Source organism: Lepidochelys olivacea, assembly GCF_965140295.1.
Source record: "Lepidochelys olivacea isolate rLepOli2 genome assembly, chromosome: 2".
NCBI classification, from domain to species: domain Eukaryota; kingdom Metazoa; phylum Chordata; order Testudines; family Cheloniidae; genus Lepidochelys; species Lepidochelys olivacea.
Window position 1 is genome coordinate 225,297,158 of NC_140412.1, and position 263,817 is coordinate 225,560,974.

Genomic DNA, 263,817 nt, shown 5'->3' on the forward strand with positions numbered 1-263,817 from the left:
AACGATTTTCCAACCAGTTATGCACCCACTTTATAGTAGCTCCGTCTAGGTTGTATTTCCCTAGTTTGTTTATGAGAAGGTCATGCAAGACAGTATCAAAAGCCTTACTAAAATCAAGATATACTGCATCTACCACTTCCTCCCTATCGACAAGGCTCGTTACCCTGTCAAAGAAAGCTATCCGGTCAGTTTGACATGATTTGTTCTTGACAAATCCATGCTGACGGTTACTTATCACCTCATTATCTTCTAGGTGTTTGCAAACTGATTTCTTAATTATTTGCTTCATTGTCTTTCTGGATACAGAAGTTAAGCTGACTGGTCTGTAATTCCCTGTCCTTATTTCCCTTTTTATAGATGGGCACTATATTTGCTCTTTTCCAGTCTTCTGGAATGTCTCCCATCTTCCATGACTTTTCAAAGATAATTGCTAATGGCTCAGGTATCTCCTCAGTCAGCTCCTTGAGTATTCTAGGATGCATTTCATCAAGCCCTGGTGATTTGAAGACATCTAATTTGTCTAAGTAATTTTTGCCTTGTTCTTTCTCTATTTTAGACTCTGATCCTATCTCATTTTCACTGACATTCACTATGTTAGATGTCCAATCGCCACCAACCTTCTTGGTGAAAACCAAAACAAAGAAGTCATTAAGCACCTCCGTCATGTTTACTTCTGCCATGTTTACGAGTGTAGGGATTTTCATTAAATGACTCCAATGACTTTAGTTCCTGATAGTTCATGCTTAGGTGACTTCCAATCAGTTCAATATTTGGCGTATTATTATGTTACCAATTCCATAATTACCAGACAATATTTACAAGGGTCATTCTTCCTTTGTTCCATTCAAATATAATATCTGTGGCCAAAGGGAATTGCAGCCAATATTTTTGTTTTTGAGGATGTCCTGCTTTGTACTGGCTTCTGAGCCATTTTTTATGACTTCTTTTTGCTCTTCTGTTTCGCACCAGTTGTCTAAGAAACTCTGCATTTTAAATTACAGTTTTTCTCCTCCCCTTCCTGTTTTAAAACCTTTCCTTTTCCTTTTTTGTTCCTTTAAACTTTGTCCGGAACCCTTTGTTTCTTTTCTTTCCCTTCTTCTTTAAGTCTTCCCTATATAGCTGTATGTATTTTTTAATTATTTCAGTATCTTGTGTATCAGAGTTATCATAAGGCGACCGCTATTTCTTTACTCCACCACCTGCCCTGCTTTTCTCTAACTTCCTTTCCCAATTGTTACTCTTACAGTTCTGCTACCTATAGCTTCTGTGCATCATGTTGCCATAGTGTCCCTTGTCAGAATAGAAACAAGGGCGGAAAAGGGTGACCACTTCCATCCCAGACTGGGAACTAATATATTTTGTTAATGCATGGAAGAACGTTGCGGGGTCAGCAGGGCTCGGGCTAGTCCCCGGGGGGGCAGGGAGGGAGCACCACCCAGCCCCTCTCTGCCCCCAGCTCTGCTACGGTCCTGCCTGGCCCCATCCCCAGTCTCGGTGCGGCTCTGCTCCTGCCCTCAGCTGCTGGCAGTGGCTCCATTTCTGGCCTGGAGGTGGGGTCGGGGTCAGGAATGGAGCCACACCTGGCCGGAGGTCTGGCTACCAGCCCCTACTGCAGCCGGGCTGCTGCTCCACTCCCAGCCTCAGTCCCTGACCATGGCTCCAGGCCTGGCCCTGTTCCCGGCCCCAGACCCACCCCCAGCTGCATCCCCAGTCTTGGCTCCCTTACTCCTATCCACATCCCTCTCCCCCGCCAAGCCGTGGCCACGCTCCCGGGCCCAGCTCTGGGAGGGCGTATGTGTGTTGGGGCAACCCTCAAAAGTTTGGGGACTACTGGTCTACAGAGACACTGCGTTGCCCAGACTACTCTGACATAAGCCCTACACCTCTTGTGGTGGTGAAGTAATTATGTCGAAGTAGTAGGGCACTTACATTGGCAGGAGCAAGGCTGTAGTGTGTAAACTGACATAATAGGTTGACGTAAGCTGCCTTACATTGACCTATCTGTGCAGTGTAGACCGAGCCTGAGTCACCTAACGCCAGGATAGGGGTTCCTAGTTGTGGAGTGAAAGCTGAGAAAAGTGCCTAACTCCTTTAGAGGGGAGCAGCTTCAGACACACCCCTCTTTTTAGCATCTTCCATGGGCTAGCTTAGGCAGCTCCCCATAGAGCATGCTGGCCCATCTCTCCCCATTCATTGTATGTGGGTTTTGTGGACCCTGTTCTTGCTCCAGTGATTTTCTAGGTACCTAAAAGTTTGCTGTTGCCAAGCCCTAAGTCCCTTTGTGGTTCTGGGCCTGCCCCTAATGTTTTGCTGATTTCCTGATATCCCTGTATGGTAGAGCCAGATCTAGCTCTGGGGCTGCAGTGAGTGCTATCAGCTGCTGGGCTGTGGTGCAGCATACCTGTGCCGCAGCTGGAGTTGGGAAGGAAGACTGGTAGCTCCCCATGAAAGTAGAGGCTCTTTTTGAAGAGCTATTCATTGGATGCTACTTCTTTCTTGTTTAATCCAGAGGTTTGACATTGTATGCTTATCCTCGAGCCAAACCCACAACCCAATTTATTTGCATACACTTGTCTTTCAGCAAGGTTATGTCTTGCAAAGGCTCAGCTGCCCCACTGGAAAATCCCTTTTACACCTGTTTCACATTTGTGCCCCAAGTAAGCATATGGGGGTATGTGCTTGCACAAACTTTTGAAAATTTGGCTCTGAATCTGTCAGCTGCTTTCTGACACTTGAGTACTATGTTATAAGACCCAGCCCTGCCCATTTGTGACTAATTAAAGGAAACTGCAGCTGCATCAAATATCAAACAGCAGTTAGTGAGACAGTCTGAGGGCTTGGCTACACTTGCAAGTTAGAGCACGTTAAAGCAGCCCCAGGCACCCTAACTCATGACCTGTCCACACTGGCAAGGCATTTAGAGCGCCTGGACTCTGCAGCTAGAGCACTCCTGGTAATCCACCTCCACGAGAAGCATAACACTTGCTGCGCCTCGGCTGAAATGCCCCAGCGCCAGTGTGAATGAGGTGTTGCATTACTATACTGCGATCGGCCTCTGGAAATGTCAAGTGACCACTTTTGTCATTGTTTTGAACTCGGCTGCAGGAATGCAGATATGCCCTTTCAATGATCCATTTCTGACAGCCGGCTGCTTATCTGCCCCAGGACAAAGCAACCACTAGTGTGGAATGTTGTTGCTGTGAGTGTGTGAGAGAAAGGCAGGTGGGGAGGGGGGTCTGCTGCTGTCTGAACTTACAAAACAGCATGCTGACATGCTCTCAGCCCCCCAAAACCCAACTCTCTCTCCCCCCACATTCACACAACACACTCCCTGTCACACTCCACCCCCCCATTGGAAAAGCACATTGCAGCCACTTGCATGCTGGGATAGCTACCACAATGCACTGCTCTTTGTGGCATTGCAAGAGCTGCTAATGTGGCCACGGCAGTGCGCTTGAATCTGACAGTGTGGACGCACCGCAGCGCTTTCCCTGCTGCGCTCTCTGAGGGCTGGTTTAACTCCCAGTGCTCTACATCTGCAAGTGTAGCCATGCCCTATGTTTGATGTATAAAAGCCTTGCAGTAGACGCTAGTTATTGTTCAGTTTAATAAGAAGTTACAGGAAGAGTGGAGGTTTGGGTCCAATAGTTATTTCAGGAGGTAGGGAGCTAGAGTTCAGCTGTGCTCTGAAGGTTGTGCTCATTTTGTTGGTTAATTTTTTATTTTGTGTATTTTTCAGTGTTCTGGTTCTTTATTTTTGTAAATATAGTCCAGTTATTCTTTGGGTGATGATACTGTTATTGAAACTAACAAATTTAACCTAGTCTGTACCATTGAGATTATATTTATATTTAATCCTTCCACCAGCATGGATAAGCAACTAACTCTTCACTTATTTTGTGTTAACAATATTTTGTGTCAATTTCCAGTGTTGAAGGGGATGTCTAAATCAACTCCCTTCACAGCTTTGAGCTGGCATTAAAACAAACAGCCCCACATGAAAACAGTTCAACATATCAGGTTCTGTTCAAAACCTTGCCATAGAACACCTACAACCATCTAACAACTTTTTTTATTTTCAAATCTGCAAATCTCTGCTAAAAGTCCCCCACCCCACAAAATGTAATATTTATGACAAAACAAGTTTCAGTTTTTTTAATACCCTTGAGTGCTGCCCCATAATAGCATTACACTCCTGTGTTTTTGTATTTGCCATCATCTCTAGCTCTAATAAAAATAAAAGTTAAATGTTCTAAAACTTCCTGCATATCATATAGTCACCCTGTGCCTTTCACTGCCACCAACGGCTCCCAGCCAAATGCTCTGGAATGCTCTTTAAAAGAGGTTGGAGGCTCTATGATTAACAAAACAATCTTAGCTATGCTGTTAAAATAATAAAGGTATTCACATACCATATTTCAGGACAGATAGTCTATTGCTGGCACTATTCTAAAAACAAAGTCAAGGACTTGATAACAAAGATTAGAAAGGGCTGCTGCCCTACCCTTCCAGTCTTGTACAGCTGCTAACAGATACACCCATGCTGCATCACTTCCTTTGAAGCATTAAGTTTTGGCCACTGCTGGAAGCAGGATACCAGAATACATTATTCAACAGTCTGATTTGGTATAGTGGCTCTTAAGTTGCTTTAATTCCCATAAGTGACATGATATAATGCAGTTTTTACTAGGAGGGTAAAGTAGTACAGTTTTCCTGAAGAGGACTATGTCCTGTTCTCTCCCCTGCACCATTAAATCATGAGGGCAAAATCCTGGTCCCTTTGAAATGTATGTGAAAGCTCCTATTGACTTCAAGGTGACTAGAAAGCCCTGCATGGTTAATTATTAAATTATGTCCTGCAGTTCTCTGATTTGCAGTGGTGTGGATGGTGGTGAGAGTTTTTTTGTTTTGGGTTTTTTTGGTGGTGGTACTAAGAGACCCCAGTCTCATTGTGCATGGAACAAAGAATCTGATCATGGGGTCTTCAGGATAGGGACAAAATCTGCCACCTGTTGTCTATATCATAGAACTGGAAGGGAGCGAGAGGTTTCTTGAAAGTGGAGATTAAAAAAAAAAGTCATCAGGCCTTAAATAAGGCTGTGTCTACACTACGGACCTTACAATAGCACAGCTGCAGCACTGTAAGGTAGCCGCTCTATGTGTAGCTGCTCTATGCCAGTGGGAGAGAGCTCTCCCACTGGCATAACTAAACCAGCCGCAACGAACAGTGGTAGAGCTATGTTGGCGGGAGAGCATCTCCCGCCAACATAGCGCTGTTCACACCATCGCTTCTCCTGGACGCTTTCCCGTTGACCTAGCTTCTGCCTCTCGGGGAGGTTGAGTACAGATGTCGATGGGAGATGGCCTTTCCCATCGATTTAGCATGTCTTCACCAGACCCTCTAAATCGAGTTGGTAGCGTAGACATGGCCCAAGTCTTTTTTTTCTTAGCACCACTTAATGTGTGTGGGTGGCTGCCAGCAAGTATCTTTAATCTAAGGGCAATCCCAGACATGGTTAAATCTGATGGCCACCTTCATTCAGGCCAAACAGAAGAAGTAATTAAGCTCCTTTGTGGAACAATAGAAGCTGTCATAAATATAAAGGGAAGGGTAACCACCTTTCTGTATACAGTGCTATAAAATCCCTCCTGGCCAGAGGCAAAACCCTTTCACTTGTAAAGGGTTAAGAAGCTAAGGTAACCCCGCTGGCACCTGACCCAGAATGACCAATGAGGAGACAAGATACTTTCAAATCTGGGGAGGGGGTGGGGGGAACAAAGGGTTCTGTCTGTCTGTGTGATACTTTTGCCGGGAACAGATCAGGAATGCAAGCCTTACAACTCTTGTAAAGTCAGGTTTCAGAGTAGCAGCCGTGTTAGTCTGTATCCACAAAAAGAAAAGGAGGACTTGTGGCACCTTAGAGACTAATAAATTTATTTGAGCATAAGTCAGTAAGTAATCTAGCTAGAAAATGCATTAGATTTTCTTTTGTTTAATGGCTTGTAAAATAAGCTGTGCTGGAGGGAATGTATGTACCTGCTTTTGTGTCTTTTTGTAACTTAAGGTTTTGCCTAGAGGGATTCTCTATGTTTTGAATCTGATTACCCTGTAAAATATTTACCATCCTGATTTTACAGAAGTGATTCTTTTACCTTGTCTTTAATTAAAATTCTTCTTTTAAGAACCTGATTGATTTTTCATTGTTCTTAAGATCCAAGGGTTTGGGTCTGTGTTCACCTGTACCAAATGGTGAGGATTATTATCAAGCCTTCTCCAGGAAAGGGGGTATGTAGGGCTTGGGGGGGATATTTTGGGGGAAGATGTCTCCAAATGGTCTCTTTCCCTGTTCTTTGTTTAAAACGCTTGGTGGTGGCAGCATACTGTTCAAGGACAAGGCAAAGCTTGTACCTTAGGGAAGTTTTTAACCTAAGCTGGTAAGAATAAGTTTAGGGGGGTGTCATAAATATAAAGGGAAGGGTAAACCCCTTTGAAATCCCTCCTGGCCAGGGGAAAGCTCCTCTCACCTGTAAAGGGTTAAGAAGCTAAAGGTAACCTCGCTGGCACCTGACCAAAATGACCAATGAGGAGACAAGATACTTTCAAAAGCTGGGAGGAGGGAGAGAAACAAAGGGTCTGTGTCTGTCTATATGCTGGTCTTTACCGGGGATAGACCAGGAATGGAGTCTTAGAACTTTTAGTAAGTAATCTAGCTAGGTATGTGTTAGATTATGATTTCTTTAAATGGCTGAGAAAAGAATTGTGCTGAATAGAATAACTATTTCTGTCTGTGTATCTTTTTTTGTAACTTAAGGTTTTGCCTAGAGGGGTTCTCTATGTTTTTGAATCTAATTACCCTGTAAGATATCTACCATCCTGATTTTACAGGGGGGATTTCTTTATTTCTATTTACTTCTATTTTTTATTAAAAGTCTTCTTGTAAAAAACTGAATGCTTTTTCATTGTTCTCAGATCCAAGGGTTTGGGTCTGTGGTCACCTATGCAAATTGGTGAGGCTTTTTATCCAACATTTCCCAGGAAAGGGGGGGTGCAAGTGTTGGGAGGATTGTTCATTGTTCTTAAGATCCAAGGGTCTGGGTCTGTAGTCACCTAGGCAAATTGGTGAGGCTTTTTACCAAACCTTGTCCAGGAAGTGGGGTGCAAGGTTTTGGGAAGTATTTTGGGGGGAAGGACGCGTCCAAACAGCTCTTCCCCAGTAACCAGTATTAGTTTGGTGGTGGTAGCGGCCAGTCCAAGGACAACGGGTGGAATATTTTGTACCTTGGGGAAGTTTTGACCTAAGCTGGTAAAGATAAGCTTAGGAGGTTTTTCATGCAGGTCCCCACATCTGTACCCTAGAGTTCAGAGTGGGGGAGGAACCTTGACAGGGGGTCTTTCATGCGGGTCCCCACATCTGTACCCTAGAGTTCAGAGTGGGGAAAGAACCTTGACATGGTGGCAGAGCGGTGGGATCATTTTGAAGCAGAAGCACAGTAGGATTTTAAAAGGACAATTTTTTTCTGCTTTGGCTGCTTGGAAGCAGGTTTTAAGCTGAAAGCAGTTAGAGTTTTTTCTGTCTCTGCCTGGGGACAGAGCAGCTCCATAACAAAGGACTTTTCTGTAAGCTGAGAACAGCTAACAGAGACAAAAGGTATCAGGTTACAGCACAGCAAAATTTTACAAATCAGGTTTGTTTGTTTTTTTCTAACTCTCAGGAATAGCTAGGTTAAAAACAGAGGGGCTAGGATGACAGAAAGCAAGACCAAACAGAGGCTGGAGTTAGCCAGACTGGAAGCCAAAGAAAAAGAAATGGAGGCAGCAAAACAGGCAGAAAAAGCCCAGAAGGCTGCCCACCAGAGAGCTATGGAGGCAGAGAAAGCCCAGGAGGCTGCCCACCAGAGAGCTATGGAGACAGAGAAAACCCAGGAGGCTGCCCACAGGAGAGCTATGGAGGCAAAGGAAAAAGAAATGGAGGAGAGGGGAAAAGAGAGGAAGCATGCACGGGAGATAGAGAAGACAAAGGCTCAGCAGAATATACTGGATAACCCTAACAATCCTTCCCCAACAATCCACAAATGGGAGTGACTATGTCCACAGTATGATGAAACCAGTGATATTGCTGAATATTTTCTCACCTTTGAGAGACTGTGCACACTGCATAAAATTCCTGAAGCTCACAAGATGACCACATTGGTCACAAAATGGACTGGAAGAGCTCTGGACATATTCAATAAGATGCCTATTGATGAGGTTTCTGACTATAATAAATTCAAGGATTTGGTTTTAAAGCAATTTCAAGTTACACCTGAAACTTACAGAGTAAAATTTTGTACCCTTAAGAGAGGGCCTGGACTAAGTAATGTGGCTTATGTAAACCAGATGACAGATCTGTTTGATAAATGGCTCAACGGATGGGCTGTAATGAACTTTGGAGGAATGCGGGATTTGATGATACTGGAAAAATTCCTGAAGATGTCCAAGGATGATATAAAACAGTGTTTATGGGATAAGAAAATGGACTCAGCAGGAAGTCTGGCATCTTATGCTGATCAATACAAGCAGTCTAAGACTGCCGGAGAGGCGGGGCAAACCAGAACAAAACGGGTGGAGGGAGGAGAGAGGAACAACCCTGGTCACAGTTGGAGTGGATACCAGAAGGGACAACCTCAGACCACACCCTACTACTGGGGGCAGCCCAAGACCCCAACTTCACCCCAAGGAACACTCCAGACACCTTATCGTCCCACCACACTGTTCTCCAGCAATCCACCTCACCCCAGTGACCAGTCGGGGCATATAAAGGCCAACTGCCCCAAGAATCCCAACAGATTACAGTTCATTGCACCGGAATCACACCAGAGGGCCTCAGGCCCAGATGCCTCCCAGATACCCTCAGCCCAGAAGGAAACTGTGAGTGTGGGCGGGAAGAAGGTCACAGCATGGAGGGACACCGGAGCACAAGTGTCGGCTATCCATGCTTCCTTAGTGGACCCCAATTTAATCGACCCAGAGGTCCAAGTGACGATTCAACCCTTCAAATCAAACTTTTTTGACTTGCCTACAGCCAAGTTGCTGGTCCAGTACAAGGGCTGGTCAGGAACGTGGACTTTTGCAGTCAATGATGATTATCCCATCCCCATGCTGTTGGGGGGAGACTTGGCCAATCATGTGAAGCTAGCCAAGAGGGTGGGAATGGTCACCCGCAGCCAGGATAAGCAAGCTGTCACACCTAGCTCTGTTCCGGAAACTTCTACCAGGACCCGGTCAGAAGTGATGGAACCGGACCCCATGCCAACATCTGCAACGGCAGTAGTGGATCCAGTCCCAGAGACCCAGACAGAGCCAGTCCCAGAACCGGAACCAGTGGAACAACCTGCACCAGAACCATTGCCAGCACTGAATCCAGTACTTGCAACCCCAACACCAGCGGGCCCCACCGAACCTGCACTGGCAGCAGCAGATAATCCTACACAAGAGGCTCCGCTGGAGCCTGAATCCCAACATAGTGCACCAGCGGAGAGCGGTTCACAGTCAACGGAAACAGCCAGATCACCTGCATCGCTTCCAGAGGGACCAAGCCCAGATCCACAATCCAATGAGGAACTGATGTCTCCAGAATCAAGGGAACAGTTCCAGACTGAAAAGAAAGCAGATGGAAGCCTCCAGAGAGCTTGGACGGTGGCACAGAGCAACCCACCACCTCTCAGCTCTTCTAATCGATCCAGGTTTGTTGTAGAAAGAGGAATTTTGTCCAAGGAAACTCTTTCTGGTGGACACCAGGAAGACTGGCATCCTCAGAGACAGTTGGTAGTTCCAACTAAATACCGGGCCAAGCTCTTGAGCTTAGCCCATGATCACCCTAGTGGCCATGCTGGGGTGAACAGGACCAAAGACCGTTTGGGGGGGTCATTCCACTGGGAGGGAATGGGCAAGGATGTTTCTACCTATGTCTGGTCTTGTGAGGTGTGCCAAAGAGTGGGAAAACCCCAAGACCAGGCCAAAGCCCCTCTCCAGCCACTCCCCATCACTGAGGTTCCATTTCAGCGAGTAGCTGTGGATATTCTGGGTCCTTTTCTGAAAAAGACACCCAGAGGAAAGCAGTACATACTTCATGGATTTTGCCACCCGATGGCCGGAAGCAGTAGCTCTAAGCAACACCAGGGCTAAAAGTTTGAGCCAGGCACTAACAGACATTTTTTGCCAGGGTAGCTTGGCCCTCTGACATCCTTACAGATGCAGGAACTAATTTCCTGGCAGGAACTATGGAAAGCCTTTGGGAAGCTCATGGAGTAAATCACTTGGTTGCCACCCCTTACCACCATCAAACAAATGGTCTGGTGGAGAAGTTTAATGGAACTTTGGGGGCCATGATAAGTAAATTCGTAAATGAGCACTCCAATGATTGGGACCTAGTGTTGCAGCAGTTGCTCTTTGCCTACAGAGTTGTACCACATCCCAGTTTAGGGTTTTCCCCATTTGAACTTGTATATGGCTGCGAGGTTAAGGGGCCATTACAGTTGGTGAAGCAGCAATGGGAGGGGTTTACACCTTCTCCAGGAACTAACATTCTGAACTTTGTAACCAACCTACAAAACACCCTCCGAACCTCTTTAGCCCTTGCTAAGGAAAACCTAAAAGATGCTCAAAGAGAACAAAAAGCCTGGTATGATAAACATGCCAGAGAGCATTCCTTCAAAGTAGGGGACCAGGTCATGGTCTTAAAGGCGCTCCAGGCCCATAAAATGGAAGCGTCATGAGAAGGGCCATTCACGGTCCAGGAGCACCTGGGAGCTGTTAATTATCTCATAGCATTCCCCACCTCCAACCGAAAGCCTAAGGTGTATCATATTAATTCTCTAAAGCCCTTTTATTCCAGAGAATTACAGGTTTGTCAGTTTACAGCCCAGGGAGAAGATGATGCTGAGTGTCCTGAAGGTGTCTACTCAGAAGGGAAAAGTAATGGTGGCATGGAAGAGGTGAACCTCTCCATGACCCTTGGGCATATGCAGCGACAGCAGATCAAGAAGCTGTGCACTAGCTATGTGCCGACATTCTCAGCCACCCCAGGACTGACTGAACAGGCATACCACTCCATTGACACAGGTAATGCTCACCCAATTAGAGCCCAACCTTACTCGGTGTCTCCTCAAGCCAAAACTGCTATAGAACGGGAGATCCAGGATATGCTATGGATGGGGGTAATTCGCCCCTCTGGCAGTGCATGGGCACCTCCAGTGGTTCTAATTCCCATACCAGATGGGGAGATACGTTTTTGCGTGGACTACTGTAAGCTCAGTGCTGTAACTCGACCAGACAACTATCCAATGCCACGCACAGATGAACTATTAGAGAAACTGGTACAGGCCTAGTTCATCTCTACCTTGGATTTCCAATGGGAAGCTGCGGGGGCGGTGCCTGGAGACAGCAGCGTGAGGAGACTCCCCGGCCTGCCCCGCCTAGGAGTCGCTGCGGGAGGGGGTGCCCCAGGTGAGCATCGAACCCCCCCATCCACTTCCAGAGCCTGCACCCCTCACCCCCTCCTGCACCTACTTTTGTCCCCAAACTCCCTCCCTGCACCGCTGCCCAGAGCCTGCACCCAGCACCCAAACTTGTTCCCAGAGCCTGCACTCCAGACCCCCTCCCCCACCCAAACTCCCTCCCAGAGCCCGACCTCTCACTCCTGCACCCAAATTCCCTTCCAGAGCCTGCACTCTGCACCCCGCCTGCACCCCAATGCCCTGCCCCAGCCCAGAGCCTGCACCCCAGACCCGTCCCCCCACCAAACTCCCTCCCAGAGCCTGACCCCTCACACCCCCTGCACCCAAACTCTCACCCCTTCTGCACCCAAACTCCCTCCCAGAGCCTGCATCCCCACTCCCTCAGGCACCCCAATCGCCTGAACCCCAGACCCCACCCCCCCACCAAAACTCCCTCCCAGAGCCTTAGGCAGGTGTGTGTGGGGAGTTTGGGGGGGGGTGGTTTCTGGGTGTTCTGGGCACCACCAAAATTTCTACAAACCTGCCCGCCCTGGGCATCCCTAAGGATATAAAAGCCACGGAACTGTTTTGATTACTGCAGACACTTCACTTCACACTTGTCCATGATGCCCCTGATTTTATCCATAAGGCACTGCTCCTCCATAATCCACTTTCACTGTAATGCCTACCAGAAACTAAACTGCTAGTAAGAGCACAGGAGGAGGACTGCTGGGGTCAGAATAACCTTAAAGTGTGATTGATTCTTTCCCATGCTACTCACATGTTTAAGTGCTTTGGGGCAGAAGCTGTGTCTTCATATGTTTAGCAAGCACCTAGCAGAGGTGTTTGGTTTTGCGGCAAACACCTGGCATGCTGGAAGCCAGTTTTATTGGAATTGAGCAACATACGGTGTTTAATCTCACTCTGATAACGTCTTACATTTGTATGACTTTGTGCCCCTTTTATACCACTAGTACTGTTCTCCTCACTATGGCAACAGCCTAGCTCACAATGCTGTACATAATGGAGAAAAATTGAGCAGTCTTGTTTTCACAGCTTCAAATAAACCTACAGTAACCAATTATTTTTCTCACATTTACTTTTAAACTGTCATGGCCCACAAAAAGGAGCAAAGATCTTTATCTAGCTCTGTGTAAACGCTCCCTACCAAGTAAATAATTTCTTAATTGAGCTAAAGAAATCAGATGTGATGAAAATTGATCAGTAGTTTCGTATAAGGTGGTTCCTTATTCCTGTTAGTGACTCAGTCTTTTTTGTTCTCTAATACAAAGAAAGTCTGATCTTTAGCAGGGAAAAATAAAAGCAAGTTAATAATAGGTCTTAATTTGACAGTGTTAATAGTTGTGTTTAGTGATCAGGTCTTCACTATGGTAAACATGAATTATTTATCTGTAACAGTATTTTCCTGTCATGTAGAAGCATTGTGCAGCTTTTCCATTAAGTGTATGTACAAATGGTCTTGGTAATACAAAGTTAAAGGCTGGTGTATCCCCCCCCCCCGACTCACTGATTCAGGTGTTTAAAATATTCTGCTCATGAATATAATGCCACTAACAGCTTTTGTTTCAATTATCATGAAGGAGCAGAAAGGATTTTAATGTCTGAAGAGGGAGAGAAATGAATCAGCAAGTTATCCTGGAGATGGAAGACAGACACCATACAGCAAGAGCAAACCTCAGAGCAGGGAGGCCAATGCTGGAGCAAGCGTTATCCAGCAGGTTCTTCGCCTTATGTTCTGATTTGCCTCCCCCAGTCTACCAGCAGCAGCCAGGTGAAGAAGGAATTTCAAGTGCTTATATTGCCACCAAATACCTATCTGGAAGGACAATCTCTTAGAATACCAGAGTGCTGTGGAACTGCCCATCCAATTCTTGGAAAAGACTATCTGCAGAGGTAGGAGGGTGAATATCCAACCTGGACTTTGTGCTGTGGGTAGCCGATCTCTCTCTTGTAAGGGAGAGCAGGGAAGGAACTGATCAGGAATGGCAGAAGGTCCCTAAAAGGGTGTGTGGGGCACTGGCGCTTGAACTGTGGGCCTATCCCTGTGCCGCCCCTGCCCCCACACCAACCCTTCCCCCTGAGGCCCCAGCCCCTGCTCGCTCCTCTCTGCCTGTAAAAAGTGGGAGGACCATGGCCCCTTGACCCCCATCCTGTTCTGGCTTCCTTGGAACTGATCCAAAGGACACTTAGCTTGTAAACTTTTTTTCTTTTTTTAAATGGAGACCTCCCTCTTGGGGAAACCAGTGATGTGTCTCCTACACAGCAACCCTGTATTGGAATCTCACAAGTATCCAATAAACAGTGTGTGGTGCAGCGTATTTACGTGTGCATAATAACTTAAAGATATTCATGGGAGTTCCCCTGTCTTTCTACATACAAATGGCTATACTGGGTCACACCAATGGTTATTTAGTCCAGTATCCTGTCTTCTGATAGTGGCCTGTCATAAATATAAAGGGAAGGGTAAACCCCTTTGAAATCCCTCCTGGCCAGGGGAAAGCTCCTCTCACCTGTAAAGGGTTAAGAAGCTAAAGGTAACCTCGCTGGCACCTGACCAAAATGACCAATGAGGAGACAAGATACTTTCAAAAGCTGGGAGGAGGGAGAGAAACAAAGGGTCTGTGTCTGTCTGTAGTCGTCTTTGGCCGGGGACAGAACAGGAATGGAGTCTTAGAACTTTTAGTAAGTAATCTAGCTAGGTATGTGTTAGATTATGATTTCTTTAAATGGCTGAGAAAAGAATTGTGCTGAATAGAATAACTATTTCTGTCTGTGTATCTTTTTTGTAACTTAAGGTTTTGCCTAGAGGGGTTCTCTGTTTTTGAATCTAATTACCCTGTAAGATATCTACCATCCTGATTTTACAGGGGGGATTCCTTTATTTCTATTTACTTCTATTTTTTATTAAAAGTCTTCTTGTAAAACACTGAATGCTTTTTCATTGTTCTCAGATCCAAGGGTTTGAGTCTGTGGTCACCTATGCAAATTGGTGAGGCTTTTTATCCAACATTTCCCAGGAAAGGGGGGGTGCAAGTGTTGGGAGGATTGTTCATTGTTCTTAAGATCCAAGGGTCTGGATCTGTAGTCACCTAAGCAAATTGGTGAGGCTTTTTACCAAACCTTGTCCAGGAAGTGGGGTGCAAGGTTTTGGGAAGTATTTTGGGGGGAAGGACGCGTCCAAACAGCTCTTCCCCAGTAACCACTATTAGTTTGGTGGTGGTAGCGGCCAGTCCAAGGACAACGGGTGGAATATTTTGTACCTTGGGGAAGTTTTGACCTAAGCTGGTAAAGATAAGCTTAGGAGGTTTTTCATGCAGGTCCCCACATCTGTACCCTAGAGTTCAGAGTGGGGGAGGAACCGTGACATGGTGGCACAGTGGTGGGATTAACCTGAAATCATTTTGAGATCCAGTTGAGATTTTTTGAACTAGAAGTACAGATTTTAAAAAGGAATTTTTAAGAAGACCAGAAAGCAGCTTTGAAACTGAAAGCAGCTTGGTTTCTCTCTGCTTTGTGGCCAAGCAGAGACAAAAGGGGATTATCTTGTGAATTGCAGGTTTTCTTTGCCTGGAGGCAGGGTACTTAACTCCTGCAGGGAAATTCACAGTCTTCCAACCCAGAGGTTTTTATTTCTTTTCTTCCTAAAAGTAAATAGGGGGTGTGTGCTCTACCCATTTGCCTGGAGACAAAAGTGGCAGGGTTTTTTTTAGGATTTTGATTTTTTTTTTGTTTACAAGGAGCACAGGTTTGAAAAGAAATTTTTTTTTTCTTTGGGCTGGGTAAGCAGGTTTCCAAGTAGTTGGAGGTTTTTTGCTTTAAATTGGGCCCAGAGCAGAGACAAGGGAATTGTCTTTTTCTGTAGGCTGACAATCACTATCAGAGAATAGGCATTCTATTCCAGCACAGCAAAATTTTACAGCCAAGTTTGTTTGTTTATTTCTAAACCTCGGGTGTAAAGTTAGTTAAAAACAGAGAGGTTAGAATGGCCAAATCCTCGGCTCGACTACAGCTGGAATTAGCCAAATTTCAGGCTGAGGAAAAACAAAGGGAACATGAAAGACAGATAGAACTCATGCGGCTGGAGAAGGAGGTACAGGAGGCTGCCCACAAGAGGGAAATGGAGGCAAGGAAGCATGTGGAGGAGATGGAGAGGATAAAGGCCCAGCAGAATATACCAACAAACCCTAGCAATCCTTCTCCAGGTACCACTTCCCATCCCAGAAAGTTCCCCACCTACAAGGCAGGTGATGATACTGAGGCCTTCTTAGAAAACTTCGAAAGGGCCTGCCTTGGGTACAACATCTCTACTGACCAATACATGGTAGAGCTGAGGCCGCAGCTCAGTGGACCCTTAGCTGAGGTGGCAGCTGAAATGCCTAAAGAACATATGAACAAGTATGAACTGTTTAAATCCAAGGCGAGAGTCAGAATGGGGATAACACCCGAGCAGTCTCGTCGGAGGTTCCGAGCCCTAAGGTGGAAACCAGACATGTCATTTACCCGACATGCCTACCACATTGTGAAACATTGGGATGCCTGGATATCAGGAGCAAGTGTTGAATCTCCAGTAAATTTGCCCTTCCTAATGCAAATGGAACAATTCTTAGAGGGTGTTCCTGAGGAAATAGAAAGATACATCCTAGATGGGAAACCCAAAACTGTAATCGAGGCAGGAGAGATTGGAGCCAGATGGGTGGAGGTGGCAGAGAAGAAGAAAACTGGTCGCAGTTGGAGCGGAGACCAGAAGGGACCAACCCAGACCACACCCTATTACCGGGGGCCGCCCAAAGCCCCACCTACCTCCCAAAGAACCCTCCAGACCCCTTATCGTCCCACCACCCCGTTCTCCAGCAACCCACCTCGCCCCGGTGACCCGTCAGCTGGACGATGTTTTAAATGTAACGAGCTGGGGCATGTAAAGGCCAACTGCCCCAAGAACCCCAACAGATTACAGTTCATTGCACCGGAATCACACCAGAGGTCCACAGGCCCAGATACCTCCCAGATACCCTTGGAGCGGAGGGAAACTGTGAGTGTGGGCGGGAAGAAGGTCACCGCGTGGAGGGACACCGGAGCACAAGTGTCAGCTATCCATGCTTCCTTAGTGGACCCCAATTTAATCAACCCAGAGATCCAAGTGACGATTCAACCCTTCAAGTCCAACTCTTTCAATTTGCCTACAGCCAAGTTGCCTGTCCAGTACAAGGGCTGGTCAGGAATGTGGACTTTTGCAGTCTATGATGATTATCCCATCCCCATGCTGTTGGGGGAAGACTTGGCCAATCATGTGAAGCAGGCCAAGAGGGTGGGAATGGTCACCCGCAGCCAGGCTAAACAAGCCGTGAGGCCTAGCGCTGTTCCGGAAACTTCTATCAGGACCCAGTCAGAGGTGATGGACCCGGACCCCAGGCCAATGTCTGCAACAGCAGTAGTGGATCCAGTCCCAGAGACCAGACGGAACCAGTCCCAGAACCGGAACCAGCCAACCAACCAACACCAGACCCCGTGCCAGCACTGAATCCAGTACTTGCAACCTCAACACCAGAGGGCCCCACCGAACCTGAACTGGCAGCAGCCGATAACCCTACACAAGAGGCTCAGCTGGAGCCTGAATCCCAACATAGTGCACCAGCGGAGAGCGGTTCACAGTCAACAGAAACAGCTCCATCCCCTATATCGCTTCCAGAGGGACCAAGCCTATGTCCCCAATCCAATGAGGAACTGATGTCTCCAGCATCAAGGGAACAGTTCCAGACCGAACAGAAAGCAGATGAAAGCCTCCAGAGAGCGTGGACGGCGGCACGGAGCAAACCACCGCCTCTCAGCTCTTCTAATCGATCCAGGTTTGTGGTAGAAAGAGGACTTTTATACAAGGAAACTCTTTCTGGGGGACACCAGGAAGACTGGCATCCTCAGAGACAGTTGGTAGTTCCAACTAAATACCGGGCCAAGCTCTTGAGCTTAGCCCATGATCACCCTAGTGGCCATGCTGGGGTGAACAGGACCAAAGACCGTTTGGGGGGGTCATTCCACTGGGCGGGAATGGGCAAGGATGTTTCTACCTATGTCCAGTCTTGTGAGGTGTGCCAAAGAGTGGGAAAACCCCAAGACCAGGTCAAAGCTCCTCTCCAGCCACTCCCCATCATTGAAGTTCCATTTCAGCGAGTAGCTGTGGATATTCTGGGTCCTTTTCCGAAAAAGACACCCAGAGGAAAGCAGTACATACTGACTTTCATGGATTTTGCCACCCGATGGCCGGAAGCAGTAGCTCTAAGCAACACCAGGGCTAAAAGTGTGTGCCAGGCACTAGCAGACATTTTTGCCAGGGTAGGTTGGCCCTCCGACATCCTTACAGATGCAGGGACTAATTTCCTGGCAGGAACTATGAAAAACCTTTGGGAAGCTCATGGGGTAAATCACTTGGTTGCCACTCCTTACCATCATCAAACAAATGGCATGGTGGAGAAGTTTAATGGAACTTTGGGGGCCATGATACGTAAATTCGTAAATGAGCACTCCAATGATTGGGACCTAGTATTGCAGCAGTTGCTCTTTGCCTACAGAGCTGTACCACATCCCAGTTTAGGGTTTTCCCCATTTGAACTTGTATATGGCCGTGAGGTTAAGGGGCCATTGCAGTTGGTGAAGCAGCAATGGGAGGGATTTACACCTTCTCCAGGAACTAACATTCTGGACTTTGTAACCAACCTACAAAACACCCTCCGAACCTCTTTAGCCCTTGCTAGAGAAAACTTACAGGATGCTCAAAAAGAGCAAAAAGCCTGGTATGATAAACATGCCAGAGAGCGTTCCTTCAAAGTAGGAGACCAGGTCATGGTCTTAAGGGCGCTCCAGGCCCATAAAATGGAAGCATCGTGGGAAGGGCCATTCATGGTCCAGGAGCGCCTGGGAGCTGTTAATTATCTCATAGCATTCCCCACCTCCAACCGAAAGCCTAAGGTGTACCATATTAATTCTCTAAAGCCCTTTTATTCCAGAGAATTAAAGGTTTGTCAGTTTACAGCCCAGGGAGGAGACGACGCTGAGTGGCCTGAAGATGTTTACTACGAAGGGAAATGTGCTGGTGGTGTGGAAGAGGTGAACCTCTCCATGACCCTTGGGCGTATGCAGCGACAGCAGATCCAGGAGCTGTGCACTAGCTACGCGCCAACGTTCTCAGCCACCCCAGGACTGACTGAACGGGCATACCACTCCATTGACACAGGTAATGCTCACCCAATTAGGGTTCAACCTTACCGGGTGTCTCCTCAAGCTAAAACTGCTATAGAACGGGAGATTCAGGATATGTTACAGATGGGTGTAATCCGCCCCTCTGAAAGTGCATGGGCATCTCCAGTGGTTCTAGTTCCCAAACCAGATGGGGAAATACGTTTTTGCGTGGACTACCGTAAGCTAAATGCTGTAACTTGCCCAGACAACTATCCAATGCCACGCACAGATGAACTATTAGAGAAACTGGGACGGGCCCAGTTCATCTCTACCTTGGACTTAACCAAGGGGTACTGGCAGGTACCGCTAGATGAATCTGCCAAGGAAAGGTCAGCCTTTATCACACATCTCGGGCTGTATGAATTTAATGTACTCCCTTTCGGGCTGCGAAATGCACCCGCCACTTTCCAAAGACTTGTAGATGGTCTCCTAGCAGGATTAGGAGAATATGCAGTCGCCTACCTTGACGATGTGGCCATATTTTCGGATTCCTGGGCAGACCACCTGGAACATCTACAAAAAGTCCTTGAGCGCATAAGGGAGGCAGGACTAACTGTTAAGGCTAAGAAGTGTCAAATAGGCCTAAACAGAGTGACTTACCTTGGACACCAGGTGGGTCAAGGAACTATCAGCCCCCTACAGGCCAAAGTGGATGCTATCCAAAAGTGGCCTGTCCCAAAGTCAAAGAAACAGGTTCAATCCTTCTTAGGCTTGGCCGGTTATTACAGACGATTTGTACCGCACTCCAGCCAAATCGCTGCCCCACTGACAGACCTAACCAAAAAGAAACAGCCAAATGCTGTTCAGTGGACCGGAAAGTGTCAGAAGGCCTTTAACAAGCTTAAAGCGACACTCATGTCTGACCCTGTACTAAGGGCCCCAGACTTTGACAAACCGTTCCTAGTAACCACAGATGCATCCGAGCGTGGTGTGGGAGCAGTTTTAATGCAGAAAGGACCTGATCAAGAATTCCAGCCTGTAGTGTTTCTCAGCAAAAAACTGTCTGAGAGGGAAAGCAACTGGTCAGTCACTGAAAAAGAATGTTATGCCATTGTCTACGCTCTGGAAAAGCTACGCCCATATGTTTGGGGACGGCGTTTCCACCTGCAAACCGACCATGCTGCACTAAAGTGGCTTCACACCGTCAAAGAAACTAACAAAAACCTTCTTCGGTGGAGTTTAGCTCTCCAAGATTTTGATTTCGACATCCAACACATCTCAGGAGCTTCTAACAAAGTGGCTGATGCACTCTCCCGTGAAAGTTTCCCAGAATCAACTGGTTAAAATCGTCCTTGAGATGTGGAAAATATTGTTAGTCTTTATGTACTTGGTAGTATATTTAGAGATGCATGTGTCTTATTAACTCTGTTTTCCTAGAGCTCCAGGAAGAAATCCCAGCCAGTGTTTCACCCTAGCTGAGATTTGGGGGGCGTGTCATAAATATAAAGGGAAGGGTAAACCCCTTTGAAATCCCTCCTGGCCAGGGGAAAGCTCCTCTCACCTGTAAAGGGTTAAGAAGCTAAAGGTAACCTCGCTGGCACCTGACCAAAATGACCAATGAGGAGACAAGATACTTTCAAAAGCTGGGAGGAGGGAGAGAAACAAAGGGTCTGTGTCTGTCTATATGCTGGTCTTTACCGGGGACAGAACAGGAATGGAGTCTTAGAACTTTTAGTAAGTAATCTAGCTAGGTATGTGTTAGATTATGATTTCTTTAAATGGCTGAGAAAAGAATTGTGCTGAATAGAATAACTATTTCTGTCTGTGTATCTTTTTTGTAACTTAAGGTTTTGCCTAGAGGGGTTCTCTATGTTTTTGAATCTAATTACCCTGTAAGATATCTACCATCCTGATTTTACAGGGGGGATTCCTTTATTTCTATTTACTTCTATTTTTTATTAAAAGTCTTCTTGTAAAACACTGAATGCTTTTTCATTGTTCTCAGATCCAAGGGTTTGAGTCTGTGGTCACCTATGCAAATTGGTGAGGCTTTTTATCCAACATTTCCCAGGAAAGGGGGGGTGCAAGTGTTGGGAGGATTGTTCATTGTTCTTAAGATCCAAGGGTCTGGATCTGTAGTCACCTAAGCAAATTGGTGAGGCTTTTTACCAAACCTTGTCCAGGAAGTGGGGTGCAAGGTTTTGGGAAGTATTTTGGGGGGAAGGACGCGTCCAAACAGCTCTTCCCCAGTAACCAGTATTAGTTTGGTGGTGGTAGCGGCCAGTCCAAGGTGTAATATTTTGTACCTTGGGGAAGTTTTGACCTAAGCTGGTAAAGATAAGCTTAGGAGGTTTTTCATGCAGGTCCCCACATCTGTACCCTAGAGTTCAGAGTGGGGGAGGAACCGTGACATGGCCAATGCCAGGTGATTCAGAGGAAATGAACAGAACAGGTAATCATCTAGTTATCCATCCCTTGTTGCCCATTCCCAGCTTCTGGCAAAGAGGCTAGGAACACTTCAGAGCATGGTTTTGCATCCTTGCCCATCCTGGCTAATAGCCATTGATGGACCTATTCTCCATGAACTTACCTAGTTCATTTTTGAACCATGTTAGTTTCTTGGCCTTCACAACATCCTCTGGCAAAGAGTTCACCAGGTTGACTGTGTGTTGTGTGAAGAAATACTTTCTTTTGTTTGTTTTAAACCTGCTGCTTATTAATTTAATTTGGTATCCCCTAGTTCTTGTGTTATGAGAATAAAAAACCACTTCCTTATTTACTTCACACCACTCATGATTTTATAGACCTGTATCATATCCCTCCTTAGTTGTTTCTTTTCCAGGCTGAAAATTCCCAGTCTTATTAATCTCTTCTTATATGGGAGCTGTTCATTTTTGTTGCCCTTTTCTGTACCTTTTCCAATTCCAGTATATCTTTTTTGAGATGGGGCAACCAGATCTGCACCCAATATTCAAGATATGGGTATTCCATGGATTTATAGAGGCAATATGATATTTTCTTTGTTATTCTCTCTTTCCTAATGATTCCCAACATTGTTAGCTTTTTGCTGCGGCACATTGAGTGGATGTTTTTCAGAGACTTATCCATGATGACTTCAACATCTTTCTTGAGTGGTAACGCTAATTTAATCCCCACCATACATATAGAATGATGGGGTCTGTGTTTTCCAGTGTGCATTACTTTGTATTTATCAACATTGGGCAACAAAATGGCAGATGAAATTTAGTCACCCAGTGTCATAAATATAAAGGGAAGGGTAAACCCCTTTAAAATCCCTCCTGGCCAGAGGAAAAATCCTCTCACCTGAAAAGGGTTAAGAAGCTAAAGGTAACCTCGCTGGCACCTGACCAAAATGACCGATGAGGAGACAAGATACTTTCAAAAGCTGGGAGGAGGGAGAGAAACAAAGAGTCTGGGGTTGTCTGTATGCTGCTTTTACCAGGGATAGACCAGAAATGGAGTCTTAGAACTTTAGTAAGTAATCTAGCTAGGTATGTGTTAGATTATGATTTCTTTAAATGGCTGAGAAAAGAACTGTGCTGAATAGAATGACTATTCCTGTCTGTGTGTCTTTTTTGTAACTTAAGGTTTTGCCTAGTGGGATTCTCTATGTTTTGAATCTAATTACCCTGTAAGATATCTACCATCCTGATTTTACAGAGGGGATTTCTTTACTTCTATTAAAAAAGTCTTCTTGTAAGAAAACTGAATGCTTTTTCATTGTTCTCAGATCCAAGGGTTTGGGTCTGTGGTCACCTATGCAAATTGGTGAGGATTTTTACCAAACCTTTCCCAGGAAGTGGGGTGCAAGGGTTGGGAGGATTTTGGGGGGAAAGACGTGTCCAAACTACGTTTCCCAGTAAACCCAGTTAGAGTTTGGTGGTGGCAGTGGAGATCCAGGGACAAGGGATAAAATTAATTTGTACCTTGGGGAAGTTTTAACCTAAGCTGGTGAAGGTAAGCTTAGGAGGTTTTCATGCAGGTCCCCACATCTATACCCTAGAGTTCAGAGTGGGGGAGGAACCTTGACACCCAGTTTGGTGAGATCCCTTCACAGTCTTTGTAACTCTTGGCTTTGGACTTAACTATCGTGAGTGGTTTTGTATCATTGGCAAATTTTGCCACTTCACTGTTTACCCCTTTCTCCAGATCATTTGAGATGACTAAAGCCTTATTTTTCAGAGTACTTGGCTAACTTTAAGATAAATTCTCTTTGTCTTATTTAAAACCATGGGCAGTCACCCCTTTTGTTCAGAGGCCCTCTTTGTTTTTGTGTGTTTGTTTTTCTTAAAAAAACCCCAAAACACTTTCCTTTATTTTTTGAACCAGACAGCCTCCATACTTCATTTCTTCTGGTCTTATCACTCATTTTCAAGGCCTTCCTTCTGCTTGCTAGTCAGGGCCTTTCTTTACAACACATATATTTCCTTAACCAAACTTAAGGTAACATTCTTTAATTTATATTTATTTTACATAAGACTATAGGTCATTGTTTATGTGGACCAGCACTAGAGGGGAATGAAACACATTCTGTCAGTGGGTTTCACAGATATTTGCTGACAGCGGAAGAGTGAGTCAGAAATCTTCAGTTCTGTCCCAGGCTCTAGTGGTCTTTAGTGGGCACCGACATTTGTGCCCTTTTCCTCCAGCCTGTCCCAGTCCTGTCTCTTCCCCATACCTGGCTCTTTGTCCCAATACAATTTTCCTTGCCTATCTCCCCCCCTCCCCATCTTGATTCCGCAGGCTGCTTCTCCCATTTCTTGTTCTTCCCCACCCAGCTCCTCATCTGCTTTGGCTCTTCTCTTCCCAACCCCCCCAGGCTCCTCATCCCAGTGTCTTTGCCCCAAAAGTCTGTACCTCCAAGACTGCAGCTCCTTGTCAGATGTCTCTCCTCCCTCTCCACTCCACCCCACTGATTCCTAGTTCAAATCTCCTTCCCCAGTATGGGTGTTTCTCTTTTTCCCCCTCCACCTCATCCAGTCCCAGTCTCACCAGAGTACTTATCTCTACTCCTTTCTCTGTCCTCCACTTCCCAGGTCAGGCTTTTATCCTCTCTGCATTCTAATCAGATGGATTCCTCCCCTATGCTGCCAGGGTGCCAGCAGGGAGGTCAGTGAGAGCACAGGCGAGACAGACTCCCTGGTCCCAGCTCAGAACTGCAGTGTTACAGAAAGGTCTGGCTTAGCCCTGGACTGGAGGACCCACCTCGGGTCATGGCCCAGCCACTCTTTGGCTCAGTCAAACCTGAGTAATGCTGCAACCCTCCATGCCAAGTTGCAACGCCACTCACTCAGATATGGAGGGGGTGCATATAGGGGCTAATGGGCCAGTTGGGGTCAGGCTGGTGGGGGGTGGTGCCTGAAAGGGAGGAGGATCAGGTGGGATTGGGGGGCAAATCTCTAACCCTTTGCCTGTGGGGCTGGCGCGTATGCTGTCTGGTCAGCACTAGGAGTTGAAAGGCTGGAGCAAGGTCAGAGAGGACAGAATCTGTTAAATTTGTGCAAGTCTCTGTTGAGCACATACAACTTGAAATTTTTCAAAGGCTTATAACTTGGCTAAGCTTGAGTAGATTTTCACAGGTACAGCAAAAGCACAATCCTGGGCCCAGGAGCTTGTCACATTTCAAGTCCCAGGGGTATATAACTTCTCAAAGAAAAGGTGACCAGAACTTAACAGGGGCAAAATGTATTTTCCCCGATCTTGTTCTTGGAAACAGCTGAACTGTTTTGGCTGAAATTAAAACAAACTATCACAATGAGGCTGAGGTAGAGAACTGGCCATGGAATATTTCTGTCAAAATTGTTAAAAATTTTACTTAAGTTATAAATCACCAAAACCAGGGTCTTATGAGACGTGTTGGGCAACCTTAATAATAAGCAGAGCTAGCAGCTTTATTGTTAGACCATTCTTGAAGGGTTCATGCTTGGAGAAAGTATTAGTCATTGACCAGACTTTCAATTGATTGTACCAGCTTAACTGCATTTCACTGAGATTCTGCTGTGCGCTTGAGTTTCAACCTCTGGTGCTGACGCAGTGATATGGTCTGTAGGTGCAACTCCATTCGTGGCTTCAGGACAATTCATGTTTTGCTTTTCAGACAAAAGTATCCAACCACTAATGAGCTATGACTCAAATGCTAAATTACATTTTTGATGTGCGACTTTATTTTAAAATATATTCTCACAGCTACAGTAGAAGCAGCTGCAGTAACTACAAGCAAATGCTGACTCCCAGCAGCAACCAGCATGGACTGTAATTGACAGGTAGTAAAACATTTGTAAGGGAACTCTTCCAAGCTGCAAACTGCGAGATTAAAGTGCCAGAGCAATTTAGTAATTTACCGTCACTGCTGTAATACCATTATGCTTCAAACTAACTATACTTCAAATGCGGCAATACTAGTCCCTTCAATCCATTGTAGTGCCCTTTTGGGATACTTCCACCTCTGAATGAAGACAGGATTCTTGGTGAGTTTCAACTCATGGAATTTCCTATGAGTTCTTCCCTTGGGATATGGGTTCTCCCATATGTAAATAGTAGGGGCATACCTCCTCAGATCTTTTGGGAACATTGCAGGCACAGGACCTTTTCAGCTACTCCATACTTCTGCCCTGTCTCCTCATGATAGTACTACCAGGGGCTGCTTTTCCACAGGTTGAACTTGGAATCTTCCTCAAGCACTTTCAGATGTGGAGGGAAGCAAATACTACATTAATGAGATTGTTTCAGCATTACATTTAGGTAGGGAATTCCTGTCTTAGAGTTGCTATTCCTAGTTTTGCCCCTCTTCTGCTCTGTACTCCTGGCAAGACTTGTGAAGGAGGTGGCACTTATCTGTGTCCTAAAGGCTAACTCTGACTTCTTGTTCCCTTTATCCTACATGGGGGCAGCAGGTGAGTGGGTGCTGATTTGATGTGGTAGTTAAGAAAATTGAGTTTGTCACATTTTTATCATTAGTGGGACTTTACCATGGCACCTGGAATCCTCATGATTATGCTCCTGATGCTGTTGGCCTTCAGGATTCTTTGTGCCATCATATGATCATTTGTGAGTATGCTTCACTTGTTACTTCTCATGAAAGCTTACAGCATCTTGAATGTCTCTTGGCTTCCACATTCAATTAAAAATTATCCACGATCTTATTCTAGTTTACCTCAGAAAAGCTCATTACTGCTACCTTCTATCTGCCTCCAACAATCTTGCTGCTGGCTGGTGGGAGAATTTTCTCTGCAGTTCCTGCCCTCTGGAAAAAAAGACTTTGTGTGTCTTTATTCCTTTATCTCTCTTTTCAGACTTCATCTCTAAACTCCTCCCTCCTCCCCTGCCCTCTCATTGACATTACAACACAATGTAGGGCTAAACTCATCCTGGAGAAAATCATTGACTTCACTGGAGTTCCACCAAGGATGAAACTGGACCACTATGTTTGTACAAGGAAACTTAAATGTATCTTTTTATAAAGTCTGCAATAGAATGGTCAATTAGGGGACAGCTTTTCTGTATCTGACCAATTACCATTGGGTTTCCCTTACTTGATTTTGGCATTGGCACTGACTTAATCTCACCCAGTTATGGTAAACATTTGCTATCATTTCTTTCCAATGGAACACTGATCTTTGGTGCAGAAAATTGTTGTTTTTTAATGGTTTCTTAATCTACAGAAACTCTGCCCCTCGGTTGTCTTGCACACTGACTCCTAGAATACAATCCCCAAAGGCTTTAGGGATGATCAACAGCACGCTGGATCTTTGTTCTTATGCCATCTGCATTGTCACAAGGAACAGGAATGTATACCATGCAAGGATCCATGCTCCTGAACTGTCTCCTCTTTGCTTCTCCCTCCCTCAGCACAACAAAATTGTGCTGACATTCTGCAGCACAAGGCCTAAGGTAATGGAGAATGGGACTGAACTTGCTCTTGTCCTGAGTGTATCCTCCAGAGCAGGAGGGTTAGTCCTGCTGCCCCAGCCTAATTTCAGCATGGCTTCTGCCTGGCTACAGTTACCTGAGCAGCTGTGAGCTACATAATGTAGACAGAAATTGAGTTAGAATTAGAAGTTCTTGCTGGTGCTCAATTTATCATGTCAGTTGCATACCTTTTGACACACAGCATAACAAGAGACACCTCCTGTAACGCGTACTGTTTTAACATAAGACTTCAAAAAAGTTGCATTATTTAAAGAGTTTTCCTCTGGCCATGTCCATCTACCTATATGTCACTATATGTGAAAGAAAGCATAGAATCAAATGAAGTAAAAATCTTAAATGAACCAAACTGTACCATAGAATCCCTATGGATAGTAATTCCATGCTTGAATAATAAGACACAGATAAGTTTATGAAGGATAGGTCCATCAATGGCTATTAGCCAGGATGGGCAGGGATGGTGGCCCTAGCCTCTGTTTGACAGAAGCTGGGAATGGGCAACAGGGGATGGATCACTTGATGACGACCTGTTCTGTTTATTCCTTCTGGGGCACCTGACATTGGCCACTGTCAGAAGACAGGATACTGGGCTAGATGGACCTTTTGGTCTGACCCATTATGGCCATTCTTATGTAAGACTATAGCAATATGGATATATTACCAACCACCTGATTAGGATGGTGATAGTGACTGTGCACTGCTCAGGGAGATTAGAGGCTATAAAATCAACTCAATAAGGGGGGATTTCAGCTATCCCCCAACTGACTGGATACATGTCACCTCAGGAGGAGAGGCAGAGACAAAGTTTCTTGACACCTTAAATGACTCCTTGGAGCAGCTAGGGGAGAGGCAATTCTTGATTTAGTCCTAAGGATCTGGTCCAAGAGGTGAATACAGTTGAACCACTTGATAATAGTGACCATAACTTAATAAAACAACAGCAACCCACCACAGTAGCATTTAATTTCAGAAAAGGAAACTACACAAAAATGATAAAGTTAATGAAACAGAAATTAGAAGATACAGTGCCAAAAGTAAAATCCGTGCAAGCTGCATGGAAACTTTTTAAAGACACCATAATAGAGGCTCAACTTAAATGTACACTCCAAATTAAAAAACACAATAAGAGGACCATGTCACCAAGGCTAAACAACAAATTAAAAGAAGCAGTGAGCAGCAAAAATGCATCCTTGAAAAAGTGGAAGTTAAACCTATTGAGGAAAATAGAAAGGAGCATAAACTCTGGCAAATGAAGTGTAAACATGTAATTAGGAAGGAAAAAACCCCTTGAAGAACAGCTAGTCAAAAAGTAATAGCAAAATCTTTTTTGAGAACACCACAAGCAGGAAGCCTGCTAAACAACCTGTAGGGCCACTTGATGATCAAGATGCTAAAAGAGCATTCAAGGGAGATAAGGCCATTACGGAGAAACTAAATGAAGTCTTTGCAGTGGTCTTCATGGCTGAGGACATGGGAGATTTCCCAACCTGAGCCATTCTTTTTAGGTGACAAATCTGAGGAACTGTCCTAGATTGAGGTGTCGTCATTAGAGGAGGTGTTGGAACAGATTACACAAACAGTTAATAAGTCACCAGGACCAGATGGTATTCACCCAAGAGTTCTGAAGGAAATCAAATGTGAAATTGCAGAACTACTAACTATGTTTTGTTACCTATTATTTAAATCGGCTTCTGTACCAGAGGACCGGAGGATAGCTAATGAGAGACAAATTTTTAAAAAAGGCTCGGGAGGCAATCCCAGCACTTACAGTCCTAACTTTAGTACTGGGAAAAATTGGTTGAAACTATAGTAAAGAACAGAATCATCAGGTGCATAGATGAACATAATTTGTTGGGGAAGAGTCAACAGGGGTTTTTATAAAGGGAAATCATGCCTCACCAATCTACTAGAATTCTTTGAGGGGGTCACAAGCATGTGGACAAGGAGGATCCAGTGGATATAGTGTACTTAAGATTTTGAGAGAGCTTTTGACAAGGTCCTTCTCCAAAGGTTCTTAAGCAAAGTAAGTTGTCATGGGATAAGAGGGAAGGTCCTCTCGGGAATCAAAAACTGGTTACAAGATACGAAACAAAGAGTAGGAATAAATGGTCAGTTTTCAGAATGGAGAGAGGTAAATAGTGGTGTCTCCCAGATGTCTGTACTGGGACCAGTGCTATTCAACATATTCCTAAATGATCTGGGAAAAGGGGTAAACAGTGAGGTGGCCAAATTTGTAGATGATACAAAACTACTCAATATAGTTAAGTCTAAAGCAGACTGTGAAGAGTTACAAAGGGATCTCACAAAACCGGGTAACAAAATGGCAGATGAAATTCAATGTTGATAAATGCAAAGTAATGCACATTGGAAAACGTAATCCCAACGATACATATAAAATGTGGGGGTCTAAAATAGCTGCTGCTACTCAAGAAAGAGATCTTGGAGTCATTTGTGTACAGTTCTCTGAAAACATTCACGCAATGTGCAGCTACAGTCAAAAAAGCTAACAATGTTGGGAATCATTAGGAAAGAGAGAGAATAAGACAGAAAATATATTGCCTCTATAAATCCATGGTACACCCACATCTTGAATAGTGCATGCAGATCTGGTCACCCCATATCAAAAAGATATATTGGAATTGGAAAAGGTACAGAGAAAGGCAACAAAAATTATTAGGGGTATGGAACAGCTTCCATATCAGGAGAGATGTACATGACTGCCTGGGGCACGTCTCTTTATATAAATATCTACACCTATTAAGAGGCTTTTGGTGTTGGCCAAGTAGAATTAGTTTAAAAAGCTCCACGTGGGGAGTAGAAACAGCCAGCCAAAGTAAACACAAATTGCAGACTAATCAGCAACAGAAATTTGTAAAAACTGGTCTTTTCAAACTGTTTGTTTTTATTGATCAGACAATTCACACTTATGGGCTAGAGCCACAAAAAAGTGTTCCATGAGTCGCTTGATCAGCTCTGTGGAAAAGTACCTGGGTCCATAAACTCAAATCTTGCAAATCACTACTTAGTTTCTGGGTCAGGTGAATTATTCTTATGCTTTTTTTAACATTACACATGTAAAACTGAAATCTGTTATCTTGCAGTATCTTGTGACAGATTCACAACTCATGCTGGGAGGAAAGCACCATTACTGTCTGAATCCTGAAGAATATTTTCTTATCTACTCCAGTTCATTGGGCTTTCATATGCAAAATCCTTTTCAGCATGAAATGAGAAAAGGAACAGTGTGAGGCAAAATATTAGAATAAGGCTAAGGAAAATCACTTACAAAAATTCAAGCTGTGGTGTAATATAAAAAACTCAGTAGAAGTGCAGTAAAAAAAAAAAAGGTAAATCTTAACTTTTACAGCTGGAACTAAATGCATTTACAATGACAATCCTACCAACAATTAGCTTTAACATGAATATAAAGGGTGAGATGTAGCCTCAATTCTATATGAAGAATCTAAGAAAGGAGGTTTGCAGCTGTTTAAAAAAGAGAGAGGCAGGACAACTTCCTCCTTTAATACATGTACAGTATTTGTGAACAAATTTTAACACTACCTGTAAAACAATTTCAAAATATTATCTGAAACAAACTTCTTACATTGTCTTGTTATATAGACATACATTGCTACTTTCATAGACAATTGTTTAATAGAATACATAGGTACAGCATTTGAAGTAGCTTAAATTTGAGCTGAAGTATACCATATCTTATCCACTTTTATGCCTTAAAGCATTTCCTCTGTCATCACAGTCTGCTAGAAATATGGCATGTGCAGCAAGTAAAGCAGATCCTGCCCCCTTCTTTCAATATAACCCGTCCACTATTCTGAAGCTGAAGGTGTCAGGGGCAGTGAAATGTCTCTCAGGGATGCATCTCCACTAGTCTCTTAGGCCCAGATCCTTCATGACTGGAATGGGAATTAGGCACCTAACTACCTTTGAAGATCTGGGCCCTTATCCTGAAAGTTTTCCACCACGGCCTGAGTGCAGTGGTGGAATCCTAGTCTAGACAGGTTAATAGCTGGTGTTTTTACTACTGTTTAGCCCTGATAAGAGCTCTAGACAACATGGTAAAAAACACTGGCTACCTGCATCATGTGTACCCTAAGTCTTCCACCCTTACCACCACCTGAGGTCACAAGAGTAGGAAACCTAGAGTGGAGGAAGAGGCCATCATGAGAAGACTTAATTAAGCAGAACATTGAGCCTGGACCATAATGGGTTGCCAACTCTGCATGCTTGTTATTTAAAAAGACCCTCAAGAAATATTTTTTCTTAATTTTAACAGCTATTATCAGTTTGTGATGCTAGGGAAGCTCAGATCTGTCTTCTCCAACTGGCCAAGGCCCAGTATTTTAAGAGCAAATTCTAGTATCCAGTTTAAGACTTCAAGTATGTTTATTATAGTACATTCAAAATAAAAGCTGATACTGCATACCAGTTGGAGGAAGATACTTGGTAATAACCGAATACGTATACTCCTATTTAACCTCTCACACAAAGGGTTTGGCTAGAAGTTTAATCTTTTGGAACCCTATTAGGGGTTGGAGGTGTTCCTTAGGTCGTGGAATTTGGGAGCTCAGATACAAAAAAAGCAGGGTCACTGCGGATGCAGCTTTTCTCTTATAGAGAGAGTACAATATCTACGCTTTATACATCAGGACCTTAGAGTTACAAATTGACCAATCAACCATGCACCGCATTTGGAACTGGAAGTGCACAATCAGGCAGCAACAGAGACAAAAAAGCAAATACAGTACAGCATTGTGTTCAATGTAAACTATTAAAAAAGGAAAGCAGCATTTTTCTTCTGCATAGTAAAGTTGTATTAAGTCAATGTTCAGTTGTACACTTTTGAAACAACCACCATAATGTTTTGTTCAGAGTTACAAACATTTTACAGTTACGAACAACCTCCGTTCCAGAGGTGTTTGTAACTCTGAGGTTCTGCCTTCATATGCCCCTATGTTCAGAGTTGTTCCCAGATTGTGATATCTTTACTCCATAAGTAGTTCCATGGACTTCAGTAGCACAAGTTGTGGTTTGCAACACTACTCAGTGTGATGAGTAAAGATCTTGAGTAATCTGACCCCTAGTGACTAAACAAAAAATTAAGTACATTTTGGATGGTTTTTCCCTCTTAAATTTAACTTCTAATAAAATATGGTCACCTCAGTTAAATACATTATACTAAGAAAAGGAGTACTTGTGGCACCTTAGAGACAAACAAATTTATCTGAGCATAAGCTTTCGTGAGCTACAGCTCACTTCATCGGATGCGAAAGCTTATGCTCAAATAAATTGTTAGTCTCTAAGGTGCCACAAGTCCTCCTTTTCTTTTTGCAAATACAGATTAACACGGCTGCTACTCTGAAACCATACATTATACTGTCATCCTTTTTTTTTTTTTTAAAGCATCAAGAAATGCCTGATTGTATATGGTCTGCAACGCCCATTCACAGTGTAGGATGAAATATTCATAGTCTAAGAACCAAATTAATCAAATCTATCTTCGGAATTTGCTAAAATAAAGTCCAAGATGTAATGAGACAGAAGGGAAATAGTTTAAGTAATAAATGTTTAATCAAAGAATTTTACATATTAACAGCATTCTTTTGGCCAAACATCTACATCGTTGTAGTATCCTACTGTATATAAAGTGGGAATGTATCAAGTATAGACTATGAAAGTGCAAACAACAATTCAAGGTTAGAGTAATTTTTTTACATTATAAAATTAATAGGTTTACAAAATAGGCTTGCCAAACTTTATTTCTGAACTGTAAAGTGAATGACTGTGGTGATTTTTAAAATAAAGTACTAAGAAAATACAAATTTAATATGCTTATTTTCATGCTCGAAATAGAGTATCACAGAAACAGTGGATATACTGCACAACCTAAACAAAGTACAGAAAAACCAGAACCCACAAACTTCACTATCTTCACAGAGCACTCTTACATATCTTACGGTAGCTTTGCAAGACACATCTCAATGTAATACACAATCTTTGTGAGAATCTTTGTATTCAAAAATTACAACTCAAGGACGCTATGCGAGTCAAACATTTTTAAGTTTTGGATCAATTCATGATGACAGTCTTTAAAGAACTATTTTAGATTATAGTAGTTTATAGCATAGAACATTTTAAAATAGGTATTTTCCAAAGATGACAAAGGGTTCAACATCAATGTTTTTGAGAATGGGGCCCCTAGAGGTAAAGTTAGAAAATGTAATGGAATTAGAGAGCATAACAACAGCCTCAAATCATTCTCTTTAAAGACATTGCTAAAGAGAAAAAGATTTTTGTGTGGCACCTGGAGATAAAATATTCATATATAACTCCTTACTAATATGAACCTTCTGACTACAAGGTTCCAGAAGTAGGATTTGAATGAAAAAGTTACCAAAACACTCACAGTAATCTCTCTATCTATCTATCTTTGTTTGCCATCATACTTGCCTATACACGCTTGGCAGTGAAAAACTTTTATATCAACAAATCTCCTAACAGTCAAGCAAAACTTACAATGGAGTGTTGTGTATTGATTTTCCTTATATTATGACAGGTTTTGACTATATGCAAGTAAAACAGCACTTTCAACAATTTACTCTAGTTGTAATTACATACTGTACCACTGTATCTCACTTACCACTAACTGTAATTTTGATGCTTTTAAGCATATCTAAAACCAATATTTTCTTCACAGTACAACAACCAGAAAGGATCTTTTTTGTTTAGTTTTTCTACTAAACAGTAATCACACAGCAAGTGAATATTGTGCAATTGAACAAATATCTAGCAGTGTTTGTTACTTATGCAAAAACACTGACTGAACGTTTAGTCATTGTTTACTGTAAAGGCAAGGCCATGGGTGGTTTTATGGAGGTCTTTTCAATTAATAGCATAGTTACTCCAGAACAGACACTGAATCTGAATTACTTATTTAACTGTGGCAACTATCCATTTGGGTTACGGCAAAGGCACGGTAACATGTTGCACAGAATGCATTATTGAACTTTAATAATTGTGGGACAAGCAATAATATGAAAATTTCATATTTCTATATTTTATAAAATGTTACCATTAAAATTAATTGCACCATTAGTGCATAAAATGCATTGTAAAATTATGAAAAAGAACTATGATTGCACTTCCATTAAAGTGTCTCAAATACAGCATAGCTGTTGCTAATAAACTGTATTTTAATATTTAAAACAACTGTTTAACAGCAGCATGAGGTTTAATTAACTTAAGGTACAGGCTACATTTAATTAAATGCAGTCACCATGGCAATAAATGCCATTTAATTTAGAGAAGAAATGCTACCCGGTGGTTCACTGCTAAGAATCATGGGATTACTTTGATACAGGCACACTGTATACCTGTTGTATTGGGTGAAAGTTAGCTATTCACAGTTTGGCACATTTGGACTGTAAATAGACATGAAAAAAAACTTTAATTTTAATATTAAAAGAATATCCATTTTCTTGTTCCTGGAGCAGCACTAAAGAGAAGCATAAAATACCTCAATTCACTCTGCTAGTAAAAAAATGAAAGATAAATAAGGAAAAAGTTATGGAAAAGCAAAAACAAAATGTAAATGAACTGCTCAATGTTATTATTTTGCTGAAAAATTGAGTTCTAAAAATGGAAAAAACTATTTGAGGCTAAATAACAAAAATAATCAGTGTAAGCCTTTAATCCATACTTTCAAATTAAGGATTACCAACGTAAGGCTAAACAGATGGTGCAATGTATTAGGAATGTGGAGTACAACTTACTTATTCCTCTTCCTTCAGAGCAAAAAAGGCAAACACTACCTAATTAAATGCAAAGGATATTCCTTGAAAGGTTCATATTATTAGTCTAAAGAACTTCAATTCAAGGGAACGCCTATGTATTCCATCATTATGTCAGTGGTTTACAACTGAGCTGTACGTATGTGGATCAAAGTCCCCATAATGCTTACTCCACATACTGTACCATCTGTAACAGCCATCCATTTAAGATCAAAAACTAGTTTGTGTTCATACCAAATGTACATGCTCAATCCATTCATTTGAGGTCGGAGGAGTTTGACTTGAAACATCTTCTGAAGTATCCACACTGCTAATAGCTTCCCCAGTACAGTCACCACTTTGTGGCACTCTTTCCCCTGGAATGATGTTTTCTTCAGAAATACTCACTTCTGTTTGGGTTCCTCTGCCTTCATTTCTGAGGGCATCCTCAAAAAGTGCATGCTCTTCCTGAGGCTCCAGTCCTACCTCTAAAAGATTTGGTTGTCCTCCTGACCCATCATCGATACTATGTTGCTGTGAATCCTCATCAGTTTCTGTACTTGCTGAAGGAATTAGTGCGATACTTTGAGGGTTCATGTCATGGAACCAGGCCATGATATTTCCAAGCAGATTTTCATTAATATTGGGGTCCTGGCTACTTGAATCAGCATCACTAGATGCTGAGTATAATCCACTTCTTGTATCACTGAAAGGGTGTGAACTAAGGCGATCAGCTGAAAATGGATCATTGCCTGCCCCTAGTCTCATCAAACTATCACCAAGTTCTAACAACTCAGAGCTGCTCAAAGCTGCCCTAGGGTTATCTATATTTACAGGAACTGAGTCCAACCTTGTAGGCAAAGATGTACCTATTGCTCCTAATGATGCCTCATTATTAAGGAAGTCTCTAGTTTCTTCATCAATAGCCAGGCCAGATTCTTGCAATGATAACTGAATAGCAAGCAGGATGTTTGGGTCATCTTCATCCAAAGAACTAAGAGCCTATGGAGATATACAAGATCAGTTTCAAAATTAAATAATTTTTACTTTTATCAAGTTTTGGATTCAAAATTAATGTATATTGTTGCATTTTGTTTAAAATGTCTGAAAAATGTATTCCAGTAAAGTTTTTAAATCAATTCTAAAAGTTGATTTATCCTTGATGATGATGATACATTTACGGTAGCTTAACAATACTTTGTAAATTCATATTTTCTTATGCTAGATTCCACACCTCTCACCACCATAAATAGTCATGTAACAAATGTAGGATGCAGGAAAATATGATAAAGAAAAATATAGGAAGGAAAGCAAAGCAAATGGACAGGAGACTAGGGAAGATACCTGAAGAGAATCCTGGTTTTCAGAGCGACTGACAGGGGTATAGTCATGAAGTGAAGAGCTGTGCAGAATACTCATAGAAGCTGAACTCACCATGGAGGTACCGTGTCTTCTACTGCTACCACCCTCCTGAGTATCTGTTAAAATAATTTAAACAAAAACATTTAAGTATGAACACGAAACCTCTCTCCATTTTTAATCCCCATTTTTATTGGCAGAACCTCCTGCTTCTTATTAATTTGGCTTCAAGTGTATGATCTTGCTCTCTTCCTCATTTTGGCCCAAATCCTGTAATACAGAGCACAGCCCCAACAACTGGCTGTTCGCTAGAGGAAAGGACTGCTTCCCCATCCCCTCCTTAGGATGCTTGCACAGCTGCTCCCATGGCACCAACAAATCCCTGCTGGATTTGGAAGGGGGGGGGTGGAGGAGACAAGAGGAGCCTTGTTACAAATGGTTCTTCTGGCCTTGCTCCGTGCACAGCACACATTAACCTCCCCCCCCATCCAGTCCCAACTCATGTACAGTGGAACAGTACCAGTTACATTGCTTTGGGAGTCTCCATGGCTGCACAGGATGGGATTGATTTACCCCTTTGTGCGTGTCTGCTCCCTTAATTGCATTCTTCCTCTCTTTACGGGAATGGGACTCATGGTCAATAATACAAGTCAATGGATAAGGTGGCAGAAGGGCTTCTAAAACCCACTCGTGCATTATGGAACACTTTGGTAAAAAAACAAATCTTTCTTCCCCTCCTCACATTTGCTTGAAAACGAGATTTTCCTTCTAAATATGGGACCAGACTCTCCATCATGATTTGGCCTCTTTACGCTTTCCCTTGTGGAAAGTGCCTCTGGGAAATACCCTTGGCATAACAGAGTTCCCTGGATGCTGTAGATTTGCCAGAATGCTCTTAGTCACTCCCTCTCAGCCCCGAATGCAGGGACCTGGATTTGGCCCTTTGTGCTTGTCTGCCTCCTTCCTATTTGCCAAAATCCATGTTAGCAGTTCTCTTCCTCTAGTCTTAGCTGCAGAGTGGCCCCTACCACATTGTGGCAATTGAGTGTAATTTAGAGCAGCCATGAAGCTGTTCTAATTTAAGACAGGGGCCAAAATATGCAGGTCACAGATATACATGTGCACATGGAGCTCAGCTGCAAACTGAGAATTTTGCTCACATTTCTTTTTACTGTGATGTGTCAGCATTTCTAAGAGTAATGTTGCTATTGCTTCCCCTGTGAATCCAAGTGACATTCCTGTTCTTAAAAAAAAATTCTAAAAATGAAATAAGTGTTGTCAGAAAAAACTCATTCCACAGTAGAGGGAAATATCAATCTTTTGAATTATGGTAATAGGATTTACCATTTTAACTTGAAAATTAAGAATGAAATAAAAGTGAGATCCCAACAGGTTGTCCCTTAATCACAACTAACTTGATGGCATTAAGTTTGGCAAAAACAAATTACCTTGTAAAAAGCCAAAATGGGTGGCAATTTTGCATCAGTTATTTTAAACTGCAGTCTTGGAATTATTTTAATCCACACTTTGATTTTGTCCCTCCATGCTTCTCCTGCATATCTCACTGGACAAAAACCAGTGAATTTATATTATGTTCTATTAGGTGGATACAGGGGTTTTAGAACCCTTCTGTGTCACTCTGGCCCTTTTATCAGGCATAAAGGAGCTTGGTATGGGGATGAGAATCTTACGTGATGTATTTACTGCTGAAAATGTCTTCAGAGACAGAAAAATAAGTTTGCTCTAAGTAAGGGTGGATGGTCTAAGGCCAGGGTCCTGCAAAGATTCATGGGTATGTTCAACTGTACAGGAATAGAGTAGCAGCCGTGTTAGTCTGTATCTGCAAAAAGAAAAGGAGGACTTTGTGGCACCTTAGAGACTAACAAATTTGTTAGTCTCTAAGGTGCCACAAGTCCTCTTTTTCTTTTTGTACAGGAGTAGTCACACTGAAGTAAAATTAAGCAAGTGCAGCACTGAGACCATAATCTTTTTTTAATCTATCTATAAACTAAGGATCATAGTGGATTCTACTAACAATTTGAGATACATTTATTTTTTCTTTTTTACGCCAAACAAAAAACATACCTAATGTGCTCTCACTAGGGTCTTCGGGGTCTGGAGTATTACTGAGCAGACTGTGTATGTCTCCACGTCGACGCTGTCTATGCCTCCTCCGATACTGAAATTCAGCATATTCCTGCATAAATCAAAGGTTACAAAATACAGGGGAACATGCAATATTTTTTCTCCCATAACCAACAGTACATTTTCTATTAAGAAAAATGTGTGATTTTATACATTTATTATAAAATCACCTGTTCCTAGAAAATAAATCGCAGATTGTCATGCAAGAAATTAAAAAAAAGAAAAAGAAAAAAAAAAAAGACAGCAGGTAATCCTAAATGAACAAAATTCTTAACGAGCAAAGCCTGCTAGTTGCAGATATCTGAATACTTGCAATCTCCATTTTTTTTAATAATTCCAAGTTCTGTTAATTTTGTTCACAAGTTTTAATACCAAATTTTAATTATTTTTAGACATACAACTGATTAAATATGAGCCTTCTCTCTTTTTTGTTTAACATTAGACATTAAGGAGCTACCTTCTAAGGCCCCATACCCAGCAAAACACTTAAATTTGTGCCTGTTTTCAAGGAATGGTAAAGTTATGCACGTGCTTAAAGTGCTTTACTGACTTGCGGCCTACATTTGCAGGGCTAACACAAATCTGTGGTACAAAGTGGCTGGTCTGTGTCCCTAGCCTCTGTTTGCCAGAAGCTGGGAATGAGCGACAGGGAATGGATCACTCGATGACTACCTGTTCTGTTCATCCCCTCTGGGGCACCTGGTATTGGGCACTGTCGGAAGACAGGATACTGGGTTAGATGGACCTTTGGTCTGACCCAGTATGGCCGTTCTTATGTTTTAACTGGGGTTAGATTTCATCCACTGCATAGTGATAAAAAGAGGCATGCCATCGTACCTACTTATTTAACACTTTTGACAAGTCAGGGGGGGTGTGGGCATCAGAGTAGGGACTGCAAATGTTTCTTAGTGTGATTTGTTTATTTACAAAATGTACACAAATCTTGTTTTACTTGAACAGAGGTGGCAAAAAACTGCACTTAGGTGTTAATTCCCTTTATCAGAAACTGCAGGTAAGGCACCATAGTCTGCCCCAAGAAGCAGCTGTCTCCAACTTCTGTATCTCTCTAGGATTCACACCAATTTCAAACAAATCTAACTAGTTAAACACATACTAAACTTAGTTTCTCCGTCAGCCCCTGCACTTTACACCTGGGAAACTCCTACTCCAAAGCTTCTCTTGTACTGTGTGGCCTGGAAAAGGTAGCCTAACCATTAAGCCTCCTTTTGTACAGCTGCTCTGCAACATAAAAGAAACTTAGAAAGGACCAACAGTCCAGACAGTTACTTCATGGCCTCTTCAGTTCTTTCTATGGAGAGTTTCATCCCAGGTGCTTACACATTAACAACAAATACAAGCTGTAAGCACTTTCACCACAATAGGATCAATGCTAGCAGACTCTTGCTCCTGTGTGAAGTTCCACTGATTCAAGTGCAGCATCAGGACCTTAATTTCCAGATCTTGATGCCTAACAATTGACTTAGTATTCTTTACACCATATACACCTATTCCTTAAGTAAAGAGATCCATATTAATTTATAAATATACACACCCCCACCATGGGGATTGAGAATGATCAGAAATGAGTCCATAAAGTATTAAGATTTGAAAGTCATTGCAGATATTACATAAAATATAATTTTCTCTATGTTTGCAATAAGGTCACAGATTTCACTTATGGCCTTTTTAATAATTGTTGTTTCTTTAATATATTTGTGCTTCAGACAGATATCTCCACTCATAGAGATATAATTTTGTTTCTGATTACTTAGAAAGATGTTATATATTTTAGCAATATAGATTTTAATTTTATTGCACTGAAAAGTAGAATTTTCATATACTGGCCTAAATATAGTGTTTTTTACTGAAAACATTCAAATTTTCTCTATTCTGGGTAGAATTTTGTGGTAACAAGATCTGGTATACGCAAATATTTTACTTTGGTATCAGTCAAAATACATAATTGTGCTAAAAAGTTTGTCTAGTGAATTTAATGGAAAATACAAAAAGGACAATTATTTTAGCTACAGAATTCCTTTAGCTCAGGTGGTTGCAAGTATCTTTGGCAGCTGAGGTACAAAGGATCCAATTTAAATCAGATGGTGTCATATTTGGGCAAATTATAACGGCTAATCAACTGTCATCTAAACGTGACTGCCATGTTACTTATTGTTTAACAGAAGCTTTCCCCTTTTCTAGTCTGCCTTTTCTCCTACCCTGTTCCTCCTGGGCTGTTGTAACATCACAGATATAGTTCAGTCTCACAAAACACTGAATTATTTAGGAACAAAGGAAGAACTGAAGCAATTGGACAGGAGAAACAAGCTGATTACACTATAAGAAGCAAGCTGTTTTTTTCTGACAGCATATTGCTAACCAGCAACAATAGGAAAGGAAATATATAGAAAATGGAGTTTTATAAGACCTGGTATTTTTCCAGTGTGTCTGAAAGTGACTGGCTCATAAGAAAAATGAAGAAGTGAGATTTCTCCTTTAACCTCACGGTTTGATTTAAACCCCCTGAAATATTTAATTCAAGTTAGGGAGAGAAAGGAAAACTTGAAAGGAAAATGCAAATATTATATGCAGTGCAGTCTGACAATCACATAAATGTTCTTCCACCATGTATAAATGATAAAATATTGTTTTAAAAAATTGTATTTTGCTTTTTCTAATCCTGTCAGCAGTAGTCCATCCTGCAGAAAAAGTTATCTTATTTGTGACACGACTAACATAATATTGTATCTAGGGCTGTCAATTAATTGTCGTTAACCCATGCAATTAACTCAAAAATATTAATCGCGATTAAAAAAATTAATCACTATTAATTGCACTTTTAATCACACTGTTAAACAATAGAATACCAATTGAAATTCATTAAATATTTTTGGATGCTTTTCTACATTTTCAAATATATTGATTTCAATTACAACACAGAATACAAAGTGTGCAGTGCTCACTTTATATTTATTATTTTTTATTACAAATATTTGCACTATAAAAATGATAAACAAATAGCGTTTTTCAATTCACCTCATACAAGTACCATAATGCAATATCTTTACAATGAAAGTGCAACTTACAAATGTAGATTTTTTTTGGTTACATAACTGCACTGAAAAAACCAAAACAATGTAAAACTTTAGAGCCTACAAGTCCACTCAGTCCTACTTCTTGTTCAGCCAATCGCTAAGACAAACAAGTTTGTTTACATTTACAGGAGATACTGCTGCCTGCTTCTTATTTACAATGTCACCTGAAAGTGAGAACAGGCATTTAAATGGCACTTTTGTAGCTGGCATTGCAAGGAATTTACGTGCCAGATAAGCTAAACATTTGTATGCCCCTTCATGCTTCGGCCACCATTCCATAGGACATGTTTCTATGCTGACGACGCTCCTTTAAAAAAAATGTGTTAATTAAATTTGTGACTGCACTCCTTGGGGGTCAACTGTATGTCTCCTGCTCTGTTTTACCCGCATTCTGCCATATATTTCATGTTCTAGCAGTCTCAGATGATGACCCAACAGATGTTGTTCATTTTAAGAACATGTTCACTTCAGATTTGACAAAACGCAAAGAAGGTACCAATGTGAGATTTCTAAAGATAGCTACAGCACTTGACCAAAGATTTAAGAATCTGAAGTGCTTTCCAAAATTTGAGAGGGATGAAGCGTGGAGCATGCTTTCAGAAGTCCTAAAAGAGCAACATTCCTATGCGGAAACTACAGAACCTGAACCACCAAAAAAGAAAATCAACCTTCTGCTGGTGGCATCTGACTCAGATGATGAAAATGAATATGCATCTTTCCACACTACTTTGGATTGTTATTGAGCAGAACCTGTCATCGGCATGGACGTGTGTCCTCTGGAAGGGTGGTTGAAGCATGAAGGGACATATGAATCTTTAGAGCATCTGGCACGTAAATATATCTTGCGATGACGGCTACCACTGTGCCATGCAAAAATCTGTTGTCACTTTCAGGTTAAACTGTAAACAAGAAGCAGGCAGCATTATCTCCTGCAAATGTAAACAAACTTGTTTGTCTGACAGGTTTCAGAGTAACAGCCGTGTTAGTCTGTATTCGCAAAAAGAAAAGGAGTACTGAGCTGTAGCTCACGAAAGCTCATGCTCAAATAAATTGGTTAGTCTCTAAGGTGCCACAAGTACTCCTTTTCTTTTTGTTTGTCTGAGCGATTGGCTGAACAAGAAGTAGGATGGAGTGGACATGCAGGCTCTAAAATTTTACATTGTTTTATTTTTGAGTGCAGTTATTTTTTTGTACATAATTCTACATTTGTAAGTTCAACTTTCATGATAAAGAGATTGCACTACATTATTTGTATTACGTGAACTGAAAAAAACTATTTATTTTGTTTTTTACTGTGCAAATATTTGTCATAAAAAATAATAATATAAAGTGAGCACTGTACACTTTGTATTCTGTGGTAATTGAAATCAATATGTTTGAAAATGTAGAAAACATCCAAAAATATTTAAATAAATGGTATTCTATCATTCTTTAGCAGTGCGATTAATCGCACAATTAATTGCAATAAATTTTTTTAATTGCTTGACAGCCCTAATTATATCAGAAATTATCTAGTTTCCTTCCTCTTTAATACTACTTTTACATTCAGAATAATATTTGTTTAAAATTTAAACAGAACATTTAATTTTAAATCTTTAATTTTTTGTTGAATTGTTAAATCAGTAAAGAATGGAAGATAGTGTGCCACTTCATTTAGGTTCTCTGTCAAATTCTGTTGGACTGGTATTGCATTCAAAAGTATATTTTTAATTATACAGATTTTTGAATATTTACTATAAAAATCTTGCCCCAAATGCAGGCATGTTTTGTTCGTAGATTATTGCCTTGCTCTGAGATTGGAAAAAATACAATGCAAAAGAGTTGGTCTGATGCCATCCTTAAGAGCTGTCTTTTCATAAGACTCATTGTTTAGGTACTGCCCAATTACCCATGCATATATTTCCTTCTATTGTGAAGCAAAGAAAATGGAAAGCTTAAACCCAACCTTGCAAACCTCAGTACAATATGAAACAAAATCTGGAATCTCTCCATGCAAAACAGAATTACACCCTGGTTCCTATAATATGCAGAGTGACATTAAAAATGTAAAAAAGAAATAGTTTACCTCAGGGGATGCAAATCCTAAATATTCCCAATCCCATGTTCCACCAGCAAAGCTATAAATTAAATTAGATACATCATGTAATTTATTAGCAGAATAAAGTATGAACAATGGCTCCCCCAGTCTACAACTGTAAACCACCTTGAGGTGAACTCCTCATCTGGTTAACACATACATTTATAAAAATGTTTCAGAAGATTGGATAAGTAAATTATTTAAAATTCTAGATTTTGAAAATTATTCTCAGCAGTTATTTAAATAGTGTTTGGTGAGTGCCAAGTATTTAAGTGGCTATTTTGAAGTACAGGATGTGAAATGAGGCCACAAGCACTCAGCTAGCTATTAAGAGATCAAAAAACTGGGTGTGAATTATACTATAAAAATTCATATCTAGTACACTGACTAAACTGGGAAAGAATCATTACACCCAAATTATGCTTCACTGTCACAATGGCTTGGAGGGTAGAACAATTGAGTGGGTGCATATATGTTATAATTATACTTATTATTAACTATTCTTGTAATTCACAACTTGGCATATCTTAATGTAATTTTAAAAAAAAAACAGAAAAAACTAAAAGAGAATGATTTTTAGGTCTACATCCTTTCACTAGAAGAAAAGGAAGAGAAATGTGGGGATAAAATAGTATACACACACCAAACCTACGAGTAACTTCAAACAATTAAAATGTAATCTAAACAGAACACCGAGTAGCAAAAATATTGCTTCTCTGAATCAGTTCCATCAATCACATTACTCTATTAAGATCTTTATTCTATTAACAAGCTGTCTTCAGTTTAACACCTTTCACTTGTCAGATGACCAGACTGCAATGGAAGTGTATACAGCAATTTGAGTTGGCATCCACAAGGTGCCATAAGAGTGAAATGAAAATGCCAATCTAATCAAAAATATAGGAACTGTGAATGAGATTATTTGGCTTTCTAGCTAGAGGAGGAAATCAATGACTTCCCCACACAGTTCTAGTCAGCCTCTGCAACTTCATAAACTCCAGGGGTGGATTTCTACCAAAGCATGGGCTCTATCTCCCATGCTAATATTGCAACTGCACCTGTGTGGAAAGAGTTGGCAAACCACCCCCGCCCCCCGGCCCAAAAAAAAACAAAAAAAAAAACACCACACTGGTGAAAATCCTGCCTGGTTTTGGATTTCATTACAAATTTAAAAGTCAGCCAAGATTCCTCATTTTCAGTTCCAAAATGAAAGTGAGAGACACTTGGCAGTTTAACGGAGTTTCACATGCTGAAGTTTAAAGTGAAAGGGTGTAATTTCACACAAATCAAATGAAGGAAGTGTTTGTTGAGCCAGTGACCTACAACTACAAAATTCTGTCAGCTCTATTTTGCCTTGAGGTGTATGTCAAAGCAAGAACTAGTTTGAGGGGTGGGTTTACAGAGCTTGGTAGCTGTAACCTGAACTTTTTTGGTTTGCACACGCTTTTTATGCCTAAATTACCTGCGCCTTGGAGCTTCTGGTGAATCTGCAGGGGCAACTCCCCGGGCCACAGAGGCCAGAAACTCTTGCCTCTTCTGCTGCACAAGACATGCTGCACGGATTATTTTATGACGAGGCGTACGAAGATAAGGCCTGTTTACTTTCTGAGCAAGGTCTTCAGTGACCATTTCTAAGTCTGTCTGCAACAGAAAATAAACACAGTATACCACGTAATGTTACAACAAAATAAAACAGTTAAATGAAAAACTGGCATAACTGCACTGTAAACATGCTATACAGTAACTCCTTGCTTAACACTGTAGTTACGTTCCCAAAAATGCTACTTTAAGCAAAACCATGTTAAGCGAATCTGGGATGGAGTGGGGTGGGGTTAGATTCCAGGAAAAAAAATTTCGCCAGACAAAAGACAATTAAAAAAAAAAAAAATATATATATATATATATATATATACACACACACACACAATATAAGTTTTAAACAATTTAATACTGTACACAGCAATGATGATTGTGAAGCTTGGTTGAGGTGGTGAAGTCAGAGGGTGGAAGAGGGTGGGATATTTCCCAGGGAATGCTTTACTGCTAAATGATGAACTAACACTCGGCTGAGCCCTCAAGCATTAACCCATTGTTGTTAATGTAGCCTCATACTCTACAAGGCAGCACGAATGGAGGGAGGGGAGATACACACACTGTGTGTGTGTGTGTGTTGCACATTGCCCCTTTAAGTTCGCTGACCCCACTCTAAGTACACTGCCTTTTTAAGTAGATCAGCAAGTTGAGACAGCAGCTGCTGCCAGCAAGCTCCCTCTGTCCTGAGCCCTGTCATGTGTCTCCCTCTGCTCAGTGAAGATGGGGTAAAGGAAGGGGGGGCAGGGAAACACCCTGACATTAGCACCCCTCTGCACAGCAAGCAAGAGGCTCCCGGGAGCAGCTCCAAGGCAGAGGGCAGGAGCAGCACACGGCAGTGGGGGGAGGGACAGCTGAACTGCCTGGCAATTGATAGCCTGCTGGGTGGCTGCCGCACAGGGAACTTAGGGGAGCGGGGAGCTGATGGTCCACCCTAGTTCCAAGCCCCCACCAGCTAGCTCCAATGGGCTGCTTTTTCTGCAAGCAGTGGACAAAGCAGGCGGCTGCCAAACAACGTTATATGGGAGCATTGCACAACTTTAAACAAGCATGTTCTCTAATTGATCAGCAATGAAACAACGTTAGCCGGGACAACATTAAGTGAGGGGTTACTATACTGAATAATTCAATTTTTCTAAAGACACCATCCTGACAGGATTCTCACTCCTGGGTGTTAGCTCCTTAACAAGAAACTGATGGAACTCCCTCAGCCCTCAAAGAATTTTTACCACTGAGGGCAGAGGTGTGCTAAGACCATGCTGATTATGCTGACCAATACTGTCTCGTTGTTTCCTTGTACTCCTCATTTGTCTTTATCCATCCCGTCTTGTTCTTAAATTGTAAGTTCTTTGGGGCAGGTTCTGTCTTGTGGTTCTGTGTTTGTACAGTGTCTAGCATAATAGGTCCTGGTCCTTAACTAGGGCTCTTAGGTACTATGGAAATACATATAAATAAATAAAGTTGTGAGGTATAGTGAGCCAAGCCCTCTAGTGGCCATTGCATGCCATCCCCCGCTGGGTGTAATAAATACTGCCCTCTAATTCCAGAAAGTTCCTTCTTGATTAGCCATCAAGAAAGGGGCTGTCTGTTGAAAAAAAGCATCATTCTGACATAACTTTCATTCACCACATAATTCCCAAACTCTATGGGGAGGTATCTTCTTTAATGTTTATGTGTTGATTCTATTTTGGGGGGGGGGGGGGAGAGGGTGGCATATTTTTGGTTATGGTTAATCATTTCGTATTGGTTTATCATCCTAGGGAGCTTCACTTCCTGTGCAAATGAAGGGACTGAGTAGATCATTTAGAGGACATTATTTACACCCAGCAGAGAAAGGAGATTTGATAGTCAATGCAGGGCTTGGCTTGCACTATACCCAAAGCCAGTGCCCTCTGGAATCAAAATTATTTTAGAATTGAGGGAGATCTGCTGGTCTCAACCGAATCCAGGAATGAGAATCCTGTTCATATATCTTCAGAAAAGCTGAATTACAAGTGTATATTTTTTCATTAAGAATCTGTCTTTAAAGCTGCAATAAAATATTTGTAATAAAATAATTTTATTATAGACTAAACAATCCTGCCAAAACTATTCTTCACTCCCTTCCCCCTAATTTGGTTGTAGCCTTAAAACCTCTAAAGACAGAATTCAAAGTCATATTGACCCAACAATGAGTTTAATGTTACAGCAAAATAAATAGTTCATTATACACATTTTTTCCCACATCTTTGTCATTTTGAACTAAGTTTAAGAATTTTATGTAGTCAGAAAACATGCCAGATGGATAACTAGTATTACAAGAAAAATTAGTTGGGTCATAAAAAGCAAAACATACTTATTTTACCTGCATAAGTTCAAATATTTCTTTCTTTGTGCTTTTAGGTTCCAAAAAGAATCCATATGGATAAGAACACTTGAGAATGCGGCGAGTTTTTAGGAGCTCTTGTACTGCATCTTCAATGAAAGTGGTATCAGGACAGCCTCCTTCAGCTGTACAGTAACACAAGCATTGTAAAAACATTTTTCTGCTGACCTCAGTAGTTTTATTATGAGAGTTTCCCCCAAAAGAAGTACAAGTTATGCAAGATCGGAAATATTTTCCAAATCAAAGCCAGTCCATACTGTACATGAGTAAGTGTGGTTATGGTAAAAAAACTAACTATGTACCATTAGCTTCTCTCTAACTCAAGTGGTCTATTCCTTGGGTGTATTTAGCCTCTCACATGCTTATTCTACTTCCTAATAGAAGCTTTTACCACATTTTATTTACACTAACATTTCAGAATGAGAAATTACACTGTGTAATAGGCTCTAATGAGCCCTATCAATAAAAGGCTTATCCAGAAGGACAGATAAGATTGCTCACTTGGGCCAGCTGGGTAAAACTGCCAGCAGTGACGACCTGACCAGGTCTGAATTTCCACTCTTGCAGGTGGTGACATAGCAGGTTGTCTTCATACAGTTTCAATACAGACTTATGCCCATGATCCTGCAAAGAGCTCCTCGTGGGCAACCCCTACGTACACGCAGAGCTCACTGGAGGATCAAGACTATTTCTTTATTATGGGTACACTTCTCTACAAAGAAAGAAAATAAACTGATGCAGAACAGATTCACATATAACAAGTTGTGCACTGTGCTGTGCACTGGTTGAATCAAATCACCTTTCCTCACCCTAAAGGTGACTGCATTTCAGAAGCAAGTGATTCTTTCTATATAGAATACATGCTGTAGTTCCTAAAGCACCTTGGGATCCTTCAGAGTGCAAGTCACTACATAAATGTAAGATACCATTAAAAGTCTGAAATTCATACTTCACTGTTTCCTCAAGCAATTTCAACATTGTTTTGTCCCTTCTCCCACATATTTTAAATAAATACATGGAATAAGATGTGTGGTGCTGTTGCACATAAACACTGAAAGAGAATTGTTATCTCCTTAACAATAAAGGACTCAAACTCAAGTTATCAAGATGAACTGAGGACTGACAAAGGCTGAAAGTTCAAAGCCTTAAATGTACAGAAGTAGCGGTCTGAAATATATCGTTTCTTGTAGGCATCAATATAAGTAAAGAAAAATCTGAAGAACAAAATTTTTTCTTTTAGTGTAAAGAGATATTTGACTTCAAACCACCATTATAAATCAGTAAATACTAACAAACTACTTACTTCCACTGAGAGCTCTACTCAACTGCTCCATCTTTTCTTTGGCAGTTTTTAGAAGGCGCTGTTCTAACTAAAAAAAGGGACAAAAATAAAAGTTCAACAAATTCATCTAATTTCTGGACTAATAAAGTGGGGGAAAATTTACTAGAAACTGTTTGGACCATACCTGATAGCTGAGCTCATGGTTCTTAAACCTCGTGTAATAGTGCATAAACCTATCAAGCTCTTGAAATCGTCTGTGTTTCTTTTCAGCCTAGAAAATAAGAACTCAAACATGAATCATTCATTTAGAGTCTATTAGACTTATATTATTTTCACAATCATCAGCAAATACAAAACTATAGTCAGCTGTTTCAGCTGGGAACATTAGACATTTATACACAAATACCATGGTAATGGGTACTGTTTAAGACATACTCCTTGAGGAATTATACAAAATTTTAAAATTCTGCCAATTTTATTTGTCAAAATAACACTATATAATCATGCCAGTTTCAATTATTTTGGTAATTTATTTCAAAATACCTTTCAGCAAGTTTGTCTGTAGCAATACAGACATACACACAAAAAATTCTTCCAAGAGTAGAGAGTTAAAGAAACCCCTATGACAACACAGTTCCTGTTTCACCTCCTCCTCTCCTCCCCCCCCTCCCCGGCAAACCCAGCTGCGGGGCCAGACCCCAGCTAATACACCTGAAGCCCCTCCCTCCCTAGCCCAGCTGCAGGGGCCCCCAGCTCAGACACCTGTCCCCCTCCCCCAAGAGCCCAGCTGCAGGGGCCCCCTCTCCCAGACACCCACACTCCCTTCCGCCCCAGAGCTCATCTGCAGGGGCCCCCTAGCCTAGACACCCGCCCTCAGGGATCTAGAGGGAAAAACAGCCTGATGCTCGATCCCAGGTTTGTGTAGAGTTTCCTGCAGGTCGCGTCCTTCTCTCAGAGCGTTCAGGGAAGTGTAGCTGCCGGGAATGCTCCAGCTCCCTCCCTTTCCCCCTCCCCACAGCAGTGTCTTCTATATGCAAGCTGGGCTCTGCAGAGTCCAGTGGCCCCTAGTGGTGGCCAGCAGCACTTGTAGCCCATTTCTGTGCGGGAAAGGAAATTCTGTGTGCACATTAATTTTTGCAAAATTCTGCACTGCACAGTGGCGCAGAATTCCCCCAGGAATAGTCTAAATCAGACAGAAAGGTAATGTTTTGAAATCAGAAGTCTGACAGATACAGCCATCAGAACTGAGGAATTGAGATTTTGTGTCTATAGAGCAGGGGTCGGCAATCTATGGCAAGCATGCCAAAGACGGCATGCCAGCCAATTTTTAATGGCACACTGCTGCCTTCTGGGTCCCAGCCGCTGGCCCCGCTCAGCCTGCTGCTGAACCCAGGCTGGGACCCCGACAAGCAGCAGAGTGCCATTAAAAATCCTGCCTGCCCCGGCCTGCTCTTCTCCGGCCCCCCCGCGGGGGCAGGGTGAAGAAGCTTGGTCCTGCTGGCTGCTGCTGCAGGGCAAGCAAGCTCCCCCTCCCTGGCCTCTTCCCCCAGGTGCTGTGTTCCTGGCCCTCCTCCTCTCCCTGCCGCCGATCAGCTGATAGCCCTTGCGGGGGAGAGGGAGAAGCGGAGCTGCAGCGTGCTCGCTGCTCTGGAGAGGAGGCGGAGAAGAGGTGGGGATGGGGCCGTGGGGTGGAATCAAGGCATATCCCCTCCAGCCCCCTGCCGTGAGCCGCTCTAGGCGGGGGGCTGGGAGGACCCCCACAACCCCAGCCCACACCCCCAGCCCCCTGCCCTGACCCCTGCACCCCCTCACAAACACCCAGCCCTCTGCCCTGACCCCTGCACCCCCCCACAACCCCAGCCCTATCTCCAGTACCCCACACACATACCCAGCCCCCCACACCCCACGCCCTGACTCCTGCACCCCCTTCACATCTCCCAGCCCCCTGCCCTGACTCCTGCACCCCCCACACCTCATGTCCTGACTCTTGCACCCCCCACATTCCCACCCCCACCTCTCACACCAAATGGGAGCTGCCCAGGTAAGCACTCCACACCCAAACCCCAACCCTGAGCCCCCTCCCTCATTCTAGCTCCTGGCCAGACCCTACAACCCAACCCCCAGCCTGCTCCTTCACCCCTAGCCCTGTGCTCAGTGCACTCCCACCCTCATTTCAGTGCAGAGAGAGAGGAAGAAAATGGGCCAGAACCAGGGAGAAGGTAGGTACCCACTCTATGTGGGCAGGGCCAGGACCCCAGACCGGCAGCGGGCTGAGTGGGGCTGGCAGCCGGGACCCTGGCTGACAGGAACCGGCGAATGGAACCCCAGACCGACAGCGGGCTGAGCCGCTCAGCCCACTGCCAGTCTGGGGTCCTGGCCGCCAGCCCTGCTCAGCCCGCTGCCAATCTGGGGTTCTGGCTGCCGGTCCCTTGCCAGCCGGGGTCCCGGCCGCAGGCCCTGCTTAGCCTGCTGCCGGCCTAGGTGAACGGAACCCCAGGCTGGCAGCGGGCTGAGCGGGCTGGCAGCGTAAGATCAGCATTTTAATTTAAATTTTAAATGAAGCTTCTTAAACATTTTGAAAACCTTGTCTACTTTACATACAACAATAGTTTAGTTAGATAATATATAGACTTATAGAGAGAGACCTTCTAAAAAAATGTTAAAATGTATTACTGGCACGCAAAACCTTAAATTACAGTGAATAAATGAAGACTCGGCACACCACTTCTGAAAGTTTGCTGACCCCTGCTATAGAGCAATCTTTAAGCAGTGGTCCTCAAAGTACATTGCAAACATCGATTAAGCCAAACAACAGTCCTCTGAAGCACAGCGGGTAATTACAGTACTACTACACTCATTGCACAGAATGGTAACCACGGTAGAGAGAGATGAAGTGACTTTCCCAACATCACACAGTTTGTTAGTACCAGAATCGAGAACCCAGTTGTCTTTGTTCCCAGTATAACAAAAGCCAGACAGTATTTTCCTCCTATTATCTCAATATGATATTTAGAGTTATAATTCACTTTTTTCCCATTGTGGACCTAGGAGTGGGAAAATTAAAGTCTAACAAATTCTTCTCAGGAACACCAATTCAGAATCTTAGGCAAGACAGAAAATTACAGCCTAAGTATTTTATTGTAGCCAATACAGTTTAATCTCCTACCTCCACTGTCATTTCCTTGGACTGTTCCTCTACATGCTGAATGATTTCATAGCGAGTGCACCTGTAATAGCCTCCAGTAGAAGAGCTGTGCTTCTTCCATTCTTCTAGGCAAATCCAGCAAAAGTCATATTTGCACTTCAAAAGAAGAAGAAAACAAAACTAATACCTGCATCCAATCATGTTACAGATTTCCAGTACCGCATCATTATTCCACCACAACCAACTGAAGGGACAGAATTCACAGGAATAGTACATTCCCCTGTATGTTTATATGTCAAAAGAAAATGGCCAAGGACCCTCCGAGCAGATGTATTCTAAGCTGCTATATACATTTTAATAGGTCTATGGTGCCATATAAAAAGTATTGGTTGATTCTCAGACATAGGGCAGGAGTGCTTTGCATTCTATAAATTAAGTCTGGGGTGGATGCACAGAACGAGATGTTGAGTAGAGCTGGATGGGAATATATCAACATGATGTTTCTGTTGAAAAATATCAGTTTGTCACTGTTTGAAACTGTTTGTGAGGCTGAGTCAGTTTCTATGATTTTTTTTTTTTTAACTCAAAGGTTTTGGAAAAAGTTTTGAAATTGTCAGAGATAATAAGCTAATCATAGAAAAGGCTGCAGAATGGAGGGAGTTTTGGCTAAAGGCTCTCCTTGCTCTGCATCCCTATCAGGAGCTCCCTGCTGCCACAGCAACCTCGTGGGAGAGGTTGGGCAGCTATTCCATGGTCAACACTCAGGGCTGTGAGCAGAGGCTCCAGCAGCTGGAGGAGGGGAGCTTCCTTGGCCCTTTGATATTCTACTTTAACCTATATTCCTGCCAGATGCGGGTGTGTGGAAGAAGGAGCCATCATTCTTGGGGCTGCTACCTGTCCCAAGGGTGATTTTGCAGCTGAAGGGCTGCTGCTGCTTCTTGGAAGCTCTCCTGCTTGAGGGGGGAGGCCATAGAAAACTGTATCCTAGCCTTAGCACTTGAGAGGTGCCTGAGTCTCTGCAGAGAAGGCACAAATCTCTATCCAGGGGAGATACAGGAGACACAGCATCTGGCCTTCTTAGCTTTCTCCACTAGGTTGAACTCCACATGGGTGAGCCAGGGCATGAAGAATCCCAGTGACTCTGAAGAGAAAGGGAATCCCCCTGTGCTGATAAAAGCAGACCAAGACAGCCTAGTGACTTTAAGCCTGTTTTTCCTCCTCTTCTTCAAATTTGCTCTTCAGCAGGGAGGAGATGGTCTGCCTGCCTGAAGCTGAAGAGACAGATGAAAAACTGGTGGTTCCTCAGAGGTGGAGCCACACATCCCATGTCTCTAATTGACAGGTCTGGTCTGTCTCCAGGGCTGCATAGAGACTCAATGTCATTGATCTGTGAATTTTATTATGAATAAGAAAGATGAGTGATCTTAACTAAGGCCCAGATGCTCAGAAGTATTTAGGTGCTTAACTCCAATTGAAATCATGGAAGTCAGTTTAAGTCCTATGAAACTAAAGAAGGTATTTAAGTTGGTTACTTAAAAGAAGGGTTTCAGAGTAACAGCTGTGTTAGTCTGTATTCGCAAAAAGAAAAGGAGTACTTGTGGCACCTTAGAGACTAAGGTATGCATCCGATGAAGTGAGCTGTAGCTCACAAAAGCTTATGCTCAAATCAATTGGTTAGTCTCTAAGGTGCCACAAGTACTCCTTTCCTTTTTACTTAAGAGAAGCCATTCAAGCAGTGGTCAAGACATGCAAATTGATATTAATGATCTTAAACTCAAATTAAATCCCACAACTTCTCTCTGTTTATCAATATTTGCTTATGTCTCTTTTCCAGGAATATAGTTTAAACAATCTGGGGTTTAACACTAAAAGCTGTTAACCACTGAAATTATAATAGAATTTCAATATTGCGTTAAAATTAGTCCAAGAACAAATTAAATCTAATCCCTTGGCAGTGCTTTGGCAAACTCCATCTCACCAGTGATGCTGAATTCTCGATGTTGTGATGACATTGCAGAAGCAGTGGTGGGTTGGAAGGTTGCTTCCTCTTGATACTGTGCTGTTGTTTTATTGTTCTTAGCTGTCTTGTTGTTTTTTGTTTGCTTGTAAAGATTAAATGAACAGTCTAAACTAAGATGAGCGCTGAGAGCTAGAGTGTAAGTGAGCACGTGTGTGTAACAGTACATAAGGGTAAGGGTATAAGCATAAGAGAGTGTGTTTCAGTTCAGAGAAATTTATATATATTTCTTTTTCCATGGCCTCGCTGAAGATGGAAGACAGACCTCTTTCAGGGGTATAGCTGGATTTAAATATCAGCTGCTGTCATCTTCCATTGGCTCAACGTCTTTATTGGACTGTGCTGGTACCATCTTCAGCTCGTGAATATTAAAGCTGCTATTGCATATGTAGCAGAGTTGTTATTCTTCTTCAGTTTTATGGGTATATTGATTTTTGATATTTAAAGTTTTAACTCTCTCTTTTAAATCAATTCATTTTCTGAGCTATCCCTTTAGATCCGTCAGTGTTTAATAGGAGCAGAAATTACGTTTCAAATGAGTCAAAATACTCCTATTTCCTATATAAAAGCTCTTGAAATAGTCAGCTCTTAAAATAGTCTTCAGGTCTTTCAGGTCTTAAAACAGCCTTTTTAAATATAAAAGATTCTTAAAGAGAGTATTTAAATGTAAATGGTCAAAGAAAGTATTGTCTTTTCTTTGTACCATCCTTGGAAAGTTTCTTCTGGTTTTTAAGAGCTTGATAAGGAGCTGCTTACGCATTGCCAGGTAACTAACTAATTTCCCAATTAATGTAAATAATTTCTATACTCAAATGGCTTCTTACATTAGTAACCAGTTATAGCATCAAATGGCTTAGCTATATTTGTACGTAAAATATCTTACTTTTCATATAATGCAAAAAGAAAAGGGAGTACTTGTGGCACCTTAGAGACTAACCAATTTATTTGAGCATAAGCTTTCATGAGCTACAGCTCACTTCATCGGATGCATACTGTTGAATGTATAGAAGATCTTTTTATACACACAAAGCATGAAAAAATGGGTGTTTACCACTACAAAAGGTTTTCTCTCCCTCCACCCCACTCTCCTGCTGGTAATAGCTTATCTAAAGCGATCACTCTCCTTACAATGTGTATGATAATCAAGGTGGGCCATTTCCATCACAAATCCAGGGTTTAACAAGAACATCTGGGGTGGGAGGGGTAGGAAAAAACAAGGGGAAATAGGTTACTGACTTAGCCACTCCCAGTCTCTATTCAAGCCTAAGTTAATTGTATCCAATTTGCAAATGAATTCTAATTCAACAGTCTCTCGCTGGAGTCTGGTTTTGAAGTTTTTTTGTTGTAATATCGCAACTTTCATGTCTGTAATCGTGTGACCAGAGAGATTGAAGTGTTCTCCGACTGGTTTATGAATGTTATAATTCTTGACATCTGATTTGTGTCCATTTATTCTTTTACGTAGAGACTGTCCAATTTGACCAATGTATATGGCAGAGGGGCATTGCTGGCACATGATGGCATATATCACATTGGTGGATGTGCAGGTGAACGAGCCTCTGATATGCCTCTGGAAATGGCCCACCTTGATTATCATACACATTGTAAGGAGAGTGATCACTTTAGATAAACTATTACCAGCAGGAGAGTGGGTTGGGGGGGGTGGGGGAAGAAAACCTGGATTTGTGCTGGAAATGGCCCACCTTGATTATCATACACATTGTAAGGAGAGTGATCACTTTAGATAAGCTACTACCAGCAGGAGAGGGGGTGGGGAGAGAGAAAACCTTTTGTAGTGGTAAACACCCATTTTTTCATGCTTTGTGTGTATACAAAGATCTTCTTACTTTCCACAGTATGCATCTGATGAAGTGAGCTGTAGCTCACGAAAGCTTATGCTCAAATAAATTGATTAGTCTCTAAGGTGCCACAAGTGCTCCTTTTCTTTTTGTGAATACAGACTAACACGGCTGTTACTCTGAAACTTTTCATATAATGATATCACGCAGTGATTATATGAAGGCCCACATTTACATATACAATATTTGCAAATATACATGTCAAAATAAGCTTCTAGCATATGTGACAAAAGTTCCTCCTCTACCTTGGTGGGTCTTGCGCTTATTGGCGGATTTGCTCGCCTTGGGGCTTCACAGCAGCCCTCAGTTTGGCCATTTTATGAACCCACAGTCCAGGTCAACTCCTCCAGTGTCTGACCAGGAGTTTGACCAGGTTTGGGGGGAACCCGGGCCCGCCCTCTACTCCAGGTTCCAGCCCAGGGCCCTGTGGAATGCAGCTGTTTAGAGTGCCTACTGGAACAGCTGTGCAACAGCTACAACTCCCTGGGCTACTTCCCCATTGCCTCCTCCCAACACCTTCTTTATCCTCACTATCGGAACTTCCTCCTGGTGTCTGATAATTCTTGTACTCCTCAGTCCTCCAACAGTATGCATTCTCACGCTCAGCTCCTAGCGCCTCTTGCTCCCAGCTCCTTACCCGCGCACCACAAACTGAAGTGAGCTCCTTTTTAAACCCAGGTGCCCTGATTAGCCTGCCTTAATTGATTCTAGCAGCTTCTTGATTGGCTGCAGGTGTTCTAATCAGCCTGTCTGTCTTAATTGTCTCCAGAAGGTTCCTGATTGTTCTGGACCCTTCCCTGTTAAGGAGCCGGAATCGTTCTTCACTCGCTCCTGAGCTATTTGCTTTCCCTTCTCTCCTAAAGCCCCCCGGCCCGGATTTTTCACACTTTTCCTTTTGCTTAGTTTCCCCCCCCGCGTTTGGGCCGGACGCTTTGTTTTTTTGGTTTCGTTTTTTTTCGTTCTTTTGAGCTGCGTCAGTGTGCTGGCCGGTCGCCAGCACACCCCCCCCCCCGATGCCTGCTTTTGGACTTTGCTCCTTGCTTACTTGAAACCCCCGGAGGAGGGGGGGAGGACTGCCAACCTGCTGTCCGGAGAGGGGAGTGGACCCCCCCAGACCCAGCTGTTTTGCTTTTTGCCTGGACTTTTTCCGAGAGCCTTGGGACAGAGCCAACAGCTGTAGCAGACGCCAGAGGCCGGAGAACTCCCGGGCAGCTATGAATCATCGTGGAGAGAGGCCGTAAGACTGAGGGATTTCTTTTGAATTTCTACCCTCGGGGGGGGGAGTTGACTGCATTTCAGCTGCGCCTGCGGCGGCACAGGGGTGTAGCAGGGAGCTACCCCCAGATCCATCGGTGCCCCCAACCCCCCCCACCACTATTACAACTATCACGGCCCCCGCTGCTTCGTCCCTGCTGGCAATCTGCCATCTGCCTTCGGATCCAGCTGTTTGCTTTGGACTTTGCCTTTTGGACCAGGCATAACACCCAACCAAGCGAGACTCTTTGGACACTTGTGGTGGGTTGTCCTCCCCCCACCCCCCCCCCCGGGTTGTTTACCCCATAGCCTACCCCTACTACCGGACCCCGATTTTTGCCCCCCCCCCCTCCCAGTGTTTCCCTGTCTCTCCCTGCTTACAATGGCAGAGAAGGAGGGACGCAAGGCCCCTCCACCGAAATTGGTTGCCCCTTCCCCATCTACCCTCCTGCCCACCCCTCAAGATTTCCCCACCGCCTCCATTGTTAGAACCCCTGCCACCGCCCCCGCTGGGGCATCGGCAGTGGGAGGCACCGGGGCGATTACTACTGCTGCTCTGGTTCCTGCCCCACTAGATTTTAGGAACCCCCCCCCAGTTAGACGGAAAAATCGAAGCGGGCCAAAAGGGAAGGGCCCCGCTAATGCCGCTGGACCCTCCGTGGCAGAGGCCGCCCCCACCACAGTGGCCTCGTCATCGATCGCGGCACCCCTCCCAGCTGTTCCCTCCACCAGCTCTGCGACCATCCCTCCCCCGGCCCCCAGGACGTATGCCCGGGTGGCGACAGGCCCCCCCTCACCTGCCGCCTCCTCATCTCGCCCTTCCACTGCCTCCGCTGCCATTACTAGTAGTCGGGGCCCTCTTCCCGCCCTGACCAGGAAGCACGGTGTTCGTTGCCTCCTAGTACCCGCCTCGCCCCACGTGGAGGCATACGTGCAGGCGTTGGCGAAAGTGGTAGGACCCATGGCCATTGTGGCGGCCTCCAAGATGTATGGGAAGGTCGTTCTCTTTCTGGCCTCGGAGACTGCCGCCCAGGAGGCGGTGGAGAAGGGCCTAGTGGTGGGGGGGGTGTTTCTCCCCCTGGAACCGCTAGAAGATCTGGGCGTTCGCTTCGTCCTCACCTCCGTTCCTCCCTTTTTACCTAATGTTGCCCTGTTACCTGCTCTTTCTGCCCTGGGGAAGCTTGTTTCTGTTATTAGCCCACTCCCGTTAGGCTGCAAGGACCCCGCCCTCCGTCACGTCCTATCGTTCCGCCGGCAAGTGCAGATTTTACTGCCGGCGGGGGTGCGTGACGGAGAGGCGCTCGAGGGGTCCTTTCTAGTTCCCTACCAGGGAGCCCGCTATAGGGTCTTTTATTCCACCGGAGAGGCCCGGTGCTACCTCTGCCGCTCGGCAGGGCATGTCCGCAGGGACTGCCCTTTGGCCCGGGGGAGAGGGGCACCTGAGACCCCCGAGACCCGGCGGGATATCGGCCCTGTTGTTGCCGACACCCCTGGCCACCCGGCACCCGACACCACCCCCCCTCCCACCCGATCCACCGCTGCCCCCGTCCGGGCCCAAGAGGCACCCCTCCAACAACGCCCGGGCGACCACAGGAGTCCCACTCTTGCCGTAACCACCTCGGCAGAGCCTATGGAGGGGGGTGTGGCAGAGCTTTTACCGGGTGCAGGAGAGGGCTCGCCCCAAGGAGAACCCCCCGCCCCTAATGCTGCCTTACCGCTACCCCCCCAAACCCCTGAACCTCTGCCTCCGCGCCCCGCTCCGTCCCCTGCTACTCCACCCCCGGACGACGCCATGGAGGGCTGGACTGTAGTCCAGGGGAAGCGAGGCAAGCGGAGGGCTCGAGCTCCGCTGCATTCATCTGACGCGGAAGCCCCCCGGAAGACCAGGAAGGGAGGTACCGACCCTGAGCCTCCCGCCTCGGCCACGAGTGAGATCCATTCGCTGGTGTCGGGAGGTGAAGATAGACCAGCATTGGAGGGTGGAATCCCCCCTCCGCGGGGGACCCTCCCCTCCGAAGCCCCGGGGGAAGCCCCTTCTAACCAGATACCACCTGAACTCCCAACGAACCCCGACGTGACCGCCGAGGCGGGCCCTAGCGGAGAGGCCCCTGGGGTGGTGGGAGTCGGCCTCTCCTCTGTGTACGCAGAGATTGAAGCCCTGGATTTGACCCCGGTCACCCAGGGAGGGGATGATTTACTGCCGGCCGGCCTCGATTTGGGCAATTTCACCCCAGACCCCCTCTCCCCATGCCCTTTCCCCCTGACTGCCTTTCCGGGTGAGCACCCCACGGAAAGTGGCTTACCGCCTGGGGCCATGGCTGCCACGACCACCCCGGAGCCAGTACCTAGCATTCCTCGGAGCCCCCTCCCTTGCCCCTTCACCCCCGACCCTGCTCGGGAGGCGCCTTCTTTTCGCTGTGCGCCTCCTGAAGCCCAGGGCCTTACCTCTGCCCCTGCCCCCACCCCTATTCCGGTTCAGTCTCCCTCCTCCTGCAAGGCTACCGCCGCCCCTGGGGTTATTTCTTTTCCGCCTTTTGCAGATTCCCCCCAGGGAGCAGTCTTTATGTTTTCTAGTTGCGACTCCCCAGGAGTTGCACCTTTCCCCCTGCCATCCCCGTCCGCCCCAAGGCACGAGATGGAGTTAGTAACCCCAGCCTGTCAGACACCCCGTCGGCGGTCCGCACCCTGCCTACCCGCCTTAGCGGACCACGAAGCTGCATCAAAAGCCCCACCAGGGACTGCTCTGGGAGTTGTAACCCTACCCCCCCATGAGCTGCAGCATGCATTACGGGAGTTCTTGAAACGATGCCGTGGTGCCCGCGATAGGGCACAGCTGGCTCTCCAGCAATGGGGGGACTTTGATCGACTCCTTCGGGCCGCGAGAGCCCTTATGAGGGAGGGTAGAGGGCAAGGGAAGGGCGGTGCCGCGGCCTACGAGCGGGCCCGCAGCTTCCGGAAAGAGTTACTTACTCACGGGATGGGACACGGGTTGCTACGCGACCCGCCGGGGGCCATGAGTACCCCCACCCCTGAGAACTCCCCACCCCCCCAGCCCTCCGCATGACACCTCTCATCATTGTAACCCTGAACACCAGGGGCTGTAGGATGGCTCTCCGCAGGTCCCAGGTGCTCTCCTACCTTCGGGAGGGGAGGTACTCTGTGGTTTTCCTGCAGGAGACCCACACGGACCCAACCGCCGAGGATAGGTGGCGGCTGGAATGGGGGGACGGGGTATACTTTAGCCACTGCACGGCTTGGCAAGCTGGAGTGGCGACCCTGTTCTCCCCCACCCTGCGGCCCGAGGTGCTCGGAGTCACTGAGGCCGTGCCGGGCCACTTGTTGCACCTCCGAGTTCGTTTGGAGGGGCTTGTGGTCAATTTTGTTAATATCTATGCCCCGCAAGTGAGCTCACAGCGGCCGCAATTTTACCAGCAGGTGTCCGAATTTCTCGACACCCTGGATTCACACGAGTGCCTGATCCTGGGAGGGGACTTTAACACCACCCTCGAGGAACGGGACCGCTCGGGGGCCGAGCCGAGCCCGGCCGCCGCGACCATTCTTCGAGACATAGTCGACTATCACTCCCTAGTGGACGTCTGGCGTGACCATCACCCAGATGATACTTCCACGTTTACCTTCGTTCGGGTGGAGGCCCGTCGGTCGCACCGCTCTCGGTTAGACCGTATTTATCTATCCCGTCTCCATCTTTCACAGGCCCACTCCTCCACCATTCGGCCGGCCCCTTTTTCCGACCATCATTTGGTTGCCGTCACGGTCTCCCTCCGTGCAGAGGGACCGGGGCCGGCCTACTGGCATTTTAACAACAGCCTGTTGGAGGACGAGAGCTTTGTGATGTCCTTCCGGGAGTTTTGGCTGGCCTGGCGGGAGCAGTGGCGTGCCTTTCCCTCGGTGCGGCGCTGGTGGGATTTAGGGAAGGTGCGCGCCAAGCTCTTCTGCCGCAACTACACTCGGGGCACCAGCCGACGGAGAAATGCGGCGATAGAGCAGTTGGAACGGGAGGTCTTAGAGCTAGAGAGGCGCCTGGCCGCCAGCCCCGGGGACCCGTCCCTCTGCGGAGCGTGCCGGGAGAAGCGGGAGGAACTTCGAGCCCTCGAGGACCACCGGGCCCGAGGTGCCTTTGTCCGGTCCCGCATCCGCCTCCTTCAGGAGATGGATCGCGGCTCCCGCTTCTTCTACGCCCTGGAGAAAACGAGGGGGGCCAAAAAACACGTCACCTGCCTTCTAGCGGAAGACAGCACCCCCCTCACGGATCCGGAGGAGATGTGTGGGAGGGCCCGTGACTTCTACGCAAATCTTTTCTCCCCGGATCCGACCGATCCTGGCGCTTGCGGGGTGCTCTGGGAGGAACTCCCCACGGTCAGCGTGGGCGACCGAGACCGGCTAGAGCTGCCTCTCACCCTGGCCGAGTTCTCGGACGCCCTCCGTCGCATGCCCACCAATAAATCTCCGGGCATGGACGGGCTGACCGTGGAGTTTTACCGCGCGTTCTGGGACATCCTTGGCCCAGACCTAGTCACTGTCTGGGCTGAGTCCTTGCAGAGCGGGGCCCTCCCTCTCTCGTGCAGACGAGCGGTGCTCGCCTTGCTGCCGAAGAAGGGGGACCTCCGCGATTTACGAAACTGGCGTCCCCTCTCACTCCTTAGCACGGATTACAAAATCGTAGCGAAAGCAATCTCGCTGCGGCTAGGGTCCGTGATGGCGGACGTGATTCACCCAGACCAGACCTATACTGTCCCGGGTCGCAGCATTTTTGACAACCTCTTTTTAGTCCGAGACCTTTTGGAACTCGGGCGGAGAGACGGTCTGTCGTTCGCCCTCCTGTCTCTCGATCAAGAGAAGGCGTTCGATAGGGTGGATCATGGGTACCTCCTGAGCACCCTGCGAGCGTTTGGATTCGGACCTCAGTTTGTGAGTTTTCTCCGGGTGCTGTACGCCTCCGCGGAGTGTCTGGTTAGGCTCAACTCGACCCTGACCGAACCGGTCAGCTTCGGGCGAGGGGTGCGGCAGGGGTGTCCCCTCTCAGGCCAGCTGTACGCTCTGGCGATCGAGCCTTTCCTCTGTCTCCTCCGCAGGAGGTTGACGGGGTTGGTGCTGCGGGAGCCGGAGCTGCGACTGGTCCTGTCGGCGTACGCCGATGACGTCCTCCTCGTGGTCCAGGACCCGGGCGACTTGGCGCGAGTGGAGGCATGCCAAGCCATCTTTTCGGCAGCCTCCTCCGCCCGAGTCAACTGGGTCAAGAGCTCTGGCTTGGCGGTGGGGGGCTGGCGGCAGGTAAGCCCCCTCCCACCCGCGCTTCAGACCATCCGGTGGAGTGCCGGCCCTCTGCTCTATCTCGGCGTTTACCTTTCTGCCACGCACCCTTCTCCGCCGGAGAACTGGCAAAATTTGGAAGGCGGTGTGATTGAGCGGATCAGGAAATGGACGAGGCTACTCCGATGTCTCTCCCTTCGGGGGAGAGCACTGGTGCTTAACCAACTAGTCCTGTCCACGCTCTGGTACCGGCTCAACACCCTAGCCCCGGCCCCGGGTTTCCTGTCCCACCTCCGGAGATTGATTCTGGAGTTCTTTTGGTCAGGATTGCACTGGGCCCCTGTTGGAGTTCTCCACTTGCCCCTGAAGGAAGGAGGGCAGGGCCTGAAGTGTCTGTACACTCAGGTCCGCGTTTTCCGCCTCCAGGCCCTGCAGAGGCTCCTTTATAGTGCAGGTAGTTCGACGTGGAGCATATTGGCGCATGCCTTTTTACGCCGCTTCCATGGGCTCCGATATGACCGACAGCTCTTTTATCTTTGTCCGAGAGGTTTTCCGCGAGACCTCTCTGGGCTACCGGATTTCTACCAGGACCTCCTCCGGGCCTGGAAACTGTTCTCAACGACCAGGTCCGTGGCGGCCATCGTGGGGGCAGATCTCCTCACGGAGCCCCTGCTACACAACCCCCAACTTTGTGTGCAGGCGGCGGAGTCCCGCACGGTGCGCCAGAGGTTGGTCCTGGCGGGAGTTACGAGGGTCGGGGACCTCCTGGACTACGACCGGGGGGACTGGCTGGATCCCCTGACGCTCGCTCGACGCATGGGGCTCTCCAGCCTTCGCACCCCCCGGCGCGTGCTTCAGGAGGTGGGGGCCGCTTTGACCCCCGCCGCTCGGGCTTATGTTAGCCGAGCCTTGTGCGAGGGCGCGCCCCGCCCATCCCTTACCCCAGGCCCGCCGGACCTTTCCATCGGGCCCCTACCCTGCCGATCCCAACACACCCCTCATCCTTTCACTGCGAGCCGGCTGCATGAACTGCAACCGGTCGGTTTTCAAGTTGCATCACGGAAATATTTATATACACTCACGCTCCATACCCTTCATGCCCGCACCCTGGTGTCCCGCCCCGATACAAAGTGGCGAGATCTCTTACCACCTTTGGAGGGTGAGCAACCTCGGTGGGCCAGCCTGTACTCCACCTTGGTCCCGAGGCCCGTCGGGGACATCAGTTGGCGGCTCCTTCACGGGACTGTGAGCACGGGCGTGTTTTTGACACGTTTTACCTCCCTTCCGGAGACTTGCCCTTTTTGCAACGTGAGGGAAACCCTGGCGCACGTCTATTTAGAGTGTGCCAGATTGCAGCCTCTTTTTCGGCTCCTCACAAATATTCTTTTGCGCTTTTGGCTTCATTTTTCTCCCCACCTCTTTATCTATACACTCCCCATCCGTGGCCCCACCAAGTCGCGGGATCTCCTGGTTAGCCTCCTCCTAGCCTTGGCTAAAACAGCCATTTATAAGACCAGAGAGCGGAGGTTGGCTCATGAGGCGTCCTGCGATTGTGAGGCCGTTTTCCGACTCTCAGTACATTCACGTATCCGGGCGGAGTTCCTCTGGGCAGCGTCCACCGACTCCCTTGACACCTTCGAGGAGCGGTGGGCGCTGTCCGGGGTTCTCTGCTCGGTGACCCCGTCCGGTTCCCTCCGTCTGACCCTCTGATTGAGGGAAAGAGCGAGAGCCGCCAGTCACAGCCGTTAGTTGCTGTGAATACCATCATTACTGTCTTCTAGGAGGGGTCCTATAATACATGGGTGTACCCCCCTCCCTCCCAACCACCCACCCCGCAGCCGTGCCCATCTTGTCGGGCACTCTCAGGAGAGGGAGGGTCGGTGACCCTGGGCGCGGCACTAGGTAACTCGAGAGGGTGGAAGACCACGAGTGTCGAGGAAGCCCCCCCGCTCTAGGCCACCAGGTAACTCAGGAGGGTGGAAGACCACGAGTGTCGAGGAAGCCCCCCCGCTCTGGGCCTGGGCTAACCTGAACACCTCTCCCTCCTGAAAGCTGTTGTGTTATACCTTTTGATTGCGTTGTTTTGTTGCTAAGTTTTTTTTTATCCTTTTGTATTCTTTGTAACTGTTACAAATAAATTTCCTTTCTGTTTCAAAAAAAAAAAAAAAAAAAAAAAAACCTTCCCTGTTACCTTACCCAGGGAAAAGGGACCTACTTAACCTGGGGCTAATATATCTGCCTTCTATTACTCTCCTGTAGCCATCCGGCCCAACCCTGTCACACATATTAAGCATTTGAAGGACAACAAAGGTTTTCACCTTTGAGTAGAAACATGAGTTAGAAGTAACCAATATCTTCCATAAAACATTTATCAACCATAAATGAGTCTTCTTGGTTGCTTGCCTTTTGAGCAAATGGTTCCTAGATTTACAACCTAGTATTTGTTGTACATTCACAATTTGCAATTAAAGACACTTATCAAATACTCTATACAAGGTCAAAATCCCAATTACTAACATTTATATACATCTTCCAAAGGATAAACGTAAAAAGAAAATAGTACAGAATGGTAAAACAAAACAGAAGCTATAAAGCTGCATACAAGAGTCTGTGAACACACACGAAGGTAATAAATATAGTTTTACAGGCAAGGTGGTGTCATCCTCTTTGACACTTTGTTCTCACTGATGACAGAATGCAGACATTTCCTAGGAATTTCCTTAATTAGCTTGAACATTTCATTATTTTATAATGAACCCAGATTAACCAAAAAACATAAGCATGTGAGCTATCGTATTCCCCAAGCATCTTGCGTATGAAAATAACAGTGGCCTAAAATTCAGTAACAGTGAAGCCAATTACATAATAACCTAAAATTATAATACATTATAACTGTTTTATTAATAAACTTTTTTTGCATCAATACTGAGGTCTCTCCCCTATTATGTCCTTTACAAATCTTATGCTTCCCCATCTATTTGATATTAAGAAGAATGCTAGAAGACCTGGAAGGATACAGAAAGAACAATCCTGAACTGATTTAGCGTATATAAGGAATAAATGACAGCCAATAAAGAGAGAGTCTGGTGAAAAACCAATGACTTCTCAAAATCATGGTCCTAAACATTTAGGACCCAATTCTGCACTTTGGGTTGTGTGGACATATAAAACGGAGTGTGGCAGCTGCAGGGAGCCAGTTTTGATTTTCTAATACTCAATCACTAGGATCTGGCAGAAATTAGAGCAGCAGGGAGACTACTCTAACTGCCGCCAAAGGCCTAAAGTCTGTAACAGAACTTACGCAAGTGGATGAACAAGTATATAAGGGAGCTCCACTCCGCCATGGGGCCCAGCCCTGAAATACAGCTCACATAACCCTTCCCCCTCCTCTTATATAAGGAAGAGGGGAGGCTGGTACAGGAAGTAGCAGAATTGCCTCTATCAGCTTTCTGATGATGGTGAGTTCCCCTACAGAAGGGGAATTCAATACCAGTTATCTCTAGCCATTTTAAAGCCACTTTGTGCTGCTTACAAGGTGCAAAGCGCTCTTAGCAGACTGGAGAATCTGCTCCCTAGTTAGTACCTCAGATGCTGGTAGAACTGAAGTAGTGACGCTAACTTATGTTTAATGGTGAAAGCCAATCAAGCCTATAGTATGCAACACTTGAAATCTTGTTGAGTTGATCTTATTGGCACGAGTTGAGCTCATTTGAAGAAAGAAAAAGATAAATGGTAAACCTAGAATGAACCAGTGAGGGCAAGGCAGGATCTGTTTCTGCTGGTAGCATAAACAACAAAATCCCTAAATATAGTAGAGGAAAAGTGAGGAGGAATGGGATGGGCGCAGAAAGAAAAAGCCATTTGCTTGGTATGGAGAGACAGACTCCTAGAAAAAAGAGAGAAAGAACTGTTTTCTAACCCAAGGTATATTTTGATAGAAGCCAACCAACCTACACAAATAAGTGTTTGAAACCTGAGTCGTGACAGATACCCCTTTCTTAATCTGAAAACCTGACATTATTAAATGGACATATAAGCTGTTTTTGCTACTTTCACATAACCTATTGTAACAAGGTCAGGCCAGATAGCTACAGGAAAGTAGTAGAAGGTAGCTACATTAGCCCCAGATTAAGCAGGTCCCTTTTCTCTGGGTAAGATAACAGGGACTATTCCAGAACAATCAGGAACCTGCTAGAACCTATTAAGGCAAGCAGGCTAATTAGGACACCTGCAACCAATTAGGAAGCTACGAGAACCAATTAAGGCAGGTAGGCTAATCAGGGCACATGGTTAAAAAAAGAAAGACATCCCTTCAGTTAGGGAGAGGCATGTAAGTAGCTGGGAGTGAGAGGATGTGCTGCTGGAGGACTGAGGAATAAAAATGTTACCAGGCATCAGGAAGAAGGTCCTGCAGTGAAGACAAAGAAGGTGCTGCAGGGAGGTCATGGGGAAAGTGGCCCAGAGAGTTGTAGCTGTCACACAGATGTTACAGGAGACATTGTAGACAGCTGCGATCCACAGGGCCGTGGGGTGAAACCAATAGTAGAGGGTGGGCCCAGGTTCCCCCCATTCCCTCAACTCCCTAGTTGACACAAGAGAAGCTGACCTGGACTGAGAGTCTGGACCTGGACTGAGAGGGGAAGCTCTCAGAGGACTGAGAGGGGAAGCTGACCTGGACTGAGAGGGGAAGGTCTCTAGCCTGTCCCTGACCCACTAGGTGGGACAACAGAGACTGCGGGGGATTGTTCTCTTCCCTGTGTCCCATGCTGGCTAGTCATGAGGTTAGCTGAGTGAACAGCAGGTTTGAGCCAGTGGCAAAAGTGGCCAAACTGAGGGCTGCCGTGAACCTCTGAGGCAAGCAAATCCGCCGGAAAGCGCAGGACCCACCAAGGCAGAGGAGAAACTTTGTCACACTATCCATTGACTAAAAAGCAAGTACTTTAAGTTTCTGCTTTTAGTTCATTTGAAAAAAGAGTTGTCTGAGATGTAATTATAATGTTAGATAAAGAGGTTTTGACATAGAAAATATTGCTATGCAAAACCTATTTATTTTTGTGAAGTATTGAAAACTTGCATCTAATTTCTGTCTACTATTACCCTTAAAGTCTTTCTTGGAACTACTGCTCTCCTGGTATCTCACTCCCTTTGAAAATCTATGTTTACATTTTTCCAAGCTGACCTTCTTTTGATATTTTCAGCTCACCTTATTTCCCTTTGTATTATTTCTCTATCTTCATTAGTGTTCACAATGCCTCAAAATTTAGTATCTTCTGTGAATTAAATATGCTATTCACTTTCTCTTTTAGGTCATTAAAGAAGAGTGGCAATGCAAAGATCTGTATAGTTTTCCTCTAAGTCTTTCCTCCTATTTTATTCTTTGTTTACTGCTCGTCATTTCTCTTTGTTTATTGTCCTTCAACCCATGTAATGAGTGTTCACTGCCAAGCCAAAATGTATCTTGTAAGAAAGACTTAATGAAATTGCATATCAAATACTCTGCTTTTATCTTAATACATTAGAGCTTCTTTCTATCTGCCAATGTTGCAATTTGGTTTAGAAGTTCCACTAGATCCCATGCCTGTGATTTCAGAGGCTTTGTATGTTTGCATTTACAAAATAGACATGTATATACAACTTGAGTTACGCTTTCCACCATAAACAATATAAACTTCTTTATACCTTTGCACACTGCATGTGGTTGCAGCCCTCATTCTTCTGAATTGGAGATTTGCAGTTGGCGCACGGTTTGGAGTTAGTTAGTAACCATAGGCAGTTGGCAGCATCTTCATAAGCCTCACTAACTCCCACAACTTTGGGAGAAAAAAGTGGAAAAAAAATAGAAAAGTTAAGATTATCTGCATATCAACTTTTGTAAAAAGTAGGTTAAGAAGTCTGCGTGTTTCCCTAATTCTTGACAGTGCACATTAATTTCCTCATAAACCTACAGCATGCGTTACAAAAGTAATGTAAGGCAAAAATTAAGATGCTTTAACAAATACGACAAAAGTCAAAGGTCACATTCCACACCTCAATCAGCTTGGGAATGCATCTGTATATTTTATTATGCTTTACATTATAATTTATTAAATATACTATAAGATGTTAACACAGTCCAAGACCCATGCTAGGAATTTAAAAAAATCATTGTTGATACTTAAGTTTTATACTTGTTTCTACGGATCACTCCAAATAAGTGTGTGTCCTATGTTATTCTACATTAATTAATAAATAATGGTAATATTATTTGTATCACCTACAAGCCCTGGTCACGGATCAGGACCCCACTGTACTAGGCATTGTACAAACAGAACAAAAGACAGTCCCTACCCCAAAAGTTTACACTCTAAATAGACTTATTCACCCTTCCCCCATTTTTTTTATACTTAAGTATCAGCTGCTTCTATTTCTCTAAGATTTATGGAAATGACTTCTGGACATAGCATTAAGAGCCAAACCATGTACAATAGGTAATACTTTAGAAAATAAATACTCAGCCCTTTGGGACTCTTTTGGGGATTACAAGATTTCCTACCAAGCTCTAGAACACAATCTGGGAGGTGGGCGGAGGAAGTTTTTAATATGTTTTGGCCTCATCCACACTGCCTGACGAAACTGTGTGAAAGCAGTTTTAGCCTACAGCAGTTTTAAAGCATACTTAAAACAATTACAGAAAGAAAATACAAATGTAAATTGGGCTAATGGGAGATGATATTTATTAAATTGGACTTTCCATTGTAAAGTAAAAAATCAGGAAATATCTCAAAATAGCATGAAGAGGGAATCTGAAATTTTCAAAGATATCAAGCAAACTTCTATTTTAAAATGCTTAGTTAATTTAACAATGGTTTTATAATCATAATTAACATTTACATACCACATTATATGTTCTAAATGCTGTAGACACACAAAGGGCCTAATTCTGATCTCATTTAACATTGGTGTAAAATAGGAGCGGCAACAGAGTTACAGCAATAAGCCGGCATGAAATCAGAATAAAATTGTAAGCAATCAATCTAATTACACTGATAAAATAACCAATATTTTTAACATTATAAAGATAAAGATTACTGACCTGTATCCAGAGTTCTTCAAGTGGCCTCTGCACATTTGCATTCTTAGAATGTACTCATGGCGTAGCCAGAAATGGAACCTTCTAGCAGCACTGCACATTGGAATGATTCTTCTTTGGAGTTCTAATTCCAACTCAGCATTGGAGGAGGTGGCTGATGCACAACCCATTTCTAGCTTCGCTCTCCAAATGTACAGAGCCACAAGGGGAAGAGAAAGGAGAAGAAGGTGCAAGAGCGCTCCAACAGGCACTGCTACTAGAAGCTTCCTCTGGTCCTGATGGTACCATGGGCACATGCCAGAGTAGGAATGTGCAGAAGGCCACTTGAAGAGCTTACCGTTACAACAATTATGAAAGTCTTGGATTTCCAATTCATTCCAGTTGTAAGATGCATTTCCCATATCCAAACCGAAAGAATCAAAACTGTGAAGGGGGAAGCTGTGTGTGTGTGTGTGCACGTGCGCCTATATTTTATATATATATATTTTTTAAATCACAAGATTTTAAAAAAATCTTGTGATTTAAAAGAAAAACAAAAACAGCTCTGCCATTGAAACTACTCAGAATATTTGGTATAGAAATAGACTTAACTGAGAAGAAGTGATTTTGAATCTTCTGGCTAAAATAGATCTGTCAAGGTTCCCTCCCCATTCTGAACTCTAGGGTACAAATGTGGGGACTCACATGAAAGACCCCCCTAAGCTTATTTCTACCAGCTTGGGGTAAAACTTCCCCAAGGCACAAACTTTTTGCCCTTGGGGGGGTATGCTGTCACCACCAAGTGATTTAACAAAGAATCAGGGAAAGGACCATTTGGAGTTCCTATTCCCGCAAAATATTCCCCCAAGCCTTACACCCCCTTTCCTGGGCAGGCTTGAAAATAATATCCTAACCAATTGGTTACAAAGCGATCACAGACCCAAACCCCTGGGTCTTAGGATCATAGAGAAATCAGTGAGGCTCTTAAAAGAAACAGAACTTTATTAGAAAGAAAAAAGGTAAAAGAAGCACCTCTGTGAAATTAGAATGGAACATAATCTCATAGGCAGTCAGATTCAAAACACAGAGAATCCCTCTAGGCAAAACCTTAAGTTACAAAAGGACACAAAAACAGGAATACACATTCCCTCCAGCACAGCAAATTTCACAAGTCAAAAACAAAAGCAAAATCTAATGCATTTTCTAGCTAGATTACTTACTAACTCTATAGGAGTTGAATTGCTTGCTTTCTTGATCTGTCTCCGGGCAGAGGCATCAGACAGACAGACAAAACCTTTTCCCCCCACCCAGATTTGAAAGTATCTTGTCTCCTTATTGGTCATTTTGGTCAGATGCCAGACAGGTTAGCTGAGCTTCTTAACCCTTTACAGGTAAGAGGATTTTATAGTACTGTATCAGAGCTTTTTAACCCCTTCCCTTTAAATTCTGACAAGATCTATCAATCTATCTAGAAATAGATATATGAAAGTCTGTTTTTTCCTACTGTGCTTTTACTCAAAATTGGCTGAAACTCCAATTTACCAAAATAATTCACTTTCTGCCACAGATTAACTAAGGAAGACGCGCTAGCAAGGAAGCCACTGGATCAGGGGAGAGGTCACTGCATTTATGCTGAACTGTTTTTTAAGTGGGAGGTGCTCAAGACGTTCAGTGCAAACAATAAATAGTTCCCAGAAGAAAAGGCCTGAAGAGACTCTGGGCGTGGCATTTAATCCTTCCTGGCCTGGGGAAACAGGTTAGTTATTTACATGGACACTGCTGCTCCTCTTGTAAAACCAGTTTCTGACTTTATGGTAAATGTATTGTATTAGGATTTTTTAAAAACATATATGTTTTAGGTAACTTTTCCCCCTATAATGTTACCCAAAACAAACCTCTAATCTGTAGGGTTTGATTTAAGACATGAGCAAGGAAATTCAGAGTTAAAGAAACGGGAAAATAAAGAATTATACAGTTTTCAGCACCATTTTTTCAATTAGATGATTTCTACAGGACAAATGATCAAACCTGTTCCTCCCCCCTCTTTCACATCATTTCTTAACTACCATACAGTTCTTATTTAATGCTGTTAAAAATCCCACAAAAACCACTCTTACGTTCTTCTGGTTTCATTTCTGATATCTTCTGCAGCCAGTTCTTCCATGTTTGGCAGTCACAAGGTTCATGTGCTTCACCAAGACATTCCCTGAAAAATTAAGTCATAAATACAGTAGATAATTGTTTAGATTGGTTCAAATTGAAAAATAATGAAGGCACATTAAAACTCTAAGACAGGAAGATAAAGAAACCTACTCAATTACTCTCACTTTAAAACATTATTACATTTGCTCACAACCCAAGGTAGAGCTTCATGAAAATTAATGAGAGAATTAAGTGAGGCAGGAAAGAAAAATGCTTTTTAATTATGATGGAGAATATCTCAAAAGCAGCTGGTATGCACTATGTTTTATGGGCTGACCAGTAATTAATCTAGGCCCATGTAAAATGGTCATGTAGCTTTTGTACAAGGGGTGAAGTTGACCTCAGTGCAGATGGACTATGAAAGGCCTTTATTATTCATATTAAAGTAATATTCCAAAGGCCCCAATCACGATTGAAGCCTCACTGTGTTAGATACTGTACAAACATATAGTGAGACAAAGTCCCTGCTCCAAAAACCTTTCTGGCTAAGTATAAACTCCTAGTTTAAGTGGAGTTTATGTGGTGCATAGGGCCTTGAGTAGGCCCTCTACAGTTGGGATGAATGTCATCCAGAATTATTTGTCCGTGTCCACTGGTGATCATTAATCCTTAATAACAAGGTCAGTGCTTAAGTAAATCCCCATTGCTTTCACACTCTTCTAATACTGAGTGAATTTGGATTTCTACCCTTCCCAGAGTCCCTAAATGGAAAGGAGATGATATTGGTTGAAATCATATGGACACATAAGGAGTTAACAGTGGATCCCTCAAGTTTTTCCAGATTTACTACTGCTAGTTTTCAGGATGGCAGTCAGTATACAGCATCAGATACATGGCTTCCAGATGGTGCTTGGGTGTAGATGTGTCAACATGGATTCCAGAATTGTCACGACTTGCTCTTTTACTGGAAATACAGCAAAACAGCTTGAGACATCTGCCACATGAAATACACAAATAGTTTACAAATGGGGTATATTTCCACATGGACACCTGCTGTATCATAGAAAATGCAAATTGTTTTTGAGGATCAAATGGTAAACTACTTTCTACAATGCAATGTCATAAGCTGAATGAATACTCATTATCTCCTTTGTCCTCATCACAACAGGGAACATGTGAGCAAAAAAAGCTTAAAGAAAACTACAGAAAAGAAAAGAAAAAAGAAAAGAGAACCTTCTGAGCCACCCTCTTCTACCTGTACAATTGAAATAAGGTGAGGGTCAATCTGAGCCATAGGATTGACTTCACTGGGGCTAGACTTCACCCACAATAACTGTTCTTGGATAATTTTAATTGTATACAGAGAAAACAAAATTAGCAGAAAGGGAACTAACAAGAGAATGGCCCCCTTACCTAAAGGCTGATTAATTCACCCTACACAACAAACAAAATAACAAAGACATGCGCATTGGCTTCTCTGTGGATTGTGAACTTTTGAACAGACTCACTTCAAATCCTAAATTTTGGAATACCCGCAGAGACCTTGAACAACTCTAAAAAGAGAATGAACCAGGAATTACAGAAATACAGATAAGATTGTCAACACTGCTTGAATCTTGGTGTACATTTTGAAACGCAAACAGCCTAAAAAGGAAGAAAAGGGAAAACCCAAATTATTACAGCTGCATTTCCTTGAGAGACAATGTTAGGTACTCTTCTAGAGACTGGATTCAGGGTGTAAACATAGAAATCCTGAACCTTCTTTGTTGCAAGGAATGCCTTTGCTGACCACCCATAAACCTGTTCAAGTTAAGAGACTGAAAACAGAGTTATATATTCTAAAAATGGATAACTACTTGAGGTGCAGTATTGGTCAGCTTTGTCCCAATTTCGATGACACTACTAAGTAGATTAGGGTATAAGCTGTATTACTTATATCCATTCCATTCTAGGTGTGCACGCGTCCATGTGCGTGGTCATTGGAGATTTTTGCCTCAGCAGTATTCGTAGTGTCAGCAGTGGTGCCCCCTTGAGAGCTGCGCTCATGTGCCGGTTTATCAGGCACTGCCAACCCTACGCTATCTCAGTTCTTTCTTGCCAGCAACTCCAACAGAGGGGGCAGGAGGGTGGGTAATGGAATGGACATGAGCAACACAATCTCTGACAACAACAATTACAAAAGATAAGTAACTTTTTTCTTCTTTGCGTGCTTGCTCATGTCAATTCCATTCTAGGTGACTCACAAGCAGTGCAAATGGAGGTGGGCTCAGAGTTTGCGGTCTTGCAGCACTGCCCTGCTGAAGCTAGCATTGTTCCGGGCCTGCTGGGTCAGTGCATAATGGGCCATAAATGTTTGGGCAGATGACCAGGTAGCAGCTCTACAAATCTCTTGGATCAGCACCTGAGCCAAGAAGGCCGCTGACGACGCTTGCACTCTAGTTGAGTGCACTTTGGCTATGGCAGGTGGAGGCACATTTGCCAGCTTGTAGCAGTATCGAACGCAGACTGCGATCCAGAATGAAATTCTCTGAGCAGACACTGGGCAACCTTTTCATCCTGTCTGCCACTGCAACGAACAGTTGCGTTTACTTACGGAAAGGCCGTGTCCCTTTGATATAGAAGGCCAGCGCCCTCTGGACCTTCAGGGTGCGTAACCTGTGCTCCTCTTTGGAATTGTGGGGCTTTGGAAAGAAGACCGTTAAGAAAATGTCCTGGCCAGTATGAAACTGGGAGACTACATTGAGCAGGAACGCCAGGTACGGCCGCAACTGGACCTTATCCTTGTAGAATACTGTATAGGGTGCTTCTGACGTAAGTGCCCTGATCTCATACACACTGCTGGCAGACGCATCCGCCACCAGGAATGCCACCTTCCAGGAGAGAATGAGAAGAGAGCAGGAATCCAGAGATTCAAAGGGAGGCCCCATGAGCCTCAACAGCATGAGATTCAAATCTTCAGATCTTTCAGGAACCAGGCTGTCATGTTGTAAGCGAAGAATGACCTGCCTTGGAAGGGAGGGTGGAAAGCCGAAATAGGAGCCAGGTGGACACTAACTGATGACAGCAACAAGCCCTGGAGCTTAAGGTGCAGGAGATAGTCCAGAATCAGCTCCAGGGAGGCCTACTCAGCCCAGAAGCGCCAATCCGAGGCCCAGCATGTGAATCTTTTTGACGTTTCCCCATAGGTTGCTCTGGTGGAGGACTTTCTCCTACCCATTTCCCGCTTGTCTATATTAAGCCATGCTGTCAAGTGCAGCACCTCCAGGTTCAGGTGCAGGAGACTGCCATGGTTCTGGGCCAGCAGGTCTGGCCAGAGAGGGAGCCTCAGCGGCTTAGCTCGCAAGTGGCCTCGCTAGCACTGATTCGGCATGTTGCTGGTCGGTAGCCATAAGGATGACTCTCACCCTGTCCCGTTTGATCTTCACAAGGACTCTGTGGATCAACGGCACTGGTGGGAAGGCGTACATCAGGGCTCCTGACCAAGGAAGCAGGAAGGCATCCAACAGGGAACCCCGGTCTATCCCCTGGAGCGAACAGAACACGTAGCATTTCCTTTAGGGAGGCAACCAAGTCCACCTGGGGAGTCCCCTACTTCTGGAAGATTATACTGGCTGCTTCCGGATGGAGCAACCACTTGTGGCGAGATGAGAAGGTCCTGCTGAGGGGACCCGCTAGTACATTCTTGGTGCCGGGCAGGTCTGTGGCTACCAGATGAATGGCGTGCTGCACACAGAAGTGCCAAAGGTTCAGAGCTTCTTAGCAGAGGGCTGACGACATCACTCTACCTTGTCTGTTGATGTAATACATTGCAGCGGTATTGTCCGTAAGGACCTGCACCACCTTGCCCTTCAGGTGGGGCAAGAAGGCCTGGCAGGCCAGACAAGCCGCTCAGAGCTCCCTGACATTGATGTGGAGGGCCAGATCGCCCTGCAACTAGAGGCCTGGGTGCTCAGCTTGACCAGGTGGGCTCCCAAGCCCAGGTCCGAAGCATCGGAAACTAGGGTTAGTGATGTGGACGGGGTTGCGAAGGGGACTCCCTGAAACACTGACCTGGCATCCAACCACCAATACAGGGATGACAGGATGTGATCCAACACTCTAATCATCCTAATCACCCAGTCTAGCTCTTGTCTTTTGCGGGAGTAAACCGACGCCAGCCACGCTTGCAGAGACCGGAGGTGGAGCCGTGCATGACTGACCACACATGTACAGGTGGCCACGTGCCACAGCAACTGCAGGGAGGTGAGAGCCATGGTGAGTGGGCAGTTCCTCACATGGGAGATCAAGTCCTACATGGCCTGAAAATGCACCTCCCGGAGGAAGGTACTGGCTCATATGGAGTCGAGAACCGCCCCTATGAACTCTATGTATTGGACTGGCCTTAAAGTGGATTTTTTCTCTTTTATCAACAGGCTTAGGTCGTGGCAGGTGGTATGCATGAGATCGAGGCTTCTCTGTACTTGGTTCCGAGACCTGCCCTTAATGAGCCAGACATCGAAATATGGGAAAATCTGGACCCCTTGACCTCTGAGGTAAGTGGCCACTGGAACCTTGGAGCCGAAGAGAGGCCAAAGAGGGGTGCCATAAATTGGAAATGGTGTTTGCCTACTATAAAACAGAGGAAATGTCTGTGACTTTAGAATATGGAGATGTAAAACTAGGCATCTTTCAAGTTGAGAGTGGCGTACCAGTCTCCCGGATCCAGGGAGGGGATGATGGAGGCCAGGGAGATCATGCAAAACTTCAACTTTTTGAGAGACCTGTTGAGGTGTCGCAGGTCCAAAATGGGTCTCAGGCCCGCTTTTGCTTTCGGGATTAGGAAGTAATGGAAATAGAACCCCTTTCCCCTGGAGGAATGTCCCATGTTCCAAGGAACCTCTTCCACTGCCCCCAGGTGCAGGAGGTTCTCAAACTTCTGAATGAGGAGGTGCTAGTGAGAAGGGTTCCTGGAGAGGGACAGGAGTGAGAGGCAGCCGAAAACTGCAGGGTGTAACCATGAGACACTATGTCCCGCACACAACGGTTTGAGGTGACTTGGGACCAGGCCAAACGGAAGAGACGAAGACAGTTGAGGAAAGAGTGGGGTGGATCTTGGCAGGTGGCTGGGGCGTTACTCTCGACCACACCCTCAAAACAAGTACTTCTGGACCCCGGGGTGTTTTGCCAGACTGGGCAACGCAGGACAGCGGGAGGAAGAAGGGTGATGACGGCTGAAACTAGCGTCTCTGCCCCTTTTTCTTGCAGGTCCCTGGCGAGACTGCCAAGGCCTAGGCAGCGGCCGGAATTACTTCCTTGCAGGCTGCAGAATATGCATTCCCAGCAAGCGAAGGGTAACCCTGGTGTCCTTCAGCCCATGTAACCTCACATCTGTTTGGTCTCAAGAGAGACCATTCACATCAAAGGGGAGGTCCTGGATGGAAGTCTGCATTTCCTGGGAGAGACCTGCAGTCTGAAGCCAGGAGCTGCGCCTCATCACCACTGGCTGACGAGTCCTCCCTGTCCCATGCCATCTGGAGGGAGCACCTAGCAGCCACAGTGCCCTCTTCCACCAGCGTGCTAAATTCCTGGGCAAAACCCTGTGGAAGGGATTCCTTGAACTGATGGAGGGAGTCCCATAAGTTAAACTTGTAACGGCCCAAAAGAGCCTGATGGTTCACCACCTGGAACTGAAAAACTGGCCAGTGAATAAATCTTTCTACCAAACAGAGTCAACGGTTTGGCCTCTTTATTCTTGGGGGTGAAATTGGTATGCCCTTTTGTCTCTTTCATTGGCCACAGAGACCACCAGTAAGCTCGGGGGAGGATATAGAGGTACTCAAACCCCCTTGGCGGGACAACATACTTCTTTTCGGCCCTCTTTGAGGTTGGAGGAATGGAGGAAGGAGTTTGCCAGAGACCCTTGGCAATCTTAAAGACACCTTCATGCACTGGCAGTGTGACACAGGTTGGGGTGGAGGCTGACAAAAGGTTAAACAAGGTGTGCATCTGCTCAGCCATTTCCTCCAGCTCCAGGCCCAAGTTCCGCCGGGGGAGGTTCTGGGGCATCTTCTCCCACACGGGAGGGAGGCTTAGGGGTGGGCACCATTCCCTATGCTTCAACCGCCAGGCATCTCTCGTGCACTGATCCCAGTGCTGCCAGCTGCTATTCTGAGCTGGCGGCCGATCTGTGGTGAGAAGGGGTCATCACCACAACTGGCATTCCTTATGTGCCGCAAAAAGGCCACTGCACTGGCCGTGCTGCAAAGTCTGTGCTGTCGCCGTGGCCTCGGGTTCCCATTCGCGCCAGTGCAGACTAGGCAAGAGGCTGAACTGGTCTTCCATGTCAGAGGAATCCCCTTCTGGTGACCACAGTGGGGCTGTCGATGCCTGGGTCTGCTTGCTGACCATTGCCGTCAGGGACCGGTGCCCAGAATGAGGTGATTGGTGCTGGTACCGAGGGGACCGGTGCCACGGGGACTGGAGACATGACGGGGAGCACTCCCACGATGCACACGACTGGGACCTGCACCTAGAGGATGATCTGCAGGAGGGCGAGCAGCATCAATAATATGGAAACTGGCGTCTTGCTCTAGGTGATCTGCATCGAGACGTTAGCTACTGCGAACGCAGCGCTGGTAACTGAGGGCGAGCCCCAGAGCTTCTGGGCTGCAACTCTGGCGACCTGCGGCGCAGAGGTGGAGAGCACTGCTTCATCTTGGGGGATCAGCGGCGTTCCATTGCCCTCCGAGGGGTCTTAGCGGCTGGCTTTTCCTTGTGGGGAGCCTTTGTTGGTCCTGGGACGCATGCTACATCGGTGGCGTGGGTGGAGGCCTGTGTTCTCTCAGGGCTGGGGGAGCCTATAAAGGCGTCGGTGCCATCAGGGCTTTTGATCCCATGCTGCTCCCGGGAGTCGGTACCGGGTGGACCTTTCACAGGGCTATGGGCCCCGTCCGGGGAGGTGCAAGCATGCAGCTCTGGAGTGGCCGGGCAGCACTAAGTGGGTCCTTTGCCCTTTTTGCTTGGTGCTGGGGTTTTAGTCTTCTTTTTGGGCACTGGTGCCGGGGAACAATGATGGGGAGAGCCTGGCGCCAGGGGGCACTGCACACCAAGGCCAACGTATTCGGCGAGTCCTGGTGGGGCTGCACGGGGGCCGGACGCAGGGTGGACTCCATGAGGAGAGCCTGTAGCTGAATATCCCACTTCTTCTGTGTGCGGGGCTGGAAATTCTTACAAATTCGGTGCTGGTCTCTAAAGTGAGACTCCCCTAAGCACTTGAGGCAGCTGCTATGGGGGGTCACTTACAGGCATAGGCCTGTTGCAGTCCGCGCAGGGCTTAAACCCAGGAGACCCAAAGTCCCTGCTGGAACCCTAACTGCTAATTATTAACTATACTTAACAACTACTTAACACTAACTACTATGAGCAGAACTATTTACAAGGCCCTAAGGCTCAAAGACAGTAGACAAAAACCACTAGCCATTGCAACGCAAGTGAAGGTGCTCAGACTAACCACCATGGGCGGTAAGAAGGAACAGAGAGGGCGTAAGGTCAGCAGTGCCTTATATACCGGCACAGGAGCACGGCACCACTGTTGACCCTATGGATACTGCTAAGGCAAAAATCTTCTAAGGGGCGCAGGCACACCTAGAATGGCATCCCTATGAGCAAGCACTTGAAGAAGAACTAAGTATTAATGTAACAACAATTTTTTAAAAAGGCTCCACTGGCGATCCTGGCAACTACAGTGCCTAACATCAGTACCAGGCAAATTGGTTGAAACTATACTACAGTAAAGAACAGAATTATCGGACACATAGACGAACACAATTTGTTGAGGAAGCGTCAACATGGCTTTTGTAAATGAAACTCATGCCTCACCAATCTCCTAGAATTCTTTGAGGGGGTCAATAAGCATGTGGACAAGGGTGATCCAGTGGATACAGTGTACTTAGACTTTCAGAAAGCTTTTGGCATCGTGTTTCACCAAAGGCTCTTAAGTAAACTAAACAGTGATGGGATAAGAGGAAAGGTCCTCTCATGGATCAGCAACTGGTTAAAAGACAGGAAACAAAGGGTAGGAATAAATGGTCAGTTCTCACAGTGGAGAGATGTAAATAGTGGGGTCCCCCAGGGATCTGTACTAGGACCATTGCTGTTCAACATATTCATAAATGCTCTGGAAAAAGGGGTAAACAGCGAGGTGGTAAAGTTTGCACAATAAAAAATTACTCAAAATCGTTAAATCCAGAGCAGACTGAAGAGTTACAAAGGGATCTCACAAAACTGGGTGACTGGGCAACAAAATGACAGATGAAAGTCATTGTTAATAAGTGCAAAGTAATGTACATTAGAAAATATAATCCCAACTATAGATATAAAATGATGGAATCCAAATTAGCTGTTACCACTCAAGGAAGAGATATTGGAGTCTGTAGAGGGGTGGTCACCCAGCTTCAGTCAGAAAGGGGTTAAAACCAGCTCTGGGAAAGGGCTGCCCTGAGGAGCCAATCAGGGGAGGGCACGTAGCAGCTAGTCCGGGCCCACAATGTCTGGTATAAAAAGGGCTGCGAGCTAGGAGGCAGGTAGTCTCACTCCAGCCTTGGGGTGGGAACGACTGGGCTGTCTGGGAGCACAGGGTACCTTCAACAGAGCAGTGCTGGGGAAGGGGCAGGCTGAGCTGGAGACCTCAGGCCTGGTACCTCCCAGGCTGAGGCCTGACAGGAAGGCCTAAGGAGGTACTGGGGCTGCAGGGAAAGGCAGCAGGTCCAACCCCCTAGCCAATGATGAGTGGCCATTGCAGACTGCGGTTTGCCCCTGAGTAAAGGGGCTAGATGAGGACTGGCAGTGGGTCACTGAGGCGAGGTGGGATCAGGGGAGTGGGGTTCCCTTGGTGAGGGGCAGCACCCCAAGGTAAGGGGCACTGTGGTCTGGGAGGGATGTGGGGCCTACACATGGTGGAGATAAAGGGACTGAAGAGGGGCAGGTAACAGAGGGTGAGACACCGGCCTACAGAGAGCACTTCAGGGCCGAGAGAGCTAATTTCCCAGGACGGCCGGCAGGAGGCGCAGCGGTTGTGAGTCAGCATTCTGTTACGAGTCATTGTGGACGAGTCATGAAAACATCAACTCAATGTGCAGAGGCAGTCAAAAAAGCTAACAATGTTCGGAACCATTCGAAAAGGGATAGATAATAAGATAGTAAATATCTTAATGCCACTACATAAAGTCTTGATATGCCTACACTTTGAATATGGCATGCAGTTCTGGTCACCCCATCTCAAAGATATATTAGAATTAGAAAAGGTAAAGAGAAGGGCAACAAAAACAATTAGGAGTATGGAACAGCTTCCATATGAGGAGATATTAATAAGAATGGGATTGTTCAGCATGGAAAAGAGACGACTAAGGGGGAATATGGTAGAGGTCTATGAAATCATGAATGGTGTGGAGAAAGTGAGTAAGGAAGTGTTATTTACCCCTTCACATAACACAAGAACTAGGGGCCACCTACTGAAATTAATAGGCAGCAGTTTAAAACAAATGTAAGGAGTACTTCTTTACACAATGCAGTCAACCTAATGAACTTGTTGCCAGAGGATGTTGTGAAGGCCAAAAGTATAACTGGGTTAAAAAAAATAAATTGATAAGTTCATGGAGGATAGGTCCACCAATGGCTATTAGCCAAGATGGTCAAGGATGCAATCCCATGACCCCAGGATTCTAAAAAAGCATGAGCTAATGGTTTTCTGGAATATAATTGTGAACATGCCAACATCTATTCCGATTATACTGCAAACCTCTAAAAGAGGCACAAAAGTTTCTCTACCATGAAAATAGAACTGAAAAGCCTAGAGCTCCATGCAGCTGTTTTGTGTCCAGCACAGCTATTAATATATTGAAGTAGACAATGTTATACCCTTTGCTGCCCTAAAGGATATACACACATTAGTGTAGACCAGGGAGATGGAGGGAGAATTGTTTTTATACTTGCAGTTAGTTTAAGATTTGGCATATGTTTTGCTATGACTTGTGAGTAATTAAGGTTCAGGGAGGAGGAATTTTTGAGTTCCAAAGTTCAAAAAAAGGTTTTGGTAAGTGGAATCCTTCTTATTTTTGGTGTCCTGCCTAGTGCAGAAAAGCAGGAATGGATAATTTTGCCCACACTCTACACGCATTAATATTCAGCCTATGTATGTATGAAAATATATTCATGTCAAACTATACATCAATAATTTGCTGTATCAACACCTACAGAGTTTCCAGTAGACTTCTGCAGCATGGCAGCCGGCTGGAGAAGTCTCTTGACCTTTAGATTGGCAGCAGCTATGATAGTTTTACATAGTTATATACAAATTTCTAATACAAACCAGCAGAAGAGATGCCCTTTTCCACAATCCACAGCAGGGGCTCTTAGCAATGGGAAGTTAAGTGTGTCTGAACCTGTTGTATTTGACCCTTGTCTTGTTAGCCTGACTGCTCTTTCACAGGCTCGTATAGGACACCATTTAATAGCAGGATTATTTTCAACAAAGGCCTGAAAAGAAGAAAAAAGGAGAAGAAAATTACTTAACATTTGGAAATAGATCCTCATCACTGATATGAACTGTAACCTTTGATCACAATCTGCCTCTGAAGGAGCAAAGCCAAAGAGCATAAGATAGTCTCGTAATTAAACCGGTATGGTATTTTAAAAATAGTTATAAAAAGAGAATTATTTAATCACTAGCTCAAAAATTGTATTTCTTCCCTATAGCAACACTTAAGATTCACACTAAGACCTGAACATCTACACCTCATGCAAAATGCTTAATGTGTACAAGTCTCTTCTTTTGTGAAAAGATTTGGGTTTGGCTACACATGCAAGTTAACTCAGAAAAAGACAGCATGTAAATTTAAAATGGATTACCTGTTCCTGATTATCTCAACATATGGACACACTTATTCTGGAATAAGAGTACCTTATTCCAAATTTAAGAGCGTTCACCCATCGAGTTAATCAGGAATTGCTATTCTGGAATAATTTGCCATGTAGACAAGTCTTACTGCAAATAATCCATTATTATTACAAATGTATTTAATACATAAACTTTAAAATTTTACAGTGCATAACTGTACTGCAGATTAAGAAATAAAACCTATGCTCTCTATCACCAATCTCAATATAATTAACTGCAATAAACTTTTAAGAACCAAAATAAAGTAACTCAGAAATTTGCCTCAATTTTTTCCTGTCAGTGTAGAATGTTTTCCCTTTTATTAATTATCTAAAATAAATTATGTGGAAGAAAAGGAACCTCTGGCTGCTCCCCTTCAAAATTTTGCTGACTTGCATGTCACTCTGAAGGTGAGGCAATGGAGGACACTGGATCAAATCTGGGTATCAGATCCCCACTTTGATGTATAAAATTTTATGACCTCATGCCGAAGTGACTTGTAACATATCTAAGTCAGTCCTTGTACTAAACATGTCTCTCCCCTCTCCACCCAGTGAATAATTTAACAAGTTATTTCAAGGATCTACACTACAGGCCAATAACCTGCAAAGTTAATTAAAAGGTTATTTCTTAAAGATGCATTCTGCAGCAATGGAGAAAATAAAATTAAGCATGAACCAAATCAAGATTTTCCAACTTCTTTTCCTATCTGGGTTATATAGGAATCTTCTGAAAGTATGGGCTCGAGCAAAACTCTAGTGATGTGAATAGCAGGTACTGTACTCAGATACAGTAAAAATTTCCCAGAAACTGTGAATGGAAAGAGTACCGTAACTCATTTATCAAAATATTCTTACAGAAACTCATTTTAAAATATTTTTTTATGATGTGCCAACAAAATATTCTTGGCAGTTTAAAATCTATGTGTTGCCTTTTCTGGACATTAATTTCATCAACCAATTTTACAAGTACTGAGAAAGATTATTAAATTGCCCAGCATGGAAGTGTAGTTTCTGTGCTTGAGGAAAAATATAATTATTCCTTTTTAAAATGTCCTCAACAGCATGCCAACTCCTTCATTACCATATGTAAATTATATACAGTTCAGATCTACAGTATTAATATATTAAACTCTACTTAGAAAAGGTGCAGTCATATTTCACACAGAAGTTGCATTGTAATTGGAATAAGAAAGTCAGACACACACTAGTCCAGGAGTGGCCAACCTGAGCCTTAGAAGGAGCCAGAATTTACCCATGTACATTGCTGAAGAGCCACAGTAATACGTCAGCAGCCCCCCAGCAGCTTCCCTCACCCACTCCCAGAGTCTCCCACCCACCAGCAGCCCTGCCAGTCAGCGCCTTCCACTCCCTCCTGATCAGCTGTTTCCTGGCATGCAGGAGGCTCTGGGGAGGAGGGAGGGAGGAGTGAGGGCACAGGCAGGCTCAGGGGAGGGGGTGGGAAGGAGTGGAGGGGGGGAAGGGCCTGTGGCAGAGCCAGGGGTTGAGCAGTGAGCACCCCCTGGCACATTGGAAAGCTGGCACCTGTAGCTCCAGCCCTGGAGTCGGTGCCTGTACAAGGAGCCGCATATTAACTTCTGAAGAGCCGCATGTGGCTCTGGAGCCACAGGTTGGCCACCCCTGCTCTAGTCACACAGGAACAGCTTGACAGTTTACCTTAATGTCAAACAGTAGGTATCTTTTGTCCATCTCCCTGGAAACCACGCTTTCTATGATCTCTACAGGAACAAGCTGGAAGCAATCATATGCTGGGCAAAAAATGTTGTGAGCCTCACCCTCCTGAATTTTCAGATTCAAAAACCTGCCAGAATTGTGTCAGTCAGAATTTGATAATAAAAAAATAAATAAGTCAAGAAACTGATGAAAATTAATTGTCTTTATACTAACTTAATAAAATATACACTTTCATTTACATCTCTTTTTAAAACAAGAAATATGAATCATCCCTTGGTTTTTACACTCAACAAGTACCTCAGATTTGAGGAGGCATTTGGTGAAAAAAAAATGAAGAGTCCACAAGTGAGCAACTGAAGAAAGTACTTGAATGTATGTATGTGTGGTTTATACCTGTCTCCCATTGGCAAGAGCCCACTGTACAATATTTAATAAAAGTGAGAAAAAATTCTTCATTAAGTCCCCAAAAGTTGTATATACCAGTACTTAATGTATGCACTAATTAGTCTGACAAGTAATTAGTTTTTACAATAAATAGTAATCCTTGTTCTTGTCAAAATACGGTTTGAAACACGTAAGTGCTTGATTTAAACAAATTAATAGTTAGCTAGACTAAATCAAGTTTGGAATGGCTACCTGTTCCCATCAGCTATTAATTAGTACTTGAAAGAAGACTCTTCTTGTGAGATCATAAAAAGATAGTCAAACTTAAAGATTATTTAAGCCTATTGTAACTTAGGCTATGTTTATACTACAGATCCTCTGACAGCATAAATATGCCAGCAGAGCCTCCTAGTGTAGATGCAACATATGCCAGCAGAACAATGTTCGTTACGTCAACAGAAGCACTCTTCTTATGGCATTTCTGCATCTATGCTGGAGGTTTTGTTGGCACAGCTATGTAGGCTAGGTGTGTTTTTTTCACACCAACTAACATAGCTATACCTGTATCTGTTTTAAGTGTAGACCAGGCCTCACAAAACATATCAAGAGTATCTTTTTTCTACTATTATGTTTTCCTTTTTTTAAAGCTTTCTTCCTATTTTTTTCATGCACCATAACAATACTGTTCTGAAAAACACCAAAATTCATTGGCAAAAAACATCATTAACAGCATTAAGGTTGCCTAGCACTTCCTTGTACTCTTCCACAACATGGAGGGTAGCTGAACGTAAACCTTTGAAAACCAAGGAATGGTGTGTTCTGGTAATGCGTTCTGCAGCACAGCCCCCCCACAGTTCTAACAAACCAAACAAGACGTATCTCTAACAAAATCTGTCATTTTCTGAGTTATGATGATATGGAATTGTGCTGGACATGCTTTTTTGTGTATGTGCACTGACCACTGTGTTAGATGTAACTGTTTTAATCCGAGGTTAGATTCACCAACTTCCAAATCTCCTTAGATGACAGTGCAATGTCTGGCACCTGCAGCTAAAGGGATCCAGGATTCCGTTATGCAGGAGTTCTGACAATAGCCCCTTTTGGCTCTAAAACCTAAGAATGCATGAAGTTCAGGGCTGTTAGACTGCCACTGTCACCTCCCAGAAGCTAACATGCCAATGGTTACGTCAAGGAGATAGGGAACTATTTCCACTGAATGCATCCGATGAAGTGAGCTGTAGCTCACGAAAGCTTATGCTCAAATAAATTTGTTAGTCTCTAAGGTGCCACAAGTCCTCCTTTTCTTTTTGGAACTATAAGTGTAATTCATTCCATTCACAGATTGACAGAGCCAGAAGAGTACCCAGAAATTACCTACTACAGGACAGGCCCAACAAAAAAAAAAACAAAAACAGAACACCACTAGCCATCACCTTCAGCCCCCAACTAAAACCTCTCCAGCGCATCATCAAGGATCTACAACCTATCCTGAAGGACAACCCATCACTCTCACAGATCTTGGGAGACAGGGAAGTCCTTGCTTACAGACAGCCCCACAACCTGAAGCAAATACTCACCAGCAACCACACACCAGGCAACAGAAGCACTAATCCAGGAACCTATCCTTGCAACAAAGCCCGTTGCCAACTGTGCCCACATATCTATTCAGGAGACACCCATCATAGGGCCTAATCACATCAGCCATACTATCAGAGGCTCGTTCACCTGCACATCTACCAATGTGATATATGCCACCATGTGCCAGCAATGCCCCTCTGCCACGTACATTGGCCAAACTGGACAGTCTTTACGTAAAAGAATAAATGGACACAAATCAGACATCAAGAATTATAACATTCAAAAACCAGTCAGAGAACACTTCAATCTCTTTGGTCACTCGATTACAGACCTAAAAGTGGCAATTCTTCAACAAAAAAACTTCAAAAACAAACTCCAATGAGAGACTGCTGAATTGGAATTAATTTGCAAACTGGATACAATTAATTTAGGCTTGAATAAAGACTGGGAGTGGATGGGTCATTACACAGAGTAAAACTATTTCCTCATGTTTATTCTCTCCCCACCGTTCCGCAGACGTTCTTGTCAACTGCTGGAAATGGCCCACCTTGATTATCGCTACAAAACCCACCCCCCTCACTCTCCTGCTGGTAATAGCTCACCTTACCTGAAAACTCTTGTTATAGTGTGTATGGTAACACCCATTGTTTCATGTTCTCTATGTATATAAATCTCCCCACTCTATTTTCCACTGAATGCATCCGATGAAGTGAGCTGTAGCTCACAAAAGCTTATGCTCAAATACATTTGTTAGTCTCTAAGGTGCTACAAGTCCTCCTTTTCTTTTCACTCCATTCTAACACTCTCTTGCATATTACTCCTGGGGGAATTCTGCTCCAAGAAAAATAAAAATTCTGCAAAATTCTGCATATTTTGTCAAAATAATACTATATAATCACACCAGTTTCAATTACTTCGGTAATTTCCAAATACTGCTTAGCAACTATGTCTGTAACAATACATACACACACAAAAAATTTCCCCTGGAGTAGAGAGTTAAAGAAACCCCTATGACAACCCAGTTCCTGTTTCTCTGCCTCCCCAGAGCCCAGCTAAGGGGCCAGACACCCACAAGCCCTCTCCCCAGAGCCCAGCCCCGGGGTGCCCCCTGCCCAGACACCCTCACCTCCTCCTCCCCCAGAGCCCAGATGCAGGCCCCCCCAGCAGAGACACTCACTCCCCCTACTCTCCAGAGCCCAGGGATCCAGAGGGAGAAACTGGGTCCTGGACTTGTGTGGCGTTCCCTGCATGCTGCCTCCTTCCTTCAGTAATGCCAGGAACTGCAGCAGCTGGGAATCCTCCAACTAATTCGCCCTCCCCTTCCCTGTGGCAGTGTTTTTTATTTTTGAGTTGGGATGCTGGGGTTTGCTGGGTCCAGCAGCCCATAGTGGTGGCCTGCAGCTCTGCAGCCCATTTCTGCAAGAAAAAAGCAAATTCTGCATTGCGCAGTGGTGCAGAATCCCCCCAGGAGTAGCATATTCTCAGTGCCCATCAAAACTCTACACCGGCACTGGGATTTGCAAACCGCCATGAAGCTTTTATGCAGCTTGTTAACACACATCACAGTGCACCACAAGGCTCAGTCAGTGGCAACCAAAAGGTGATATCCCAGACGGGATCCTTTGGACAAAGATAAATGGGTGCCACAGAAAGGGCAGCTTGACCCTGTGTCCTTCCCGATGAGATCGCTGTTGAAATGGGTGAGATGCATATTTTAGGAAAAACAGGAAGCTTGTCTATATGTGCCCTCAGGGATGTGTCTGTCAGGGCCTAAAGGCATGCAAATTCTGAAAAAAACACATCTGGCTAATTGATGATCAGAAGGAAACCTCTTGCTTAATCTTTGAAATTGCTTGGTCAACAAGTTTTCTTTGAGTGACGTGTTATTGTAATACTAATGAATAAATAAGGGAAGAAATTTTGGGGTAGTTGGACTCTTCAGGAACTCTCCCTCTCAACACATCTTGTGGTCTCCCCCGACAGACGAAAGATTGGCCATCGGAAGACTGACGTTGTGCCACTTGAGAGCCACACACTACTTCGGTAATTATTGAGAGTTGGGGGTGTTTTACTAACCTGTTGCAGGTGTGTGCAAGAGCTTGAGATTAAGTAAAGGTTAGCTTTAAATGAGAGCACTCTTGTGTTGTCCTGTTTGTGCCAGCCATCTATCAGTTGAACAGCGTGCCTCCCTTGATTTATTTCCTGATACCACCTTCCACAGAGTAAAGATACCAAGAACTTTGGGTTGAAAGAACCCCAGGTAACACCAGTAGGGCTGGAGGGGCCACGGAAGGAGGCAAAGTGCTGGTGAAAGGGCTGCAAGGAACACTTCTTCCAGCTGGGAGCAGCAACAGGGAGAGGAGGAGAGTCCCAAAATCCCTAGCATAGTGGAAAGGAGCTCTGCACACCTGTCTGCAGCACTGGAGGCTCACAGAAGTGTGAAGTGGCCCATTCATCTTAAAAGGATGTCTAAAATGAATGAGGAGACCTCCTGGAGATGAACAGAGCTTTCAACAGTAGGTCTGAGATGTGTGAACTTCCTCATTCAACTTTTTGGGAGTTCTTTCCTGTCAATCTCAGCTATATGTGCCTCGGGCATGCACAGAACATGCCTGTTCCCAGCTCCCAGTATAGATCTTGTCTGCCATGCCTAGGAGTACTTTAAAGCAGCTCAATGAGCCCCTCCCAGCTCAAAACTGATCCATCCTGGCTGAGACTCTTGTGTCAACCTCTCCGATACCATTTTCCATGTGACATCTAGTCTCTACCATCAATTGACCTAACATCATGCTGGGCTTCATATCCCGGACACAGTTTTGCCTGCCTAACTGTCCTAGAGTGGGATTTGGGTACATGGCATTGAGGGAGACCTGTGGTGTGCTGACTGTCTTCAGAATTGCACATACCACTCACACTTCCAAAAGGAGCCCCGCTGAGCCCTGAACACCAATCAAATGGCAAATTGGTTACATTAAGTGTGCACAGCACACAAAAGTCTCCCTAGGAGAGCAAACAAACTGATGGTCCATGGTCAAGGTGCAGTGCTTGTTTCCTCAAGAAACCATGTAACGATCATTGCTCAGTGATTGTTCCTCACAAAGGAGTTCCTGAGGAAGCTTGAACAGATGCAAACTCTCTATAACCAGAACACACACTGGTTTTGTATAGAACTTTTGGATGGGCTGTATATGATGAAACCCCTTGCCCAAATGAAACCAGACTTGCACCACTAACACTATCCTGGCCTTGATGAGGTACAGAATTTTTCAAAACAGTCAAAATATGCATGCAATTTTGAAGCAATTTAAATTATCAGCTCTTAAACAGAAAGCTCTGCCCTTAGGGCCAAACTTCCATAAGGACCCCCTCTGCAGCTCCTAACCACAAACAGAACGCAGGCAGAGATTAATCTCAGAAGTCTGCTAAGGGTAGGACTTGAACTCAGTACTTGAACTCTCAGGCGTTGTTTGGGTTCAACAGCTACAGCATGTTGTGTGAGCTACCCAGTGACCTGATGTCAGCTGTGCCTCACCACAGAGCATATGACCTGCATACATGCGGCAAATTACTGTCTGTGCCATATCACCCAAGTCAAAAGCAGTTTGTAGAACTAATGATAACCCTTACTATCTTTAAATATATTGCTTCCCCAAAGTGATAGTGGATGCCTGACGTTAGCTGAGCTGTAACTGATCAGTGATATTAGTTTGGGGTCAATAAACAACATATTTTAGCCATGTGTATGCAAAGAAGAGAAAAAGAAGTAAGAACTCAACAATTTTACTGACAGGGTCTTTGGGGGTGCGGGGTAGATGACACTGTATCCCAAAAACCCCTTGATCAAATAACTCCAGATTTGCAGCACTAGCCCTAACCAGATCTTTATACAGCACACCAATTTACAATACAATAGGAACATGAATGATTTTTTCTACATGCTCTAAAATCCACGTTTTAAATAGTAACTCACATTTAAGGTTGTAACGAGCTTAATGCTCTTACAAAATACCACAATAATGGATGCACTGGAATTAGGCTTTATCTATACTAGACAAGTTGCATTACTTTAAATTTAACAGTATAATTAAAGCAGTACAACCCTCCCTACTGTGGATGCAGTGATAGTGGTATAAGGTCATCTTTATACCACTATCGCTGCATCCACACTTGGGCTTTTACTAGTCTATTTCAGTAAAAGTCATACTCCTAACCAAAATAGTTATACTGGTAAAACTTTTAAGTGTACACCAGTTCTCAGACAATTAGGCCCCAACTCAGCAAAGCACTAAACAACATGCTTAAATCCATCCCTATTTGGCAATGCACTTAAGCTTGTACCAGGGCCAAAGCCATCGCTATGTACCCATAAGCCAGTTAATGGCCATTAAGAACAATACATATGAAAGTATTCCATATGGTTCAGGACAGCTACATCTCAACATTTGACAATGGCTATGCATTGGTTGTGATTTCCCCCCTCTTTAAAATTGAAAGTCTAATCATTTTCAAAAAAATGCTAAATGCATATACTCACGCCTCCCAGCATGATCTGCAAAACTCATGTCCACAAGGCATATCCACTGGGTCTTCAAATACAGAAATATTACACATACAAATGTCACACTGTAGATAAAGAAAAAAATACAGATGAAGGAAAGAAAAACACACTCCTGTGTGCCATGTGCAGAACTCAGGAGAATTACATAATAAAAATATAAAACCAAACTACTGTAAGAAAACAGGCCATGTACAAAGTAGGGAAAAATCTTTTATGAATGTATCAAGGAGAAAATGTTGCTTTATGTTCAAAAAAATTGAAAATGGAAAGGTGTATGTCTTCATCTCCACACACCTCTCCACAAACATTTAGTAAATATTTTAGGAACCTGTGCAACAAATTTTTGTATTGCCTTCTGGGATCTCCGCCACCTCCAGCCTTTAAGATGTTGAGCACTCTTAGCTCCCAATAAAGACGACAGTAGCCATATCCTGCACCAGTAAAGTCAATGAGAGTTTTGCCACTGACTTCAACAGCAGGAGCAGGACTTGGTAGACAAAGTCAGTCGTATGTCATAGGAGGTATGCTGCCCCGCAAAGAATCAGGCCCAAGGCAGGGTGGAGCAATTTAAACAACTGAATTAAAGTTATGATTTTAATCACTTGATTGAAAAAAAAAATCAGGTTGAGGTTTGTAAAGCTGATTTGAAAATTTGTACTTTACATCTTTAGTTCAAAACGTATAATGAGCTAAATTATAAAGGCTCCTTCCTTCCATGTTGTTAGTGGTAGGATATCTTATTTGAATTTTATAAAAACTGCTATCAGAAAAAAACCAGAATATTGAAAGTTAAGACCCTGATCCTGCAAACACATAAGGAGATATGCATGTGACTGAATGCACCCTGTCGGGGTGTGGCGCTCCCTCGCTGTCAATCTCAGAGGGAATCCAGGTCTCTTTGCTGTCAGGCCCCTGTAAGGACAGTCTAAGAGAATGGGGAAGTAGCAGTCTGAGTGTTCAATCCCTCCAGCAGGGTAGAGCAATGAGTGGTTCAGGGGCCCAAGCCCTCAGGCAGGGCGGGGCACCGAACAGTCTAAAGCCCAACCATCAGACGGGGTATAGTCAGGTATAGTCTCGGTACCCTGGCCTTCAGATGGGGCAGGGTACCAAACACAGTCTTGGGTTCCAGCCCTCAGGCAGGGGTAAGCACCCAGCAAACAGCTAGGGGGCTCCGACCAGGGGTTAGCGTCGAGCAAACAGTCTACGGGGCTCTGGCCAGGGTAGGGTTGCCAACTTTCTAATTGAATACAACCAAACACCCATGCCCTGCGCCCTGCCCCTACCTCTTCCCTGAGTCCCCATCTCCTCACTCCAGCCCCCCTCTATCCATCGCTTGCTCTCCCCCACCCTCACTCACTTTCACTGGGTTGGGAAAGGGGGGTAGGATGAGTGAGGAGGTGCTGGCTCTGGGCTGGGGTGCAGGAGAGGGTTCAGGGTGTGGGCTCTGGGAGGGAGTTTGGGTGTGGCAGGGGGCTCAGGGCTGGGGCAGGGGTGCGGGTGCAGGGTCTGGGAGAAAGTTATGGTACTGGAGGGGGTTCTGACTGGGGCAGGCGGTTCGGTGTGCAGGCTCTGGCCGGGCGGTGCTTACCTCAGGCGACTGCCGGTTGGCAGGGCAGCAGGGCTAAGGCAGGCTCTGTGCCTGCCCTGGCTCCGCACTGCTCTTGGAAGCAGCCGCTGTGTCCGGCCCTAGGATTATCAATTTTTGTGTTTGTCTCACATAAGGATGTTAATGAGGCCCAGGATTTGTCTTTTTGTGTATAGATGACCATTTTAAGTGAGAAACATCTTAATAGAAAAAATCTCTATGTAAAATCTGAAATTCTAACAACAATCGTACTTGTTTCTTTAGTTTCCTAAAAGATCCACTTTAACAACTGAAGACTGTAAAACAGGCAGTAAACTACCTATATATAATCTAAATGTGTGTGTATATATACACACACACACACGCGCACACACACAATTTAAATCCAGATCCTGCATTCCCATCATAAGCCCCAATACTAAGAAAAGGAAATATACAATACAACATACATTTGTCACTTCATTTCATATGCAGTTAGTACTTTTCAGGAAAAGTATTACAGCAGATATAACAAAGGATAAACTCTAATGCCATATACCTTTTTTGTAGTATTTTAAAATTAAAGAAGTAAGGGTTGTCTGTATACTGAATGCAAAGTTTTACTTTGATATGTTGTCCAGGGATAACCCAGTTACAAAACTATGCATCTCCTAGAAAAATAGGTCACTGAGCACAAATTTTATAAAGTTACAGCTGTGGATTACTAAAAAGAGTTCTGTCTTCCAAAAGAACATTACTGATTTTAATGAAAGATGCTTTCATATTTTAAATTTGTGATAGCCTTGTAAACTGCTTAAAGCAGCCTGCACACAGCAAAATTATTTATAATCTTACAGTACAGTCATAGGCTGACATTTAAAATACAAACAAAGAAAACTGTTTCCTAACAAAAAATATAAAAAGGGAAGATTAAAAGCATTTAAGTATGTTCAAGGAAATGGATACCATGGAATTGAACATCTAGATAAAAAGTCTCCAAAGAAATGCTGAGCTACACACACTTGGTATGATCCTATCTCGTTAAATCAGAATATAATGCAGTCAAGCTGAAAACTTGTTCCAGCCACATGCTCAATGTGTGTCATTATAAAGCCAATTGTTAAAATGAATCAGCACAAGGGGCTGGACCAGGCAACCTCTTGTACTCTCTTTCAACTCTACATTTCTATGATTCTACACACACTTCAGTGTTTGCTTACATTTAAGAAAGAAAGAAAAAAAACTCTCATGTCCTTTCCAAGGTTATTTTGCAAAGATAAATGACAAAATAGTTCTCTTGCACTAAGTTGGGGGGGGGGAGGAAAGAGGGGGGGAGAGAAACAGGAGGGGGAAGTCAGTTCAATTTCCCAATTAATTTCAGTCCTATTTGTAAGGCACTAAAACATACTTTAAAAACCAACTGCACAATGATTATGGAAGACTTTCTCACAAGTTGCAAAGCATTATATACCAGAACAACTTTTTAATAATATTTAATATATTACTTTGTGCCTCTAACTATTCACAAAGTAATAGGCAGTTAATCTTTCTTAAGAATAAATCATACCAGAATTGTCTCAATGTCTCCCGGTGACAGACTGATTTCATCAGGGGAGGTCACAGAAGAGCGAGTGGTGCGGGGAGTTCGTGGAGAAGGGAGTGTGTCCCAGGCATTATACCCACTTGGAGGTGGAGTTGGCATTTGAACACCTGAACGTTGGCAGCAGTTCTCTGGATTAGACATCCATGCTTCAAGTAATTTCTCCCTGTCCCAGTCTTCAATAAATATATAAATAAAATTATTTAACTATTATAGGATATGGATTTGTTTACATTTTATGATTGCATCATTAAAAAGATCTATATTTTACTAATAAAATTAGAGGTGAACATAACTTTTGAAATACTGGAGACTGCAGCCCTCAATGGACATTAATTTTACAGTATATATTTTGGGATAACATACAATATACATTATTTACAGCTAACACCACTGCTAGTATCTCCCTTCTATTAATGTCAACCATAAACTAAATGGAAAACTTATTCTCACTTTCATATGATAAAAGTTGACCATTCAGTTTAGATCAATTCTATTTTTTCTTTTTAAGAACCACATTTTTATTGATTCAAGTGAAGAGTTAAAAGCAAAGGAAGAAGAAAACTTGCAAAACAAATGTTCACAACAGGTATCATGAAAATATATGAAACAAGTAATTATTACAAGTAATAATTTCTTCATGTTATATCTGATTCTGCATTTGTTGCACACCCAAAACTCTCACTGAATTCACCAAGAATTTTTTGGGCATAAACAATGCAGAACAGCCATTAAGACCCTGTTCCTGCAAGCTCTCATGCACAGTAGTCCCATCATCTTCGGTGAGACTACTCATGGGATCAGAGTTACTGATATGGAGAAGTATAAGAAGTTACTTATGGACACTTACAAAGTAAGTCATTACAGCTATCAAATGTTAGCATCTTGGGGTAGACTGACACACTGGGAGAAATTCTGGCCCTGTTGAAGTCAGTGGGAAAACTCTTGTTGACTTCAGGGTATGTCTACACTGGAATAAAAGACCCATGGCATGGCTGTGGCTGGCGTGGGTCAGCTGGCTCGGGCTGCGGGGCTAAAAATTGCTGTGTAACGTTTGGGCTTGGGCTGGAGCCTGGGCTCTAGTATCCTGCCCTCTCATAGGGTCCCAGAGGTTGGGTTCCAGCAAGAGCCTGAACCGTTATACAGAAATTTTACAATCCCACAAGTCAACTGACCCAGGCTAGCTTTGGGAGTTTAACTGCAGTGTAAATGTACCCAATGGGACCAGGATTTCATCCATTGCTACTAATTTTCTGTAAGAAGCTGTAGGTAGATGCAATGCCTCAACAGCAATTCAGGAAGGAATTGCGAGTTAGTGTGCCAATTCCCCATCTACTTCTCTCCTTGCTCTAGGCAGGAAATAATCTGCTACTGGCCCATAACTGTATCAGATTACTATTTTCCCACTCTGTGCTGGCTCAGCTCTGCTTGCCAGTACATTTGTGTGTGGGGAGAGAGAGAAATGTGGAGCCTGCTTTTGTCTCCTATGCACAGACTGTCAAGACAGGCCAGCCCACACAGGAAAGAAGCATGGAGATGCCTTATACGCTCTTCCTGCCCTGCACTGTGGCAGAGGACAAGTGACAATCTTGCTTTTATAATCATAATTCCCCTAACCCTAACCTCTTCTAAAAAGGGGCAGAATATCAGCATATGAAAGTTTCTACCATCCACAAAACTGGAAGTTCTGTGTGCAGCAGTTGTCACCATTTTCACTAACTTCTGATTGTATAAAACTGCATTTTCTAATGCTATGAATTGGGGGAATTGTCCCCCAGCAGTCTGAGTTTCCTATGTTATAGCTGTAAAAAGTTTGACATATTGATATCTCTTTTGAGATTGTTAAAATTATTTGGTTTTAAGGACTTACAATATGAAGGCTTTTGTCTAAGTATTACATTGAAACAATTTTACTTCCACATATGAAAGTTATTCAGTTTGACCTGAAATAGCTGAAGCTTTTGCCATCTATACAACAGTCAGTTTGAATATGTGATATTTCTTAAATACAAAATTTAAAATTATTTGAATTGAAAAAGAATTAATTTATCCTTGCTAGGATTTTTTGTAATTCTACAAATATTATTGTGACCCTTCCATGTTTTCATGTGTACAAATATTAAATTCACAGTTAAAGTTTTCTATGGTACGAATGAACTACAGTAAAACAAATGTATACAGAGAGATAAGGTAGGTGAAGTAATATCTTTTATTGGACCAATTTCAGTTGCTGAGGCCACGTCTACACGACCCATCGGATAGTGATCGATTGGGGATCGATTTATCGCGTCTAGTGTAGACACGATAAATCAATCCCCGATCGCTCTGCTGTCGACTCCGGAACTCCACCAGGGCGAGAGGTGGAAGTGGAGTAGACGGGGGAGCGGCAGCCGTTGATCCCGCGCCACAAGGACGTGAAGTAAGTGATTCTACGTTGATCTCAGCTACGCTATTCTCGTAGCTGAAGTTGCGTATCTTAGATCGATCCCCTACCCTTGTGTAGACCAAACCTGAGAGAGACAAGTTTTTTCAGATCTGCCCTAAGGAAGAGCTCTGTGTAACATCAAAAGCTGGTCTCTCTCACCAACAGAAGTTGGTCCAATAAAAATATTACCTCACCTACCTTGTCTTTCTAATATCCTGGAAGTAACACAGCTGCTGCAACAACATTGTATGCATAAATGAATATATCAGCAGTTATTAAGATTACAAACAAAGATGGTGATTTTTTTAAAAAAGTTTAAAACTACTTTATTTCAAATCTAAAAACAAACAAAACATTCAACAATGTTAGTTTGTCAAATTTCTGTGCCAAATTTCTGTGCCTATTTTTAGATTATTTTGAATCTAAAAATACCAATAGTGTAAAGAGCATCCACTTACATGGACAGATTCAGACTGAAAGACAAATTTGAACTGATATACTTTACCATATCGCTGCGATTTTAAGTCTCAAAAAAACAAAATTTTCAAACATTGTCAATTACACAAAAGTTCATTTTATTTGTTAACCATAAGTATCTGATGTTTATAAAAACCCTAAATTTTCAATTTTTCCTAAGCAAATGTTTCATAAATAAAACTCCCTAAGTTATTGTAAATAAAAATTGCATGTGTACTATAAGTAAAGAAGAAAATATAAGTAGCCCTATTCAATAGTGATATTATCAAAGTATTCATTTTGCATATCAGTAGGTCAATCACACTGAAATTTGCTTATTGATTTTTCATATAAATGAAAATGTTATGGAGACATGTTTGCATAATTTGTCCAAACTGTACAACATTTTAAAGATTTCATTGATTCCATTTCATCTGCTTAAGGTTATGATACTTGTGTAAAATTACTAGATTGCAATAACAAAAAATTGCTACTTTTATTACCAGCATAACATATTATGCCATTTTACACATTATCTTGTCTTTATAATCTTTTAAACAGGAACTTATTGAACTTGAGATATTGCTAAGAGCTATAAGAAGTCCTCAATACTGATATATGTAGTGCCTTTTTAAATTAGTAGTCGGAGCAAAGATGTCCTGCTTGCTGGATTCCACTGTTCTTTTTAGTAAATCATGAGCTGCAGCGTAGGTTATTAGCTGAACTGTACTTCTTTTACCCTGAAATCAATTATTTTAGTATGAGCTGAATTTGAAATTGGAGTGCTCTACCTTTCATCCTACAAGAATGAAGTTTAAAAAGAGATAATAATATAAAGGTTGGTGTTATGGGATTCCCTGTGGTGCAGCCTGGGACTGAGAGACCGCTGTGCTCCCTGAACTCTCTGCAGCCTGGGCTGTCTCTCACAATGCCTTGCTAGTGACCAGCAATGCCTCCAGGTGCTATTATCACTCAGCACAACCACATGTGAAGACCCCACACCCAGCTAGATTGCATGAATGCTCCCCGAGCCACTCATGAATCACACAGGGAAAGGCACCTGAGTCAAATCCCCCCCAGCTCCCAGCACTGTACCCCAGGAATATACAGTCTTGCACTGCTCAAGATGGGCAGTGCAGACTTATTAATTGGTTCACCACTTTTATCAATGAAAGTGGACATACACCAGTCTTTGCAAAACCTGAGCAGTTTTACCACACACTTCAGGCAAATTCACAGGTAAAGATAAACAGTAAAACATATCAAAAGATAGATTTTAAGTGATATTAAGTGATAGGTAAAAAGTCAGAGTTAGTTACCAAAAGAAATAAAATATAAGCATGCAGTCTAAACTCTCAACCCTATTATACTGGACAACAACTAGACTAAGCAGTTTTTCTCACCCCACTGCATATTGCAGTTTATAGTACACAGATTTCACCCCTGAAATCTGGGCCAGTCCCCTCAGTTGGAGTCTTCAGAGTGTCCTTGCAGCGTACGTGGGTGAAGACGACCGACCCAGCATGTAGCCACTGTGTCTGTTTTATATCCTCAGTCCATGTGCTCGGAAAACACAAGTCCAGGCATGCCTGGGTGCACAGCTGAGTCTCCAGACAAGGTGAGTCATTGAATTGTAGCTCCCTTGCTAGACAATGGTTGTTGATGGGTTGATTAACACCCCGCCTGTGTGTTGGTTTATTTTCTTTGCTCTTGCCTCTGGGGAGCTAATATCTGGCTGATTTCCCAATTTACAGCATGTTTTAGTGACAATCATACAACACAATTCTCATAACTTCATATGCATTAATGATGTACATATATGGAGAGAGAAATGACTTTCAGCAGATCATAACCATTCCCCTGATACCTTCCAAGGCATGCTTTATATTTAAGATCATGATTATATGAAAATGTGGGGCTTACAGTATGCTCCCCCAAGGTATAAAATGTCACAGTTCTAGGGCCAAAAAAACCCAAAACCCCTACTAATTTTTTCTTCTCTAGTTGCTTTTCATGTAATAATTTGTTTTCCATCCCTCTCCCATAAATCTTCTGTGCTCTATTAGTGGGGGAAAAAACAAAATCCCAATCCCAGCTCTCACAAACAAGCTGTACTAACAAATCCATACTTTTGTGTGACAGACAAAATCAAAGTTTGTCAAGTAAATAGATTTCAACATCAAGTTTCTAAAAAGGTGAGTAAAATGCATCATTTTTAAATATAAGAAAAATACCTTAGCTTATGTTCTTTGAATTAAGAAAGTTAAAATTAAGACAGACAGTCTTATTATTATTTTGTCTCTTTTAAAAAAATTAATGGGAAAATATTTAGAGTCTGGCAATGCTAATTTATGCAGAGTGGCTTCTGGTTTATATCTTAATTTTTGTAATAAAATTTAAAGCTGAACATATTCATCAGTTATTCAGTTATGTTACATAATCACACCAATTGTATGTCCTTATTTTTATGCCAAACACATTATTAAGTTTTAATTATGCTTGGCTGAATAATTTCTAATTTATAATGAATAAGCTAACGGCAAAAGAGCCTGCTTTCTCATGACTTGCAAATTATGTCTGTACTTCTCTTTAGGTAATGTTCAACTGCATTAAGTTACAGCTACACCATGAAGGCAACAACAAGAGAATGACCTTGCAACTCAGACTGATTCCTTCTCAAATCTCAATTACTGCTCTCTAGATGGCGGCAGACATGTCTGCACAGTTTACATCAACTTCATTGCTTTGACACTCAGACTTCCGGCATGGTGTGTAATACATAGTACTGCCAACATTTTGTTCTACAGAATGTTTGTATAGGTTACAAGTATCAGGGGGTAGCCGTGTTAGTCTGTATCCACAAAAACAACAAGGAGTCCGGTGGCACCTTAAAGACTAACAGATATATTTGAGCATAAGCTTGCGTGGGTGAAAATCTCACTTCTTCAGATGCATGGAGTGAAAGTTACTGATGCAGATATAAATATACTGACACATGAAGAAAAGGGAGTTACCTCACAAGTGGAGAGCCAGTGTTGACAGGGCCAATTCGATCAGGGTGGATGTAATCCACTCCCAACAATAGATGAGGAGGTGTCAATTCCAGGAGAGGCAAAGCTGCTTCTGTAATGAGCCAGCCACTCCCAGTCCCTATTCAAGCCCAAAATTAATGGTGTTAAATTTGCAAATGAATTTTAGTTCTGTTTCTCTTTGAAGACAGTTTTTACCCATGAAAGCTTATGCTCAAATAAATCTGTTAGTCTTGAAGGTGCTACCGGACTCCTTGTTGTTTGAATAGGTTACAGAATTTGCCAGCTGTGAATCTTCAGTCTTAACTGAGTACTCTTAAAATTCAAAATATTGTTCCACTTATATATTAATATCATATAAGAAACAAAGCAAATTAGCTAAATTTAAAAAAATATTATGCAATATCAGTGACCCGTATGTGATTAGGTTATCATTTAAACACAATGATAAAAGTTAGTGTACCTTTAATAGAAAATTATACCAGAGACTATCAACTTGAAATCTAGTCAAAACTAAAAATAACAAAAAAAAGTTTCAGGTACCACACACCCACTTGTCAGACATTCTGCCAATTTCTGTTGTTTTAAAATCACACTTCCCTATTTTAAATTTTTCAGTTGCTATGCAAGAAACTCACAAAAAAATAACTAAAGACAATTCTAGCAAGGGGATTAACATGCATTACTTTATATTCATTGGTACTACTCGTGCTTAAAGGGACTACTCACATCCATACAGTGAGCACATACTTATGTGCTTTACTGGGTCAGTAAAGTACTTTAAAGAACTACTATTTATTTCCAGCAACAAAAGGGTTCTACTCCCATTACTTTCTGATCCCAAAAGAGAATGGAGGTCTCAGACTAATTTTAGATTTCAGAACTCTAAGTAGATACATCAGAAAGTTTCAGTTCAGAATACTATCCTCTGGCTTTGATCATTCCCTCGTCTACTCTGGATTGGTTTGGTGCTCTCAGTCTCACTGGGTCACATCCATGTTAAACTTATTATAATGAACACAACAGAAAGAAGCGGATCTGTTTTTACACATTCACTACACACACACACAACATATTTAGCAGCAAACCACTATGGTTTGACTAAATAAATATAGGAATGGACTTTTATGAAGGTCAGAACTTCAATATGGGATCAACTGTCTAAGTCAGGGGTCGGCAACCTTTTAGAAGTGGTGTGCCGAGTCTTCATTTATTCACTTTAATTTAAGGTTTCGCATGCCAATAATACATTTTAACATTTTTTAGAAGGTCTCTCGCTATAAGTCTATATATTATATAACTAAACTATTGTCATATGTAAACAAGGTTTTCAAAATGTTTAAGAAGCTTCATTTAAAATTAAATTAAAATGCTGATCTTATGCCGCCAGCCCGCTCAGCCCATTGCCAGCCTGGGGTTCTGTTCACCTAGGCCGGCAGTGGGCTGAGCGGGGCCTGCGACTGGGACCCCGGCTGGCAAGGGGCAGGCAGCCAGAGCCCCAGACTGGCAGTGGGCTGAGCGGGGCCGGCGGCTGGGACCCCAGACTGGCAGTGGGCTGAGCAGCTCAGCGTACCGCCGCTCAGCCTGCTGTCGGTCTGGGGTTCCATCCACCGGCTCCTGTCAGCCAGGGTCCCAGCTGCTGGCCACGCTCAGCCTGCTGCTGGTCTGCAGTCCCGGCCCTATCAACATAGAGTAGGTGCCTACCTTCTACCTGGTTCTAGCCATTCTCTTCCTCTCTCTCTGCACTGAGATGAGGGTGGGAGTGTGCTGAAAATAGGGCTGGGGGTGAAGGAGCAGGCTGGGGGTTGGGGTGCAGGATCTGGCCAGGAGCTAGAATGAGGGAGAGGGCTCAGGGTTGGGGTAGGAGGTTTGGGTGTGGAGCGCTTACCTGGGCAGCTTCCATTTGGTGTGAGGGGTGCAGGAGCTCCTGTTTGGTGCTCAGGGTGGGACTGGGGGATGCAAGAGTCGGGGGGGGCTGGGTATGTGTGGGGGGGTGCAGGAGTCAGGGCAGGGGTCAGGGCACGAGGCTGGGTGTGTGTAAGGAGGGTTCAGGTGTCAGGGCAGAGGGCTGGGGGTGTGTGAGCGGGTGCAGAGGTCAGGGCAGAGGGCTGGGGGTGTGGGCTGGGGTTGTGGGGGTGCTCCCAGCCCCCTGCCCTGAACGGCTCATGGCAGGGGGCTGGAGGGGATATGCCCTGATTCCACCCCCTTCCCCAACGTCCCTGAAGCAGAGAGAGGTGCTGCGGCTCCGCTTTCACCTCTTCCCCGCTTTTATCGTAGCAAGGGCCGTCAGCTGATTGGCTGCAGGGAGGGAGAGAAGGAGGAGCAGGAACCCCACACGCTGAGGGAAGAGGCGGGGGGGAGGGGAAGCTTGCCTGCCCTGCAAGGAGAGAGCTGTGGGTGGGGGGTGGAAAAGGGCGGGTTGGGCCGAGCAGGCTTTTTAGTGTCACACTGCTGTCTGCCCGGGTCCGGCAGACAGCAGCATGCCATTAAAAATTGGCTCGCGTGCCGTGTTTGGCACGTGTGCCATAGGTTGCCGACCCCTGGTCTAAGTAGTTCCACTTTTAGGCCTCAATTTTGAAACAATAAAACCTTGTTTCTCCAAACAGCTTTAACTCAAAACTTTTAGATTATGATCCCCAGTTTCAATCACTTTCCTTTTAATTCCCCTGATTGTCTGAACGTTTTTGATATATTGCAGACAGTCTGAATAAACGGGGATATAAAACAATCTTTATGAATGCAGTTAAAATGGAAATGCTACTTCAAAAAGAAGCTGGTTTTATTTTCTACCACAATGTTCAGCGCTAATCTACATTTTGGACAAAAATTTCAATTGCTAAATAGGTTAGCTGAGTGGTAGAGTTATGTCACAACAAAATACTGTAATAAAATTTTCTTCTTCTAAGTGTCCTCTGCATATTCCCACTCTTGGGATGTGCAGAGGAGGAGCAGCCAGGACAATGGAAATTCTGGTAGCAGTGTGTGTTAAGGTGCTCACACAACTCCCTCCCTGCCCCCAGCATATGAACGTGTTCTGAGGACATAGCTTTGAAGAAGTGGTATGGCACCCTTTCTTTGGCACAGGCTATACTTTTTTGAAGACCACCAGGAGGAATGTCCACAGGAAGATTTCCAATATGTCATGGAACTGGAAAGTGGCTCATCGCGAGAGGACAACGTGGGAGTAGTTACAGCATCGTCTTCTTTGGCAAAGGCAATCTAATTTCATGAACTAGTTGAAAGGATAGTATAAACTTTAAAATTAACATCAGTAGCTTTCAACGAAGCTATGCATCCAGTCCGACATTTTGGGGTCTACTGCAAAAAGCAGGGGTTTTGTTGCCTATGTTAGAAGGGATTTGGCAACCAGAAAAATTCCTGTGGTCCAATCCATCATTGTGCCAACCAATTTCAAAAAAGGTTGACAAGGTATACCAGATCCCTTTTGAAAGATTCTCTTGTTTTCATGTAAGCCCTCAGCCAAACTCTGATTATAGCAGAACAAGGTGAAGTCTTCAACCTTCTACCCCTTATGCTATAGAAGGGAAAAAATTGGGACTCTGGGTAGAAAAATGTTTTCTTCAGCTTCTTTAAAACACAGATGTGGCAAATTATCAAGAGGTGATGGCCAGGTATTAGTTTCAACTGTGAGATAAGAGTGAGTCTTTACTAAAAATCTCCCAGAGGATTACAGGAAGTTGACATCAGCTCTCAACAAACAGGGACAAAACCGGGCTAAGCATGCCCTCAGGGCATCGATTGACATCCCTGATACCATCTCAAAATCTGTTGCATCTGCAATAGCTCTATGTAGGCATGCATGGCTACAATCATTTCTTTCTGTGGAAAGAACATCTAAAATAGATCTATCCTTTAAAGGGGATGGACTATTTAATGCAAAAACTGATGAGGTACTGGAAAAGATGAAGGAGAGGTGTTTCACAGCAACCATCTCCCTATCCACAGAGAACACCTATGCCTATGTTCAGGCATCACAGGCAATATCACACACCATTTTCTTATTTGTCTTACTATAGGAAGAGCTCTATGAAAGCTCAAAAACGTGTCTCTCTCACAAATAAAAATTGGTCCAATAAAAGATATTACCTCACCCACCTTGTCTCTCTGTAATGAGAAGAGGCAATCAGACTATCAACAGCAACACCAACAGCAAGCATTCTCTCATACACAAGAGACAAAGGAAAGCAGAGGATGAGGTCAAAGAATTTCTCAGACAAATCCTCCTTGCCTAATGTCAGACTTCACATTTGACAGGTTTATCAAAAGCTCTCAACCAATTTCAGAAAATCCTATCCTGTCTGTCCCAGTTTTACAAAACATAAAATATTGCCTCACACACTTTGCCCCTCTAGTATGCTGGGACCAACATGGCTACAACAACACTGCATACAATCACCACCTCAGACAGATGTGTTTTACACACAATAAAGGAAGATTATACTTTCCAACTCAAATCCTTTCCTTTCATGTAACCCCCCGTCCCTGTCGTTTCAGGGACACTTCCCATGGCAGATTAATGGAAGTACAAGCTCTACTGCATGCAGGGGCTATTAAAGAAGTACTATTTATTTTCAACAACAAAGGGTTCTACTCCCATTACTTTCTGATCCCAAAAAAGAATGGAGGTCTCAGACTAATTTTAGATCTCAGAACTCTAAACAGATACATCAGAAAGTTTCAGTTCAGAACACTATCCTCTGGCTTTGACCATTCCCTCTGTCTACTTTGGATTGGTTTGGTGCTTTCAGTCTCACAGATGTTTACATATCCACATAAAACCATCTCACTGCAATAGCTATGTTTTGTCTTTGATTCAGACAAATTTCCAGGACAGAGTTTTAGCCTTTGGCCTCTTCACTGCACCCAGAGTTTTTACCAAATGCCTGGCTTCAGTAGCAGCACATGAGAAGGCAGAGAGTTTTCGTCTTCCCTTACTTAGATAATCGGATGCTGAAGGCTCCATCCAAAAAAGAATTACAGAGAGCCAATCAGATGACCTGTTCTTTATTTTGAGCATTAGGATTTTTCATAAACAAAGAGAAGTCCCTTCTGATTCCATCACACAGGATTCCCTTCATTGGAGTGATCTATGACTCCTTAGAAAAAAGAGCTTTTGGAGGAGGTTTTTGAAAATCACCACCACTATATAAATACAGTTTCTGCAGCCCTCTCAAAGGGTAATGTATTTTCTGGCATTATTAGGCCTCATGGAATCCACAGCATATGTGACTCCATATGCCAAGTTAAGAAGAGGCCACTTCAACACCGGCTGTTACAGAACTTAATGCCGTTTAGGGACTGTATATGGAAAAATACCAGTGCGAGAAAAATTCATCTCTCTCTAATACGGTGGTTGAACGCAGAGAATATCCTCAAAGGAGTATTGTTCAACCCACCTACTCCTATGTCAACAGTAACCACAGATGTGTCCAAGATGGTCACAGTGGGGTGCTCCCCAACCTTTTTCAAACAAGGTCTTTGGAATGACACAAAATCCGTATTAAACAAACTTGCTAAAACTGAGGGCAATCCATCAGGCTCTCAACGCATTTCTTCTACAGATACAGGATGCACTAATCCAGGTGGTCACAGACATGTCTGCAGTATATGATTTGAACAAACAAGACAGAACTCGATTTTCTCAGCTATGCCACGAGGTGATAAAGCTTTGGGACTGGTGTATACAATATTTAATCAATTGCCTTTCATGACATGGGAGAAACAACAAGGATACAGATCATCTGAGTAGAGATTCCTCACAGATGCACAAGTGGTTTCTAAAGGACTCATGATTCAGAACATTTTCTGTCTTTTGAGGTTTCTGCACATAGATCTGTTCACCACTAGATTCAATATGAAATGTCCCCATTTTTATCAAGAGCACGCTCAGATAATCTATCAGTGACAGATGCATTCATCCTAGATTGAGGAATGGGTCTGATGTATGCATTTATCCCATTCCCTCTAATTCTCAAAGTTCTGAAGAAAATAAAACAAGATTCAACCAGCGTGATTTTAGTTGTTCCAGCATGGCCAAGGAAACAATGGTACACCGAGTTGCTCCATCTATCCAACGTCAAATACAAGACACTCCTGTTTTCCACAGACTTACTTTCCCAACAGGAGGGAAGGGTATTCCATCCAGATCTTCAGTTTTTACAGCTATTGGCTTGGACAACAGGACTTTGACAGATTTAGAAAGACCTTGCTCCTCAAAGGAGCAGATGATTTCTGAGCATTAATAAGAACTATCTACCAGAAAAAGTTACAATTTTAAATGGAAAAAGATTTGTTATCTGGCCAATCTGGTAGAAACGTTGACCAGTTACTGTTTCTATACAACTCATTTTAGAATATATGTTGCACTTATAACCAATGGGGTGGTCTCTCTCCTCCATTAAAGTCCATTTAGCAGCAATAGCACCATTGCATACTGACAATACTGGAAAAATCTATTTTCTTGCACAAGCTGGTGAAAAACCTTTTTAAAAGGTTTACTGAATTTCTCTCTCAGTACAGGACCTGCTCCCTCCATAGAATTTGAATTTCGTTCTATTACGTCTTAGGTCTTCCCCTTTTGAAACCGTAGCAAGTTGCTCCTTCATTTATCTCTGAAAACAGGCTTTATAATAGCAATCACTTCTGCTTGACGAGTTAGTGAGTAACATGCATTGACAGAGGAACCTCCCCCACACCACTTTTTATAAAGATAACGTGGTTCTTAGACCGTACCCAAAATTCCTTCCTACAATGATTTCATAGTTTCATGTAAATCAGAGTATTAATTTACCTGTATTTTCCTCAACTTCCACACAAGTAAAGGGGAAAAGACAGTTACCTTTTCCGTAACTGGTGTTCTTCGAGATGTGTTGCTCATGTCCATTCCACAATAGGTGTGCGTGTTCTCCACGTGCACCGGAAGTTTTTCCCTTAGCAGTACCCGTAGGGGAGCACCCCAGCAACCCCTGGAGCGGCGCTGCTATGGCATGGTATAAGGGGTGCTGTGTGCTCCCCCCAGCCTCAGTTCCTTCTTGCCAGACAACTCCGACAGTGGGGAAGGAGAGCAGGATGTGGAAAGGACATGAGCAACATATCTCGAAGAACACCAGTTATGGAAAAGGTACCTGTCTTTTCTTCAAGTGATTGTCTATGTGCATTCCACAACAGGTGATTCCAAGCTATATCTGTTGAAGGTGGGTAGGAGTTCACAGAAACTCGGGACGGAGCACTGCCCTGCCGAACCCGATGTCCTTACTAGTCTGGGAGATCACATAGTGTGAGATGAACGTGTGGCCCGAAGACCACGTGGCAGCTCTACAAACGTCCTGAATAGGGTCGTGAGCCAGAAAGGCGGCCGACGAGGCTTGCACCCTTGTTGAGTGCACTCTCACAATTGGTGGTGGGGGAACTCCCGCCATGTCATAACAAGTATGGATACAGGAAGTGATCCAGTTGGAGAGCTGCTGAGTGGAGATCGGCCTTTCATGCGTTCGGCTGTGGCAATGAACAGCTGCAAAGACTTCCTGAATGGTTTTGTCCATTCCAGGTAAAATGCCAGGGCCCATCTCACATCTAGCATGGGGAGGCGGCGCTCCTCATTAGACCTGTGGGGCTTGGGACAGAGCACTGGCAGGAAAATGTCCTGGCCCCTATGACAGGTGGAGACCACCTTAGGGAGGAAACGAAGGTGTGGGTGGAGCTGGACCGTATCCTTATGAAATACCATATACGGGGGTTCAACGGTCAGGGCCAGGAGCTCCAAGACCCTCCTAACAGACGTGATCACTACAAGAAAGGCTACTTTCCATGAGAGGTGGGACCAGAAGCATGTAGCAAGCGGCTCAAATGGAGGTCCTGTTAGCCTGGCCAGAACCAAGTTCAGGTCCCACTGCGGGACCGGGGGTCTAACATAATGAAAGAGGCGATCCAAGCTCTTAAGGAACCTACTGGTCATGTCATGAGAAAATACTGTGTGGCCTTGTACTGGCGGGTGGAAGGCCGATATGGCTGCCAGATGCACTTTAACGGACGAGGGGCTAGGCCTTGGGCTCTGAGACGAAGGAGGCAATCCAGTATAAACTGGTTCAGGGCAGCCCCTGGCGAGACACCCCGATCAGCGGCCCACTGGGAGAACCGAGACCATTTTGCCAGGTAGGCCTGATGCGTGGAGGGACTCCTGCTCTCCAGGAGGACATGCTGGATGCCCTCCGAGCAGGTCCTTTCCTCCTGGCCTAACCATTAAGCAATCACGCTGTGAGGTGGAGGGCTGCTAGGTTGTGGTGGAGGAGGCAACGCTGGTACTGAGAGAGAAGGTCCGGGTGGGTTGGCAGCGGCCACGGGGGCGCAACTGACAGGCTCGTGAGAGTCCCATACCAGTGCTGCCTGGGCCACGCCGGGGCGATCAGAAGGACGCGAGCCCTGTCTGTCTTGATCTTTTCCAGGTCTTTGCCGATCAGCATATAAAAGAAAAGGCATATAAAAGCTGACCCGATCAGGACAGAAGAAAGGAGTCGGAAATCGCACCCTTGCCCCAGGCATCCCCTGGAGCAAAACTGAGGGCACTGACGGTTCTGTCTGATTGTGACAGAACGACAGAACGAGTGCCCCACGTTCAGAAAAGCCTGTGTGCCACCTCCAGGCGCAGCGACCATTTGTGTTGGGAGGAGAAATCCCGGCTCAGCCGATCTGCCCGAGAGTTCCGGAAGCCTGGTAAGTGGTGGGCTTCCAAGTTGATATAGTGGGCTATACAGAAGTCCCACAGCCTGAGGGCTTCCTGGCAGAGAAGCGGGCCCCACCTTGCCTGTTGATGTAGAACATCGAGGCCGTGTTGTCCGTGAGAACCCCGACTACCCTGCCTGCAAGGCATGAGTGAAAGGCCACGCAGGCCAGACAGACCGCCCTTAGCTCTTTGATGTTTATGTGCAGGGCTAGTTCCTGCACGGACCACAGACCTTGGGTCTGGAGGTCTCCCACATGGGCTCCCCACCCCAAGTCCGACACATCAGACACCAACTCTACAGTTGGGGGTGGCTCCTGAACGTGACTCCTCGGAGCATGTTCCCCAGGGTGGACCACCAACTGAGGGAGGCTAGCACAGTTTTGGGCACAGTGAGGACTTTGTCCAGCCTGTCTCTGGACTGGGAGAATGTCGAGGCCAACCAGAGCTGAAGGGGCCGCATCCTGAGTCTGGTGTGACGAACCATGTACGTGCACCCTGACATATGACCCAGTAGTTGGAGGCATCACCTGGCGGTTGTCACAGGAAACCTCGTGATCACCTCTAGAAGGTCCCTCAAGGTGTCAAACCTATCCAGCGGGAGGGAGGCTCTGGCCGACGTCGCATCTGGAACCATGCCAATGAACTCTATTTGTTGCATCGGTACCAACGTGGATTTGGTGCTGTTTACCAGCAGTCCCAGTGTGGTGCATGTGTTATGTGGTCCTGTACCTGTGATCTGGAGCTGCCTTTGACCTGCCAGTCATCGAGGTAGGTAAAGATCTGGACCCCACTGACGCCTGAGGTAGGCCACTACCACAGACATACACTTTGTGAAGACTCTGCGTGCCGTTGAGAGGCCAAACGGGAAGACGGTAAACTGGTAGTGTTCCTGTCCTACTGTGAAGTGGAGGAAAAGCCTGTGGCCCTTGAATATGTGAATGTGGAGTATGCGTCCCGGAGACTGAGGGCTGCATACCAGTCTCAGGGATTCAGGAAGGGGATGATGGAGGCCGGAGAGACCATGCAGAACTTGAGTTTTACCATGTACTGATTCAGGCCTCGCAGGTCCAAGATGGGCCTGAGTCCCCCTCTTGCCTTCAGGATAAGGAAATAATGGGAGTAATACTCCTTGTATCTAAACTTTGCAGGCACCAACTCCATCGCTCCTAAGTGAAGGAGCTGCCTCACCTCTTCCTTGAGTAAGTTCTCGTGAAAGGGGTCCCTGAAGAGGGACGGGGAGGGAGGGTGGGTGGATGGGGTAGAGAGAAACTGGAGGGTATAGCCCCAGGAGATGGTGCTGAGGACCCATTGGTCTGAAGTCAGTAGTGTACCGCTACTGGTACTATGTAGACGGTTGGAGAAGGGTAGGTCAGGTGGATCTCTGGTACAGACTGGTAAGTCGTCCCCAGGCATCCCAACAAAACTGGCACTTACCCGCCTGCTTGCCCTTGGAGGGGCCAGGCTGGGGGCGCAAGCCGAGACTGCTACTGTGAGCGTTTCTTATAGTCCCTTGATTTTTTATAAGGGGGCTTGCATCTGGAGTGGGTGGCCTGGCTGCGGGTCCGCTGCAGTTCGAACTTGGTCTTGGCCGGGACCAGGACATAGAGACCAAGGGTCTTTAATGTCATGCGTGAGTCCTTGAGACCGTGTAACTTCATGTCTGTTTGTTCCGCAAACAGGGGCTTGCCATCGAAGGGGAGGTCCTGCAAAGAGCTCTGTGCCTCGCTGGAGAACCCGGACAGCAGGAGCCACTAGGCCCTTCTCATGGACACCGTAGAGGCCATAGTTCTTGCAGCCATGTCCGCAGGGTCCGAGGCTGCCTGAAGGGCTCTGGCAGTAGTGTGCCTTTCTCTACCAGGGCCTTATACTCCTTCCTATCATGCTCCTGGAGGGAGTCCACAAACTTTGGCATTGAGCCCCACAGGTTAAAGTCATATCTGCCCAGCAGGACTTGGTGGTTCTGGTGGTTTGCCACCCTCAGTTGGGAGCTCGAGGAAGAATAAAGCTTTCTACCAAACAAGTCTAGCCTCCTCGAGTCCTTATTCTTAGGGGTAGGAACGGGTTGGCCCTGACGCTCCTTATGGTTGACCGCCTCAACCACTAGGGAGTTGGGGTGGGGTGGGTATATACATATTCATGCCCCTTGGCAGGCACGAAATACTTTCGTTCTGCCCTCTTGGGAGATGGGGGGCAAGGAAGCTGGGGTCTGCCACAGGACATTTGAGATCTTTGCCACCCTTTCGTGGAGAGGGAGAGCCACCCTGTCTGGCACTGTAGCTGAGAGGACATTGAAGAGGGAGTCCGAAGGCTCCTCCACCTCCTCAGCCTGTAGATTGAGGCTTGAAGCCACCCTTTTCAACAGCTCTTGGTGGGCTTGTGTGTCCTCCTGGGGATTGCCTCACCGTGATTGCTTCATCAGGGGAGGATGAGGATGTGGGCATGGTACTCTGCGTCCCCACCGTGCCACAGATCCCAAAGCTTGGTTCTCTTCTGAGCGCAGGGCTGGGGAAGAGTGCTCTGCTGACCCCTTCCTGGGGGCTAAGAGAGGGAGGCTGATGGCTTTTCTGAGGCTCTGGCCACCAAGCAAGCCACCACCGGGGGCTGCGTCAGGACCCCTGGGGCCCATTGGTACCAGGACGCTGGCCAGGGAGGCCGGTGCCACTGCACCTGCTGTGGCACCATCGGAGCAGGCTGCCCCACCGGACTCACCTGTTCACTGACTGTCGACTCCGAAGGAGGCCGGGATGACATACGATCGACCGCTATCCTGGGATGGGGACGAATAAAGGCGCTGCGAGCAGTGCGGGACTTGAGACCGTGATTCTGGTGTGGAGGAGCAGGAGTATGGTCTGTAACAGCTGCTCCGTGAATGGCTCCGTCGGGCAGTTCCGTGACTGCCAGTTGCCGGTGATCTACGCCTGTGGCTGTGGGAGCAGTGCCGTGTCAGGGACCTCGACTGGGACGAAGAGCGTGAGCAGCTTCTACGTTGGTACCGCAAGGGGCTATGATGGCTTCTCAGAGTAGGTGACCTCCGGTGCCGTCTCTCTCAGTCCCGGCAGAGCCAGCTCTGACTGCTAGGACTGCGTTCCCTCGAAGTGGAGCAGTACCTGGATCCCCTGCTGCTTGGCACCCAGCCAGACAACCTGGTGGAGGTCGATGGGGACCGGTGCAGGCTGCCAGCGGGACAGTCACTGAGTGGAGAACTATGTCGGAAACCTTCCCTTGACCGTGAACTGAACTGTCCAGGCGGCGACTGTGGCAATCCGAGCACTGGCTTGTCTCTGGACCAGGGAGCCACTGGGGTTGGTGCAACAGGTACCAGTAGAGACATTACGTCTCAAGCCCCCTGCAGGGCCTCCGGCATGGAGGGCACCCGTATGTGGCCACTGGCGTCCAGGGAGGTTGTCCTGGAGTGGGCTGGGCTACTCCGCTCAACTTGAGTCGGAGGCCGTGAGGTTGATGAGGATTGAGAGCTGCCCAACGCGGGTCTAGTCTCGCCCCCAACCTTGCCCCAGAGCCTTGACAGAGAAGATCTCTTCTTTGTCTTCTTAGAGTGTCCCGTGGATGGCGAGCGGTGCTGGTTGGTTGAAGACACCACTGGGTCACCGCGCACCGATGCCATGGTGCTCGGTGCCGACTCGGAGCAGCGCAGCGGTGTCGGGGTCAGGGCTGATTCCATCAAGATGGCTTGGAGCTGTATGTCCCGCTCCTTTGTGGTCCCAGGCTTAAAAGATCTGCAAATTTTGCAGCGGTCGCTGAGGTAGGTTTCCCCCCAGACAGCATAAACAGTCAGTGTGCGAAACACTTACTGGCATAGGCCATTTACAAGTGTCGCATGATTTAAAGCGCGGAACATGCCCCAACTCGGGCACGCTTTTCTATTCTAACTATACTCTTTTTCTTTTTTTTTCTTTTTTAAAACTACAGGTACTAACTAACTACGAATTAAACAACAATCCCACAGGGAAAGCTACAGCAGAAAGCTGGAGCACAGCAGTTCCGAAGCACCTTCACTAACGGCAAGAAGGAACTGAGAGTTGGGGGAGCGTGCAGTGCCCCTTACGCTGTGCCATAGCGGTGCCACTCCAAGGGTCACTAGGGGCGCTCCCCTATAGGAAAAACTTCCGGCACCGGTGCACGTGGCGAGCACGCATACCTATTGTGGAATGCACATGAGCAATCACTTGAAGAAGAATCTGGTTACATCCTTTAGATGCAAAGAGAACATTCTTGTATTACCTGGACAGAACTAAGAATATAAGGACTTCTCTTAAGCTGTTTATTTTGTATATCGACACCTCTAAGGGTCAGGCCATTTCAGCGCAATGTCTCTCAGACGGATCTGACCATGTATTGGGGAATATTATAGAAAAGCTTCACTCTCTTCTCCTATTCCTTTTAGAGCCCATTCTCCTAGAGTGGTTGCTATATCCCTCTTGCTGGGCTGCTACATGAAGTCCAATTCACACCTTTACAAGACATTATGCATAGTATCTGCCATCCAAGTCGGAAGCACAGCCTGGCAGAGCGGTGCTTCAGCCATTGTTTAATTAGGTCTCTACTCCCTCCTTCCACTGTATGATACTGCTTGGCAAACTATCCCAAGAGTGGGAATGTACTCGAAAAAGAATACACATTTTGTTAATAATTATTTTCTCTTTTTCTTTCAATTATAGCTAGGAAAAAAAGAAAAAAAACCCATGAACATGACTTTTATTTTGCTGAGACAATTTCTAAAACTGTCTGAATACTTTATTAGTTTTTGATTACCATGTGCCCGAAGAAGAGCTTCTGCAGTAAACAGTGGGGCCTGAAGCATGTCTGCAGATTCCACTATCAGCATATCCTTTAGCCTTCGCAAATCCTGAAGTCTTAGTCCCTCATATGGCTTTGAAAAGAAAAAAAGACAGGTTAGCTCTTCAGAAGTAGAGATTTTCCAGTGAACCAATAATTTTGCATTAAACTGGCAACAACAATTTAAACATTTCTACTACCTAACAATTCTCTCAAACTGCAGATGGAGAGACTACTCTCTTGATAGGTTAGTTGGAGAAGAATTCTTTAGTTTGACGCATGACTGTGCAGATTGACAACTATATCAAATTCTATGAAGACACAGTAATCTGGTGATGTTTATTTATAGTGCATCAACTTTACGCATTTCAAAGCCAAAAGAAGCTATATCTACAGTTCTCTGATATTTCTAGAGTTCAGTCATTGAGACGGTCTCAATCTACGTCAAATGATTAAAAAAAGAAAAGAATCTAAATTACTAGGTTTGCATGGAACCCAGCTGGTGATATGGATGAAGACAGGAAATCCAATAATTTTTATTGGAAAAGTTAACTCATTAGGTAGCCAGTAGAATTCTGGAGCTGTTCAAAATCTATTCCTGAGGGATGGATAAGAAAAGAATGCTAGATCCAGGATTATCTGAAGTAAGATATTACTTGGCCTGGCAAAAATGCAAACACAGGTAGCAGCTGGATTACTTTTTACTGACCTCATATGTTTGAAGGCCATTACCTTGGCATTATCTTGGGGACAGAAATGCTGAAGACTTGGATAGAAAGAAAGGGAAGGTATAATTGGCTGGTGTCAGACTGCAGGTCACGTGAGGCAGCACGCACCTAGTAAGAAGTGGGAATGGAGGTAATTGATTGTTTGATTGGTCTGAGCATACAGCTATAGGTGGCTGATCCATTGCAAGTACAGAAGTTCAACTGTGCAGTTTGGGCAGCAGTGGCAATGGACTTCACCACCTTAAGTGGTGAGAACCAGTTTCAATCCCCCTGCTAGTTTCAGGGTGGCATCTTCTCTTACAGTGTTAGCAATAGGGTCAGGTGGAAAGGCAAAAAGGCAGCAACTCTGAGGTCACAGTCCAGCTCCTATGGCCAAGATATGAGAGCTGCATCCTTACTCCTTAAAAATAACACAGGAAAAAATAAAGTCTTTATATGCCCATGCAGACACCATCCAGGAGAGAAGGAAGGGACCAAAAAATGAAAAATTGGCTTTTTAATAGTTTTTTATAATTCACATTTACACTACAGTAAACAAAAGAGTCCATCTCATACACTGGACATCCACAATAAACCCTCAAAAAATACATCTAATAAACAAACTCCAGTAATTACGTACAAGCAGTAGGATCCATCAGCAACATAAACTAGCCTCAATTGATGATAGAGCCTACTCTCCTTATTGGTACTGGCCAATTCCCCAGACTAGTGTAAACAGAAGAAATGGACCCAGAGCCCTGCTTCTTCTTTGCCCTCTTTGGGAAAGCATGATGGAAGTGGTTCCTGCATTTCCTTATGTGGGCTGCACAAACCGGGGAGAGTTTCCTTGTGCCTTCCTGTTGGTGCACACCTATGGAAGGACTAAGAACATTCTGATCCTTAGTGGTCCCTGCTAGAGTAAATCTGGGTCGTTTGCTTGACAGCATTCTGGAATTTGACTGACCTATTTAATTTCTTACTAAAGAGATAACTTATGAAAACACGTCAAATTGACAGGCTTACAAACAGCTGGGTGCTCAAGTGATTACATTTGCATGGATATGCTCTAAAAAAATTGGGACAATGACTAAACTCTCTAGACTTTATCTGAACTGTAGTTTGAATTATCATTGAAAGAATATAAATTAGCTTCATCAGCATGACAATCACCACCTTTTAAATCTATAAGGGAAAGGTATTTCTTAATGATATCTGAAACAAGTGTATATTAAAGGAACTAACATTTTAATCTGAAGTGCACAATTGTTCTAAATTATGTTTAATTGGCTGTTTCTAGGTTGAACACTGGCACTTCTCTCTCTTGAGTAGTAAGTGTTATACTATCTCTGTTGGAACGCTCCACACAAGCCCCAGAAAGGATTTTTAGATTCTCTGGTTTTAAGAATTTTTAATTTGCTCTTTAAAGATGTGGGAAATATTCCTTATGACCGTGTTTTAAAAATACATATATTTTGTTCACAAAGTAATACGTTATTCCATAAAAAAACATTAAGGAGACAAAGTTAAGCAGTCAGAAGTCTGGAAATGGTAACTAATGTTGCACACACAGAAAATTTTTAATATGTCCTCTTCGGCAAGACAATATGTTCTTTAATTATATGAACATGTACTGTTTCTCAGCGTAATTCAAACAATTTTTTCTTTGACCTCAGATATATGTGTAGCTCATATCTGAATAACTCATATCGGCCCAGATCAAAAGCATATTGAAGTCAATGGCAAGACTCCCACGATTACAATGAATGTTGGATCAAACCTTAAGTGCACAGAAGAAATCCTTCAACTCATTCCATCTGCAGAAGCCCTTAGATTAGAACTGAGGTTTGTATTGAAAAACTTGCCCTTTGTGTTTAACAAAGAGATCTCCAGATCTTTAAACTATACTGTAAGTTTAACACCTTAACACTATAATTCACAGTATATAAACTATGGAAAACAGTAACTTAGGGATGTTCTATGTTCTGTCACTTCTTCAACCCATGGAATAACAGTTTTCCACTATCTTCAATTCTTGTAATATTTTCTATATACTCCTCTTTTTACATACACACACATCTGAGCACACACACACATACCTTCCTTTTATTTTACCTCTAACATTCTGAGCCAGATACAAAAAGCAAAGATACCATCAATTCTTTTATTATCAAATTGCTATTTGAAACTATGTTAAAGTGTTTATTAATATCTTAGTATTTGCATAGAGGTTTTATTTTATCAGTTCATTTAATGTTAAAGTGATTTTTCTATTTTTAATATACTGTTAAAAATTGAGAAGACAAAACAATTCCTTTTTGTGCAATTAAGATGGTAACCAAGTGATGCCAAAATTTACTTTATGTATCATCCTTTTTGTAAATTGGGGCTATATATTTTCAAAAATTATCTGACACTGCCTCTACCACTCACGTGCACATATGTAATATATAAATTTGGAGACACTAAAGCCCGCTGTACTTTTGTTTTCTCTTCCTATTTAAAAAGGCTATTTCTATCTCCATGTACTAATTTTAAGTGGGTTATTTTAAGAGTGCAAACATCTTTCACTTTCTTAAATATGAACACTAAAGTTATGCTTATACTACTTTCTAAATGGCTTTCAATTGGAACTGAACAGATCCTTTCCAAATATAAATTAAATATCTGAAGAAAATGATTGTTTTGTTATTGTGCAATATAATGCTCTGTGTGTCTGGCACAGAACTAAACCTGGACTGGATGATCTGCTCTGAATTTCTGCTTTTTCCCAGGTGTTCCTTAGCATGTACTGAATACATTGCAGCATGGGGTTAAAATGAAAGTGCCTTTTACCTCCTGGGGCTACACTGCAAAGATGAACCTACTTCTATTTTAGGAATAAGCAGAGAACCAGAGAACTATGAATGTGAAGCCATCAAAATCGATGCAAAAATAATTAGTTAAAAAGATTAAATTACAGTGTATATTATTTGGGTTACTGCTAGCCTAACTTCACCTTTAATACATTTTGAGAGAGAAATATTTCTTATATTCTTACACATTATACGTATAGGCAATGTTTGCTCAAATTCTTTTATTGTGAGTTGTTTCAATTAATGAAATAAAAATACAAAATTAGAGGCAAGGGAAATCTTTTGGAATTTTCCCCTGACCTGATTTCTATTTAAAAAACCAACACAGACATAACCCATTTTGATGCTTTTTGTTTCACCTAATCATAAGGATAAAAGAATAGACTCTGGTCATAAAGTTTTGTGTCTCGGTGTTTTACACAGAGCCATAGTTCTTAAGTTTATATCTTGTTTTGTAAATGTTTAATATTCCTATGCTTCGATATTGTGTTATGTAGGAACATATTTAATTAAACTATTATGACCTTGCATTTGCTATACATTTTTTAATTGCAAACTCAGATTTAATCATTAAAGGTTCCCAAGATCTGTTAAAAAGACAAAATTAAAACAGAAGTGTCTCTTCAGAAGAATGTGCATTTCAACCAGTACCAATGGAAAACAAGATTCTAGAATGAACTCATGTTAAACAATTATTTTCATCAGAAACAGTTAAATAGGAAATATTCTTGAGAAAAATATTCAAAGTAAGGAAACACTTGCAAAAGTTGTAGAGTCACTACTGACTCCCATCTTATTTAAAGGTGGAAAGCTTTTGTTCTGCCCCACAGCAATTAGAAATTATACATTCTTATGACTTTAAGCTTTGCAAATTGTTTATTTTCTTCATTGCAAATGGTTCAATTCTAAATGTAAGCATTCCTTATAATTCCTTGATGACATCTGAATAGGAACAATGACATGAATTGGCTACAACCATTTGAAATTAAGATATTGTTACTATAATGCAAGAACACTTAACTCTGTCCACAGGCGATGGCAATAGGAACTGGGAATATAACAGTACCTTTCTGCCTTCTCAAAAAGAAAAGGAGTACTTGTGGCACCTTAGAGACTAACCAATTTATTTGAGCATAAGCTTTCGTGAGCTACAGCTCACTTCATCGGATGCAAGTTTATGCTCAAATAAATTGGTTAGTCTCTAAGGTGCCACAAGTACTCCTTTTCTTTTTGCGAATACAGACTAACACGGCTGTTACTCTGATTTCTGCTTTCTGTCCGCCTCTGCCAGCCAGCAGCAAGTACTCCTTTGCATCAAAGATGCTGCACAGATCTCAGTGCAGGTCCACTGGACTGTATGCATAAGAGTGCAGATTTCAAGTTGTGCTGGGCACAGATAAAATGGCAGGATTGGTTAGGGAGGGTTAAGATACTGTTGTACTCCCAGTTTTATTGCCATCTTCATCCAGGCAGGTTGCGTGGAAAGTGTCACCTTAACACTATAATTCACGGTTTTCCATAGTTTATATTTTGTTTTTTTCCAGAAATGCTAACCTTCTTGTAAGAGATATGCAAATGGATTTTAAGTTTGTGAATGGGTTGCTTACAGATCTTCTCACTCATTGAGCCCTTCCTTGAGGAGGCTGAGCCAGAGCCTGAGCCAGCACTGATCTTGAGTCTGAGCAATTTCCCTAAACCTCTGGTCTCAGTGTTGTGCACTTGTGGCCTGAGCTAAGAAAGCCTGCTTATCCTCAGCTTCCACTCAGAGCTGAGTGCTTGTGGCATACACGGAGCAAGTCTATTCCTAACTGCCTAATGTAGTTTCAGCACTGTGTGTTTGTGGCATGCATGGAGCATTCCTGTTTTCAGTTACCACTTCAGTTCCTGTGCTGTGTGCCTGCTTCTGGAGCACTTAGAAAAACAAAAGCAGACCATCTGGGGAAAGGATTTTATTTTGGGAATTCTTGGCCAGATGATCCTTAATTTGCAACCCACAATCTATTTTGGACTCTGATGTGGCATAGCTATTTTCAAGGCAATCTACTTACACTCATGTATTTTAGAACACTTTGAAAAGAAATACGTAGGGGAGCTGTATCATTGGAATGCTCAGACCAAATAATCCCAATTTTTCACCAGTGTCTTTACGCTGGTCTCTCTCTTGGCAAAGAAATTTCCAGGCCAATCAGGCTCTGCATGTGCATTCTAGAGCATTTTGATAGTTAAAAGTAGGTCACGAGTGGGCCTTTATATTAGAAACTCCCTGACTAAATGATCTTACAAAGTCTACTCTGGATCTTGATGTAGCATAGCTATTTCCAAGGCAATCTGCTTATGCACGTGCATTTTGAAGCATTTTGAAAAATAAAAGCCTGTCATTTTGGAAACCTGAGATCAAATTACGCAAATTTACCCCACAAACTGCATCCAAGGTCTTCAACTGGCATACCAAATTCCACGTTGATCTGACTTAGCCTGTGAATTTTAGAACTCTTTTGAAGAAGTGCCGTGAAACTGGCATGGTGTTCCACCCTTGCAGCTTTGCCTGTACTCCTTATCTTCCTCTCGTCAGTGATACATGGAACCACACTACAATCAACTCATTCTGGGAGAGAAGGGGTGTGTGTGTGTGTGTGTGTGTGTGTGTGTGTGATAAATCCCTTAATCAAGCCACTCCAAGACTGCACTACTACCTCTTACCTGGGTCTCTCCACTGACAATCCAATGTTCAAACTGAACCAGCTGATGTGCATTTTAGAGCACTTTATTAAAAAGCAGGTCATGATTGGAAAGCAATTAAAATGGGAACCCCCCCCTAACCAAAACATACCTAATTTACTCCAAAAACAAATTTTAATCTGATCTGAATGCGCCTATGAATTCTAGAGCACTTTTAAAAATGGACATGAAAATTACATGCTCTCCTGCTTTTGTACAAGATCTGGTTTGCAGCAGTTCCAGGCACAACCCTCTAGACCCAGAAAGAAAAATTAATATATTTTGAAATATTTCACTTTGCAGCTGCTTCTTGGTGGTATTCACTAGTTGAGATTAGAGGAAACATGCTGTGAATCCTTCTTCTATTTCCCCACCTCATCTTTGGGCAGAAAATCATAAGAAATTGAAAATTTTAGAAGTTGATCATTTTTGGAAGAGCTTTATCTCCCAACTTACTTGACCAAATGACTCCAAATTTGCACCACTAACTCTACCCCTAGCTTTAATGTGGCACAGCAATTTTCCAAGACAACCTGCATTGCGTATGTAATTTAGAGCTTTCTGAAATACTGGGAACAGAAAGCTCTCTTCTTAACTATGGACTCACTACTGCTCTTCCGCAGTGTGCTTAACTTTAAACGTGTGTGTAGTGCCACTGAAGTCCGTGGATCTAAAAGTGTGCCCAGAGTTAAACTCATGCTTAAGATATTTTTGCCTCTATCACCAAGTGTTGCTACATACACAGATTTATAAAACCATAAAGTACACACAATTAAAAGTTTCACTGCACCTGTCTTTTGTCTAAAGCAGCATATTCAGCTTCAATGCTTTCAGCTTCAGGATCCCGTGAGAATACCATTTGAGATTCCAGGCTGAGGGCCAAGTCTTTATGGTGCTGCTTCTCAGCACAGTCACAGGGAGTATCTTTATTTTCATTTTCTGCAAACAAGTCTCCACCATGTTTTACCAGAAGCTAAAAGCAAAAATCAAAAGTCAACACCTATGAATTACTGACTCTAAAAGATGTCTAACATTAATAAACAGGGATCAAATATAGACTAGTATGTAAAGTATACAAAAGGAAGCTTGCATAATTGCAAAGGGATTACAGAACACATTCTTTATTAAAAAAATAAAGTTCAAACATGTTACAGAATGATTTCTATTCATTTTGACTTGTACCTGGGCATCAAGTGTGTCTTGGTTAGCCAGCTGTACTGCAATTTAATTTTTAAATTAGCACCTAATCACATCAGCAATTGGTAAATAAGCCCCACTCCACTTCTTGAAATTTTATAATGCAGCTTTTGTAAAATGCCTGTCACAAATCAAATTCAGAGAAAACTGATTAGCTTTGAAGTGGTGATAAAATGTTGTTTTACCCTTCAAACCTGAAGAATGGTAGTATTTATCCGAAGAAACCTAAGGGGCTGGAAAATTAATCAAGATTACATTCTCTAGCTCTGCCCTTGCATGAGCTCTCCACCCCCTTACACTCCTCACTGCCTTCTCTCCAAAAGCATCACCAGATCCCAACATCTTCTCAATGGGAAACAAACCTTACAAATTCCCTAGATTACCTCCCCTATTAGTCACTTCTTCAGCATGGCATCAATTTTGGCTAAATATCAAAAAATCCACACCTCCATTTACCTTCCTCTGATGCTTTCATGCATCAGGTGGGCAGGGTAGGACCCAGCACTTAAGAGATCTGTGACACAGTCGGAGTGCAGACAATGGGATGGTGGGTTCCCCGTCCTGGGAGGCAGGTTGCATTGGCACTGACTATCACACATGAGTCACAATACAATTATTTTTCTAAGGGTATGGCTACACTACGAAATTAGGTCGATTTTATAGAAGTCGATTTTTAGAAATCAATTTTATACAGTCGATAGTGTATGTCACCACTAAGCGCATTAAGTCGGCGGAGTGCGTCCTCAATACCTTGGCTAGCATTGACTTACGGAGAGGTATACCGTGGGAAGCTATCCCACAGTTCTCGCAGTCTCTGCTGCCCATTGGAATTCTGGGTTAAGCTCCCAGTGCCTGATGGGGCAAAAACGTTGTTGCGGGTGGTTTTGGGTACATATAGTCAGTTGCCCCTTCCTCCTTCCCTCCCTCCCTCCGTGAAAGCAAAGGCAGACAATCGTTTTGCGCCTTTTTTCCTGGGTTACTCGAGCAGATGCCATACCATGGCAAGCACGGAGCCTGCTCAGCTCACCGCTGCTGTTGTGAGCATTGTAAACACCTCGCTCATTATCCTGGAGTATGCGCAGAACCGGGCTAAGAGACGCCAGCACGAGGACGATTGTGATGAGGACATGGACACAGACATTCCTGAAAGCACGGGCTGCGGCAATTGAGACATCATGGTGGCAGTGGGGCTGGTTGATACAGTGCAACACCAATTCTGGGCCCGCAAACAAGCACAGACTGGTGGGACCGCACAGTGTTGAGAGTATGGGATGATTCACAGTCGCTGTGAAACTTTTGCATGCATAAGACCACTTTCCTTGAACTTTGTGAGTTGCTTTCCCCCACCCTGAAGCGCAGGAATACCAAGATGAGAGCTGCCCTGACAGCTGAGAAGCGAGTGGCAATAGCCCTGTGGAAGCTTGCAACACCTGACTGCTACTAGTCAGTCGGGAATGAATCTGGAGTGGGCAAGTCTACTGCGAGGACTGCTGTGATCCAAGTAGCCAGTGCAATCACTGGATGTTCTGTTATCAAGTGTAGTAACTCTGGGAAATGTGCAGGTCATACTGACGGCTTTGCTGCAATGGGGTTCCCTAAATGTAATGGGGCGACAAACGGAATGCATATCCCTATCTTGGCACCGGACCACCTTGCCAACCAGTACATAAACCGCAAGGGGTACTTCTCAAGGTGCTGCAAGCACTGGTGGATCACAAGGGATGTTTCACTGACATCAACATGGGATGGCTGGGAAAGGTGCATGACGCTTGAATCTTTAGGAACTCTGGGCTGTTCGAGCAGTTGCAAGAAGGGACTTACTTCCCAGACCAGAAAATTACCGTTGGGGATGTTGAAATGTCAATAGTTATCCTTGGGAACCCAGCCTACCCCTTAATGCCATGGCTCATGAATCCATACAGAGGCAGCCTGGACAGTAGTAAGGAGCAGTTCAACTATAGGATGAGCAAGTACAGAATGGTGGTAGAATGTGCCTTTGGACATTTAAAAGCTTGCTGGCGCAGTTTACTGACTAAGTTAGACCTCAGCGTAACCAACATTCCCATTGTTATTGCTGCTTGCTGTGTGCTCCATACTATCTGTGAGAATAAGGGGAAGACGTTTATGGCGGGGTGGGAGGTTGAGGCAAATCGCCTGGCAGACGATTTTTGAGCAGCCAGACACCGGGGCAATTAGAAGAGCACAGCTAGGCGCACTGTGCATCAGAGGCTTTGAAAACCAGTTTCATGACTGATCAGGCTACAGTGTGACAGTTGTGTGTGTGTCTCCTTGCTGCAAACCCGTCCCTTTGTTGATTTTAATTTCCTGTAAGCCAACCACCCTCTCCGCTTCCATCACAGCTGGCAAAGGAAATAGTGTAACTATTGTTTTGAAACCATGCATTCATTCTTTATTAATTCAAAACAAGTGAGATAACTGACAAGGTAGCCTGCGTGTGGTGGGATGCGGGAGGAGGGAAGGACAAGGCCACATTGCTTACTGTAGCCACACTACAAATCAAAACTGTTTGAATGACAGCCTTCTGTTGCTTGGGCCATCCTCTGGAGTGGAGTGGCTGGGCACCTGGAGCTTCCCCCGCCCCGCGTTCTTGGGCGCCTGGGTGAGGAGGATATGGAACTTAGGGAGAAGGGCAGGCAGTTATACAATGGGGATCTGTGCTCTTGTTGGCTTTCCTGCAGTTCCAACAGATGCTTCATCATGTCAGTTTGCTCCCCCATCTGTCATATGTTCTTTGTTCTCTCATCTTCTTCTCCAGGGGAGAAGTGCATGCAATGGAGTATCTTGTTTTGGTAGGGTCATAGATGGTTTTTATTTTAAATGTGTGTGTTATGTATCTATGTTAGACATGGCAAGGTTAATGAAAGGCGCCTTGCATTTGGAACAAAGGTGCTGAGGTTTGTAAGAATTCCTGGGCCAGTTCATGTTAGGCTCAGGCTGGCCCCTGATAAAGTTCTGCTCAAAGCCAAGCTTTAATCAAGTAAACACATTTTCAAGAAATAAGAGATTTAATCCTCCTTATTTGATAGATTGCAATTAAAAGCTCCAGCCAGGCTATCAATATTTCCCATAGTAATAGTCTTGCTAGGGTTGTCTTCTGTTTACATTTTATTTTTGATGGATATTTTTCTTTATTTTTAATCACATGCCTACTAGTTTGTTTTTGTTAAGGCATTTGTAAATGGAGGTTGTAAAACTTACTTGTAACTGGAAGTTCTTTGAGATGTGTGGTCCCTATCTGTATTCACACGTGGGTATGCATGGGTGCCAGACTGGAGATTAACAAGCAGCATCAATTGGCTTTCACATGCACAGTTGCTCTTCTCATGCTCCAGACCAAAGGTATAAGAGCCAATGTGGGCTAACTCCTCTCCAGTTCCTCTTCTTACAGCAAATCCAATATGATCCAAGGCAGAGGGGACAGAGAGCATATAGTGGAATACAGACAGGGACCACACATCATGAAGAACTTCCACTTATTCTTTGAGCGCTGGTCCATAAGTCTATTCCACACGTCGGTAACTGACAAGCAGTACTCAGATCAGAGGTTGATGTGAAGATGCCAGCAACAAAGATGTTTGAAGAACTGCAGTCCCCATTACTGCATCCACAGTGGAGGCCTGAACTAGCACATAATATTTTGTGAACATGTGAATAGAACTCCAGGTTGTTGCTCTGAATATGTCTAGTACAAGTACCTCCTGTAGAGATACTGTAGAAGTAGCTTGTGCTCTTGGGGGAGGGACATATGCTAATTGGTAGCACAAAATGATCCAACCAAAGTCCATTTAGGGATTCTCTGAGAAGATATTGCTTGTCTTTGCAACCTTTCTGCTACAGCGAGAAACAGTCTTGGTCATTTTCTAATTCATTTGGTCCTTTGCAGGTAGAATGCTGGGACATGTCTACAATCCAAGGAATGAAGTCTTTTCTCTTCAACCGAAGCCTGGGGTTTCAGGAAGAAATAAGAGCAGCTAAAAATGCAACTTTCATTGAAAGGGGGGGCATAGAGTGTGTTGCCAAAGATTCAAATGGTGGTCTAGTGAGTATTGTCAGGATGAGACTGAGGTTCCACTAAGGTGTAGGCCTGACCACTGCTGGAAAGATCCTGACTAAGCCCTTCATTAATCTGTTTGTTGGGCAAGTAAAAATTGAACACCCATCTACTGAAGGAAGGCAGGAAATGATTGTGGCGAGATGGACCAGCAGTGAACTGATGGAAAGACCCAAGTTCTTCAATGACAGAAGATAATCTAAAGTGACTGGAATATCTGCAGAGCCTGAGGAAGATTGACTGTGCTGTGCTCAGGTAGAAAAATGTCTCCATTTAGCTAGACAGCAGTTCAGAATCTTTCCTATTTTGAGTAAGAATGGTTTGGACGACTTCCGAACATGAACATTGTAGATCTGATGCCATTTCAAACACCACACCGTGAAGTGAACTGGATCTGAATTGGGGTGTCTGATTTTGCAGTCTTCCTAAGTTAGAAGATCTGGGAAGAGGAGGTTACTTACCTGTAACTGGATGTTCTTCGAGATGTGTGATCCCTATCTGTATTTCACATGTGGATGTGCATGTATGCCATGCACCTGAGTCCAGAAGTGTTTCCTAGTAGCGTTCATAGACCTGCAAGCGCGTAGTGTGTCTCCTCGTGCCCCTAGCCAAGGGTATAAGAGGTAGCATATGTCGACACCACTCCAGTTTCTCCTCTTAACATTGCATCCTCTAGTCTGAAGCAGAAGGGAAGAAGGGCAGGTAGTGGAATATAGATAGGAACTACGCATCTCAAGAACCTCCAATTACAGATAAGTGACAACCTCTTCTTCTTCGAGTGATGGTCCCTATGTGTATTCCACTCGTGGGTGACTTGAAAGCAGTGATCAGTGCGGAGGTGGGTACAAGGATGCCAATGGAACTGCCATTGGCAATACAGCGTGGCCCACGTCTGAACGCGTTACGGAGTAGTATGCTGTAAATGTGCGGACAGAGCACCATATTGTGACTCAGCAGATGTCCTGCCATGACACATCCGCCAGTGAGGCTAAGGAGGCAGACTCCACCCACGTAGAATGCACTGTGACTCTGCCAGGAGAAGGTAGGTTGGAGTACTTGTAGCATTCAAGGATGCACCCCGACACTCATTTAGCGATTCACTGGGATGAGAGGGCTTGTCTCTTTGACCGTCTGATGATGGCAACAAAAAGTTTAGGTGACTTCCAAAAGAGGCAAGTCCTGTGGAGGTAGAATATTCAGGCATGGATGCCAAGGAGGTACAGAGTTCTGTCGGCGGGAGAGGTGTGTGGCTTTGGGTAGAACACAGGCAAGTGCATGGATTGACTGAGGTGGAATTCGGACACCTTCTCCTTGTTAAATATCATGTGGTGCGGGGGGGGGGGGGAATCTGGCATCATGGCAGCAAGCTTGCCGACATGCCTGCCCGAGGTAATGGCAAATAAGAATGCCACTTGCATTCCTTTCCTTACCCATCCAGGCTAATAGCCATTAATGGACTTAACCTCCATGAATTTATCTAGTTCCCTTTTAAACCCTGCTATAGTCCTAGCCTTCTCGACCTCCTCGGGCAAGGAGTTCCACAGGTTGACTGTGCACTGTGTGAAGAACAACTTCCTTTTATTTGTTTTAAACCTGCTGCCCATTAATTTCATTTGGTGAAAAGGAACGTTGTCCCTAGCCTCTGTTTGTCAGAGGGTGGAGATGCATGGCAGGAGAGAGATCACTTGATTGTTACCTGTTAGGTTCATTCCCTCTGGGGCACCTGGCATTGGCCACTGTCAGCAGACAGGATACTGGGCTGGATGGACCTTTGGTCTGACCCAGTATGGTCATTCTTATGTTCTTATGTTGCATAGAGAACATGTTGCCGTTGGTTCAAAGGGTGGTCTCATGAGGGCAGAAAGAATGAGGTTGAGGTCCCATGAGGGCATGAGCTTCATCATCAATGGAAAGGTGTTGATCAAGCCCTTCTTGAAGTACACAGTGATGGGGTGTGTAAAGACGGACAGGCCATCCATTGCAGGAGAAAGGTGCTAAGTGCTGCCAGATGCACTCAAATAGAGTTGAGAGCCAGTACCGATGTTTTAAAGGGCAAGGAAATAGACCAGGATGACTGGGATGGTCACTGTGTCCCCTGAGTGGTTGTGGCGATGGAAGCGTCTAGAAAGCGTCTCCATTTAGTGCAGTTGCATGTTCTGGTGGATTCCCTCCTGCTTTGGGTGAGGTTTGCCAAACCGGGGTGGAGCATGCACAGTCTACACTTGATGCCCATCCGAATACCAGACTGTGATGTGAAGAAGGTCTCGATTGGGATGATGGAGTCATCTCTGACCTTGTGTGAGGAAATCTGGGAGCGAGAAGAGACGGATAGGTGGTCAGTGAACCAGAACTTCTGCGGACAGTAGGGTGCTGTGAGGATGACGGTGGCCTTGTCCCGGCGAATCTTGAGGAGAACCTGCGGCAGGAGGGGAATGGAGTGAAAGGCATAACAGGTCGCCCGTCCAGGATTGGAGTGTGTCACCTTGAGAGCCCTTGCCTAGAACTCCCCTGGAGCAATAGAGGGGGACTTTCCGAAGTCCTTGAGAGACAAAGAAGTCCCACCGGGAGGTGCCCCACAATGCAAAGAGGTTGTGGAGCATGGTATCATGTAGCTGGTTGAAGTATACAGTTTTGCTGAGCGTGTCGTCTAAGGAATTTTGGGGGCCTGGTGCGTGGCCTGAAGTGTGACCTGGTTCCTGATGCACCAGTTCCAGAGACGGATAGACTTGGAGCAAAGAGAAGGAGACCTGGCTCCACCCTGTTTGTTGATTTATGCCACAGCAGTGATATTGTCAGAGAAGCTGAATGTGAAGGGACCATATGAGCGGGAGGAAGGCGTTGCATGTGAGACAGACTACCCTGAGTTCTAATATGTTTATGGGCAGCCTAAGTGGGCTCCCCACCCCACAAGGAAAACGTCTGTCTTGATAGTGGCCTGTGGTGCGGAGGAGCTGAAGGAGGTGTCAATCATGATCTGGAATGGATCTGACCACCAGTTGAGGGAGGTCAGCACAGGCACGGGATATGGTCTCTGCTGGGCTTGTAGGTGGAGAGAAGACAAACTTGTAGACCATGCAAGGTCATCCATGCAACGTTATGTGAGTGCAGGCCACCATACGACTTAGGAGGGAGAGGCATTATTGGACTGCGGTATGGGATTTGAGGTGAAGGCACATGATGAGGGCATTTATCAATGTGAAGCAGTCTGCCGAGAGGAAGGATCATGCTGCGATCGAGTCCAGCCTCGCCCCTATAAAGTATATTGTCTGTGTGCATGTCAAAATAGACTTGGTCTTTGTTGACACAAATACCCAGGAATGCCAGGAGGCTGAGAACACAGCAGATCACAGAGAGCACTTCCTGTTGAGATTGTGCCACCAGGAGCCAGTCGTTAAGGTACTGAGGTTAAGGTATTGTGTGGCCTAGGCATCACATCTGGCCATTATCACTCTGAAGATCTTTGTGAACACTCTTGGTGTTTTTGCTATGCTGAATGGAAGGACCCAAAATTGGTAGTTGTGGTGTCCCACCCTGAAATGGAGAAACTTCCTGTATGACAGGTGGATGTCCATGTGGAAGCAAGCATCTTCGAGAGCCACGAACCATGCTCCCTTGTGGAGGGAGAGGATGATCAATACCAGCTTCACCATCTGGAATTTGGATTCCTGATAAACATATTCAGTAACTGAAGATTATGAATGGGGTGGCATCCTCTGCCCTTCTTTGGGATGAGGCAGTACTGTGAGTAAAAGCCTCCCCCACGGTATTGGGGCAGGATACACTATCTCACACACACACACACACACACACACACACACACACACACACACCCCTTGAGGAGTAGAATGTCTGCTTCTTGTTGGAGAAGGAGTTGGTAGGAGGGCGATGAGGTGGGAAGGAGAGGAACTATCGTGCATCTGTGGTGGATGATATCCAGTACCCAATTGTCCGCTGTGGTCTAGTCCCAACAACAATAGGGCGAGATGGCCCCTGAAGATGACCTGTGGTGTGATGCTGAAGAAGTTCACAGGTCTTGACTTGCACATCAAAATTTGGCCTGCAGCTGGGAGGGGGTCCAAGAGGTGGTCGTGGTACAGACTGCTGCTGTCAAAGTGGAAGCTCTTGTAGGTGCTGATAGTAGGCTGGGTAAGATGTGTGTGGCTGCAGGCGAAAGGGTTATTTCTGGTGTCTGTATCTAGGACCAGAGCGTAAATGTCAAGGGAACGTAGCGTGGACCTTGAATTTTTGGAGTGCAGGGACTTTTCCGTCTTTTCATTGAAGAGGTTGGACTCATCACAGGAGAGGACCTCGACCGTATTTTGCACCTCCCTGAGGAAACCAGAGGATTGGAGCCGTGAGTCCCTGTGTATGACCATACTGGTGGCTACTGATCGAGAGGCGGTGTCGGCTGCGTCCACTACTGCCTGGAGGGCAACCTTGGTTGCTAGCCCCCCTTCAACCACCAGTGTCTAGAACTGCTCCTAGTATTCAGTGTCTAGAACTGCTCTAGCATTCTTGTCCTGGAACTCTGTTGGCCTGTTGTAGTTAAAATCGTATTTGGCTAGCAGAGCCTGATAGTTGGCAATATGGAACTGCAGCCCCGCAGATGAAAAAAAACTTCCTGCCCAGCATGTCCAGCCTCTTGGCCACCTTATCAGAAGAGGTGGATTTTTGTGGTTGCTGTCTTGCCCGTTCAGCAGTCGTGTGAACAACCAGGAAACTGGGAGAAGAGCGGGTGAATAAGAATTTGGCCTCCTTACCCCACACAAAGTACCATCTCTCTGCTCGCTTGGGTGTGGGTGCACATGAGGTGGGTGTGTGCCACACTGCATGGGCCTGTTCCATGGTGACCTCATTGATGGGGAGCACCACCCTGGAGAGGCCTGGGGGTTGGAGGATGTCCAGCAGCTGATGATGTCAGTCCTGGACTTCCTCCAAAGGAATCTGCAGGTCCGCTGCCACCCTCTGTAGCAAGTCCTGGTATTGCCAGTGATCATCTGACAGAGAGCGGGAAAGGGATGATCGCTTCATCCAGCAACGAGGATGCTCTGGTAGGGACAGGTGGAATCGGTAGTACCAGCTCCATGTCCTCCCCTTCCTCGTACACCAACGAGGTAAGCAGGTGTACAGGGGATGCCTGGCATGAAACCTGGGAATGGTTCTCGACGTCTCTGGTCCCCAAAGGCCAGAAGGAGGGGGTCTATCGGTTGTGGCAGGCCCCATGGGAAGGATCACAGGCTGGAGGATAGGGAGGTGTGGTTCACACATCCAGGTTCTGGCCTGGCATCAGGGAAGATGGCAGTTCCACACCCGAGAAGTCCTCTGAGTCGGAGAATGGTGCTATCAATGGCAGGACCATTTGTACAGAAGGTTGCAGTGCAGCATGAAAGGAGCAGTTTCTATGGTAGGAAGAGCAGGGGTTCATCCTTCGGCATGGGGATGTCCCAGCTGAGTGGAGGGCCCAAGAGGAGCAGATACTGTGCGTAGGGGAGGATCAACTTCTCTGCCACTTGGGCAGGGGTCCATGGAGCACCCATCGAGATGGGTGAGGTACCTCGTGGAGTGTGTGGGGTCAGCTGGACTGCAGGACGCTGTCAGAGCAGGTGGTGTCATGTGCATCAGTGAGCATTCTGGATGTTTCGGTACTGGGTTTGCCTTTGGATCCCGTTTGTGTTTGCTTTTCCTTCCAGCCAAGGGGTCTTCAGTGCCAACCTGGCAGGATCCATGCACAATGTCTCACCCAACCTGGCATGGCAAGGCTTGGGGAGGGAATGCTGCACTTACGAGCAGTCCTCTGCGGGGACCTGCTCTTGTCACTGTGAGTGTTTTTTACTCTCACACAAGGACTTGTCCTTGGCCTTTGGTATCAATGGTTCTGCACCATAAGTGGTGCTCAGAGAGGTGCTCGCGGTAAGAGGTGGCTGCTCCACAGGGAGTCCTCCTGGGCCGGGATCCAAGTGTGCTCGGGGTCACATAGCCTCTTCCACGAGATGCTTACGGAGACAGATATCACAGGCTTCCCTGGTCCTGGGCAGGAAGGACTTTCAGATAACAGCAGCGCACATCTCAGCACAGTGAGCTAAGTGCTATGGAATGTCGTTGCTCCTGCAACGTTGTTAAGGCTGCTAAGCTGCTCAGTGCTTCCCTTCTTGGATCTCTGGCATTATCAGGGTGAGCAGAGAGCACAGTCTGCTAATTCAGCAGACCTCAATGTTACTCAAAGAAAGACCGCAGGCTTGGTTCGGTGGTGAAGGCACTCAGCCAAGTTTATCGTTGACGAAGCACGATACTAGTGTCCTGGCTCCGTGGTTACAGGTACACTAACAAATATATGCCTGCGACAATGGAACCAGGTCAGTCAGCATACTAGGATGCTGTCCCCTAGGCTGGACATAGGTGCCCCTCCTATGACTTCTCCTTTTATACACTGATACAAATAAGTTACGTATTATGCTCCTGACGTGGTTAGTTACCAACCCTACACCTTGTACCTGCTAGTTCAAACAAAATGTCTTTATCCATTAGCCTGTTATCCCATCCTTATCTTACAAGAAGTTGGTGTGTTCCTGTACCATCTCTTAAGAACGTGTTTATATTTTTACTTGAGAACCTGGACGTTCTTGTACCATTCTCTCTGGTCAGGAATGTGCAGGCGTCCTCCGGTTCACAGCCTTTGATTCACACTGTTAGGTATGTCTAGGGCTCCAGCAAGGCCGACACGCACCTCGCCCAGACAGCAGAGGTACTACTGGTGCTCATTGGTCACGGAGAATGAGCACAGCAGGAGACATGGTTTTTAAAGCCCAGAATCTGGGCATAGTCCCCGGTTGGGGTGGAATCCCCAGGTTGAGGAAAGACTAACACTTCTACTATACTAGAACTACTAAAGATTATGTACATGTATATACATGGAGAAATAACTATCTTAGCAAGCTAAGAGCGAAAGTAACAAGGGGTTCTGGACTCAGCGCCCCTTACTCTCAAGTGAAGTCCTGGAAGACGGGTCCTTGGGCTTCGCAGATCTAGGTTCTGCTCTCAAGCTCATGCTTGGAGGGCCACTGCTCATCAGTTGGGGCCAACATACAGTGGATATTCCTGGCTCAGATCAGAATGAGGTCTCATAGCCTTCTGGGTGTCTCCTCAACCAAAGCTGATGAGCTTCACATGTTCACAGGGAAACGAGCGAAAGATGCTGCACTTTGTGGAAATATGTATCTTACCCAAACAGTAGAGGTTGGTGGTCGTCACTCAAACAGAAAGAACAAGGGCAAGAGACCCAATTCTTGGACTCTAGGCATAGATCCAGACCATGAGCAGGACTTCCCAGCAAAGGGAAAAACAAGATACATAAACTATACTATAAAAAATATAACTATGCTAGCCTAAAAACTAATTGTGATCTCTATTTACAGGCTATAAAAAAGAAGCTGGAGAAATCTGCGGACACAGAGGATTCTGACTCAAGCCATGCAGTGGTAAGAAGGAACTGGAGAGACATCAGCCTCTTATGCCCTTGGTCTGAAGTATGAGGAGATTGACTGCATATGCACTGGCCAACGGACACAGCTTGTTTAGAATCTCTGGGACTTGGGTGCATGGTGTGCATGCATTCCCAAATATAGAGTACACATAGGTACCAGCACTCAAAGAACTGGTATAGACAAACTTTTCTGTGCATTGTTAGGTGCTCCCAAGGAAAGGAAACAGAACAGGACTGAGAAACCAACCTAGTCACTCAGCCAAATGTGAAAGGAATGTGAGCCCCATACCCAAAGGAAAGAAACAAGGAACTTCGCATTAGCCAGTGTGGGCACAGGGAAAGATCAAAGATCTTTAGAGTGCTAGGCACAGTTACCTCCTCCTCCTATGTATTACATGTACATTTTGTTGCACTGTACAATAATGCTCAAAAATCAGATGGTTGTGAAAACAAGAGCCATGCTGGGGAAGGCAGGCTGGTAGACTTATGAGTGACTAAAAGCCACTGTGGTCAGAGCCCATCAGGCTGTCAGACCAAGGGAGTTGAAAGGAGAGAATAACTGAAGAGCGCAGTGACTCTTTCTTTCCATCATATCAAAAATTTACTGCAGGTACCAAACTAGAAAAGACTGAAAGCTGAAACGGGGCTAACAGGCAGTATCAGCATGAAACTGGAATACAATCAGAGACCTAAGCACTATTAAATCACCTGAAGGCACTAAATTAAGTGGAATTACCAGTCCAATTACACAGCAGCCATTGCCATTTAGTATCAGGTTTAAACTGATTCCTTTGCAGATCTCCCATTTAAGAGGAATTCCCAGTTAAGCTTGGTCTACACTACATACATACTTTGGTATAACTATGTCACTCAGAGGTGTGAAAAATCCACACCTCTGAGCGATGTAGTTATATTGACCTTAACCCCGTGTAGACAGTGCTATGCCGGTGGGAGAGCTCCTCCCACCAACACGGCTACCGTGTCTCATGGAGGTGGAGTTATTAAGACAATGGGAGAGCTATCTCCTGTTGGCTTAGAGCACCTTTGCCAGATGTGCTACAGCTGTAGTGTAGACCTGTTTTAAGAGTGCCCAGAATTAGTGGCAGATACTATACAGAATTTTCACATACATTAGAATTTGTTGTTGTTGGTAAACTGCAGTTATGCTAGCACAGAGAGTAGAGTTCATTCTTCAATCAGCAGGTGGAGACTATGGCCTACACACGTATAAGGTATTCTTGAGGCAGGAGGTGAGTAGTTAAAACTCCTCCAGTCACAGCTGTTTTCACATATCGAGTAGGGTAAACAAGCTTATAAAATTTGGCTCAGGTAGCTATTTATTTCATTTTTCTGTTCCGTATTTCTCGAACATTAAATTCCTTTAATTAACTATTATTATTAATAACTAGTATGGTTCTTCCTCATACTATATGGTTTAATCTTATAAAGTTAATGTTATAAGTATATGTAGTTTGATTTTCCTTTGATCTCTCCTCAGTTCATGTGGCTACCTGATAGTTTATTGTTCTGTTTCTTTCAGATTTACAAATGTAGCATTCTAAATGGACTTTCCCCCATCTTTGTAATTCTTAAGTTTGTATTAAAATTTTTCTCTTTGTGTAATAGCTTTGTTGAATACATATATAAATACCACAATATAACCACAAATCTGTATATTTATATCTGATTTTTACCTCTACACAGGTTTTCATCCCTGAGGCAGCAGCGTAGTGCAAAGGTGTATTTTTTTTGTTATCAACAGCATCAATAGCTGCTCGTTCATATTCTCCTTGGTCAAGCTTTGCTCCTTTCCATTTTAGGATCATTTGCAGACAATCTGCTCTTCTGATATCATCTTCAGAGGGTCGTGCCAAGCGAGGATGGAGAGCTCCCTCAGCTATCATAATTTGAGGTCCCATACACAGCAAGTGCATAGATGTCTCATTGTGCACATTTCGTTTATTTGGGTTTCCATCTCTAACAAAAAGAAAAGTCCTACATGGAAAAATGAAGAAAAATAATCAGTATATAATGTAATTTATTATTTTGATAAAGTAAGTCAAAGCAAAGAATTTTCATTATGGCTGCTACTCTCTTCTAGCCAAGATTTTCATTTATCCTATCCAATGATAAATTAAAAATATTTCACAAGTGTGAAGAGCTGGCTATGATCTTAGTCTCTTGAGCTGTGCTGCTCAAATATGGAAGTAAAACTAAAAATATTACTAATCTCTCTCATTTGTGTGGTGTTCCTGGGTTGCTTTAATTACCCCCTTTATTCTCTTCCAAAGGCCCCAAATTGCTTTGACCTTCCTTTCCATGGAAAAAGGCTGGATGTAATTCACTCCAGAGTTCATGAATCCTGGTCTGAATGCTCACTTGTAGTAGGTCATTCAAGAGAGAGACTTGAGGTGTGTTTCTTCCCTCCAGGCACAATTACTCCCAACCCTTGTCCTTTACTCTTGGAAGTGAGTTACTGTCAAAATCAGCCATAATCTCTAATCCCAGAGTAGCAGTAAAATACAGCACCACTAAAACACCCCTGAATAGTGCATTTTACTCACAATGCAAGAAAAAAAATCTTCTGTGCAATAAATTCAACTGATACACCAAGAAACAGAAGACGATTCAGAATACACATTAAAATTCATGTTTTAAGCAGAATTTGTAAATATTCTGACATGGATCACTTCTATTTATGTACTTATTGTTTTAATACTGATATAGCTCATGATTTGCAAAGGCATGCTGACAGTTGCAAACAAACTTTTCCACCTTTAAAGTGCAGTCAGTGTTTAACAAAACCTCTTCTTATTTTTTCCTCCACCAGGCTGTAAACTCATTCAAGACAAAGGTACCAAAGATTTTCTTTCTTCAAAGTATTTCAGAAGTATTTTAAAATTAAGATAGTTATTTTTTTTTCCTACTAGCAGTGCAAAAATTGAGAAAAGTTTCTTCCACAATATGTAAAGTTTTACACTCAGAGGTCTCAGTAATAAGCCCCTCCCCGTTCTGAGGAATGAGGGGCTTAAGTAGGGGCTACCAGTCTGGTACTCTCCTTACCAAGCAAATGAGTGGGAAGTGGATCGAGTGGGGAGTGGGAAGAGCCGAGGTTCTGTCCTGCCCCCAATGCAAAATCTCATGCCCCAGAGATAGTCCAGATGGGGAAGTAATCTGTACCAGTGAAAAGGTGCAGCTTTTTCTCCTTTGAGGCTATGGGAAAGCAACAGATTGTGATTCCTGGAGTCACAATCTGGTTCCTGCCCCGCTTTACTTTGCCCCTTACACAGGCAGGATTATAAAATTACAATCCAGTTTTGAAAGAAGAGAATTAGGGCACATTACACCAGTACAATTGGGTTCTAACTTGATTGGGCCCTTGGTCTCTATTTAAAAAATTATCCTTAAAGGAGGGTAAGCAATTGGCAATTTGTGGGAGGAAGAAAATGGGGTCTTTGTAGGTGGCTGGGAGGAATCTGCAGCAGGGTAGTGAATTCAAGGGAAAAGAAAGATAATAGCAGGGAATGGAGTGGAAAGCAAAATCAAGGACTTTGCATGGAGCTAAGCAGGATGGATCATCTGGGAGGAGCTAGGAGATGGACATGGGACTTTGCATGCATTTGAAAAGGTCATTTGCAGAGATACTCTCAACTACTCCAACCCCAGCCACATGCAAAATCAGCCAAACTCTCTGTCCACCCATATTCCAGCTGCTGCTTGCTTTAATGTGAGGGCCTTCGGACTCCCTCCTCACAGCTTGTGAAAACCAAAAGAACCCCAAATACTTAATTTTTAACTGTATTTTGGAATTTCACTGAAGACGAGTCAAGGTTCCTTCCCCACTCTGAACTCTAGGGTACAGATGTGGGGACCTGCATGAAAGACCCCCCCAAGCTTATTCTTACCAGTTTAGGTTAAAACTTCCCCAACGTACAAACTATTTTACCTTTTGTCCCTGGACCTTATGCTGCCACCACCAAAGCGTCTAACAAAAATAATAGGGGAAGTGCCCACTTGGAAATGTGGGGTTGGGGTGCAGGAGGGGTGTGGGGTGCAGGGGGGAGCTCAGGGCAGGGAGTTGGGGAATGGGGTGCAGGAGGGATGCGAGCTCCAGCCTGGCCCTGCTTACCTGGAGCGGTTCCAGGGTGGCAGTGGCGCACACCAGGGCCAGGCCAGGGCAGGCTCCCTACCTGCCTGCCCTGGCCCCGGTCCCACGCCACTCTGGGAAGCGGACGGCACCATGTCCCTGAGGCCCCTGAGGGAAGGGCGGGCGGAGAGCAGAGGGCTGAGTGTGCTGCCCTTGACTTTGGGTACCTCCTGCGAAGCTCCCACCGGCCATGGTTCCCCATTCCCCACTCACGGGGGGGGGGGGGGGGGAATCCCATGAGCCAGATCCAGATCCAGCCTGCAGACTGTAGTTTGCCCACCCCAGTGTAGACACGGTGTTGCTCTCAGAAGCCGTCCCACAATGCCCCCCACTGACAGTACAAGCAGTGCAAGCACTCCTGGTGAGGACATGCACCGCTGACACAAGGGGCATTGCGTGGACAAGCAAAAGGGATTTAATTACTGGGGCAGCTGTATGCTGACATAATTTAGGTCGACAATTTTGTAGTGTAGACATGACTTAAGAAATTATAGTACTTGCTCTTTGAAGTTGACTGGGAACAATTAACAAAAGTGAAGCTGTTTGAGCAGCATATTCCAGAAGTCCTGAGGTCTTTCTGAGTGTAGCCTTCATTGATTTGAGATCTACAATACTGTTCTCTCACGAGAAGGGAAAACCTATAATGGCAGCAGGCCGTAAAAGAGACCCAGTTTGGGAATATTTTAACGAAGTTCCTCTCCCTGTGGGTAAGACAGGCATGCGTGCAAAATGCAAACAGTGCAACAAAGAAATGCAAGGCCTGGTTGCCCAAATGAAACAAGATCATGAGAAGTGTTCCTTCTCAGGAGGAAGCTGTGCTGAAGATGATGAAAGGAACATGTTTCAACATGCAGGATCTTCAGGTTGTTAAACTTTTTTATTTCATACTTTTTTCTTAAGGACTGCCTGTTTTCCTTCTGGACTATTCTTGAATTCTCACATTTGAGCAAAAAATATACTTGTTACTCTATGGTATGGTCATTTTAGATAAAGTTGTGATAAAAAACCCAAAAAACCTGAAATAGGCAGATCTTCCTTTTACAATTTCACCTTTAAAGTAGTACTGAGTATCAGTGAATGAAATGAGTAATACTAAATGAGCAGTATGGTAATAATAATTAAATAACTGCATTCACTTGTTTTGTTTAGGAGAATTTATCCTCAACATACAAGATTCTGAAGACTATCCACCTTCAAGAGCACCATCATTTTCTATAGTTTCAGAGTTATCTGCCAATGATAGTGTTTCAGTCACATCATGTATGTTACATAGCCACAGTATAGCACCTGTAACAAAAAGAAAAAAAAAACTCCATCATCCAGAAACAACCATAGATAAGTTTGTGATAAGAACCAGCAGATTACAAAAAGAGGTAATTGATGAAAAAATTGCCAGGTTTGTTTATGCAACAAACTCTCCTTTCTGTATGATTAAGAACCCACACTTCAACAACATGGTTCAGGTATTAAGACCAGGATACAGTCCACCCAACAGAGCAGATGTCACAGGCAAATTTCTGGATAAAGCGTATGAAAGAAATTGAGCAGTGTGCAAAAGGTCTAGAGGGTAAAATCGTTAACCTGAGTCTTGATGAGTGGAGCAATGTCCACAATGATCCTGTTGTATGGGCTTTTGTGAGAACAGAAGAAGGGAATGTCTTCCTTACAGAAACAATTGATACATCAGGAAATGCACACAGAGCAGAATACTTTACAAGCAGCAGTAAAAGCTATAACAAACTGTGAAAAAAAAATTCAAATGTCTAGTACGCAGCTTGTTCACAGACAATGCTTCAAATGTATCCAAGATTAGAAGAAATTATTTAGAAGAGAGTCCCAAGCTAGTAACATACGGTTGCAGTGCTCAGTTGATGCACCTCCTAACCAAAGACTTCCGTGTTCCAGAAATCAAGGCTCATGTTGAAATCGCGAAATGCTTCCGTAACCACCAGCAGCAGCTACGCTGAAGAAAAGGGGAGGAACCAAGCTCACTCTCTCACAAGATGTGCGATGGAACTCAGTAGTGGACTGTTTTGAGCACTGTATCAAGAACTGGCCTAATCTGATGACAGTTTATGAACAAAATCGTGAAAAAACAGATGGCGTTCTCACAGCCAAAGTTCTCAACATTGGGCTTAAGAGAAATGTTGAACACCCTGAAGCCTATTTCTGTAGGCTTGAACAAAATGCAGGGAAATAGCTGTTTTATGGCGGATGCTGTTGAAATTTGGAAGGAACTGAGTAAGACCTTAAAAAGAGAAATATGCAACGACAGAGTTAAATTACAAGCATTAAAAAAATGAATGGGACAAGCACTATCTCCAGCTCATTTTCTTGTGAATATTCTCAATACTCGGTACCAGGGTCAAAGCTTAACTGCCGAAGAAGAGGAGTTGGCTATGACATGGACATCCAGCAATCATCCCTCCATAATGACAACTATAATAAACTTAGAGCTAAGGGTGAACCATTGAAGAAATATATGTTTGCTGATGAGGTTTTAAAGAAAGTCACACCAGTGAACTGGTGGAAGTCACTTAAGCACTTGGATTCAGAGACTGTTGAAGTGATAATCTCACTTTTAACAGCAGGAGCTTCTTCTGCCAGTGAAGAAAGAATATTTTCTTCCTTTGGACTAATTCATTCCAAACTGAGAAATTGTTTGGGACCTGAAAAAGCAGGAAAGCTTGCTTTTCTTTTCCAGATTCTGAACAAACAAGAAAATGAAGGTAAAGATGACGGAGTTAGCTCCAAAAGTCAATATTTTAAAGTTTCTCATGTTGACTTGGCTGACAGTCGACTTTTGTGGGGGGTTTTTTATATTTCATTTAACTATATTAGTTAAAAACAATTTTAACAAAAACAAACCTGATTTTAAAAAACGTGAATGTTTAACTAAACTTAAAAATTCGTATGCTTTTTTTGTTAAAATATTATATGTTTGCTGTTGAAGAAAAAAAATTCCAGAATACATAACATTGTTGTTTTAGTTAAATAAAACAATTTAAATGTCTGTCTGGTGATGTTCTCCTCTTAATACAGCATGGCAAGAAAATCCTCCAAACAATAATGATTAACCTGTTGAATTGGAGATATTCCACCTCCCAATGACTTCATAAATATCTGCTTCAATTATCTTTGGTAAATAAAATAACCAAACAACCATTCATTTTCTGATATATCTGTATAACTAATCTGAAAAGTTTTCAAAATAAATCAGTTTAAAAATGTATAGTGTGTACCTTCTAAAAATAAAACCTACATCTATCTCTGAGTTGTGAAGAATATGTATTATGGTTATAACAACCAACAAGAATGCACTTTTAGGTAGAAATCCATGATTAAATCGAGCCTTCCTGACTAAACCATAATTTAAATCATAATTACATCATAAATTAAATTAAATAAATAAATTAAATCATAATTAAATAATAAATTAAATTAAATCATAATTTAAATCTATTTGATTTAAAGCAAATCCACCCTGCTCTCAAGTGACCAACTCAGGTAGACTCACTGAAGGGAGCTCACAGTGTGAATCACGCATGCTGACAACTCAGAGGTTCAGTCCCAGGAGGCAGTGAAGCAAAACAGCTTACCCTAGTGAAAGTGTGTAACCTTAAGGGGGCTGACACACTGAAGGGGTCCTCCCAGGGACTGTTCCAGAGTTATTCAAGAGCACTGGACCTGTGGATCCGTGACACTACACAGAATCACTTTGTCAGTGATATGTTATGCTTTACTGTCACTAATGTCAAACAAGCGTTAATCAAGTTTTTGTTGTCAACAGCAGTATATTCTGACCACTATGTTTGAGTTCTTTTTCTATGGCAACTTATTTCCAACCATCAGCTGATGGAGATGATCATCAGAAATTTTCTTTAGTAAGTACAGTGAAAGTGGCATTTTGATCCAAATAAAATCTAATTACAAAGAACATCGGGATCCAACAATTACGCTGATGAATCACCACTACCCATGGATCTGCATACTTAAATGTAGCATCTGCTAAAACTAATGCCCAATATGTTGTTTGCCTCTTAAACCTATGAAACAATGTACAAGTCTCTATTTTACAGATGCCTACTGAAATTAGTTCTTTTTGATCTCACAAAATTATAAACACAGTAAGATTTTAAACTAGGGCAATATAAATGTCTTTTCAAATTCACAGATTCTATTTGTGTTCTCTTCACCAAAAATAGCCAATTATTTAATAATAAAAAAAGATCTGAGCCTTGCAGTTCAAAGGTGGATGGATATGAACTAGGTATTGACAGACCGAATTTCTAAGAAGTTAGTCAGCTAATATAGCAGAAGGGACAGAAGTCACCTGCTGAAGAGAAAGCTGGGAGGATCGTCACATGGAAACTTTTAACTGGACACACTTCCACACTAAAACAAAAAAGTTAAAATCTCTGTAATTCAAGAAAATGATACAAATATTTTGGTATTTGAAGATTTCCGTTTTTGCATGTGCAACATCAAATAAGAACATATTGAAAATTTCTTGATTTAGAACAAGGAAAAAATCCTCCAATGTTTCAAAGTTACCCAATGAAGATAACAGATTTATATGTCAGAGTTGTTTTGGCCAAGGACTGAATCGTTTCCCCTGCCAGTTGTCACTAATCATGCCAGCTACCAAGAGTTCTTCTTGAAACTTTTCTTTTCTCTCTCAGTTCTGCTCAGGAAGTATGTAACAACAAGAAGTTAGAGACGAAGGATGGTCTAGGAAGGAATGGTCATCTTGTGGTTAAGCACTGAATGGCATGGTTTTTACCAGCAGTGGTTTTTACTGCCCCAAAAAAAAAGTTTTTAAAATAAAAAAGGCCTTAAACTGGGACTACACAGCACAATACACTTAGTTGTAGTTATACACTCAAATTGGGGTTGCATAAAGCAGTAGAATCGGAGATTTAGAGTTGCATGAATAAAAAGCAAAAAACTGTAGTGGGTGTAATACTAATTTATGTAATTATAGTACTGAACATCAGAATGTCTATGTATTTTGGTTTGGCATTTTCTTAAGGAAGTTACACATCCTGGCTCATATTTCAGTTTTCAATATTAAAGAAATGAAAGTAAAAACACATTCAATTATGTGAACATGACAAGAATGCAGAGTTGTAGGCCTGAAGCAATCAGAAGCATGCAGAGAGTTTCAGATTGCCAATCCAGGTCCATTTGGCCACGTAGCATTCTGTAGCAGAAGACCAACTTTGATGCAGTGAATAGACCAAACCTATTCCTCAGTTTTTAGTGGATGAACCTTTTCAAACTTTGGATACATTCTATACTTGCTGAACCTGCTGGACACAGATACAATTATTTTTCCCAGATTCCTGGTTTAAATCGAGTTTAAACCAATATATATCAGTGCCCTGTCCTAAACTAGTTTTTCATGGGAAATAGGAAGTGTGGAAATAGGACAAGATGTCTGAAGAGGGGAGACATTTTCTCCTTCCTCCTCTAAAACTTCAGGATACAATACTCAGGTCACCATTTACATGGTGACAACACAGGTGACCTGAATCACTTTACACATTACAAAACACCTGTCTCAACCAAATCCCAAAAATTAAAAAAAGGGGAAAAAAATATTTCCTGTTTCCAAATCACTGGAAAAGATACTGAACTCAGCATGGCTATTCCCTCATGAAAAAAGATGCATTACCAGCATCTCTCAAAAATTATGCCAAATTCAACCAGGAAACTCACAAGATTTGTTCTAGATAAATTTCTCTGTATAACACCTTAGCCAGTACTTCTCACACTCCAAGAAGTTCCTGATCCCCATCACTCTGAGAGGCACCATGGTTTGAACATCAGGTCTGCACAGACCTCTTCCCAACCCACCACTCATAAAAGCCCCAGAAGTAGTAGTCACCAAGACAACTGGAAAAGGAATCAAGGGGTGGGGGGGAATGAAATTGTTCAAGATTGTCTTCTTATACTTTCTGTGCAATACCTGCTTGTGATGTTAAAAACATTTTTGGTCACATCTTTCTTATGCAACATGTTGGCAATCTCACTGAAGTTCCCTTTGATGGTATTAATTTGCTTGGAGATTCCCTAGGAAAATGTCTGAAAGGTTTATCAGAACTCAAGAAGATAATGCTGCAATATACATCCTTCAGGAAGTCACGGAGGAGTTATGTTCTTATTTGATACAACAGGAATTTTCAGGCTAGGCAGAATCACCTGAACAATCATCTTTTTAATTCAACTGGAAGCAGCACATACTTCCCTAGTAAATACTAACTAGTTGACCAAGACCCTCTTGTGGAGGCTTCTCAGCCAGACAGTGAACACATTTGCCAGCCCAGGACTTTGTTCCTGCAGTGAAAAGCCTAATAATATTTTCACCTCCAGGTGGGTTGGTCTTATCACTGAAGGATGGACACTAGAGAAAATTTTTTAAAAGCACCTTTAATTGAATTTTAGGATCCTCTCCACTTCCTTTTATCCATAGGGAAACTTTTCCTGTAGAATGTCATCCTGTGCATTCAAAGAGAGAAAGTTATTTCTCCTCCAGATCCTTCACAGCTACTAAATGAGCAGCTCGGTGTTGTAGATCTCTGTTCTACATCTGTCACTAAGAAAAGCTCGTTTCCAGATGGAAACATTTGTTCTTCTGATCAAGAAAGTAGTCCCACAGGACTTTCTCAGATCTGTTGATCTCCCTCCATATCCCCAACGTCCCTGCCACCAAAGCTTCCTCCACTTCAGTCCGGGACCAAAGCTAACAGTTGCAAGTAATGCACTTTGGTCTTTCTTCTTCACCTTGTGTATTCACAAGGTATTTATCAAACTAGTATTGAGCCTGAGAAAAGAAGGCATAAAAGTCTGTCATTACTTGGAAAGCTTCCTGGTAAAATTGCAAACATCCAAAGTCCCAGCACATCGTACACAGCAAACTGTCTCATCCTCTGACATATAGAAATGAAATCTCTAAATCAGAGCCATCTACAATCAAGGCAAAGCTGAGTGGCTGTAAGCTGAGTGGCTTAGCAAAAGATTTGGAACAATATTGTCAGAAAATCATTGAGTAGGGGCATCCAAATGATTTCTTCACTAACTGGATCTAGCCACAGGTGAAAAAAAAAAAAGTGTCCCATTTTCTTCTCATAACACTGAAATCCACAAGACTGGAACAAGAATCTGCTCAAATTTCCCTGGACAGGTTTTAAGGCACATGTCTTCTCTTTAGCCCCTTTAACCAAATAAAAAAAAAATTGTCCAGAAAAAAAAAATCAATCCTCATATGCTAATTTACACAATTTTGTGTTTATTTACTGGAAAGAGCAAATAAGACTCAGGGTGTTCACACTGCTTTTTGGACCACTGAAAGTTTCATAATAAAATTTCAGTAACTTAAGGGGGGTGCTTTAGACAAACTTGCTTACTCTAATGTCAAAATCCTCGTTATGACCAACTAAACACTCTACTAAAATAAATGGGGCAGCTTACATTTCTGGGTGGGCAATCAATGCAATTGGCTGCAGATCAAACAAAACAGCAAGTATTGATTTCCAAATTGAACACTGATAGAACTGAGCATCCTGGAGGTAATTTCTACATTTTATTTATTGATTTTAGTAGTTAAAGAAAGGAATACATCAACTCAGAGCTTTGGTTGCCAGAAAGGAATACAACAATATAAGCAATTCAAACATCTTAAACACATTCTCGTTGACTCAGCTGAACACAAAAATAAGATCAGGTGTCTCGGCAACATTTTAAAATGATCTAAACAAGTCCCACTTACTTTGTCCTCCACTTGGAAGAGGAGAAAAAGAAGAGACATGAAGAGATAAGGATGCAGAAATAAAAGTTGGCTACTGCAAGAGGTTCTTTCCGAGTCTGTCAATTATTTTAGCTTTTTCAAGTATTATTAATAATTGAAACAACTGAAACCAGGCCATACTGCATAACTTGTGCAAAGTGGATGTAGAGTGGCTGGAGATGGCAGAGGAATTCTCCACTGACGTAAGCCTGGTGTGGGCAGCTCCACCTCCTTCTATGCCAGCAGTTCTTACCACTCTTGGCATAAAAAGATGTGTGACACTGGCAGACCAGATGCCAAAGGTGTCAGCTGAGAACTGTCAAACTCACAGCTGGAAACCAGGCCAATTCACTTGTGTAGGAGTTCAGATCCAAGTGACTGTTAAACGTACAAGAATGTATTTTCCGTTTAAACTTCATGAAAACTAATGGGACGTTACATGCATTGTTTCTACTTATCTGTATCCTGTTATAATGTAATAGCAAACATTTACACTGTAACTAAAATAACCCATCAAACAAGAAAGAAGCCTTATGTAATGCAAATGAAGAACTTTAAGAAGAAAACGCTAATTCCGGCACGTTTGGAGGCACATGGCAATTGTGCGGGATGATCAGAGATCAAAGACTCGGAATGTGCTTCTCTCTTTGCCAATCAAAGAAAGAGCCCACGTGGGTAGTGACCCTGTCGGTTTGTTTTTTGAGACAAAAAAAGCTGTAAATATGGACTCAGGAAAAGATCCTTCATCTCTGGACTGTTTGGATTCTAACAGGACAGAATAACAAAGATGATGATTCTGGGTAGCCTCGAGAGACTTTTGGGAAACTGGCAGATTACCACATTATGGACCCTGATTTATCTGTATATATATTTTACCTGCTTTAGCTTCTCAATAACTCATTTCTTTTCTTAACTAATAAACCTTTATTACTTTACTATAGAATTGGCTACCAATATCTGTCTTTGGTGTGAGATCTAGGATGCAACCCGACCTGGGTGAGAGACTGGTCTCTCGGGACTGGGAGTAACCTGGAATGCGTGTGATTTTTGGTGTTACCATTTATTGCAGTCCAGCCTGTCTGTCTAAAGGGATTTTCTCGGATTTCATTATAAGACTACTGTAGTTCTTTGGGAGTTCACATTTGGTACTGGGTTTGTGAAATCTAATTATAACATATACCACCAGTTTGAGGGGTCTGCCTTGGTTTTGACAGTCTGCCCTGAAGTAGGCACTCATGGCCACAAGCCACTCCAGCCAGCATGATAGGTACATCAGGGCATTCTGGGGACAGTGTGTGTGCATGACAGGAAGGAGATGTAGTGGAGTGAAACTCCACTATGTATGGTCTTCCTCTAACAAACTCCCTGAGGATGCCAGCAGCCTAAAAGTAGGGCTGCCCTGTTCAGTCCTAACTTCTGCCTGGGCTAGGTGGCTCTGAATCAAGGAGCTGCAACTGACTTTCTGCAGATTCACCTCCCCTGAACATTCAAGTGCAGCTCAGCCAGAGTGGAGAATCTGCGCTAAGATCTTTAAGTACCTTATATGTATCAAATTACTGCTTAAAAAAGTAACTCCATACCACTAATTGAAAGTTGCAGTTTACAAAGACTGCATATGCTCTTACATGGCAATACATAATAATAAAATTAATTAATTTAATCCAGCCAAAGGTATTCCCAAACCATTTAACTACATAACCAGATTCAAGTTTCAGTTTAGTGTATACATAAACAGTTAAGCTATAATGTACAAGTTTCATTCAACTATATATAACCAATAATCAGTTTCAAGTTTCATCTGGTTCAGAAGCATGCGGCTTCAGAACTGCATTAAATTCCACTCACATCCAATGGGAGTTGAAGGTGTTCAACATCTCTGAAAATGAGGCCACTTTTATTTGAGTGCTTAATGTTAGGACATGCAAATCTGAGATTTTAGACTTAGAGACTTTTTTGAAAATCTGGCCCTGGATATTATGGACCAAATAGCTGTCATGAATTTATTTATTGTCTAATTTCATTACTTGCAATTAATAATTGAATTAACTGCAAGCTAGTTTCCTGAATCCTCTTGATACCAAAGCATTAGATCCCATTTTATTGAAAGAATTTCTTAACCTATAACCACCACTTTTCTCATTCACTCACTTGTTTCAGACACTGTCCTCCTTCACATCTGTGGATATATATTCTGGGAGACTTCTTTCCCTAAAATGTAATTACAGTAGAACCTCAGCGTTATGAACACCAGTGTTACGAACTGACTCGTCAACCACACAGCTCACTTGGAATTGGAAGTATGCAATCAGTTAGCAGCAGAGACTACCAAAAAAAAAAAAAAGCATATACAGTCCAGTATTGTGTTAAATGTAAACTACTAAAAAAGTAAAGGGAAAGATTTGGCAAGATAAAGAAACTGTTTCTGTGCTAGTTTTATTTGAATTAAGATGGCTAAAAGCAGAATTTGTCTGCTGCATAGTAAAGTTTCAAAGCTGTATTAAATCAATGTTCAGTCGTAAACTTTTGAAAGAACCATAACGTTTTGTTCAGAGTTACAATCTCCATTCCCAAGGTGTTCGTAACTCTGAGGTTCTATTGTATGTCAGAATCCTCTTCAGTATTTATCAAGCTAAGTAGCCTCAGGTTACAAACACATACTCGACTTTTCCCAAGAATTGAATCTTTTTATGTTGGATCTTTCTTTCCTTGGGGTCTTTGGGGTCATAGAATCATAGAATATCAGGGTTGGAAGGGACTTCAGGAGGTCATCCAGTCCAACCCCCTGCTCAAAGCAGGGCCAATCCCCAACTAAATCATCCCAGCCAGGGCTTTGTCAAGCCTGACCTTAAAAACTTTTAAGGAAGGAGATTCTACCACCTCCCTAGGTAACGCATTCCAGTATTTCACCACCCTCCTAGTGAAAAAGTTTTTCCTAATATCCAACCTAAACCTCCCCCACTGCAACTTGAGACCATTACTCCTCGTTCTGTCATCTGCTACCACTGAGAACAGTCTAGATCCATCCTCTTTGGAACCCCCTTTCAGGTAGTTGAAAGCAGCTATCAAATCCCCCCCTTATTCTTCTCTTCTGCAGACTAAACAATCCCAGTTCCCTCAGCCTCTCCTCATAAGTCATGTGTTCCAGTCCCCTAATCATTTTTTGTTGCCCTCCACTGGATGTTTTCCAATTTTTCCACATCTTTCTTGTAGCGTGGGGCCCAAAACTGGACACAGTTTTTCTGCTATCTAGTTTACCAATGTGCTTTTCTAGGGTTGCCATTACCTGCACCATCTTACTCTCCGTGTACTCCAATCTGATTTTCTGACCACTGAACCCACAGAAGGAGCTAGTCAAATCTGGATTTAAATTTGATGAAATATTTGCTTACCTACTTAATGGAGTAACTACTGAACGCTAAGTTTGAGAACAACAGTGTGTACTTCACACCAAATAAAACACAGATAGAGACAAAAGAATTTAGTTAATACTTATGTTAAAAACTAGAGCGGATATACAAAGGATTCAGGGTGCTAGTCTGCACTTAATGGGATTATTAATCGCAAGTGATGCAATTAAACGTGTAATAAATGAATTTATCAGAGCTGTTTTGTCCAAAATATATTGTGCTCTAAGTCCTCTGTATGAAACTCAGTCCAAAGAGCAAGATACAGCACAACACTGGAGCAGATTCAGGACAGAGAGCCTGTGGAATGAATCAAGCTGATGCAGGGGAAGTCTTCCCACACTATTATTTTTTTGTCCTTTGATATATTGCTATTTCATCAGGGAACCAGCTCAAAACAAAAACCTCCATGAAAAAAGAAGAAACTTTTACAACTGATAGTTTGGAGAAAATGTGTCCAATGCCATCATGGAGCCAATCCCACTTCCACCCCTCATTTTAACTGACAGTTTGTGAGAATGTTCCAGCCAGCAAGTAAAGGATTATGCTGAACTGTTCTCTTGCTAGACATCTGAAAATAAAAGCACCTCACTCATTACTCAGCTAGAAGTTTCTTCAGAAGTCCTATAATTAGATTATAAAGCAATTTACAAATAGGTATTGGCTTCACTTTTAAACTAAAACAAAAATATAGATGTCTTAGTTCAACTCTTCCTCACCATTTCAGTCTATATGTTAAAATGCAACAATGCTTGCCCAAAATAGTTTTACATGTAGTTTAGGTGTGGAACTTTAAACCAGTTAAGCATTCTAGCTGGCTGAGTATCCTTTACAGTATTATAGTCAAGAGCTAGATTTATTTTATTTTATATTTTTGGCTTTTTAAAGCCCTTTGGTGCCACTTATACAGTGCAAAGTGTCCTTAATAGACTGGAGAATCCAGATCCTGGTCATGTTTGAAATTTTAATATTGCTTGAGAAACTTAAATACTTGACTTATTTATTTTTTAAAACAGAGCTACGCCAACCTTTCACTACGGAGTATTTTCAATGCCATATAATACCTAATGTGACCCACTGATTCAATAGTAAGTCTTCTGGAGCATATTTTCACTGATCCATTTCACATCCATACCAATCTCTTTCTTAGATGTTTTTATAAGCTCCATGATTTTGCTCATTTTACAGATACTGAGCCTTGTCTCTGAATTTGATTGATCAAAGTTAACATGTTCTAATCATTGAAATACTTTTTGCTGTGTTTGCCTGGAGAAGGGAGCTTACCCCTTTTATTCTGGTAGCTGGAAATAGTGTTCTCTAGATGGTTTACATAGTAAACGTAGTGGTTTCTTAAGTGTTCAGAAATAATTTTCCATTATTCAGCAGATGTATATTAATAGTTATACAATAACTACTCCTCTTACAGAATATAACAAGCAATGAAGCTTGAAATGCAGGGGAGTGAAAAGATGATATATATGCACAAAGTACTACAAACCATAGGGGTCTATGAGAAATTTTAATAGACATGATACATAGGTGAAATGCCAATACACTGAAACAGAGGCAGAAGTTAGTATGATTATACATGTCTATTTTTAAAAAGCAATTAATCAAAGCAAAAATATACCACATGATGAACACAGTATGGACCTCCAGTAATTGAAAAGATCTTCAAATACAAATTGCCTAAAATGCATTTATTTTTGGCGATTCTTTCCCAGCAGTAAATGAAAAAGCATTTCAATGTTCAGAAAATTCTCATCTCCACAATTTCCAGTACCTACCCTCTTTATAAAATGGACTCGAAGGGAAACTACTTTTTCCCTTTTTACAATTTATTTTATAGGCAGGCATACACTAAAGTTCAATTCCTTTTAAACCAGACTAATTTTTAGATAGAAAAGGCTACATTTCTTTATAGTGCTCCCCTCAAAGATGATTTCCAGCCTTAGAGTGTTACATAGATATTGGCAAGTACACTCTCCAAGTACATTCAACCAACATGCTCTTACCAAGATTAAAAGCTCATATATATTAAGGGCCAGTTTTTATGCAGTGGAACTCCATTTTCGTGGGAGAAATTTTGCACCAACAACCAACTGCACCTAAAGGCTTAAATATTTGTAGCAAGATATATCATTAACAATTTGTGCTCACAAATCATGTGTTCTAATTACCAGTATTACATCCAGAATTCATTGTGTGCACAAAAGGCCAGGCAGACAATTGTACATGCAAAGTAAGAATTCTGGCTGAATATCTGGGCCCTAAAAAGCATCTCAAACAGGCCTTTCAGTTTGACTCTCAGAAGCTCATTTTACAGTCCTTGGGTAGTGCACAAACAGAAAAGGTCTTTTGTGACATCTGCAGAGGTTTTCTACGTTTCTTGATTTGTAGTTGATTTTCTGAATATTCTAGAAGAATTAAGGAAACTCATCTTTTAGAGAGCTACTAATTGTGAGGTCAGCACAATCACTGTTAGTCAACTGATTTGGGCAAGGCAAAACTGGCATTTAAATTCCAATCCTATTTCAGACAGAAGCAAAAAGGAATTAAATCAGGAACAAGCCTCTGGATCCTTGTTTGAGGAGAGATTACTTTTCTACTCCTCCTACTTGCCGCTTTTTAAGTAAAAACTTATTTGATAATGTACTATACTTTCCATATACTGAGCATCACAGGGAGCAGAAATACCAGAAAGGCTTTTTTGGTTTTGGTGGAGCCTACTCAACCTTTTTCAGGAAAGAAATCTACGCTTTTAAGAGTATGAAAGTGGCAGTGGAGCCTTCCCTTCAGAGATGCAAATTCAGAAATGGCTATGACATGTTATAAAATAAAAGAATCATCAAAATGTAATGCAACATATTTGTTCCACACATCCTCAATTATTTTCAGGATGGTACTGCTCTCTCATGCAGACATCAGACAGCTCCATACAATTTAAAGGAGATAGGGAAGGTAGAGAACAGAATGTTAACATTTGTTTCTGATGGTCATGTGGCTCTCTTAATAGGGCCCACAATAAATATCATGACACTACAATGAAACAATCCTCCTGTAAATTTCATCCCCTATTATACATCAGGCTGGAATAGTGGAGTTATTTATAAGTACTTTAAGTTGACAACTGAACACAGGCCAAACAGAATGAGAAACAACAGCAAATAGGTGGCAAAGAGAAGTCCTATTCGTTCAGTCTCCCCAAATTCATAATTTTAAGACCAGAAGGGACTATTATGATGACCTAGTTTGACCTACTGTATAACACAAGCCAAAGAACCTCATCCAATAATTCCTACATTGAACCCATAACTTCTGTTTGAAGTACAGTGTACCTTTCAGAAAGAGATCCAGACATGATTTAAAGATGGATTTGTTGGATTCTCCACAACTTGCAAAGTTCCAATGGTTAGTTATCCTCACTGTTAATTTATCTAGTTTCTAACCATTGCCTTTTTCTTCTAAATTAAAGAACTGCCAACAGTCAGAAATCTTTTTCCCTGTAGGTCAGTGGTGGACAACCTGCGGCCCAAGGGCCACAAATGGCCCGTCAGGGTACTCCGCTGGCGGGTCATGAGACAGTTTCTTCACACTGATCATCCGCAGGCACGGCTACGTGCAGCTCCCAATGGCCACGGTTTGCTGTTCCCGGCCAATGGGAGCTGCAGGTTGCACACCACTGCTGTAGGTGCTTGTAGACTATTATCAAATCACCCCTTAATCTTCTCTTGGATAAACTAAGTAAAATAAAGTTAAGTCTCTCACTATAAGGCATGTTTTGGAGATCCTAAATCATTTTTGTAGCTATTTTCTGAATCCTTTACAATTTGTCAGCATCCTTTCTGAAGCAAAGACTCCAGAACTGGACACCGTATCCAGTAATGGACTCACTAATGTAATATATTGTACTATACCATTAAGTGGATCCTGGGAATGACTGGCAGATATTGTACCAGTCCAAGAATTTATTTTTTTAAATCAATAAAAATGGTACTTCAGGTGATGGCACACCAAAGCATTCACAATTGTAGGCAGACTCATCAATTCAAAGCAATAAATCAAAGGTATATAATCCAGATTACTCTGCTAATATGCTCTACTTTTTAGAATGCCTTTTTCTCTTATATGCCTTTCTTTTTTCCAGGATTTTTCATAGATCCACCTATTTTAATATAACGTCCCATAATAGGGTACATTTTTGGTACAAAAATAAAACAAGAAAATGATTGTTTTATTTGAGTATCTATCTGAAACAAAAACACATTAAACAATATGTATAGATTTGTCCTTAATTCAACTTTCATTCAACTTCCTGCCAAGGCAATGATGACAGAATTTCTACTGTGGAAGTAACTCTTCATGCATTCTATGAGTATGGGGAAGAACAACCTATTAGTCCTGGGATGAGGAGAAAAACAAACAAATCAAAGTCTAAAATTTGAACACTTATCTTCATAACTCTTTAAATTACTGATTTACAGTAATTTTCTTATAAAATAATACCTACTTCTACTACTAACTGCAAAAAGAACATTTCCTCCTCAGAGCAAGCTAAGTTCACTTTCTCTCTCTCTCTCGAGCACACACACACAGGAAAAGTACTTCATATATCAACATAACGTAGTGTGGAAGAGTTTAAAAACAGAACAATCTATATGATCAAAAAAAAATCTATGGGCCAGAGTACCTACCACTCAGCAAAAGTTCTGAGAGCAGGTATAAACTATCTTTATCTTTAGGCACATTCATGCCCCTAGTCATGGCCTGTCTTGACACTGGTTTGGTCCTCAAATGCAACTTCAGAACAATTTCACAGTTCTAAGTTATGCCCACTTGCCTATGCTCCAGGGAGTCATTCTGGCAGTAGGGGACAACAAAAAAAAAAAAATGTATGGACCCACTTGCTATGCACCCATTTTCTCAATTATCTGATGATCTCATGGGATACCCAAAATCTTCAGATAATTAAGGTGCCTGCTCTGCCAATTCTGAAGTCTCCTGTCCCTGAGTGGAAACTTTAAAACCTGTAAGAGAGACTCACAGTTAAAGGACTACTAGCTAATTTCTCCAAGGCTGACTGATTTGGCAAAATTTGTCTACACTCAGGTTTGTTGGGTATTCTCCTCCTGTTGCTCTGGTATTAACAATCATGGGAATGCTTCTGCTGAAAATGGCCACTGGCATTTTAAAACACTTTGGGTATGTCTACACTGCAGCTGGGAATGAGACTCCCATCCTGAATAGACAGACTTCTACTACTGGGGCTTGAGCTAGCATACGAAGTATAGCAGTGTGGATATTGCTGCACCAGTGGAGGCTTGCACCAGCCATCCACAATTGGAAGCACAACTATAGTGTATGTAACCTATGTTGTCTAATTATGCTCAGAGCAGGCATAGAAGACAAGGTGTTTGAAATGCCTGTGCCTGTCTACACTAGGACTTACACCAATACTAGCACCAGTGGTGCAGGACCTGTAAAATTAACAAACAGTAGCAGCTTAAAATAGGCAGCACCTCATTTCATCAAACCTCATTTATCCAAAATCACTGATTATCCAAAACAAGGTTATGTCTTTTGACTGTTGCAGGGGATTTCAGATAAACTGAGATTTGAATCCAAGGGCTACCTGCCAGTTAGTGGCCAAGGTCGTCAGCTCATCAGGGCATAAGTAGAACCTTTAGTAGTCCCTCTACCTAAAAAAAAAGTAACCTTTTGCCTTTGTTCATAGGAGCATTATCCATTGAAGTCCATAAATTTCCCCCATGCTGGGCAGCTCAACAGAGTACAGTTCAATTTGGTAGTACCTAAACTCATTTTTTTGTAAAATTCTCACTTTTGGTGTAGAACAGGTCCTGCACCACTGGTGCTAGCATTGGTGTAAGTCCTAGTGTAGACATGCACAGGCATTTCAAACACCTTGTCTTATTTGTTGGTCTAGATTTTGTCTGTTTGACATAAAAAAGGGTGTACAAATGAATTTTAAAAGCTCTTATTTAAGAAACACATGATTATCTGAATTAAAACAGGATATATCAGGAGGACAATTGTATCTGGAGAATAACCCCAAATTATCTAAAGTACTGGGGGGGTGGGGGGGTGGGTTGGATGAAGCCTTCAGCTATTTAAAGGGCTCAAACTAATTGGTGGCAGGATCGGCTCCATCTTAAAAGACAGATTGTAAGCTCTTTGAGGCTGGGACTGTCTTTTTGTTAGGTCTTTGTACAGGACCCCTTATCCATGACTGGGGCGCCTACATGCTACCACAATAAAAAAAAATAAATAAAATAAAAACATTCAAACTCTGCAACATTAAGCTATAGTTAAGTAGATAGAACTTCAGAACCATCAAGAGCTCCAGAGTTGGGAGTGTAAGTTTTAAGGCACTAGTGCACCAAACAATTTAGTAGTAAACTTCCCAGGATCAACAATTCACTTAAAACTTGTCTGACCTTCAACTTATCCAGAACCAGGGTTTCGATAATCAAAAGTTTGACAGCATAACTAGAACAATGTTTTTAATATTAACTTTAATTTTTAGTAAATTGAGTGCTCATAAAAGGTGTTGAATGCTTTTCACGGTGCCAGTGACACTTTATTCAGTGTTGCTGGAGTGGATTTTACTGCTCCAACAAGTCTTAGTATACTCTTATAATTCATAGTTTTGATGTTACCCATAAAATACTTTTCTTTTAAATATGAACTGCAGTGTACTTATGATCTCGCAATTCCTTATTACAATGAACTTCTGCGCAGAATATTAATTCTGTGCAAATTCTGCATTGCACAGTGACACAGAATTCCCCCAGAACTAATTGTAGGATACTGTGTTTCTCATTACACAAAATGCAAAAATTCAAACTGTCTGAACTTTATAAGAACATGTGCATGCATTTGCCCTATCCTCTGTAAAACTAGCTGATGTTCCTTGCAGAACATACAAATATAGCATTAAATTTTTTAGATCATCTTGTTCGTATGAGGGTCTGGAAAGAGGTTCCACAACCAGCATTTAAGCAACGTTCATAACATCTTAACTGAGCTCCCAAAGAAAATATTGTATAGGGAATTTTAGTAGGTAAAAAATCAAGAGACTGACAGAAAAAGTGATACAAAGATGTTCTGAAAAAGAATCTCGTCCAATCAGACATGGATATCAGTCCAAGTACTGTAGCGCACAGATCAGTTTTCCAAACCAAAGAAACATCTTACACAAAAAATTTTGAAGCCTGATTTGTTAATCAATAACAAAAAAGAGAAAATACTGTGTAAGCGGACACAGGAGGAGTTAGACAACAAACACTAATACACTTTCTATGAAAAGGCCTATATATCAAAAATTCAACTATAGTCTGAATCACAAAAGCTCTTGCCACACTTCCTACACATCTTTGGCATAAAGAGTAATTGATAACCATAAAGTGAAAAAATCAACTTCAGAAGGCATGTTTAAAGCACATATGAATGATCAGAAAAAACAGAAAATTTTAGATAAAGATGTACATTGGGTTCAGAGTTACAAAGGGCTACTAAAAAAATAAATTTTTAAGTGTGCAGAAAAGTCTTAAAAATAAAATAAAATAAAATTGTAATAAGACACCTCAGGAAGCAAGCTGTTTTTATTCTAACAGACTTTTATGCCTGAAATGAATGTAAGAAAAAAACAAAACATTAAAAATCAATTAAAACTAAACATTTCCCAAGTTTAAAAAACACACACATTCTTTATTATATAAATTTGTCACAACAGATTATTTTGCATATTTTATTATAATCTGGACATGTTAAAATTTATACACAAAATAAATACAAATTAAAATGTTCACCAATGACATACCCACAAAGTAAGATTTATAAATCTATCTAAACTTCTTCCATTCCTAGAGCAACTATTAAATATGTTAACAAATCACATAGTAATACTCACCCTAGTATTCGGTTCATTCCATGCCTAGCAGCATAATGTAATGGAGTATTGTGCTGATAGAGTTCCCCATAAGAAGTATTTGGATCGAGAGATTCTTTTAGTTGAGGGTTGCTCTCATATATTTGGCAGGCCAGATTTTCGTCTCCATTTATAAGTGCTTTGCGGAATTTGGTGGTTGTATTTCCCATGTTGTTATTCTAGTAAATAATGGCACTATTTTCCTTTCCCTTTCAGCCACTCATTTTATGAGTCCGCAACATGTTTCACATCCTAAAATAAAAATAAATAAAGTTATATATTCATTTCAAATGCTGTTGTAAACCCTCTTTCTTAAAGAAGTTTGTCCAGAATTCAATGTACTGTAAACACGTATCTGAACAATTGCTTAAGGCAAGTAAACTTTATGCTGCATTATCAAAGTCCTTATATGAATAGTTACAAATCTGCCTGAGTCTCTAATTCTACAGTTTAACAGGGCACTGCTATGGGTACCCACATGGCCCCACAGTATACCAACATTTTTATAGCTGACTGAGAACAACGCTTCCTTACCTCTCGTTCCCTAACGCCCCTACTTTACTTGCACTACATTGATGACATTTTCATCATCTGGACCCATGGAAAAAAAGCCCTTGAGGAATTGCACCATGATTTCAACAATTCCATCCCACCATCAACCTCAGCCTAGACCATTCCACACGCGGTCCATTTCCTGGACACTACTGTGCTAATAAGCGATGGTCACATAAACACCATCCTATACTGAAATCTAGTGACCACTATACTTACCTACATGCCTCCAGCTTCCATCCAGGACACACCACATGATCCATTGTCTACAGCCAAGCTTTAAGATACAACCGCATTTGCTCCAATCCCTCAGACAGAGACAAGATCTCTATAAGATCTCTATCAAGCATTCTTAAAACTACAATAACCAACCTGCTGAAGTGAAAAAACAGACTGACAGAGCCAGAAGAGTACCCAGAAGTCATGTACTACAGGACAGGCCAAACAAAAAAAATAACAGAACACCACTAGCTGTCACCTTCAGCCCCCAACTAACACCTCTCCAGCACATCATCAAAGATCTACAACCTATCCTGAAAAATGATCCCTCACTCTCACAGATCTTGGGAGACAGACCAGTCCTCACTTACAGACAGCCCCCCAACCTGAAGCAAATACCCTCCAGCAACCTCACACCACATAACAAAAACTCTAATCCAGGAACCTATCCTTGCAACAAAGCCCGATGCCAACTCTGTCCACATATTTATTCAAGTGACACCATCATAGGACCTAATCACATTAGCCATGCCATCATGTGCCAGCAATGCCCCTCTGCCATGTACATTGGCCAAACCGGACAGTCTCTATGCAAAAGAATAAATGGACACAAATCTGATATCAGGAATCATAACATTCAAAAACCAGCAGGAGAATACTTCAACCTCTCTGGCCACTCAGTAAAAGATTTAAGGGTGGCAATTTTGCAACAGAGAAGCTTCAAAAACAGACTCCAATGAGAAACTGCTGAGCTTGAATTAATATGCAAAGTAGATATCATTAATTTGGGTTTGAATAGAGACTGGGAGTGGCTGGGTCATTACACATACTGAATCTATTTCCCCATGTTAAGTATCCTCACACCTTACTGTCAACTGTTTGAATAGGCCATCTTGATGATCACTACAAAAGTTTTTTTTCCTCCTGCTGATAATAGCTCATCTTAATTAATTAGCCTCTTATAGTTTGTATGGCAACTTCCACTTTCTCTGTATATATCTTCTTACTATATGTTCCATTCTATGCATCTGATGAAGTGGGCTATAGCCCACGAAAGCTTATGCTCTAATACATTTGTTAGTCTCTAAGGTGCCACAAGTACTCATGTTCCTTTAATAGGGAAATAGTTAATCTACAACATATTTCCAGATAACCGTATGGAAAACATTTTTACAACACACACACTTTGAACTTGGATTGTTCTATTAAAAAATATATATAAAACACTTCCTCCTGGCACATACCACTTTGCAATAGAAAACAAAGACACAGTTGCAAAGTTAACTCTTATTAAAATCCAAGTAAAATCGTTAAGGAACAAAATGGAGGGATGACAGAAATGTTTCACAAGTATGCAAGATATTATGCTGTAGGTAGAAGTTTACTCAAAGAAAAACATACCAAAATGAGCTTGAATCACCTCTGTTCGTGTAGCTGTGTGCAATTAGCACATCTCCATGCCATACGGCTATTGTACAGAGTACTATTCACCACAGCTCCTCCCCAAAAGTTCTGCTGGGCAGGATGGTTTTAAATTATGTCCAGAGCTCCACATGAAAGATGACTAGGGAAGTCTGCGGGGCTCCTCTCTATGGCCAGAACCATCTGACTGTGGACTGAGCTAGCCACCTATAAGTCATCCAGAGGAATGGAGTTTTTTTGGTGACCTGTGACACCATAACCCGCTTCCAGGTAAACTTTCCACCACCACTGAGCTCTTGGTTACACAGGCTAAACTAAGCCCAAACTATATTATACAATTTGTTTTGCATAGACTTTTGTCCCTCTCAACCATCTCTCTATTTTAAAAGATCAGTGTATATTTGTAAGAATACTCATGCTTTGATTTTGGGAGTGATGATGCCCATCTGGATGAACTACTGCAAAATGAATACATCGAAAGTTATGCAGAAGTATTTGCATCTTAAGAACTCCAGGATGTCCAACTATATTTCATAAACATACAAAAGGGGGAAAATGTAGCTCCTTCTTCCCTCCAGTGCTACCGAAAATGAGGGAGCTAAAAGATATCCCTGCTTTAGCTTGGAGCCAGATTTAAAAATTTTAAACAAAACATTCTAATTTGTGCGTGTGTACATATTATAGGTGCAGCGGGCAGAGATGCCTGGAGTAATGTGGTCCAACATTTTCAATTGTACGGCCAACTTTTAAGTTGCTTGTAACTTTACCAAATTTTAACCATTTAGGTGTCTCCCTCAAATATTTTTGAATGTTTCAGCAAAAATGGTTCAACCTGAGGACAAGGTTACTGAAAAATACATTGCTTTTCTAATATTAAAAATTCTTACAATAGTTTCCTTGAGATGCTATACTCAGCTTCCATATTTTGGAGCAGAGACTTCAAATATGGTGAGGGGGTTGCCCTGAGGTCAGAGAAGTGTCTACTGCCATCCAAAATTACAGAAATGTAGCTAATCGAGATCAATACTGCACCACCACTTGGATAGACCTCAACTAGCTACATCAAGGTTTAAAAAACAAACAAAAAAAAAACACAACTACCTGTACCTTGTCTCCGCTAGGATTTTATATATATATAGATGTATGTCATTGTTAAAAACACAGCTATTTTTTTGCAGTGAAGACATACAATCCCCCGTCTCCCTGACCACCTTCACCCCCATCCCAGCCCATGCTAGAAATAAAGGTTCATGAAGGATAGGAGACAGAGAGAGTTGAAGTTCAACTTGTCAGAGATCCAGAGCTTCCAAGCTCTTGAAAAAAGGCAGCTGTTCCCATTAACAAAGATCTTGTTCATCAGAAGGGAGCCACTGGTTTAATATCAAGCTTCACTTACACACACCCATACAATCATGGAGAGAACTATGGACCATGTAATTGTGAAAAACAAACCAATCATATATGAGTATCCAAAACATATGAACATATCACCAACAAATAAAGTGATTTTTTAGGTCTGCTTTGTTGTTAAGATGAGGGTGGATGTGGACTATGGGTAGTAGAGGCTCAGAAAGACAACTGAGGAGTGGAGTGTTGAATAAATTAATTGTTTATTTCCTTGCCTGTTACAGTTTGCTTTAGTGGGCTATTCAGTCTAGCAACTATAATTATGTTGTTGATGGTTCTGTCCTACTATACACCCATATCCACCCAAAAAATAGCTTAAGTCCCCAAAATTTACTTACTTGAGCACTGAGCCTATGGCCCAGGTACAAAGTACCTATGTTAACATGCCTTCAACTAGGCTGGAGGGAGGTTACCAGTGGAATTCTTCAGGGATCGGTTTTGGGACCAATCTTATTCTATCTTTTTATTACTGACCTCGGCACAAAAAGTGGGAGTGTGCTAATAAAATTTGCAGATGATACAAAGCTGGGAGGTATTGCCAATTTAGAGAAGGACCGGGATATCATACAGGAGAATCTGGATGACCTTGTAAACTGGAGTAACAGTAATAGGATGAAATTTAATAGTGAGAAGTGTAAAGTCATGCGTTTAGGGATTCACAACAAGAATTTTAGTTATAAGCTGGGGACACATCAATTAGAAGTAACGGAGGAGGAGAAGGACCTTGGAGCATTATGAGCCGCCAATGTGATATGGCCATGAAAAAAGCTAATGCAGTCTTGGGATGCATCAGGCAAGGTATTTCCAGTAGAGATAAGGAGATGTTAGTACCATTATACAAGGCACTGGTGAGACCTCATCTGGAATACTGTGTGCAGTTCTGGGCTCCCATGTTTACGAAGGATGAATTCAAACAGGAACAGGTACAGAGAAGGGCTACTAGGATGATCCGAGGAATGGAAAACCTGTCTTATGAAAAGAAACTCAAGGAGCTTGGCTTGTTTAGCCTAACCAAAAGAAGGCTGAGGGGAAATATGATTTCTCTCTATAAATATATCAGAGGGATAAATACCAGGGAGGGAGAGGAATTATTTAAGCTCAGTACCAATGTGGACACAAGAACAAATGGATATAAACTGGCCATTGGGAAGTTTAGACTTGAAATTAGACGAAGCTTTCTAACCATCAGAGGAGTGAAGTTCTGGAATAGCCTTCCAAGGGAAGCAGTGGGGGCAAAAGACCTATCTGGCTTTAAGATTAAACTGAATAAGTTTGTGGAGGAGATGGTATGATGAGATAACATGATTCTGGCAATTAACTGATCTTTAACTATTCATGGTAAATAGGCCCAATAGCCTGTGATGGGATGTTAGATGAGGTGGGATCTGAGTTACTATAGAGAATTCTTTCCTGGGTATCTGGCTGGTGAATCTTGCCCACATGCTCAGGGTTCAACTGATTGCCATATTTGGGGTTGGGAAGGAATTTTCCTCCAGGGCAGATGGGAAGAGGCTCTGCGGGTTTTTCACCTTCCTCTGTAGCATGGGGCACGGGTCACTTGCTGGAAGATTCTCTGCACCTTGAGGTCTTTAAACCATGATTTGAGGACTTCAATAGCTCAGACATAGGTGAGAGGTTTATTGCAGGAGTGGGTGGGTGAGATTCTCTGGCCTGCATTGTACAGGAGGTCAGGCTAGATGATCATGATGGTCCCTTCTGACCTTAATATCTATGAATTTATGACATGGCTGCAACTATTACAACCTTGGCAGCATTTCCTGAAATTTTCTTCTGCATAAGCTAGGAGGTGAAAATACCACTAGTATTTTAAAGCAATTTTTTTTTTCACATTTTACTGGAGTAAGACAGACTTCACACAAAACGTGCATGACAGTTCTGGCATTTTACATTGTCAATATCATAGACTGCAAAAAGAAATGAAAACCTTTTAAAATGTTCTCAAGAATAACCTTTAATATAGGACAGAATTTAGTTAAATATACAATGCTCTTTCTACTGATGTGACTCAAAAAATATGACCTAAATACTGCTAGTGCAATGAAGCATCCACTGTACAATAGCTCACAACTGAATAATACTGCTCTTCCACCAGTATTGCGCTATCCACACTGGGTACAAACCCAAGTCCTAGTAAGAAATGTGAAAGAATACCTACCAGCCCATGCTCAGAGGAAATAAGTAACTGTTAGCTACATTAGATATCTTTCATTCTTATATGCAGTGTTGTTATAGCCATGTTGGTCCCAGGATGGGCGCTGTACGGCGTGGTCAGAGGGTTATAAATGGTGAGACCTCTGGGATGATGTTTGTTTCTTGCATTTGCACTGGAAATAGATGTCACTGTTAAGTTTTGCGTCAGGTTGTGGAGTTTCCCTTTCATACAGCAAATTTCATTATGTTCCATTGTTGTAGCTCTAATGGTCCAATAAAAGATCTCATATCCACCTTGTTGCAGCTATATTAGAGTCAGTAATAACAATGAAAGACTAACAAATATTGACTAAAAAGTGTATTAATATAGAATCACAGAACTGGAAGGGACCTTGAGAGGTCATCTAGTCCAGTCCCCTGCACTCATGGCAGGACTAAGTATTATCTAGAGTCTAGACCATTCCTGACAGGTGTTTGTCTAACCTGCTCTTAAAAATCTCCACTGATGGAACCACAACCTCTCTAGGCAATTTATTCCAGATCTTAACCACCCTGACAGTTAGGAAGTTTTTCCTAATGTCCAACCTAAACCACCCTTGCTGCAATTTAAGCCCATTGCTTCTTGTCCTATCCTCAGAGGTTAAGAAAAACAATTTTTCTTCCTCCTCCTTGTAACAACCTTTTACATACTTGAAAACTGTTATGTCCCCTCTCAGTCTTCTCTTTTCCAGACTAAACAAACCCAATTTTTTCAATCTTCCCTCATAGGCCATGTTTTCTAGACCTTTAATCATTTTTGTTGCTCTTCTCTGGACTCTCTCCAATATGTCCACATCCTTTCTGAAATGTGGCATCCAGAACTGGACACAATACTCCAGTTGAGGCCTAATCAGCATGGAGTTGAGCGGAAGAATTACTTCTCGTGTCTTGCTTACAATACTCCTGCTAATACATCCCAGAAAGATATTTGCTTTTTTTGCAACAGCGTTACACTGTTGACTCATATTTAGCTTGTGGTCCACTATGACCCCTAGATCCCTTTCTGCAGTACTCCTTCCTAGGTAGTCATTTCCCATTTTGTATATGTGCAACTGATTGTTCCTTCCTAAATGGAGTACTTTGCATTTGTCCTTATTGAATTTCATCCTATTTACTTCAAACCATTTCTCCAGTTTGTCCAGATCATTTTGAATTTTAATCCTATTCTCCAAAGCGCTTGCAACCCCTCCCAGTTTGGTGTTGTCCGCAAACTTTATAAGAGCACTCTGTATGCCATTATCTAAATCATTGATGAAGATATTGAACAGAACTGGACCCAGAACTGATCCCTGCGGGTCCCCACTCATTATGCCCTTCCAGCACGACTGTGAACCACTGATAACTACTCTCTGGGAACAGTATAGGGAAATCATCAGTATCGTAAAATTCACATTTTACAATGTTTCTGATTATTAACTTCTGCCTCAAACAGTCAAGAGCCACAGGTCAGCTAGGGTGGGGATCTCCTTATAAGGATCTCTAGGACAGTAGTTCTCAACCTTTCCAGACCACCATATCCCTTTCAGGGATCTTATTTGTCTGGTATACCCCAAGTATCACATCATTTAACAACTTGGGCTTCAGCTTTCTGCCCTGGGCCCCAGCGAGTCTAACACTGGCCCTAGAGACCCCATTAAAACAAACTCACACACAGTTTGAGAACTGCTAATACAGTTAGGGTGACCAGATGTCCCGATTTTATAGGGACAGTCCCGATATTTGGGGCTTTTTCTTATATAGGCTCCTATTACCCCCCACCTCATCCTGATTTTTCACATTTGCTATCTGGTCAGCCTAAATATAGTCTCTAGGACAGTATAAACACATCACTGTCTGTATGAAATTTTCATTTGTACTGACTTTGCTAGTGCTTTTTACATAGCCTGTTGTAAAACTAGGCAAAATATCTAGAGGAGTTGATGTACACCTGGAAGACTGCTGTATACACCCAGGGGTCTTGTTTAGCCAGAAGATGATAGGTGAGGACTGTTTCCTTCCCCGCTCAACTTATGCAAAGGCTGAGTGTTCGCAATTCCAAGGCCAGGCCCAGATGGGACTACGTAACCAGTGAATGTGACTACTGTGAGTTAAAGAAGGGATTCTGGGGAATAGTGAGAAGGTGCCAATCCCCTTAGCATTAAACAGCCTTATCTGGGCCTGCTGTAGATCAGCACCCTGAAACCAACTGCCTCTGGCAACACTAGCACTGCCTTTCAGGCCTCCACAGACCTCACTCTCTCTGCACAGGTAATGACAGGCACACACCTACCCCCAGATGCTCAGAGCTTTCCCTGCAGCGCCCAGTCTCTCATCCACTAAACACTTATGGCGTTACCAAGCCTGCTATTCCCAGAGAAACAGCACACATCAGCTTGTAAGAGTCAGCTCTCACTCAACACTCTGCTTAACACACAGCACTGAGATCTACCTATAGTGAAAATAAGAATAAGTTTATCATCAACTACTAGAGAGATTCAGTAGATAGTGAGTTAGGATACTAGAAACAAATGGTTCTATTATATATAAAAAATATAAAACAAAATAATACTCTATAATACTCTTTCTAGAGACAAAATTAACAGGATAACCTCAGTCTAAAGTAGTATATCTCAGCCCAAGTCCTCTTCAGCATATTCAACCAAGAGTAGCTGAGACCCATTTTCACAAGTGTAAACGCGCTAATTCCTCGATGCAAGATGAAGGGGTGCCTTAAAATATCCCCAAAGTTCATTGACTTTGCTCACAGACAGGATAACCCCGGCATAGCTTATTTTTTGCAGTGTGCTCCTTTCCTATGGACTTCACATCTCTTTGTTAACATTTGTAACATGAGCAACCATTGTACTAGCTCACATTGCTTAATTTACAACCGAACAGAGAGATAGATGAATACACTTCTCTTGTCTGACAGAAAATCTATTTTTAACCTCTGCTGGTGACTAATACCCTCGATCCAGACTCTAAGAACATATTTTCAGTACATATACACTCAACTCCTTACAGTGTCTGTACATACATTTCACAATTATATTAATAACCAGTGTGACATCACCTTTCATCTGAGACCTCACATGACATTATTTGGTGAACCAGACGAAACATCCCAGAATCAGGATATTTCTGTACCCCCTTGCCAACCCCCAGTTGGCATTAAGAGGTTCTTGGGTCACAGGTTGGATAAGCAGTCCAGGGCTGCAAGGGCTAGCAACCTCAGGGACATGGTTCAGCCTAGCAGGAACAAGCACAGACTGTAAAAGACTGAGGATGAAGAAAACGGAGAACCAGCCTTGGGGAAACTGCAAGGAGGAAAAGCAAGCAAGAAAACACAAATGGCTGTTAGAGAAAACAGCAAGGCCAGGACAGATCCAGAGAACTGGAATAAGAAACCGAAAAGGGGTGAGAGAAGGAGCTATAATGAGCATTATAAGCCCTGTCTTGACAGGGTCAAGCGTGTGCTTTTTAGCTTGTGTTAACTCAGTCAACTTAGCTTAACACGACTTAAAAACCCCATTAAGATGCAGGGAAATGTTTGAAATTATATTATCTGGCCATACTGGAGCACAAGGAAAAGCCTATACCCCAGCAAGGACAGCTAACAACTTCAAACATGTTAACCTGCATGTTAATGGGATTTTTAATATTAAGTTAATAGTTCAAAAACACAGCCCTTTTGCCTGTCAAGACATATCCTTATAGAGCAGGGGTGGCCAAACTTACTGGCCCTTTGAGCCACATATGACAATCTTCAGAAGTTTGAGAGCCGGGGCACGCCTGCTGGGAGCCGGAGGTTGGGGAGCTCCACGGAAGGCACCTGACAGGGATCAGCACTTCAGCCCCGAGCCCTAGCAGGTGCGCCCCGGTGGACAGAAGCCCCGAGACTCCCTTCCCTGCTGGGCAGAAGCCCCTACTGCACCACGCTGCTGCAAGGCAGAGGTCATGAGGTCCCCACTCCCGCCCCCAGTCTGGTAGGTGGAGAAGGGGGGAAGAGGGGCTCTGCGAACCACACTTTAAGGGTAAAAGAGCTGCATGTGGCTTGCGAGCCACAGTTTAGCCACCCCGTAATAGAGCAAAAATAACAATGGTTCTGATAATGAAGAGCTACTCAAGTGAAAGACCCTCCAGCAAATAGTCTGAAAAACTCCTCAGACATACAGTAACAGTCTAAATGTGTTCATGCAGCAGGAGTCCTACAGATTCAGGAAGCCAGCAGATGGGCCAGGGCCACTGTAAATCTACTAGAAAGGCCTAGTCAGTGGTTCTCAAAATGTAATATGTGTATTACTGGTGGTATGTGAACTGCATCAGAAAGCATGTGGCAACCACTGGGTTAAGGTATCTCTTCAAGGCATATCTGGCTGAAGTGTTTGCTCACCAATTGGCAAATAGTATCTGTACTTCAAGTTAAATTGGTACTTCCATTCCTAGCCATGTGTACATTCTTATAAGTGCACAAATAATAATAATAAAAAAATCCTTACCTTCAGCATAAATTCTACCTCCTCTCCCCAGCTGGCTCTCCAGCCCTTGTTGTCCTTCAAAATTGTATTTTTGGAATTCTTTTTACCCTTGAAATTGATCAAAGGCTTTGATCATATTAATCATCTCAAACTGATCTAAAGCTTTAGTTTAAATTTCTTAAGCCACTTTGAGCCAGATTGCTTTAAACTATAAACTTAAAAAAACAATTAATACGAAGAGAGACTAAGGGGCTCAGAGTCCAAACAGGACAGAAGGTTAAAAGGCAGCATTTGGGCAAGGATTCAGGATACATTTATTGCTTTTAAACATGAATGCCTTTGAAACTACAACCAAATCAAATTCTTTAAGGCTGGTGGTACCTTTTGAACATTATATCAAGAAGTATAAATGAAGCCAAGTTTGAAGAAATTCAGTTTAGTAGTTTTGAAGTTTAAAATCAGCAAGTCCTGGGAGGATCAAAAAAAGTTTAAAATCAGCAAGATTTAAAATGCCAAAGGGAAATGATTAGGGCCTTACCAAATTCACAGCTGTGAAAAACGCATCATGGACCATTAAATCTGGTCTCTCCCGTGACATTTGGCTATTGTAGGGGGGTCATGGTATTGCCACCCTTATTTCTGTGCTGACTTCAGAGCAGTGGCTGCAGGCCAGACATCCAGCTCTGAAGGCAGCAATGCCACCAGCAGCTTAGAAGAGAGGGTGAGATGGAATAGGGGAGCATCACTTTTTGGGGAGAGGCAGGGACAGCGTTACGGGTGGGTGATGTGGTTGGGAGGGCGGTATGGTCACCCCCTCTTTCCCCCGCTACACACACAGCCAGTCCAAGGCCCCTTAACACCCAAGTGCTTGGGAGGAGCAGGGCTATGGGCACCTTGGCCAGGGGCTCCTACTGTGGCTCCAGCTGCTAGCCCCGGCTGGGCTGTGGAGGGATGGGACTTCCTCTTACCTGGCCCCAGGAGCCCCCATGTAGGGGCAGACCCACCTCTGGCGGCGGTGCAGAAATAAGGGTGGCAATACCACACCATGTCCCCCTCTCTTCTGCAGTGCTGCTAGCCATGGCGCTGCCTCCAGAGCTGGGCTCCTGGCCAGCAGCCGGCACTCTCCAGCTGCCCAGCTCTGAAGACAGTGCTGCCGCCAGCAGCAGTGCAGAAGTAAGGGTGGCAATACCATGACCCCCCTAAAATAGCCTTGCACCCCTCCCAACCCCTTTTGGATCAGGCCCCCCACATTTACATCATGAAATTTCCGATTTAAATATCTGAAATAGTGAAATATAAGATTTTAAAAATCATATCAACATGAAATTTACCAAAATGGACCATAAATTTGGTAGGGCCCTAGAAATTATCAACATGGATTCTCCAAAATGGGGGGTCACAAACAAGCCCAGGGGGTGAGGTGCAATAGCACTTCCTTTCTTTACAATTAAATGGAGAGTCCCAAAGCTTTTTTTATTGTAACATAGGGTCATATTAAGGAAAAACCTTGAAAACCACTACTTTGGATTAATGCAAACCTAGAGTACTTCAGAGTCCTTTGGCCCCCAATACCCTTACGCGTTCTAGCTATGAATTGATCTAAAACACCAAATCTAAAGTTTCAGAATGTGCTGATTTTAAGCATTCAGAAGTTTAAAACTAATTTTCTTCAAGCCAGCTTGATTTTCAGGTCCCAATGAAATCTACAATAAAGCTCATATTAAAGAAAGTCAGATGCAGCTGTTTTGCAAACCAGACTTGAAAAGTATACTTTTAATTAGCTACCATACATCCACAATGCATCTTTTAGCTCCTGATGCTGCAATGAGCTCTGTGGAAGTAGACCCCTGAATCTGTGCAGAGCCCTCTAGGTATGTCTACAATGCAATTAAAAACCGGCAGCTGGTCCATGCCAGCTGACTCGGGCATGCGGGGTTCAGGTTAAAGGGGCTAGTTAATTGCAGTGTAGATGTTTGGGCTCAGACTGGAGCTTGGGCTTTAGACCCCGAGAGGTGGGATGGTCCCACAGTTTGGGCTGCAGGCCAAGCCTGAACTTCTACACTGCAATAAAACAGCCTCTTACCCCAAACCCCACAAACCTGAGTGAGCAAGCATGGGACAGCTGCATGTTTTTAATTGCAATGTAGACATACCCCCAATCAGCAATGGAATCCATGCACATTTAAGCTCATTATAAAGGGGCAGGGTCTAACTCTTCATTTATGCACTAAAGGAAAAGTACATTCTTAATTTGTATCTTTTATAAAAGTCTCAAACCTGCAAGTTGAGCATGTAGCTAGTCTATGCAACTGCATGGTCCTGTCACTGATATTCTCAACCTCCTTCACCCACAGCCACTCCCTCTACTTGTATCTTATTTTGTTTACCCTGTATTAATTTGAAGGACAATCCTATAACCTAGTTTATGTAGAGGGACCACTGAACTGATCTCAAACACTAAAGTGAAATTTAATATTGCTTATTTAAATCTCTAAAGGTGTAGCCTTACATCCAGAGACCCCAATCAGATTAGGGCCCCACTGTACCCAGTGTTGAACAAACACATAGTAAGTGCTCATCCCTGTGACCAAGAGCTTACTATAGATCCCCAGTCCCAGAATCAGATCTTGTATGGCACAGAGATCCACTCAAGTGGATTAAATTGCAATATCAGGGTCTTATATCAGGGCCTGTTTGAGGCAGTGACTGTCACTTGTTAGGTCTTACTACAATTCCTACCACAATAGGGTGCCAATTGGGTTAATAAAATGTAATAAGCAACAACATGCTTTCTTAGTACATAATTTTAAACACTCAGAACTTCAGTAAAACTAATTATTTCTCAAAATGAGCAAATGCAAAAGCCCTCCATGATCCAAGTTTAAAACTTCAGCCATTTTGCTGTAGGTTAATGTAAGTGTTAGAATTAGGACTGTAGATTAATTGCAGTTAACTCATGCTATTAACTCAAAAAATTAATCACAATTAAAAAAATTGCAATTAATTGCACTATTAAACAATCAAATACCAAGTGAAATTTATTAAATATTTTTGGATGCTTTTCTACATTTTCAAATATATTGATTTCTATTACAACACAGAATACGAAGTGTACAGTACTCACTTTATATTATTTTTATTACAAATATTTGCACTGTAAAAATGATAAACAAAGGAAATAGTCTTTTTCAATTCACCTCCTACAAGTACTGTAGTGCAATCTCTATCCTGAAAGTGAAACTTACAAATGTAGATGTTGTTCTGGTTTCATAACTGCACTCAAAAACAAAACAATGTAAAATTTTAGAGCCTACAAGTCCACTCAATACTACTTCTTGTTCAGCCAATTGCTAAGACAAACAAGTTTGTTTACATTTATGGGAGATACTGCTGCCTGCTTCTTATTTACAATGTCACCTGAAAGTGAGAACAGGCATTCGCATGGCACTTTTGTACCCAGCGTTGCAAGGTGTTTACGTGCCAGATATACTAAACATTTGTATGCCCCTTCATGCTTCAGCCACCATTCCAGAGGACATGCTTCCATGCTGATAATGCTCAGTAAAAAAAAAAAAGCATGTTAATTAGAATCATAGAATATCAGGGTTGGAAGGGACCTCAGGAGATCTAGTCCAACCCCCTGCTCAAAGCAGGACCAATCCCCAATTTTTGCCCCAGATCCCTAAATGGCCCCTTCAGGGATTGAACTCACAACCCTGGGTTTAGCAGGCCAATGCTCAAACCACTGAGCCAAGTACGGATTTGTGACAGAACTCCTTGGGGAAGAATTGTATGTCTCCTGTTCTGTTTTACCCGCATTGTGCCATATATTTCATGTTACAGCAGTCTTGGATGATGACCCAGCACATGATCGTTTTAAGAACACTTTCACTGCAGATTTGACAAAATGCAAAGATACCAATGTGAGATTTCTAAAAATAGCTGCAGCACTTGACCCAAGATTTAAGAATCTGAAGTGCCTTCCAAAATCTGAGCGGGACAAGGTGTGGAGCATGCTTTCAGATGTCTTAAAAGCGCAACATTCTGATCCGGAAACTACAGAACCCGAACCACCAAATAAGAAAATCAACCTTCTGCTGGTAGCATCTGACTCGAATGATGAAAATGAACATGCATCAGTTCACTCTGCTTTTGATCGTTATTGAGCAGAATCTTTCATCAGCATGGATGCATGTCCTATGGAATGGTGGCTGAAGATGAAGGGACATATGAATCATTAGCTCATCTGGCACGTAAATATCTTGCAACCCCAGCTACAACAGTGCCATGAGAACACCTTTTCTCACTTTCAGGTGACATTATAAACAAGAAGTGGGCAGCATTATCTCTTACAAACTGTAACCAAACTTGTTTGTCTGAGCGATTGGCTGTAGGACTGAGTGGACTGTTAGGCTCTAAAGTTTTACATTGTTTTATTTTTGAATGCAGTTTTTTTTTGTACATAATTTGACATTTGTAAGTTCAACTTTCATGATAAAGATATTGCACTATAGTACTTGTATGAGGTGAATTGAAGAATACTATTTCTTTTGTTTTTTACAGTGCAAATATTTGTAATCAAATATATAAAGGGAGCACTGTACACTTTGTATTCTGTGTTGTAATAGAAATCAATATATTTGAAAAATGTAGAAAACACCCAAAAATATTTAAATAAATTGTATTCTATTATTGTTTAATAGCAAAATTAAAAAAAATTACAGCAATTAATCGCTTGACAGCCCTGGCTAAAATTCTGTTAAATTTGACGTACGTATTTTTCAACCCTGGCAAGATTCACAAATGACTGAAGTGATTTTATTCAAAAGGTAATCAGAAGAATTGACCTTTAAACGTAAGTCAAACAGGAAAACTTCAGTCCAAAGGTGAATGTTTCAGAAAGTTAAGAGCGTGTATAAATAGAGAATTATGAGAAAGGTGTTCTGCATACCTAAATAGAGCAGATGCTACAATACTAGGCTCCAGCTACAATAATAATGATCATTACACTGCACAAATGTACACCAACTACTACTTCAGCTCAGATCATTTAAGTTGGTAAATGTGCATGCCTCCAGAAAAATTTGAATAAAAACTTATTTTGGATTTAAGATAGAAGAGAAGGGAAGGAACAGTAGGAAGGATAATAGAGAAAGGAGAAGAGGACAAAAGGAAAAGTAATTGGGAAAGCAAACAGCAGAGCATGATAGGATTATGAGATCTGAGGCATATTATCCTATCGCTCAAGTTGCTTTTGTCTGAAAAACTCAAGGGCAGGAAGAGGACAGAGAGAAAAGGAAGAGAGATGTTGAGAATAGGAGAGGGAGAGAAGGCAAAGGAAAGTGGGAAGGAACGGACTTACGGATTTACCTCCATCTATAACCCCATCTAAACACTGATTGGATTTTTTTTTTTTAAATGGCAAGTAATGTCACTTTCAACTTCAGCATGCCAGAAAAGTGGCAGAATTTCAGTTGCATTAGTCCTTTAAACATGGACTGGACAAAATACTTAAGACTATGTTGTGGGTAACAATCCTACACTTGCAGAGGAATGGACTAGACCTAGCAGGTATTTTCCAGCTCTAAATTTCTATTATTCTGATTAAACAGAGATAAAAATATTTTTTCTCAAAATTACTAATTTAACTTGTGCCAAAAAAATCTGTGCTCAAATTTTTGTTATTTTTTTCATACAAATTATATAATCACGTATATAAAAAGGTAAGGAATACCCGAACAGAATGTTATCATAGGATAATGGCCTCCTGTTTGTAGATAAAAGCCTTGTCTTTTTTGGCATTTATTAAAAAAACATTAAAGTACGTATTTTCTGTTCCTTGAAAAATGAGCCAATGACACTGTTCCTTTCCCATAAAAATTTTACAATACCTAAAGACCAATGCACACAATCATTTTATTGCACACTAATGCAGTATTAGTGATTGTTGTTTTCTGTAGAGTATCATTAATGACCTGCTGTGCTAAAATTGATAAGATGGGGTGAAGAAAAATATCCATTACTATAAGCCGAGTCCCAGTTGATCACATGGAACTCCGGTAGGTCAACGCCCTAGTGCTGTTCTGATGAATCTGCCCCAGATGTTTTCAGAACTGCACCACACTGAAAGTGAAAGCTGAAAATAAGGAAGAGCTATGTGAAAAGTAACTAGAGCACATACGTTTTGGAGAGACTGAATTCTATTCAAAATTTTCAAGTTGGAGACAGCGTAGTCCAGTAGACCAACAGGAGAAACAGACTGACTGATTTACCACCAGCTATAACCCCATCTAAACATTGATTAGATCAAACAAATACAAGTAAATCTTGCCATTATTTACCTTCAAATCACTTACATATTTATGTCCACACACGAAAGTGCTTACAACTATGAAACAGCAGTTATACCCTAACTCTGACTGAACTTGTACCGATCAAGGCTAATCACTATGTGCTTCCACCACCGCTTCCTTTTGCACTACTGCAATGCCAGTGTAGAAAGCAAGTACTGGTGCGGTAGCTTCACTGCTTGAATTGGTCCTCCCAATACCATACCATGCCTGTCGGATCAAGCTTCTCTGTCTCTAAGGAAAGCCTTCCAAAACTCCCTCATCTGTAAAAAATGAGCTCCACAAACCTTAGCTCTCACTTTTTCACCAACATCCATTTCAGTGAGAATGCTGTGATGGAATGGTGATGTCCGAAAGTACTTCCAGGACAAGAACTATGCTTTTTCACAGTGTCCTAGATACATGCTACCAGCTGACCCAAGGCAGATACCTGGATCCTCATACAGATCTGGGGCAATGAGGTGATCTAGTCACAGCAAAACTTGACCATTTGTAATAAAGTGTCTGACCCAGATTACGACATCTGAACCAGGAAACAGTGCTGAGATACAACCTAAGGCACAAAGATGCAATGCAATGAAGTATGGGATACAAACAGCTGCTCCAAGGCTAAGGAGGAAAACAACATCCTTCTATGAAGAACTTGATCACATTCTCTGATCCCAGGCACCTACAGAGCCAGAAACCTCCTTAGCAGCACAGGGGCCCTCAACATTATGCTGGTGAGTACAAGGGCCTCTGTAACAGAGACCACCAAGATGCTGACATTATGTCTGGGTCCCAAGACCCCTTTTCCTACTAAAATGCTACAAACAGCACATAAGAATTTGAAAGATGACTCATTGAAACATTCCAGATTTATACCTGGTACTGCATCATACAAACAGCCTAAATATGTTTGTGATTTCTATTATTCACCAAGAATCTGAATTTGACCAAAAAGCCTGTCGTCAGATGAAAGTTACACATTGAAAACATTTCACCTCACTAGTTTCTACAGACACACACACGTGTGTATTTAAGCTAACTCTAATTCTTTAATTTCATATTTATCCTACAGCTACACTTCACCAGCCCTCTACAGGCAAGCTGAAAGAAGTGCAGTGTCCCAGGTCCAGCCTCCTTAGAATACTACATCCTTCTATGACTCAGTCAAATTACAGTTGTTTAAGGTAACTACTCGCCATTCTTATTAGTTTGGTGGGCACATGCTACAGGCCCAGACAGCCCATGGTAAATTCAATATGGACACTGAGGTATTCAAAAACACAGCAATAGGGAAAAACATAGCATCAACCAGAACAGAATCTACAGACTCACTCCCCAAATCGTCACAACTGATTTCACAGTTTTAAATATACTGGACAGGAGCTACTCTCCTTTTCAGACTTTATTTTGAAATACTACAGTTTAACATGAAAACCAAATTAAGGCATTAAAAATTAAGCCTATGCTGCATGGACTCCCATTCACTTGCATTCTAGAATCTTTGAACCCAAGTAAGATAACCTCAACTTCCAATTGCATACCTTCATCTCTTTCTGTACTACTGTGGTCACATCCGCTTGCTGCATCATATTTTACAACAGATTAAGTGCTTAGGTGTAGAGACTATTGGCCAGATTGTAAGGGTCTTTAGACAATTAAAGATGCAGACAGGTGCATAGTGGGATTTTCATAAGTGCTTAGCTGCCAAGGGGGCTAGGTACCTAGCACTTATGAAAGTCTCCTAATGCACTTAAATACCTTTAAAAATCTGGCCCCATATCATTCTACACGCTTGTACTGTGCCTAACATACTGGGGTCCACGTTCCAATTGGGGCTTTTAGATGCTACTACAATCACCCTGATCAATCAGTTCTTCAGCCCTCGTATAGATTGCGCCGATCACATTAAGTCTTCCATTCTTCTCGTATCCTGGCCTTCCTTCTCCATGTGCAGCCATGTCTTTTCACAGTAAAATCTTTCCATCTCTTAGGAGGTCGGCCGAATGGTTGTTTCAGTTCCTGTGCGTACCACTCGGCAACAGCTGCAGTCCATCAGTTGTCAGTGAGCCTTGCTATATGTCCAGCCCATCGCATTTTACTATGCCTGCTCTCAGCAATGTCCTGCACTCCACTCTGCTGTCTGATCACTTCACTGGGGACTCAGTCACGGATTGAAATTCCCAGAATAATTCTTTCCATCACCCTCTCCATGACAGAGAGTTGCTGCTCCTCTGTCTTCGTCAGCGTCCATGTTTCGCTGCCAGCAATGTTGTACTGCTACTGCAATACAAATTTTTTTTTAAATGTACAGAGGGGGAATGTTATTTCCCACTGATGTTAAGAAAAATCCTATTAATTTAGCTGTTCATATCAGAGACTCCAATATCCATAAGTTCAAACAACTGGCATAACCAAGAATTTACTCTAATAAAAGAACATGCTTCAAAACAAAAAGATTAAGTAAACTGCAATCCCTCAAATCCATTTCAGGATGCTGTTTGCTTTTTTAAAAATATAAAACTAGAGTGTCAGAATATGCTTTGACTGGAACGGAGTGAAATTGAAAAGAATGTTCACATATTCTAGAGGCTGGCTGTTCTGGAAATCTTTGATTTAACACTGACACAATTCACTCACGCAAAGGCTTGCCCATTTTTCCTTTTATGAAATCTACATAATAGAGGAAAACACCCAAACCATTAATTGGAGCTTCTTTACAGAATAGCCACTGGCCCCACCCAAAGCTCTCAGACATTTTCTTTTCAAGACAAAAATGAAAAAAAAAAATCAAACAGCAGTGCATAATGCCCATCACCACAAATATTAGATGGTGCTCATTCCTTTCAAGTTCCCAAGTGACAGAATTTGAATACAATTGCTTCAGTTAACAAAAAAACAAGAATCTTGACCCAAAGTAGTGCTACAAAGTTAAAGTTTATTGGAAATGGCTTCTGAATTACAGGGACTGTGGTCTCGATTATGCAGCTGCTGCACATGAAGGAAAATTGTAATTGTTCAATGGGATATGCTCACAAGTAGCAGCTGCACAGTCAGGCTCCTTTTTAAACTGGCATGATGATAGGTTAACCAAGGTTTTCTCTATGAAGGACAAGCTGCTTTAGACCTTGGTATGCCACAACTGATCACACCGTTAGGTCTGAATCAGCCAAAAAGCCTTATAGCCACTGATCAATGACAGCACTTGGAGGAAATTATTTATACGCAATCCAAAGTAAGAACTGACCTAGGAGGTCAACTATTTTTCCTTTTTCATAAAGCAGTTTGATAGGAATGTATTTTAGGGTGTTCAAATACAATGAGGGTGGGCCCAGTTAAGTAGATTTTCGCAGCTTTCTTCTTCAAAGTTTGTATTAACGTTTTCAGAATGAGTACTCTTTTTTTGGACCAGCTTGAATCAGCAGTGACCCACTCCCTTTTTATAGAGAAATATCAACAGTCATTAGCTCCTTTTGATTTCCAAATATAGCACTGGCTATATTTACTGCTAAAAATCAAACTATGATATAAAGTAATCAATCCCATGAAATCAGAGATTTTTGGCTTTGTCTCAAAACTTAACACTCCTGTTTTCCTAGGAAGCACTCTACAAGGAGATAAATAAACTAGAATATGAATATTTTTAAATTATTCCTTAACTTTTGAAGTCCTGCTTTTATGGCTGTAGGTCTCGCTAAACTTATTCTTTGCAGGCTACCACTTTTCTTACAGCAAACAAGTTAAAGGAATAAGAACAGTCATTCCCCATTAAGATCAATGCGAAAAAACGTTAAAGTTAACACAGATTTTAGGCAAATTTCAATATGTATTTTAAAAACAACTTAAGGAACCTAATAGGACATTGTCAACTACAAAAACTACATCTCTGTCTCAAATTCACTTTAGAGTTACAAGGAACACCTAATGTTATAATTAAAAGATAAGAAAATGTTACTTTCCCATTTTCAGTTACTTTGTGCATTTGACAGAACCCAGTTCTCAGCTGGGCTAAACTTACGTCTCATATAGCTAAATATCAAGTCCTCTCCATTCAAGTCAAATAGCTTCAGCTTTTTACTCAATTGTAACATTGTAAATACTATTATACAGATTACCCATCCCTGAAGAAGAGCTCTGTATAAGCTCAATAGCTTGTCTTCTCTCACCAACAGAAGTTGGTCCAATAAAACACACACACTACCCCTCTAATATACTGGGACCAACACGGCTACGACAACACTGCATAGTTTACAGATAGGAACACAAGTTCACTGAATGAATTCCCTATGAGGCACTATGATCTTGTGGATTTGCCAAAAGCCAACACACAAGAAGGTTCTAGTCATGGATAGGATAATTTAGTTGGGGATTGGTCCTGCTTTGAGCAGGGGGTTGGTCTAGATGACCTCCTAAGGTCCCTTACCAACCCTGATATTCTATGATTCTATGATCCAAATTTGTTTTGCTTTATGACCTCAAGAGGCATGACAAATCATCAGTATCCATCAATGCAGAAAGAATGGAAGCTGGAGAAGAGCTATTTGGATTTCATGCTTTTTAAAACATTGTCTTTCTCTACAAAGCAACTGAGAACCAGGTTTGGAAGGATTAAATTTATTAGTAAACGTTGATTTCTCCATATGCGTGCAAACTGATGAAAAATATTTCTATTAATAATTGAAATTTACAGATTAGTAAGAAAAATGTTGCTGAGAACTTAGAGTTTCAGGGTATTTACTGCATATATTTTGACATGTGATGTTGACAATTTGTGATTTAATGGTTATAAAGCTTTAACTTTTTGAATCTCAGCATCTATTGCCATTAAATAATTTGTGTCTAACCCTCACTCCATAATTTTCCACAACTGTGAAAATTTAAATTGATAAAAAAAATTAAAATGCTTAAAACCAATATTATCCATCAAAATGATATAAAAAAATGTTGCCAAGCCTAGAGAGAATATACTACATGTAACACTATCAGTGCACCAAAGAAAATGAATCAGTGCTATAAATACTTGCTTCACAATACCTAGTTGCACTGAAACCACTAATTCAAATCTTGAATTAGATGGAATTTTCCAGCAAATACTTAAAAACAAAGACTGAACTGTACAGTTATATTAAAGAGCACATGATGCATTTCACAGAAGGGGTGTGTGCTGGTGTCATTATACAAAGGTCTGAGCTACATCTAAAAGTAGAGTCAAACTAGCTACATTGCTCAGAGGAGTGAAAAATTCATACCCCTGAGACACATAGAGTATGTCTGCATGACAAAAAACCCTGCAGCAGTGAGCATCAGAGTCCAGGACTACGGACCTGGGCTTTGAGACTCACGGCCACAAGTTTTTTTTTGCCCGGTAAACAAACCCCTAGTTAAGTGGACATCAGCCCCAGTATGAACACCATTCGGTCCGTGGAGGATTTCTTCTGTCAATAATGCTATCGCCTCTTGAGAGGGCAGATTTACTACTGACAGAAAAATCTCTTCTGTCACTGTAGCAACTATCTGTACTACTGCAGCATACCTGCAGCACCACCAATGTAGCATTTGTAGTATAGACATACCCAAAGCTTCCCAGTCCTCAACACCCCACTGTTGTATAATATACTGTGTGCTAGTTTGCTACTGCCCTTCACTCTAAAATCCACTGCAGCCCTATATATAGCATGTGCCCCCCAAAAAAAGATATATACAAAGGATAAAACTATAGTGTATCCTCTACTTATCCAGGAATGGCTGCTTTATTGGGACATCTTCTAGGAAAAGAATTTAGCCTAATGATAGTAAATGGTAATGAATATTCTTTAAATCAGATTAAATATTACAGTAGAACCTCAGTTACAAATGGACGTTGTTCGTAACTCTGAACAAAATGTTATGGCTGTTTTCAAAAGTTTACAACTGAACATTAACTTAATACAGCTTTGAAAATTCATTACATAGAAGAAAAATGCTGCTTTCCCTTTTTTGGAGTTTATGTTTAACACTGTACTGTATTTGCCTTTTGGGGGGCGGGAGGGGGGGGGGGGGAGCGGAGGTCTCTGCTGCTGCCTGATTGTGTACTTCCAGTTTCAAATGAGGTGTATGGTTTACTGGTCAGTTCGTAACTCTGGTGTTCGTAACTCTGAGGTTCTACTTTAATAAAAGACAGTTTCTTAATAAGGATAAATTTAGCTACTTCCAAGTAACTTAATGATGATTAACCAGCTGGTAAATAAATGTGAACTTACAAGATCTAGTATTTTAATATTCAAGCTGCCAAATAAAGATTAAGGAAACTCAGGAAGCCTTAGGGATTGTCTACACTTACATTTTATAGCGCTCTAACTTGCTGGCTCAGGGGTGTGAAAAATCACCCCCGAGTGCAGTAAGTCTGAGTGCTTTAAAGCACTAGTGTGGACAGGCTCCCAGCGCTCTGAGCTAATCCCCTCATGGAGGTGGATTACCAGGAGCGCTGGGAAAGCTCTCTCCCAGGGCTCGCAGGCAACCACACTCGCACTTCAAAGTGATGCTGTGGGAGCGCTCCCGTGGCAGCGCTTTGCAAGTTTCCCATGTAGCCATGCACTAAGGTATGGGCAGTGAGGTCCTATTGACTTACAGTGAAATGGCTCCAGTTGAGGAATATTCTCATCCCTGCCCACTTCTGTTTAAAAAACAGAAAACTGAATGCAAAAAGCAATGTTCATATAATATTAAGGGTACATGCTTATGTACTCATCAGGAAATGCCAAAGTTAAGGTTGAACATGCAACTAAAATTATGTCACCTTTTACATCTGCAATACAATGAAATCTTTAATTATTGGTAAACCTTACAAGTTACCATGGTATTGTAATCAGCACTGGTGGAAGTTACTCTACTATACAAGCTGTTATAGCATGTAGCAAATTAGTGGAGTTCTTTTAATAAACAACATTAGCCTCCTAATTCTGTGTAAGCCTAGAGTATCTCCACACGACATTACAAATACATAGTGTTGCTCAAATATTGTCATACAGATTGTTTCTCAAAATAATGGGGCCCTATGTATTCTGGGGTCAGAAATATGCTGCATAGCTCTGCTCCAAAATCTGAACTTTCATTAAAAAAAACATTCCTAGCCATTATGGTAACAGAGAAAACCTTGAACACATGAAACAATGTTAACTAAAGCAGTATCATCTGCCTGCATTTGCAGAAAGCATGAAATGATAGCTCTAAGATGTGACCTGCCCCATTTATCTCTGTTAGGGCCCCTGTAGTCTTCACAGTTTAGCAGCTATATAACTTGGCATCTGGTCCAAGATGCCATGAAATTTGCTGTTTTGATGGAGCCAGGCACCAGACATTAATTTTCTAACACACTGCCCTTTTGGGACCTTCCCGCAACTGCCTCTTGGTCTGCAGCTTTCTCCATAAAGAAAAGGCCAATTGATTAATGTATGCTTCCTGCACTGTTCCATGTAGCCAAGCAGGAAGGAGTCTGGGAGCCACCTAGAGAGCACAGAGGAAAAAAATACTTATCCTCAGAAACAATCATGCTATAAATTAAACACATTTTATGTCAATTAGCATTTTCAACCATGTGCCAGAGCTGTGGCTGTTTGTGGGGGATGGGAATGAAGAATATTTCATGGGGACAAGAATAAAAAGTTGCAACATAATTTGGTCTTACCGTGCAACTGAGTAAGTACACAGGACCTACATATGGCATCTTGTATAGTACTCTTTGTACTAACTCTTCCTAACTGTCAGGGTGGTCAAGCACTGGAATAAATTGCCTAGGGAGGCTGTGGAATCTCCATCACTGGAGATTTTTAAGAGCAGGTTAGACAAACACCTGACAGGGATGGACTAGATCTGGGGTGGGCAAACTTTTTGGCCCAAGGTCCACATCTGGATGGGGAAATTGCATGCAGGGTCCAAGATGTTGGGTGTGGGAAGGAGTGGGGGGGGACTCAGAGCAGGGGGTTAGGGGGTAGGAGGGATGCGGGGTTTACGAGGGGGCTCAGGGCAGGGGGTTGGGGTGCAGGAGGGGTTCAGAATGCAGGCTCTGGCCCGGCCGCTTACCTGGAGTGGCTCTGGGGTGGCAGCAGCACACAGTGGGGCTAAGACAGGCTCCCTGCCTGCCCTGGCCCCACGCTGCTCCCGGAAGCGGCCAGCACCACGTCCCTGTGGCCCCTGGGGGAGGGGGAGCAAAGGGCTCCGCACACGGCCATTGCCTGTGGGTACCTCCCCCGAAGCTCCCATTGGCCAGGAACAATTGGGAGCTTCGGGGGAGGTACCCGCAGGTGACGGCAGCATACGGTGCTCTCTGCCCTGGCTCTCTGCCCAGAGGTCGCAGGGACATAGTGTTTGCCGCTTCTGCGAGCGGCGCGGGGCTCACGGCGCTGGCAGTCCCATGGGCTGGACACAAAGCCCTGACGGGCCGGATCCAGCCTGCGGGCTGTAGTTCGCCCATTCCCTGGTCTAGATAATACTTAGTCCTGCCATGAGTGCAAGGGACTGGACAGATGACCTCTCATGGTCCCTTCCAGTCCTATGATTCTATATCAGAAGCAGTCTATGAAGCACAAAGAAAAAATGTACTTAGTATACGAAAGAAGTACATCAGAGAGAAATAGTTAAGTTTTCAATATCAATACAGATAAGATTTTATGATTAAAGTACAATTGCCTTGCAATATCCTACTCACTCAGTTGTCTGTGATAATACTTTACTTGGATGCCAGAAACTAAGATTAGTGTTTTTCTCTATCATCCTAATAAAAGGCAGGAAAATAGATTGTCTCCCGTTTGGTAAACTGTCATGATAATTTTTCTAAGATTGATTTATAACATGAACTCTGTCAATACTTTTGTCACTATCAGTGTGCTTCATTAATACATATTACTATAAATACACTATTAGTATTATTTAATGCAGTAAAAATTCAAGTTTCTGACAGAACACCCTTTATATGGTATCCTGTTTTTACTTTTTGGTTTTTAAGTTCCTATTAAAAAATTGTGGGTTCCCAAAAGGTTTTTTTGCTCCTCCACATATCTTTACAAAGAAGGTTCTCTTCTGTTGAGAAAACAACTGGCTTACTGTATTGGGAAATTACACTGAAAAATACAAGGATTATGTTTTTTCCCCCACTAAATTATTTCAGTTATTGTAATATTTGGCCCCTCTTCTACAAACAGCTGCACGCAGACAAGACTTTGTATCCGCTTGAAGGCCATTTGAGTTCAATGGGGCTACATGCAGGAAAAACAGTCTACTTGAATGCATCTCTTTACAGGACTGGGACCACAGGGCCTACTTGTAATTACAGTAAGTACCAAGTTTTCATAAAAATGTGATTTTTCTAGTTGCTGATAGTAGTCCTTTAAATACTCAGCACCTGGAAAAATATTTTCAGGTTGCAGTATGGGAAAATTTAGTTTTCAACTTACTTTTAGTTTTAAATTTACATAACTTTCAAATAATTATTGTATATGCATAAATTGTCAAATTCTTGGGTGAAATTAAAGTTTAATATTTTAAGAATAGTACATCACCTACGCAGAGAAATTAAGTTTAAGACATTTTCAAGGTATTACATTAAAAAAAAAAAAAGAGATCAGATACACTTCTACATAAAATAAATATTCAAGCAATAAACTATTATATACATGTTTAATACAATGCTAAGTGTTTCCCCAAGAAACAGCATGTGAAAATTTTACATAATAAATTACTGTTATGAGGCATATTTGTTTCAAATGTATACTAAAGGGGCATTGATACAATTTATAAAATATATCTTAAACGTAGCAGTCCATATAATTAGGACAAAATTAAAGTACCCAAGAATTAAAACATTACACGATGCTACACATATATACCTATGATTGGTTAATCTCACATTCATATGCAAATACATTATTTTAAATATGCTATCATAATGCATATGCACATGGAAACACTTTCAAAATCTTGCACATCAACTTTAATTTTGGCATTTCCAGACTTCTGTGGGATTAACCGTATGACCTTAGCATTATATTAACTTTTTTTCCTCCATGTAATTATTGTTAGTTTCAGGCTGAAGGATGAGAGGAAGGATGATCTGGGATAACAGTCCAGTCCAAGTGGACTGCAGCTACAGAAGTGCTGGGAAAAAAAAATAAATCAGAATTTCACCATTTCCCAAGGAAGCTATTTTGTAGGTTGCCTTCATCTGAAATTCCTTGACATTATCTGTCAATAATATACACGTCAAAAGAAAACTACATTTACACTGAAGATATATACATAGATAAAAAGACAACTTAAGTTAACATTCAAGTTCAAAACTTTTCCCATTAATGTCAATGAAGAATGAGCATCTACCACCTCTAATTTCTCTTATTAGTATGATGGTTCCTAACCTATAGAATGGACTCCATAGGGAAACACAAGACTGCTCTTGGGGGACTCTGAGGTCCCATCTGCATGTGACTGATGACATACCTAGCCTTATGGTACTGGTTGTAAAAAATAAAATAAAAAACCCCAACAAACAAACTTCTTCTGTTTCGAGTTGTGCCTTTTCCCCCACTCTTTTTCCAACTGGTCCCTTGAGACTGGGGCACCATATAAATGGAGCAGCAGGAGATAACAGCAGGGAAACTGCCTTATACTCCTGCCTCCATTGCAGAAGCACTCTATTCTGAATGTGGCAATATTCATAGTTGTTCTAATCTCTTAAGGTCTGAAGCAAAGTCATAGAAATTAATGGAAAGACTCCCACTGACTTCAACGGACTTAGGATCAGGCCCTTAAAAACACCCAGGAAGCCATCTCCTATCCAAAGGAATATTTCTTGAATGGGACACTTTCACAATATTCTAGTTCAGCCTTAGAGAACTTTTGGTGGTAGTTAGCGATTTCTATTTACAACATAAGCTTGATTAACCAACATCAGTCTTATGAATGACCACTTACACAAACCTTTTTTTCCTGACACAAAAATAAATAAAGCATATAACAAAAGTGGCACCAATGAAGAACAAGTAGACATCCCTTGACATGACAATGCCTTCAGTCCAATGGAAATAGCTCTGCAGTGGCTTGAAGGACAAGAAAGTGACCTAGTGCACCATACACAACTTATGCACCGTATCCACTATAATTTTAAGATGTTCAATTTTATGAACTTTTTGATTTTATGGACTCCTAAATTCCTATTTATTTAGTAAAACAGGGGTTCAGCTGTATTTGTATCTGGTATTTTTGAATTAAAAGTTCTAGATCAACTACTAATCAGGTTAAAACTGAGAGGTTTCTATTTGCTTTGTCCTAGAAACTCTCTACAAAATAGATTTTTGGAATGACTTATTTGTTGGGTAAGTCGGTTAGAACTGAAACAGAAGTACAGCTCCTTTCATCCTTGAAGGTCCTTACCTATTTTTTACAAAGTCACGTGGATGAGTCCTGATGCTTCTTTCAGGTTGCTTAAAGGAAAGAGTAAGCTATGACCAGCTACTATCTTTGACTCCAACAGTTCAAGTTCACTTAAAATTCTTTGGGTCTTTCAAACATATATCACTGCTGGAACCCGTTAAAAGTAAAATTTCTGGACGCTACTAAAAATCAAGAATTGTAAATATTACAAAATAAACTGACTTTTAAAGAGTAAATTCTTGTGGATCGTCCTTGTGTCCATATTTCTTTTCATCAACAAGAGCTATATGTTACCTCCAGAATGTTAAACTCTGGATAGTTTATGATCTACATTTTTAACTGTCATCAGCAATTATGACTGGCATCAGAATTATGACTAGCAGAATCCAGGGTACTCCAGCAAATGTAAGGGCTACACATATAACCATGCAGACTTGGAAATATCTATGTTATTATATTTTTAACACCAAATTTACAATAAAGTAAGTGCTAGGTTAACTCCAGTTTAAAATGTACATTTTCTATAAGGAGAATGCACTATTTGGCTACAATGAAAAAAGTCTTCATTCCACATGCTGTGATGAATGTGGTCTTTGCATTAGAGTCTTTTTTTTATCTCATTAAGACATACAGAATTGGTATATGTAGATATGCCTTCCTGCTGCATAGTTGTCCCAATTCTGGAGGGGGTTGAAAGAGGTTAAATATTGTTCCATTATTTGTTTTAAATTCATTAATTTTAAACCTGTTTATATAAAATTATCAATTACCTTCACATATGACTCCCAGTACACTCATACACATAAAACTGTATATTCTTATGGATGCATATTTGATATCTTGGTGACATTTTATATAAATCATTGTCACAGAGTGACTGGCCTTTTAAATGGTGAAGATTAAGCCCCGCCTATAAACACACTTAGCTCACCTCCCCAAGAGGAGTAAACAATCAAAGTCATGTAACTAAAATCATGAATTTTAGGGAGATAAAAACAGAAGCCTCTAGAGAGCCAGAAGAAAGAGAGAAGACAGACAGCCTGGAGAGGCACATGGCAGGAGAAAGTCTGCCTGCAGCAAAGCCCAAGAACAAGAACTGTGGATTCCCTTAAAGCACGAGGAAGGAACAGAGTGTCCTGCAAGCGTGACTGGAAAGCCCCAAAAGGAATGGGTTTGGGCCTAAAGGGCCAAGGGAGACAATACTGTATAAAGACTTGATAAATTAGACCCCCAAGAAGGAGGCTAATACTTTAAAGAGATAAAGCTGTGGATAAACTATTGGGAGAATCAGGAGGAACCTGAGCGCAGGGTGCTGTGGCGTAAGAGGGTGTGCTCTCAGATGGCACCCTCTCACAACTGGTACCAGCAATGAGATGATCAGATCCCCATCCCATCAAGGAGCAATGATTGAGCAGAAAAGGCACAGACCCCTTCCTCAGCTGTCAGATATTCACCCCCCTAAGATGGCATATAGAGTGGTAGCAGCAACCCTGGGAGCTCCATCTCCTGTTTTGGGAAATGCCCAAGCAGCAGCCACAACACAGAGGAGATCAAGTGACTAGAAAGGATCAGCCATTGTAGACATAAAAAGGGAAGGCAGTCTGGGATCCTGCCAATTGTGTGCACTGACTGTGAGCAGGAGGGGCATGTAAGATGGGTCTGCCCCATTTGAACAATGACTAAGACATATATGGTCTTGCAGTGCACTAAGAAAATTGGGGAGGATGAGACTAATACTGTAAAGATACTCTGTCATGCAATGGAGGGGTCCCAGGGTACTGCAAAGTCTAAACAAAAGACTATTTGGACCCAGTCTGGGGCAAGAAAGAGTAAAGCCTAACAGGCAATCTGTTTTGGTTGTGGGAAAGTAGAGCACATATAAAGGTGATCCCTGTTAAAAAACTGGACTGTGGGTGAAGGACTGTAGCTACGCAGAAGAAACAGTCTATAGGAACAGACAAGTATGGGGTAATCAAGGAAACATACCCAATGTGTAAACTTAAAGGTGAGGGGTTGGCCATGGGTTTTAAACTTCCTGATACCTAGGGGAAATTCCCTGATGTCAAAAGCTTGGGGACCTTGAATAATTTGTTAAAGGAACTACATCAGACCACTCAAGGGGCAGAAGGGGGAGTCCTACAAGCTTCCCTAAATGACAATAGAGCTCCTAAATGGGGGATGCCAAAAAAAAAAAAAGAAGTTGATTCAAGGGACCTGAAAGGCCAGTGAAAAGCTGGCAACAAGAACCATGTTGCTGTCAGTTTCACAAACTGCAGGTACAGATGCCATCTTTTTGGAAAGAATTAGATGACCAGAAAAAGGTTCATGAGGCACATATTCAGGAAATAAGATGGAAACACTCCCAAACTGTGGAGGGGCTAACCATATAATGGGAATGAACCAAAAAAAAAAAACAGAAGCAGTCCCTAAAGCAGGGATGGGCAAACTACGGCCCACGGTCCTGATCTACCCCACGAGCCATTTTAATCTGGCCCTCGAACTCCAGCTGGGAAGCACAATCGGGGGCAGCTCTACGCGGCTTCCAGAAGCAGCAGCATGTCCCTCCTCCGGCTCCTATGCGTATGGGGCAGCCAGGGAGCTCTGCTCTGCAGGCTGCCCCCACCCCAAGCACCACCCCCACAGCTCCCATTGGCCAAGAATCGCAGACAATGGGAGCTGCAGGGGCAGCACCTGAGGACGGGGTAGCCTGCAGAGCAGAGTCTCCTGGCCGCGCCTCCGCATAGGAGCTGGAGAAGGGACATGCCGCTGCTTCCAGGAGCCGCTTGAGGTAAGCCTCCCCCAGAGCCTGCATTCCTGAGCCACTGCCCCACGCACCAACCCCCTACCCCAGCCCTGATCATCCTCCTGCCCTCAGAGCCCTTCGGTCCCAGCGCAGAGCACCCTCTTACACCCCAAACCCCTCATCCCCAGCCCCACCCCAGAGCCTGCATCCCCAGCTGGAGCCCTCACCCCCTCCCCATACCCCAACCCCCTGCCCCAGCCCAGAACCCCCTCCCGCACCCCAACACCAATTTCGTGAGCATTCATGGCCCGTCATATAATTTCTATACCCAGATGTGGCCCTCGGGCCAAAAAGTTTCCCCACCCCTGCCCTAAAGGGTAAAGGAGATTTGGGAACAGGAACGTTCAAAGCGGCCACTGAGGTCAGAAGGAAACATTTTTCACATATGAAGGGATGTATCAGAACTTGGATAGTGGCTCCGGACAACTGAACCAATTAGAGCATGCTCTGGGCTGGAACCCTGTCAGAGATGCACAGTTCCAAATGTGAAATTGGAATAATGTACAGTATGATTTTGGGGGTATTCTTTTCACAACAAAGAGAGGCACCACAAAGCTGAACATTTGAAAAATTGGAATTCTTGAGTTGGTTACAGAAAGAAATATAGCTGGAAACCCTAGAATGCTGTAAAGATGCCATAACAGGAAAACCAAATTACTTCCAGTATTGATGCAAATTTAGTTCAGCACATTATATAACAAAAATTCTTCAAGTATACCAGACAGATATTAAAAACTAAACAGCTCCTTTGTAAGAGGGAATAATCCAACAAAGTACACTCATAGAGCCAATGCATGAACTGCCTTTTTTTTTTTAATCTGTATTTTAAATCTAATTTACAATAATCTGTTATACACTACTTTAATGTAATACATCTTCAACTGACTTTATGATTAAAGTGTGCAGTGTATAAGCACTGACTGATAGTCGTAAGCATATCCCTAGATAAACTTAATTATGAGACCAAAATCTGCATCTCAGTCCTGATACAGGGATAAGCAGGTCTCTGCAAGCGTAATGGGTTTTTTTTAAACCACCACCAAGAGGTATAGTGTTTATATGTTAACAACACAGTTATATAATACCATGAACAAAGGTCTGTCATCCCTGTCAATTTAGGATCAATCACAAATTCTAAGAGAACTGTACAGATATAATGTTGCCATGCAGCTGCTCAGCTGAGGTAGATGCTTGAAGAGATTATTAAGAACTAGGCATTAATCAAAGATACATCTATTACAGCACTATAACCCATTATCAGTTGTTACTATATTTTCTTACTGTGATCATCCTTCAAAATTCTGAAAGAATTTCTCAGTCTTACAGTTTAGGTCTTTGTTCAACGCAAAATGAAATAAGATTACAACAAAAGGCTACTTTAAGTAGTATTACAGTTTAACACAAAACAGGAGAAAATTCAATGTTGAGATCAACATCCCAAATTAGTGATTTTCCTTTCCTTTAATTCTAAACATAGACTCCGTATTTGACAAAAATTTTACCTAGAGATGTTCTGATATGGTTTTATTCAGGTGAGGATTGGGTATCTTTAGTTTATATATAATATTTGAAAAACCCATTATTTTTTTTAAAACTTTTCAAAGTTATTTCCAAATAATGAGAGTGTTAACACTGTAATAGAATGCTGGAAAGGATAAGGATCCCACCAGACCATCTGTTGACATTGGCACTTAGAACTTCAGTTTTTTCTTGACTTGGTAAACTATTTTTTCTTTTAATCCTTTTGTGATGTAACTCACACCCAACTCAAGGTCTATGATGGGATCAAGGGAATCAGGAAGTGGGAAAGGAAAGCATTGTTAGGAGTACAGAGGGAAGACTGGGGACAGATGGGCAGAAATGAAGGATAAAAAGGGAATTTAAAAGGTCATGATATTAACAAGATGTATGTATGTCACTACTTACAAGCTAAGTGAGTGAGGTGTGTTTATCCCTTCTTCCTCACACCACATTTTGTCTTATTTGACTGAAAGCATCTTAGGGCTGGGACACATCTTATTTAGCTAAAGCACTCCACACACTTTGAACTTTACACATTAATAATGTAAAGCAGAAAAATTCAAAGTCTACTCCTCTTACACTATAGTGATGACAGGCTGATATACCCACAGAGAATGAGAAACAAAGAAAGACGATGCCAGCAGGTCCATTTGAAATAAAAATAATAGTGCTACTAAAGTAGTCTAGTAATTTTTATTAAATAAAATTTCTAAAGAAAAGCATAGGTCTTAGTATTTATTTTCATTTAAAGTCTTGCAACATTAATGATACTTACATTTACAATTTCAAAGAATTCCAGCGGAGCAGTGTGGCCAGATCCCATACAATATTTGGAAAGTTAGAGGCTATCAGGCAGCATTCAGAAATTTGAAACACTAAGAATTCTTGATTATTTTGTGTCAGTCTGAACATTACCTAAACAGCAGCCTAATGGAAAACTCCAAAAAGCATAATATGTATCTTTCCTTGTTCTTTATCTTTGTTGTATAATAATATATTTGCTGTAGAATTAATCACCATCTGCTTATTCCCCCACTTGAATTCATGACCCTCTGTCTCACATAGCCAATCAGTCCCTCAACAGGAAGTCACACGCTGTCTAGAAAGTGTTATAAGGTTACAACATATCTATACTGACTTTAGCATAGGGCAGCTGAAATCTTGAAAGTACCAAGAAAGATAGGTAAAGGTAACTGTCAGTGGTCCCAGGTCAACTATCCAACAATCACACAAACTTACCAAATCACGAAAAATATGCTCATATCGCTATACTACTGACCAATGCAAAAGGCAATCGACGGACCTCCACAACAGAGGAGGAGAAAATGGTGTTGCTGCAGATAATTATTTGGGTGAAGAATCAGCAAGGACAGATTAAATCAAACATTGTTAAACTGCCTCACATAATAAAGAGCAAATAAAGAGAAGTACACTAGGTTCTAAATAAACACTTTTTTTAAAAAAATTTCCCCATTAAAAAATGGCTAATACCTAAAGGAAGGTTATTGAGTACATTTTAAATCTGACTTTTTTTTAAGTTTGCTGCGTCAATAAAGTTGCATGTTCCTCAGAAAGAAATCATGTGTGCGACAGTGTGCACGCACAGAACTTTACAGGCAAAACAAGTGACTTACGACTGCAGGTCCTGAATTTGCAAATTTTTTATTTTTAACTAACTACTATCAGGCATAACAATTACTACCAGTAGTCTCACTGGATCCTGTTTACCAATCTGTAATTCTGACCATATTAGTGAATATTGTATTAAGAGTCTTTATTCATGATGCACGGTTTTTGACACTATATGCAAGAGGGTGGCAACAAATGAGTTAATTGCCAAGTCCTCTGTTTTACATATTACTTCAGATATTTTAAACATTTTAATTTACAATTAGGTCTGAAACATTTGATATACTAATTTCAATTTACAACTAAGTAAGCTATTTAAAGCAACATTAACTTCCTAAATTCCAACTCCTTGACACATCATAGGTGTGAGAACAAATTGTTCTAGTACAGGAGCACAGAAAGGTTTAGGATAAGATTCCAGAAGACTCTGCTATAGAGTCTCCTCCTCTCCTCATGCTGCTTGCTCTTTCCATGCTCAGAAAGTCCTGCTTTGAATTATGTTATCTCAGTCTCTCTGTATACGGTCAGCGGCTGTACATGAACCCCAAATGAACAGGCTATGTAAGTCCCTAAAATTTTTAGTTGGAAAATATTTCTTGTTTACAGGTAGCAATATCGTCTTTCAGAGATAGAGAACACTTACTACTTTTTCCTCAAATACCTAAGACAGACTACATCCTCAGAGTAATGCACTAAGATTTAAAAACACACAGACACACCAAGAAAACCAATATATATACTAGAAGAGAATCTCATTAGTTCTACTTCATTAATCTGCACAGCCAGTAACAACCAAAAAAAGTCTCACTCCAGCGCTCACATGGAGACCTGCTGAAGCCAATGGTTCTCTGCATGGATGCAGGGGGTTCACTCATTTACATTCAGTTGCAGTATCTAAACCTCATTTCAAACCAAACTACACTTTCAAAAGTGAACAAAGGGCATTTTGTGATTCTGTATCCTTGATTGGGGGGGGGGGGGGGGTGACTCAGCAAACATCAATTAGTATGGTTCTACTTTATTTAAAAAAAAAATCCATACACTTTCAAATAAGGAGGTTTGAATTTATGAATTAAATGCAAATCAAGGGCTCCTACAAGCACTTATGCACATGAGTAACTTTACAGGATCAGGGCTCAGTTTTGTAATAGAAAAAAATTCCAATCTGAAACTCTGAATGCTCAATTTCAACCTAGAGAGATGGTTATAAACAAAGCTATACATCCTGAAAATAGGGTATATATCAAAAGGATAACTATAATTATAGCTGCACAAGTCTCAAAAACTCTCTCCTATTATAATATTCCTCTTTTGTAAAGATTTCCTAAAGTCTTCTTAAAGTCAATGCAAATGTTTGTTTTTAAACCAAGGAACTGATACTGGGCCATGACAATTCAAGTTTCTTACAATTCTGTGGGTACAACAAAACTACCATTTATATTTCCATTCTTGTCTTCTTAATAGTCTCAAGGAATTCACAGCACCCAGAAAAACAGAAACTGGTAAGTGTTACCTACATATACCATTCAACAGAGGAAAAACTGAACGACCTCACTTCTTTATCCAAGAAGTTTCCAAATAAATAATCCACCACACATTGCCAACCCTTTACTGTCTCATGAATTACAAGCGACTAAACTCGACGTGAAAAGTCATAATGGGAAGTGCAATGGATTCCTCATAAGCAACAAATTTTGATGGATGCATATTATATAATGCCCACACCTTCTGTTGTCCATAGTCTGACACACATGCCTTAAACAGCTGAGATGTCTCTTGAGCCTCCCACAGTTAAGGCTTCACCAAAACCATTTACATTAGGTTCTTCAAAATAGCGCTTGTCTCAGACCAGTTAATAATTAGCCTAACTCGGTATTTCTTGGTCCCAGAGAGTAATGTTTAATAAGCACTACGTGTACAGTATATATAGGCGCACATACTACCTTTCCAATCTCCTTTGTTTTGGTGGCCGCAAAAACCGAGACATCCCTAGAGCCGCCTCCTCTCTCCTCTGCACTGGGCTCCTCAGCAAATCTCCACTGCCCTGCTGCATTCAGCATTTGGCTCCAGTTTGCTGCCCCACCCCCGGGGATGCCAAGGGCTGCAGACATGCGGAGGAGGCGGCGGCTGTTATCTGTCTGCGGCGCCTTTGCTCTTCGCCTCCCCCCTCCATTGCACCACCCGAGAGGGAGCGGACTCCCCGCGCCTCCCGGCACTCAGGCGGCACCGGGGCCGTGCCCGAAGGGGAACGCCCCCGGCACAGCGGGTCACTCACCGGATCCTCAGAGGGTCTCTCCCCTCCGCTTCTTCTCCCCACATCCAGCACGTCCATCTGCCCCCAGGCCCCGAGAGAAGCGCTGGCTGAGGCGAGGAGCGGGGTCTGGCCGCGTCCGCGGCGGGGAGTAGGATCTGGCCGGGCTCTACAGCGGGCGCTCGGGCGCTGCCCTTGTTCAGCGGCGCGGCTCCCCCTCAGCCCGGGCTGGGCCTGCCTCCCTCCCACTCCGCGCGCCGCACGCGCCGGCCCGGCCCGCAGCCCAGTCCCGCTCAGCTCGCGGCCAGCGGCCGACGCCAGCGGCCGCAGCAGCAGCAGCTCAGGCCGGCGACCCGGAAATTCATTGACAGCAGCCGGGGCCAGCGGCGCCCGGACGGGAAGCGGATCTGCCGGCCCAGGGGGAGGGAGTGGGGCGGGGCCGGCTCGGTCTGTGCCCGTGCGGAGCGGAGGCGGGTTGGGAGCCGCGCGACGCGCTGGAGGATGCGTCCCGGCCTCCCAGGAGGAGGCGAGTCCAGACGCCACCCGGTAAGAGAGGCGGACAGAGCCGAACTCGGGCCGGGGCCGCCCGCCAGCTCCGCCCTGAGCCGCTAAACAAGCAGCGCCCTGATCTCTATTGGGAGAACCGACCTGGTGAGAGGGGGCCCGAGCCCCCCATTCTGGCCCCACCGCGGCTGCAGCCAACGAGCATCAGCTCCTGTCTCAGCTTTGAGGAGGGGCAGAGATCAACAGGCCAGAAAAAGTTTGGGGGCCGTCTCCCCGCCCGAGCTGGAGAGAGAGGGGACGGGGTTGGAGTGTCCCTGCCGCGCCTTTGCCTTCCGGGGCATCGGAGAGGTCTCCCCACCTAGGCCCCCCCTCCCCACAGACCTCTTCCCCGGGACAGCTTTTAGAGCGGGCTCGCTCGTGCTCAGCCTCGTCTCGCCCAGGGGAGCCTGGAAGGGCCTGGGGTGGGGTTTCTGGGTGTGCGTCTCTGCCCCTTCAGGTGTGGGGGGTGGAGTTTGCTCTGCTGTTCGCGCTGTCACTGAAACAGTCGCTCATCTCAGTTCTGCGCGGAGTTAAATTTTCCTTCAATTCAGCGACCCCACTCGCTTGTGACGGGCAGACACACCAGACGCTGCCTGTGCTGTGTTATAGAGACCTCCACTTAATGGTTTTTCTGTTGAGCGCTCCTGCAGTAGCTGTAGAACCCTTACTCACATATGTAGATCCATTATCTTCAGTGGGGCTGCTCACGTCAGTAAGAAATACTTCCTTCGCTAAATGTTTGCAGAATCTGGCCCTTAACTAATCGCTGTGTGCAGATTATCTCTGGTTAACCTATGGGGCAGTGTGTGCAACACTGAGCTCTGAAAGAGCAGGAAGTGATGTATTCTGCTCCCATCTCCGAGTCTCAGAAATGATGGGTTTGTTGATTGATAGAAAAGATAGTGACGAATGTATGTAGTTGTTTGTACCCAAAAGGATGCCCAAACCAATTGTAAATACAAATGAAAGGAGTTTCTCTGACACAAGTCAAGTCAGAGGGATGTGTGTGTATTAAAAATTATATTTTTGAAGCTAAAACCTAGAAGTAAGGCTTGGGAGGGAACTCTGTAGAGTAATATAGTATGTACTACTTCCTTCACCTACTATTCACATCTCACCGAGAAGCCAGCAGCTCTGAGGTGAAACCTTGGTTCTTTTTCTTCTTTTGGGAGACTACTAAAGCAAAGACTTCATTACAAAGAAAGGATGGGAGGTGATTGGGAAGGGTCAAAAGACCTTCACTAGAAAACAAATCAAAGCAATTTAAATCGCTGATTTTAATCGTGAGTTAAATCAGCATGCCTTGATTGACTTCAGTCATCAATTTTAATCTTGTTTTGCATTTGTACTTTTTAGTTATCTTCCTAAGGGTTGTTTCTCATTGGTTAGTAACCCTTACAACATGTTGATTTGCAACTAAATGTAGCCTTTGCACTAAAGTTGGTCCTTCTTTTTGCTAACCAGGAAGATATGCTATATCAATAGACCTTTATTTAAGCAATTAAGCTTAACTTCCATTTATTCAAATTCTTATTCAAATTCTTAACTTTTACATTGTTTATGTTAGAAAATAGTGAATAATGCATTCCTTACTTCAGTGGTCCCTAAACTTTTCAAGGTTGCACCTCCCCTTACTCCTATCTATACCTCTCCCTGCTCCTGCCCCCTCCCCCCTGGGCCCAGGAGCAGGGCCATAGCTCGTGGGGGAGGGACATGGACAGGGGTAAGGGGACCAAGGCTGGGGCCCCGGGAGCAAGGCTGGCTGCCAGGGCCAGGAGTGGAGCTGGGTGGCGCTCCTTCCCCCGCTTCCTTTTGGGGCTGGCCTTGGCCTCCGCCGCACCTCCCTAGGGCGGGTATGCCCCACAGTTTGGGGACCTCTTTACTTACTAGACAGGGGTGAAAGTAACTTAAAGGACTTACCAGTACGCAGGACGGCTGGGGTCCTGGGTAAGGTGGGGTGGTGGAGTGGTTCTGGGCTCCCGGAAGGGTGGGGGGGGCGCCTCGGTTGGAAGGGGCGCAGGCTAGACTCCCCCAGCCAACCCTTCACTGCTGTCTGGCCTGTGCCGCCTGGGGCTCTGGTGGTGATTTAACAAGCCCGGGGCTCTGCCCGCTGCCTTTTAAATTGCTGAGCCCCAGGGAAGCTGTCCCTTTTGCGCCCCCCCGATAGATGGCATGCATATTCCGATTCTGGCACCAGCCCACCTAGCCTCCGAGTATTTTAATCGGAAGGGGTATTCTCGATGGTTCTCCAGGCGCTTGTGGATCACCGTGGGCATTTCATTGACATTAACGCAGGCTGGCCCGGAAAGGTGCATGATGCACACATCTTTCGGAACGCTGGCCTGTCAGGAAGCTGCAAGCTGGGACTTTTTTCCCAGACCAGAAGATCACCTTAGGGGAAGTCGAAATGCCCATTGTGATCCTTGGAGACCCCGCTTACCCTTTAATGCCGTGGCTCATGAAACCCTACACAGGGAGCCTTGACAGCAGCAAGGAGTGGTTCAACAACAGGCTAAGCCAGTGCAGAATGACTGTAGAGTGTGCTTTTGGCTGTTTAAAGGGCCGCTGGCGTTCTCCATATGGGAAGCTGGACCTGCTGATAAAAGCATCCCCACGGTTATATCCACGTGCTGTACCCTCCATAACGTTTGTGAAGGGAAGGGTGAAAGATTCACTCAGGCATGGAACTCAGAGGTTCAACACCTGAAGGCTGAATTTGAACAGCCAGATAGCAGGGCTATTAGAGGGGCCCAGCGCGGGACTGCAAGGATTAGGGATGCCTTGAGGGAGCAATTTGAGGCTGAAAACCACCAGTAATGCCTGGTGCCCTGCACAGGAGTGAATTGCAGTGGTTCCAATGTTAGTAGGAATCTGTGTTTGCTACGCTGACTTGCAGTGCATGTTTCTTTCCTGGGCTAGGGTATCTTTTACTTTATGCAATAATAAAGAATGTTTTCAAAGGCAAAAAATCCATTTATTGAAAAGAAACAACTTCTTGGGGAACAGAAAGGGCAAGGGGATGGGGTGGGGAATGGTACAATCACAGATTTGCATATGTCCTGTTGTTATACTCAGCCTTCCTGTCTGGACTGCTGTGCAATGAGTGCTGCACTTCAGAATGGCTATACTGCATGGTGATGGGGGTTGAGTGCAGAGGGTAAGGGTTGTAGTTTTCAGGGCTGGGTAGTGAAGCTACAGGTGTAGGAGGCAGCTGGTGGCAGTAAGAACCCAGATGTTGGGGAAAGTGGGTTGGAGGTGGCATGGGGGCACAAGGGAAAGAATTTTGGGACAAGGGCTGCAGGGGCAGGGCGGGCACGGTAGTGCTCTGCTTGCATGGCTACGAGTGCCTGGATCGAGTCCGCTTGGTGCTCCATTATGCTTATCAGCCGATCCATGCTTTGCTGCCAGAGCACCACACTTTTGTGCCAGCTCTCCTCATTCTGCTGGCGGATCCTCCTTTCACTGTCCCGTCTCTTCTGCACTTTTCCATTTTTATTACTTGAATGCTGCATTACTTCATGCAACATGTCTTCCTTGCTTCTACATGGCCTCTTTCTGATTCTTTGGAGTCTTTCGGCCAGTGATAACACAGACGGCTGAGATCTCAAGGTTGCATCTGTAAAGGCAAAATGCAACACTTAACAGAGGCAGCATTGTTGACACCAGACAGAGCAATGATTCCCCCGTACTTAAGGGCAAGCACAGTCTACACAATAGCATAATTTGCTCATCCCAAACCAAGCATACATAACCCACAGGAGCCCCAAAATGGTGAGTAAGCACAACATAAGTATGACTGATTGTTTCACGGCTATACTGTCCTCTGGGTTTCTGTGCCTTGGGAAGAGCCAACAGCGGCAGGGGGCCCCTATACTGAACACTGTCCCCACATTTTCCACAAGAGTTCGTCCTGGAAGATATCTCACTGCTGAGGGTGACGTGGGAAACAAGGGAGGGTCTTCTACTGCAATGCGGATTCCACCCTGGCCCATATGCAGCTTGCCTGTGTGCAGCAATGGTCCCCCCCCGCCCTTCAAGGCACAGTGGCATGGACAAGTTAGTCTTACTGGGAGAAGGAACACAGTGGCTCTCCCGAGAAACCTGCTCAAGCGCATTGCCCAAGTTCCGGATGAGGCCTTTGAAGAGCTCACCGAGGCCGATTACCATGATGTGAGCGAGCACATCAACACCTTATTCCACATCTAGGCGTGCATGCAGCCCTAACCCTCCTCACCCCAAGAGCCCGCACCAAATAACTTCCTTCCCGAAATAGAAGCCACTTACCGGGAACCTCCTCTGGTGTTTGTCCTTCCCCAAGTACCGGCCTCTGCGACTGGCTACCTTCCTCCTGGCTTGAGAACAGCTCCTGGCTGCATGCATCTAGGGATTCCGGGGTGTCTTCCGCCGCCTCAGGACCCTCGCTTCCGCTTTCCTCCTCCTCCTCCTCCCGCCTTGTTGAACTGGGCTCTGAAGTGTCCATGGTGGTACTCGGAGTGGAGGTGGGGTCGCTTCCAAGTATCGCGTCTAGCTCTTTGTAGATTCATAGATACTAAGGTCAGAGTGGACCATTATGATCATCTAGTCTGACCTCCTGCACAACACAGGCCACAAAATCTCACCCACCCACTCCTGCAAAAAACCTCACCAATGTCTGAGCTATTGAAGTCCTCAAATTGTGGTTTAAAGACTTCAAGGAGCATAGAATCCTCCAGCAAGTGACCCATGCCCCATGCTACAGAGGAAGGCGAAAAACCTCCAGGGCCTCTACCAATCTGCCCTGGAGGAAAATTCCTTCCCGACCCCAAATATGGCGATCAGCTAAACCCTGAACATATGGGCAAGATTCACCAGCCACATTGTTATTGTAACACAATTTGTAGAAACGGCAGGTCACACCGGAACAGGTGTTTGCCTCACGGGCTTTGCGGTAGGCATTCCGCAGCTCCTTCACTTTAACCCTGCACTATAGAGCGTCCTGGTCATGGCCCCTTTCCATCACATCCCTTGATATCTGCCCAAAGGTATCATAATTCCTGCGGCTGGAGCACAGCTGGGACTGGACAGCGTCCTTCCCCCAAACAACTGATGAGGTCCAGCACCTCACCATTGCTCCATACTGGGGCTTGCCTGGCGTGTGGAGGCATGGTCGCCTGGAAAGATTCGCTGAGAGCACTCCACGCCTGGCTGAGCAAACAGGAAGGGGATTTTCAAAATTCCCAGAGGATTTAAAGGGCGGGTCTGACAGTTGGTCACCTGAGGGCAGGGCAGTAGAGTTCAAAGTGTTGACCAGACTGGCTAGCACAGGCATTGTTGGACACTTCTGGAGGCCAATCAGAGCGCACTATAGGACCAGGGGGTTCACACTGGCACTGCGGCACTCCAGCAGGGGCTCACAAAATGTTATTCCACTTGCCGAGGCGGAGTGCCAGCAGCACTGTAGCCACGGAGTCAGAGCGCTCTACGTGCCTTGCCAGTGTGGACGGGTAGTGAGCTAATGCGCCCGGGGCTCCTTTATTGTGCTGTAACTCGCAATTGCAGCCATGCCCTGAGTATCTGACTGTAAATAACAGATTTCTTGGTGTGGTTGGGGTGGTTACTGGATCTATGAAGGTAGGTGTGGTAATCTGTAGGTTTCTTGTTTATAGCTGTAGGATTCCCTTGTTGAAGCTGATCCTGGCATCAAAGAAATTGATGCTAATGTTGGAGAATTCCAAAGGGAGTTTAATGGATGGGTGATAGCATGTGCAGTGGGTGAACCACAGGCATGGGAGGCTAGCCCCTGGCCTGTCTCGCCCCTCCCGCTTGAGGGCAACTAGCGGCAAGCAGGAGGGTGCTTTGGGGCGGAACATGGGTGGAGCTACAGGGAGCTGTTTGGGGAGTCGCAGCCTTCCCCAGCCTATGCTACGCATCGCCCATGGGTGGTAGTTCTTGACGTTGTGGTGGAAATCTGTGAGGAAGTTAAGGTCTTTTGTCCCTTCCCTGCCCCACCTCCATGATTGGAGAGGAGTTAACAGGCCATTTCACCTTGAATTGTCCATTGAAATATGTAACTATTTACAATCTGTTTCAACTTAGCTGTGGCACTCAAAGTACTTTTCCCAGACCTGAAGAAGAGCTCCATGTAAGCTCAAAAGCTTTTCTCTCTCATGAACAGAAGTTTGTCCAATAAAAGATATTACTTCATTCACCCACTTTGTCTCTTTAATATCCTGGGACAAACAGGGGTATGACAACTCTGCATAAAAGCTGGCTTAGCACTTAAACTCTGGATAGAGGTGCTTAGCCAGGGACTTTCACCATTTCAGTGATATGACATTTTTAAAATATTTGCCGGCAAATATGTACTGCTTAATATTATTGTTTTAATTTAAATGACTATAATGGATTATAGTGAGTTTAAGACTTAACATAGGTTGTCAAAGTTTCAAATTAAATTTTCAATATGTTTACTTTTTAAAATAAATCTGTATTTGATTTAAGTAAAAATCCAATTTAAATTAAAAAAATACTAAATTAAATTATTTTTTTAAAATCAACTCTTATCCATCCTGCTAGAAAACCACTTTAAATCCCTCCTTTACAACATACTTGTGCTATAATGCTTACCAATCACTCCCATCTGGCATTAGGCAAACGATGTGCTATGACTAAGGATATGATTTCATCATGGAGGTCACGGATTCCATTACTTTAATGGACCTCCATGACTGTTCAGCTTCAGCCATGCAGCAGGGCTAGATCTTTCAGTCCCCCACCCAGGCGGTGGGGCTCCAGGCTGTCACCCCCTACCTCCCCATGTGGCAGAACTCTGGGCTGTCAGGCACCCCACTGCAGCAGAGCTCGGGCTTCAGCCCCCGTAGCAGTCAGCCCTCTCACTCCTATGGACAGGTCACAGGCCTCCGTGTATTTTTGTTTATTGCCTGCGACCTGTCTGTGACTTTTACTAAAATTAACCATGACAAAATCTTAACCTTTGCTATGACTTCTGCTAAATTCTCTTCATTGAATTGTTACTTCATGCTCTCCACTCAACTCTACTATATATGTCTGTTTTATCACCAGATGTGTCCTGTCAGTCATGTAGATAGTTCCTGCTCCAGAGAGCTGACAGTCGTCTTTGTTACATGTCTGTACAGCATTTAGCACAATGAGACCCTGATGCTTGACTGGATTCATAGATGATACTGTTATACAATTCAATATTTAAAGACTTTTACTCCAATCCTAGTGTTGATATCTTCAAGCTAGCAGAACGTGAACATAAAAACAGCTGTACTGAGTCAGATCAATGGTCTGTCTAGCCCAGTGGCCAATGTCAGAGGAAATGAACAGAACAGGGCAATTACCAAGTGATCCATCCCCTGTTGTCCACTCCCAGCTTCTGGAAATTAGGACACCCAGAGAGAGTATGGGGTTGCATCCCTGACCATGTTGGCTAATAGCCATTGATGGACCTATCCTCCATGAATTTATCTAATTCTGGAATTGTCATAATGATGAAAAACATTTTTAATCATGGTCTCGTTTATAACATTTCACATTTAATTATAATTCTTTTCCCTTTGAATTTTTCAGTTAACCTTATCTTGGTGAAATATACTGGATTGAACACATGGAAGACTGAAGTCCTCTATTTATCCACCAAAGAGATGCAGCAGCACTGCAAACTATAAATAGTAATGATAAAATCTCCATTTTGTGGTGAGACAAATTTGCGTATAATCTACATTTATTGATCATAGGTAATTAAAGGGTTTTCCATTGTGGATCAGGGAAAAGATCATCTGAAATGGACCGGAGATTATCTTATTTCTAAATTATAAAGGTAGACCTAGTTAGCTTTTGCAGATTTTATAATTTAATTTTATTGCAGATTTCGGATTATAAGGGAGTGCCACTATAATCTATTTTAATATAAGGAAAAGTAATCACTTTGAGGTCCAGAAAGAATTGTCAACCAGTTGGAATGAATATGATTCCAATCTGCCATGAATTGTAAGTGTGTACCTGTGCCCTCACGTAGAGCCCCACTGAAGTAAAAGGAATATTTCATTTTAGAGCTTATTTTTCCCAGCTCTGTTATTTGGGATCCTGGTAAGAATGTTCTACTTTCCAGTGGAGAATAGAGATTCAGGTTCTTTCTTGAGGTTTCAGTTATTGAATTGGTGGAAATGTGGTATTTATAATATCAGATACTGTACACTGCATAGATATATTTCAAAACTGGGAATAGTTATCAGTTGCTTATACCTTCCAAGATTCTAGAGTTGCTCAGGCTTTTGGCAAATTACAAAATACAGAAGGATCTCAGAGTTACAAACTTACAGAGTTACAAATCAGTCAACCACTAGGGATGTAAAATATTAAACGGTAAAATGGTTCATCAATAGTATTAGTCATACCGTTAACCCTCCCTCGTTCACCCACCTCCTTCCGGGTGACGATCACCTGGTAGAAGTCCTTGCTGGTGGCCAGGGCCTGCGTGCTGGTCTCAAACAGGTTCTGCAGCAGCAGAGACCCCATTTTGGGATGCTGGCAAGAGGTGTGTATGGCAACCAGGAAGTAGTGGGCATCACGAGAGGTCACTGGGAGCTCAGCCCCATCTTAAAGGGACTGGGTTGATATTAATGCTCTAGCCCCTGAGGGGTCTTCGACCCAGCAGTGGGGGGAGGGTCCTGTACACCCCTTTGTTGGTAAAAACAGTCCCTCCAGCCCCATTGACCTGAGGGGAAATACTTACGAAGACCCAGGGGTGACGACCCCAATGGAAGGATACTGCTCAATAGGCCAAGAAACACCTGGCAGTGCAGGGAAGTAGGATGAGCAAACCACCTGTCTGGGGGCTTTGCTGGGGGGTGGCCAGCTGGGCAAGGGGAGTGTGTTTAGGCTGGGGGTGGGCAAGGGCTGCGGGCCCCATCACGGGGTAAAGTAGTCCCCAGCCTCTCCCTGTGCCACTGGAAGGAGTTCAGCTGTGGAGGAGGATGGCACGCTGGTCGGTCTTGCGGCATCAGCTGATAATTGAAGGGAAGGGAGTCCACTGCTGGGGTGGTACGGCGCGTCTGTGGAGGCCACATCAGGACAAACTAGGTACCTGGGGCCATTCTCCCTTTTCCTGGGTACTGAAGATGTGAGGGGGGCGCTGGGCCCCCTCAATTGCCCCAGGTGCTCCTGGCTAGGCCTGCTGTGTCACCCCGATATGAGCACAGCTGCTCTTCCCTGTCTGTCCGGGGCAAAGGGGAAGGGGTTTAAATGGGTTATTTTTTAACAACATTTACATCCCTATCAACCACACACCTGATTTGGAACCGGAAATGCGCAATCAGGCGGCAGCAGGGACCAAAAAAAAAAAGCAAATACAGTACAGTACTGTGTTAAACATAAACTACTAAAAAAATAAAGGGAAAGTTTAAAAAAAATTGACAAGGTAAGGAAACTTTCTATGCTGGTTTCATTTAAATTAAAAGTAGCATTTTTCTTCTGCACAGTGAAGTTTTAAAGCTCCATTAAGTCAATGTTCAGCTGCAAACTTTTGAAAGAACAACCATAACATTTTGTTCAGAGTTATCAACATTTTAGAGTTGTGAACAATCTCCATTCTAGAGGTGTTTATAACTCTGAGATTCTGTTGTATGGAGGCTACATGCTCATTGAAAGAGATACGGTCATCTTTACATTACAAATAGGCTTGGTGGAATTTTATTTTTATTTTTTTATTTAAATTATAATTTCAGTGGATAATATTGATGTTTGTTTTTAAGCTTTTTTATTTTTATCAATTTAAACTTTCACAATTGTGGGGGCATCTGACAATTATTTAATATAGTACATACAGATATTCAAAAAGTTGGCTATACAACCATTATAACACAAATTGTCCATGTCACATGTCAAAATTTGCAAAGTAAATATCTTAAAATCAAACTCAAATAAATTCCCAAGCAGCATTTTTGTTACTTTGCCTATCTGTAAATTTCAGTTATTATTGGTGTAATATTTTTCATCAGTTTGTGTGTGCATGGTGAAATCAATGTTCACTGACACTTATCCAAAAAAGATCTAATCCTTCTAAGCCTAATTATAAAAATAAGTTAGAGAACAGGTTTACTCTTATAATTCTGTACAGTGTAGGGGTTTTTCACTGATACATTCTCTTAGTGCATGAAAGGGAAAATGAATTGTAACAACTATTGAAACACGTTCTCCAGATAAAAAATGAATAAGCTGTTTTAAATGGAAAACATCAGTGAATATAATTATTTATGCTAGAGTGTGATATCATATTTGGTTTGTTTTTATCTTTTTTCCTCAGTCTAACCTTTCTTGTTTATTTCATTGTCTCTAGTAATAAATGAAAAAGAATAAACCATGGGAAACCCAGAAAACATAGGAGATGCATATGTTGCTGTGATTCGTCCAAAGACTACTGCTAGCCTGAATTCTCGGGAATATCGAGCTAAATCATATGAAGTATAAACAATTTTTTAAAACTTTCTTTGATTAAAGTTTGAAAATATGAAAAAATAACATAATTGGAAAACAAAAACCTTAATTATCCTACAGTTTAGATAGATAAACAGAGATTTACTATCTGAGCAATCGTAGGTTCTTATATAGCTCCCATTACCATAGTTGCTGTGTCCCACTATCTCTTTTATTATCTATTTATTTATCCTTAGAAAAACCTTTGTGACATAGGAAAGTATAATTATCCGTATTTTACAGAGAGGGAGCTGAGGCACAGAGAGACTAAGTGACTTGGCCACAGTCACACAGGAAGTTTGTGGCAGAAGAGGGAGCTGAATCTGTGTCTCAGGCTAGTGTACTAACCCAATAAATACCAAAACACTGTAACGTGTTATGTTACACTTTAAACAAATGCCACAATCACAACATATACTAGAAAAAATTCAGGTAACATCCTTCTAAGTTTCTGAAGTGATTTTTTTTTAATTACATTTTCTTTGTGCTTAAAATCAATAATCAAACCTCAGCTCAGCGTATTGGCAGGAACATGTCAAACAGTTGCTATTTTAGAATCTGATCCTACAACCTCTGTCATACACGTGCAAGTGTTAACAGGTCTTTTAGGGTAAGGCCAGGTCACGTATCATGTTGCATATTGGTGGATCTCTGTGCTGCATGGAACTTAATACAGGATTGGGATCTTGGCTTTTCCTGTTTCTGTGTCTTTGGTGGTTGAGATGACCTTCCAGAAGATGCTGCTTTGCATTCAGTACTTTCTGGATTTTATCACTGCTTTTACAATTGACTACCAAGGACCAATTTGTGAAGTTGCACCATGTTCCCACAAATGTGGAATCTTTACTGGCCAGTTATGTTTCTCCTTTTATAATACCCATTTTATAAATAAAAAGCCCTGTGTACAATGACTTTGTACTTTTATTATTTTATATCAAAGGATTTCAAATAAGAAAAATCAAACATTCATCATATAGTTAATGGCATAATTTGTGCCTAATGAAACACATTCCAGCTTCTGCAATATCAAAAATACTAAAAATATAAAAAGGAATACATTCTGTAAATGGTTACTTGTGGATAAACCCCATGTGTCAGTAGAGTTCATGGTGGTTGTGAAGTCTGCAGTAAAATGCTTTGTAGAATGTCACAGGAATTGGCCATCCATGATTCTGAGGACCTGAGAAGTGGGGTGAAAGTACATTCAAAATCACTTACAGTATCTTTTGAATGTCCCATATACCCTTGCTATTTAGAGAATTCTGCACATAGCACTACAATTGGTTAATTAAAAACAAAAGCTTGCTAGTCTGCTTGTTAAATAAAACTAATGTTTCAGTAATTCTTAAATAATTACTTAATTTTATTTTTTGCAAGATTTTGTTGCTTGAAGTTCCCATTGAAGGACAAAAGAAAAAGAGAAAGAAAGTTTTGTTGGAAACTAAACTTCAGGGAGGCAGTGAGATAACCCAGAGCATCTTGGATTATGTAGTAGAAACCACCAAACCAATTTCACCAGCTAATCAAGGTATCAAAGGTGAGAATTGTTTTTTCTTATTTGGTATTGGTGTTGTAGTACTCAAAATAGACCAGTTAAAGGAAGTAATAAAACAATATCTGTTTTAGAAATCAAGGTCTATTTTAAGTTCTGCAAATAGAAACATGCAACTGAACCCTCAGGCTGTCCTTTATTTTCCTTTTACTTCTAAATGTCTTAAAATTTAAAAAAAAACAAAACTCAAAAAACCCTGAACTGTTTTTGACAAGTTTATCATAGGTGAGACCTTGTGTGCCCATACCTATATTTCAGTCCAAAATTAGTTTTACAGCTAAGTTTCTAAATACTTGGAAAAACTAGATTACAGTGCACACAATCTTAATCATAGTTAAAATATTAGCAATTTTAAAAAAAAGGCTTTAGGGATGATCCAGGAAATTATGCACCAGATAGCCTTAAACTATAACTGGTAAATTGGTCAAAGTTATAATAAAATAATAATTAAAACATCTGGAAGATCGTGATATGATAGTATCTAGCTAGCACAGTTTTTGAAAAGGAAATTTGTGCCTCACTTATCTGTTAGAATTCTTTGTCCATGATTGTAAAATAGAGGATAACGGGTAACCATTTGACATAGTTTATTTAGACTGTATCAAGGTCTTTGATAGGTTCCCTCTCAAGAAGCTAGTAAAGGAACTAAGTAATTCTGGGGTGAGAGAGAAAGTATTGTCATGGATCAAAATCTGGTTGAGAGATTAGAAACAAAGAGTTAAGAATACATAATCCATTTTCATTAGGGCAAAAGTTTAATGGCAGAGTGCCTCAAGTTCTATATTATGACCATTGTTGTTTAATAGGTCACGTTTACACTTAAAAGTTTTCTTGGTATAGCCATTTCGAGTAGGGGTGTGATTTCTTTTATGATGTAGCTGTGCTGGCAAAAAGTGCTTTTTGCCTGTATAGCGCATTTTGTTTGCTGAATGGTATAAGTTATACTGGGAAAAGCACTTTTTTGTCAGTGTAACTGCTTCTACACAAGGGCGATTTTTGCTGGTGTAGCTATACCATGGCCATATAATTATTAACAATCTAGAAAAGGGGGTAAGTAGTGAAGTAGCAAAAATTTGCAGCTGGCACAAAATTATTTTGGTTAGCCAAATCCAGAGAAGACTTTGAGGAATTTAAGAGGGTTTTACCAAGCTAAGTGAATGGGTAACCCAATGAAACTTAAATTCAGTGTTAATAAATGTAAAGTCATGCATGATGGAAAGAAAAATTTGAACTACTGATACACTTTTACAGGGTTCTAACTTAACAGGTTTGACTCAGGAAAATAACCTGGGCATCACAGTACACAGTCCGATGAAGACTTTGCTAAATGTGCAGCTGATGTCAAGAAGGCAAATCAATGTTAGGTTGCACAAAGATGGGATGGAGAATAATATGGAAAACATTATAATACCATTTGATAAATTGGTGGTTCGCTTTGTTGTGGAATACTGTGTGCGTTGCTGCACACCCCATTTTAAAAAGTATATTACAGATTTTAGAGCTGGTTTAGAGAAGGGCAATAGCAACGATTAGGTTAATGGGAAAAATTCATATGAAGAGAAATTGAAAGTAATGGTAATTCTTTACCTGTTAACAATCTGTGTATGTGTGTTGAGTTACACATATGTTCATGCAGCTGCTCAGGGTTATTCAGATTTAATTTGCTTCCTCAGTTTTCAGAAAATAATCTTTTATTTTGTTTCCTGGGAACCAGGAAGAATCAAGCTGCCAACCATTTGTCCATCCAACACTCAGTTGACTTCCTTTGTTGTCTTAATAATATGTTAGGAAAGCGAGTAGTATTAATGAAGAAATTTCCTCTTGATGGAGAGAAGGTGGGCAGGGAAGCCTCTCTTTTCATTGTTCCAACCGTTGTCAAAGGTAATGTTTAAAACATAATTCCTGAAGTTGTGTGTATTTTAGAGAAAGTTAAGCCCTTGTTTCCTAAAGAATTTACATATTTATTTTATATAAATGTTAACTGCGATGATATTTATATTTGGGTTTGGAAGAATTAGATTGAGGTTGCTAGAGGTCCATAATGGTCTTTCTCCAGATGCCTAAAAACAGTGGGGAAATGTAGTTAGTCAAAGTTTAAAGAGAATCAAAGTTTTTAAGAAATAGAGAACCAGTGCAATATTTTGTTATATATTCAATACATTTACTAATAGTTAATTTTGGTATTATGAAACAAAAAAACAAATTTGGTTTATTACAAAGGCTACTGTATTTATATTAGTAAACATAAAAAAGGATCTTTTCCAGCATCTTTTCTGAGAGAAGAGTCCCCTTTGGAGTGAATGGGCATTCTTGCCTGAGTAAGGAATACTGAGTAGTTCTCTGAAGGCAAAATATATTTCACATAATATATTTCACACTATACCACTGGTTCCCAAACTAGGGGCGCCTCTTGTTCAGGGAAAGCCCCTGGTGGGCTGGGCTGGTTTGTTTACCTGCTGCGTCTGCAGGTTTGGCTGATCATGGCTCCCACTGGCCACGGTTCACCTTTGCAGGCTAATGGAGGCTGCGGGAAGGGCCATGGGCCAAGAACAGCGAACCGCGGCCACTGGGAGCTGCGATCAGCTGAACCTGCGGATGTGGCAGGTAAACAAATCAGCCCGGCCCGCCAGGGGCTTTCCCTGAACAAGTGGTGCCCCTAGTTTGGGAACCACTAGACTACAAAATACATTTAAAATATTATGGAAGTTTTTTGTGTTTTACTGGGGAAACATGTTCACTTGCTATTTGTGATATGCTTTGAAAGTGAAAGTTGGCAAATAAACACCATTTGAATCGTAAGGTCTTTGTCAAAACTAACAGGTTATTTTTCCTTCAACAGTTATACAGTTTTTTCAGTAACTCAGAAAACGAACATGATCACAATGGTGGGACAGTAACGGAACATTCTGTAATACATTTAGGGCAACTTTATTGGATTGAATTTTGTTACGTAAGAATTGGTATGTAATTTGTGAGAGGCAAGGTTGGTCAGGTAATATCTTTTACTGAACCAACTTCTGTTGGTGAGAGAGAGAAGCTTGGGAAGTTAGTCCATTAAAAGATATTACCTCACCCACCTTGTCTCTCTAATATCCTGGGACCAAAACCGCTACAAAAACACTGCATATGTAAATTGTATTGGTTACCATTTGGAAAAAATTGATCTACCATAGTCTAAAAATAGAATATCATCTCTTTTAGCTGAAATTGTATAACTGCAAAAGAGGAAAACAGGATTTTTGTTGCCGTTGAAGAGTTTTCTGTTTCTCTTTCCTTTTTAGATAATACAAAATACGCATACAGTCCTGGATGCCCAGTTTTCTACTGCTTACAGGACATCATGAGGGTCTGCAGCGAATCCAGCACTCATTTTGCTACACTCACTGCTAGAATGTTAATAGCCTTGGATAAGTAAGAAATATTAGTAGAAATACGTGGTTAGAAATAGAAAATAGACAAGGAAGTCTCCAAACATGAAAAATTAGATCTGTTTTACAGTAGTCTTGTGATCACTGAGAAGGAAATCATGGTGATATCACATGATTTCTTAGCAAGTTTATTTAAAAAAACAAGCAAATATTGAGGATTGATTTGTAATTCTTCACACCGGATAGTTTTGAGGTGAAGATGGTTATACTTTTTTAAATCTAGAGGTTCCTAAAAAGAGGCTTGTTCACTTCTAATGCATTACAGAACCATGCAAGAATATAAATGATACCTACATTTTACATAGATAATCTCAATGATAAACTAATAACATTTGCCAGAGTATCATGGAGTCACCTTAGGATCTCCATAGTTTAGATTGCACTGAGATTTGCACTTAATCTAGGAATTAAACCTGTTACTTATGAATAATATAGTGTATCTTCCCCAGATTTACACACTTATTTTTAAATTAGATAATTATGAAAATTTACAAATAATTACTTTAATCTGATTTCTAATCATTTGGAAATTGGCTAAATATATATTTTTGGTGAGTCTGACTTCTTCAGCTCCGTCTAGCAAAGAAATCTGATTTTTTTTTTTTTTTTTTTTTGAGATTTTAAAAGTGACTCACTCCTAAATTCTGATCCTGCAAACACACACGCTCTTAACTTTACTCGTGTGTTGTTCCATTCAGTGGTAAAACAGTCAGTCCTTCATTTTATCTTCAAAAATGAAGAAATACTGGCGTGGCTTGTCTGAACTGTTCTACAAACATTGAATTCAATAGAACGGCTCACGTGTGTGAAGTTAAGCACATGCATAAATGATGACAGGATCAGGACCAAAGACAACAGCAAAATATAAGTTATATGTTAATTTTTTATTTATTAGCACTGGTAGTCATTACAGTTTTTGCCTGCTTCACAGTGGTAATTGTCAAACTTGCCTGTCATTGAATGGATGCCCTAGAATCTAAGCTTCCATTTAATGTATTTGTTTCCAGACTTTATGGTTGTGAAGAAAACCTTGAAAATGTGAACAGAATGTAACTGATGCTACGTCATCTAATTGAGTCTTTAGACAGACTGAAGAAATAGCTCTGAAAGGTTTGAACACCCTCGCCATCTAATGGGGTACTTGCTCAAAAGACCCCTCACAAGCCAGGGACAGTTTATTGCACAGTGGCCACAACTTTACCAAATAAACAATATTGTAAACAAATGGAAGGAATTAAGGTATTCTTTGCAGCAAAGGGTAGCTGATGTTCAGGACACCCTTTGTCCTGACTAGGAGAACCCGAAGTCACAACAAACTACCCAGCTAGAGATACCATCCAGTCTACCCAGGTTTGGACACATGGCTTGGACCGCAATCCACACTGCCCTCCCATAGAGAGGTTAGAGCTGCCACTGAGACAGACTAGGGCAGCCTCTGCTTGAGTGTTTCTGTCCCAGCTACACAGTGAATCCCACAATTCTGGGGATATATATCCCTCTTTACCTCCCTCCCATCCTGGCCTAAATAACCAAATAAATTCTTCCCCTGCATAGATTATGTCCACCCCAAACTTGTGTATTGCAGTATGGGAGAACCCACACACAAATATGACTTGACCCTAAAAAAAAGCCCCAAAAACCCACAGTGATCAACAGAACGACAACATTAAATCAGCAATTAAATGCCAAGACAGTCTCCTGAAGATAGAGTGAATGCTTGCTCTAAGTCATGCCCCACAATGCATATGTGGGTGGCAAAATCTTACCACAGCAAAAGGAGTGTGTGACTGGCCCTATGTTTCTCCCCAGCTTAACCTAAACAGGGGGCAGGTCCCTCCCTCTGTGTCAGTAAAAGCACTCCTTAGAGTCAGAGGAGCAATTCATGTAATCAATTTAGTGCCTGATTCTGTAGCCTCTTCATGCACACAACCACCTTTGACTTCCCCAAAAGTGGTGTACCCAGTGTGGCTAAAGAATTAGTCCTTTATCTTCAAAATACTAGTGTTACTTTTCCATTCTGTTCTGCAGGTGGTTAGATGAACGACATACACAGTCTCATTCCATCCCAGCTTTATTCAGACCATCTCCTCTTGAGAGGATTAAAACTAATGTCACAAACCCTGCATATGCTATTGAACCTGGGCAAACGGAGAGCTCTCTACACATGGGATATACTGCATTAGAAATAAAGAGCAAAATGTTGGCGCTGGAGAAAGCAGATGTGTGTATCTACAACCCTTTGTTCGGGTCAGATCTTCAGTATACCAACAGGGTAAGAGTTTGGTAATATGAACTATATTTTAGTTGTGAAAGGGATTTGATAATCATGTACTGAACTTTAACATAGGTTTTCTCAGTGCAATGCTTGTGGCCTGATTTGATTTTCAAATGTGTGAATTTGAAAATCTGTCCCCTTAATAGCAACAAGTTACTATGTTTACATTGGGTCCAACAGAACGTACAAGTCATTGCAATTGGTTTGTTGAAGTCTCAATGAGAAGTTTTTCAGACTTTTTTTTTTAATATTATGTTGTCTTCCTAGGTTGATAAAGTGGTTATAAATCCATATTTTGGTCTTGGAGCTCCAGACTATTCAAAGATTCAGATTCCAAAACGAGAAAAGTGGCAACGCAGCATGAGCAGTGTCATGGAAGACAAGTATTGTGTTACATTTATATAATTATATTTTATATTACTTATTCATATTACAGTAGTGTCTAAGGCCCCATTCAGGAAGCAGGGCCCCATTGCCCTAGGGACTGCACGAAGACTTATATAAAAAGTAATCCCCAAAGTACTTGCAGCAGAACACAACAGATTGGTGAAACAAACAAATGTAAGGTGGAATATGGGGAAGGAGTAGAACAGTTGGAGGACGAGGCAACACTAAAGTGCGTGTTTCGTAGTGTGATGAATATTAGTCATGGCTGGCCATCTGTCTACCTAAGTTCTAATTGTATAAACATTTTAGCTGCTTGTGCTTTGTGCACATCATTAGATACCCATTTTTATATTTCTTTATGTTTGATTGTTGAAATACAAGTGAGTTGCATCTTTTTCATATTTTGGTTTTGATTACTAGAGAGCGCCAGTGGGTAGATGATTTCCCTCTTCATCGCAGTGCTTGTGAAGGAGACTCCGAATTACTGAGTCGCCTTCTAGATGACAACTTTTCAGTCAACCAGTTAGACAGTGACCATTGGGCACCTATCCATTATGCGTGCTGGTGAGTATTTTTGCCAAGTGAATATATTTACGTCTGAAAACCTGTACCACTAAGCACTTGTGTGGTTTAAAATAGTAATTAAATGCCAGGAAATCCGAACTCTAGCATTTTAGTCATCATTTGTTCTTAGAGTTAATATTAAAAAAATGTTGAAAGAGAAATTAAACCTCATGCTTCAAGGTTTAAGCTGATCTCTGACTAAAAGGTTTAGAAGGTGGAGAACTAATGGGACTTGTCCTACATCAGCCTAATGCTAGTTTTCTTGTACCCTCCTCTGAAATATTTGGTAGTGGCCCCTATCAGAGACACTGTACTGGACTAGATGGACCATAGGTCTGATCCAGAATACCAATTCCTATGTAGCCCAAAATTTAGATTTTATTAAAACAAATATTACAAACTCTCAGACTAATAAAAATGTTTCAATATTTTCTTAAATTCCAGTGAAAATACTTATTCGTTAATCTTTAACTTAATCAAATCATTCTTCTGCAAATATTACAATACTGAGAATTTGAAAGTGAAACTGACATATGAACAAAAGTGAAACTGATTTCATTGATTTTTGTCTTTGTTGAGACAAATGCAGAAAGATAATCACATAAATGATGCAAAATAAACTGGATTTTTAAAATCTTTTGATTTTAATGTCATGCGTGGGAACCCTTAAATAGAATGTGGTATAGAAGTGAAGAGCATTATTGTTAAACAATGGCTTGATTATTCCATTTTGAAAGTACACAGATATCAAGAACTTTAAATAATATTTTCCTTTATTTTTTGTTATTTCAGTGTTTACTTCTGGTTCTATATAGTGTTGTAACCTGGCCATTATAGATAACATTACACCAGAAGTTTCATTATAATCCTTCTTTTCACATGATCCTTACATTCTGAAAATACGTCCTTTGGATAATTATTCTTATGTGCTTTCTTAGCCCAGAGGTGAATTTTTATGGAAAATGAGGAAACATTCTTCAGCTATTCTTTTGAATTATTGATGAGTGAAAGAAATTACACTTTTTAAAGCATTATAAAATGTTTTTAGCTCACCAAAAATTCAAATGGCTTAAATGCATTTCCCACCAAACTACACATGTAAATAGTCTTTAATGAGGAGTAGGTTTATCCAGAAAAGAAGAATTTTGCTCTGCATTCCTGTAGTCTGAACTAAAATTGTTCACAAGACAGCTCTTATTCTTTGTATCATAGAATTATAGGGCTGAAAAGGACCTCAACCTTCCCTGGGCTGAGGCAGTACCCAAGTATACCTAGACCATCCCTGACTGGTGTTTTGTCTTAAAAAATCTCCAATGACAGGGATTCCATGACCTCCTTTGGAAGTCTATTCCAATACTTAACTATCATTATAGTTAGGAAGTTTTTCCTAATATCTAATCTAAATCGCCTTTGCTGCAAACTAAGTTGATGACTTCTTGTCCTGCTTTCAGTGGACATGGAGAACAATTGATCACTGTTCTCTTTTTAACATCCCTTAACATGTTTGAAGACAGAGTGTAGCAGAGCAATTATCTCCCATATCATGCATCTGACACTCCTACTAATACATCCCAGAATGATATTTTTCTTTCTTCGCAGCTGAATCACATCTTTGGCTCATATTAAATTGGCGATCCACTATAATCCCCAGATCCTTTTCTGCAATACTACTGCTTAGTCAGTTATTCCCCAGTTTGTAGTTGCGCATTTGCTATTTCCTTCCTAAGTGTAGTAATTTGCATTTGTCTTCATTAAATTTCATCTTGTTAATTTCAGACCAATTCTCCTATTTATCAAGATCATATTGAATTCTAATCCTGTCCTCCAAAGTGCTTGCAACCCCTCCCAAAATGGTGTCTTCTGCAAATTTTATAAGCATATTCTCCACTCGATTATTCAAGTAATTTAATGAAAATATTGAATAAGTTATTGGTCCCACAACAGACCCCTACAGGATCCCACGGGAAACACCCTCACAGTTTGAGAGCAAATCATTGATAAGTATTCTTTGAGTATGATTTTTAAGCCAATTATGAATCAACATTATAGTAATTGCATCCAGACCACATTTCCCTATTCTAAATATGCCATATGTCTAAAACATTCAGGAATATCTCTAAAAGCATCTGAAATAGGTTTTTTTTAAAAAAATCTTGTTGTGTTCTTTGTTGTGGCCATTTCTGCTTTTAATCTCTCTTGTAGGTATGGAAAAGTTGAAGCCACTCGAATGTTGCTGGAGAAAGGGAAATGTAATCCAAACCTACTGAATGGACAACTTAGCTCTCCTCTTCATTTTGCTGCTGGAGGAGGACATGCTGAAATTGTGAAAATTCTTCTAAACCATCTGGAAATTGACAGAGTAAGATACCTTTGTAACTGGAATGATAGTCTTACCTACAGTTGCATCATACACTTACAATATCTCTCATATATGTCTCCAGTTCCCAAGGTAAAAACAAATAAATATAGTTTCAGTTCTTAATTGTCTCTAAATTAAATAAAAAAGGACATACGTTTTAAACTCCCAAATTCCAATTGTACAATTATCATAGAAACTCCATCTTAAAACTTATTCTGCCCCAAACATCCAGACTGATTTATAGTTGCCCCCTTTGTTAACTGTACTTTAACTGGATTTTACTAGAGATTTTAGTTGAAACTCTCAGTATCTTTTTGTAAAGTTCCTATTCATTATCAAGAAGTAAATTCCTCAGCCTCTGGGTTTTGCTTGAATTGCACATTTCTATTACTTGTCTAGTTAATAATCTTTTTTTTGTTTATTGCTATCGCATCGATATGCTCCAGTCAGGGCTGGGCTGCATTTTTCTAGGTGCTCTGTAAAAACACACAAAGAGATAGTGCCTGGCCCTATAAGAGCTTATAGTCAAAAAAGCCAAGAAGTAGATAAAGAGGAACAGAGCAGGATACGTCCAAGTACAAACAAAGTGATCACACTTATAAGAGACATGTGGTGTTAGTTCCTCTCTTTTCTGCAGCATACAAAAGGTAGAGAGAGGGAAGCAATCAAATTCTGCACAGTTTTTGTATAGATTTGCTGTATATACATACTGTGTCCAATAACAAATGAACATAGTGTGATGAAAATGTATGGATAGAAAATACATTATAGGACTGAAGTTATAACCTCATCAAATGGGGCAGTAGTTTTGGTTGTTAGTTATATTACATTTAATTTACTGATAATAAGTAATTTGTATATAAAAGGAAGTATTTCTTCACACAATGCAGTCACCCTGTGGAACTCCTTGCCAGAGGATGTTGTGAAAGCCAAGACCATAACAGGGTTCAAAAAGGAACTAGATAAATTCATGAAGGATAGGTCCATCAATGGTTATTAGCCAGGATGGGCAGGAATGGTGTCCCTAGCCTTTGTTTGCCAGAAGCTGGGAATGAGTGACAGGGGATGGATGGATCACTTGACGATTACCTGTTCTGTTCATTCCCTCTGGGGCACCTGGCACTGGCCACTGTCAGAAGACAGGATACTGGGCAAGATGGACCTTTGGTCTGACCCAGTAGGGCCATTTTTATGTTCTTATGTGTGGGAACTTCAAACCCCCCTCTCCACCATCAGCACAACCACGGAAGATCTATGACTATGCATTTTACTCTATATGTAGAATATATGTCAGAATGCACAGTAGCACAAAATTAGAATAATAAAATTCTATTTTAAATGGAGTCAAATTGGTGCTTATGTAATAAATGGCTGACAGTGCTGACTAGAATAAGATTTAGTTTAAGCAAGCTCTATGCAAAGGTTTTCATACAACTCTGTCAACACACCTCAATCTTGGCCTGCAAACATACCTGCTCTTCCTGTTTTCCTGTGGAGACGCTGCCAGAAACAGACAGAATAAACAAAGAAGTACAAATAATGAAAAGTATTTAAACAATCAAACTTCTGAACAAGGGAAGATTTTAATTAATATTCTTGAAAATCCCAGGTATTTGCGCTCACAAAAGCTTATGCTCTAATAAATTTGTTAGTCTCTAAGGTGCCACAAGTACTCCTTTTCTTTTTCCAGGTATTTTAGTTATCTTCAAAACTTGTTAACGTTTTCCTTTCTAGATTGAAAACTATATTTATGCCAGTCTTTCTGTTCATATTTGTAGCACATTACTGATCAACAAGGAAGATCCCCATTGAATGTCTGCGAAAAGAGCAAACAAAATGATTGGGAAGAAACAGCAAAACTGCTGAAGGAAGCCATAAATAAACCTGTATGTGTTTACCTTTTAAACAGTTTAGTAGTCATATTTTAAAGTCTTAAAAAATGTATTCAGAGTGGAAAACGAAGACGTGATCAGTCCACATATAGCAACGACAGTCTACAGGACACATACTCTGCATATATTTAGATTTTTGGTGTGAACTATGAAAAATCATGCATTTGTCATTTTAAATGTTTGCATCTTATACTTATGGCTCTACAGCTGTGTACAAGATTTTAAAATGTAAGTTTTGATTTCTGGAGGTATAAAATAGCACAAATTCTACTGCCACTACTGATCATTCTACCACTGTTTTCTTTTGTAGGTATACCAGCGTTTTATATATTGATACAGTCTGCTGATATGTTGTTTTTAAGCACATTTTCATTTGACTTTCATGTTGTTGAAGAAGGAACTGATCCCTCTCATTTTCCCTTATACAGCAGTTGTTGTATGCTCTGAGCATAATAGATGTTATTGCCTTCTTATATAATCAGATTAATATAGTAAAACTAAATGTTTGGTAATTGAAGTTACTACAGTAAAAGTGGGAGGAAATGCTATAGTTAAGATTGCAAAATGTTTTCCATTCTAACCTCATTTTCAGTCAATGATAATTTTCCAAGACATTCACCTTTCTGACTAAAAGTTTCCAGGGTTGGTCTCTGAATCTTTTTGGGAAAGACTGAGCAGAGGAGAGATGGGGAAATACACTGCTATTATAATAAACGTTTGCAACTTTTTTTAAAAACAGCTAAAGCATTGAAACAAGTAGAGATAAGATGTTTAAGCCCTCAATTCAGCTTGGTTCTTAAGCACATGAATTGTCCCATTGACTTAAATGGGATTATTTATGGCATACATAAAGTTAGTCACGTGCTTAAAGCATGGCTGTAATGAGACATGTTCTGCACCCACAATCCATTGAAGTTAATGGGAGTTTTGAGTAAAAATTATTAGTAGTAGTGCCTAAAGGTCTCAAGTAGATGGGGATCACCTTGTGCTAGGAGCTGTACAAACATATAATAAATTAAGGCCTTTGCCCCCAAAGAGTTTATGGCCTAAAAGATGAGACTTAAAGGATAAGTGAAACAAACAAGAGGGATGGAGGGAGGAAAAGGTAACGATAAGATGTTTGAATATGAATTATGCACACAACTAGTTTATATTAAATCAGTAGTAGTAATCACACTACATGCATATGGCAGGATATACGTAGGCACTTAGCCGCAGATTTTTGAAGGTATTTATGCATTGTTCTGCTCAGCATTGCAACACCTAAGTACCTTTAAAAATCTGCATCTTAGCTACTATGGTAATGGGCATGGTATAGAAATGTAGAGAGAGACAATGCTATATGGGTCTCGGAGGCCCCACAGATCTGTGAAGGGTGTTCTGATCCAAGATAAATATAAAATAATTCTGCACAATTATTTCTCTCAAAATGTAAATGCTACTAAATTGGATTAAAAATTGATGTTTGTGGAAGTGAAAGCAATAGAAGAGTGAGATTTTAACTTATGATTAATTTGTCCCCATTTATTTTAATGATATTTTTATATATTTTTGCCACAGTATGAAAAGGTACGGATTTATCGAATGGATGGGTCATATCGTTCTGTTGAGTTGAAACATGGAAACAATACTACTGTACAGCAGATAATGGAAGGAATGCGTCTGTCTCAAGAAACACAGCAGTACTTCACTATTTGGATTTGTTCTGAGAACCTTAGTAAGTAGTTAGAGAACTTACAACATTGTTGGACTTAATTGTTTTGGGTTTTGTTTTTTTACATTTATTTTTGTAAATGTCTTGCTAAAGTAAAAAAGCACCCAAGCAAGACTGGTAGACCAAACAATAAACTTACTGGCTTTCTTTAGTCATACACATTGTCCCGTCATTTTCTGCACTGCTGAGCCATTCTGGAGACCTTTAAAAAATTTTTGAGAATTTTGTTCAACTGTAGTGCAGAGAGGCAACTGCGAAAAACCTAGACATGATTAGGTTGATAGAGAGTTGGCTGTTAGTTAGATGAGACTTCAGAGTTGAGCAATGTTGAGTTATTGCGGGTTTTGGGGGTATGCTGGGGTTTTTTTAATACCTAGAAAAAAAATTCTTTAAAAACACACTTTTTTCAATAGCTCAGATTTGGTGCCTGTCATGCACGTTTTTTAAAATAGTGGTTCTCACTGGAAAGAAGGGGAAAGATTGTGGACCGTGAAATATCTTACAGTTCTGTAATACAAACTGTGGGAAAATCATCTTGAATGCCTTCTGGAACTTTAAACCATTGAGATCAGTGGAGCTGCTGCAGTAGTCTGCCTGGCCACCCTCCACAAAGAGAACTAGCTGTAGATGCCTGAAGAGACAACACAGGACTTCTGTGGGAGCTGCTGGATGCCTAATGCTTTTGACAGTCATGTCACTTAAGGTGCCTAAGTATGGACTTTGCAGCCTGGTTTGAGGCACCCACTCTTAAAATCTTTGCCTGCAAGTATAGGACCAAATCCTTCCAACCTTGCTCACATAACTCATATATGCAACTTAATCAACTTCAGTGGAATTATTCATATGAGTAATAATTAAAGGATTGGACTTATGTTATCTATGCATATGTTGCGTTAATTATTTAAGATTGTAAACAGTTTGTAATTTTTAAAGCATTCTAGTTTATCCCTGTAAGCCAGTGGGCCATCTCACCAGCCAGTGCATCAAAAGAACTCTCAGCAGCCACAGGATTTCAGTACCTTTTTTTTCAGACACTGAATTTTTTATTTCTCTCAAATAAAACAACATAATTTCCAGATGTAAATCATGGCCTTTTCCCTGGCCCGTTGTCTATTGTAGAAGCTATTACTCCCTGCAGCTCTCACTTCTCAGGTCCTCTGCCTGGGTGTTAATTCAAGTATGTCTGCTCCCTTCTGCTGCAGCTTTCCTCTCTGCACTTAGTTTCAGTCTTCTACCATATGATCCCTGGACTTTATTCCCTTCACGTGGGAAGGTGAGCTGAGCCTGGCACAGAGTGCAGCTGAGTCCCATCCCCCTTAAAGGGCTTCCTCACCCTGTGACAGTCCTTAGTGCATACTTACTTTCCTGATTCTAGCATTATGTACTATGAGGTACTTTTTATGACTATTTAGTCTGCTTAAATGTGTAACTAAAGTAAATTTGATTACCTCAATTTATTTCATATGTTTAATAAATTCATGTAATCAGAGTTGCACTAACTTTTCTTTAAAATTTTATACAAGTTCTCAGCTATATTTAGCACAGGAAGCATCCTTATTCCTGTTGCTAGCTTTTTCATACAATTCAAGACTCCTCTTGGATTAAAGTCATACGTATGGTATATATCTTTGTAATTCTTTTTCTTCAGCAACATTCATGCCACCTCTTTCCAACCGGATTTCAAAAAAATAGGTAGAAACGTGCATAAGCTGTAATCAGTCATGGTTACGCCTACTTGTCAGAAAAGGCTGTAAACAGCATTCCTGTGACAAGGTTGCTATGGGGCTCATTTGTAACGCCAGTTAAATGTGAGAAACTGTCATTATGATTTCAACAGCTTCAAATTGGGTTAGACGCCCTGCTGGTGGTAATGTAAGGAAAAAAGCTGCGCATTAAGAATTCAACACTCCAGTGCTGCTTTCTTTTATATATCTGGAATTTAAAATACAATGAGCGTGTGTTTATAGTTGAAATTGTTTTAAATAATGCTTTTCTTCAGTTTTTCTGTCTGACCATTTTCTCCTAGTTTCACCACTGTTACTTAACTTCCCGTTATGCACAACCAGTAGAGAACCATATGGGCCCACCAGCAGACATACAAATGCAGAGCTACAGTCTTTGAGATGAAAGGAGCCTGGCTGAATGATGATTTCGTGATGCTTGTGTCCCTTTTAGACCAAATAAAAATTGATTTTTTTGGTTCTCTCGCATTTCTGAAAAAATGTGGGGAAAATATCAGTTTGGGTGAAACAAAATTTGAAAATTCAAAAAATTTCAGCAAACTGAAAGAGTCACTTTTGGATTGAGCAAGATGTTTAGTTCAACCCAAAACATTGTGTTTCTGGGCATAATAAAAGTGCTAGATTCATAAAAAAGGGGAGAAAAAAGGAGATGGTAGTGCCTCTGTGATGAGCTTTAGCCCAATGATTAGTGCACTCACCTGGGATGTGAGACACCTGAGTTCAGATCCCCCCACCTCTGCCTAAAGTGGAGAAGGGAATTGAACTTGGCTCTCCTACATTATAGGAGAGTCCCCTAGCCACTGGGCTGTAGGATATTCTAATGTGGGTCTCTCTCAGTCTTTCCTGTTGAAGCTGTTCCACTGTGCATAAATAATTAGTCATTGGAGAAGGAACATGAACTTGCATTTCCCAGATGAGTGTGCTGATCATAGAGTCATTTCGCGTGCTCTCTCTCTCTCTGGCCCAGTGACTGTTTGTTTGTTTATACCAAGTGGAACAGCTAGTTTCAAAAAATTTAAACACCCAGTCCTTACCTTCTGAGTGTGTGTTCCATCTTATTTTGCCCAAAATACTGAGATGTTTTATTTTCTGTACAGGGAAATATTACTGATTTGTTAATTTTTTGTTACCAACAAGTAATTCTATGAAACATTCATAATTTTCCAAATTAGACTAAGAGTTTGAACTTTCAAAAAAAAAAAAAGACTCCATGCAATGAATTCTATAGAACAGATTTAAACCAGGATGCTCTGTGAAAATACTTTGAGAAATCAGCTTCAGTTTCTGCTTGCCTATTTAAGCAACTAATGGTCATCTTACGTTAGATAATGAAAATCTAACAAGAAAACTATGATAGGGTATGATGTTTTTAATTGTAGAGGGTTTTAAATGTGGGAAGGACAAATCAGTAGCAGAATTGGGAGAAGATTTTAAGTGGGCAGTAGCTGTGCAGAAGCCAGAGAAGTCCGGGAGAGTTGAGTAGTGGGGAGCTAGAAGATAGGCAAGCAGTAGGGAGATCATGATGGAAAGGAGGATAGGAAAATGGGTTGCCTGAATGTAGCTACTGCTGTGTGCTGGTTGGCACAAGGATCTAGATCTGTAGCTCAGCCTCCATAAGAGTAGGGAAGCAGGAAAAACTGCATGGTTACAACATGTTGGGATCATGATGCTTTACAGACCATAGAAAGGGCACAGCCTCTATCCTGAAACTATTACAGTTTATAAAATGGCAAATATGTTTCTAAAACAAACCAAAGATATATTTTCCTGTCAAGACTTGAGTACTGGGCTCTTATTTCTCCTAAAATAACTGTAACAATCACTAGCTGATACAATCATTAAAGCCTAGTAGTTAATGTAGTTCCTTACCCCAAATTGGGCATTTGTGATTCCACAGGCACTTGCAGAAGGAACCGATTCAGAAGCAATAAGAGGAAATTATTTAAAATGTTTTATTTGATGTGGTGTTTTGGCCTAATCCTGCAGTCCTTACCGCAGCCTTTTACTTGTAGTTTTAAGGTTCACCCATGTGTTTCATTACAAACTTAAATTTTTAACGTGACTTACTTTTTAAAAATAATTTCAGTTCACTTTTGAGAAGCTGAACATAATTCTAGCATGCATTTTATATTATTGATGTGGCCTCTGCTGTGATAAATTTGTCACCATGTTTGTGACCTTTTACATATGGTAAAAAGAAAACAGTTTTTTGTTTGAGAAGTGAATTCTCAGTTCTAACGTTTTCGTATAGTGTTAATTTGAGCATCTATGTGCTTGAGTCCCCTGTTTGTTATTTTAAATGAAAAGTTGTTATTTTCCAGGCCTCCAGCTGAAGCCATATCACAAACCTTTGCAGCATGTTCGTGACTGGCCTGAAATACTCACTGAACTGACAAACTTGGATCCTCAAAGGGAAACTCCACAGCTTTTCCTGAGGAGGGACGTGAGACTTCCTTTGGAGGTTGAAAAAAAGGTCTGCATTAAAGTGCTAATATCAAATACAGGTGCAGAAACAGAAACCTTTATCAGCTGGCAGTATGTTAATTAGAATGTCAATCTGTTAGTATGTTTTAGAATTTAAATAAATTTTGGGACCCTCTTCCCATCTGACAAATAAGAAAGGGAAGGATGTTGCAAACTACGGATTCAGAACCCATGACTTTAGATCAAATTTAAACCTGTTAGAAAACATTAATAGGTATAAGAGTAACTGTCAATTAAAGTGATTTGTTCCTCTGCCTGTGTGCATGTAGGGCCTAATCCAACTCGCACTGAAGATTAAGGAAAGAGTCCTGTTGTTTTTATAGGAGTTAGATCAAGCCTGTAATTCCTGTTAATAGTTGTGGGACAGGACAATGGTAGAATAGGCCTCTGACTTTTTACAATTCTAAGGTTTATTCTCCTTTTATTTTTGAAATTGCAGAAAATTACTTACATTCCAAACAAATGTGTTGTAAATAATAATAATAAAATAGTACTAAGCGAGCTCCTATAAACAGCAGTTTCTCATAAATGCTATTCCTTCAATAAAATAAAGACTTGTCCGAGTATACTCCTAAGCAATTAAACTTAATCACAAAACAGCCAATATTGTTTATGGATTGGAACCTTAGTTAAGCCAATCAGATTTTCCTCCAGTCCTGCCCACTTTCTAGTGACCAGATTCTGGCACCCTTACTCATTCTGAGTAATCTTCTTCTTACAAATAGTTCGTTGATATCTGTGAGATTACTCTCAGAGAAAGGTGGTGCTAATTGGCAAGAGAAAGGGTGGTAGAAACTGGTCGTATAGAGTGAGAAAATAGATTTTTTTTGACAACAGTGTAAAATGTTTTTTGGCTTGTATGGGTTTGATGTGATTTTGATTTGGTATAGTGTGATATTCAGTTGTAATTTATGTATATTAGATCAGTATGAATGTGTAATTCAGAAAATGGAAATACTTGCATATCAATATTTTTGAATCATAGCATTTATTCTTCTTCTAGACCAAATAAAATACACATTTCAGTTAAACAAGATCATATCTTTGTTTCCTATAGAATCAGAGAAAAGTTATACTTAGTTTATAAAACAAAAATATTTAAAATTTATGTTTTTAAACAGATTGAGGATCCACTGGCTATTCTTATCCTGTTTGACGAAGCCAGATATAATTTGCTGAAAGGCTTCTATACTTCACCTGATGCCAAACTGATCACACTGGCAAGTCTGCTTCTACAAATAGTCTACGGAAATTATGAGAGTAAGAAACACAAACAAGGTTTCCTAAAGTGAGTATTTAAACTGAAAATGTTTTATTTTTAATATGAAATGTTTAATATAAACTGTTCCAACTATTTCCAAGTAAACTGCAGGTGTGTTGTATTAACTAGAAATTAAACACACTCATTGAGCTTCAGTATGTGGGGTACAGCTTCAGAACTGTGCACGTTAGTCCAGCCACTTAATTCACATATCAATAATGTGAGCTGTGCATCAAATCCTCTGTGTCTGGGATTGAAAGTGTATCCTGTGTGACTAGTTTGCAAAACTTAAGGGCGAGAGGACTTTGTTTTTCAGTGGGTATGTTATCATTTAAAAGAACAAAAATTTTAGTCAATTTTATTAATTGCTGCTAAACAGTATCACATTCTTGTAACATTGAGCTGTGGTTTTAGTGGTGATGAGGCAGCTATTGTATAACCCATTATACAAGAAACTGATTTCCCATTCATGTTGACTATGGCAACTTCCGATGTATACCAAGGGGGTGAGGGCCTGATCCTGCAAATCCTTATTCATGCGAATAGTGCTACTGAAGTGAATAGGACTATTTGCATGTGTAAGGATTCCACACAGGAATAAGAGTTTACAGGATTAGGACCTAAGAATAGCACCTTTTTGAACAAAATTATTTAGAATGTGCAGAAAAAGAAACCCATTGCTGTATGCTATACACCTCTACCCCGATATAACGCAACCCAATATCACACGAATTCGGATATAACGTGGTAAAGCAGCACTCTGGGGGGTGGGGCTGCGCGCTCCAGCAGATCAGCGCATCAGCCTGTCTGGCTTCGCCACGCTGCTCTGAGCAGCATATTAAGGGTGCCGGGCCAGAGGGTTGGATAAGGGGCAGAGGGTTTCGGGGGGGCGGTCAGGGACAGGGAGCTGAGGGGGGAGAGGTTGGATGGGTCAGGGATTCTGAGGGGTCACTCAGGGGGCGGGAAATGACTATTAATAACGGAAATGCTTGAGGCCAAAGCAAGTTCGATATAATGCGGTTTCACCTGTAACGCAGTAAGATTCTTTTTTTTGGCTCCCAAGGACCGCATTATATCGGGGTAGAGGTGTATATACAGATTATGCAAAGAAGTTTGAATACAGACTTTAGATATCTTTTAAAAATTGGGAGGCAGATCCTACTGATTAAGATAGCAAGGAACATAAACTGTGGCAAGTCAAGTGTAAAGTATAATGAGGCAGGCCAAAAAAGAATTTGAAGAGCAACTATCAAAAGACACCAAAAAACAGCAATTTTTTAAAAAGTACATCAGAAGCGGGAAGCCTGCCAAACAATCGGAGGGGGCCACTGGATGATCAAAGTGCTACAGGAGCACTCAAGGAATTTATACGGCTGTTACGGAGAAGTTAAATGAATTCTTTGCATCGGTCTTCATTGTAGAGGATGTGAGGGAAAGTCCCACATCTTAGACATTCTTTTTAGGTGACAGATATGAGGAACTGTCCCAGATTGAGGTGTCAATAGAGGAGGTTTTGGAAGAAATTGATCAATTAAACAGTCGTAAGTCACCAGGACCAGATGGTATTCACCCAAGAGTTCTGAAGGAATTCAAATATGAAATTGTAGAATTACTAACTGGTATGTAACCTGTTGCTTAAATAAGCCTCTGTACCAGCTGAATGGTGAATAACTAATGTAACCGATTTAAAAAAAAAAAAAAAAAAGGCTCCAGAGGCAATCCTGGCAATTACAGGTCAGTAAGCCTAACTTAAGTACCAGATAAATTGGTTGAAATGATAGTAAAGAATAGAATTATCAGACACTTAGATGAACATAATATGTTGGGTAAGAGTCTATCCAGCTTTTGTAAAGGGAAATCATGCCTTGCCACTCTATTAGAATTCTTTGAGAGGGTCAACAAACGTGGACCAATGGATATAGTGTACTTGGACTTTCAGAAAGCCTTTGACAAGGACCCTCACCAATGACTTTTAAGCAAAGTAGGCTGTTATCAGATAAGAGGGAAGGTCAGCTCATGGATCAGTAACTGGTTAAAATATAAGATCCAAAGAGTAAGAATAAAAGGTCAGTTTTCACAGTGGAGAGAGGTAAATAGCAGGGTCCCCCAACAATATGTATTGGGACTAGTGCTGTTCAACATTTTCATAAATGATCTGGAAAAACGGGTAAGCAGTGAGGTGGGAAAGTTTCCAAACGATATAAATTTACTCAAGATAGTTATTAAAACTGATTATGAGGCTAACTATAAAGAGTTACAACAGGATCTCACAAAACTGGGTGACTGGGCAACAAAATGGCAGTAATTAAATAAATGCAAAGTAGTGCACATGGGAAAACATAATCCCAATTTATACATACAAAATGATAGGGTCTAAATTAGCTGTTACCACTCAAGCAAGACATCTTGAAGGCATTGTGGATCCTTCTCTGAAAATATCTGTTCAATGTGCAGCTGCAGTCAAAAAAGCTAACAGAATCTTAGGAACCATTATTAAGGGATAGATAATAAAACAGAAGATATCATAATGCCATTATATAAACCCGTGGAATGCCTATATCTTGAACATTGCCTGCAGTTCTGGTTGCATTGGAAAAAGATATATTAGAACTGAAAAATGTACAGAGAGGGGCAACAAAAATGATCATGGTGTGGAACAGCTTCCATATGCGAAGAGACTAAAAAGACCGGGGACTGTTCATCTTAGAAAAGAGCTGACAAAGGGGGGATATAATAGAGGTCTATAAAATCATGAATGGTGTGGAGAAAGTGAATAAGGAAGTGTTATTTACCCCTTTACATAACACAAGAAGCAGTGGTCACCCAGTGAAATTAATAGGCAGCAGGTTTAAAATAAACTAAGGAAGTATTTCTTTACACAACACATAATCAACCTGTGGAACTTATTGCCAGGAGATGTTATGAAGTCCAAAAGTATAACTGGGTTCAAAAAATGAATTAGATGAGTTCATGGAGGATATGTCCATCAATGGCAATTAGCCAAGATGGTCAGGAACACTACTTCATGCTCTTGGTGTCCCTAAACCTCTTACTGCCAGAAATTGGGATTGCATGCCAGGGGACTGATCGCTCAAAAATTGCCCTGTTTTGTTCATTTCCTCTGAAGCGTCCGGCCCTTGCCGCTGTTGGAAGACAGGATGCTCTGCGAGATGGACCATTGGTCTGATCTAGTATGGCCATTCGTATGTTCTTAGGTGTAAGGGAAACGGAACATTTTTTCTGAATCTTGAGAAAACTCATTTTCACTTTACTTTGTGTCTGCTTTTTATTCTTGTGAGACAGACATCATGATTTTTGTTTATAATGTTATTTAGAACAAGTGCATGTATTTAGCAAAAGATCTCTCCTTTCAAATCTGTAACTTTAATAATGTTCCCTTCCTCCATATTGGTGATTTGATAACAGTTTTTGAAGTTTGGGTATCCTGTATTGTCCAAGTTTTCATTTAATTGTTTTCAGACAATAATATTTGCAGGTAGTGAAAAAACTTTTCAGGATGGAAGAACATTACATCTAAACTGATGATATTGCCTGTAGTGATTGTGCATAAAAAGAAATTGAGCTTTCTTTTGTAAACCAAGTGACTAATGTGCACTGATGGATTTTTGCACCTATACCCTTGGTTTCAAGTCATTTGTAACAGTTGGAAGTTAATGGGACAAATTCTCAGCTGTGCTGAGTTTACACTTGATGCAGCTGAGAAAAATGGAGAGGGAAAAAGCTGACTGTAAGCTGACATGGCCCCCATCATAGTTTAGAATTTACTAATGGGAACCACTATACTGGGCGAGAATCAGGCAGAGCATAATGTGTTCCATCCCATTCCTAGAATCCCTCACCCCTTCACCATCCACAGTGCAGGGTAGGTAGAAACAGGTAGTGTAGTGTCAACTACACTGGCTGTATGCAAGCTAAGGTTTCCTCTTGGTCAGTGGGAAACCTTGGCTGCCCCTTTAGGAAAGCTCTTCAGCTGCTGAGATGACAATAGAGCAGCTTGAATTGGGGCTGACAGTCTATCCCAATATTTGATACTTAAAGATATTAGTATTGCCATTCTGAAAGACACTGCCTTGTATCCTGTACTTTGCTCAGTGGTGGAAAACTTGGTAATATTTTTGCTTTTTGCTTTTTAGTGAAGAAAATCTTAAATCTATAGTACCCGTCACCAAACTAAAAAGTAAGGCTCCTCACTGGACCAATAGGATACTTCATGAATACAAGGTAAGAATATTAACACTATCCCCAGGTCCTGAAAATCCTGTCTTAAAATCTTTAGTTATTTTTCTTTAGTTTTCTGGTATTGTTCTGCATTATAGTAATATACAAAGCCAGAAATGTAGGAAGGCTAAAAATAGATAGTGAATCATTTTTTTTACTGATTCAGTAGTCCATTTTTTTTTAATATTCAGGTAAAATACACTGTACCTTGAAACAACATATCTTAGTACTGAGCTATTTGAACATTTTTTCTGATTATAAAATTAAAAGTTGACTTGTTTGTCAGTAAATTGTGTCACTGAAGTCATAATCTGTTTTTTTTTACTTTGATGCCAGCCAACTAACTGTGCTTAAAGGGGCACTGTCAATTCAGTTTAGGCATAAAGTACAAGTCAGAAGAGTGTAAATTTATGAAACCTAATAGAAATGTTTTCAGTGCCCTTTGGAAAAAAAAAAAACAGTTCTGAATTTCTGACAAATTGAGAGTTTGTCATGGGCTCATCTGAACAAGGGCACATCTCATGAAGTGAGCTCCCTTTAATTTTACCAAAGGCAATTGATAGCTAACTCAAGATGGCCATTTGGGCTTTAAATTACACAAAGTAAAACAAACCAGTCTTTTGCTCACTCAGTCAAAAGGTGTAGTTGGAGTTAGATCCCTGATCAGGCTGAGCTTTTGAATTAAGACAAGGGAGATCATTCCTCCTTTTTTTCCCAGGTTCACCTAGTCTGCACCTTAGAGGAAACAGCCAGTCCTTTTTACCTTCCCTGATGGGCCCTGATTGGATTCTACCTGATCCTAGCCCTTCTCGCTGCTGGAGGACCAATTCTCATTGGTTCCACCAGGCGCTGATCCTGGGTGACCTCTCTAGACACTCTTAGGTCTGAACTCACTGCTCTTTTCCCCCAGAAGGACACCTTCTTCAGATGTGGTGCACGAAGGCTGCAGGGCCTCCAACAGGGAGTATCAAATGCTTGATACATCCCATCACACTGCTATTAGGCTGTTATTCCAGGTGTGGCATCATTTCAGGATGATTGTCAGAAAAAACCCTTCAAGAAAACCAGCTCTGACTTTATCCTGTTTGAAGAATGTGTATTGTTAATAGGTTTTTTTGTGACTTATTTGCTCTTTTAATTCTAGAGTCTCAGCACTAGTGAAGGTGTAAGTAAAGAGATGCATCACCTGCAACGAATGTTCTTGCAGAATTGCTGGGAAATTCCTACCTACGGAGCTGCTTTTTTCACAGGACAGGTATTCACCAAGGCGAGTTCAAGCAGTCATAAAGTCATCAGAGTGTACGTAGGAGTAAATGTAAAAGGTCTGCATCTCCTCAATATGGAAACCAAGGTGAGGGTTAGCAGTTTATACTGGCAGTTTACATAGCTGTTAAGAGCATAGGGAGTTACTAAGTGCTGGTGATTTATTTCACATCTGAGCATTGAATTAAAATCTTGTATACATTTACAATCACTCTGAAGTTTAAAAACTTCAAAAATATGGAATTTCAGCTTTAAATTCTTAGAAATGGAAATCCTAATACTATGGCAGTTGATCGTTTAAAACTCAGTATTGTATATGTATACCAGAACCTTATTTAGACAAAGTGGAGAAGATTCACATTATAGTTCAGAAAATATTCTCAACATTTTCTACTTTTCACTGCAGGGTTTGCTCATCAGTCTAAAGTATGGTTGCTTTATGTGGCAGTTGGGAGATGCAGATACATGTTTTCAAATCCATAGTCTGGAAAACAAAATGAGCTTCATAGTGCATACCAAACAGGTAAGCATTGAAAAAATGTAGTTCAATACACCTGAGACTACAGCTGACAATGCCAAATTAAGGATAGACTGATAAGAACAGAGGAGTCACACCCTAAAACTGGTGGTTATTCGAACGTTAAGAGTTCACCAAGCAAGTAACAAAAGTGAGATCCTGTATCTCTACTAGGATTAACAAGAAGCCAAAACACTGTCCCCTTTGGTAATCCAGCCCCTATCACCACCCAGACATCTGGTCTTTGAGGTCACCGAAAACCAGATTCATCATACATAAGGTTCGTCTAATCCCAAAGGTTCAGCCACTCCCCCAGGTCAATATATATACTTTAGATCTTACCAAATACCAGGCTTGTAGCCAATCCTTTAGTAATTAAAAAATAAAGGTTTATTAATACAAAGAAAAAGAGTTATTAAATGCTTAAAGGAATCATATACAAGTGCTTTCAAAGTCTATAGATCAAGTTCATAGCAGTGATGGTAAATCTGATAGCTTGTAATATGTCTTTCTAGTTCACCCATTAGACTGGGGGTTTTCAGTCCTTTGTGCAAAGCTCTGCTTTGTTAGAAATCCTGTCCAGAGATGTGAAGCAGGACAGAAGACAAAGAAGCAATGTCCCAGTCTCCTTTTATACTTTCAGCCCAAGTGCATGGAAAGTTACTGGCAAAATATGGAGTCTTAGATCACATATCCTATATGCCTTGCCTCAGTGCTCTCTGAAATATCTCCAGGAGGGGCTCACTGGGCGAGCTCATTGTCCTTAATGGGCCATTAAGCAGGCTGGCTAGTCTAGATGCAAATCTGTTGTGGGGTGTCACCCAAGGGAAAAAAAAAGTTTGAGATACAAACACACAGCAAATATTCATAATTTCATCTACAAAAATGATGCATGGATTTAAATAGGCTAATAATATTTATCAGTCTATAACTTTTCCATTGATAGCATACATAACATACTTTGTACAAGATTTATTGCAATTTTGTAACAGTGGTGACTATCAGTATAGCTAGTTATCTTCCTTTTTACACAGCAACATACATGGAATAAGAGAGAAGGTCCGCTCATGGATCAATGATTGGTTAAAAGATAAGGAGTACTAGTGGCACCTTAGAGACTAACCAATTTATTTGAGCATAAGCTTTCGTGATCTCACTTCATCGGATGCATTCAGTGGAAAATACAATGAGAAGATTTATATACACACAGAACATGAAAAAATGGGTGTTATCATATACACTAAGGAGAGTGATCACTTAAGATGAGCTATTACCAGCAGGAGGGGCTGGGGGGGGAACCTTTTGTAGTGATAATCAAGGTGGGCCATTTCCAGCAGTTAACAGGAACGTCTGAGAAACAGTGGTGGGGGGAATAAACATGGGGAAATAGTTTTACTTTGTGTAATGACCCATCCATTCCCAGTCTCTATTCAAGCCTAAGTTAATTGTATCCAGTTTGCAAATTAAAGATAGGAAACAAAGGTTAGGAATAAATGGTCAGTTTTCATAATGGAGAGAGGTAAATAGCAGGGTTACCAAGGAGCTGTACTGGAACCAGTGCTATTCAACATATTCATAAATGATCTGGAAAAAAGAGTAAACAGTGAGGTGGCAAAGTTTGCATACGATACTAAGGGACTGTCTACACCAGTGGTTCTCAAACTTTTGTATTGGTGACCCCTTTCACATAGCAAGCCTCCGAGTACTATCCCCCTTATAAATTAAAACACTATTATAAATGCTGGAGGCGAAGCAGGGTTTGGGGGTGAAGGCTGACAACTCGTAACCGCCACCTAATAAACTCGCAACCTCCTGAGGGGTCACAACCCTCAGTTTGAGAAACCCCGGTTTACACTTAGAGCACTGTAGAGCTGAGTGAAGATGCTATCTATGCCAATAGGAGAGCTTCTCCCATTGACATAGATACTCCACCGGTACCTATTTTGACTAGAGAAGCCTTTCTGTTGACGTAGTGCTATCTTCACCGAGCATTAGGTCAGTATAACTGTGTCAGGTGTGGATTGGTAGACTAGACCTAGCTTAGTTAAATCAAAAGACTGCAAAGTGTTACAAAGGGATCTCACAAAATTTGGTGACTGGGCAATAACATGCCAGATGAAATTCAGGGATGATAAATGCAAAGTAATGCACACTGAAAAACATAATCCCACTTGCCAGGGAGGGTCTAGGTTTACTAGGTCCTACCTCAGCACAGAAGGCTGGACTTGTGATTTCTTGAGGTCTCTCCAGCCCTACATTTCTATGATTCTATAAGTATTCATCCATCATGTGTCAGGCCCCCAAAATCATGTTTGAATTAAAAATCATGAGATTATTTTATAATGAGAAATTTGGGTGGTTTACTTTCTGATATTTGAGCCTTTAGGGTTCATGTTATCTAAAGTTTCTCTGCAACGATGAGGGTTAGAAAATTTTTTAAAAATGAAAGTTTTAAACTTAGTATCTCACCTAATCACATGAATCCAAGAGTTGCGGTTTTAATAAAAATATTAAGTACCATGAGACCCACAAAAAATCATGAGAGCTGGTAATTGCATTAGTAAAAGTAGCAGAGTTTGGGGATAGGTGAAATAAAGAGCTTTGAAAGCAGTGTTACAAAGTTACTGTGTAGCAATTGATGGAATAAATTAACTCTGTGCTATAGTGCTGTTATTGAGTAATGCTTTGGCTGGAGTCAGGTTGGGAATACTTGCTTGAACCCATACAGCTATGTTATAGAATTTTGTGAGGAAATTACAAATTTTGGTGTCTTACATGCTTCATCCCTTTGCATATCTAATATTTTGGGGAGGAGAAAAAGGTTGATGCAGTACTTGAAAATAGGTGCCTCTTGAGATACAAAAGAAAGGTTGAGAGCTAGGAATGATTAGTTCTTTTTCTCCCTCATTGCCTAAAATTATATATCTATTCTATAAAATAATTTGTTGTTGCAGTCACACCAATTTACTGTGGTATTCAAGCTGGTACCACTAATCGTGAGAAAACTTATACGGATAATATTAGAAGTCACTATAACTATAAGTCACACCTGATCCAGAAAAAATAACTCTTTGCAAAACATAATAGCAATACAAATGTTTCTGTGTTAATTTTAAATTGTAGTATAAATTGCTGTTTTTAAAACATTTCTCTGTACTTTGTTTGCAATTAAAACACTACCCCCATTGAGAACCTGAAAGGAAAAAAGACTGAAAGTGAAAAGAGCTAAAGTAAAGATGATTTTCTTTTCACTGAGAGAAATAAAAGACAAACTAACAGCATAAATAGTGGCAAGAGAACTCAGTTCCTAAAATTCAATTTTAATCATCTAAAGTGTTAGCAACAGAGGTGAATAAATTTGTTTACCATCTAATTAAGTAGGCTGTGTGTGTTTTATATGATAACTGGAAACCCCGGATATAACTTTTTCATTTTTTCCCCTAGGCAGGTCTTGTCGTAAAACTGCTGATGAAATTAAACAGCCAGTTAATGTCTACTGAACGAAATGAATGACAGCGATGGACAGTGATTATGCAACAGTATTTTGTGATTAAACAGAAGTAACTTTGTTTTAATTAAAATAGAAGCCTTTCATGTGCATGAAAGTTTCTCAGAATGAAATATGTTGTGAAATTTGTATAGACTTTGTACAGAAGCTGCATGGGTTATTTTTTTAAAAAGTATATAACATCTATTTTTATAAAGAGATTTTCTTCAATATAAGCTATTCTAATTTTTGAGCTAAACCACAAGAAGAAAGATATTGAGATTAAAATATAAAATAAAGTATGCTCTTGTTCCTAACAGATTTTGGAGGGTTCAAAGTGCCTTAAACCAATCCCTAATATACCTGTTATTAATCTACTTGTGATGCTGTAGAATGCAATGAAACCTGTACAAGTAACAACCTTTAATAGGCAACCTGCTCTCTTAAGAATGCCAAAGGTATTCCCAGATATATTGAGTAAAATTCTTCTCCACCTCTATTAGAAGACTGTAGGATCCCGTGAGTGATCCTGTCAGTTTCTCTGTGTGTTTTTAGTTTGATGTTCAATACATTTTATAGTTAAGACTTGATTTAATTTCAAGTTTAATTTTTTTTTCCTTATGTGCCAGTATTATTTTAGAATATTGCCTCAGGACAGCTATCAGGAAATACATTTTTAAATCTTTTCAGGAGCAGGTTAAATGTTTAGCATATTTAATGTTTTGAAACTAGTGGGTTATTACTTTGCAATGCAATATCCTGCTTACATAATAATTACTTACATAATTACTGCTTACGTAAAAATTACTGGATTCCAACAAATTTATATTAAGTTTAGTTACTGGATTGCAACAGGTTTGACTGAATAATACTTTGTGTAGTAAGGACTTGAGTTGTTTCCATTAATTGAATTTTCGTGCTCATGTCTTACATGACTTTGTTGGGACTCCATAGAGTGGAGGATTTGCAGGATTGGGGATTTACAGTGTAGAGATAGAAACTGGGCATCCATAGAGCTGTTTACTCCATACAGGATTCGATTCTGCTCTAATTAGTGTCAGTGGGAGCAGGTGGAGGCCCTAATATGATCTTGTTAATAGAATATGATGGAATAATTGTTTTCTTTTCATAATATTTAAGAAGTCTGGAAACTATAATTTTAAAGAGACTTAGGGACAGTTTCTGATAGCCTTTGAGGTTGTCAGAATCTGCCCTACACAAGCAAATGTACATTTGCTTAACATGACAGTAATTAAAGTAAAACTGCAACATATTTTAATCTTCCTATTATATATTAATTAGGTTTATTTTTATGAACAGTATGGTATGAACATTTTAAATCATCAAATGGAGTCTGAAATATATCTTTATACCACAAACTACTACCCTGTTATACTAACCTCTGAACTTTCAAGGGGGCGCTATAGGGTTTTAACTTCATCTCCCACTGACTTTAATGGGAATTGTGTGGCTAAAACCACGCGTAATATTTTGTGGTAAAGTTAAATATTTGCACTTGCCTCTAAAATGAAAGTTAAACAATTCAATGCCAGGCACTGTAGCACTTTGCAGTACTTTCATCTTTGCATTCAAACGTCTCTGAAACCCAAAATCAGTACATTTTAACGAACTATAAAGTACTCTGTGGGCAATTTTTAAAAATGCATGCAGGAAAAAGTCTGTACTATAGAATTTTCTTTAAAGCCATACCTAAGCAACGTGAGCTTCATTGGCATGCACTTACTTGTAAATCTTCCTAGATTGATTGTATTGCCTTTTATCAGAAGTGAATAGTACAGCAGATGCTAAATTAATGCACAGCTATCACTTGGCTTTAATATCAGAATATCCTTTTTTATAACAAGCACTTGTTAGAAAACTAGAAGTGTATAATGTTACAAACTGTATATACAAATAAGTGTCTAGTTGCATATTTAACAATAAAATTAATAAACCTTACTGCTATATATTATGTCTAATAAATTGCTTGTTTGCAAAAATGGCTGGGATATTTAAAAGTAAACTTGGCCAATATGAAAGATGCATTTTTCTTTCTAAATAAATATTGAGTAACTTAACACAACATGTGCTATTTCCAGAGAACTAGATTCTGCCACTATTTGTCTATTTCATAAATTGTTTGGGAGCCTTCCTCTGGTCATCTGTAATACAGTGTAACTATACAAACAGATTAGCAGTTATATGCTATTTCCTATAATAGAATCGTAGGACTGGAGGGGACAGTGAGAAGTCATTTAGTCCAGTCTCCTGCACTCATGGCAGGACTAAGTATTATCTAGACCATTCCTGACAAGTGTTTGTCTAACCTGCTCTTAAAAATCTCCAATGATGGAGATTCCACAACCTCCCTGGGCAATTTATTCCAGTGCTTAACTCCACTGACAGGAAGTTTTTTCCTAATGTCCAAGCTTAAGCACCCTTGCTGCAATTTAAGCCCATTGCTTCTTGTCCTATCCTTGGAGGCTAAAGGGAATGTTTTCTCTCCTTCCTCCTTGTAACAACCTTTTATGTACTTGAGAATTGTTATCATGTCCACTCTGTCTTCTCTTCTCCAGACTAAACAAACCCAGTTTTTTCAATCTTCCCTCATAGGTCATGTTTTCTAGATCTTTAATCATTTTTGTTGCTCTCCTCTAGATTTTTTCCAATTTGTCCACTTCTTTCCTGAAATATGGCACCCAGAACTGGACACAATACTCCAACTGAGACCTAATCAGCATGGGGTAGAGTGGAAGAATTACTTCTCATGTCTTGCTTACAACACTCCTGATAATACATCTGTGACGGGATTGGGACTCACCACCGCAGGGCCTCCTGCTGACTCATCAGGGAATTAGCTCAGTCCAGTGTGGAGCGCCCTCCACTGGTGGTGTCCCATCCGTCTCTCGCCCGCTCTTGGCGCCTGGACCCAGGTTGCTCCCTTCTTGTGGCGTCCTCTTGAAGACACTGCCCTCCGGCAGTGCCCTCTAGTCCTCGTTCACCCCCTTACGGGGGGGGGGGTTATCAGCAGTCTTTCACTTCACCCAGCCACAGCGGCCAACCACACCCCAAAGTCTGACCCCTTTTGCCAGGGGTCCAGTGCAGTCCACTATCGCCACATTCAATGGCTGGGTGTATATGCAAGGGGGGGACCCAGGCCCACCCTCTACTCTGGGTCCCGACCCAAGGACCCTTTGGCGGCAGCCTTTCTGCCCTCCTTCTCTCCCCTTGTCTGCCTCTCTCCCTGGGTCACTTCCCCTTCGTGTCCCCTTTGCACCGGCCCAGCCCTTCCCTCAGGGCCTGCAGCCTGGCAGATACCGGGCTGGAGTTCCTTCTGCTCCCCTCGCCTGCCCCGCACTGCGCTGTCCCTGGTGCTAGTCCCCTTGCACAGGGGACAAATCTTCACCCTCTGAAGGCGTGGGAGAGACTCCCTGCTCCCTTCCTGGGCAGCCTTTCTATAGGGCTGATTGGCTCTCTCTTACTCAGCCTCTGATTGGCCACCCACCTGCACAGCCTCTCTGGCCTGCTTTAGCCCCCTCTAGTATAGGAGTGGGGCAGCCACTCCACTACAACATCACAGAACGATGTTTGCTTTTTTTGCAACAGTGTTACACTTTTGACTCATATTTAGCTTGTGATCCACTATGACCCCCAGATCCCTTTCCGCAGTACTTCTTGTTAGGCAGTCATTTTCCATTTTGTATGTGTGCAACTGATGGTTCCTTCCTGAGTGGAGTATTTTGCATTTGTCCTTACTGCATTTCATCGTATTTATTTCAGACCATTTCTCCAGATTGTCCAGATCATTTTAAATTTTAATCCTATCCTTCAAAGCACTTGCAACCCCTCCCAGCTTGGTATCATCTACGAATTTTATAAGTGTACTCTATGCCTTATCTAAATCATTGATGAAGATATTGAACAGAACCGGACCCAGAACTGATCCCTCAGCGGGACCCCACTCCATCCACGCATGCAGCTAAAACTCTTGTCCAAACTCTCATCATCTTGCATGTCAGTTACTGCAGCATCTTCTCTCTGGCCTTGACAAATGTGTAATCTTGCTTCTCTCATGTGCAATCAGAATGCTGCTGCAAAGATCACTTTTCTAGCCCATCGGTTTGAATTGTTCCACTGGCTTCCTGTCTGCATTGCAGTTTGTATTCACTTTTAAGGTCCTTTACAGCTAATCCCCACTCTATCATCTCTTGTTCACTGTCAAGCTATTGATGCTTGCCTCTGATCAGACTGCTAGTGTGCAGACACCACTGCTTATCATGCTGGTCAGTATTGTCTCATTGTTTACTAGTACTCCCCTTCTATCTGTACCTTATCTGTTGTGTCTTGTTTTATACTTAGATGGTTTTTGCCTTACAATCTTTCTGTTCTGTGTTTATACAACACAGTGGAGTCTTGGTCCATAAGTAGATCTCCTAGGCACTATGGTAATACATGTAATAAATAATAATGATGGCCAATATCTTTATCAATGATCTGGAAGAAATATATAATTATTGGTGAAGTTTGCAGATGAATCAGATTGGTGGAGAGGTAAATAATAAGAGGTCAGTTAGTGAGAGTAATTAATCACATACTAAACTGGGTTTATTCAAACACCACATATTTTAATACAGTCAAATGCAAGATCATGCATCTCGGAACAAAAAATGATGATTACACTTACAGGAAGGGGAACTGTATCCTGGAAATCAGTGACTCTGCAAAGGACTTTAGGGGTCATGATGGATAACCAACTGAACATGAACTCTAACTACAATGCTGTGTTACCCGCACAAAATTCTGTGTTACTCACACACTCTAGGAGCACCCACCTTTACCCAGTTCCTAGGGCTCAAGGTGTAACCCTCTTAATTTAGGTATCCATCCTTTCCCTGTTCCTAGGGCTCGGGACATAACCTTATGCTCTAGGGCACCCAGCTTTACCCTTTTGTGGGCTCAAGGTGTAACCCTCTTAATTTAGGCACCCACCCTTACCTTTCTGTGGGCTCAGGCATAACCTTACATTCTGTGGGTTTGCGGAGTCTTTTACCAGTTAAAAAACCTTACACAGTAATATCCTACTTAACCTCTATCTATTAACAATCACCAAAACAGAATGCACACTCTAAGCATGCAATACTTACCCCTTCCAATAAGGCAGATAAACTTTTCTTGAGGGCCAGTCAGGATCAGGTCAGCTGGGGAACTCCAGCTTCTGCATGGTGTCATTAGCAGAGGATTGAGGTCTGGTAGCTCTGATCTTGGGACTCTGTCCGGAGTTGGTTCCAAAGAACCTGCTTTTAGGCCCCAGTTTATATAGTGAAACTTGAGCCCTGCTTGCTGTACCTTAATCAATCATTTTACAAAACAATTTTCTAACCAATCCTAACATTTTATAAAACCATTTTTAATCAATCATACCCCACACCTTAATTGATTTACACCTAGCAAAATTAGGTTTCAGAGTAACAGCCGTGTTAGTCTGTATTCGCAAAAAGAAAAGGAGAAAACCTGGATTTGTGCTGGAAATCTTGATTATCGTACACATTGTAAGGAGAGTGATCACTTTAGATAAGCTATTACCAGCAGGAGAGTGGGGTGGAGGGAGGTATTTTTTCATGCTTTGTGTGTATAAAAAGATCTTCTACACTTTCCACAGTATGCATCCGATGAAGTGAGCTGTAGCTCACGAAAGCTTATGCTCAAATAAATTGGTTAGTCTCTAAGGTGCCACAAGTACGCCTTTTCTTCTAGCAAAATTAGTTATGCAACAGACAGAAACCATACAGGTAAACAATAGAGAATTAGAGACTATAAAGGCAAAACAATAAAGAAGTAGGGACTTCACAACCACAACTTGTTGATAAATGATTTCTTGCTACACAGAATGCCATCAAACAAAGTTTTCTTTAACCATTTTAAGATCTGTTTCTTTATCTAGTGGTGATGGGTACTATTAGGACAGGATCGCCTTCTTAACAGCCCAATAGTACATTGTTTAAATGTAATTTAGATGGAATGTGAGGATGTGACTTTCTGCTTCCCGGCTCATGGCTGCGGACAAAGGCCTCAGACCTTAAAATGTGGCTACAGGAAGAGGCCTTATCTTTACAGCTGTGGCCAGGAAGACTAATGCGATCCTTGGATATGTAACCAGAAAATGACTAGTAGAAATAAGGTGGTAGTATTGCCTCTGCATACAGCACGAGTAAGACTACAATAGGAATGCTGTGACCAGTTCTTGTATCCACATTTCAAAAAGGATGTAGACAAACTTAAAAGATTCTTAAGTGTTACAAGAGTGATCTGAAGTCTGGAAAACATGCCTTACACAAAAAGAAAAGGAGGACTTGTGGCACCTTAGAGACTAACAAATTTATTTGAGCATAAGCTTTTGTGAGCTACAGCTCACTGTATCGGATGAATTCAGTGGAAAATACAGTGGGGAGATTTATATACACAGAGAACATGAAACAATGGGTGTTACCATACACACTGTAACGAGAGTGATCAGGTAAGGTGAGCTATTACCAGCAGGAGAGCGCGCAGGGGTGCGGGGGGACCTCTTGTAGTGATAATCAAGGTGGGCCATTTCAGCAGTTGACAAGAACATCTGAGGAACGGGGGAGGGGGAAAAGGAATAAACATGGGGAAATAGTTTTACTTTGTGTAATGACCCATCCACCCCCAGTCTTTATTCAAGCCTAAGTTAATTGTATCCAGTTTGCAAATTAATTCCAATTCAGCAGTCTCTCATTGGAGTCTGTTTTTGAAGTTTTTTTGTTGAAGAATTGCCACTTTTAGGTCTGTAATCGAGTGACCAAAGAGATTGAAGTGTTCTCTGACTGGTTTTTGAATGTTATAATTCTTGATGTCTGATTTGTGTCCATTTATTCTTTTACGTAGAGACTGTCCAGTTTGGCCAATGTACATGGCACAGGGGCATTGCTGGCACATGATGGCATATATCACATTGGTAGATGTGCAAGTGAATGAGCCTCTGATAGTGTGGCTGATGTGATTAGGCCCTATGATGGCTTGGGAACTTGCAGCCCTATTGTGAAATATTTTGAATGTTCTAACTATAGGGTGACCAGATGTTCCCATTTCATAAGGACAGTCCTGATACTTGGGGCTTTTTCTTTCTAGGCTCTTATTACCCCCCACCTCCGTCCAGATTTTTCACACTTGCTGTGTGACCAGCCTATCTAACTTCCAAATCCACAAGAATTTCAATTTCCTTCTTAGCAGTCCTTACTGCTGTGAGAAAAGGAGTACTTGTGGCACCTTAGAGACTAACCAATTTATTTGAGCATAAGCTTTCGTGAGCTACAGCTCACTTCATCGGATGCATACTGTGGAAAGTTTAGAAGATATTATATACACACAAAGCATGAAAAAATACCTCCTCCCACCCCACTCTCCTGCTGGTAATAGCTTATCTAAAGTGATCATAGAATATCAGGGTTGGAAGGGACCCCAGAAGGTCATCTAGTCCAACCCCCTGCTCAAAGCAGGACCAATTCCCAGTTAAATCATCCCAGCCAGGGCTTTGTCAAGCCTGACACTCTACTTACAATGTGTATGATAATCAAGTTGGGCCTACTTACAGATCACTCTACTTACAATGTGTATGATAATCAAGTTGGGCCATTTCCAGCACAAATCCAGGTTTTCTCAACCCCCGCCCCGCCCCGCCCCCCCCCCACAAAAACACTCTCCTGCTGGTAATAGCTTATCCAAAGTGACCACTCTCCTTACAATGTGTATGATAATCAAGGTGGGCCATTTCCAGTACAAATCCAGGGTTTAACAAGAACGTCTGAGGAGGGAGAGGGGGTAGGAAAAAACAAGGGGAAAAGAGTGGGGTCTGAGGAGGTATTTTTTCATGCTTTGTGTGTATATAATAAGATCTTCTACACTTTCCACAGTATGCATCCAATGAAGTGAGCTGTAGCTCAGGAAAGCTTATGCTCAAATAAATTGATTAGTCTCTAAGGTGCCACAAGTCCTCCTTTTCTTTTTGCGAATACAGACTAACACGGCTGTTACTCTGAAACCTTACTGCTGTGAGCAGTAACACAAGAGGAAGCTGGGTGGAAAAAAAGAATTTTGCAAGTTTCACAGAAAATCTGGACAAAAGGTGTGTGAATGTCACGTTTTTTCCAGCCAGCTGTCGGAGGAAGCTCTGGTGAGAAAGAGGATGCCGACTGAACTGAAAAAGGAAATACCCGAACACCTTTAAATGCATGCCTCGTCTCTTCGCTATTTTACGTATGTAACCCTTCTGCCCGTCAGAGTTGGCAGCAACAAGGGCCGGGTTCAATATCTAGGGGTTCCATTCCAATAACACAATGCAAACCGGCTCGAGCCCCCACCCAGTGACCTGGGACAAATATATACCACCCCCGCTGGGCGCCTCCAAGAGGCAATACTTCCCCTCTCGCAAGCACATAGTCTGAGTGTAGCAAAAGTCTTTTAATAACAGAGAGAAACAATGTGGCATTATGTTGGGGAAACACCACCAACCGGATTCATAACACAACCCATGAGCAAAAACAACCCCACCCCAGGCAAATTGGGGCATGCCCTTTTCCCTTTGGTTCTTGAGTCCAGCAACCCCAAAAGTCCAATGCCCCAAAAGTCTCTGTCCCTGGTCAGGGCAGCCCCAGAGTTCGAAAGTTTATCGGCGGAGCTTTACCTCCCAACCTGGGTGGAAATGGGACGGGGGTAAGAGGCACCTTACGTGATCTGAAGCTGACCGCCCCATAGCTCCATAGCGGCGCTCCGCTCCGCCAGCCGCCCCACGAACTCCTTCGCTCAGCTGCGCTCCGCTCCGCCAGCCGCCCCACGAACTCCTTCACTCAGCTCCACGGCCCACAAGCAGCTCCTGCCATCCACACACTGCTCCGCGTCGAACTGCTTCACCAGCCGCCCCGCAAACTGCTCCACAATATATCTTCAGGCTCCCCCACTACTTAACACAACACTCAGTGATTTCAGCGCTTAGGTGAATTCAGCTTATAATAGGGGAGCCCCAGTGCTGGTGCACTGTCAGCCCAAAGTGAGCTCAGCAGCCTATAACTAGACTTCTAATGAAATCAAAATTAGCTCTGATATTCCACAGTGGAGAGAGGAGGAAGTACAATCAGCATGTAAGGCCCTCACCAAGGGGCCCATGCCACCAAGTATTAATACTTGTCCCCAGCCTCTCTCCATTCACACAGTTTTGGAACCCATGACCCTTGCCTAGCGAGTGCTACTTAGATGATGGTGAATCCCTCCATCGTAACAAAAGGCCACGTACAGTTCCAAGCACAGTTCCCATAATCAGGGTAATAACAATTTATTCTTCCTGCCCCAATAACAGAGACACTGGGGATCCCACAGCGGCCAAAGTGACCATTTGGGCAGCTATGGTCTCATTCTAGGCGTGGTGGGTGTGCCTATGCAAATGAGATCTGCCCCTGAAGTTCTTTTCCACAACTTGCCACACCTCACCACCAGATGTCAGGGTGGAGCTCATCCTGACACTGCTTACATCGTGGAGCTCATCCTGACACTGCTTACACGTAAAGAAATAAGCTCTCTACTCAGCAACTTCTCTTCCACGTCCTACTCCACTGGCTTTGCAACCCCTGTTCGTGCGCAGACAGCCCACAAGGATTTTCTTTGCGAAAAGCGGCTCTGCCCTTGCTCCCTGCTTCACCTCACCTGGGGCTGGCGCTCCAGGGGCCTCCCCAAAGGTGTCCGCGCTCACCCGCCCCGCGGCCGGGGCCGCAATGTAACCGAGAGCCAGCCTGCTCCTTCTGGGTTCCCCGAGTCTGCAAACTATCAATTACAAGTGGCTGGATTTTGTTTTGTGGCGGGACAGTCCAGTCCCTCCCCTCCCATACAGCGGCTCACGGCAGAGGGAAACCTCGGAGGGACCCGCCGCCCCCCACACGCTCTTGTGCTCGCCCCTGCTTGGCTCCCCGACCCCGGCCGCCACCCCCGGGCCTGCAGGCTGAAGGTCAGCAGCGCCGCTGTGCGCATGCGCTAGACTCGGCTGCACCGGACCGTCTTTCCCCTCTCCGGCGAGCGTCTTTTCCCGTTGTCATGGCAACTGGATGCCGCGTTTGAGCCGCCGCCGCCGGAGGCGGGTGTGTCCCCAGCTGCGCGCCGCCCCCCCCTTCCTGGCCCGTCAGGCCGCGCGCCGCCTGGGCTAGCGGGGCCCAGGCGTAGCCTCTCCTCCGCCTGGCTGGGGGCTCGGGCCCGGGGTTGGGGGCTCGTGGCCCGTGGTCCGTGACGGGGCGGCGAGGGAGCGTTGGGCGCGGTCTGCTGGCGGGGGCGGGGCGGGGCGGGGCGGGGCAGGAGGGCAGCACTCGGAGCGGCGTGGGCTGACGGGACTTGGAAAGGGCGTTTGCAGGGTAAAGCAGGCGCAGCGGCTGACGGGGAGCCAGGTGCTAGAACTCGGGGTGACCGCCTGGCTTGAAGTGCTTGGTCTCCATGCAGTTTGGCTAAATGGGTCTCAGCACCCCTGCAAGGAGCACTGTCCGCACTGACTTCGTGGGTGCTCCACTCTGGGAGCACCCATGGAAAAAAATAATGGGTGCTCAGCGCCTCTGGCAGCCCTGAGGGTCAGCGCCTCCCACCCCAAGTGTCTGTTGGCAGCCCTGCCAGTAGGCTCTTCCCAGCGCCTTCCCCCCAGCACCTCCTGCCCCCATGATCAGCTGTTCTTCTGAGTGCAGGAGGTGCTAGGGAGAGGAGGAAGAGCAGGGTCAGGAAGAGGAGGGAGAAGGGCTTGGAGGAAGGGGTGGAGTGGGGGCAGGCCTGGGGCACAGCAGGGGTTAAGTACTCCCTAGGATCTGAATAAGTCGGTGCCTATGGCCTCACGCCTGGTCACTCAGTGCTAACCCAACAAAGCCTTTGGATAGTTACTTTGGGGGACAAGCCTGTGCTAGCCTCCACCAAATTTATGAGATGACTGAATAGTCCCCCTGGCTGTCTAATTTGTGTGACTCAGTGGGCGCATCACCTGTGGAATGACGGTGGCACATGGCCCTCACTAGAATATTGTACTTTTGTGTGTTCCTGAAAGCACTAAATGCTGGAATAAATCAGCCCTTTCCAAAACTATACCCCATTTATCATAAAAATGTAAATCAAGTAAGATATTAACTAGAGAACTGTGATTCATCTAGCAGCTGCTCTTATGGGAGTTTTGACTGCATTAGGAGAATAGGACCAGACTAATTTTAAAAACAATGTATTGTCAGGAGTAATATGTTATATCTAAATGTTCTCAGAGCTAGATTCACAAAGGGACTTAGAACTGGATCCACAAAGGGACTTGGGCGTGCCTAGGGGTTTGTCTACACTTACGTTTTATAGTGCTCTAACTTGCTGGCTCAAGGGTGTGAAAAATCACCCCCCTGAGGGCAGCAAGTTTGAGCACTTTAAAGTGCTACTGTGGACGGGCTCTGAGCACTGGGAGCCACACTCCCAGCCCTCTAAGCTGTTCCCCTTGTGGAAGTAGATTACCAGGAGCGCTGGGAGAGCTCTCTCCCAGTGCTCACTCGTGACCACACTCACACTTCAAAGTGCTGCTGTGGGAGCGCTTCTGCGGCAGCACTTTGAAGTTTCTAGTGTAGACGTAGCCTAGGAAATCACAGGAATAACACTGCAATACACAAAGCCTGAGTTAGGCACCGAGGCTCCTATAAAATGAATGGGGAGAGAAAGCACTTTAGACAGCAATCCACAAAAGCTAGCATGCTAGGTTGGGCATCCCCTAAACTAGCCAATGGAAAATGCTGACAATAGGGATGTGTCCTTAACTTCTCTCCTCTTATTCTGTTAGGCACCTAAATCCAAGGTGCCTATCTCTGCTAGTGATCCACAAACAGGAACCCCTCTCCTATAGTCAGGTGGCTTAGGCACCTAAGTAGATTCTTGTGAGAATTAGGTAGGTTTCTGCCTTGCTTTACACACAGAGGAGGTGGAAGTGCTGACCTGATGACTTTTAATCCGTGGTTAGAGCACCCACCTGGGATGTGACAAAAACAAGTTCTGTTGCCCCCTCCACCTGGAAGGGGCAGGGGAAGGAAATTAAACAGAAGTCTACCAGGAGACTGCTCTAACTACTGAGGTATGGGATATTCTAACACAGGACTCCCTTAGTCTCTTCTGCTGAAGCTTTTCCACTGTGAATAAATACTCATACTGTGAGATGAGAGTGAGAATGATTCTGTAGCCTGGTGATTAGGGCACCTGCCTGCTGAGTGGGAGAGCCAGTGTCCAGCCCCCTTTCTGAAATGAATGCTTTGTTCCCCCCCAGGTTTGTGACTCACTCTAGGGCTCTGGCAGGAGATAGACATCTGAATGCATATAGCGAGGCAGCATTATGCATACTCAGGCCTGGTCTACACGGGGGGGGAGGGTGAGGGGGGATTGATCTAAATTATGCAACTTCAGCTATGTGAATAACGTAGCTGAAGTCAACGTACTTAGACCTATTCACCGCGGTGTCTTCACTGTGGTGAGTCGACGGCTGTTGCTCCCCCGTCGACTCTGCCTGCGCCTCTCGCGGCGGTGGTGTACTGGGAGAGCGCTCGGGGGTCGATTTACCGTGTTTAGATTAGACTCAATAAATCAACCCCCGCTGGATCAATCACTGCCCGCTGATCCGGAGGATAGATAGACATACCCTCAGAGGTAGAACCATAGGCACCTACGGAACCTTTTACCCTAAAAAGTTAAAAGAATGAGAATTACTTGTGGCACCTTAAAACAAATTTATTTGAGCATAAGCTTTCGTGGGCTAAAACCCACTTCACTGGATGCATGCCATCTGATGAAGTGGGTTTTAGCCCACAAAAGCTTATGCTCAAATAAATTTGTTAGTCTCTAAGGTGCCACAAGTACTCCTCGTTCTTTTTGCTGATACAGACTAACACGGCTACTGCTCTGAAACCTAAAAAGTTAGACACTGAGTGAGTCTAAGTGCCTACAGCATTCAGTGGGAGTTTTGTGAATCACGGTGGAGCCTAAAACTGGGATTTAGGAATCTATACTCCACACTGAAGTGCCTAAGTCTGGGGTCTAAGAGCTTAAATATCTTGTAAACCCCCCTCAGTTATTTCAAGATCTTTTTATGTGATGTATCCATATGCATCCATCTAGATGTACATTAAGGATAGTACATGAGACATTTCTAACATACATGAAGATATTCTGATTAGGGCTTTTATGGTAAACATTTTGGCCAAGATTTTCAAAAATAGCAGCTTAATTTATATTTAGACACCTTAAGTTTACAGGACCTGTTGGATGCACAGTATTTTTGAAATCAGGCCACTTGAGTGCTTAAATATGGATTTAGGAGCCTAAAATTAGCCTCCTATTTTTTTAAAAAAAACTTGCCCTTTTTTACTTTTCATATTATTTGTCAGTCTGAATGTACTATTCTAATTATTTTATGAAAACAAAGGAAAATCCCAATTCCCTCTCAACTTAATCCCAGGATTTGGTGACATTGTGGAAACCCACTAGAACAAATGTAGAGTTGTTTGTGATGCTGTATTTTTCTGTTATTCTAGTCAAGAAAATCTAGATGACAAAGGACTATACTAAAGAAATAATGAACATCAGAAATAAAGCCAAATCCGGTTTTCAGTAAACAGCCCAAGTAAATGGATGGGTGCATATTTATATTAAAAAATCATAATTATTATAAAATTCTGTTATAATCATTAGTTCAATCTCCTAATGTTAAACAACATGTTGCTTCATATGGTTTCCACACTTACAATTTTTCAGTTTCTGAAGAGATACAAGAAAGGAATCAATGATCCATTCATCCCACAATGTCTGAAAATTTATCAACAAGCAGGAAGGAAAAGAATGAGGATGAAGTCACAGCTGGCCTAAATACTGAAGGACTGAACAAAAGCCCTCAAGAAGTTTCTGAAAGTGATGCTAGGAAAGACTCATTACAATCAATAGAGAATCTTGAAATGGCTGGAAAATCATCAACAAGGTCTCTCGGAAAAAAGGATGAACTCATAATTGGCCTAAATACTGAAGGACTGAATGAAATTCCACATGAAGTTACTGAAGCAGATGCCAGTAAAGACATCTTACAATCATTTGAGAGTTTTCAGATTATTGAAGGATTATCAACAAGTATGTCAAATGAAAAAGAAGACTATGAAAACATAGCTGATTGTCGTGATGATGGAATGATGGTACTCCCCCAAGAAGTTTTTGAAACAGATTCCAAAAGAGACACAATACAATCAGCGGAAAACTTTGAAATAGATGAAGTATTCTCAACAAGTGTATTGCCTGAAAAAAAGAGTGATGAATTCCCAGCTGATCTAAATGCTGAAGGGCTGATGGAACTCTCTCAGAAGATCTCTGAAAGAGATGTGGGAAAAGACACATTATGCTCACTAGAAAATCTTGAAGTGTTTCAAAAATTATCAACAAGTGTGTTACAGGAGACAGGGGATGATGAAATCACAACTGATTTAAATGCTGAAGAACTAAACCAAATCCCTCAAGAAACTGTTGAAGGAGATGCTAAAAGAAATCAGTTACAATCAGAAGAGAATCCTGAAATAGCTGAAAAGGTATCAACACATATATTGCATGCGGGAAAACATGAGGAATTTATGGTTAAACTAAATGCTAAAGGACTAAGGGAAATCCCTCAAGTAGTTTTTGAAATACAAACTTTAAAATATTTGCATTTAAACAATAATGAAATCAAAACTTTATATAAAAATCTAGGTAATTTGACAAACCTGGAAATACTGTCCATTGAAGGAAATGGATTGATAGCATTGCCACCTGAAATTTCCCTACTTCACAAACTGAGAGTTTTGAACATCAGTCACAACCAGTTATCATGTCTCCCTAAAGAGTTATCAAAGCTTGTAAATATTAAGCAACTTTTTGTCAGTCACAATAACATTGAAGAATTTCCAGCTGCCTTGGAAGGCCTTGAAACCTTGGAAAGTTTAGATCTTGCTGTAAATAATTTAAAAACGCTGCCAGAAAACATGGTTAGCATGAAAAATTTGAATGTACTCAACCTTGATTCCAATCAGATCTTAATATTCCCAAAGGTCCTCTGCTACCTTCCAAATCTAATCAAACTCAGCATTTCGGGGAACCTGATTCAGGGCTTACCTAAGGACATTAAAGAGCTCAGGAGATTACAAGTACTTTTAGTGAATCACAATAAACTTATATTTCTGCCTGTGCAGCTTTTTCAACTGGCAAAACTACAAAAACTCAGGCTAGATGATAACAAGTTGGACGTTCTTTCAGACAAAGTTGAGAATTTGCAAGAACTTAGAGTTCTTAGTCTTGCCAACAATTTATTTAGAAGCATTTCAGAGAAACTTTGCAATTGTATAATGCTGGAACGACTTATTCTTCGTGGCAATCAGCTAACGCATCTTCCTAATAGGATGCACAGACTTAAACATTTAAGGGAACTTTGCATAAGTAGAAATCAAATGGATAACCTAGATGAACAGATATCACGTATTAAAGACCTCTCCATTATAGAAGCTTCTGGAAATGCATTAACGTGCATTCCTGTTGAAATAAAAAATTGCATGCAGATAATTAAAGTCGACTTGAGCTATAACAAACTTCCTCAGTTTCCAGTTGGATTGTGTGCACTGGTTGCTCTTAAAATCTTAAACCTCAGTGGAAACTATATTTCAGAAATAATAACTGAAATTTCTTTTATTGAAAATTTGGAGCACCTAGAATTAAGTAGGAACAAACTGTCATCTTTTTCTGAACACTTGTGCAGACTTATAAAGCTAATTTATTTAGATTTAAGTGAAAATGAAATAAATAGCATTCCAAAAGAGGTATCTAATATGAAGTATCTCCAGGTACTTCTTTTATACCACAACAAATTTGTCTCATTTCCCAGGGAACTGTGTGCTTTAAATAGTTTACAGACACTTGATCTTTCAGAGAATCAAATACAGTGCATTCCCTCAGATATTTGTAATCTGCAAGTGATCAAAGATTTAAATTTGTCAAACAATCAGTTAGTATCTTTTCCATCTGAAATATGTCATCTTTCATCACTGGAGAAACTCAAGTTGTGCCAAATAAACGGATTGAAGGTAAGAGAACATTGTTTTCTTTAGGCCAAAAAAAAAAAATCCTAGTTGTCATACAAATTTCTGTACTGAAAATTTATTAATAGTAGAATTTCTTCTAAGGGGCTGAAAGGGTTTTTGTAATGCACCTACAGTTAGCAAAGAACAGGAACAGTTTGTAAAGGGGCTAAACTGTAACATAAATGGAATTGGCTACTGACTGAAAATGTCTTTTGTAACATTTTGGTTATGAATTGATTAAAATATTCTCAGTAATGCAAATATATATGATGATCTTTCAATGAAATTTCATTAGAAAGATTAGGTCTGATTCTGACCTCACATTTATGTAATTCAGGAATCTCTCAGTTTGTCAATTTTGATAAAAACTGAATCAGGTTGATCAGCAATAATCTAAGTATATTCTATTCCTGTTGCACCTGCAGTTTGGACTCAGGGGCCTCCTATTTTGATGAGGATTGACAAGCAAAGTAACCAATCAGAATTATGCAAATAATCCCACTTCCAGGAATCTTCTGTGTGAAAGGAATAAAACCTTACAATTTCTATTCTGTGTGTTGAAACAGGATTTAGACAACCACAATATTTATCACTGCAGTCTCACTCATTTCAGCACAGATAGTTACACAGGATATTTTACTTATAATAGAGAAAATTGCCTCAGACTTCTGAAGTCTAATTTTCTGGACTGCTTGTTTCTTTTGTGCTAAGGAGCAGAACTAAGAAATTCTCCACTAAAAAACCTGTCTACCTTCTCTTCAGACTAAAATAGCACATGAGTAGTTGTCATGGAGAGAAGTTAGCATGGTGACACTCTACCACCAATGGAAATTGAAACAAACACTGTTATTGTTTCTGAAGCAAGCCCTTCCTTCTCATAACCCAGCACTTATAAATTTTAAGTGTAAGGAAACGCAATGCTTTGCTGAAAAACTGCAGGAGCTCACTCATAAAAGAATATTGGCTATTTTTAATCTCTCTTTTCACCAAAACTTGCTGAATTGGCATTTCACCATCTGGTGTCTTACAGGGCTCACCTTTCTTTTGTAAATACGCATATATGACTTCTATAAGGGTACTAAATCCTTCATTTGCAGGGGATTATACTTAGTGATCTAACAGATCTGTTCCATCTTCAATTTGTATGGTAATCCTATTCACTGGACTTTACTGAGAACAATTATTCCTGCCAGAGAAAAAAGAAAAAGAAAACTCATTCCCTTTTACTGTCCCACTGCTGTAAAAGGAAAAGCAAAGAAGAGAATAAATATTTATTTTCATTCTGACTGCAAAACAAAGGAGAGAAAATGTGATTGTTCTTCAGTTTCTTCAAAGAGGGCAAAATCACTTTAGTTACATTTATTAATCAAATAATTAATCAAAAGATTCCCCTCCCACAGTTCCAACAATGCTGACACTATCCCATAATACAATTGTTATCAGCATTGATAGAAATACTATTCTGTTTTATCTAGACAAAATTCTTCTGCCGATTCTAAGCCTATCACCAAAATTCTTATTGGGAAAACAAATCAACATCCATCAGAATGGAAGACTATGAGTTTTTATTGGTGGAACTGAGTTACAGAATATCATTTTATAAGTAGGAAAAATGACTTTTTCAGCTTTTTATGCAAGAAAATATTGTCATTTACTAAATAAGTGAGTAAATGTAGCAATTATTTTATCTATTTCCCAGTTAACTAAACTTCCAGAGGAGCTGTCTAAACTGACTTGCCTCAGAGAGCTGGATATATCTCACAATGCATTAAAAGAAATTCCAGAAGGCATAGGGGAACTGAAACACTTGGTCAGCTTAACTGCAAATAATAATTATATTAATCAGCTTCCCAGATCTCTTACATCACTGAGTGATCTACAACAACTTAATCTGAGTGGTACGTATCAGGTGCCCCATCCATTATTGAAATGCGAGCATTAAAATATTGAGCCAGCGGAGTCTATTAATAATTAGTTAAGCGAACGTGTTGAGGGAGAGAGGAAAATACAACTTCCCATTTTTCACGTATGCTGCAGTATCTTTGGTGTCTTCATACTATAGTACCTCTCTCAAGTTTAGCATCTCCTTGCATGTCTGTTGCAGGGACCTAACTCTGTGGAATCGCACATGTGATCTGATTTTACCATCCTATTAATGTGATACTATGAAAGGCATGAGACACATGTGAGATGGCAGATATTAAGTATTAATAGTTATGCTAGGTGGCTTCCAATCAGTTACAGAGTTGATTGTTGGTTTTTGTTTGGTGTGAGAAATTCCTGTTATTTTGTGGATAATATTACTTGTTCCAAACTGAGCTATCTGCCTTTACAATGACAGTATATCATCTTGTGGGGACAAACATTTACTTGAGATTCAACTGTTCTTGCTCACTGAGGCCTGTATCCACAAGGCACTTAGACCTCAGCCTTCGGGGCTTAAGTCCCATTTATAGGCACCACTGCGATCCACCAGACTCCTGCTTGGCTGCCACTTAACCTCATTGGCATATAGGCTTTTGCAATACAAGTTTCCTAGCTGCCTATGTTTCTGCCTCTGGGCATACATATCACTGCCCCATTCTAGGCATCTGGAACACCTATCTCTCATCTAAGCCCCAGGGCAATCCATGACTATCCTCTGCCTAAGTCATGTGCAGGGCCTGAGCTAGTAAGTATTCTCAGAGGCCACTAGATCTACATAAAACAACTGGGGGGGGGTGTGTGAAGGAGGCTTTCCCTTTAACCCAGTGGTTAGGGTATTCAGCTTGGGATATGAGACACCACCAGTTCGAGTTCCTGCTCTGCCTAACTCAGGCTTTATAAATCACAGTGCTGTTCCCGTGGTTTTCCAGACAACTAAAAGTTCAGTGTCACAATGCCTAAGTCCCTTTGTGGATTCAGGCCTAAGTTTCTGGAAGCACTTTGGACTATCAGAGCTAAAGTCTATGAATAGGACCTATTCCTGGTTGTTTGGGAAGCACTGGTTCTGTTGTTGGTAGAGATTCTCAGCATCTCCCTTGGGGGCAAGTGCTAGTGGACTTGGTCTACTAGGGTCTCATCTCAAGAAATCACCTTTTGATGTGACAGTCTCACTAGCTATTGACCTGCCCACAGTCTTCCCTTCATGGAAATATTGACTGAGATGGTAATGGGGCAATGATGGTGGTCACTGGAGTCCTCAGATTTCCTTGTCTTCAGTCAATTGAGTTTTAAGCTTGGGTCTGGGACAGAAACTCTGATGCTGGTGGTCTCCTCCTAATAGTAGAAGAGGAGTCCATCCTAAATCTTTTAGATCTATCTGCTGCCTTTAATACGATTTGCCAAGAGGTGTTGTTGACAAAACTAACTCTTAAGTGTCTCTTTTTTTTGTTTCTTTGTTTGTTTAAAAAGAGGACCCTGAGGGTAGTTTGGGGCAAATTGCTTATTTGCGTCCAGGTTGGTCTCATGTGTAGTACAACAGGATTTACTCTGTCAGCCCTCCTGTACAACTTGTATTTCAGGTCTTTATTAGGGTTATTCAGGAGACACGGTCTACACTGGTTTCAGAATACTGATGATACCTAGCTCTACATCTCCATCTTTTCTGAACCTCAAACAGTTTCTGTATGAGATTGGATGAGGATAATTCCAGACAAAATTGAAGTAATTGTCAATAGGTTATGGGGAAGCAAAGAAAAGAAGTACTTTGGTGCTGCTATTTATAACAGTGTTTCACAATATGGTACTTGTGGAACCTAGGCTGCTCCTTGTTACTCAGTTAACAGCTGTGGACAAAATCAGTTCTTTCCATTTGCACCTGGTGAGATGACTGTAACCATCTCATTTGGTTGTGGGCTTTCACTAAAGTTTTCCATACGTTTGTCACCTAAAGACCAGGCTATTGTAATGTGCTTTGTGGTACATATTAAGACTACGGGGAAGCTAAAGCTAATGAAGACTGGCTGCACAAATGTAAGTAGAATTTAATCCCATTAATAAGTTGCACCTATGCCATGTACTAGACACCTATTGGTTTCTGAATGGGTGTTCCTTTTAATTTATAAAGTAGGGCTGTCGATTAATCGCAGTTAACTCACGCGATTAACTACAAAAAATTAATTGTGATTAAAAAATTAATCATGATTCATCAAAATTTTAATCGCACTGTTAAACAATAAAATACCAATTGAAATTTATTAAATATTTTGGATGTTTTTCTACATTTTCATATATATTGTATTCTGTGTTGTAATTGAAATCAAATATTTTTATTACAAATATTTGTACTGTAAAAATGATAAGAAATAGTATTTTTCAATTCACTTCATACAAGTACTATAGTGCAAACTTTTTGTCCTGAAAGTGCAATTTACAAATGTAGATTTTTTTTGTTACATAACTGCACTCAAAAAACAAAACAATGTAAAACTTCAGAGCCTACAAGTCCACTCAGTCCTACTTCTTGTTCAGCCAATCGCTAAGACAAACAATTTTATTTACATTTACAGGAGATAATGCTGCGTTCTTCTTATTTACAATGTCACCAGAAAGTGAGAACAGGCATTTGCATGGCACTTTGGTAGCCGGCATTGCAAAGTATTTACGTTAAAAGGTTTTAACGCTGGTTAAAAAAATAATGCGTTAATTAAATTTGTGACTGAACTCCTGCTCTGTTTTACCTGCATTCTGCCATATATTTCACGTTATAGCAGTCTCGGATGATGACTCAGCACATGTTGTTCCTTTTTAAGAACACTTTCACTGCAGATTTGACAAAACACAAAGAAGATACCAATGTGAGATTTCTAAGGATAACTACAGCACTTGACCCAAGGTTTAAGAATCTGAAGTGCCATCCAAAATCTGAGAGGGATGAGGTGTAGAGCATGCTTTCAGAAGTCTTAAAAGAGCAACAGTCTGGTGCAGAAACTACAGAAGGTGAATCACCAAAAAAGAAAATCAACCTTCTGCTGGTAGCATCTGACTCAGATTCTGAAAATGAATATGGGTCGGTCTTCTCTGCTTTGGATCGTTATTGAGCAGAACCCGTCATCAGCATGGACACATGTCCTCTGGAATCGTGGTTGAAACATGAAGGGACATATGAATCTTTAGCGCATCTGGCACGTAAATATCTTGCAATGCCGGCTACAACAGTGCCCTGTGAACGCCTGTTCTCACTTTCAGGTGACATTGTAAACAAGAAGCGGGCAGCATTATCTCCTGCAAATTGTAACCAAACTTGTTTGTTTGAGCAATTGGCTGAAGTAGAACTGAGTGGACTTGTAGGCTCTAATGTTTTACGTTGTTTTATTTTTTGAATGCAGTTACTTTGTACATAATTCTATATTTCTAAATTCAACTTACATAATAAAGAGATTGCACTAGAGTACTTGTATTAGGTGAATTGAAAAATACAATTTCTTTTGTTTTTTACTGTGCAAATATTTGTAATAAAAATAAATATAAAGTGAGTACTGTACACTTTGTATTCTGTGTTGTAACTGAAATCAATATATTTGAAAATGTAGAAAACATCCAAAAATATTTAAATAAATGGTATTATTGTTTAACAGCACGATTAATCACAATTAATTTTATTTAATTGAGTGGTTAATTTTTTTTAATTGCTTGACACCTCTACTTATTTTTAAATTGTATTTTTAATTATATCTATAAAATAACTTAAAATGTGTGCGAAATTAAATGTGGTTCCAAGTCAGATACTAATAGAAATGATGGAGTCAAATGTTATTGAGTCACGTACATGATTGTGATTGGTAAACATAAATGCCAAATTAATTAGAAAAATAAAATCATGTTCTTAATAAAAGAAATATTAATCACGTATGTTAAAATTAAGTAAATATGTTTTGAGTGGAGTGAAAAACAATTGACTGAAATAGAATAGATAATGGCAGTAACACAGAGTGTATGTTAGAGAAAGTAAGCAGATTTTATTATATTTATTTATCTCTACTAAAGATAATGTACATAGTATCAGGCTTGTGTTTCTGATCGCTGTGTTAAGGCTCCAAAACTTATAGCTCAAGGCTTGGGATTGGGAATATCTTGCTGTATTATCTCCTGATTGTTCTAAATTTACATGTAAACTTAAAATATGGCTTTAATTGGTGTTTGTATATCTTTTTCTTTCTTTATATACTAATTAAATACAGTGCTTTTCTCTACTAATTTCTAAGTTATTATCTGCGCAAAAACTCGCGTTTTCAGGTGTCTAAGTAGTCCCTGGAATTACGGTTAAAGTTGCCCCCACCCAAATCTGAAATGGCACCCCTGCTCCTCCCCGCCTGGTTCACATCCCCAGTGTGCAGCTGCCTCCTGCAGCTGCACATGCTCTGGACAAGGCTGACAACACTTAGGTTTGCAAACTGGCTGGGGCCCAGAAGCTGCACAGACCCAGCATCCATCCACCTTCCTGCCCACTGCCTCCTCGAGGTGCCACTAAGGATGGAGGACAAAGCACAAGGAGTCTGGGTAGCGCTTCCTATAGTACATGTACTCATTAAACCCTCACTTGCTCTCTAGCACTGAGGCCCCGTGCTCCAGATTGACCACAATGTGAGGTTTTTGTATTATGGCTGAGTCTTCAAATCTTCCAAATATCTACTTTGCCATGTGCAAATAGCTAATTTTAAAATACAGTACAGTATATTCTCTGATTTAAACTAGTTAGCTATTAGTATTATCTAACCAGTATTTTTTCCAGATGCTTGCACTTGTTGTTAGTATTATTAGTTTATTTATGTATTGGCTTCATTTTTTTTCCTATTGATTTTCTGTGAATAAATGTTGCACCAGTGAGCTGCCATAGATGACGTTTAAAACCATCTGTCTGTATATATTTTTATTCTCCTTTTGAGGATAACAGTTAAAACACACATTTAAGTGCATATTGTTTAAAAAAAATAAGCTCATAAATACCTTTTAACGAGGTATTTATGTGCCAGATATGCTACACATTCGCATGCCCCCTCATACTCAGTCTCTCCCGTTGAAACGGTTCTGCTGTGGATAAATTACAGAAGAGTGATTGGAACGGGGGACTGGAACTAGGGGTCTCCCACCTCTCAGGAGGGTAGTCTGACCACTGAATTACAGAGTGTCTGTCTCACTTGCTCTCTCTAATCCAATGACTCTTTAAGTATTTATCCACAGTAGAACAGTCATTGGGACAGAGAGAAAGAGGGAGAGAGAATGACTCTAGTCCAGTTGTTAAAACACCCCCTAATTCTGGGCTAAAATTTTTAAGATGGGCATCACCCCCTCCTGCGCCCCAAGCCCCTTGTCTCTGGCCCCATCCCCAGCCAGAGCCCTCACCCCCCTGCACCCAACCCCCTTGCCCAGCCCGGAGCTCCCTCCTGCACCCCAAACCCCTCATCCCCAGATGGAGCCCTCACCCCCCCACCCACCCCAACCCCAGCCCAGAGCTCTCTCTTGCACTCCAAGCCCCTCATCCCAGGCCCCACCCCCAGAGACTGCATCCCCAGCCCAGAGCCCATACTCCCTCCCGCACCCCAACCCCATTCCCCAGCCCACTGAGCGATGGTGGGGAAGAGCGAGTGATGGAGGGAGGGAAGGATGGAACAAGCGGGGGGTGGGGTCTTGGAAAAGGGGCAGGGCATGGGCAGGGCCTCAGAGAAGGGGCGGGGCAGGGGTGTTTGGTTTTGTGTGATTAGAAAGTTGGCAACTCTACTACCAGATTGGGCACCTCATGCAACTGAAGTGGCCAAATGCCTATCTTTCCCCAGTTTGTGAATTACTCGACGGCTTAGGTGAGAGATAGGCATCTGCATGCCCCAGGGGGAGGGAGCAGTGCATGCGCGCCAAGGTCCAAAATTAGGCACGCAGGGAACTTTTACAGCAGAAAGTTAGGTATTGAGTGAGTTTAGACACCTACAAGGTTTGGCGGCAGCCACGGAGAAGTTTTGTGGATCACATAGTGGTGCTGTATACAGAGTCTACGTAGGTGCCTCAGTTGCTTTGAGGATTCCGTCTTGGCTTCCACCATTTGATTTCTTAGCCTGCAGGATATGCTGTGAAACCCAGTTTTTTTCTGGGGTGCTTGGTGTGGGGTTGGGCTGAATGACGTAGTGTGATTAGATTCTGATGATTATTACTATGGTTTGCAAATATATTTATAAAAAGTTGTAGAAATAGCTTGTTATATAATAGACAAAATTATTTTATTTTGCTGTTATGGTTAATTTTTATAAAAGCTACATAAGTAACATATGGTAGCTTTGTATAAATCAAACTAAATATTCTAACAAATAGTGTTAATTAAATATCTGATAATTATAAAAGTATTTAAGGATATTCAGCCAGATACCCTATATTATTTTGCTTTTATGTGCAACTTACAGTTTTGATACCTTAATTCGATCTTTATTATTACACTGGACTATTAGTTCTTCTGGGTTAGAGTTGCTCACTTTGGCAATGTACTCTATAGCTAGAGTCTAGACGGAGACATTTCTTGAGGAAACTCCACCATCAAGTGCAGCAAAGAGAGGACTCCTGAGGCTTCAGGATCCATGTATATTTATAATTACATTTTTATTTATTTTATTTTGTTTCATAGTTCAGTGCTTTATAACAACAATAGATTATTCAAAATTTATGAATTGGTAATTGTTTTCTTTAAGGAAAATTTAATCCATAATTTTCTTTAGTGTAGAGCATATATAAATAGACATTTTGTCTTAAAATTAGAAGACAGTCCAACTGAGAGTTAAGTTCTACTAAAGCCAAACTCTAGTGCTCTACCACTTCTAAAATATTTTATTTCAGTGATTCTGAAAGGGTATAGAATATGTTTTTAAATATGTTTACTTTTATATGCTTGAGGGAAAACCTACTCCCAATTTATTTTTTTGTTGAACATAAAACCTCAAAACATCTCAGCCACCTGCAATGTGCTGTAGTTGGGATTGTAAAGGAATGTGGCAGTTTGCTTTGAAGTTCTCTTCCCCCAGTGTCCCAATTGAGTGAAGGTTGTGCATCTCTTCCTGCTCATCCACTGTGCTTTACAGTCAGCTGGGCTGCTTAGAAGTCCTGATTTGGAAGTTATTTAAATGTTCCTTGATTAGCATTATATAAATCATTTTCCTTTTACTTACACCAGTGTAACTCAGGAGTAACTAATTCAGAATTTCTCTCTCTTTCATTACTCTGATCATGTTACTCTTCTCTTCAAGTCTCTTCACTGGCATTCCCTTCTGCACTGAATTCAAGTTTCTTCTCACCCTCAAGACCCTGCTCAACTTCTCTCTTATTTGCTTTTCTGCTTTCATTATTGTTCCCCTCTATTCCTCATTTTCCAAGCCTCCTATCTCTTTCTCTCTCCTCCTGGTTCCTTTGTATTATTCACTCTTGTCTTCACTCCTCTTCTTCCATTGGAGCAGTCTCCTTTTTTTTGTGCCTCTACTAATTGATCTCCATCTCTTCCTTCATTGTCTCCTGAAGACACACTTACTCCATAAGTGCTAATAATGACTTCTGTAAGATTCCAACTCTATTTCAAACTTTTACAAGCACCTGATCTATTATTTGTGTCTGGACCTTTCTAATTTATACCTACACTATGAACTTGATCCAAAGCCTATTAAAGTCAATGGAAAGACTCCCTATATTGCAAACATCTTGAGGCAGGGACTCTGTGCACGACTGAACTTATCAGAATCAACAAATAATTTTAAAGGAATTTCATTGATTGGTTACTCATGTACTGAAATTCTTTAGATCAATATAATACAAATATAATTAACTATTCGTATTTTGTCAGGAAATCAGTTAATATGTTTGCCGAGTGATCTCCAACATCTTCAGTCACTGAAGGATATAAATTTTGATGGAAATCCTCTGATCAGACCTCCACAGGAAGTCTGTAAAGGAAAACAGCTATATACCATTGTACGCTACCTGGAGAGTGCTGATGAAAGAGATGGTATGTTAAGAACAAGTATATTATAATGCACTATCCTGGAAAACATGCTGTTTAAGTGTTAAAGACAGCCTACTGTAGCAGGTATTAGAAATCCAGTGTTTTGCTAATTTAAGAAGTCAGGTTTTGTATTTGTCATGTTTTCCCTTGCCTCCCCATCCTAATGCTTATGGTTAATGGTAACAGCATTTAATTATAATCTACAGTCTACCTAATTTTGTAGGGATCAACTAATGTTAATGTCAGATGGTGTGTCTCCTGGATTGCACCCCCTTATGGCCAAGCATATAACTTTAGGCACTCCATGCCTCGGTTTCCCCTAATTCACCATCAATATGTTGAATGAGGCTTCTGAGGAGTCTAGTTTATTAACTAAGGCCCAACAAGAATACAAACAACCCTTCGCTCCATCATCTGAGATGGGAGAGAGAGTCAGTCTTAGTTTATCTGCTCCCACCGGAATCCACTTCTCTCCGTACAGGCTCTTAACCATTGGGGTTCTCTTGGCTCAAGTACCTTCCCTGGAATCAGGCCTCTTACTGCTACCTGAGAAGAATCCTTCCCTGGAGCCAGGAGTCCACAGAGATCTGTCAACTGCACCTATTCTCCAAGGCAGCATGTAATTCTTGATGGGATGTGCTTCCTGCCACTGTTTGAGAGACCCATTCACTGAGACCAGGCATTCCTGGAGGCCAACAAACTTTAGCTCTTTCCTTAGGAATTCCCTCTCTCTAGGAACACACCTTGTAGTCTGCCTTTTCTGGTGAGCTCTCCCACAAGTTCCATGTCCCTAAGAGCACACATTCTAGGCTCTTTGGCCCAGATCCACAAAGGGACTTAGGTGCTGCAATGCTCAGCATTGCAACGCCTAACTTTTAGGCCCTTAAAAGTCACAGGAACAAAACTTCAATCCACAAAGCCTGAGTTAGATATCTGGATTGCCTTGGAACGGGATCTGCAAAAGCCAGCATGCTATGCAGGGAGATGCCTAAGCTAGCCAGTAGGAGCTGCTGATGACGGGTGTATCCTAAACCCTCCCTCACCTCTTGGAGACAGGCACCTAATTCCAGACTGCATGGAGATGTCTATCTCTGCTTCGTGATCCATGAATGGGAAACAGTTGCCTGGAGTCAGGCAGTTGAGGTGCCTAAAGCATTTCTTGGGGGAATGAGTTAAGTTCCTTCCTCGCTCCACACAAAATGGCTGGAAGAGGAGAAGATAGTGATGATGCCTAACTGATAACTTTTAGCTCAGTGGTTAGAGCACTCACCTGTGATATAGGAGACGCAGGTTAAATGTCAGATGGGGAGAAAGGAGACCCCTGTTCAAATCCTACCTCGCACTAGGTGCTCTAACCACTGATCTATGGGATATTCTGATGCAGGAGCTCCCTCACTCTGAACTTTAGGTCCTTAAGCATCTTTATTGATCTGGACCATCCTGTCTATGAACCAGCATCCACCTCAGCTGAGCCCAGGTAATCCCTTTCAGGCTTATTAGGTAATTAGCTGCCAAGCAGCCACTTAGGTAACTAACTATGTCTAGTCTGGGTTGGCTCATTCTCCTTTACAGAAGTCTGTAAAGGCTCTGGGTAATGGGCCAGCTCCCCATGACATGTATCAAGTTTATAAGGTTTTTAAGCAGTCTTTTTGTGTTAGAGTCTTGCATACAGTTATTCTTAATACTCAGTAACAAAAACATGGTTAAAGGGAAGTTAAGTCTGCTTAGCTGTGCCCAGTATCCTTCCAAAGTAGAAGTTGACAGCCAAAACCAGAAACCTGGATCCAGGCAATACACTGAAACAAAAGCATAGAAAACCAGGAAATGCAGAGTTAGCATCACTATGCCCCTCTCCCCCACTAACTCTGACCCTCTGGAGATAACAATAGGGACTAGGAATGAAATAGTACCTCACCCTTCCCTAACACTACCTGCCATTTTCTCTGCTCCCCTACAACTCCAAATCCACACACCTGTTCATACTCTCCCACAGGCCCTTACTGTGCTCTGGGCAACACCATTGGTCCAGGGAGCAGGAGTGGCAGGTTTACAGATATCATCCTGGATAAAAAGACTAAGTGAAGGGTATGGCAATGTGATCTCCCTATATGGGAACCTTGGGGCAGGGATCAGAGGAGTTTAAGTACTTAGAACTTCTTTAGAGTTTTCCCAACAATTCTCTTCTTCACCTTATCAGTTAACTGGCAAATATCTTAGAGAGTGGCATGAGACGGTTCTGCCTGAGTGACCCTATATGGTGGTGATCAAAGGGGGCAGTGTTAAGATTTTGTGGTTTAGGAATCATAATCTTAACTCTGCATTTCCTGATTTTCTAATGTATGAGTTTTATTTGGTTGAATGTATTTCCTGGCTCCCACAGGTTTCTGGCTGCTAATTTCCACACTGTGGAAGGGTACTAGGCAAATGTAGGTAGCCTTACCTCCTCTTTAACAAAGTTTTTGATAGTGGGTTCCATTGCTTTTTGATAAATTGGTAGTATTGAGGGGCTGAAGAGGGGCTTCCTGGGCATACCTCATTGCCCCTCAGCTTCCAGCTCTTCACTCCTTCTGGCCCCTACATGCTCCCTGTGGAACTGGAGAGGAGACGTAGAGGTGGGAAGCTCGTAACCAATGGGTTTTGAATAGAGCTGGCCAAAAATCTGTCCTCAGAATGATTTTCTGACCAACCAAAAAAAAAAAAGTGAGAAAATTTGATTTTTGCCAATAAATAAATAAATAAATTATCTGTCAGGAAATTCTAGATGGTTCTTGTCAATTTCACTTTCTGCCAGTGAAATTGACAAAATTTACCCAGAGGGCTGCCTCCCTCCCATCTTTAGCAGCCCAACAGGCAGAGAGCCTCTCTTCCTCCTCCCAGAAGTGGGAAGAGATTTCCATTTTTTGGCCAGCTCCAATTTTAAGAAATGTATCTATCAGCTGGAGACATCACCAAGAAGGATGGGTGAGAAATAACCAGAACTTTAGAGGCGTCCTTAAGGTCCATAGCCCACACAAGATGCACTCTTTGTCCCCAGGAGCAGGTGATAGGGAGTTCCAAAGCTCTTTCTCCTAAGTAGGGAGAAAGAGGATCTGCAAAAGCCTTAGGTTCACACCTGGGTACTACAGGGGGCTTACAGAGGTATAAACTGCCCAGTTCATCTCAATGGAGTGTTCTCCTTCCTGGTTGGTGTCAATCCTGCATTTTCTGTGCTATGCATGAAGCATGGCTATTCTTGGGCTTGTCTTCATTACTGTGGTAAGTCGACCTGAGTTACGCCACTCCAGCTATGTGAATAACATAGCTGGAGTTGACTTAGTTTAGGTCGACTTACTCCAGTGTCTTCACTGCACAGCAAAGATGAGAGACGCTCTCCAGTCGATTTACCTTACTCTTCTTGGAGAGGTGGAGTACCAGAGTTGACCAGAGTGCGCTCTGCTATTGATTTAGTGGGTCTTCACTAGACCCGCTAAATTGATACCTGCTGCATTGACTGCAGCAGCGTCACTCTCCCCGTAGAGAAGATAAGATACTTACCCTGTTCTCAGCATTGTTGGTCTCTGCCTGTACCAAATCTGCCTATTCTGCATTCCTCATCCTTGTGCATGTACTGTATTTTTTTACATGTACTGAGCCATCATTTTTAAAACAAGTCATTTTGCTGAGGCTGTATCTTGGGAATCCCTTAACCAAATGACCCAAAATTTGCAGTTCAGACTACCATGCACCCTGAAGTGGCATACCTACTTTCAGGCTAATCTGATTATACATACGGATTTCAGAGCACTTTGAATTAGTACATAAAAGATGTGTGTACTGCTTCATTCATACCCATGGCTTTTTCCCAACTCAGTGAGAAAGCCTCATGACCATAAATACAGCCTGAAACAATTGAAATGCATGAACTTATCTATTCATCTCACTGCTGTGTTTTGTTATACAGTTTCACCAGTGTACCAGTAATATGCACCCCGCCTGATTATTCTCAACTCCCCATATTTCAGAGCTGTGTGCCTGTGCCATACCTTGAGCCTACCCAGCTGCAATGTTCTGTGCCTGAGGAATGCACCAAGACTCACTATTCTTGACTCCATGTCCTAGTGCTGTGAGTCTCTGGTCATATGCTGTGTCAGACACATCTTAGCTCCTCACCCTGATCTGAGTGCTGTGTGTGTATTTTCCCTTTCCTCCCCCTGCCAGCTGTCAGCTCTCTGCTATAGTCACAATACTGTCTGTCTGTGCCGGACTGAGAACCTGCCAGTTTTCAGTCCCCCTCACTGCCGCCTGTCTTTGCAATAACCAGAGTCTTGTAGCAGATAAGCGGCATGCACAACTGAAAAAAGATTAATAGTTGTACAAATGGTGAATGTTAGATAAATTATATCAGTTTAATTTGATAAAGCATAACACTTGTAATATGTTTATATTCAGGGAAAATTTTGCAGAAGATATTAAAGATAATTTCTGGGAACGTTTCCTTTGAAAATTTTGAATTTTTCTGCCAGAAACTGCAATTTAATAATGCTGAAATTAAATCTCTTGAAAATAACAGGTTAGTTAAAAATAACAACTTACAAAATAGTCTTATGCTTAGTGTAATTTTAGTTTCTGTTACTGTTTTTATGGCATGTAATAAACAACTGTGATAGTGATATTATCAAATATGTTATACACATATGCTATCAAAATATTGTACGTAGCATATGCAGTATAATATAGTTCATTTTTGAGAGTCATCTATTTAAGCCTTTGACTTTCTCAAACGACTTCTCAGTAGCATTTTTATTTTTTCTGTTTAGGTCTCTTGTATTGGAAGAGAAAATACTCCAGGCACTGGAGAGCTGGAAAAGTGAAAACCAAGCTCTAACTCCTGCTGAAATGACAGATCAGTTGATCAGAGTACTAACAATGACAGGCATGCATTACCTGACCAACAAAGTAAAAGCTTTAAAACTCTATACACAGTCACTAAAATTCTAAATAGCTGATGCATAAAAAAATCATTTTTATTTTTGAACAAGATGAAAGCTTGTGATATAATTATCTGTTTCTGAAAATATCATCATTCTGAATGTACCATAAATTGAGAGACTGGATGGTTAGTTTCTTATTAGAGATTGGTTTGTAATTCTGTATGTCTTTTCAAAATGTCTTGAGTCCAAAAACTCCCCCCACAAACACTCAAACCTTCAATGCCTTTTTTTCTTAATTTCTGGAGTGGGAAAGAAGCATTTTTAATAAGCTAAAAAATACATTATCTGCTTACAGTACACGTAAGATATGAAATCAAGAAAATGATTTTTTTTAATCTAAAACTGCTGAATCAAGCTGACTTCTTTATTATTGGGATATCTACCACATTTAAATTCTTCAATAATTATATACTTTTCAAATTCTTTGTTCGCCATTTTAATAGGTTACTTAGGACAAACTTTAGAAGGAGTATGTGGTTATATACTTTTACCACTTGTTTCAAGTCTGTTAACGTGTGTGGGAGGGGAGCTAAAAAGACCGGTTTTGCCTGGAAGTGGCATACCCACACACAGGTATGGGAACCAAGAATTATACAGAAGCCTCAATATAAGATTGGGAGATATGGCAGAGGAGGCGCTGGGGAAGTGATGAAAAAACTGATCTACATACAGTTAAAAACAATCATAGGGTATGTCTATACAGCAAAGAAAAACCTGGAGCCGGCCCGTACTGGCTGACTCGCAGGGCTCGGGCTGCAGGGCTGTTTCATTGCTGTGTACTCAGCTCAGGCTGGAATCTGGGCTGTAGACCTGTCCTACTCCAAAGGATCCTAGATCCTGGACTCCAGTCTGAGGCCAGAAGCCTACACAGCAATCAAATAGCTCCACAGTCCAAGCCCCACGAGCCTGAGTCAGTTGGCACTGGCCAACCGCAGGGTTTTTCTTTGCTGTGTAGACATACCCAAAGGCATCCATCTTGGCAGATGACATAAACAAATCACTTTATTTGCTTACATCCACTATCATGTATCCTGCTGTACAAGCAGACACACTGTTTCCATTGCACCATGAGAAACGGTGCACCAAAAGTTTTGAAAACTGTTCTCAGATTTTGCCTGAAGCAGCATAACCACGAAGAAGTAGATGCAGTCACTGAAATAGTCTTTGGTAGACAGTGTCACCTGAATACCACTAGTGGCTTCCTGTGTGTGTACATATTGCTTGATGATACCGTGTGCTGCTCATACTTCTAGGCAGGAACCTCATAGGTGGCAT

At 42.3% G+C, this 263,817-nt stretch overlaps 4 protein-coding genes and 1 long non-coding RNA gene across 12 annotated transcripts; 3 read left to right on the plus strand and 2 right to left on the minus strand.

The window, feature by feature from the left end:
• Window positions 1-32,212: 32,212 nt before the first annotated feature.
• ANKIB1 (ankyrin repeat and IBR domain containing 1) lies at window positions 32,213-191,601 on the minus strand. Of its 4 annotated transcripts, none has more exons than XM_084621477.1 (20): window positions 191,326-191,601; window positions 155,077-155,346; window positions 133,501-133,801; window positions 119,848-120,030; window positions 112,757-112,874; window positions 93,304-93,512; window positions 90,149-90,237; window positions 83,635-83,779; window positions 81,392-81,558; window positions 71,022-71,110; window positions 67,536-67,666; window positions 51,477-51,611; window positions 48,495-48,581; window positions 48,332-48,398; window positions 47,008-47,153; window positions 44,536-44,714; window positions 43,062-43,113; window positions 37,845-37,938; window positions 35,745-35,878; window positions 32,213-35,402 (listed from the first exon to the last, which is right to left on the minus strand). In XM_084621477.1, the coding sequence occupies exons 2-20, from the start codon at window positions 155,262-155,264 to the stop codon at window positions 34,650-34,652; spliced, it is 3,267 nt and encodes a 1,088-aa protein (XP_084477603.1). In that variant the 5' UTR covers window positions 155,265-155,346; window positions 191,326-191,601; the 3' UTR covers window positions 32,213-34,649. The 4 variants fall into 4 exon arrangements, with proteins under 4 accessions (XP_084477603.1, XP_084477604.1, XP_084477602.1 ...); XM_084621478.1 differs by having other exon boundaries at window positions 35,835-35,878; window positions 37,845-37,956; XM_084621476.1 differs by having other exon boundaries at window positions 37,845-37,956.
• Window positions 56,353-76,753, plus strand: LOC311517012. Of its 3 annotated transcripts, XR_014710560.1 has the most exons (5): window positions 56,575-56,846; window positions 70,472-70,660; window positions 72,215-72,319; window positions 75,459-75,578; window positions 76,291-76,753. It is a non-coding gene; the product is annotated as an uncharacterized lncRNA (long non-coding RNA). The 3 variants fall into 3 exon arrangements; XR_014710559.1 differs by lacking the exons at window positions 56,575-56,846; window positions 72,215-72,319 and adding an exon at window positions 56,353-56,568; XR_014710561.1 differs by lacking the exon at window positions 72,215-72,319 and having other exon boundaries at window positions 56,578-56,846.
• Window positions 191,602-191,721: 120 nt separating the features above from the next.
• Window positions 191,722-233,395, plus strand: KRIT1 (KRIT1 ankyrin repeat containing). Of its 2 annotated transcripts, XM_084621480.1 has the most exons (18): window positions 191,722-191,847; window positions 199,420-199,545; window positions 202,187-202,311; window positions 203,701-203,860; window positions 205,664-205,756; window positions 207,157-207,286; window positions 209,332-209,575; window positions 209,846-209,961; window positions 210,386-210,529; window positions 212,732-212,888; window positions 214,667-214,774; window positions 216,341-216,497; window positions 220,558-220,709; window positions 221,842-222,008; window positions 226,136-226,223; window positions 227,365-227,571; window positions 227,890-228,006; window positions 231,445-233,395. In XM_084621480.1, the coding sequence occupies exons 3-18, from the start codon at window positions 202,210-202,212 to the stop codon at window positions 231,511-231,513; spliced, it is 2,211 nt and encodes a 736-aa protein (XP_084477606.1). In that variant the 5' UTR covers window positions 191,722-191,847; window positions 199,420-199,545; window positions 202,187-202,209; the 3' UTR covers window positions 231,514-233,395. The 2 variants fall into 2 exon arrangements, with proteins under 2 accessions (XP_084477606.1, XP_084477607.1); XM_084621481.1 differs by lacking the exons at window positions 191,722-191,847; window positions 199,420-199,545; window positions 202,187-202,311 and having other exon boundaries at window positions 203,721-203,860; window positions 205,590-205,756; window positions 231,445-231,686.
• On the minus strand, window positions 194,848-241,775 carry LOC311517011 (uncharacterized protein). 2 transcript variants are annotated; one of them, XM_084621482.1, is made up of 5 exons: window positions 240,229-241,775; window positions 236,632-236,781; window positions 214,361-214,388; window positions 196,129-196,374; window positions 194,848-195,460 (listed from the first exon to the last, which is right to left on the minus strand). In XM_084621482.1, exons 4-5 carry the CDS (start codon window positions 196,322-196,324, stop codon window positions 195,018-195,020), a joined length of 639 nt encoding a protein of 212 aa, XP_084477608.1. In that variant the 5' UTR covers window positions 196,325-196,374; window positions 214,361-214,388; window positions 236,632-236,781; window positions 240,229-241,775; the 3' UTR covers window positions 194,848-195,017. The 2 variants fall into 2 exon arrangements, 1 of the variants encoding a protein (XP_084477608.1); XR_014710558.1 differs by lacking the exons at window positions 194,848-195,460; window positions 196,129-196,374; window positions 214,361-214,388; window positions 240,229-241,775 and adding an exon at window positions 228,442-229,584 and having other exon boundaries at window positions 236,632-236,769.
• Window positions 241,776-245,334: 3,559 nt separating this feature from the next.
• On the plus strand, window positions 245,335-262,549 carry LRRD1 (leucine rich repeats and death domain containing 1; the record flags this gene model as incomplete). Its single annotated transcript, XM_084621125.1, has 5 exons — window positions 245,335-247,626; window positions 249,323-249,521; window positions 257,414-257,575; window positions 262,001-262,121; window positions 262,369-262,549. 5 exons carry the CDS (start codon window positions 245,335-245,337, stop codon window positions 262,547-262,549), a joined length of 2,955 nt encoding a protein of 984 aa, XP_084477251.1.
• Window positions 262,550-263,817: the final 1,268 nt, after the last annotated feature.

Excerpts from the sequence above, each read along its gene's own strand:
- LOC311517011 (XM_084621482.1), bottom strand. The coding sequence starts at position 196,324 with ATGGACACTTCAGAGCCCAGTTCAACAAGGCGGGAGGAGGAGGAGGAG. Across the intron at positions 195,461-196,128 it reads AACACCAGAGGAGGTTCCCG|ATGCAACCTTGAGATCTCAG; the intron begins GTAAGTGGCTTC and ends TTGCCTTTACAG.
- ANKIB1 (XM_084621476.1), bottom strand. The coding sequence starts at position 155,264 with ATGGGAAATACAACCACCAAATTCCGCAAAGCACTTATAAATGGAGAC. Across the intron at positions 83,780-90,148 it reads TGCAGATCATGCTGGGAGGC|GTTTTTGAATCTGAAAATTC; the intron begins GTGAGTATATGC and ends CAATTCTGGCAG. Across the intron at positions 67,667-71,021 it reads AGAAATGAAACCAGAAGAAC|TTGTGGGAGTTAGTGAGGCT; the intron begins GTAAGAGTGGTT and ends TTTCTCCCAAAG.
- KRIT1 (XM_084621480.1), top strand. The coding sequence starts at position 202,210 with ATGGGAAACCCAGAAAACATAGGAGATGCATATGTTGCTGTGATTCGT. Across the intron at positions 210,530-212,731 it reads CCTATCCATTATGCGTGCTG|GTATGGAAAAGTTGAAGCCA; the intron begins GTGAGTATTTTT and ends TCTCTCTTGTAG. Across the intron at positions 212,889-214,666 it reads ACCATCTGGAAATTGACAGA|CACATTACTGATCAACAAGG; the intron begins GTAAGATACCTT and ends TCATATTTGTAG.